At 23.3% G+C, this 284,761-nt stretch overlaps 12 protein-coding genes and 1 long non-coding RNA gene across 26 annotated transcripts in view; 10 read left to right on the forward strand and 3 right to left on the reverse strand.

The window, feature by feature from the left end:
- The window catches only part of LOC122501731 (calmodulin-like protein 1), a 114,441-nt gene extending 106,531 nt beyond the window's left edge, over positions 1 to 7,910 (forward strand). The window contains exons 6-7 of the mRNA XM_043611447.1: positions 886 to 942; positions 7,635 to 7,910. Of these exons, the coding sequence (XP_043467382.1) occupies positions 886 to 942; positions 7,635 to 7,717 (140 nt within the window). The 3' untranslated portion in view covers positions 7,718 to 7,910. The remainder of the gene's footprint in view (positions 1 to 885; positions 943 to 7,634) is intronic.
- A 17,448-nt stretch (positions 7,911 to 25,358) lies between these two features.
- Positions 25,359 to 152,109, reverse strand: LOC122501775. Of its 5 annotated transcripts, XM_043611530.1 has the most exons (12): positions 151,977 to 152,109; positions 145,977 to 146,085; positions 140,187 to 140,517; positions 53,169 to 53,304; positions 47,510 to 47,705; positions 45,913 to 46,126; positions 44,913 to 45,237; positions 41,329 to 41,592; positions 37,413 to 37,931; positions 33,674 to 34,693; positions 30,355 to 31,579; positions 25,359 to 27,750 (listed from the first exon to the last, which is right to left on the reverse strand). In XM_043611530.1, the coding sequence occupies exons 3-12, from the start codon at positions 140,461 to 140,463 to the stop codon at positions 27,493 to 27,495; spliced, it is 4,434 nt and encodes a 1,477-aa protein (XP_043467465.1). In that variant the 5' UTR covers positions 140,464 to 140,517; positions 145,977 to 146,085; positions 151,977 to 152,109; the 3' UTR covers positions 25,359 to 27,492. The 5 variants fall into 5 exon arrangements, with proteins under 5 accessions (XP_043467465.1, XP_043467474.1, XP_043467456.1 ...); XM_043611539.1 differs by lacking the exons at positions 145,977 to 146,085; positions 151,977 to 152,109 and adding an exon at positions 145,067 to 145,243; XM_043611521.1 differs by lacking the exons at positions 145,977 to 146,085; positions 151,977 to 152,109 and adding an exon at positions 141,058 to 141,197.
- On the forward strand, positions 145,626 to 151,678 carry LOC122501814 (T-complex protein 1 subunit eta). The gene is made up of 6 exons (XM_043611578.1): positions 145,626 to 145,748; positions 146,431 to 146,691; positions 149,949 to 150,278; positions 150,426 to 150,898; positions 151,016 to 151,285; positions 151,391 to 151,678. The coding sequence occupies exons 1-6, from the start codon at positions 145,746 to 145,748 to the stop codon at positions 151,671 to 151,673; spliced, it is 1,620 nt and encodes a 539-aa protein (XP_043467513.1). The 5' UTR covers positions 145,626 to 145,745; the 3' UTR covers positions 151,674 to 151,678.
- Positions 152,012 to 159,175, forward strand: LOC122501797 (insulin-degrading enzyme). Of its 3 annotated transcripts, none has more exons than XM_043611564.1 (15): positions 152,012 to 152,144; positions 152,621 to 152,722; positions 153,078 to 153,277; positions 153,382 to 153,882; positions 154,057 to 154,259; positions 154,376 to 154,624; positions 154,733 to 155,125; positions 155,375 to 155,484; positions 155,577 to 155,721; positions 155,797 to 155,907; positions 157,157 to 157,277; positions 157,403 to 157,621; positions 157,803 to 158,095; positions 158,170 to 158,379; positions 158,515 to 159,175. In XM_043611564.1, the coding sequence occupies exons 2-15, from the start codon at positions 152,667 to 152,669 to the stop codon at positions 158,743 to 158,745; spliced, it is 3,042 nt and encodes a 1,013-aa protein (XP_043467499.1). In that variant the 5' UTR covers positions 152,012 to 152,144; positions 152,621 to 152,666; the 3' UTR covers positions 158,746 to 159,175. The 3 variants fall into 3 exon arrangements, with proteins under 3 accessions (XP_043467499.1, XP_043467484.1, XP_043467490.1); XM_043611555.1 differs by lacking the exon at positions 152,012 to 152,144 and adding an exon at positions 152,186 to 152,357; XM_043611549.1 differs by lacking the exon at positions 152,621 to 152,722 and having other exon boundaries at positions 152,017 to 152,144.
- Positions 159,176 to 160,528: 1,353 nt separating this feature from the next.
- LOC122501614 (astakine-like) lies at positions 160,529 to 162,872 on the forward strand. Of its 2 annotated transcripts, none has more exons than XM_043611230.1 (3): positions 160,529 to 160,657; positions 162,168 to 162,314; positions 162,536 to 162,872. In XM_043611230.1, exons 2-3 carry the CDS (start codon positions 162,188 to 162,190, stop codon positions 162,754 to 162,756), a joined length of 348 nt encoding a protein of 115 aa, XP_043467165.1. In that variant the 5' UTR covers positions 160,529 to 160,657; positions 162,168 to 162,187; the 3' UTR covers positions 162,757 to 162,872. The 2 variants fall into 2 exon arrangements, with proteins under 2 accessions (XP_043467165.1, XP_043467157.1); XM_043611222.1 differs by lacking the exon at positions 160,529 to 160,657 and adding an exon at positions 161,942 to 161,972.
- A 479-nt stretch (positions 162,873 to 163,351) lies between these two features.
- LOC122501823 (NHL repeat-containing protein 2) lies at positions 163,352 to 169,139 on the forward strand. The gene is made up of 9 exons (XM_043611591.1): positions 163,352 to 163,873; positions 165,585 to 165,751; positions 166,105 to 166,264; positions 166,400 to 166,815; positions 167,097 to 167,326; positions 167,447 to 167,672; positions 168,012 to 168,206; positions 168,372 to 168,485; positions 168,686 to 169,139. Exons 1-9 carry the CDS (start codon positions 163,666 to 163,668, stop codon positions 169,085 to 169,087), a joined length of 2,118 nt encoding a protein of 705 aa, XP_043467526.1. The 5' UTR covers positions 163,352 to 163,665; the 3' UTR covers positions 169,088 to 169,139.
- LOC122501834 lies at positions 163,959 to 165,353 on the forward strand. The gene is made up of 2 exons (XM_043611600.1): positions 163,959 to 164,117; positions 164,303 to 165,353. The coding sequence occupies exon 2, from the start codon at positions 164,318 to 164,320 to the stop codon at positions 164,918 to 164,920; it is 603 nt and encodes a 200-aa protein (XP_043467535.1). The 5' UTR covers positions 163,959 to 164,117; positions 164,303 to 164,317; the 3' UTR covers positions 164,921 to 165,353.
- Positions 169,140 to 169,377: 238 nt separating the features above from the next.
- LOC122501767 (tubulin alpha-8 chain-like) lies at positions 169,378 to 172,317 on the reverse strand. The gene is made up of 5 exons (XM_043611492.1): positions 172,291 to 172,317; positions 171,738 to 171,957; positions 171,173 to 171,382; positions 170,154 to 170,730; positions 169,378 to 169,835 (listed from the first exon to the last, which is right to left on the reverse strand). Exons 1-5 carry the CDS (start codon positions 172,315 to 172,317, stop codon positions 169,535 to 169,537), a joined length of 1,335 nt encoding a protein of 444 aa, XP_043467427.1. The 3' UTR covers positions 169,378 to 169,534.
- Positions 171,256 to 174,881, forward strand: LOC122501844. 2 transcript variants are annotated; one of them, XM_043611609.1, is made up of 7 exons: positions 171,256 to 171,393; positions 173,009 to 173,084; positions 173,297 to 173,352; positions 173,447 to 173,547; positions 173,654 to 173,783; positions 174,058 to 174,192; positions 174,344 to 174,881. In XM_043611609.1, exons 2-7 carry the CDS (start codon positions 173,030 to 173,032, stop codon positions 174,746 to 174,748), a joined length of 882 nt encoding a protein of 293 aa, XP_043467544.1. In that variant the 5' UTR covers positions 171,256 to 171,393; positions 173,009 to 173,029; the 3' UTR covers positions 174,749 to 174,881. The 2 variants fall into 2 exon arrangements, with proteins under 2 accessions (XP_043467544.1, XP_043467550.1); XM_043611615.1 differs by lacking the exon at positions 171,256 to 171,393 and adding an exon at positions 172,861 to 172,898.
- A 524-nt stretch (positions 174,882 to 175,405) lies between these two features.
- LOC122501857 (tubulin alpha-2/alpha-4 chain-like) lies at positions 175,406 to 179,282 on the reverse strand. The gene is made up of 3 exons (XM_043611623.1): positions 179,063 to 179,282; positions 177,417 to 178,246; positions 175,406 to 175,809 (listed from the first exon to the last, which is right to left on the reverse strand). Exons 1-3 carry the CDS (start codon positions 179,181 to 179,183, stop codon positions 175,513 to 175,515), a joined length of 1,248 nt encoding a protein of 415 aa, XP_043467558.1. The 5' UTR covers positions 179,184 to 179,282; the 3' UTR covers positions 175,406 to 175,512.
- Positions 177,669 to 180,797, forward strand: LOC122501866. Its single transcript, XR_006301590.1, has 3 exons — positions 177,669 to 177,800; positions 178,001 to 178,223; positions 180,421 to 180,797. It is a non-coding gene; the product is annotated as an uncharacterized LOC122501866 (long non-coding RNA).
- Positions 180,798 to 195,335: 14,538 nt separating this feature from the next.
- Positions 195,336 to 256,034, forward strand: LOC122501655 (serine-rich adhesin for platelets). 3 transcript variants are annotated; one of them, XM_043611295.1, is made up of 5 exons: positions 195,336 to 195,623; positions 242,579 to 242,716; positions 243,973 to 244,255; positions 244,389 to 252,038; positions 254,914 to 256,034. In XM_043611295.1, the coding sequence occupies exons 2-5, from the start codon at positions 242,595 to 242,597 to the stop codon at positions 255,244 to 255,246; spliced, it is 8,388 nt and encodes a 2,795-aa protein (XP_043467230.1). In that variant the 5' UTR covers positions 195,336 to 195,623; positions 242,579 to 242,594; the 3' UTR covers positions 255,247 to 256,034. The 3 variants fall into 3 exon arrangements, with proteins under 3 accessions (XP_043467230.1, XP_043467221.1, XP_043467240.1); XM_043611286.1 differs by lacking the exon at positions 195,336 to 195,623 and adding an exon at positions 222,528 to 223,805; XM_043611305.1 differs by lacking the exon at positions 195,336 to 195,623 and adding an exon at positions 222,528 to 223,302.
- A 3,047-nt stretch (positions 256,035 to 259,081) lies between these two features.
- LOC122501594 (diacylglycerol kinase A-like) lies at positions 259,082 to 277,063 on the forward strand. Of its 4 annotated transcripts, none has more exons than XM_043611193.1 (5): positions 259,082 to 259,464; positions 268,648 to 268,735; positions 270,423 to 270,689; positions 274,809 to 275,375; positions 276,810 to 277,063. In XM_043611193.1, the coding sequence occupies exons 2-5, from the start codon at positions 268,703 to 268,705 to the stop codon at positions 276,813 to 276,815; spliced, it is 873 nt and encodes a 290-aa protein (XP_043467128.1). In that variant the 5' UTR covers positions 259,082 to 259,464; positions 268,648 to 268,702; the 3' UTR covers positions 276,816 to 277,063. The 4 variants fall into 4 exon arrangements, with proteins under 4 accessions (XP_043467128.1, XP_043467146.1, XP_043467120.1 ...); XM_043611202.1 differs by lacking the exon at positions 259,082 to 259,464 and adding an exon at positions 267,729 to 267,858; XM_043611211.1 differs by lacking the exon at positions 268,648 to 268,735 and having other exon boundaries at positions 259,083 to 259,464.
- The last annotated feature ends 7,698 nt before the right edge of the window (positions 277,064 to 284,761 follow it).

A 284,761-nucleotide genomic window follows, 5' to 3' on the forward strand; every position in this document is an offset into this window, starting at 1 on the left:
AAGGTAATAAATTTTTTTTTTCAAACTTTTTTTTCTCACAAAGTAGTATATCAGGATGCAGCGTGCGTCACCATTCATTCTGTATCACGTGGCAATAAATTCTTACCAGAAATAATTGAGAACACATATAGTGGTCTTTTTACAATCCTTATATGGAGGCCGGCCGTTTAGAGTTCGTATTTATAAGATGGGAATGAAGAGCGCGCACACTTTCCGAGAAAGGGTGGGTTTGATGTTCCGTGATTGGAATTAATCAGGATTAAGGAGAAAAGGGTTAAAGGGTTTGAGATATAAAACGAGAGAAACTGCATTCAGAACTAATCTTAACAGTCACTAAAGTTCTATCATAGAAAATTCGTTGAATCAATCAAAAATAAGAGAAAAAACAAAAGTCTTTCAAATACTTTTTAATTAAGAGTTTTTTTTTTTTGACCAACTGCGTTTCGTGCATTTTAAAAAGAGAGAAAGGAAGAAAAAAAGAGAGAGAGATAGAAAGGGGAGAAGAAGGGGGTGAAAATGCAGAAAATTTCCATAATTTAATTACTTTTCTTCAATTCAAAACTCATAAAAGTGGTCATTGTAATTATCGTGTATATTTATAGTTACGCATATTAAGAATGGAATTTCATATTAAATTACTTGCCTTTATGGTATTAAATTATTTTTGACTTTATTAATAAAAAAAAACATTTTTGTTTTATTCATTTACAATATTAAATCAAAATTTTTGTGTATAGAAAATTTATTATTGTGTTAATTTATTCTTTTTCCTATATAAAAAAAAATTTTTAGCAAATAATTAAAATCAGTATCATGCTTTGTTTTAATATTCTCTACATGCTTTGTATTTTTAAAATTGTATGCTAATTTTATAACTCTTTTCAGTCGAGGACATGATAAAAGAAGTAGACGTTGATGGTGACGGTCGTATCGACTTTTACGGTAAGAAAAGAATTTTTTTTTTATCCACATTTTTGCACGCATATCTAGATATGATTTAAAAGAAAAAAAGAGAAAAAATTTATGAGATTTTCTAAAAATAAGTATTAAAGTAGAAAAAATCAAGTTTAGTCAGACATCATTTGATTGTTTTGTGAATACACTTTGTAAAAAAAATTAACAGAATTATTTTCTTTATTTAATAATGTTCGCTATTGTTTATTTATTATTTGCAAAAGATAAATTTTTCGCAGTTTTTCCACGGGGGATTATAGAATCAGTAGTAAAAGTTCGTTTTAGTCAGACGTAATAAGAAATTTTCATATTTAACTGTAAAAATTCATTTCTAAAGAGAATATTTTCATGAAGCCGCAGATTGTTTACTAGAAAATTAGAAAAAATAAAAAAAAGTTTAAATTTTAAGTAGTAATGACCACCTTTAGTCCGACATGAATTTATAAATTAATATTTTTTGGTGAATACATATTTTGTGAAAAATAGAAAACAATTTATTATTTGTCATAGTATTTAGTGATTATTTACAGAAGTTAAACCGCAGTTTTTTCACTGAGGTAATGGAATCAGTAGTAAAAGTTTTGTTTTAGTCAGACGTTAAAAGAAATTTTCATATTTACCTATATAAAAATATAAATCTAACGAGAATATTTACATAAAGCAGCAGAAATTTTACTAGAAATTAATAAAAAATAGAAAAAATTCAATTTTAAGTAGTAGAAACCACGTTTAGTCAGACATCATTAGATATTTTTTTTATCAAAACATTTTTGCAAAAAATAGAATAAAAATAAATAAAAATAAAGCCGCAGATATTTTACTAAAAAATAACAAAAATGAGAAAAAGTTCAAATTTTAAGTAGTAAAAACCACGTTTAGTCAGACATGAGTTTATATTTTTTAGTGAAAACGTTCTTGTAGAAAATGGAGTAAAAATTGTTTTCTACAGTGTTTAGTAATTATTTACAGAAGTTAAGCAGCAGTTTTTTTTTGCTACGATAAAATGAGTAGTAATAAATCGTTTTAATCAGACATAAAAGAGAAATTTTCATATCTAACTATAGAAATTAATTTCTAACTAGAATATTTGCATAATGCAATAGGTATTTTACTAGAAATTTTCGAAAATTAAAAAAAGGCCAATTTAAACATTAAGTAGTGGAAACCATGTTTAGGAAGACATGTGATATTCTTTAGTGAAAACATTCTATTAAAAATAAATTAAAAAAACTTTTTTCACAGTATTTAATTATTAGTAATTAGTTGGAGAAGTTAATTAATATTTATTTAATAAAATATGAAATCAGTAGTAAAAATTCGTTTTAGTCAGACAAAAAAGAAAATTTTTATATTGAAGTACAAAAATCCATAACTATCGAGAATATTTCCATAAATGATATAGAAATTCACAAAAACTATATGAACTTCCAATTTTAAGTAGTAGAAACCCCATTAAGTCAGACGTAGTTTGACATTTTTTGAAAATTTATTTTTCTTCTCATAAAAAAGTGCAGTAAAATTATTACTGCTCACTTATTACTTGCAATAGTAAAATAAATGTTCTTCTACTGTAATAAATTTAGAAACAGTAGTAAAAGATCTTTTTAGTCAGACGCGCACAATAAAATTTATTACTTAACCATAAAAATTCATTTAGATCAATAATACTGCACAATGCGACGAATGTTTTTTCAAGAAATTCTCTCGATTTAGAATAAGTTTTAATTTTATGTAGTGAAAATCATAATTGGTCAGACATTATTTGATATTATTGTACATTTTTTCTTCCTCATACGAAAAAAAATTGTATAAAAAATTTACTGCTTATTTATTACTTGCAAAAGTAAAATGAAAGTGTTTACACTGTAATAAATTTGGAACCAGTAGTAAAAAATGATTTCAGTCAGACCTCAAGGAAATATTGATCTCAGAACTGTTGAAATTAATTTCTAACAAGAATATTTGTATGACACAATTAATATTTTTTTAAATATTCGCAAAAATAAAAATTAGTTACAATTTTAAGTAGTAAAAATCACGAATAGTCAGACACAAAATAAACTTTATTATTTCACTGAAAAAAAATTTATCTAGAATAAGAATAATTCTAAAATGCAATAAATGTTTCTCGAGAAATTCTTAAAAATAAGAAATTTATAAGTAGTAAAAGTTACCTTTAGTCAGACATGATTTGATATTTTATACAATTTGTTCTCTTTTTATTAAAAAATTGCATAAAAATTATTACAATTCACTTTTTATATGGAAAATTATAAATTAACCTCTTCTACTGCGAATAATAAAAGAAGTAGATGTTAAAATTCTTAAAAATTTGAAGAGGCTTGAATTTTAAATAGTATAAATTATCTTTAGTCAGACATCATTTGATATTTTTTACAAATTATTCTTTTAATAAAAAAATCGTATGGAAATTATTACTGCTGTCTTATTATTACTGGCAAGAGTAAAAGTAAGTAAGTAAGTAAAGTAAAAGAGACATTTTTTCCACTAAAATAAATTTAAAATTAATAGTAAAAAATCTTTTTTTTAGACCACAAGGAACTTATAACCACACAACTGTAAAAATTCATTTAGAACAAGAATATTTATAAAATGCAATGAATTTTTTGAAAAATTTATTTTTAAAGGTCAAAATTAATGTAAACCTTGACATTTTAGATTTTTTTTTTTTTTTTTGACAAAATCGTATTTTTTAGATAAGAAATGTCAAATATGGTATTTAGTGTCATTGTTCATTCAGGAAAATCGTCTCGAAAAAAAAGAAAAATTAGAACTTTCCTTTCGAATGGTAATTTTGAAAGATAACCTTGTCTGGAAGAGCCTTGGCATCTCTCTGTCTCTCGTCTAAGTGGTACTTTTCTTCAAGGGCGCCTTTTAAACGAGAGCAAAAAAATAGGCAATAGAACGAGGCCATTTACCTCATCTTTAAGGTCTCTACTTTTTAGAGGTGTAGATTAGAATACAGTTTGATTCTAAAGAAATTCTTCTCGTGAGTATTTTTGGACAATGACCTTCATAGTTTCGATTTTTTCGTTTAGACAATTTTTATTCTTTACCACTGACTGCGCTAAAAACATTACTTCTTGCAGAAAAATAAATTTCACTTTTAGAGAAACATTTTTTTTTATTTAAGAAATATTTCTAAAATGCAATGAATGGTTTTTGCGAGAAATTCTTAAAAATTACAGTAATCTTAAATTTTAAGTAGTAAAAACTATCTCTAGTCAGACTTGATTTGATATTTTATACAATTTTTTCTCTTTTTTTAAAAAAATTAATCTACAAAAAGAAAATTAACAAAGTAACTGATGTCTGACTAAACTTAGTTTTCACTACTTAATTCGAAGAAAACTAAGAAAAATTGCTCATAAAAAATACAGTATAATATTAAAATTAATATGGTACTAAATTTATACAATTATAAAAATATTACATAAAAATTAAATAATTATAACTAAAATACGTCTAACTAAAAATAAATTTAATAACTACTTAAAATTTAAACTACCTTCCATGTTTACGAATTTCTTTAAAAATATATTTTGTGTCATACAAATGTTCTTGATAGAAATTAAATTTCACAGTTATGGGGTTAATATTACCTAAAGGTCTGACTAAGAAGAACTTTTACTACTGATTCTAAATTTAATACAAAGGAAAATTGTCGTCTTAAACTCTTGCAAATAATAAATCAGTAGTAAATTTTTTATAGGATTTTACTATAAAAAGAAGAATAAATTCACAAAAATGTCAAATGATGTCTGACCAAATACGACTTCTACTACTTAGAATATAAACTACTCTCAAGTTTACTGAATCTCTTAAAAATATCCATTGAATTGCACAAGAATTATTATTGAAAAGAAATTTTTATATATTTTTCAATATAATTTTATAACCAAATGGTGAATTTTTGAAAAATTGAAATAATTTCCAAATAGAATACAAGGGTAGAAAGGACCCCGCACTAAACACACTGCAAATGGCTTTCGGTTATTTATTTCTTGACCTACGCTTAATTATTTTTTTAAACAGAAAACCTTTAACTAAAAATTTTGAAAATATTAAGAATTTTAACCGAAAGCCATTTTTAGTGTATTTAGTGCGGTGTCCTTTTGGAATTTTTAAAAAAATCAAAATCGAGGGTAGAAACTTCATATAATTACCAAAAAGAAAAAAAAGAAAATTCAAGGGTTGAAATTTAGAAATTATATCGAGAACCGATAATAACGAGTAAAAATTTCGAAAATATTAAAAAAAAAATAAAAATCAAGGGTAAAAATTTTACAAGAAAAAAAAAATATTAAAAAAAACCAAAGATGTATTTTCAAAACACCAAAAAAATAAAAAACAAGAGTAGAAATTTTGTAATTATTAAAAAAAAACCACTAAAACAACAATTTTCTTAATGTGGACAGCGAGGGGAAAAATTATTATCACTTTCCGGTAAAATATAATCAAGTTTACCTCAAAGAGAAAGTCAGGTTCACAAACTTGAAAGGAAAAAGCAAAAAAAGTGATTTTTATTACTTAAAATTGTTACTTTTTCTAAGTTTTGTGAATTTCTAGAAAAAAAAACATTGCTTTATTCAAATTATTCTTATTAGAAAAGAATTTTTATAGTTGAATATAAAAATTTTGTTTTGTGTCTGAATAAAACGAGGTTTTACTACTTTGAAAAAAAAAGAACTACGTTCTAATTTCTGTAAATATAGTCACTAAATACTGTGAAAAATATTTTTTATTGTATTTTTTACAAAAATGTATTTAACAAAAAAAATCCAATGCTGTCTGACTAAAAGTGGTTTTTGCTACTTCGAATTAGAACCTTTTTTAATTATTGAGAATTTCTAGTGAATTATTTATTACTTTATGAAAATATTTTCGTTAGAAATGAATTTTTATAGGTAACTATGAAAATTTCTTTTTACGACCGACTAAAAAGAACTTTTACTACTGATTCCATTATCTAGATGAAACAGCTGGTGTTTAACTTCTATTAATAATTACTAAACAATATGGAAAATAAATTCTACTCTGTTTTTAACAAAAACATATATTCACAAAAAAAATTAATTCACCAAAAAATATTAATAATGTCTGACTAAACATGGTTTTTACTACTTAAAATTGGAACTTTTTCCTATTTTTGTGAATCTCTAGTAAATTATCCAGTTCTTTATGCAAATATTTTCGTTAGAAATTAATTTTTATAGTTAAATAATGAAAATTTTCTTTTGTGCCTGACTAAAACGAGCTATTACTACTGATTGTATGTTAGTAAATAGAACTTCGCTTTAACTTCTGTAAATAATTATACTAAACACTGTGGGAAATAATTTTTATTCTTTTTTTTGCAAGAATGTTTTCACCAAAAAATATCAAATGATGTCTTGACTAAAATGTGGTTTCTACTACATATAAAATTGACCTTTTTTTCTATTTTTTATTAATTTCTAGTAAAATCTCTGCTGCTTTATGTAAATATTCTCGTTAGAATTACATTTTTATATAGGTAAATATGAAAATTTCTTTTTACGTCTGACTAAAACAAAACTTTTACCACTCATTTTATTATCTCAGTGAAAAATATTCGGATTAAGTTCTGTAAATAAGTTCTTAATAATATGGAAAATAAATTAAATTCCATTTGTCAAAAAAAATGTATTCACAAAAAAATATCAAGTCACGTCTGACTAAACGAGGACTTTACTACTTACAAATGACATATTTTTCTGAATTTTTGTAAACTTTTAGTAAAAATGGCTTTATATTTCTTTAGGCAATTAATTTATTAAAATATATTCTTGTTGGAAATAAATTTTTATAGTTATTAGTATAAAGAATATTATTCATAATTGTGATTCAAATCTTTTTACGAATGAATTCAGAAAAAAAAATTTGTTTTTTACTGTCTCACTAAAATCTTCCTCTTCTACTGATTTATATCATCTCATTAAATTATAACTCAAATAAATTACCAATTGCTACTAAATGCCTTTGTAAAAAATATAAAAATCTTGACCTAATTTAACTGACTTTTAACATTTTTCTGCTTTCTCTCTAAACTAATTTCATGAAATCAATTTTGCTAAATCTCTTTATCAATTCATATTTTTCATATAAAATTAGAAAGAAAAAGAATTTTTTACAGTCTTTTGAAATAGAGATTTTAGATTTAAATTTAAATTATTATTATAATATTCTTTGATTCTTTGAAGATTCAACATAGGAAGAATGGAAATTTTTTTCCCAAAGTAACAAAAAATATATCTGAAACCAAAGATTTTTCTTTGAGATTATAAGATATAGAAAATTAATAACGTCTCTTTTTGGAAAAGTCGACGGGGTTACAAAGAGGAGAAGAATTATTTTTTTCTTAAAAAAAAAATCCGTAAAAGTATTCTTTGAATATTGTTCCATATGGGAAATATTTTATACGTAAAAATCAAAGGTACATGGATAATGCGTTCTTTGAGTTCGTTATTGTTATCGTGCAAAATTCTTGTCATTCTATTTGCTAGTATCGAGACTATATATAGGTATATTGAGAGAGAGAGAGAGAGAGAGAGAGAGAGAGAGAGAGAGAGAGAGAGAGAGAGAATATAAATATAATATGTCGAAATCGTTGAAAAGTAAAAATCAAATATCTGTTTCAGAATTCGCACACGCCTTAGGCGAGCCAGGAATAGACGAGGACGAGGAGGATGAGGATGAGGATCCTCAATCTCCCACTTTCTGAAGATCACAAGACTATTGATTATTATCCTCTTCTTCCAAGTCCACCTGAATTTCAAAGTGACTCAAATTTCACACTCATCGATGATAATGTGTCTCATTAATATTTTTATTTTTTTACTGTCAAATTTGTTCAAATACGTATTTTTCTCTTTTTTCTTTTTTCTTATTTTCTTTTCTCCATTCTTTCTTGTTCGTTTTTGTCACTTTTTGCCTTTTTTTCTTTTTTTACTTTTTTCCCTTCATTCATTTCTGCTTTTTTTCTTTTCTTCTTTCTTTAATTTTTCCTCCTTTCAATTTTTTCCTTCTATTTTTTTTTGTTTTCTTTCTTTTTTCTTTCCCATTGTTCTTATTTATTTTTCATATTTCCCTTTATTTTTTCTTTTCTCCATTCTTGAATTTTTCCTCCTCTAACTTTTTTCCTTTCTTTCTTTTATTTTTTCTTTATTCTTTCCCTTTTTCCCTTTCTTATTTTTTAATTATTTTAGAAACATTAACGATAAATAAATAATATTAAACAATTACAATTTTTTATACAATTATTAATTGTTAAATTTCTATATTTTTTCTACACGGAAACTTACCAGAGACAATTATTTTAAATTATTAAAAGTATTAGTAAGCACTTTTTGCACAAAAAATTCTTTAATTAAAATCTAGAATTTTCTTAATCAAAAAAAAATTATAAGAAATAACAATCAAGGGTAGAAATTTTGGAATCATTAAAAAAATCAAAATCCAAGGTTTTTTAATTAAAAAGCAAAAATTAAGGGTTTAAATTTTGAAAGCATATAAAAAAATAATCAAAAAGAGTAAAAATTGTTAAATTATTAAAAAATGGCGAAATTAAGGGTTGAGATCTTGAAATTGTCAACAACAACAACAAAAATAATAAATAAATAAAAAGTAGAAATTTTTGTATTATTAAAGAAAATCAAAATCAAGTAATAAAAATTATGAAATTCCCAATAAAAAAAAATAAATATCAATAGGGATAAAAATTTGTAATTTAAAATTTATTAAATAATTCTGAAGTAATAAACAGGGGTAGAAATTTTTGAATTATAAAAAAATCAAAGTCAAGGGTAGAAATTTTGCAAATGTCGAAAAAATAATTAGAATTGAAAGGGTGAAATTGTGAAATTGATCCTTAAAAAAATAAATAAAAATTGTAAGTTTTAAAGTTTTGAAATAATTCTGAAATACAAAAAACCAGGAGAGAAATTTTTGAATTAATAAAAAAACGATATCAAGGGTAGAAATTTTGCAAATATAAAAAAATTATTAAAAACCAAAGGATCGTAATTTTGAAATATTAAAAAAAATTTCGAAATAGTAAACAAGGGTAGGAATTTTGAAATTATTAAAAAAAATCAAAATCGAGGGTAAAAACTTTATATAATTACTAAAAAGAAAAATTCAAGGGTTGAAATTTTGAAATTATATTAAAAACTGATAGGTAATAAAGAGTAAAAAAAATTCGAAATTATTAAAAAAATGAAATTCCCCAAAAAAATAAATAAAAAGTTGAAATTTTGAAATAATTCTAAAATTCGAGGGTTAGACGTTTGTAATTACCAAAAAATAAAACAAAAATTAAGGGTTGAAATTTTGAAATAATATCAAAAACCGATAATAAAAAGAGTAAAAGATTCGAAAATATTAAAAAAAAATTAAAATCAAGGGTAGAAATTTTACAAGCATCAAAATAAAAATATTAAAAAAAGTCAAAGATGTAAAATTTTAAAAATTCAAAAAAATAAAAAGACAAAAGTAGAAATTTCGTAATTATTAAATTAACTAGGTACTAAATCAACAATTTTCTATATGTGGACAGCGATGGTGAAATTATTATCAATTTCCGGTAGAATATAATCGAGTTTACCTCAAAGAGAAAGTAAAGTTCACAAACTTGAAAGGAAAAAGCAAATAAGTTTCTCAAGACTTGTAAAGAGACGTTTTCCTATAAATTATCGAATGTACTTCGATGCGTCTTTCTAAATACACGTTCAACGTTCCACAAGATTTATATTACGAGCTTTACGACACAGTCTCTCTCTCTCTCTCTCTCTCTCTACACTATGGTTTGAGAAAAGAAAAAAAGAAAGAATGAAAGAAAATAAAGAAAAAAGAAAAAAGAAAACTATGTTTTCCCCGTCACCACCTGTACGTGGAGCTATTAAGTTTTTAGAGATCCGTTATATTGTGCATGATGAAAATACTAGAGATTTAAAACATCGATATCAAAGTGTCATAAAATGAAAAAAGTAAAATAAGAGACAAAAAAAACAATAAAAAGCAATAAAAAAGAAATAAAGAACAAAAATAAAAGAAATGCGAAAACCAAGGATAATTGTCACATTTGCGTTTGTTATCTGATTTCAATATTGTCGATTTCTTTATTTTTTTTCCTTTTATGATAAAATTTATAGATTATAAGTGAAAAAAGGGAAAAATAATTATTTACTTTAAAAAAAATTACATTTTTGTGTAAAAATTTTAATTTATCTTGCAGTAAAACTAAAAATAAACTTGTTGACTATAAAAAAAGAAAAATTTTAAAAATTGTTTTTAAATTTGTACATTATTGCTGACAATTTAGATTTAAATCGATTTTTAATAGTTTTCGAAAAAAATTGCTTCTGGTTTTAATTTTTTTTATTTTGAAAGAAAATTTTTAATTTTGGTAATAATTAATTTACTAATTTCGAACAAACAGCATAAATTTTCGAAATAATTAGTACAAGAAAGTTTTGTAATAATTAATTTACCAATTTCGAACAAACAGCATAAATTTTCGAAAGAATTAGTACAAGAAATTTTCACAATTATTAATTTGAAAAAATTAATTGGAAATTCCGAAATTATTAAATTTCGAAATAATTAATTTGAAATTTTGAACGAGAGTTATTAATTTACGAAATTATTAGTATTTTAAAAATTACAAATTATTAATTCGATAAAAAATGAATTCGAAATTTCGAAATTATCAATTTTTGAAGAATTCATGCGAAATTTAGAATAAAAATTATTAATTTTCAAATTAATGAATTTGAAATTTTGAAACGAAAATTAATTAATTTTTAATTTAATTAGTACTACTTGCATTTTAAAAATCAAATTAATTCGAAATAATTAATTAAAAATTACGAAAATATTGATTATCGACAAATTAATTAAAAGTTTTGAAGAAAACTTATTAATTTTTGAAACTAACAATTAACTCGAAATTCGCAGAAATTATTAATTTTCGACGAATAATTTTGAAATTTCTAAGAAAAGTTATTTGTTTTCGAAATAATTAATTAGAAATTACAAAACTATTTATTTTTGAAGAATTACACTGAAATTTCGTATGAAAATTATGTTTTAAAAATAATTAATTCAAAATTCTAAATATTCGAAGTGAATAGTAAAATATTTTTATTTCGAAAATGTCTTGCGGTTCTGCAAAAAAATCTAAAAAAAACTTCTAATTTTGCAAGTACTTAATTAACTCGAAATTTCGAACGAAAATCATTAATTTTTGTAATAAATAATTCGAATTTTCGAAATTATTACCTTTTGAAATAATTATTCGTAATTTGGAGCGAAAATTATTAATTAACAAAATAATTGAACAACTGATATTTCAAAATTATTTAATTATTATGTCCAAAATAATTAATTGAAAAATCCAGAAATATTTATTTTTGACTAATTAATTTGAAATTTCGAAGGAAATTTATTCATTTTCGAAATAATTAATTCGATGTTTCAAAAATTCTGTAAAATAATTTAATTTTTATACTACCAGTTAAAATCGACTTTCAATGTCTATTTTTAAATAGAAAAAAAATGTTAAATATTTTTTTTAACGATCTTCTTCATTAAAACTGTTATTAAAAATCAATTTTTAACCAGCTTTAAAAAAATTGCCTCTGGTTTACTAGTTATTCAATTTTGAAAAAAATTATAATTTTTGAAATAACTATTAAAAATATCGATGGGAATTTAATTTTCGAAGTTATTGGTAATTCCAAAATTAAAAAATTATTTTCTCAAAATAATTAAAACGAAAGTATGAAATTATTAATTTTCGAAATTAGTACTTAAAAACTTACAAATTATTAATTCGAAATAATCAATTCGATATTCTGAAATTATAAATTTTTGAAGAGTGAATTCGAAATTTTCGAGAAAAATGATTAATTTTCGAAATAAACTATTCAAAATTCAAAAGAAAAATTATTAATTTTTGTAATAATTAAAAAATTAATTCGAAATAAAAACTACAAAATTTGTTCTCCTAAAAAAATGTCATGCGGTCCTGCGAGATAAAAAAAGGTAGCGATAGTATATTAAATATAGTTCTCTCTTTCTCTCTTTTTTTTACTAAAGTGTATTACATTAATGTCGAGGAGAGACACTGATAAGTTTACTCGACGTGTGTCAATGAGCTGACGAACAAGATTAAAGAAAATGGACCACCGGTAACTTTAAGATCTTTATCTTGGCTGTTGGTTGACTTTTAAACTTTCGACTTTACACTTTAAATGACATATCTGCAATTTCGTCTATTATCAAAAAAAAAAAAGAAAAAAAGGCAAAAAAAAATTGTAAAAAAAACATTTTCGCTCTCATCTCGTGTATTAGTAAATAGTTAAGTAAGTGCAAAAGCGGACAGTGCGATAGACTGCTTTTTATTCCAAAAACTCGAAAAAAAAATAATAATTATAGACAAAAAAAAATATTCAAATTATCTCTATTTATATAATGTAAGAAATAAATCTTTCTCAACTTTTCCCATTTCACACTATACATATGCATATAATTATAATAAAATAAAAAGAAAAATATATCGGTCAATATTTGACTTTTATGAATAAAAATTTTTATTATTCCTAGTTATAACATAAATTAATAAAATTAATAAAAATTAATTAAAAATTAAGTATTTATTTAATTATGTTTTTTTAATACTATCGTCTAGTTTATAATAATTAGTATTATAGTTTTTAATTAAAAATTTTCATGAACATTTTTAAGACTTAGTTTTCCATTTAACTTCCCATATTAATTCTTATTCATTTTTATTCATTTTTATTCATTTTTATTCATTTTTATTTATTTTATTTTTATCTTTTATTTTGTTTTTTAATTTTTTTTATTTTAGTGGAAAAAAAATCCATAAGTGTAATAATTTTGAGAGAATAATAGACAAAAAAATTTTTTATTTTAATTACTTATATAATTCAAACATTAATTCGATTTTCTTTCACTTAAAATTAATTTTAATTTACCTTTTTATTTTATTATATTTTTATTTTTGTAATTTAAATTCCATTTAAATTTTAATTCCACTTTATTTTTTTATTTTTTTTATTTGCTTTTTATATTTTATTTTATTTCGTTTTATTTTCCTTTAATTTTAACTCTATTTTGGTTTATTTTAACTCTATTTCGTTTCAATTTCATTTCAATTTCATTCCTATTTATTTATTTAAACGGTAAATGGTCGTTCAAAATAAAATGCCTTTTTTTATTAATTTATTTAATTTCAATCTTATTTTAATTTTATTTTAATCATATTTTAATTCATAGTTTTAATTTAATGTAATTTTAAGGTAATATTTAATTTTCTATTATTAAACTAAAATTTTGTAATAAATTTTTAATTCAAATTTAATATTTTTATGAATATTTATTTTCAAAAACAAAAATTTATATTCAACTTTCAATAGATGAGGAAATAACAAATAGTTAAATATATAAATGGAATTAAATTTTAATTTTCTTTTGTTTTTATTTTTATTATTTTGTTTAGACTTTTTATTTTTATTTTCATTCAAATTTAATTATTAATTTGAAATATGTAAATTAGTGCAAAAGTAGAAATTTTTGTATTACACTTTTGGTAATCGAAAATTATATTTCATTAAATTAAAAATCAAAATGTCTCGCGTATAAATTTTTCTATTTAATTTCTCCAATAAATTTCTCTTCTCTAATAAATTATTGAAAATCTAAATATTCTAAATTCCTTAGGGTATGAAAATTGCATCTCGTTTTAAATATTTCCCTTTTTTTTATTTTTTCTTTTTTTTCCTGTGTTTCTTCTCTTTTTGTTTTTTTTCTTTTCTTTCCTTTCTTTTTTTTTTGCTAAAATTAAGTTATAAAATCCCGCTATAAATATTTACAGAACATTGTAACCGAATATAAAATAAGAACTAGAATATCTCGGATTTCGTTGTAAAATTCTCCAGGGTTATTATATACCTTAAAGCGATATATTTCCCAAAGGAGCAATGCAAACTGATGCATTTCACTGTTTGAACAGCTTGCGCGCGTATCTTCAAAGTATGTTCATCATTTTTAATGTTCGCCGGTTAACTTTCTGTATTTCATTTGCATAACTCATAGCTGCATCATATCGGTAATGATGAGCAATTTATATTTTTCAAAAAAAAAACTATATATATATATATATATATATATATATATATATATATATATATATATATTCCCGAAAAAAGAAAATTATTAATATACACATAGACAGTAAATATAAAAAATACTTTTTCTTTTTTTTAAACCTAAAAGTCGTATAAATCTTTATCTACTAGATAATTGCATTTACTTAAAACATTAAAAAAAATAGATAGAAATTTTTCTAAAAATTATCATTAAAAAAAAAGTATTTCTAATATTACCGCAGTAAAAAAACTATTTCTAATTGCCATAAAAAAATATTTCTAATTGCCATTAAAAAAATGTTTCTAATTGCCATTAAAAAAATATTTCACTATAATTGTCATAAAAAGGAATATTTCACTATAATTACCATTAAAAAAATATTTCACTGTAATTACTAATATATATCATAAAATCTAATATTGAATATAGAAAATAAAAAAATTACAGAAAATAAAAATAAAATACAGAAAATAAAAGAAATTTCCGTTTATTAGAAGTCTAAAAAGAAAATTTTTCAGTCTCTACAATATTGATACTATTTCATTTAGAAACTAAAACTAATCGCACAAATTATATCAAGGGGTAAGATTATAGAAAAAACTGTATTAAAAATATTTTTATTAAATAGTTTAAAAATAACCGTTCAATGTTGAATAGATAATTTACATTATATTTTTATTAACTATGTTTTTTATTTACAATCCCCAGTTACTTTTTTCATAAAAAAAATTGTAAATCCTTACGGAGCTTATTTTGTAATTATTTTTTTTTCCAATTCATTATTTTCTCCACAAATTATTTTTGTTGGTATTTTCCTTATTAAAATTATTTTTCCTCGTTTATTTTGATTATCAAATTTTTTTAGCTCTTACTGCAAATTTAAATTTATTAAAGTATCAAAAAAAAAAAATTAAATTTACAAAGCGTATTGAAATTTTAATATTTCAATTTAAAAATAAGAAGGGGAAAAATGTATGTTTATGATATGAGTGATAATTGTTTTTAGCGCATTTAAACAAAAAAAGAGGAAAGCAAAATAATTTATAAATGATCGGCATGATTATTGTTACATGTAAATGGTAAAAAAAAATTGCGCATGTTATTGTATTATTAGAAAAAAAAATGAAGTTACTTTTTGACAATCATACACGCTCACGTGTTGTATAACAAAGTAAATTTAACCATCTCATTGTGCGTAGATATATAAGTCGAATGTGCTAGTTTATGAATGGAAAAAAAATCGTTAAACTAAATTTCCACTTTATAATGAGGCCATCATCCGTTTCTGTCCGTTTCTGCGCAAAAATTAAATATATATACTTTTATCGATAAAAAAATTACTCGTCAGAGTTGATTTTCATTTCTGTGAAGAGAAAACATTTTTTATAACAAAATCTTTTGTTAATTATGTATTTTGCTTCACTTTTGTTTTTTATTTTTGTTACATTTTTTTAAATTTTATTTTTATTTCGTTTTTCTCTTATTTTTCTTTTTTTTCAATACACATTTTTATTCTCCTAAAAAAAATTTTTCTTTGTATTTTTTTTCCCAAACAAAATTTCAAGCTTCATTAAAAATAACGACGATGATGATAATGATAATATAAAATTGAGAAAAAAAAATCCAGAATGAAATAATCAACTCTGACTTGTAAATTATTCATCATATAATTATATATGACAAGAAAAAATGAAGACATAATTTTAATGACGAACGACAGAATTATTATATTGTCAAAAAAAAAAAAAAAAAAAAAAGAAATACTGCTTCTCCTATATGGCTTTTTGCTCGAAGTGTGTGTATCAGTGAGCGTTAAAATAAAAAAGAGAAAAAGTGTCAAAAAAAAAGAAAATATTGAAAAATTAAATAATTTACATAATTTCTATGCCAGATGTCAGTATATTTCAAATGCTTGATTGAAATCGACCGAATGTTCGAGAGAAGGAAAAAAAAAGAAAATTAATTCTTCGAATCGATTTGATAAACTGGTCGCGTCTTGAGTACCTTATATTTAACATTAAAACGCTAATGACGAAACTATTTGCGCTGTTCTATATATTATATATTATATATAAATATAAATATACATAAATAAATATATATCTATTTTAAAAATTCAATAAAATCAATAATAAAATTATTATTCTTGTTCTTATAGATATATTTTTCAATTTTTTTCATGTACCTTAAATCAAATTTCCCTTTTTTGGAAAATAGAAATTTGTTTTCTTGACAGGAATTATTTTAAAAATTTTATATTTTTCTTTTTCTTTTCAATTATTTTAATTATTTTTATTTTCATTATTTTTAATATTTTTATCGTTTTATGGTTTACGGTCTGACTAAACGTGGTTTTTACTACTTGAAATTACTACTTAAAATTTACTATCTAAAATTACTACTTAAGGGCATTTGAACCTTGATGACGTTACAGTTTGTGCAAAGCATGTGTGACGTCATCAAGGTTCAAATGCCCTTAAAATATTCAAAAATTTAGTGAATCTTTTAAAAAAGTTTATTTAGTCAATCTATCTGTTACTTTCTTGTGCGTCTGACTAAAATGTTCTTTCACTACTAATTGTACTACCTTAATTAAAAATTAACGTTTAACTTCTGTAAGTAATTTAAAAAATAGATTTTAATTAATTTTTCACATGAAAATATGTATTCGTAACACTAATAAATGTTGTCTGAGTAAGTGTGGTTTTAAACTACTTAAAATTTGAACTTTTATCAATTTTTGGAAATTTCCAGGAAAATATCAATTGCTTTACATAACAAATATTCTTCTTACGTTTCTTAGAAGTATTTTTCTAGAATTAAATTAATATAATTAAAATCAAGTTGTTATGAAAAGTAAAAAAAAGAAATTGCAATAAACTATCAAAAATCAAATGCACGTCTGACTAAAACGATTTTTTACTACTGATTTACGTTTCAATATTCCAATAAATAAGTCAGCAGTTATAATTTTTATCTGATTTTTTCGTAAGAATAAAATACACAAATATCAAATGACGTCTGACTAAACATAGTTTCTACTACTTAAAATTTAAATTTATTACAAATTTAGTAAATCTTTTGAAAAATATCGATTGCACTATACAAGTATTCTTATTAGAAATTAATTATTTTTCCAGTAAAAGAATAACGTACTTTCTTGTGCGTCTGACTATAACAACCTTTTACTACTGATTCTATTACCTTAATGAAAAAATTGCCGCTTTAATTCTGTAAATATGAGGAAAATAATTTTTATTTTATTTTCCACATAAATATGTATTGACACACAACTCTCAAGTGATGTCTGACTAAATTTAGTCTTTACTACTTACAATTTAAATTTACTCCAAGTTCAGTGAAACTTTTCCAGTCTTTAAAAATATCTATAAATATCTAATATCTATTGTGCAAATATTTTTATTATTATTATTATTATTTATAAATTATTTTGTGCGATTTTCGATAAAAAAGAAACAAAGAAAAATAAATTTATAAAAAATTATCGAATAATGGCTTACTAAACGTGGTTTTTACTACTTAAAATTTATTCTTTTTTCAAGTTTAGTAAATCTCCTAAAAAAATTTCTATTGACTAATATACAAGTTAATATTCATAATAAAAATAAATTTTTACAGTAAAAATGGTATATTTCCTTATGCGTCTGACTAAAACGACCAATTACTACTGATTCTATTATCTGAATGAAAAATTTTCCGTTTAAATTCTATAAATATTGAAAAAAATAATTGTTATTCAATTTTTCACAAGAATGTAATATTCATAAAACTAATAAATGTCGTCTGACTAAGCGTGGCTTTTACTACTTAAAATTTTTAACTATTCTAATTTTTGAGAATTTCTAGGAAAATATCCATAAAAATACTTTTATTTGTCATTTTTGTAGTTAAATTAATATTTCCTTGACGTCTGACTAAAACCATCTGTTACTATACTGATTTTAAATTTATTTCAGGAAAAACCCTCACGTTGGTAAACAAATAAGTCAACAAAAATAAATTTTACGCTTGTTTTTATAAGAATAAATTTTTTTAAAAAAATATTAAATCATGTCTGATTAAACACGATTTTTTCTACTTCAAACTTAAACTTATTTTAATGTTTCGAAACTTTTTGAAAAATATGTATTGTAGCATGCAAATATTCTTGTTAAAAATTAATTTTCCTAGTTAAATATTCACATTTTTTGAGGTCTGACTAAACGGATCTTTTACTACTGATTCTATTATCTGAATTAAAAAATGGTTTTTTAAATTCTGTAAATATAGAAAATAATTGTTATTTAATTTTTCAGAAGAATGTGATATTCATAAAACTATTAAATGACGTCTGACTAAGCGTGGCTTTTACTACTTAAAATTTTTAACTCTTTTAATTTTTGAGAATTTCTAGGAAAATTTCCATAACAAATATTCTTAGAAGTAATTTTTATAGTTAAATTACTATTTCCTTGAGGTCTGACTAAAACTATCTTTTACTACTGATTTTAAATTCATTTCAGGGAAAACACTCACCTTAGTAAACAGATAAGTCAATAAAAATAAGTTTCACCTTTATTTTCATAAAAAGAATAAAGTTATAAAAAAATATCAAATCATGTCTGACTAAACACGATTTTTACTACTTCAAACCTTACATAACTCTGAACTCAATATATTTTTAAAAGGAACTTCTTTTCAAATAGACGGTAGTAATAATAAATAGCAATAATTAAATGGTTTTCCTACAGTGGGCCCAATAATTAGCAGTTGAAAAAAGTAATGAATAATAATAATAATAAACAATAATAATAAATAATAGTAAACAATAATAATAAATAATAGTAATAAATAATGAAAAATAAAGAATAGTAATGAATAATAAATAATAATAGTTAATAACATCATTTCGTTTAAGGAAATTAAAATTAAAATATTTTTTTTTATCTAAACTAAATTATTCTCCATTCTTTATATTTTGGAATTAAAAATATGAAAAGACTATTTTCTTTATTTTTTTTTTTTTACACACTTTAAAAAAGCATTTTATTTCAAATCGAAGAAATATTCTTTTATGTTCAAGTATATAATACATCAAAGTAATCCTTTTCCACTTCAAAGTGTAGAATTCTTTTTTCATTTGAGATAATATTCTCTTATCTCGGGAAATAATTCCCTCGATATTATGAACCAGTAATTAAGAGCTTCATTAAAAAGAGGGGTGAATTATATAAATACGTTTTTATAACAACAGATAAGAACCATTCTGAGAGAGTGTATCTAATTTAAAAAAAGCCTGAAATTACATTGTAAAAAATAAGTGTCTTAATATTGAATGTGTAGATTTTCTTTTTAAGGATGTTATAAATTTTTCTCGCTTTTTCTTAAAAAATGCGGAACATGGGAAGAGAGCGCACGCGCGCTATCACATCAGAGAGTGAAAAGCAAAACTATTTAATAAAGTGCATGCTTGACATAGAATTTAATTGGCTAGAAAACGAGTAATAAGCTGCTTCCGCAAAATTTACGAAAAGGAGATAAAATCAGTAGTATAAAATTACATTATATTAAAAAGAAACTTATTTTTGCTGAAACATCGAGAATCAGATAATAATTTACTTGTGGTAATAAAAGCCAAAACTGTAAATAATATATGGGGGGCTCGATAAAATTCAATGAGGATTATTTTTAGTATTTTTTTTTCTAATCAAAAAGTCGTTATTTTTTATTGTATTTTATTATAATAAAATATTGGCAACAATTCGCAAAATTAGCAATTTTAAAAATAATAAAATTTAAAAATTTTCTAATTTAAATATTTTAAACTTACTGCGAATAATCTCAGCCTGTATCTGTCTTCCATTCTCTGGAATTGTTCTGCAACGATGTTATTTTTTAAAACAAAAAACAATCACTCCCGATTTTAATATATTTACGAACACTCCCGAACAATAAAATTTTGTTTTTAATTTTATATTTAATATTTTCAATTCTTTAATAAATTTTTATTGTTAAAAACGATCACAATTTGGATGTATTACGACACTCTTGATATTATCATAATTTATCAAAAAAAAGCGTAAGAAAATTAATTAAAGACACTTTTTGTAACTATTTTGTTAATTAATTTTAACACTCCCGAAATTAAAAGTACAATTTTAATTTTTATTTAATTATGGGTGATTTTCAGATGTTTTTGATTTTTTACATTCTTTTGTTTTATTATTTTTAAGTACATAATATTTTATAAAATAATTAAAATAATTTATAATATTAATAATTAATGAAAAAAAAGTAATTCGCAAAAATAAGAAATTCGAAATTTGGAATTTTTTTAAAAACACGTGGTCGAAAGAAAAGAGCAAAAATAATTAGATAAATTTTCACTCTTCTTTATTACCTACTCGGTGGTCACTGAAAAGTTCCCAACCCCAAACTGAAGAGATATCGGAGTGGGGATGGAAAATTAGATAAGGAAATGTAACAAAAGTAATAAAATTTCTTTCCCTCTCACTCTTTCTTTACCTTTTCAGTTTTCTGGAACTATTGTATATTTAAATAGATAGGAGAACAAAGCTTGACCTTCAAGTGCAATTTTCAAAATATTCAAATATACCTGGTGGGGATTTGAATATAGAGAAGAAAATGAAACAAAATAATAAAATTTTCTCTCACTTTTCTTTTTACTATCAAAATAAATTCTCCATCCTAGATTGGAATTATTCAGTTTAAATAAAATTATTTTTGAAATAAATAGATATTTTACAAATAAAATTTATTTTTAATAAATAAATATTTCGCAAATAAATTTATTTCAAAGAAAACAAATATTTTTCAAATAAAGTTATTTTTTATTATAATTATTTAATTATAATTCTATTATTTATTATAATTATTATATTCATATAAAATGTTTTTAAAAAATTATAATAAATTATAAATATTAGAAATATTATAAATATTATAAATATTTTGATAATTATAGATATTTAAAATATTGAAATTAAATTTCTATCTTGAATTAAAATATAAACTTTTGTTTACAATCGAGAACAATGTACCAGTACATTCACAGAAACGGAAAACAATGGTTGACCTTTGTAAAATTTTCCAAACTCAAAATATACCCTGTGGGGTTTTTCTTTTTCTTTCATTTCATTATTTTCCCCAAAAATAATTTTAATTTTCATTAAATTAATGAAAATTAAGCTAACGAAATAAATTATTAATATTTAATAAAATTAAATAATTAATTTCTTGAGAAGTAAAAAATATTATTTGAATGTAAAAACAGAGACAAAAATTGTATTAAGATCATTTTTTTATTAGCGATAAATAAACTTACATAACTTTACAATAACAATATACTCTCTCTTGTAACTCTTAAAAAATATAAGATCTATTAATAATAATTATTCGTAAATAATATCCAGTTATACAACTTGACAAGAACAATTCGTTGCATACACTGAAATATCTAAATACGAATCTCAAAAAAGATTTCACAAAAAAAAAATAAAATAAAAAAAAATCATCTCTACAATTAAAATATATCTCACATTCATCTCGTCATTTTCTCATTCTCATTTTATTCATATAACAGTAGCGAATAATTACGCATTTAGAAGAAAAAAACTTATTTATACAATAACATGAAAAAATTACTTCTTCTTCTTCTTCTTCTTCTCTTTTTTTTAGGTCATTCGTAAATAACATCGCATGCAGATAAAAAAACAATCTTCTTATATTATAATAATAATATTAAAGATAATTTTAAAAATCTCTTTCTCAAAAATTTGTTTGAGAATAAAACAATTATTTTTTTTTGAAAGAGAATATTTTTGAGATATAGATTTTTTTTATTATAATATGTATACAATAAGAATATTCGAGCAACATGGCATATTCAACAATTATCTATATTTTATTTATATATTTTTTTTTATTATAATATAAAAATACCGAATAAATCTGACAACTATGAGATTTATTATTAAATATTGAGGAATTTTGATTTTTGTTCAACGTCATGTTACTCGAATGGCAAAAAATTTCTTTTTTTTTCTCGCTTAAAATTATTATTTCAAAATCTAAGCGTTTTGATTGTACAGTTCGACCTACATTATTGGCCACGCAGATCGAGTTGAAATTATTTTTCACTTCATCCACTTCAATAATATGAACAATGGGAACTATACAATTTCTGTTTTCAACAAAATTTAATTTTTTTTTTTTTTTAAACAACCTGTTTCTTTTTCTCAAAACAAAATTTTATTTTTCTCCAATAAAATTTCATTTTTATTGGAAAAAAATTCTATTTTTAATTCTTTCACAAGAAAATTGTACTTTTTTTTAATCAACAATTTACGGACATTTTTTCGGAAATTTACATTTTCACAAAATCAGTCGTGAATGGAATTTTTTTCGCGTCACACTCTTTTTTTATAGAAAATAGAAAAACAATGTTTTGAAAATAAAATTCAAAATAATAAAAACAAACTGAAAATAAAAAAGAGAAAAAATTACAAAGAAAAATAAAAATACATAATTATTAGAACCAATTAATTGTTATATTAAATTAACAATTATATTTTTCATTTCTAAAAGTTCTAAAAAATTAAAAAAAAGTTTATTTTTTTCAGATAAAAATCCAAATGGAAAAATAATTTTCTATAAAAGAAGAGAATAAATTATAAATATTTACCGAATAGATATTTTTTTAATAAACATTTTTTAATATATCTCTCTCGTATGTATTATCAAAATCGAGATCAAAATTTAATCAATATAATTAAAATATATAATAATATTTCTTTTCTGTTAAAAACATTTTTTTTTAAATTATTTTGTAACAAAGTCTTTTTATTACAAAATAATTAATAATAATCATAATAATTAATATACACGAATAATATTAACAATCTTAAAAACATTTCCAATATAGAAACAAATTTTCATCTCAAAATAAATCGCAATTGAAGGATAAATAACATCGGATTATCATTGTAAGTTCCTTCAAAGTTTCTTCCTCGATCTGGAATATGTATAATATATTTATATAGTGTGTGTAACCTGTATTTAATCAATCACTTAGGACTTCAGTAACCTTTTAACATTAATTAGTATTACAGAGTTGCATGACTCATGCGCCTAGACTAAACGGAAATCGATAAGCTAAATCTACGTGCAATGTATTCTCTAGAGGATACAAGAGCGTTATTCGATTTATGGTTCTCTACTCGAAAACAAAAATACAAAAAAAAAAAAAAATGTTTGCAGTATCGAGTACTTTGCTTGTGAAAAATACTTCCCCCCTCCCTACCCTAAAAATATTTTTTTTGTACATTGTACAAAACACGAGATGGGTATCGCAGATTCGCTTTTCTTTTTTTTATAAAATCCAACAAAAAAAAAAATTTTTTTTTTTTCTCTTAACATACATAATATATGTATATACTGTCGCGTGCATATACAGGATACCGCAAACTTTTTATTTCTATTTACAAAAAAAGGGGGAAGAAAAACAATAGTCTTTGATATTTATAAGTATTTTCCTTGACTTCGTCAAAAACACCATGAAAAATATCTTCACAATATCTTTCTCCCATTAATTTTCGATTTATTTATTCAAGAAATAAATCTTTTTTTTTCTATACACAATATTATAGATCCTGAATTTTGTGTATTAATTTCAGGATTTTTACTTTCGTTTTTTTCATCGATATCACTCACTTTTTTTCGGTACTCTGTTTTGATATTTTCATTGGTTCTTTTTTTTTTTTTTTTTAATTTAATTTTTCAATTATCTGTACTTTTTCTTATGAAATTGTAACATTTTTTTTTTTTTTTTGGTTTCTTACTCGACGCTTTATACGACTTTCGTTTTTTGAAATTTTTCTCGAAATTCCCTTTTTTTATTTCTTCTTCGACTTTTTTGGATTATTTTTCCTTTCATTTGAATTTTTCAAATTCTTCTTTAATTTCGCTATAATAGACTTTTTCTTTTCTTTATTTTTCGTAATTCCTTTTATTTTAATTTCTATTTAATTTTTTGTATTTTAAAGTTTACTTTTTTTTATTTACTTCTCTTATTTCCTTTCATTTGAATTTTAGTTTCAATTTTTTTATTTTAGTTCTTTTTGTTTATTTTTTCATTTATTTATTTACTTACAAGATACCTAATAAAGGGCTTACAAAAAATTAAAATACCCTTTTTGTTAAATATTTAATTAACAATTTGTTTCACAATCAATTTTCTTTTCTTTGTATGTAAATAAATAAATAGACTCACTTTTTTTTCCTACTTTTCCCTTTTTGTTCAATTAGAAAAATTAATTTTTAAAAATAACTTCTTTCATTTGATTTTGTTTCTCGAAAAACTCAAAATTATTTTCAACGATAATTGAAGAAGAAAAGTTGAAAGAAAGAACAAAAACAGTTGAAGAAGGAATAAAGAAAAAGAATTTTAAAAATAATCTCTCGCTTTATCAACTTTTCTCTAGTTTTCTTCGAAGTAAAGTTTTTCTTTCTAAAAAGGAACTCTTTCTCTCTCTCTCTCTCTCTCTCTCTCTCTCTCGAAAAAGAAACACTTTCTATTAAAACTTCTATTAAAACCTTGAAGAGAATTTACGCAAAGAGGTGTTTGAGTGCTTTCTCAGACTTCATTCGGATTAAATGTCAAAAAACCATAATATATCGTAGTTACAATACGTAGACATTTAAAGATTTTGACACAACTTCTCAAAAGTCAACGTTGTTAATTTTTTTTCTCATAAGAATATCATACGTAGACAGTATTTTATGTACAGTTTTTTTCAACCCTCTACGATGTTTCTTATTGAGTGCGTTTACATCACAGATTTAAAAGTAACTTCAAAATATTTCACTATTTTTTTTGTCACCATTAAATCGATATTGTAACTCACATTCATATTTTATCAACAGACATGCAACATTGATGGCAAGCTAGTATACATGTTCTGACAAAATTTTTTCCACAAAGAACAGGAAATCTTTTTTCTTTCAGTCAATAATTGACTGAATTAATCATTAATTCTACAAACTATACAAACATGTTTTTCTAGATGCAGAGATTTCTGAGCAAAATTTTTCTTATTGTCCAGTCGGGAAAAAAACGATATTTTCCATTTGACAATTTTTTTTTACACAGGAAAATAACGTTACTGGACTGTGTAACAATGTATTATTCTTGTTAATCTCGATTTTTCTCAACAAGTAAGTATAGAATCGGAGATATTTTTTTCAAGTTTGAAAAGGATTTAATTTCCTTTCCTTCTATTTTTTTTCTTGGGAATTAAACTCATTTTACAAAATTTGGTGTATTTTCGAGTAAACGTCATGAGAGTGTAATATTAAGATAAATATAAAAACTTTGTTTATCGTACTTTACAAACATACACATACATTTATGATATAAAATTTGCTAACGTGTTCGATTCACTATAACAATAGGGAGAAATAATTATTTTCTGTATAAAAGGATAATAATTTTCAGGTAATATTTTTCTGATTTCAGTTTTTTTTTCATGTATGATGGCAGTGCAACAATTGCAAAGTCAATTTTCCCTTATACATTTTTATCAGAAGTGGATAGAAAATTTTTGCAATCAATCCCTCATTTTTTTTTGAGTCAATAATAAGTATGTACAAAATTTGATTTTTATTTTCAGTGGAAAAAAAAGGATTGATTGATAAAATTCTTTCCCGCATAAACTCTGTTCATTTTGCGGTATTGCTATAATTTGAGAGTATAAAAATATCGAATCTCTTTGAAATTTATCGAACACGTGTCGCAATTGAATTTATCATGAAAAAAAGATCACTTGTTTTTTTGTTATTTTTTTTTCTTTTGAAAGTATACAAGGAAAAATAAGTGTCTACCGTATAATCGGCAGTGTAGAGAAAGCATATAGTTTGTAAATTTGTGTTGTTTCATATTTGGTCACGAGTTTTATATTCGCCAATAATAGAACAGTCAATTTTATTTCGTGAGTTTTGCTACAATCGACACTCCCAGCCGCACTCTAAATTAAAAATTGAAAATCCTATTGTTGTACATTCAAAAATTTCCTTTTTTCTCAATTCTTTCTTTTTTTCTCCATCTTAATAAATTATTCAGTATTAAGAGAAGATTTACAAATTAAAAAAGTCTTCAAATCAAAAATTAACAAATTTTTTGAATTCTTTCAATTTTTCGAATTATTCAAGAACTTTTTGCAGTAAAAAAATGAGTGTACAACATTTCAGTCAGAAAAACCCTCAAGTGTCTCAGTCTACTTTGAACGAACCGAAAAATAAAATATTGATGAGTCAATGGAATGAGGATTCATTGTTTATTTAAAAAAAACGAAGAAAAAAATCTTTTCTAAAACAGTAGATCATGTGCCATCAATTTTGCCAATTGATTAATTTTCCTTATGGAAAAAAAATTGATAATTATAATTGAAATTTCTCAAAGCATGTTATGAATTAGATACGATTATAAAACTATAAAAAAAATAAAAATAAAACGACACAAATAAGAAAAATTAATATCACTTCAATAGTAAAAGTTTATCACAATAATTCTTTTTTTTTACTAATTTTTTAATAATGTAAAAGACACTGGTCGAATTTCATTTTTACTCAGTCGGAAAAAATGATTATTATTATTATTATCATCAATGAATTAACCATTATCAGTGAATTAATAAATGAGTGAATTAAGTACTTCTATAAAAATTTATGATGGCTTCACTTTTTCGACTCATAACGGAGCGGAATGTAGCGAGGACGACGACGACGAGTTCAAAAATGCGTGAAGCGAGTATCGAGAGAGCTTTTGTGCGTGCCTCGCATTTCTTTTTCATTTTTCAAATGAAAAATAAGTATTGTCAATTTTCTCAGCCATGTAGTAAAGATTTTGTTTTCTCTTAAATCAATTGAAAATGATTCTTTAATTTAGATTCTTTAAAAATTATTCAGTTTTTAAAATTTAATTCTTCGAAAGAAACACTAATTTTTTTACATTACTTTTTTTTACTCAAAAGTTTCTAAGTTTCTCTTTTTATATCGAACTCGATTTTTTATCAATAAATCTATAGAAAAATCAGGAAGTATTAATTTCCGAAGAATTAAATTCAAAAACGGATGTTCCAAAAAATTAATAAATAAAAAAAAATATTACTTTACCGGATAATTTCTGTAAAGCGGAAAATAATTTCCGAAGAATCAATTTTCTCTTTATGATAATGAAGATGAGGATGATCATGATGATTATGATTATGATGATTGATCTTTGGAAGATGATGAATTAATTTCTTTTTATACAATGGCTTCATCGTCAGTTTCCTCGCTATCTTCAGATCTTCTTGATGTATTCACAATGGGTGAAGAATTGAAGGAATTTGTTCTCGTTCTTTTGAATTGTTGTCGTTTCTTGTCCTGATTAATTTGTTGTTGATTATCGCTACTTTGAACTCGAGCTGCTATCAATGGTCTCAATGCAGAACGTAGAGACCAATACAAACGTGGATAAGATTGCTCATGACGTGTAATCAGTTCCTCATTTCGTTGTCGTTTCTGAGATGAAAACAAAAATAATTAGAAGAAGAATATAAAAGAATATATATTTAAAACGTATTTAAAAATGAAATATTCGAAAAAAAATCATAATTTCGCTGTCATTACAAAGATGAAGAGAAAAAAAAATTAGAAGAAGAATATAAAACAAAATTTTACAAAATATTTAAAGAAACATAAAACAAAATATTCAAAAATACACGAAAATAAAATATTTTAAAATAAAATATTAAAAATCGAAATACCCATTCATAAGAAAAATATTCTGCATAAATTATTCAATATCAATTATTATAATTACTAGCAAATAGGTATTATGTGCGGAACGTGATATTTAATTTGTTATTATTATGCAAATTAAAAAATTTCTTATTTTCAAAAATAAATTTTTAAATAATTTTATAGTCAAAATTTAAAAAATTCACTTCTAAAGTGCATAATTAATTATTGTTATCTATATTTTGAATAATTTTAATACAATTCTTCGCAAGAATTCAATTATTTTTATAAATAGTACAACTTTTTGCAAAAATTCAATTATTTTCAACAAAATTATAATAAAATTTTAAGAAAGAATTAAATTATTTTCTAAAATCTTTGCAAAAATTAAATTATTTTCAATAAAATTTCACGAAAGCATTCCATTTTTTCTTAATTCGTTATAAAATTTTTCAAAAGAATTTAATTATTTTCTAAAATTTTAATAAATCCTTCGAAACAACTCAATTATTTTTTAATTTTCAATAACATATTTCAAAAGAATTGAATTTTTTTATAAAATTTTAATAAATCCTTCGAAATAATTCTATTATTTTTAATACAATTTTCATTTAAAATTTCGTGAAAGAAATCAATTGTTTTTTTAATTTTTAGTAATATTTTTCGAAAAAATTCAATTATTTTCTGCGATTTTAATAAATCCTCCTAATTAATTGAATTATTTTTCTAATTTCTAATAAAATTTTTCAAAAGAATTCAATTATTTAAAGAAATTTTAATATATTCTTCGAAAAATCTCAATTATTTTTTAATTTTTAATACAATTTTTCAAAAGAATTGAAATATTTTATAACATTTAAATAAATTCTTTGCAATAATTCAATTATTTTTATAAATAGTAAAATTCTTTGCAATAATTCAATTACTTTTAATAAAATTTTAATTTAAAATTTCGTGAAAGATATCAACTGTTTTTCAATTTTTAACAATATTTTTAAAAAGAATTCAATTATTTTCTAAATTTTTAATAAATCCACCGAAACAATTAAATTATTTTTTAATTTTTAATACAATTTTTCAAAAGAGTTCAATTATTTTATAAAATTTTAATAAATCCTTCAAGACAATTATTATAATTATTTTTATAAATAGTATAATTTCTTTCAATATTTGAATTATTTTTTATACAATTTTAATTTAAAATTTCGGGAAAGAAATCAATTCTATTTTATTTTTTAATAATATTTTTCTAAGGAATTCAATTATTTTCTAAATTTTTAATAAATCCACCGAAACAATTAAATTATTTTTTAATTTTTAATACAATTTTTCAAAAGAGTTCAATTATTTTATAAAATTTTAATAAATCCTTCAAAACAATTTAATTATTTTTGTAAGTAGTAAAATTCATCGCAAAAATTAAATTATTTTTTATAAATAATAAAAATCTTCTCAGAAATTCAATTATTTTCTAAAATTTTCAATTAAAATTATTCAAAAAACTACATTATTTTCAAAGAAACTTAAAGAAATTCTTCAATAGAATTTAATTATTTGCAAAAAATCTAATAAAATGGTTTAAAAGAGTTTAATTTTCTAATACTAATTTCAATAAAATTTTAATAGTAAAATTTTTAATTACATTTTTTAAAATCGATTATATTCAATAAATTAAAGAAATTTTTTTCAAAGAATTTAATTATTGTCAAAACCCTTAATTAGTATATCTATTCTTCGAAAGAATTTAATTATTTTTTATATTTTAATAAAATTCCTTGAATGAATTAAATTATTTTAGAAAATTGTAATAAAATTCTGAGAAAAATTTAATTATTTTCTAAAACTTTTATTAAAATGCAATAATTAAATGTTTAAGTTCAATTATTAAGAAACACGATTATTTTAAAAACTTGAAAGAAATTGTTCATAAAATTCAATTACTTTCAATATTTTCAACTAAAATTATTAAAAAAAACTCCATTATTTTAGGAAAATTCAAAAAAAAAAAATTCTTCAAAAGAATTTAATTAGGATTTTTAAAAATTTTAATAAAATTCTTCGCGTGAATTCAATTATTTTTATAAATAATAAAATTTTTCGAAGGAATTCAATTATTTTCATAAATAATAAAATTCTTCAAAGGAATTAAATTATTCTTAAATTCTTTTAAAAAAATTCTTTGCAAAAATTCTATGATTTTTAATAAACTAATTTTAAAATTGAAAATATTTAAAAAGAAAAATTATTAAATTAAAACTAATAAAAGTTAGGAAACAAAAAAGCCAGCAATAACTAACTTCAAACTGCGAACAGATTACCGGAATTCAACATTTATTAATAAAAATTATATTATCCGTTGAAATTTAATTTTATTCTCCACTTTACCTGAAGTGCTTCTTCATTACTGGCTTCACGAAAAAGTGGTAATTTCTTTCCGTCGAAAAATTGTCGAAGCGCCTTGTCGCTGACGTAAACGTAAGGTCTGATAACCCTGAGGTCCTGCTCGCGAATATTATAATGAGCCTTCATCGTTCGCAATTTTCCACTATGGAAGACGGAGGCAAGAAAACCTTCGGTGAGATCATCTAAATTTTGTCCGAGTGCAAGAACATTGTAATTGTGTTTTTTCGCCACGGAATAGAGTCTTGCGCGTGTCGATTTATCACAAAAGCTGCAGGGTCCATTGTCTGACGCCTTCGACCCAGAATCGTCATCGTCCTCCTGATTAGCACCCGAATGAACCTCCTCATAAAAATACGGAACGTCCAGTGCCTTGAGATATGACATTGATTCAAGAGGATCGTGTCGACTGTCATCAACAGCAGCAACGCCAATTCCAAAATCGATTCCCTTTGAGCGCACATAGAATCGATATTGATGAAGAGTATGAACAAGTGCCAATGAATTACGTCCACCCAATGACAAACAAACCAAAACCCTATCGTTATCCTTAATCATTTCAAATTCCTGCATCGCAGCTACCACCGGTTTCCAAACATTCTTCGGTGGACAATGCCACAACAATTGTACCGAGCTGATTCCATTTTCTGTTTTTGAATCTTCCTCGCCCTCTTGACCGGAACTCTCCGAGAGGAGGAACGCCTCCTCATCCTCAGATAAATCATCGTTCGTTAGTCGTGTTTGTTTGGAGAAATTTATTCCCGTATTTATCGTGAGACGTGGTCTTCTCGAGTAACCATTTGAATTTGATTCAGCACTACTGCTACGACCAATTTCCGGTGATTCGCCAGATTTGTCATTCTCATGGAATGACAAATTAATTCCACTGTCTTGTGAACTGACCGAATTCACTGCCGAATAGATTTTTGGCAAGGCTTTTTCAGGCTCATTATGCTCCTCATGATCCTCATCGTCATCAATATCGTCCTCGTCTGTATTTTTCTCCCCATCGCCTGCACTCGATTTTACAACGTATATCACAGTCTCGTCTGATGAACACTCACTGGACATTTTACTGTCCTGTTGACTGAGTTCGCCGAGTTTTCCCAGAATCACTGGAGTTCGTGGACGTGCAGAAGTTGGCAGAACCATGCGTCTCCTTTCCGCTGGAGATGCACACTCCGATGATGATCTGTCGTCTGGCGAATACCTGGAGGCAATTATTTTCTTCATCAGACGTGTAATTATGAACCTTGTATCAAATTTGATTTTCTATTTTAAAAAAAAGAATAAATAAATTAAACAAAGCAATTAAAGAACTAAACAAAAAAAACAAATAAAGAAAAAAATAGGATTGCCACAAAATTTGATTTTAATTTTTCCTGACTTTTCCCTGATTTAAAAAAAAGAACTAAACAAAAAAATACAAATAAAGAAAGAAAATTGTATTGCCACAAAAATTTGATTTTAATTTTTCCTGACTTTTCCCTGATTTCTAGATGGAGTTTTAACTTTTTTCTTGACCCTAAAGAATATTTTAATTCACTCCAAAAATAATTAGATACACAAAAAAATGTTTGTAATACATTTTTGAATATCGTTAACAGTAAAATTATTCCAAACATCAACAGTTTTTTATTTAAATAAATATTTAATTATTATTATTTTTCCACAGAAATTAAGATTTTCAAAAATTCCAAATTTCAAATCCGTTGAAATTCAATAATTTATATAAGAATTGCTACTGCAACTTATCGAAAATTATTTTCAAGATTTCGATTCAATTATTTTCTAGAATTTTTAACTAAAATTATTCTCTAATTCAATTATTTTTAATAATATTTGAGAAATTCAAGAATTAAGAAATTGAATTATTAAGAATTGAGAATTCAGTTATTTACTTAAAGAAAAAAAATTCCACCTAAAATATTTCTGAAATTCACTTTAAAATTTTTTACAATTTAATTTCAAAAATACAACTAATTTCAAAACAAAATTTTAATAACAATATTTTGAAAAAAATAACTTCTTCAGAATTTTTTATTAATAGTTTTTAAAATTCAACTGTTCTAAACCTATAATTTATTACTCATAAATTATTGCAGAAAAACTATTTATAATATTAATGCAAAAAAAAAAGGTTTTTTTAAAATTTATTTTCTAAGAAAAACAGAATTATTTTTTTTTATTTGTCTTGTTCTGTATAGAATTAAAAAATTGATTTTTGGGAAGTTCATTTCATTTTTTTCCTACTTAGTTCAAATTTTTACTAATTCAAATTTAGGGAATAAGTTTTGTGATAATATTATTGCAAAAAAAAATTTAGAAATTAATTTATTTTACACAATTTTGCCTTAATATGCGAAATTTTTTCGATTTTAAAAGCTACCATTTTTGATAACTTTTTGTAATTTTTGTAACTTATTATAATTTTGATTTTGAAATAATTTAATTTTTACATAGAATTTTATTAAAACTTTTGAAAATAGGTTAATTCTTTTGAAGTATTTTACATAAATGTTTTTAATAAAATAATTAAATTTTTTTGAGAAATTCAATTAAAATTTTATTGAAAAATAATTGTATTATTGAAAATTTTTTCAACGAATGTAATTGAACTTTTATTGAAGATAATTCAATTCTTAGAATAAGAATATTATTAAATTTTTATTAAAAATAATTGAATTCTTTCAAGAAATTTTATTAAAATTGTATTGAAAATAATTGAATCTCGTGTAAAAAAAATTTAATAAATATTTTAGAAAATAATTGAATTGTTTTGAAGTATTTCAAGGAAATTTTATGCAAATAATTAAATTCTTGCGAAAAATGTTATCCATTAAAATAATGGAATTCTTTCAAATTTTTACAACAAATTTAATCTTCAATCTGAAATTATTCAAAAATTGAAGTTGATATTTGAAAATAAAAAAATGTAATTTACATAATAATAATAAAAAATTAAATTGTTCGCAAAATAATTCATAAATAATGAATTTTCGATAGTTTTTCCTGAATTAAATTATTTAAAATAAATTCAATTTCAAATTTGTAAAGTTCAATAATTATTTTTAGAAAATAGAAAGAATTTAAAATAAAATTAAATCTTTTCAATATTTTTACAAGCTGCTGGACAATAAAATTCAGAATTTTCTTATAAATTCAAGAAATTGAATATTTTTCCAGTACTTTTGATAAAATTCCCTGAAAAATTTTACTTTTTCCTGATTTCCTTGACTGACAACTCTGAATAAAAAAAGAAAAAGAAGAAAACTATCAACTTTTGAAAATAAATGAAAATTACCTGTGAAGTCCATCGACAGAGTTGACCATACACCTAATTTCGGACTTGACCTCACTCGCCATCTCCTTGGAGAATTCCATGAGATATTCAGCGATATCGCTTGCTGAAAACGAATCATGTTGCTGCTGCTGTTGTTGTTGTTGTTGTTTCGATAGATGTTGCGGTGTCGTTTCACAAGTGTTCGTCTCAGAGAGAACATCGTCAACTTTCGAGATGACTTCTCGTATTTCGGATTTAATTTCAGTGGCGAGTTCCTTCGTCACCTCCTTGAGATAAGCGCGAAGATCGTCCTCCGAACTTTGGCTGACATTCGAAGGCGATGATCGGCCGTGACTTTTAGCGTTCACCCCCGAATCAATTGATAACGAACACGAGAATGTTGGCACATGACCAAGCGACGATGACGATCTATTCGGTGAAATAGCAGCATCCGAATCGAAAGATCCATTCAAATCCGTTTGACTACTACAACTGCAGTGACGAAATCGCGATTGTGAATTTTCCCGATTATTCGCAATTCCCAAACTCGCGAGTGTTTGCGGACTGAGAGGAATTGGAACCGGTGATGTTGTACCGCCAGATGTTGTTCGACATCGACTGCTACTACCTAGGGAATTGCATCTGGTTCTCGCGACAAAAGTGTCACCAGTGCCAGGGCATAAATTTTGCTCGCTCGCTATCAGTCTCGCTACTGTTGGCGTCGTTCCGAGCATTCCAACTGCTCCTGATGAGACAACTTCACCGACGGCGAATCTAACACTCGGCATTGGTGAACCGGGACAAGTGGCCGGTGATTTTTGTCCATCGTCATCGTCGACGTCGTTCACTCTCAATTTGTATTTGCCATTTTTTCCATCGCTCGGCAAAGCGGGGAGACTTCGATGCCTCAATGAAATTGGCGAAATCGGCGGATTTCCCGATCGTGGCACATCGCTGTTTAATCTCCTAATGGCAAAAACATTCGATACGTATGAATTTGATGATATTGGTGCGGTGTCGAAAAATGGATGACCAACGATTCTGAAAATAAGTAGAAAATTCGTCAGGGACTTTTATTCAAGAACTGAGGAAAATATGAGAAAGGAAGAGTAGAAATAGAGACAAAATTAGAAGGAAAAAAATAAAATAGAAGAAGAGAAAAAAGAAAAAGAATAAGGAAAATAAAATAAAAAATGAAAGCAGAGTCAGTCCCTCATTTTTTCATAGCTTTAAATTTGTTTTTCAAAAAAAAAAGAAAAAATGTGAAAATAAATAAAAGGAAAAAATAGAAGAAAAAAAATGAAAATAAATAAAAGGAAAAAATAGAAAATGAAAACAGAAAAAAATGCAAATAAATAACAGGAAAAAAATTGGAGAAAAAAAAATAGAAAACGAAAAAAAAATGAAAATAAATAAAAAGAAAAAAATGAAAGAATAAAAAATAAAAAACGAAAGAAAGAAAAAAAATGAAAATAAAAAATTCTCAGTTAGATTTCTTCCAAAATACGACTATTTTAAAAAAATGAAATAAGAAATAAAATAAAAATTTTTTGAAACTAAATAATGAAATTCTTTAAAAAAATGTAAAATTTATTTGAATTAAATTTGACGAAATGTCCAATTGTTTCAATTTTTTAAAATCATTTCCAAAAATTCAATTATTTTCAAAAAAAATTGCAATTAAAATTGTTAAAAAATCTAATTTTTCAGAATTTAAAAATTTTATTTATTCAAAACTTCACCAATATTATTAAATAAATATTTATTTTAAGCACTACAATTTTTAATACAATTTCAATGTGAAACCTTTTGAAACTTAATTATTTCTGAAAATTACATTTGACAATCTTCCAAATATTTTCTAGAAATAAAAAATAAAAAATATTCAATTATTTAAGTACTAAAAAAATTCAATTTTTTATATTAAATGTAACTTTCATTTCTCATGGCTTTTTTAAAGTAAAAATATTGAAAGTAATTGAATTTTAAAAAATGATAATAAAAAAAATTCTTGAAATTGGTTTTTTAAAAATATTTAAAAATAATTTTTGAAAGATAAAAATATTATATAATATTATAATTGAAAATATTCCATATAATTGAAATTTAGTAAAATGTTTCGAAACTATTTGAATTTTTTAATTAATATTTAATTTTTAATAAATCCTAATTTTAAAACTCTAAAAAAAGTAGATTTTTAATTATAGAGTAGATGTTACACAGTAATTTTTATTTTTTTAGATATTTGAATTTATAAAATTATGATAAAAAAAATCTATAAATTAATTTATTAAAAATATTAAAATGTTAATTTTCCAAAGTAATTAAATGTCTCAAGAGAAATTTTCGACAATTAAAACAAAGTAATCAATTTTTTGAATAATCATCATTAATAATTTTCAAAAACCTAATTTTAAAAAAAAATGTTAAATATATTTTTTCACAGAAATTTAAATTTTAAATAATTTCAATGTAAAACCGTTTGAAACTTAATTATATCAGAAAGTTTAAATTGTAATTATTTCTAAATTAAAATGTTTTCCTAACTTTTTTAATAATTTTTCTTATAAAATTGTTGTATTTTAAAATGATTAATGTATTGAAAATCATTGAATTCTTGCAAAGAATTTTATCGAAAAATTTGAAAATAATTGAATTCTTTCGAAGAATTTTCTTCAAATTTTTAAAAATAATTGAATTCTCCTGAGAATTTTATTACAAATTTTTAAAATAATTGAATTAATTAAAAAATTTCATTCAAAATATTGAAAATAACTGAATTCATACAAAGAAATTTATTATTTATGAAAATAATTGAATTCTTCTAAGAGAGTTGATCAACAACTTTTTGAGAATATTTGAATTCTTCAGAAAAATTTTATTATAGGTTTAATTTTTAAAAATAATTGAATCCTTTCTTGAAATTTTATTAAAATTGTTTTGAAAATAATTTAATTCTTGAGAACAATTTTATTATTTATAAAAATAATTTAATTCCTGAGAATAATTTTATTATTTATAAAAATAATTTAATTCTTGCAAAGAATTTGACTATTTATAAAAATAATTGAATTGTTTCGAAGAATTTTATTAAAATTTTAGAAAATAATTGAATTCTTTAAAAAATTTGATTAAAATTTTATTGAAATTAATTGAATTCCTGCGAAGAATTTGATTAAAATTTTATTGGAAGTAATTGAATTGATTTATAAAATTGTAAGCACAAGTCTTTTAGATTTGAAGTACTTTTGTACATTTTAAGTAAAATTATTCTTTAAATAATTTATAAGTAATAATTTTATTATAATTCTTCAAGAATTAAATTATTGTATAAATAAATTCGAATTTCATATTCTAAAAAGTTTAATTATTGTCATAAATAGAAAGAAAATGAAAATTTTGTTTTGTCTTAAAATTCGTGACGATTTCAAAGTTTATGAGGCAAACGAGAAAAAATGCAAGAAGAATTAAATTTTTTAAATATATTTCCAAAGGTTGTTGGGCACAAAAATTTAGAATTTTTTTATAAATTCGAAGTTTCTTATTTTGCCAGTATTTTTCGATTGAAATTTCCTAACTTTTCCCTGACCTTTGGCTAAATAAAGAATGTATGCAAATAGTAGAAAATCGTAAAAAAAAGTTAGTAAATAGTATTTCATTGATGATGAATGAATTTACTGGAAGAGTGCGAAGCCTCAGAAAAAAAAGGAAAATGAAAAAGAAATCCGAGAAAAAGAAGAAAAAAAACAGAATGACTCACTTGTACATTGCTGGATCGAAAGGAACGTGTTGCTTGACATTCTGCGAATTTCCAAGAAGCAGATCCTGCGCCTCATTGGGTAAAATAAACCAACGTAGACTCTCGGCTTTCTCATCAAAAATAACAGAATGATCAATTTGAAGTGGATATCTCTGAGCCATTTTTCTTGCCTTATTGAAAATATTTCTAGCAGTCTGTAAGCAATCGCTGTGACTCTGTGGGAATATACCAGAACCGGAAACACGTCTCTCGGTTGCATTCATTCTTCCGTCAGTGTATCTTATGGCACCGAGCCATTTTCGTTCTTTGAAAACGCTATTGGTATGATGTCTCCATTCACCAGTGTCAGGATTAAGAACATATTGTGGCAATAGTTTCCAGCCTTCGGTCGCCACCATTTTTAAAGCTTCAAGGACAAATGCCACTTCCGCCTCGGACATGAAGTAGGGAAAGGATAATCGCGCGAAACCAGGTCGAAGAGCTTCAGCGTTCGATTCTTCCTTGACGTCATCGCCACCACTAGAAAGAGAAATTTACATTCAAATGAGATTTCTCACAATATATTTATGTGTATACATCATAAAAGACCGGTTTCAGGTTTATGAACCTTGTGGTTCAATATTATTTTTCTTCTCTTTTTTTTCTCTATATACCAAACTTTGCCCGCCTGATTATTATTTATGAATAACGTATTTATTTCGGCTCTCGATTTATTAATACACTTTATTGCTTTTGATAAATTTTAGATTCGATTTGTTATTTTTATTCTTTTGCCTTTGAGAAAAATGAGTTCGAATTTTTACCTTTACTTTATTTTATGTTTCCAAAAATGAATTTGTACGTTCACAAAAATTAATTTACACGTTAACAAAAATTAATTTATACGTTTACAAAAATTTAATTTGTGTATTCACAAAAATTTAATTTGTACGTTTACAAAAATTTAATTTCTACGTTTCAAAAATTAATTTGTACGTTTACGAAAATTAATTTACACGTTTACAAAAATTTAAATTATACGTTCACAAAAATTAAAAGTATACGTTCACAATATTTTTTTTACATTCACAATAATTTATTTTTTACGTTCACAATATTTTTTTTTTCACATTCACAATAATTTAATTTATACGTTCAAAAAAAATCTAATTTATCTACATTTAAAAAAAATTTGATTTATTTGTTAAAAAATCGAATTTATACGTTTAAAAAAATTAAGTTTGTTAAAAAAAAATTTAATTTAAAATATTACGCAAGTCATAAATATTAATGAAGAAGTATATGACGTTGAAGAGTCGTTTTTTTTTCAAACAACTTTTTCGTTTAAGGAAAGAGAGTACTGTTATTTTATAAATGAATGGAGGCAATCAATTTTTTTTTTCAAAACTAACGTCATATATGAAGATTTTGTATATTAATGTTTAAACAACAGCCGCATCAAAAGTCACTTACATAGTTGCGTGTTTTATTATGCACTTCCGCCAGAGAGTAATACAACTCTTCGTAAGATACAATAACTTCGCGTGGTTATGCGTTTCCTGTATATATCTCCACAAGCGAAATTCATAAATCTACTGATATCCATTTTCCACAATATTCAAATATATTTCCATAATAAAAATTCTAATTTTAATTTTACTTTTACTTTATTCTTCATTTTTAATTTTACTTCTACTTCTTAATCAATTTTTTAATTTTACTTTTATTTCTTACTCATTTTCAATGTTTACATTTACTTCTTATTTTATTTTTGATTTTAATTTTATTTAAAATATATTTACAAAAAAGAAACATTTTTTACGACTAGGTATTTGAATAAGTTTATAAATTCACTTTCACTTTTGCGGTGAAAAAAATATTTAATTTCAAAAATCATTTGAAAAAAATTCTTTTCTATTTGATTATTGAATTTTTGATTGAAATTTATTAATAATAATTTTCTTCAAAAATGTTCTTTTTGAAGTTTTTGATTAAAATTGATTAACAATGAAAATTCAGGGTTGCCACAAATATTTCATTTTATTTTTCCCTGATTTCCAGACAAAATTTTCACATTTTCCCTGACCCTAAAGAATATTCTGATTCACTCTAAAAATTATTAGATACTCAAAAAAAATGCTTTATTACATTTATTTACAAATTTCTTTAATTGTAAATTTATTCAAAAACATCAATAACTTCTTTTTTAAATAAATATTTAATCATTATTATTTTTCTGTAGGAATTAAAATTCTTCAAAACATTCAAATTCAAACCTTTTTAAATTTAACAACTTATAAGAATATTATTAAAAAACATGAAGAAGGCGAAAGAAAGTTAATTATTTACAAAAATCCTAATAAAATCCTTCGTAAAAATTCAATTATTTTTACAAGTAGTAAAATTTCTCAAAAAAATGTAATAAAATTCGTTGCAATAATTCAATTATTTTCATGAATAATAAATCGATTGTTCGGTAATTCATTTTTAAATCAATTTTTATTAGAAAATTTTAGAAGAATTCAATTATTTAAATTAAAAAATAAATAATTTATTGAATAATTGAATGTTTGTTAAAATCGACTTCTCATAAAGAATTTTATCAACAAATTTTTAAATAATTGAATTCTTTTGACAAATTTTAATAAAAATTTTTAAAAATAATTACATTTTTCGAGAAATTTGATTAAAATATTGCATAAAAAATAATTAAAATCCTGCGATGAGTTTTATTATTTATGAAAATATTTAAAATTTTCTCAAGAATTTCATAAAAATTTCTCTAAAATAATTGAATTTCGGAAAAGAATTTTATTATTTATAAAGATACTTGGAATTTTGACAAGATTTTTTTTTTTTTAATTTTTGAACATAATTTAATTTCTGCGAAAAATTTTATTACTTTTGAAAATAATTTAATTCTTCCAACGAGATTAATTCAAGTTTATAAAAATTACTGAATTTCTGCGAAGAATTTTATTATTTATATAAATAATTGAATTCTTGCAACGAATTTTATTCAAGTTTATAAAAATAATTGAATTTCGGTGAAGAATTTTATTATTTATAAAAATAAGTGAATTCTTGAAAAGAACTTTGTTAAATTTTTTTAAATAATTGAATTCTTGCGACGAATATTATAAAAATCTTTTTTTAAAAAATTGATATTTTTCGAAAAATTTTATGAAATTTTGTATTTTAAATAATTGAATTCCTGTGAAATTTTGACAAGAATTTTATTAAATTTTTTAAAAATAATTGAATTTTGATGAAGAATTTTATTATTTATAAAGATAATTGAAATTTTGACGAGATTTTTTTAAAAATTTTTGAAAATAATTGGAATTCTGCAAAGAATTTTAAAAATTTAATTTTTTCCAGTACTTTTACTAAAAATCCCTGACCTTTCCCTGATTTCCCTGACCAATTTTACTTTCCCTGACTTTTTCCTGAATTCCTTGATTTTCCTGACCTGTGGCAACCCCGAAATTGTTTTCCTTAAAATTATTTTTTAATGTTTTTAATTAATTTTGATTCAAATAGTTTTCTAATATTTTTGATTAATTTTGATTCAAATGGTTTTCTAATATTTTTGATTCAAATTATTTTTCAATACTTTTGATCGAATCGTTTTTATGTAATTATCGGTGAAACGATTATTAGTTTACTCGAAATAGAATTACCTTTCTGCAGTTTACGATAATTTACTTCAAAGTTTAAGAAAAATAAATTAAAAAAAGATTTATAAGTTTCGAAAAATCATTTGAAAAAAAATTCTTTCTAATTTTTTTTTTTTATTATATTTCAGATTAAAACAAAATAATTAAATTCTGAAATTTAATACTTTAAATTGTAGTTAAATCTTTGAAATAAAAATCCGAATTGAATTGAATGAGAAAAACGATTTTTTTTCTTTCTTTCTTTGGGGAAAAATTACCTTTGAAGAACGGCTTCATATTCCTTGGCAAGTTTTTCATCTATTCCCATGAGGTCGTGAGCATATCGACCCGCGCAAGCGCATCCACCACGTGCTTGCACCCCGAAAACATCATTTAAAACGGCACAAACAAAATTGTGGTGAAGAAATGTACCACGTGGATGTCGGACCATGAATGAAAAAATAGGCAGCCTTTTAACGTTTTGCGACGTGCTTCCAAGTAAAATCAGTTCCGGAATTGTTCTCACATGAGCCAATACTTGTCTGAAAATTGAAAAAATCACAAAAATTAGTATTTCGTCATATTGGAAAATAATTTATTACAATTAACAAATTCTGGTAAATTTACTTTAGAACTCAAAGCTAATCTCAAATAACATCGAAAGAAAATTCTCTAAAAAAAAGTATAAAAATTAAAAAGAAAATTTCCAACCCAGAAGTATATTTCTTTGTATAAAAAAAACATTTTCCTGCTTTAATTTCAGTTTAGTATAATTTATTAATCTTTTTTTTCTTCGTTTAAAAAAGACCAAAAAATAATTAATTAATTATAAAATTAATTATTTTTTCTAAATTAAGTGAGGAAAAATAATTATTCTTTCTAACTTCTAAGTAGAAGAAATCACATCTGATGAATATTTCCGTATATTTTACATCACTACTTTTGCCGCATATAAAAGCGAAAGTATACCGCGAGAACTAAACAAGTTCTGATAATTATACGACAGCGGAAATAAATGTTCTTTATTAGCGAGAGATGGAATATCTTCGAGATAAGCCAACGGAAGGTATTGGAGAGCTTGCAAAAAAAAGAGAGGAAAAAAATTATTCAATTAATGGAATCTTATTTACAGACTGCAAAAACATGACCAGATGGAATTTAATTCACTTTCACAAATCACGATATTGAATAATCACATTCAATTATTATTCCCTATTATAAATGACATATTCTCTCTGTTATCAGTGTAAATATTTTGTTGGAAAATATTTTTTTTATTTCTGTCAATTTGTCACGCAATGCATTTGACTTTTTAATTAAATAAATTTTAGTCTTGAAAATTACGATTGAAATTAATTAATTGCAATTAGTTGACATTTTTATCTTTATTACTATTTTTTCCCTATTTTTTCCTATTTTTTACTATTTTTTACTATTATTTTTACTATTATTTTTCTTCAATTATTTTTATTTTCATTACTACTATTATTATTTCCATTACTACAATTATTAGATAATCTATCAATTTTTATCTAAAATTTGAAAGTAAAGAAAAAAAAATTAAAAAGAAAAAAAAACTGAAACTAAATTAAAAAATTGCAATTCCTTTTTTTAATCTAAGAAAAAAATAGATTCAAGGGAGGAAACGCGTCTTCTTGAGAATGAAAAGCCACGATAAGAAAGTATTCCAACAATTTTTCTTTTCGCCTATCAACAGTTGTAATTTAGCATCATTAACGTCTACGCGTCATCGTTAAAATCCCCAGGGTCACTGGAATCATATAACACACTTGGCAATTTCTCGACCTTAAAATTTCACTTCATTAAGTTCCTTTTTGCCTCTAATCAAGAAAATTTCATATCAATTTTTCCCTTATTCATAGAAACTATTTTTAGCAAAAAAAAAATGATACGACAAAGTCAAAATCTATTCTATTTTCTCTGTCAACATGGAAATAAAAAAAAACACGTCCAAGAGAAAAGACACACGTGTAGAAGGCGTTCGACAAAAAATAATTTTTCTTTTTTGCAAGCTGACCTTGACTTTGATAAATCTCAACCAGTAAATTTAAATTTAGCCTGTCTTGTCCGGTTTTTCTTCCGGGTTAATTAAGTACAATAAGAAGCAAAAAAGTCTTCTTTACTTAAGAATCTCTAATCTGAAATTATTTACAATTTTTACCAGAAGTAAATGTAATCAATAAATAGAATAAGAATTTAATTAAAATAATTAATTGTTCAATAATTAATAGAAATAATTAATAGAAATAATGAGTAGAAATAATTAATAAAAATAATTAATTAAATACAAATCATTACGAATAAAAAAAAGAAATATTAAATACGTAATTTAATGAAAAAGGGGAGAGAGTTTTTCAATAAAAACTTTCAAGAACAGAAAAAAAACGAAATTGCAATTTTTTTTTGGTTGTAAAAAAGAAAATGACCATTTATATAAAATGTGAAGTTCACGCCCTTACAAATGTGACCTTGCACTCGACATAAAAGTTCAAAATTGCTTTTTCCTCACCTCACCGCGAGGGGATGATGTGTAAGAAATGAGATAAGTGACATAACGATAAAAGAAATGTCGTCGTTTCTCTTTTAATACGAAAATATTTCGCAAAAATTAAATACATTTATTTATTATTGATAAAAACGAAGCTTTAAAAAAAGAAGAAAAAAGAAAAACTGTCACAAATGTGAAATGATTTTTCTCCAGGGAGCCAGTTTGACCTCAACTTTGATCGTTAACATTCACTCGACCTTGAACTATAAAAAAAAAAAATCGTATATAAATTTTACGAAAATGTGAAAGTTTTTTCTTCAAAATTTTATTGCTATTTTTTTATAGGTATCACTTTCGTTTCTGAAGATCTAAATTTTTATTTTTTGAAATTGAACCATTTGTGTATTTTTCCTATAGTTTCCAAAATTATATTTTATATTTTAAATCAATACCCTTTCTTTATGAAACTATATATTTCTATTTTAGATAAATTTGTAATTAATAAACAAAATAAATTTTACTATTTTTGCAAAATTTAATTCCCTTCCCTTATAAAAATTATGTATTTTTATATTTGAAATACATTTTTAATTACTAAATTTAATAAATTTTTTAATTTTACTATTTTTTGCAAACTTTAATTAACTCTTTTCGTAATTAAGAGTTCAGTTTGAAATTGTATTACGAAAGGAACAATGGAAAATTTTCAAAATTCTCTATAATTAAAAAATAATAGCCACGTGAAAAATTTTATTCAATTGTATTATATTCTATCAAAAGAATTCTTTTACAAAAAATAAAATCTAAAAAATTATTAATTAAAAAAGAAGAGAATAAATTGAAATTGAATTCCAAATTTAAATAAAATAAAATATTTACAGAGATTTTTTAAAATAAATATTCCATTATTTCTTTCGTATATTGGAAGAAATTTTCAAACAAAATTGTTAATTACGAGAGGATATATATATATAAATAGATAAGTAAAATAAAATATTTAAAAAATGGTCACTTTACTCGTATATTTTCAAAAATAAATTAATAATTAAAATTCAATGAAGAAAGAAAAATCAAATTTTGTTTTAAAGAAAGTATTATCAATAAAAAAATTTCTTAAATTTAAAAAATTGAAAAACGCGGAAAATAGAAAAAATAGAGAAAAAAAATTGAAAAAATGGGAAAAAATAAAAAAATAGATCAAATAAATAAAATAGAGAAAAAAAATTGAAAAAATAGGGAAAAAATCGAAAAGTAGAGAAAAAAATCAAAAAATAGAAAAAGAAAAAAATACAATAAATAAAATGAGAATCTAATAAATATAAATAACAATAAATCGAGATAAAAAATCCATACCGAGAAATTTTATCTTGTCTCGCGGCAATTGCTTGTGGAGTGACATTTTCCTTGAGTTGCAATGCGAGACCGCATCGAATTGCGCCAACAACACCGGCAGTTCCACTTTCCTCACGTAGTTCCGGATCATGAAGATATCGATGTGAATCGCGCATATCTTCTGCCTCAAATTCCTCCCTTAGGAGAGATCGTTTGACTATGAGAACTCCAGGCGACTGTACACCCCCGATGAATTTATGGCCAGCGAAGATAATCGCATCCTTATGCACTGCCGTCTCACCGACCCCGGGGAGATGAGGATTCATCTCCATTCGTACGTTCGGAGCTAAAAAAATTTCAAGATAAGAAACATATAATTTATTATAGAATCAATACTCGAGGCATTGAAAAAAGTTCATGCGAAGAAAAAAATTGTACATAAATTTTCAATTTTTTCTTTTCTATAGATTAAAACTTAAAAAGTGTTTATTCAAATCTCAAGAATTTTTTTTCTTACATAAATCCTCTTTTCTCGCCCTCAAAAAATAAAAATTAGTTCAAATAATTTTTTTTTCTCCTCAAAAAATAAAAATTACATTTATGTTCTTCAAAAACAATTTTTTTCATCCTCAACGAATAAAAAATACTTTAAGTTTAAATAATTTTTTTTCATCCTCAACGGGTAAAAAATACTTTAAATAATTTTTTTTCATCCTCAACGAATAAAAAATACTTTAAATAATTTTTCTTCGTCCTCAAAAAATAAAAATTACTTTAAATAATTTTTTTCCATCTTCAAAAAATAAAAATTAGTTTAAACAATTTTTCTTCGTCTTCAAAAAATAAAAATTATATTTTACGTTTATAAACAGAAAAATCCTTTCGATTTATTATTTATTAAAAAAAATAATCCACCTTGTGATGAATTCTCTCTTTGAAAGTAAAACAAGATTATAATTGTGGAAAAAAACGGAAATGAAAATTAACTATTTTTTTTAATCGTCTCTGTAAATTAACTCACCAGCTGAGGTGTAATCCCAAATGCTGAGTGCTTTATGCTGACGAAGAAGTAAAGTTGTTGCAACGTCATCAGCAAGAACACCTGTTATGCAACTGGCAGCACTAAAGTAACCCACCATTCGTGCTGTTGAATTCTCTTTACTCTCAGACTCTAATTTCCTCTCTAAATCATTTAGGTCCAGGAAACCCTCTCGAGTCTCTTTTATTCGTATTATCTGTAAATAAAAATCCATAACAAAAAAAAATTAAAAATCATTAAAGGATTCGAAAATATTTTTTTTATCAAATTTTCCAGTAAAAATTCATAGAATAAGATTGAAAAAATATTTTTTGGCAATTGTCTTAAGAATACAATTGAAAACACTCGTAGAATATTTTTTTTTCATTTTATATAAATTATAAAGTAATTAATTGATTTCAATTAAATTTTATTTTTAAGAATACTTTATTATTATTTCAAGAAATACTTCACTATTATTTTAAGAAATACTTGATTATTTTAAAGAATACTTTATTATTTTCAGGAATACTTTATTATTTTCAGGAATATTTCCGCAATTCTTTAATATTAGTATTTAAAAAGTATTCTTAAAAATACTTTTAGATTATTCTAAAGAAATTACCATGCTTTTTAATTTTGAGAAATGTTCCTTTAGTCATAAATGTTTTAAGAGTATTTTTAGGAATACTTGTCAATTATATGAAAGGAAAACATTCCAAATATACTTTTTCGAATAATTCTAAAAGTTTTGGTATTTTTCTAGAAGATTATTGCAAAAAAAATTCGCAATATTTTTAGCAATACTTCCAAAAGAATACTTTATTATTCTAAAGAAAAATTTATTATTATTATAAGGAATACTTTCGTTTCTTGATTTTTAAATACATTTTTAAATAGAATATTGCTAGTAAATTCTTTTTACCAATTTTTTTCGCAGAGATTTTTAAAAATATTTTTTTAACCAATTTTTTTTTATTATTCTAAAATACTAATCTTTTTTAAGAATACTAATACTAGAAAGTTCTATAAAATATTTTTCGCGAATACGAATATTAAAAAATCTTTTTTTGTTTTTCTTCTACTTAAAATAAATTTTTCAGGAATACGAATACCAAAAAATTCAATAAAAATATTCTTCAGGAATACTAATACTAAATAATCTGTAAAAAATATTCATCAGGAATACGAATGCCAAAAAATCTATAAAAAATATTCATCAAGAATTATACTAATACTAAGAAAACGAATAAAAAATATTTTTCAGGAATACTAATACCAAAAATTGTGTAAAAAATATTCATCAGGAATACGAATGCCAAAAAATCTATAAAAAATATTCTTCAAAAATACTAATACTAAGAAAATGAATAAAAAATATTCTTCAGGAATACTAATACTAAAAACTATAAAAAAATAAGTGGAAAAAATATTATATTATTTATTTTTTTTCACATATTATTTATATTGAAAATAACAAGAAATTATACTCCTACGAATAATAAAGTGGAAATTTTTTCCTGGACCAATAAAAAGAAAGGGGAAAAAAATAAACAAAACCTCACTTAATACTATATAATAAGGGTAACTAATTTTGTACCTTAACGCCATATTCTCGCCAGGGCCTCAAGTTACCATGGTGTTCAAAGGGCCCGACAAAGACGACGGTAGGTGTTGTGAGATCAAGATGGCGTAAAAGTGTGCGCAATGCACCTGCAGTGCCTTGACCCATGAAAAGGACAGCATCCTGCTCACCGGCTCCGACAGCATGCCGAACTATGTCTCTGGCCTCGTGCCTAAAATTTACATTTATAATTCATAATTATTATCATTTTTATAATAATTATATTTCACTCAAAACGTGTAATTTCACTGCTCAGTCTTTAACTTCATTGTAAAAAAAATATCTCCCAAAATTATAAGCAAGAATACTTCGCAGTATTAAAAGAATACTAATGGACCATTTAAAAAAATTATGTTTACAATTTTAATATTATTATAGTTAAATAATATTTAACGTACGAGAAACTTTATAAAATTATTGTTAAATTATTTTTATTATTATTTTAATTTTGTATATTATTTTTTCGATAGACTCCCTGAAGAGAATTTAAATTTCGCGCCTTTGTAATTCTTAAAGTCCCCGTCCAGATGGCATGAAAGTCCTCTCGAAAGCGAGATGAGCTGAGCGAGTTATGAGTATCAACGACTCATCGAGATTATATTTTGTTCGGTTTACGTTAATTAATTTATAAAAATAGTTAATTAAATAGTTAATTTTCAGTTAATTTATTCAAAGAAACTAACTAATGATGATAATGACAATTATTATTTTTTTATTATTTATTTTATTATTTATTTTTTTTATTATTCTATTTATTTATTATTATAATAATTATTATTTTTATTTTTATTACAAATCAGAATACTAACAATAATACCAAATTATTAGTATTATTAGTATTATTAGTATTATTATTATTTAAATTATCATCATTATTATTTTTACTTTTATTATCATTGGTTTTATTTTTAGCATTGCTCGAAAACTGATGCACTATTCTGATTTATATTATATAAATATATTTTTATATACATAAGAATCTAAAAGTATTCAATTATTATTGTGCAGAAGTTTTGAATAAAAGTTTTTAACGAGGAAACTTTGTAGATTACAGTAAATGACAGAAAACGTTTAACTTTTATCCTCTTTTGTTATTTTTTTTCCTCTTGTTGAAAATGCATTTTTGAAACAAGCTTTATTCTTCTTTTTTGTTATAATACACTTCAACGTTCAAAAGCTTTCTTCAGCTTCTGTTTTTTAAATACATTTTCATAACGCGGTGCAAAAAAAGGCACTTTTTTGCACCTTGTTATGAAAAATATCGTTCGTAACTAGTGCTAGCAGTTGCCAATTTTTGAAAGATCACTTTTTTTGGAACAAACTGTAGGCGAAGCTTCGCTTCGCCTACAGTTTGTTCCAAAAAAAGTGCTCATTCAAAAATTGACAACTGCTCGCACTCGTTACGAAATATACTATTTTACATTATATATTCGTGTAGTGATGTTCCCTTGTCAAACCAAGGACACATATTTCATGCACTTGTATATGTATATACAATACATATAAACGATATGCACTCTTTTGACCCAGTTTCAAAATATAATTGTCTGACAAATGGAAATAATAAAAGAAATTCTCATCACTGTATAAATTTCACATTTTTCTCAAAATATCTTATCAATTTTTGCGGTATTTAATATACTGTATGTATTTTTATTAAGATATTTTCTTTCAATTTTTATATCAGACTTGAATACCTATATATTTTTTTCAATATTTAATTGAATTTTTCATATTTAAACATTTTGTTATAAATAAAAATTTGTTTTCAACTCAAATAAAATTGAATTTTTATTTTTTAAATTAATTTTTTTTTTGTATTTTTCATACGATTTCGAATTGAGAAAAGAAAAGTGAAAAATTAGAGACATCATTTTCTCAGACCAGAAAATAAAATCAGAATTTTATTTAATTATTAATTTAAACATTTTATTATAAATAAAAATTTATTTTAATTCAAATAAAACTGAATTTTTATAAATTAATATCGTTTTGAATTTTTGTATTACGATTCGAATCAAGAAAAGGAATTAAAAATAAAAGACTATTACTCTCTCAAATTAGGAAATGAAAAAATAATAATTAAATTAATTGAAAAACTAATTAGGCTATTAACTAAATTTTAATTATTAATTTAAACATTTTATTATAAATAAAAATTTGATTCAATTCAAATAAAATTGAATTTTACTGGAGTATTTTGAACCGAATTATAGAAAAATATTTTTTATAATAAACAAATTAACAATTTAATTAATTATAACAATTTTAAATTTTAATTAATTAATTAATTATTATTATTAATTTTTTCTCTTCCTATTATAAAAAATTTAATTTTTAAGGGAAAAATCGTACTAAAAAAATCGAATTTGAAAAAAAAAATTCGTTAATATCGATTTTTAATTTTAAAAGAATTGTAACAAAAAAAAATGAAAACACTTTATAGGTCCGAAAGGATCCGACGTTTGACTGGTTTCAGGAGTTGATTATTGATCTGGGGACAGCAGCAGTAGCAGCCAGCACCCTGTATCTACCCACCTCCCCTACGCCTCATTTCAAGGCAAAACGGATACGCCTTCCTGAACATACCGTTGCCCTACATATTTTATTCTAGTTAAAAAAAATAATAACAATAACACTAGATCTAATCCTGAAGAACCAATAAATTATTCCTCATCACGATTAGGCCTCAGCAAAAAAATTATTGTGCTAGACGATTAAACAATATCCCAATAATATTTTTTATAACCAAACATAATTTTTTGAACTCCTGACAAATTTTTCCTACCATCATTTTTATTTAATTATTTCATTCATTATTTATTTATCACTAGTGTTTATTCAATTACATTATTCATTGTTTATTTAATTATTTTCATTATTCTTTGTTCAATTATTTTATTGTTTTATTTTAAATATTATTTTTTGTTTGTTCATTTATTGTATTATTTATTTATTTATTTATTTATTAATATTTTGATTTAATTATTTTATTCCTTGCTGATTCACTTATTTTTTTATTCCTTATTCAGGGTTGCCATAAAAATATAATTTTGTTTTTCTCTGATTTCCAGAGAGAATTTTGACATTTTCCCTGACCCTAAAGAATATTCTGATTATTATTTTTCCTTGGGAACTAAGATTTTCAAAAATATCAAATTTAAACATTTTTGAAATTCAATAATTTATAAAAATATTATTATAAAACATAAAGAAGTCAATCACTCCGAGTCTTCGACTCGAAGTGATTGACTTCTTCATGCAATAATTAAATATTAAAGATTACCCAATAATAAAATAATTATTTTATATAAAAATATTGTTACTCTATAACTTCTTCGAAATTATTTTCATCATTTAAATTCAATTAACATTTTCTAGAATTTTTAACTACAATTCTTCTTTAAATTAATTATTAGTTAAAAGTACGAAAAATTTATAATTCCAAAGATTTTAATTTGAAACCTTTTCAAAAAACAATTATTTCTAAAAATTTATGCTTTAATGCTTTTAATATTAAAATTATTATACAGAATTTTAACCGAAACTCATTTTGAAATAAATTTTTAATAGAAAATCCTACGAGAATTCAATTATTTAAATACAAAACTAAATAATTTATTGAATAGTTGAATGTTTCTTAAAATTGAATATTTATGAAAATTTTTATTAACAACTTTTCAAAATAATTAATTTCGAATTCAATTAAAATTTTACAAAAATTTATTGATCCAAAGAATTTAATCACAATTTTTGTAAATAATTGAAAACTTTTGAAGAATTTTATTAAAATTTTTAAAAATTGTTGAATTTATGAGGAGAATTTAATTAATAATTTTATGAAAGTAATTGAATTCATGCGAAGAATTTTATTAAATTTTGCTTAAATAATTGAAATTTTGACAGGAATTATATTAAAACTTTTGAAAATAATTGACTTCTTGAGAATAATTTCGGAACCTATTTATAAAAATAACTTAATTCTTGACGAGAATTTTTCAAAAATGTTGAAAATAATTTAATATCTGCAAAATATTTTATTACTTTTCAAAAGAATTGAATTCTCGTAATGAATTTTGTTATTTATCAAAATAATTGAATTTTGGAAAAGAATTTTATTAAAATTCCTTAAAATAATTGATTTTTTGGGAAGAATTTTGTTGTTTATCAAGATAATTGAATTCTTTTGCAGAATTACTTAAAAAATTTTCAAAATAAACGATTTTCTGCAACGAATTAAAAATTATTTAAGAAAATATTTGAATTATTGTAACGAATTTTATTTTATTGAATAATTAAATGTTTCTTAAAATTGAATTCTTTTGTCAAGTTTTAATAGAATTTTCAAGAATAATTGCATTTTTCGAGGAATTTATTTAAAATTGTATTAAAAATATTTAAAATTCTGCGATGAAATTAATTGAATTCCTAAATGAAATTTTATTATTTATGAAAATAATTGAATGTTTTCGTAGAATTGTATCAACAATTTTTTTTCAATAATTAAATTTTTTAATAAATTTTATGAAAATAGTAAATATTGAAAATTATTGAATTGCGAAAAACTATTTAAACTAGTTGAAATTTTGCAAAGAATTTTATTTAAATTTTTTTAAATAATTGCATTTTTGATGAAAGATTATGCTATTTATAAATATAATTGAATTCTTGACAAGATATTCGTTAAAATTAAAAAAAAATTGAATTTCTGCAAAGTATTTTATTATTTTTCAAAAGAATTGAATTCTCGTGATGAATTTTGTTATTTATCAAAATAATTGAATTTTGGAAACGAATTTTATTGAAATTCCTTAAAATAATTGAATTTCTGTGAACAATTTTGTTATTTATCAAGATAATTGCGTTAAAACTTTTGAAATAATTGAAAAATATTTAAAAATCCATTGTGGTCAGAAATAAAAAAAAAATTTTTTCCAGTACTTTTAATAAAAATTCCTGACTTTTCCCTGATTTTCCTGACCAATTCTACTTTCCTTGACTTTTCCCTGAATTCCCTGATCTCCATGACCTGTGTCAACTCTGTTATTAAAATTTTTTTTTTTGTTCCATTATTTTATTTATAATTTATTCAATTATTTTCTTCTTCATTTCTCCAATTATTTTAGTTCTTATTTATTCAATTATTCTATTAATTGTCTTTTTAATTATTCTACTTTTTGCTTATTTAATTTTTCTATTAATTATTTCTTCAATTTTTATTTTATTTTTTATTTATTTTTATTCAATTATTTTATGAACTATTTATTCAATTATTTCAGTTCTTGTTTATTCAATTATTTGATTTATTATTTACTCAATTATTTTATTATTTTATTCAAGTTAATAAATTATTATTCATTCTGTTTATTGTCATTATATAATTAATCTTATAGAGATTATAGTAAATAAAAATTTAATTTATTAAAAAAATGATTTATTTATTATTATTTATTTATTTATTACCCGAATAAAAATGTTTTGTGTTTACGGTACGAAAAAATAATTGTTTCTCTACGTTTTATTGTACGATGACTCCTTTTTCGAACAGTTATTGTCCTTGTTTTGCATATATAATTACCTTGTTGAAAATCATAAAATTGAGCAATTTGAGAATAATAATTCCAAGGAAACCCACCTGAATAGTGAGGACTGCAAGCTGCATATCGAAGTTGATGTTCGAGTGTCCCCCAACAATGGAAGGACCTCTTTTGTAATATACTCCTCCAGAAATTGCAGTGACCTTCCGGATGCCGTGTAATCGCAGTAAACAACTGAAACAATAAAGAATTATTTATTATTATCTTTTTCATCTAGAATTATAAAAATATAATAATCTTTTCATATTTTTTTATTTTTTCAATCATAAAAGTAAAACGATATTTTCATACTATTTTATTTTTTTCAATCATAAAAGTAAAAAGATATTTTCATATTATTTTATTCATTTTAATAAAAAAATTAAAACTATATTCAAATAAATTACATGTTTTTAATTTAATATTTTTATTTTTAATCATTTAATTAATATATTATTATTACAATTATTATTATTATTATATTAATATTATAATTTATTCTGTAAATTAATTCTTAACTTATTATTGAAGTTTATGATTCATAAATTAAAATATTGTAATTAATTAATTAATTTATTATTTATTTATTTACTTTTGTTACTTTTTTGAAATTAATATTAGAATTAATAAATTAGCAAATCAATTAATTTTAATATTAAGAATTAAAAAGCTTTAATATTTTTAATATTTACGACGAGTAAGTGATACTTATAACTTGTTTATTTCATCTCGCTTTCGAGAGAACTTTCATGCCATCTGGACGGGAACTTTAAGAGTTATAATGGCGCGAAATTCAAATTTAATAAAACCGAAAAACGAAATAATTGTAAATATTGTGCTATGCTCATGCTAATAATTAATAACAATAAGAATATTTAATAAGAATAAGAATAATTAACAATAATAATAGTAATTAATAATAAATAAAAAAATTATAATTTATAATTAAATAATACAATTCTTCCTCTATGAGGTAACAATAACAAAAATAATAATAATTAATGATAATAATAATAATAAAATTAACGTATCATGGTGGAAAATATATTATTTTATCTAAACTCGAGTAAAATTCAGGGCTAAATTTATAATACGTAAAAAAATGGTTCTGCTGTAAAGTTGATGATAATTTTTATATGAATAATTAAAACACTCGCGGAAATATGAGAAGTTTATGCTTGCTATTTAATATAGTTGTTCATCATACTTTAGAGAAGACAATATGAGATATATATCTTGCACAATTAGAGGAGATACTTGTTTAGACCTTGAAATTAATTTCTAATGTACATAGTGCACTACACTTTGGAACTACAATAAACTGAGATAAAATGCCATCTTGTTCGACCAGTTATTCAAATGTTAATTTTACATCTACGTGACGAATTGCATTATTTAAATCCATTTCACAGTGTGTCAAGAAAAATTTTTATTTCTCTCCTCTTTTTTCCTTTTTTTTTTTTGTTCTAAAACGTAGCAAAATTTTTTGTTCTGAATGAATAAAACAAAAAATGCAAAATAATTCAAAAATAATACAGAATAATTTAGAAATATTATGAAAATAATTGAAAAATAATTTAAATAATACAAAAATAATTGAGATAAAAGAAAATTAATTAATATAAAATTGGAAAATACAAAAGTGATTAAGAAATATAAAATTTAAAAAAATAAAATACAAAAATATAAAATTCAAAAATATAAAACTAATTAGGAAATAATTTTAAAAATGATAAAAAATAATTAATTGCAAAATTCAAATTCAAACAAAAATCAAAACTAATTATCAGTTAGAAAACTGAATTTAGTTTTTTTAAGACTAAATGAAATAATTTTTTTCATTTTTATTCCAGAGATTTATGACTAACGTGTTGCATTCAATGGAAAATTTTTCAAAATTTATCTCCCAAATGGAATTTAATTACACGATTGAATTTTTATTATAAAGTTTGTATACTCGATTTTCAACTTTATATAAAAATACTTTTTTCTTTTTTTCTATTAAATTCATTAGTTTTATTACTATATTTTTAAAAAATCAATGAATGAATTAGAGTTATATTTAAATTTATTTTTGATGTTAATTCAAAAATTACAATATTAATTAAATTAATATTTATTAATTTATTTATTAATTAATATTTATTGTTTTCTAATTTATACTATAATTCCAAAATTATCTAATCAATTAATTTCATAATAATAAAAAAACTAATATTTTTTGTTTACTCCATCTCGCATTCGAGAGAACTTTGATGCCATCTGGACGGGAATTTCAAGAGCTATAATGGCGCGAAATTCAAATTCAATAAAATTGTAATTTTATTTGAAAAGAAAAATAACAACAGAAAAACAGAAATTTTTGCAGATGTTTCTAAAATTAAAAAAGTTTTCACTTCAGTATTTGGACATTTGAGTAAAGTTATATTTACGAGGGTAACTTGAATAATGAGTAAATGATTTTTTTCTCAATTTATTCGTCACATGTGCGGTGTAAACTTGGCATTTGTGTACGGTAGCGATAAATGTTTTCGTGCAGAAAGTCACGCTCGCAAAGAGAGCCTCTTAAGAACCAATTCTATTTACGGATAGAGCAAAGTAACTCAAGTAACGATGAAAATAAATCTCTTCGTCACAAAGTGCGTTACTTCCGGTTGTTATTTCTAAAAGGCCTACACACTGCCGCGAGATCTCCCTTGACTAAATTTGTTCGCCTTTTCCGTATATCTTGTATAATATTTTCTTTATAATTAACCCGCGCGCTCCTCTCATCTAGAACAGTTTCTTAAAAAACAACTTTCATAAACTTGCACTCGAACCAAAATAACTTTTCTTTTTTCTTAAAATTTTAATTATAATCTAATTATAATAATAAATCAACAACTATTATTTATATATTACTGTTATTATTTTATTACTATTACTGTTATTATTTATTATTATTAATTATTATTATTATTAACATAAGAGCGGTTTTTATTTGCAATTGTTTCGCTCATTTTCGTTTTTGAATTTCGCGCCATTTTAACTCTGTAAATTCTCGCCCAGAGGGCATGAAAATTCTCTCACAAACAAGATAAAATGACGAATTTTTAAGTTAATATTTATTTGATAATAGATAATAGATTACTGAATCGTTTATTTGAATGAAATTAATTTTTTTCTAGTGTATAATTTATACAACCAGAGAAAAATTTTATTTGAACAAAATATAATTTATTCCAGTTAAATAAAAGTTTATTGTCTCAAAATTTATTCGTCTTAAATAAAAACTTTTTATTCGGCACAAATTTTTTTCCATAGAAATTTTTTTTCCTTTCGCAAAACAATCTTATTTTCAAGAATGGAAATTTTATTTTTACAAAAAAAAAATGTATTTAAATGAGAAAGAAAAAAAAGGAATTTTAGCAAAAAAAAAAATGTATTTTCTTTTTACCAGTGATAATAAAATATTATGTGACTCGACAAAATTGTGTAGTTAATAATGTGCATTGCTGGATGCATTAGCACGCGTGACCTTCGCGAACAGAGCCTGCTCAACGTTTTATAAAGTATATAGTGTATATAAGAATGCATGTGAAAGTGCGGATAAGAAAACGAGCCTATAAAACTATCCACCTTGTCACTTGCAAAAGAGACTGAAAATGAATGGCCTCATGAATATACGCACACGGAACAGTTAAAATGATGATATTCTCTCTCATTCTCTTGGAAAAATATAATAATCTCAGTATATACACAAAAAGCGAAAGGAGATCAAAAAAATCACAAAGTCGAAAAATAAAAAAAATAAACAAAAATTTTATTGATTTAAAAAATTTTTTTTCCATTTGAAAAATTTATATTTTTAAAAAATTATCAAGTCCACGATTCGAAAACCATTCAATTTATATACGTATGTCTGTGAGTAAAATTTATACAATCGTAGGTCAAAATCAACTGAAGAAGAAAATTTTCACATTATAAATAGAAAATAAATTAACTTTATTTTATCCTAGCTTATTTAACGAAAAGGGAATTAAATCGATCATGAAGAAAAAGATATTTATACGAGTTCCATATATAAATTATTAAAATATTCATTATAACAGTAGAAAATAGAGGATATTCGAAAATTATTTTTCCGATAAATGCGGAGAAAAGATATTTTACCTTATTTGCAATTTAATAAATAATTATTTTTGAAGTGAATCTCTTCCATTTATAGAAATTATTATTTTTATGCTTAGGAAAAATTAATATCATTCTTTTTTTGTAATTTAAGTACAACAATTATTTTTTAATGCAATTTTTAATCAATTTATTAATGCCATTTTTAAATAATTTGTTAACAGCATCAATAATAATAATAATTGTATAATTATAAATTTAATTTTAATAATGAACGTTTTTAAATCTGTTCGTTTTCTTTTCATTCTACTTTCTTTTCGCTTTTTTATTTTATAATATCGATTAATTATTGATCAATTAATTAACAAAATTAAAAAAAATTTGAGAGTAATAATTAATTATTAATACATTTTTTTGTCAACTGTTTCAATATTTTTTTTCAAATCATTTGGTACACATTTTTGTTTACAAAAAAATTGAAAATTGAATAGTAAATAAAGTAGAAAAGAAAATAGTCAATAAAATAGATAATAAAGTAGAAAAAATATCAAATTTACTAGAAATTATACTAGAAAATAAAGTAAAAGAAAACTAGAAAATATAATAAAAATAATGTAGAAAAGAATATGGAAAATAAAATACTTATTAAAGTAGAACAGAAAATAGAAAATTAAATAAAAAAATAAAGTAGTAAATAAAATAGTAAAATTGTAGAAAATAGAAAAGTAGAAAAATGTAAATAAAGTAAAAAATAGAAAAGTAAAAAAAAGTAGGAAATAATGTAAAAAATAAAATAGTAAAAAAGAGGAAGAAAATACATAATAAAGTAGAAAAGAAATTGGAAAATTAAATAAAATAATAAAGTAGTAAATAAAATAGTAAAATTGTAGAAAATTGAAAAGTAAAAAAATGTAAATAAAGTAAAAAATAGAAATGTAGAAAAATGTAAATAAAGTAGAAAATATAAATATAGAAAAATGTAAATAAAGTAAAAAATAGAAAAGTTAACAAAATAAGAAACATTGTAAAAAAGAAAATAGTAACAAATAGGAAGAAAATACTTAATAAAGTAGAAAAGAAAATGGAAAATTACATAAAAAATAAAATAGTAAAATTGTAGAAAATATAAAAGTAAAAATGTAAATAAAAATAAAAATAGAAAATTAAAAAAAATAGGAAATAACGTAAAAAATAAAATAGTAAAAAAGAGTAAGTAAAGTAAAAACTTGAAATTGCAAAAAATGGAAAATAAAGTAGAAAATAAATTATAAAAACAAATATTAATGTGAATAACATGATTAATAGGCCTTTTTTGATTAAAATTTATACACTCAAAAAAAAAAAAAAAATTTCTCATATATAATGAGTGAGAGAAAGAGATTATATATAAACATAATTCGCGTGGGCAAATCTGGAGAAAGTCACGAGGTGAATAAGTCAGAAAGGAAGTACACATGAATCATATTTATTCAATGTGGGACTATGTCCAAAGAAAACATATAGATAAGCAACTGGCTAAATGAGACTTGCATTATTTTGATCTTGAAATTTTTAATATATGCGTATACATGTTTATATATATTAAAAATTACAAATTTTTGGCACACAATGTGTGAAACAAATTAAGATTTTTTCTTCTCTTTAAAGCAAAAAAAAATCTTCTACTGGGAAAACTCTCTATTTTTATCCGAAGATTCATCTCATAAACGTGTCAGATATTCGTCACGCGTCAGTAGCCCGCTGTCTGCAAGAGTCTTTCATTAACCCAAAAATATATAATTTTCTTTGTGCGTCAAAAGATTGTTGCAAAATTTTCTGGGAACTGCAATTTTCATCTGGATATTATTTATATTTTTATTATTTCGTTATTATATTTAATTTATTTTCGTTAAATAATAATTTTTTTCTACGTACTTTTCTACTTGCAAAACAGGAAAAAAAAATTTTGTTCCTGCAATCAAATTATTCTTGAAATAATTCGTCTGACCTTAAAGGTACTTTACTACTTAAAACCAAGACTAGAAATTTAAAATAATAATAATATTGTTAATAATAATTTTTATAGTAATAAAAATTGTTAATTAATTAATCTTAATTAAATTACAAAAAAAATCGTTTGTAAATGTCAAATTTTCTATTTATATATAATCACAGTGAGTTATAAGAATTTTCTTCATTTTTGACAGAAAGAAAATTAAAGATTGATAAATTAGGTGAAATATTGTGACAAGTGTCGTACATAGTAGAATCATTAACTTGGCAACAAATACGCATAAAGATATTTAAGAACTTTTTGGCATAAGGAAAACAACAGAAGCTAAGAAAATGATTTTCGATTATTATATATATTTACAAAAAATTCCAATTTTCCAAAAAAATAGTTAATTATTTTTTAGACTAGATTTTTTAGAAACAGTCTTAATAATCATACAAAAATTTAATAGAAAAAAATATCAAAATACAAATTTTTCGTGCAAACAATTCAAAGTTGTACTTGAAAAGGGATATTTCGTCTGACTAAAGAGGTATTTTTCTACTTAAAGACTAGATTACTATAAAGATTTTTATAAAAAAATTAAGGTACAAATTATTTAGACAAATTATTGTTCGTACTTAAAAGGAAAATTTTGTCTGACTAAAAAGTTATTTCTCTACTTAAAATAAAAACCATATTCTAATACAAGTTAAATAGAATTGAAATAATAATAATTACAGAAACTCAATTATGTAATTTTTTTTAATGACAAATTAATAATTAAAATGAGATTTTTCACTTGAGATTTCGTCTGACGTTAAAGGAATTTTTCTACTTAAAATATAAAACTGAACTTTTTAAATAGTTTCAATACGAATAATAACTAATTTCATTTTTAACTCAAAATTTTGTCTGACTTTAGAAGTACTCGCCTACTTAAAAACTAGACAAAAACTGAATAAAAAAATAAACAAAAAAAAACAAGACAAAAATATAAAAAATCTAATTAAAATCCCGTCTGACTTTAGACTTTTAGAGGTATTTTTCTATTTAAAAACTAGAAAAAAAATAAATAAATATAAAAAATTTAAATACAAATCGTTCATGCAGTAAAGTTATACTTGTAATATAAAAAATCTCGTCTGGCTATAAACGTACTTTTTCTACTTAAAATCCAAACTAGATTTCTTTTAGAATATAAAAATTATTTTAAAAATTTGTAACTAATTAATTTCCTACTAAATCTCAAATTTTCCCCTTTTCTCATCTAGAATACAAATTTTTCCTTTTATTTACATTAAATTTTACGAGTATAACGAAAACTGAATAAAATTTTGTATATAATAAAAAAATTGTCCATTCTGATGAAGAAGTTTGATAAAGTGCCAGAAATATATAAAGGTATGTGGACGATAATGTTTCGCAGGTGTTTCTTGCGAAATGCGCTTGACTCTCAAGTATAGTTGGCAAAACTGTCGAAATTATATCCGCTGCATTAACAATCTGAATAAATTGTTGCGGTGAATATCGCCCTTGTTAAATTTCTGTCATATATATATATATATATATATATATATATATATATATATATATATATATATATATATATATATATATATATATATATATATATATATATATATATATATATATATATATATTTAAACAACTCCAAAGTATCAATTTACTTCTAATATTACACAAACATTCATTTTACTTTTTTTTAAAAAAAGTAATTATATAAAATAGTTCAAAAAAAAAAAAATATTGCAAATTTAGTCGAAATTTTTCATTTTTATAATTTTTATAATTAAAAATATTCAAATTATACAAATTATTTAGAATAATTAAATATAAATTTGAAATAATTTGAATTTCAAAATATTTCAATTTCAAATATTACTTATTATTTTCTTATTATTCTTCTCAATATTGTTATAATTATAAATTTATAAAATAAATTTATAATTTTTACTATTATTACTTTTTTCGCCCTTTTGTTAATTTTTTCGAATAATTTCCACTCGCCGATAAAAAATCGCATTTAGTTCAATTCTATTTTTTTGCGCTCTTCTTTTTTAATTATTTGTATATATTTATTTATTTATAGGAAAATACGTGGAAAATCTTGTGAAAATCTCATTATTAGTGTGTTTTTGACAAAACGTACAATATAAATTTTATAAGCAATTTTTCAGGATCATTAAATATTTGACGCACTCTCTGAAATTTTATCTATTCGTCACACTTACTTGTGTTTATATATGTTTTCTAAATACCAGAGAAGAAAAATAAATGCAGAAATTTGAAAATCTAGGAATAGAAAATGAAATTAGGAAAATTCTGCCAGAGTCGCAAAATATAAAATTATTTTCACACTCACCGGATATATACACAAATTTTATGAATGTTTAATTTCGTTTCGATATTATAACCATTTAGGCTGTTAAATTTCTACAACTTTTACAATATTTCTATCATTTATTTCAATTCGACTCTTTTTTTATTTTTTAAATAAAATAGAATTTTTTCTAAATTTCCATATTTTTTCTCCAAAAAAAAAAGAAAATATTTTTAATAAAATATATTTCGTTTATTTAAAAGTTCAAAACTTGTGGATCGTGAGAAATAAAGAAATTTTTTTTACTCAAAAAAAAATTTCCAAATGTTGAAATTAATTTTTCAATTTTTTAATGCAATTAGTAAATGAACATTTTTTTAATAAAAAATATTTCGTTTATTTAAAAGTTCAAAACTTGTGGATCGTGAGAAATGAAGAAAAGAAGTAGAAATAAATAAACAAGGAATGAAGAAAAATAAGAAAATAAAAAAATTGGAAAAATTTTTTCCATATGATTAGGTTTAATAAAAGAAAAAATTGGGAAAAAATGGTTTCATTACAAGGTTGTTACATAAATATATATATAAAAGTTGTCCTTCTAAAATAAATTGCAGAATTCTACACGACTGGCTGTTCCAATTCTAAAAGTTAGCTGTCATCTGCAACTCTTTTTAGTTCGCGGAATTTCGCGTTGCTTTTCGAACGAGAGCGTGCAACGGAACCCTCGCAGGGTTCACGACTTAACCCAGTTCTTATTGGAGTGAACAGACGAGATCGGTCTATTGACCGAGGACGATCGACCTGAAGATATACTCTGAAGAGAGACGTGCCGTCTACGGCAGCAAAAAAGAAAAAAAAACCGCACTCCTAGTCTTCTATTTTCTTCAAAAACCATTTTTCTTTCAATTCTGCCTAATCATCAATAAAAAATAGAAAATTTAAATTTTCAATATTAATAATAATAACAATAATATTTAACTATAATATTGCCAATAAATTCGAATTCTTCATTCGTAGTTAATAATATTTAACAATAATCAATAATAAATCAATAATAAAATAATTATTACGTCTTTTTTTGAACTAGATCTGTTTATTTTTTTATTTAACTTTTTTTATTTTATTTAAAATTTTGAATCAAATTATCTTATGTACAATTAACGACAAAATTAAATTCATATAAAAAGAATGAAATTAATAATTATTAAATTGAAATTAATAAAATATTTTTTTAAATACATTAATAGAAACATAACTTCATACTAAAAAATAGTAAAAATAATAACAAAAATAAACTAAAACTAATATTTGTAATATTCATACAATTAAATAACACCTACAGGAAAATATATTTTCATAATAAAAAACAATAAAAAGAATAAATTAAAATTGTTATCTTAGATACCTCATAATTAAGAGAGAAAAATATTTTTAAAATAAAAAAACCATTAAAAAGAATAAATCGAAATTATAATTTTAAATATTCATAATTAAATATAGAAAAATATTTCGAGAATAAAACGATTAAAAGAAGAAAAAAGAAAATTATTATTTCAAATGCTCGTCAATAATTAACAGAGAAAAATATTTTTAGAATAGAAAAACCACTAAAAAGAATAAATTGAAATTATAATTTTAAATATTTATAATGAAGTAATATAGAAAAATATTTCAAGAATAAAACAATTGAAAAAATAAAATTATAGAAAAAACACTTAAAAGAATAAATCGAAATTATAATTTTAAATATTCATAATTAAGTAATATAGAAGAATATTTCCAGAGTAAAACAATCAAAATAAGAAAATAGAAGTTATTATTCTAAAAGCTCATAAATAATTAACAGAAAAAAATATTTTTAGAAGAAAAAAACACTAAAAAGAATAAATTAAAATAACAATTTTAAATATTCAGAATTAAATAATATAGAAAAATATTTTCAAAACAAAGAAAGCAATAAAAAGAATTAATTAAAATTAATGTGAAAATTCAGAAATAATTACACAGTTTTTCTAAGGATATTAAATTGAGACAAAAAACGAATAAAAAATGTTGCGAAGCAAGGTTTTGATTCGTTTTTTGTCTCAATTTAATATCCTTAGAAAAACTGTGTATAAATAATTATTATATTATTAATTATATAATTATTACATTTTTATTACATTTTATAAATTTTATTTTATCGTCTATTTTATATGCGAATTTGAAAGAATTATAAAAATATTTTATTTTTCCTTTTAACAAGTTTATTTTCTATATTATATAGTAAAAAAAAACATTCTCCTAATAATAATTATTATTCTAAACAAATTCATAAATAATTTAATTAATAGTAAAATTTGTTTATTATTTGAGAACAGAATCCAGATTGAAAATCTGCATTTTTCAAGTTCTCTTTCATAAGCGAGTGATACTTTTAAAAACCTTTCACAATTACGTAAGGTTAATATACCAGCGTAAATCGCCATTGATTGAAAACGACTATATATATTGCGTAAATGTTGGGAGGTTCGTGAAAACTGGAATTACTTTACAGGCATATTTGCAAATAATGAAAAAATTACAATCATTATTTTTACCCCCAAGACTAATAATTTATAATTACTGAAAATATTTTCTAAACTGTTTTCAACAAAAATAAAATCAGAAAATTGAAACAAAAAAAAGAAATTTAATAATTTAATCATAAAATTAAAATAAAAAATAAAAAAATCTTAAACCAACAGAATTTTACAGTAAACTTTAACAAATTTTATGAATTAATTAAAATTATAGTTTTACAGATGTAAATTTTCATTCTAAATAACTTTATTTTTACTAAATATATTTTTAAAATAACATATTGGAAAAAAATTGGAAAATTTAAAAAAAGACTAAAATTTTAAAATTACAATTTGAAAACTTATAAAGTTTTATAGTAAACACTACTGAACTTGATTGTCAATTAATTAAAATTATAATTTTATATTACAAATGTAAATTTTAATTCTAAATAACTATTTTTAACAATTATATTTTTAATAGTATTACAAAAAAATTAGAAAATTGAATAAAAGATTAAAATTACAAAATTACAATTTGAAAACCTACAAAGTTTTATGGTAAACTTCACAAAACTTGATTTTCAATTAATTAAAATCATAGTTTGCAAATGTAAATTTTTATTCTAAATAACTTTGTTTTTACTAATTATATTTTAAATACTGTTACAAAAAAAATTAGAAAATTTAAAAAAAGATTAAAATTACAAAATTACAATTGGAAAACCTGCAAAGTTTTATGTAAACTTTCAAAAACTTTATAATCAATTAATTAAAATTAGTTTTACAAATTTAAATTCTAAATAATAAATTCCATTTATTGGTTTTTCTATTTATTATTTTTATTTTCTATATTTTATTTATTATTTTATTCTAATAATAAATAATAATAAAATAATTTAAATAAAATATATAAATAAATAAATTAATATAAATAAAATGTCTAATATAAATATTAGTTACAAAAAAATAAAAAAGTGAATAGAAAGTTCAAAATAAATAATAATAAATTAAATAAACAAAAGTATTTTTAATTTTAAGAACAATCAAAATTTTAATATAACAAATTCTAATCTACAGTAAAGGAAATTTTATATAATTAATCTTCTTTATTTATAAATATTAAAATCTAGAAAATCAATTTTAAATATTAATAAATTACAGACACAATTAAAATTATTTTTACAATAACATTTTTTGCATTTTATTAATTATAAAAAATGTTTTGAGGGTTAAAATGCTGCTTTGATTTCTCCACTTGAGAACGTCAAGGTCACCACTAGATGGGAGGAGAAATTCCAAGAAACAACTAAACTGCCATCTGACGGTGACCTTGACGTTCTCAGGTGGAGAATATCATCTCCATTTTGAATCTCAAGAATTCTACAATTATTTATAATCTGACATTGAATCTAGACAGTTTGTTAATTAATAAAAAACGGATTTCAATATTTAATTCACTTTAATTTGCTATTTTTATTTTTTATGGTCTTTTTCAGTCTTAGAATTAATTTCTCTACTACATAAAATGATATTTATAACCTCAAATTAAGAAATAGTACCATTAGTAGTTTTTTAACGAAATAAGTTTCATTATAAAAATAATTTCGGTATTTTTTTTAAGGACCTTAAATTATAAAAATTATATTATAAAAATTTATTTCAATAAATAAATAAATAGAATTATTAATTAAAAATTAAGAATTGTCCTCTTAATAATAATAATAATAATAATTGGAAGGAAGAAGGAGAGAAAAAAAAATCAGAACGGAAATCAAAATTAGAGGTAAAGAATTGAATGAAGTAAATCCTTTTGAAGGCATTGGACACTGCACGTGAATAATATAATATTGGAACGTGTTTGGAATGACGAATTGGGTTGAACAGAAGCCAATTGGAACCCTTCCCTCATCACCTTCTCGAGAGTAAGATGCTTCAACCTGCTGCTTCGATAACTATTTTCCGATTACGACAGTTACGTGCCAAATTACGAGGACCGAGTGGTCAAGCGGGTGCCACTTTGTCAAAATCTGTCACACAATGAGAGAAATGTATATATGTATTTATACACACATGTGTGAATATATAAATATATGTTTATATACTGTATATTGAACACACCTGAATTGAGATCATGTAAACACTATCGCGCCTTAATCGTTCCCCTATTATCTGTCTCCTTTACTGACAAACATTGAGGACCAAAAACTCGTTTTCAAACACACGATGGACAGCTGAAAACCTGTTTTCAAGCAGAGAGCGGATAAAAAAAGTATTTAACCCATTTGCAGCCACGTTTCAAAACGAATCAAGACTCTTGCCTTCAAAAATTTTAAATCCCAACAACACTTCTAATACCTATCTATCATTTTTGTTTACAATTTCACTTTTCTCTCCTTTTCCCTCTCATTTAATTAATTTTATGTTTTCGTCAAAACTATTTTTTGACATTTAAAAAAATTGTTCTTTCGAACAACATTTTTGCTCTTTATGTAAAAAATTAAAAATTGACATATTTTTAAACAATTAAATAATACTAATTTTAAAATTGTGTCTGTGGTTTAACAAACATAAGAACGTTGACCGAATTTTACTAAAGATACCAAATTGAGACAAAAAAAAGAATCAAAATACGTTGCTTCGCAACACTTTTGATTCTTTTTTTGTCTCAATTTGATATCCTTAGAAAAATTGTGGAAATAAGCAAGTTTCCTAATAACAATTTTTTATATAATTTTAATTTTTTCTCTTAATTAAAATTGTAAAAACTTTCAGAATTATTATTATTCGAATGCAATAAATAATAATTAAAAATTAATAATTTGAGGAAGAAAATGGTTAAATTTCTCCACTTGAGAACGCCAAGGTCGCCACTAGATGGCAGGAGAAATTCCAAGAAACAAATAAACTGACATCTGGCGGTGACCTTGACGTTCTCAAGTGAAGAGAATCATCTCCATATTGAGTTTCAAAATGTTCGTCAATATTCGTAATTCTACAATTATTTTCAAATCAGTCCTTTGAATCTAGAGAGTTGAATAGAGAAAAAATTATTAAAATTACAAGAATTATTAATCCTATTACAAGAATTATTAATCCTATTACAAGAATTATTAATTCTATATAATTACCAAACTAGTGATAATCGTAAAACAAGCTCTTTTAATTCACCTACAATTTCCGATTTTCTCTTTTAATAAAGAATAATTTCACAGTAAACCAAAAGCTTAAGTTAAAGCAACAAAATTAAATTAATCAATTTTTGGATTAATTCTCCCCATGATAAAAATGCTTCTAAATCAAAATCAAATCATTTTCGTAAACATTTTGAAAATATAATCCTTCGATATGCATTATTTTAATCCTTGACGGATTAAATCCATTAGGGATTTAATCAAGATTATTTTTGATCCATTTTGATGTTAAAATAATACCTCCCCAATTTTCTGCGATTGCAAAAACAAAATAATAGAATTACTAACAATTTTGATTTTCAAATCGTTCAATTTTAAAATTTAATTACAAATTTGAGAATTGTACAACAATGCCACCAAAAAAAAAAAAAAAGACAAGAGCAATGAAAACACTGTTTTTTCTAATTTTAATTTCGGAAACTGATGAAAACTAGTCCAATGACAAAGTTTCCAATATCTTTTCAAGGTCACAGGATTAAGATGAGGATAAATTGTGGGGGCATAATATTGATCATCCTGATGCGAGAGAGACGAAAATGATGAGAGAGATAGAGAGCGAAAGAGATAGAGAGATAGAGAGAGAGATAAGGTCATAAAATGCTGGAAATGCAGAGGTCGAGTAGAAGTGTGGATTTGAACTTGAAACTGGGTCGCAAGTTCGATCGTATGCCCTTCTCTCTCTCTTCTTTTAAATTTTATAACTCCCCGGAAGACTTTTTGAAAGTTTTTTTTTTTTTTTTTTTTTAAAGAAAAAGAAAAGATGGAAAAAAATAATAATGAAAAGGTTTTATTGACAATGAAAAGAAATCCTTTATGGTTTAAATGACAGTTAGTGTGCAGAAGAGAAGTTATCTCTCGATTGACCTTACTTTGATCATGGCAAGACACTCTAGGTCACTGATTGCACATTCTTTAACTTGTATTTATACATATATTCCTATAAAAGAGTAGTTAGAAACAGGTTTTTTGAGTAGAGAGAGAGAGAGAGAGACACTACAGTCTCCAGCGCTTTTCTAATACAATCGATCACTAATAGAATTCTGAATTTTTCTATTATACTTTTATTTATCAAGGAAATCAGCTTTCAGTTTTAGCAATTTTTCTCAACTATACCTTTTTCTAAAGCCTTTTTATTCCTTTTTTAAGCCCTTTTTATATATTTAATTTTATTTATTAAATGTGATGCGCTTTCAAGAAAGCTATATGAGAAGAAAACGAATTTTAGGTTTTTTTTCTTAAATTTAAATATCGAAAAATTCCTTTCTAATTACGTAAATTTGAAATCTTTTATTTTAAACATTTCGGTTCTATAACGAAGACTGGAAGTTCGATAATTTTTTTTTAATAATTGATTCTCTTTTTGCTTTCTTTAATCCTAAAATCATAAACATAACCTAAAACAGGGTTGCCACAGGTCAGGGAAATCAGGGAATTCAGGGAAAAGTCAGGGAAAGTAGAATTGGTCAGGAAAATCAGGGAAAAGTCAGGAATTTTTATTAAAAGTACTGGAAAATTTTTTTTTTTTTATTATTTCAGACCACAATGAATTTTTTAATATTGTTCAATTATTTCAAAAGTTGTAACGCAATTATCTTGATAAACAACAAAATTCTTCACAGAAATTCAATTATTTTTAGAAATTTTAATAAAAATCTCTGCAAAATTCAATTATTTTCATAAATAACAATATTCATCACAAGAATTCAATTATTTTCAAAAGTAATAAAATTCTTCGAAGAAATTCAATTTTTTTTTTAAATTTTAACGAATATCTCGTCAAGAATTCAATTATCTTTATAAATAACATAATCTTTCGCCAAAAATTCAATTATTTTTAAAAATTGAAATAAAATTCTTTGCAAAATTTCAATTAGTTTCAATAATTTTTCGCAATTCAATAATTTTCAATAATTACTATTTTCATAAAAATTTATTAAAATTATTTATCAATTATTTTCATAAATAATAAAATTTCATTTAAGAATTCAATTATTTTCATCGCAGAATTTTAAATATTTTTAATACAATTTCAAATAAATTCCTCGAAAAATGCAATTATTCTTAAAAATTTTATTAAAACTTGACAAAAGAATTCAATTTTAAGAAACGTTTAATTTATTACCTATTCAATAAAATAATAAAATTCGTTACAATAATTCAAATATTTTCATAAAAAACTTTTAATTCGTCGCAGAAAATCAATTATTTTCCACAAATAATCAAATTTTTCTAAGGAATTCAATTATTTAACAAAATTTCTATAAAATTCTTGGCAAGAATTCAATTATTTTCATAAATAATACAATTCTGCAAAAGAATTCAATTATCTTGATAAACAACAAAATTCTTCCCAAAAAATCAATTATTTTAAGGAATTTTAATAAAATTCTTTTCCAAAATTCAATTATTTTGATAAATAACAAAATTCATCACGAGAATTCAATTCTTTTGAAGAGTAATAAAATACTTTGCGGAAATTAAATTATTTTTAACATTTTTGAAAAATTCTTGTCAAGAATTAAGTTATTTTTATAAATATGTTTCGAAATTCTTCTCAAGAAGTCAATTATTTTCAAAAGTTTTAATATAATTCTTGTCAAAATTTCAATTATTTTATGCGTAATTTAATAAAATTCTTCGCATGAATTCAATTATTTTCATAAATTATTAATTAAATTCTCCTCATGAATTCAACTATTTTTAAAAATTTTAATAAAATTCTTCAAAAGTTTTCAATTATTTTCCAAAATTGTAATAAAATTCTTTAATTCAATAAATTTCTGTAAAATTTTAATTAAATTCCTTAAAAGAAATTAATTATTTTGAAAAGTTGTTAATAAAATTCTTCATAAAAATTCAATTTTAAGAAACATTCAACGATTCATTAAATTATTTAGTTTTGTATTTAAATAATTGAATTCTCGTAGAATTTTCTAATAAAAATTTATTTCAAAATTAATTTCGGTTAAAATTTTGGATAATAATTTTAATATTAAAAGCATTAAAGCATGAATGTTTAGAAATAATTGATTTTTAAAAAAGTTTCAAATTCAAATCTTTGGAATTTTAAATTTTTCGTACTTTTAACAAATAATTAATTTAAAGTAGAATTGTAGTTAAAAATTCTAGAAAATATTAATTGAATTTAAATGATGACAATAATTTTGAGGAAGTTAGAGTAACAATATTTTTATATAAAATAATAATTTTATCACTGGATAATTTTTAATATTTAATTATTATAAAACCATGAAGACGTCAATCACTTCGAGTCAAAATTTTCTCTGGAAATCAAGGAAAAGTTGGGAAAAAACAAAATTTAATTTTTGTGGCAACACTGTAAAATTGTTTGCTTCTTAGATATCTTTTTTTGAAGAGCGTCACAAATTCAAATTTGAATTTTTACCACTGAGAAAAAACTTTAAAGTTTGTCTTAAAATTTCTTTCAAGTGAAAAGAAGAATTGGGCCAATTTCTGTTCCGGAATATTCTCCGCATTTTGCCTCGAATTTTCAATTTACTACTTTTTTCGTTTCCCTATCAGAAAATAAATTTATTTACTTTGAAACTTTTATATAAATTTTAAAAAAATGACTGTGAAAAATACAAAAGTGCGATAATAAAAAAAATAGAAATAAATATAAATAAAATATATTTATTATTTTATTCAAGTTTTTATTTTTTATTTATTTTATTTTTTTCGTAATTTTTAATTTTAGTTTTAATTATATTATCAAATATTCAGTAATGATAATTAAATAAAATATCTTTAAATATTATTTGGTCTACTAGCGTCAGCCATTAGGCCAATTAATATTTAAAGATCTTTTCCTTAATTATTATTAATATTTGGTTTCGAAAATTTCAATTCAATTTTTTAAAATATTAATAACTTTTCATTTTGCAAACAAAAAAATAAAAAATTGAAATATCAGAAAAAATATAAATACGAGGAAGAAATATAAAATAAAATGATTAGAAGCATAGAAAAAATTAGAAAATTAGAAAACAGGAAAAAAAATCCAATTACGATAAAAGACTTTTCTTTTCTTTGATAGAAAAAAAAGAAGAATTTCACTCAAACAAGATTAATGTCTTCCTGATAAGAAGGGTAATTTTTTAATTAACTCATTCACGCGAGTTAGAAAAAAGTGTTGGGAATCAAATTGGAAAAACTCATCTATAATCGATTTTTCTTTTTCTTTTTTTGCTATAAAATTAAGTTATCACTTAAAGAATGATGCATTTGCGCATATTTCAAGGTCTCTAATGACTCACAATATAAAATTCACTCGATTGCTTTTGCTGGCCTTGAGCGTGTAAATGAAATAATAGTGCGTGATCTTAAATGCAACAAATATCCGTGACAATATATTAATTTTGTATTATGCATAAATTATAATTTCATCATTCCTTATACAGGCCCATAATTTACTCGCATAATTATTATCATTTCAAACGAAATAAATTTTACTTTACATTATTAATTTTACACAATCAGTGAATTTTTTAATTAATATAAATTATTAATATTTATTAAAAATTAATTAATATTTATTTATTAAATTATCTAAATTATTAATATTTAACTAATTTTAATTAAAAACAATAAAAAAAAATTTTTAATTACTATATTAATTAAAAAAATGAAAAGAGAGAAATTTCTAACGACGTTAGAAAAAATTGAGGAGAAAAAATAGTTATAACGTTAGAAATATAATAATTTCGTTAAAAATAATAAAAAGTAATTGAAATAATAATTCCTAACGAATTAGAACTATTTTTTTGAATGACATTTTTTAATTTTTTCTTGCGAAAATTGTTTACATTTTTTATTAGCAGTTAAAAAGAATTTATTTCTTTTGCCCCAAAAAAAAATGTAAACAAAATCTTCAAAAAGCAAAGTTGTAAAATTGAAGCATGAAAATTTAATTATATTCGATTTTTGCCTATCATCTATTTGTAACAGGAGCTTGTGTAAACACCCCCTGACTTTATCTATTTTGAGTCTACAACAAAAGTATAAAGATTTTCTTGCGGGGCCAATGAACTAAGTTCAAATACATTAAAACTTGCTGACAAAGATACACTGCAAAAGCTTCGTGTGACCTCAATAAAGAAAGCGTCATTTTGTTCGCGAACTTTTCCATGAATCGTTCATTAAAAATAGTATATGTAAATTTCAATTCTCCAAAATCGTATCATGCACAATAGTTCGTACTTTGAATTTTTCAGGACATTTCAAGAAAAATAAATAAATATAAGTAAATAAATACAAGAAAAAGGAACGGTCCACGTTTGTTTAGAAATTTAAAAAAATGTTGTAAAACTTTTATAAGTTTACATTAATATTTACATCTAGAAAAAATACATATTTGTCTCAGAGCCAGCTAGACTTTTTATTTGGTTCAAATAAAATTGTATTTGGTCCAAATAAAAATTTTAGTTGTGTCGAATAAAATTTTTAATTCGACAAATAAAAATTTTATTCGCAAATAAAAATTTTATTTGTCTTGAATAAAATTTTTTATTCGACAAATAAAAATATTATTTAAATAAAAATTTTATTTGTGTCGGAAAAGAATTTTTATTTTAACCAAATCAACAATTTAGTAGGGTTCAGTAAAATATATTTTTATTTCACTCAAATAAATTATATAATTTGGTTCAAATAAAAATTTTTATTCGACAAATAAAAATGTTATTCAAATAAAAATTTTATTTGTGTCAAATAAAATTTTATTTGAACCAAATAAACAATTTAGTAGGCTTTGAGTGAAATTTTCTTTTATTTAACTCAAATAAATTATATATTTAGTTGAAATAAAATTTTTCTCTGGGCGAATATTAATTATATTATTTATATTTATTTACTAATTAATTTATTTCTTTGTAACTGTAACACAGTCCTTAATTCCTGTTAATAATTATAATTATAATTATTTTCTTTTCTTCACTAATAGAAATATAAAAATGTGATAAAAATGTAAAAAATATTAAAAATTAGAAATTAAATAAAAAAAAGTGCAACAATATTTTAATTGCAAAAGAAGAAATTGCAAGATAAAAGAAAGAAAAATCAATGTTTCGAGCTTTAGTTTGTAACAACCTGTTGCCAATATTGTAGGACATAAGGAAGCTTTAAAAATGCAGGAAAAAAAAAAATTTCTGTGAACAACCGAGAACATTAGCATGTACGATCTTAGCACGTGACTGGTCCCCTATAGCAGAAAAATTACATAAGCAGATTGTCCACTGGGACACGGGGCAACGGGGGACAATGTCAAGGTTACAAAGCCACATTAGCGTAACGCAACGTTCGCATTCTAAATTTTATTTTCCTTTTTTTTCTTCTTTTTTTTATTGTCTCCTGTCTCTTAACTGACAACAAAAATAACCAAAATATATATAAAAAAAAATTTTTTTTTTGCCCCAATAACAGTAATTAAAATTTTTTCTAAAATTATTTTTATACTTTTTTCGTTATTCTAACAGGAAATATATTTAGTTATTTCGAAACATTTATATAAATTTAAAAAAAACTACGATGAAAAATACGATAGTAAAAAAATAGAAAAAAACGCTGCAAAGTTAAAGCTGAAATTTTCATTTACTTCTTAATTTTATTAATAATTTGAATATTTATTATTTTATTAAAATTAAATTTTTTATTATATTATTTTTTCTGGAATTTTTCATTTTAGTGTCAATTATATTATAATTTATTCAATAATAGTTAAATAAAAGATCTTTAAATATTAATTGACCTAATGGCTCACGCCATTATGCCAAATAATATTTAAAGATCTTTTATTTAATTATTACTATTATTATTATTTGCTTTCAAAAAAGTTATTTTAACTAATTTTCAATAAATTAGAATTTTTTTAAATTGAGAATTTAAATTTTGTAAAAAATAAAATTCTAAAAAAATGTTTAGACTTGAGCTCTAATATTACAAGTTTTAAGAGTCAATTACAAAAAAAGTATTTAAAGAAACTTGAAAAAAAAATTTTTTTAAAAATGGAAATAACCGAAAAAATACCAAAATTACTTTTGAAAAAAAGAAAAAAAAATTGATAACTCGAATTGAATATTTTAAGACACAATACACAACTAGCTTAGTAATGCTCACATGAGTTGAGCCCCTTTATCAGCTTAGGCATTTTGCGATAAGAACATGTATTTTACAGTCAGTCGTGATTAAAAAACGGGAATAAACAATGGAAATTATATAAATTTACAGAAAAAAAAACGAAAACACGAATATTCTTGCAAAATAATATAAAAATTCTAGGAAAACAAAAAAGAAATCATAAAAAACAATGCGCTATATTAGAAAGAAAAACCTTGTAACAATTTTTTTTCGACGTGTCTGACCAACACATTCCTTATCTACTGTCAGTCAAAAACTAAACTTTGAATTTATCACGCATCTATCATAACATTGAATTATTAATATTAAATGTTAAATATATCTAAAATTACCGCAGACATGACTCGAGTGAAAAAAAAATTTTTTTTTTTGAAAAAATAACAGCTGCGATAATTATTGTTATTATAAATTAAGATTCCTCACGTGACTCAGTTGATACACTCTTGTCTTCTCAAGGGACCTTGAATTTATACAATGATTTTCGAATACAACGAATTTTTAACTCACCTGTAACAAAAAGATTAAATTGCTTCCATTAGTATCGCTTTTTTTCTTTGGAAAATAGTGAAAATAAAAGTCTCTTAATTATGTTTATAGTTAATTAGGAAAAATTTCTTTGGTTCAATATTGCATTTTTCTTTTTGCAAATATATTTTTTTTATTATTTACAATTTTTTTTTGCAAAATTTATTTGATTCAAATAAGCGATTATTAGTCTATTATCAAATAAATAATTTTTAGTGTCAAAAAAATATTTATTTGTCTAAGGCAAATATTTATTTGTATCAAAATAATATTTTTTGTATCAAACAAATATTTATTTGTATCAAATTAATATTTTTTTTTGTATCAAACAAATATTTATTTGTATCAAGTTAATATTTCTCTGTATCAAACAAATATTTATTTGCATCAAATTAATATTTTTTTTTGTATCAAACAAATATTTATTTGTATCAAATTAATATTTTTTGTATAAAAAAAATCAAAAACATTTTTATTTTTAATAAACATTAAAATATATCAATAAAAAAGATGTATAATAAAAATACAACTCCCTTGAAAATATCCTTTTATTAACTAAATTTAAATAAATTTCCATACTCTGAATACTGCAATTTTTTCTAACTATATTTAAATATTGATAAAATAAAAAATAAATAAACTAAATTCTCTATTCAAACAAAATTCAGGAAAAAATATTCTACTACTTCAAATAAATCTCAATTTATATTATCGTAAATATAAAGTAACTACTGATATTTTTTTTCTACAAATAAAAACGAAATCATAAAATGAAGGAAAAAACGAATCAAATCAAATAATAAAAATCAGTGAAATCACATTGAAAGACTCATTATAGTTTTTATTATTTTTTCCCCGTCAATTTTTATATATTTTCGATATCAAGATTTTCAATGAAAAAATCATCTCAGTCGATAAAACGTCACATTTTTTATCATTTGAAGTTAATCAATCGTCAATTTGAACATCTTTACATGTATCATATGTACTCTCGATAGCTTTGTTTACCAAACACTGAACTCTTATCTGAAAGTCAAGGTTTCTTATCAAAATATGATAAATTTTATTGATAACTTCAGTTTATGATATTTCTTCATATTTATGAAAGTTTCTGATATTAATGACGAAAAAATAGTAGCCTCGAAGTTCGAAACGTTTAATGATGGTAGCTCCGAAAATATTGACAGTTCCGAACGTTGATAATTTAAAAGGCGTTGATAATAATCATTACTTAAATAATAGTAGATTTTTAATGTTTTAATTTTAAATACAAATTTTGGTAAATTAAATTAAAATTAAATTAATTTCAATTAATTTAAATTAATTTAAATTAATTACAATATTTATAATTTAAAACTTTCATTGATGGTAGCGCCAAATATTATCGAAATATTATTAAACGTTGATGGCTTCAAACAATGGTTATATCAATGGTTAATAATAAACAAAAATTTTGAAATTTTTAGCGCAATTAAGATTAACAAAAAAAACTTCAATTAATGGTTATCAACGTTTTAAGCTACCATTAATTGAAGTTGCCAACGTTTTAAAATACCATTCATTGAAGTTATCAACGTTTTAAACAACTTTTAATTAAAGTTATCAACATCATAATTGTAGTTTAATACCATATTGAAGTTATCTACGTTTTCAACTACCATAAATTGAAGTTATCAACGTTTGCAACTATACCATAAATTGACGTTATCAACGTTTTAAACTACCATTAATTGAAGTTATCAACATAATTGTAGTGCAAAACGTTGATAACTTTAATTAATGATAGTTATTTTATATTAAAAGTCTTAAACGTTGATAGCTTCAAAATAATCGTAGTTTTAATGGTTAATATCTAAAATCTTCCATAGCCTTAAACGTAAATTAAATAAAGAAAAGAAAACTTTAATTAATGTTAGGTCAAAACGATGATAACTTTAATTAATGGTAGTTCTAAACGTTCATTAGTTTAAATAATGATAGCTTTAAATATTGACAATTTTAAACGTTGATAGCTTCAAATAATGATAGTTTTAATGATTAAAATAACTAAAATCTTCGGTCGTTTTAAACGAAATTTAAATGAAAAACAGAAGGCTTAAATTAATGGTAGTTTAAAACGTTGTTATGAGTAATTATTTGTAGTTTTAAACGTTGATAATTTTAATTAACAGTAGTTTAAAACGTTCATTAGTTCAAATAATGATAGCTTCAAATATTGACAATTTTAAACGTTGACAGCTTCAAATAATGATAACTCTAAAAATTCACAGTTTTAAACGTTGATAGCTACAAATAATAGTAGTTTCAATGGTTGATAACTAAAGACAATTGTAGGTAGTTTTAAACGTTAATAATTTCAATTAATGGTAGTTCAAAACGTTGATTACTTCATAATAATGATAGCTTCAAATTTTGTCAATTTTAAACGTTGATCTACAAATAATGGTAGTTTTAATGGTTAATAACTAAAATCTTCGGTCGTTTTTAACGAAATTTAAATGAAGAACAGAAAACTTAAATTAATGGTTGTTTAAAACTTTTCTGGCTTTAATTAATAATTAGAACGTTGTTAACACTAATTAATAGTAGTTCAAAACGTTGCTAAGAGTAATTAATTGTAGTTTAAAACGTTTATATATTTAATTAATGGTAGTTTAAAACGTTGCTGACTTCAATTAATGGTTGATTAGAACGTTGACAACTTTAATTCATGGTAGTTCAAAACGTTGTTAACAGTAATTATTTGTAGTTTTAAACGTTGATAATTTTAATTAATAGTAGTTCAAAACGTTGCTAAGAGTAATTAATTGTAGTTTTAAACGTTGATAATTTTAATTAATGGTAGTTTAAAACGTTGCTGACTTCAATTAATGGTTGATTAGAACGTTGACAACTTTAATTAATGGTAGTTCAAAACGTTGTTAACAGTAATTATTTGTAGTTTTAAACGTTGATAATTTTAATTAATAGTAGTTCAAAACGTTGCTAAGAGTAATTAATTGTAGTTTTAAACGTTGATAATTTTAATTAATGGTAGTTTAAAACGTTGATAACTTTAATTAATTGTACCTCCAAAAAATGAGTCTTAAACGTTGATAGCTTCAAATAATGATTGTTATTATTATTAATAATAATGCATATTAGTTATTAAAAATAATAATAATAATAATAATAAAAATAATAATAATAATAATAATAATAATAATAAATAATAATAAATAATTAGAATACTGAAAAGAAAAGAAAAAAAATATTTATTTTCTACTTAAAATAACGAACAATTGAAACAACTAAAAAGTATATATAGTAATAATTTATCACTGTTTCGTCAGTCGCTGTAAATATCTTTAGGTGCAAATAACCGATAATCCGTTTATCGAATATAATATACGAGCTTAAAAGCATGTGTCAATCATGCTGTAAGTTTGTGGACAATTAGCCCGAATCCGATGCAACGTCTACGCCCTTATAACCGGTTTTCTATATTATTATATATATCGTCGATGCCTCCTCACAAGCACATTGAGTCGATTATATAACGCGCATCGAGTTTTGTATTCGTCTTGCCTCACTTCGTCGCTCGCGGTGCCATCGTGTCTGGCATTTGTTAGATTTTCTTTCACTCTACACACAATCTCCTAAGTTTTTTATCACTCTCAAGAGTCTTCTTCAAAAGATCATCTCTTTTTCGATGTTATTGTAACCTCATTTCTATAAATCATATCTCTCTCTCTCTCTCTCTCTCTTTGTTGGAGCGTCAATAAATTTTATCATTCGTCCATTAAATTTATTCAAAAAAAAAAATTAATACCATTTGGATTTTTTTGTTTTTATGATCGAATTATTTCGAATACAACTTAAAAGTTGTAGAAAAATTATTTCTTTTTTTTTTTAATTTTGAAATATTTTTATTTATTTATTTTATTCTTTATTTATTTACAATTTAATGCAAACTCTCTGAATTTGAATTAGCAAAATGTTTACTAATTTATATTAATGATTGACTGTTTCTTTTTGAATTAGTATAAAATCAACTAATAATTTAGTAGAAATTATTACTTGTTAGTAAAATTTACTAATTGTGACTGACTTTTTGATTTTGAATTTAGAGAAAACAATACAAATTATAATTGTCAATTTTTTTTTATAATATTTTTTACGTTAATTTTTTTCTTTGAAATTGAATTTTGCCGTTAATTTTTCTCTTTGAAATTTTAATTTTTCTGTTAATTTATTTTTTATAAATAATATTTTAATTAACTAACCGCAAGTTAACTAATGAGTGAATAATTTTTATTGATTTAAAAATGAACTTTTACTATTTCCACTTGTTCTTTGCGTCAGAAAAAAATAAATTCGTTTACTTTTTTTTTAATCTACGATTTTAAAATTGTGCAGGCAAAAATAATTAATGTTGTAATGAGTATGATAAAATTTTCAACATGTATATATAGAGTGCAACACACGGAATTGCAATTTGCATGCATCAACGTAATCATTCGTAATGTACGGTCACACACAATTTTCCACGAATTCCGCGGGAATCCGATTAGATAACGTATATGACTCTGTTTTCTGTTATGGTGCCGTAATGTCTGCGCAAAGCTTTTCGACCTCCATTTGGCATGTACAATTTTATTTCCCAGATGTTTCTAACAGCCAATTATATATCTTTCATCGTTTAAAAAAAAAGAAGGGAAAAAGGCGAGATTTTAATTTCCTTCTTCAAGGATAATGCGCCTTCTTTCATTTTTTTCTCTCCTTTTTCATTTTAGTTCAGCGATCCTTAGGAGCGTGTCTCTCTATAAACTCCAATTCACATTGGCGTAGACTTTTCGTAACTTTGCAATTTCATTTGAATTTTAATAAAAAGAAATTATTATTTTATTATTAATATTATTTACTTAAGGAATTAATACTACGTATATTAAATAAAATATTAGTAATATAATATTAATAATAAATTATAAAATTTAATGCAAAAAAATCTTACAAATTCCTCCTATTAAATCATAGTGAAAATTTTAGTAACAATAATTTAGAGTTGAAACAATGGAAAAATTTCGACTAAAAATATAAAAAATTTTATAGTGAAAATAGAAGAAAATTTCTAATAAATATTATAGGAATATTTCTACTGAAAATTGTAGGAAAACTTGTAGTGAAAATTATAAAAATCTTGTAGTGAAAATTCTAAGAAAATTTATAGTTGAAACACAATAAAATTTGTAGTAAAAATTACAGGACATTTACAGTGATAATTATTGAAAAATTTGTAGTAAAAATTAAGAAATTTTCTAGTGACAATAGAAGAAAATTTTCTAGTAAAAATTATGTGAATCTTTCTACTGAAAATTGTAGGAAAACTTGTAGTGAAAATTATGAGAAAATTTATAGTAACACAGTCAAATTTCTAATAAAAATTGCAAGGAAATTTACAGTGATAATCATTGAAAAATGTTTAGTAAAAATTAAAAAGAAATTTACAGTGATAATCATTGAAAAATTTTTAGTAAAAATATAGAAAAATTTGTAGCGGAAGTAGAAGAAAATTTCTAGTAAAAATTATAGGAATTTTTCTACTAAAAAATGGGTGGAAAATTTGTAGTAAAATTTAAGAGAAAATTTATAGTAACCCAGAAAAATTGTTAGTAAAAATGACGTGGAAATTTACAGTGATAATCATTGGAAAATTTCTAGTAAAAATATAGAAAATTTTATGGTGAAAATAGAAGAAAATTTGTAGAAAAAAATTTAGGAATTTTTCTACTAAAAATTACAGGAAAATTTGTACTGAAAATCGTAAAAAAATTCTGGTGAAAATTATAAGAAAATTTCTAGTTAAAACACAGTAAAATTTCTAGTAAAATTTACAAGGAAATTTACAGCGAAAATCGTTGGAAAATTTCTAGTAAAAATATAGAAATCTTTAAAGTCAAAATAAAGAAAAATTCCTAGTGAACATTATAGGAAAATTTCTAGGGAAAATTGTAGGAAAATTTTTAAGTGAAAATTATGAAAAAACTGTAGAAAATTTTGCAATGAAAATTATAGAAAAATTACAGTCAAAATTACAGTGAAAAATTTTCATTAAATAAAAACACTGTGATCCTTATTTTTGTAAACAAAATACTTCTATATTTTTCGGACTATTAAATAAATGAAGATGTTTGTCTTGACTCGTTTATGACCCGGAGAAGAAAGAAGAAGTCAATGTTAAAGATCATTGGGTCATGATTAGTTGGGTAGATTAAAAAAAATCCATGCAACGGAAACATTGTCAATATTCACATTATCATGGCTTATCATTTGTATTTTTTAGCTAGCCAAAGCATTTTTAATTTTTTTTCCTTTTTCTCAACTTCCAACTTCACTTTCTTTTCACGATAACAAAATTATTAATCTGTTTAAATAAAATTACAAACACTGTCAATTTTTATTTCATTACAAAAATATAATTCGTAAATTTTGCAATTTTTTAAACGTATCTTTATTGCATTTTCTTTTTTTCTTTTTTCAAATTAGATTTTCATCTAATTACTATAATCTAATTACTATATTGAAAAAAATTGCAATAAAGAAAAATTGCATTAAATAAAAATCACAATAAAGAATAATTACAGTAAAAAATTATTATAATAAAAAATAATTACAATAAAGGATAATTGCAATTAAAAAATAATTATAATAAAGAACAATTACAATAATTAAATAATGGCAATTATCTACTTGGAATGATGCGAATAAATTTTTAATGACACGAGAAAATAAATGATTTTTAATTTTTAAAAGGATAAATTCAATTTAATTTATAAGTTCGTCTTAAATTGTACATAGAAAAGTCATTTATTTGGAATTATGTGAATATCATCGATCTATAATAAATCGAAGCTGAATGAATTCAAAATGACGTAATTTTCCATCGTGCATTGAATAATAAATTACGACGAGCAAAAATTGTGCAATTTTTTCTAGACTTAAAATTTTTTTTTTTTATTCAAACGATAAAAAAGCGACAATTTTTCTATTTTGATTTAAAATTTTTTAAAAGTCGATAATATTAATAATAATAATAATAATATTCATAAAATTTTTTAATCGTTTATTGGAAAATATTACGTAAACATTATGGCAAATATTTTAAGAGCAATATTTCGAGCAATTTAAATTAAAATTATGCTAATATAATATTCTTTGAGTCAATAGAATTTAATTATCTAAATTCCATTAAACATTTTTTTAAGAACGTAGTTATTAAATATTTCTTCTATAATGGGATTTTGTACAAATATTTCTTTGAAATTTCTTTTCAATATTTATGACAAATTTTTATAACATACATATAGGCGTATAAAAATATTATTTTACCGTTTCATGTACAATTTGCCAGCAAATATTTTGTTGCGATAAAAAAAAAATTTGCAATTCGTTTCAACAAAAGGAATTTATTCTGATAAACGAATAAAATCCATTCGATTTGAATTACTTTAATCTTATAAAATGCGCACTAAAAGAAATGCCTTAGAAATAATAAAAAAAAAGAAGACGAAATAAATACAAAAAATCTAATAAAAATAAATACAAAAATATAATAAAAATAAATACTAAAAATATAATAAAAATAAATACAAAAAAATAATTACAAGAAAATAAATATAAAAAAACAAAGGCAAAGAATAAATAATATTAAATAAAAATAAATAAATAATTAATAATTAATAATTAATAAATAAAATAAATAAATAAATAAATAAAAAAATAAATTCAAAAAGTAAATAAAAAAATATAATATATAAATAGTAAAAATTCCACAAATTATAAAATTGTAATTACTATTAATAACTATTGCGCGTTCAACTATTTTTTAATATTATTATTCAACTTAACAAACACAGAAGATAAATTTTGTCAGTTTCAAATAAATTATTGACACAGTGAATAATTCTCGTCCAATATACAAATTTAAATAATAAGAAATATTATTGAAATCTAAATTTTGAAACTATAAAAATAGAGCTAAAAACAAAAAAAAATGTCTTGTTTACTCATTTCAGTGAAATATAAATTTTTTTTGTCAGAGAATATTTGCGATAAACGAAAATATATAAAGAAAAAAAAATTTACACACACGACATTTAAAAGTTTTATCATTTTGCCACTAAAAATAAGGTTAATGTACGAAGTGTGTGTGTGTTATTTTGCGTTGTTTTCCTAAAACGATAAAAAGGCTCAAAACAACAATCAAGCTTTGTCAATATATATGTACACATATAATGTGTGAATCAAGCATCTGGTTTAAAAGCAGGAGCAAAGTTCTGATTAGCGCACAGCTGTAAATTTTACATTCACGCTCAAGCGGCGTGAATTATTTATCAATAATATGATTAATATGTCAGTCTATTAGGAGAGAGAGAAAAAAAACTTAGAGTAAATAAAATATAACAAAAAATTTTTTTTTCATCTTTTAAGTCATCATAATTATCTATATATGTATGTTTATGATAACAAAAGATGCAAGTATTTTTTTTATTATTATTCTTTGTATACTTTTTATTATTACTATTGCTTCCTCATAGAAGAATTTGTTTTACCGAAAATTTTCAAACTCGATTTTTTTTTTACTTTTATTTACTTTTCCTGACCTGCGAAACTAAAAATCGCATTTTTAAGATAATTAATAAAATGAATAAAAAATTTTAACTTTAAGTGTGCAGCGATTTATATATTAATAATAATAATAATGTTATTATATTACAAAATTTAATTTCTTAATTTTTTTTATAATAAAATTGAAAATAAAATAATAAATTTCAGGAAAAATAAACTCTTAATAAAATAATAAACAAAATAGCAAATATTATTGTTTAGGAAAATAACTGAATTCTCGGGAAGAATTTTATTAAAATTTTTTAAAATCCTAATTAAATTCTTTTGAAGAATTTCTTTGAATTTTTTTTAAACTAATAGAGTTTCTTTAATAATTTTAATTGAAAATTTTGAATGTAATTGAATTTCATGAAGAACTTCATTAAAATTGTATTGAAAATAATTTAATTTTTGCAAAGAATTTTACTAATTATAAAAATAATTGAATTGTTCCGAAGAATTTATTAAAATTTTAGAAAATATATGAATTTTATGTTAATATTTGAAAATTTTTAATTTTTAATTCTTTTCACGAATTCTATTAAAATTGTTTTGAAAAGAATTATTGAATTTCTGCAAAGGATTTTACTATTTATAAAGATAATTGAATTATTGCGAAGAATTTTACTATTTATAAAAATAATTGAATTGTTCAAAAAAATTTATTAAAATTTTAGAAAATATATGAATTTTATGTAAATATTTGAAAATTTTTAATTTTTAATTCTTTTCACGAATTCTATTAAAATTGTTTTGAAAAGAATTATTGAATTTCTGCAAAGGATTTTACTATTTATAAAAATAATTGAATTATTGCGAAGAATTTTACAATTTATAATAATAATTGAATTGTTCAAAAAAATTTATTAAAATTTTAAGAAATAATTAAATTGTTATTAAGAATTTTATAGAAATATTTACAAATAATAAAATTTTTTCGTAAAATTCAATTAAAGTTCAAAAATAAATTTAAAACTATGAAAAAATGTGGGACTAACTTTGCTGGGGCTCAATTAAAGTTGTTTCAAAAATATTTGAATTTTTTAAAAGAATTTTACTAAAATTAAGTACTATATTCAAAATAATTGAATTTATCATAAGAATATTATTATTTTTTTTAAATAATTGAATTCTTTCAATTTTTTTACGAATATATTTAAACATTGCATTAAAAGTAATTTAATTTTTATATAGAATTTTTTAAAAATATTTTGAGAATAATTGAATTATTTTTAGAGAAGTTTAAATTCTTGTTGAAATTGAATTTTACGGAAATTTTTTTAAATAATTAAATTCTTTCGTGTAATTTTATTTAAGTTGGATTAAAAAATATTTAATTCCTGCAAAGAATTTTAGTATTTATAAAAATAGTTGAATTGTTTCGAAGAACTTATTAAAATTTTAGGAAATAATTGAAATTTATGGAAATATTTTAAAATATTTGAATTCATACGAGGAAATGATTTAAAATTTTAGGAAAAATAATTAAAATTTACGGAAATATTTTTAAATATTTGAATTCATCCGAGGAGTTCAATTAAAATTGTTTTGAAAATAATTGAATTCCGGTAAAGAATTTTACTATTTATAAAATTAATTGAATTTCTTGCGAAGAATTTTACTATTTATAAAAATAATTTAATTTTTTCGAAGGGTTTATTAAAATTTTAGAAAAAAATTAAATTTTTTTGAAATGTATTAAATTTTTTTTTAAAATTGAATTCTTCCAAGGAATTTAATTAAAATTGTTTTGAAAATAATTGAATTTTTGTAAAGATTTTACTATTTAAAAAAATAATTGAATTGTTTAAAAGGATTTATTAAAATTTTAGAAAATAATTGAATTCTTTCGTGAAATATTTATTTTTTTTCCTTTTTTCTATTTTTATTTATATTTAAATATATTCTATTTTTAAATTGTATTGTATATTATATTATATATTACATTATATTATATTATATATACCTATATATAACACAGGTTTTTATAAATAAAAAAATAGCTTCTGTTCTAGTCTTCCGATTATAAAACACTTGAGTTATTTATCGCAATCAAAGATAAAAACGACTGCTTTAGAAATGTTTCAAGTTTTATTGTCTCATCATCTAGATAACACGTTTTATAACTGCTGAAGCGCGCTCAATATACTTCGAATATTACATTAGAAAACGTTCCGAATATATGACAAAATATTTTTATCAATGTTGTAAATTTTTCTTTTTAAAAAAAGATAGAAAAGATGTTATAAATTTTTCGTTCAAAAAAAAAAAACAAGAAAAGAAAAAGAAAAAAAAAATTTAACTATTAAAATCTTTCTAGAGTTCTAAAAATTCAAACAAACGAAATTTATTTACTTCCTCTTCAAATTAAAATTTTATTACAATAATATTACCTCACATACTACAAAAAAATAATAATATATATTAAAAATGTAAATATTAAAAATAATTTTAATTGAAAAAATATTTCGTAATTTAAACATTTAAAACTTGTGGACAATTAAAAAAAAACATTCTAATTATAGTCACTGAAAGAAAGTTTATTAGATTCAAATGCTAAATAAATACTTTTCTATCACGAGATAAGTATTTATTTATATGCAATAATTTTAATTTATTTATGAAATAATTTTTATTTCCATTAGATAATTTTTATTTGCCCTAAATAATACTTGTAAATGGTGGTTTAATTTCTCCACTTGAGAACGTCAAGGTCACCACCAGATGGCAGGAAAAATTCCAAGAAGTAACTGAACTGCCATCTGTTGGTGACCTTGGCGTTCTCAGGTGGAGAATAGCGTCTCCATATTAAATCTCAAAATATTCGCCAATATTCGTATAATTCTACAATTATTTCTAATCAAATTTATACAGTTTGACAATTAATATCAACGAATTTCAATTTTTAATTTACTTTCCTTTTTGATATTTTTAACGTCTTCAATTTTTTTACAGTAGAATAAATTTCTTCACTAAATGAATTGATATTTTAAATCTTAATTTAGGAAATAGTGACTTTTTATTAAAACAATCATTGGAGATTATTAAATAATTGATGTATCAAATGTACCAAATATTATACCAAACAAAATATTATACCAAATATAATAAACCAAATATAATATTATATCAAATTTTCCGAAAAAGAAATATCTACCATAATCAGTTTTCCGTGAAATTTTACATAATTATGCAAATAATTCTCATGAAACATGAATTTTTTTTTCCTCTCTTTTAAAGCAGTCATGTCGCATACATGAAACTCGATTAGAACAAGGCGTCGCGTCGAGAGCTAAATTTCCTTGGCATCGATTTTAGAAACGAGTTTAAAATATGGAACTGAGATACTTCCGACAAGTTGATGTAGCCTATCCTTTGGAATTTAAACCTCCTGCTATTTAACATGCACGTTGTTTTTTTTAACGTGTATATTTAGTGAGTAGTAAATTTTTCCCTCGATTTATATAATTTTACGAGCCAAGTAAATCAAAATAAATATTGAATTTTTGCACTATACTCTCCTCAAACTTGTATATATTAAAAATTTTTAATGTCTAGAAAATTATTGCATATGTGTTCCTATTTTGTATAAAATGTACCTATATTTTGTAAGGAAGGAAAAAATTTAAGGAAAGTATAGTAAAAATACTTTCGCAGTTGAGTCAAAGTTGCTGATTGACTTTGTTGGTAGCATATTTAAATATATGCGTCAAGTATATTTCCACCAGAGTTGGTCCGGGGCCAGAACTCATAATAAAAGGAAACTGCCTTTGTGTGTATAGAAATTGGAAAGTTTCCATTCGTCTTTAGTACAATAAACGGCACCGGTTCGATCGAAAAATCTTTATTCGATCTTATAGTGATTTTTCAAATACGATTTTCCGATTTTTCAAATTAAATCATAAAGTACCAGATGCAAGCAATTAATAGTTTACAATTATTTATTAGTAATTCCGTGTTTTGAAAATATTTTTAGCAGCTATTTTTTTTAATAACGTTTAACTGAAGTTTGAATTCTTTTGAAGATATCGTTTGTGGAAACGATCCTTTAGACCCTCAATTATTTCCGCGCGAATCAACTTTTTAATATGAAAAAAAGGTTGCTCCTTGGACCGAAGAAAGGTCACAGGAAGGACGCTTATTATCTTTAACGATCGTTTTAAGGAATTTGCAATAATTAGCAAAACAGTGAAAAATCTCTGTTTTTACTGAAATATTTCCTTTAAAATCTTTTTTTTTTAGAAAGAAGACGCAAAAAACTATAAACATTATTATTATTATTGTGCAAATTACAAAAAAATTTTTATTTTCAAATATGAATTTTTGAATAATTTCAGATTCAAACTTTAAAAAAATCCAATTATTAACTAATTTACTAATTAATTATTCTAGTTTATTAATTTCAAAAATTTCAATAAAATTCTTCGTAAGAATTCGATTATTTTTATAAATAATAACATTCTTCGTAAGAATTCAATTATTTTTATAAATAGTAACATTTTTTGCAGAAATACAATTTTTTAAAGAAAAATTCAATTATTTTGAATTTTTTTTTAAATTCTTCGCAAAAATTCAATTATTTTCATAAACAGTAACATTTTTTGCAATAATCCAATTTTTTAAACAAAATTTTTATAAAACTCTTTGCAAGAATTCAATTATTTTCGCAGATAATAAAGTTCTTAGCTGAAATTGAAATATTTTCAAAAATTTTATTAAATTCATTGCAAAAATTCAATTATTTTCAAAAAAAAATTTAACGAAAGAATTCAATTTTTTTCTTAATTCGTTATAAAATATGCCGAAAAAATTTAATTATTTTCTTAAATTTTAATACATCCTTCGAAAAAATTCAATTTCATTTATAAATAGTAAAATTCTTTGCAACAATTCAATTATTTTGCCAGATAATAAAGTTCTTTGCTAGAATTAAATTATTTTCAACAATTTTAATAAATTCATTGCAAAAATTAAATTGTTTTTTTAATTTTAAATAATATTTTTCGAAAAATTCAATTATTTTAAAAAATTTTAATAAATCCTTCGAAACAATTCAATTATATTTATAAATAGTAAAATTCAATTATTTTTAGAAAAATTTCAAGAAAGAATTCAATTTTTTTCTTAATTCGTTATAAAAGCTTTGCAAAAACTTAATTATTTTCAAAAAAAATTTCACGAAAGAATTAAATTTTTTTTCTTAATTCGTTATAAAATATTTCGAAAAAATTCAATTATTTTCTAAAATTTTAATACATCCTTCGAAAAAATTCAATTTTATTTATAAACAGTAAAATTCTTTGCAAAAATTCAATTATTTTTAATACAATTTTAATAAAATTTCATGAAAGAATTCAATGGATTTTTTAATTATAATATCTTTCGAAAAAATTCAATTATTTTTAAAAATTTTAATAAATCTTCCGAAGCAATTCAATTATATAAATAATTTATAAATAGTAAAATTCATTTCAAAAATTCAATTATTTTCAGAAAAATTTTACGAAAGAATTCAATTTTTTTAATTCATTATAAATTTTTTTAAAAGAATTCAATTATTTTCTAAAGTTTGAATAAAATTCAATAATTAAATCTTCAATTTCAATTATTAACAAACACGATTACTTAAAAAACTTGAAAGAAATTGTTCATAAAAGCCAATTATTTTCAAAAATTTTCCATTATTTAAAAAAATATCAAAGAAATTCTCCAAAGTGAATTTAATTGAAATTTTCAAAAAATTTTCAAAAATTCTTCGCGAGAATTCTATTATTCTCCTAAATAATAAAATTCTTGGAAGAAATTCTATTATTATCAAATTTTTTAATAAAATTCTTTGCAACAATTTGATGATTTTCAATACATTAATTTTAAAATTACAATGAAAATATTTAAAAAATAAAATTATTAAAAAAAGTTAAGAAACAAAACAGCAATAACAACAAGTAACTTCAAACTGCGAATAGTTTATAGGAATACAACGATTATTAATATAGATTAGTAAATAATTATTAATATTTATTTATAGGTATTAATTATTAATATTATTATTTTTTATAATGTTAATTATTAATATTATTATTAATTTTTATTATAAATTAATAAAAGGCAATTATTAAAAAATCAATTATTCTTGAAGTAGGTAGATGTAATCAGTACACAGTAGTTTCAATTAATGCCAACTGTAATCATGATTTTCAATAGCACAGATAGATAAAATAGATAAAATCAAAATTATTATCTATCTTAGTCCAAATAAAAAAAATATGTACACATTTTTCCTCTCAGGATAATAAGAAATAATATTTTTCACAAATTTTAAATAAATAAGTTTTTTGAAATTTGTAATACCATGAAAAAAAAATTATTTCACTTACAGTTTTCCTAAGAATATCAAATTGAGACAAAAAACGAATCAAAAGTGTTGCGAAGCAACATTTTGATTCGTTTTTTGTCTCAATTTGATATCATTAGGAAAACTGTACTCAATTAACCGATTACTTGTCTATTATCAAATAAATATTTACTTGAATCAAATAATTTTTATTTAAATCAAATAAATTGTATTTGAACAAATAAATTGTATTTGAACAAATAAATTTTATTTGAACAATTAAATTGTATTTGAACAAATAAATTCTTTATCTAATCCAATAAATTCTGTATATATTTGAAAAAAATACCACTCAATTGAATTAAAAAAAAAATTTTTAAATTCGTCTAACGAATATTTATTTATACAGATATTTGCCTTGAGGCGTAAATTGCGACTGTACATGCCATTTTGAATATGAAAACAAAAGAAAATGTAGATGAGCGCGTGAGAACTTGGAAAACAATCATCAATATGTCATGTGACACTGAGAGGGAATACATTGAAGCCATACATAACGAAAGTGGAAGTACGCGCGTGGTTTCGTGAGACCCATGATAGTCAGACGATCAACTGAATTGAATGATTACATTCGACGTTTAGTGTTTAATGCAGTTCCTCCTCCCCCTTTCTTCTCCCATACATTTGTTCTGGGTCGATGCACCGACAAACCCGCATAGCCGAGAAAAATCTTATCCTTCTTTCCCATAAATATCACACTTTGAAAATCATGATTATGAATCATAAAAATTTTTTACGTTATCAACATTTAAAATTAAATTTAAAATTAAATTTAAAATAAACATTTACTGATATTTAAAATTACCTGCAGCTTTTGAAGGTACAAAAAAATAATAATATAAATTTTTCGAAGCTACCAATATTTAAAACTACGAGCGATTAAAGCTGCAAAAGTTTAATGCTTATAAATATTTATAAATAATTAATTATAAATTATAAATTATAATTATTTAATTTACTTATAAATATTATACAGTACAATTTTATCGCAATATTATCATCATCATCTTTGGATTATTAGATTGATAAAATCATCAATAGACAAAAAATAAATAAAAAAAAAACTCTTATCATTGAAAAAAGAAATTTTACTTTTAGATATATTATTATAATAGAAATGATATTTTTGTGAAGAGATTAAATCTGCCCCACACTGTTGTACACATTCCACATTGATCAGTTAAAGTAGATGGGAATGGAACTAAAGGCGAGATGCAACGTGAGATACATCAAGCAGGAAGTGAATTGCCGACCGGAAAAGAGCCCTAAAGTCGCCTTGTCTCTATATATGTTGAGCACCAACATCCTACATAACTCTAAATGCAGTTGATGATAGGATAAGTAATTGGCTAGTTAGACTGCGAGAATCACGTTTTGATTGCTGCTAATTTAAACGAGAATTAAAAAAAGTATTTCAAAATTAAAAATTTCAAAAAAATTTTTAAGTTTTTTTTTATTTTAAAAAATTAAATAATTACTCTCTAAATTTTAAATAGTAATTAGCAACTTGTTTCAAAATCTTTCCACGTGGAACTAAATTAGCCAAAGAGAAAAATTTCCTCTCGTAAAAAAATAGAAAAAATTTTTTTTTCCATCGAATTTTTTTTTCTTGTTCGAAACATTTCGCTACAGAAGAGGAAACTTTTTTTAAGCAAACTGTAATTTAATTTGTTTCGTTTGTATAATAAGTAATTATCATAAACTTCAATTTCGAACCAAAAAAAAAAAAAAAAAAAAAGTTTCGCGAAGCGTAAAAGTTATTTTAAATACATTTTGACTGCATGTATAATTTCTTCGGGTAAAACGATTCTAAAGGGAGAAACCATTAAACTCAATTCAAGAGGAGGTATTCTCTTTTCTTTTGAAGGTATAAAGAGAGAGAGTGAGTTAAAAGTACCACAAAGCCAATATACACAATGCGGTTTTACACTGAAATTTTTTTGTTCTTCTTCTAAAATGAACATTCTAGACAATACACGTATATTAAATTACTTTTCGAGTTAAAGTCAATTTATATTAGCTTGCAATGTACAGTAAAATAAAATTAACACTCGTAAGTTAATAAAACTCAGAGGGAAAAAAATTGGACCTTCAATTTTTTATAAAATATTCGTAATAGTTGCAAATATTCGCACATTATTTATTTACAAATAATGAGTATTGTATTTGAATAATAACAGTTATGAATTTAAACTAAAGACACAATTTGTTATTCTCAAAATTATTTGTTTTTAATTATAAAAAAAAGTTTTGAAGGTTAAAATGGTTTAATTTCTTCACTTGAGAACGCCAAGGTCGCCACCAGATGTCAGTAAAAAATTCTAAGAAGTAACTGCACTGACATCTAGCGGTGACCTTGGCGTTCGCAGGTGGAGAGAATCAACTCCATATTGAATCTCAAAATGTTCGACAATATTCGTAATTCTATAATTATTTATAATCATTATTGTTCTAATTTTAACAGTTTGTAACTTATTTATAAAAATAGTAACTAAATAGTTGTACGAGGGGGAAAAAGTGTCAAAAAGTATTAAAATTCAAGGTATTCGCGTAAATTCAAGGCTTGATTAAAAAATAAATTAAATAATAAAACTAAAATAAATCAAATTAAATAATAAAATTAAATTAAATAAAAATTAAAACAAATAGAAAAGAAAAAAAAGAAAAATGTTCCCTAAATTGAAATAAACTTAGAAAAAATTTCCTTGTTCAATCATAATTTGACAACATAAATAACAAAATGATTATAGAAAAAAATTCAAAATTAGAACACCATTATCTTGATGTGTAATTATAAAAAAGCAGCAAAGTAGAAATAAAAAAAAAATCAAGAACATATTATGTTCTCTACTCTCTCGTAAAGTTAATACACTTGTGCGGCAAAAACGACATTTTACGTGCATGTAATTGTATATAATAGACAAACTTATTTATTACTCACGTTTTGAAACATTACAGATACACATGCACACAAGACATTACGCTTGTGTCGTAACGGATAAGACCGCGGCGACACCGGGTCTGGTTCTCCACGAGCTTGTCTACCTCTCAACAATATATTCCAAGTAAATACGAATTGGAAAAAAACACCTGTCACTTTTTTTAAATTCATAATAGTTAAAAATACTTCCTAATTGTTTCAAATTCTCTTAAATAAATAGCCAGGCGAATAAAATTGACGCATAAAGTGTATATAGACAAAACTATCATTTTTATTCCGAATTTTTTATAGTTTTTATATTTTTATTTTTTAAATTACTTTTTTATACTTCCAATTATCGAAATAACTTTTATTTTTAATTTTGCGTCTTTTTTTATATTTTTAATTTACTATTTTTTCTGTTTTAAATTTTGTGTATTTTTTTGTATTTTTAATTTACTATTTTTTCTATTTTAAATTTTGCTTTTATTGTATTATTAATTTTCGATTACTTAAATTACAAATTATAAATTATAAATACAATTATAAATATAAATTGCAATTTTTAAATCAAAAATATAATTAAAAATATAAATTTTAATTTGTAAATCAGAATTATAATTGTGCCGCGCTCCCAAGAAAGATAAAATTTTAGGTTATGTTTATAATTTTTAAAGTGAAAATGTAGAAAGAGAATCAATTTTTATTGCAAATTGTTGACATTCAAGTCTTTGCTACCTCTAAAATATTCAATAAAACCTAATTTCAAATTTACATGAATAAAAAAGAATTTTTAATCAACATAAATCTAATACAAACATAACCTATAATTAGTTTCCTTCTTAGGCACTTTTTGGAGCTCGTCACAATTACAAATATAAATTCCAATTTGCAAATTGAAAATATTAATAATAAATATAATAAAAAATATAATTATAAATAGAAATTAAAAATTATAGAATAAAACACAATTATAAATATTTACAAATGATAATAATATTTCTAAATATAAAGACGCAAGAATCAAAAATTAAAATTCTTCTAATCAAATCAAGACTGCGTCTTAAATTTTGTTTCTTCTTTCAAAAATAGAATTCTAATCTATACTACACACACATAATGGAAATGAAAATGGAAATTTATTCTCGCGTGATACCAACGATTACTTGTCAAACATTAAATTGATTCATTATTATTTTGATTCCCTTTCAAGATATTTTTCTCTTTTCATCCATCGAATTCTTTTTGGCGGCAATATAAATTGCGTCAGTTTTTCTATTAAATTAAAAAGATATATTTATAATATTCCGTATAAATTTGTATTATACATATAGACATAGAAATAAGAATTCACTATTTTTTAAAAATAGACTCGAGACAAAATAAATACTGACAAGTAATATACATCTACAAATTTTTTTATACGCACTGTGTACATATATACAAATTTGCTTTCGAACTTTTCTAAAGAGCGTAAATTTAACTTTGGCTCAATGTCAACGACTTGTTTTCTAACATAATTAATGACAATTGATACATTATGTACAAAAAAGTGATGACAAAAAAACGAAAAATAAAAAATAAAAAACTACAAAAAATAAAAACAAGAAAAAAATGGAAAAAGAATAAAGTGAAAAAACAAAAAAATGAAACAAAAGGAGAAAATAAAAAAAAGAAATGAGAACAACGAGAAGGCAAAAAATAGAAAAAGAAGGAGAAAAGAAAAAAGCGAATAAATGAGTCCAATGAAATTAGGCAATAGTTCATTTACATTCTGCTTTAATTACATAATTCGACTCTCCTTAATTCGAGTCTGAATTATTTTCCATTTTTTCTCTGAGTTGCTACTTGTTTTGTGTATCACAACAAACAGTTTGTTTTTAAAAATAGCTTTGTTTTGATATTGATACCCATATATACATACGATTAGAGAAACATTTTATACATCCCGTAAAAACATCCTGAAAGGTGTATATATCTATTTTTAAAACAGCATGTGGTATATAAAATACATGGATATGAAAATAAAATCCCCAACACTCAATTTTATCACTATAATAGAATTCTACTATTGAGGAAATTTCAATTTTAAATAATTTTCATGAACTAACATTAACTGACTTCTACTATAGACGTGTTAAACATATCAAATTAATTCAATTTGAAAATAGAAAAAAAAAAATTTCCGACTAAAGTAAATTGAAATTCTTATTGTTTTTAAACAATCTTTAAATTCAATTTAACAATTTTTTGTCTATTTTACTCTCTAAATGTAAATCCGTATAGAAATATTTACTAATTTGAATTAGTGACTGACTTTCTGCTTTTAAATTAGAATTATACTAATAAATTAACAGAAATTATTATTTATTAGTAAAATTTACTAATAAGTTAGTAAAAATTACTATTTGTTAGTAAAATTTACTAATAAATTAGTAGAAATTACTATTTATTAGTCAAATCTATATTAATAAAATCAGACTTCTGTCTGCACATTGCTCCAAACTTGAAAATTTTTATATATTTTTTCGTTTTGAGACATTAGAATTCGAAAAATGTAAAAAAAAAAAATTTCAGTCTGTCTGTCTGTATGCAAAACTTTGTTCGCGCATCAATTGAAAACGGTTTAACCAAATAAAGTGAAATTTGGCAGTCTATTAGGTATTAACGTAACTTAAAATCATAGCCTTATCCGATTAAAGAATATTAACTTGAACGAAAGTTATGACATTTTTCCAAAAAATTCGAAAAATCAAAAAAATGAAAATTTTTTATTTTTTGGAAAATGAATGCAAAACTATCCTTAGCTAACTTTTTCAGATAAATACAAATCATTTCTACAATAAAATTTTTAAAAAAGTCGTATTTTGAAATTTTTTTTCGTTTTTTTAGATCAACTTTTTTCTAAAAAAATAGTGATTTTTAATCTTTAAGCAAGCTTTTCAGGAAAAGTTATTAAAGTTTTTTATTTAAAGATCAGTATTTAAAGTAAGAAATTTGCTACATTAGACAAAAATAATGAAGCTAAATTCCATAAAAAAGAAGGAAAAATGTTGAATTTTAAGAAATTCGGTTATTCGAAATTTTCATAATTTTTAATAATTTTTTATTTATTACCAAAGGGTGGAGACAATTAAATAAGTAAAGTATTTTTGAAGAGCACAAAAATAATAAAGCTAAATTCCATAAAAAAGAAGGAAAAATGTTGAATTTTAAGAAATTCAGTTTTTGCAATTTTTGCTAATTTTCCAAAATTTTAGATTTTTTACCAAAGGGTGGAGACTATTAAATAAGTAAAGTATTTTTGAAGAGCACAAAAATAATGAAGCTAAATGCCATAAAAAAGAAGGAAAAATGTTGAATTTTAAGAAATTCAGTTTTTGGAATTTTTGCTAATTTTCCAAAATTTTAGATTTTTTACCAAAGGGTGGAGACTATTAAATAAGTAAAGTATTTTTGAAGAGCACAAAAATAATGAAGCTAAATTCCATAAAAAAGAAGGAAAAATGTTGAATTTTAAGAAATTCAGTTTTTGCAATTTTTGCTAATTTTCCAAAATTTTAGATTTTTTACCAAAGGTTGGTGACTATCAAATAAGTAAAGTATTTTTGAAGAGCACAAAAATAATGAAGCTAAATGCCATAAAAAAGAAGGAAAAATGTTGAATTTTAAGAAATTCAGTTTTTGGAATTTTTGCTAATTTTCCAAAATTTTAGATTTTTTACCAAAGGGTGGAGACTATTAAATAAGTAAAGTATTTTTGAAGAGCACAAAAATAATGAAGCTAAATTCCATAAAAAAGAAGGAAAAATGTTGAATTTTAAGAAATTCAGTTTTTGCAATTTTTGCTAATTTTCCAAAATTTTAGATTTTTTACCAAAGGTTGGTGACTATCAAATAAGTAAAGTATTTTTGAAGAGCACAAAAATAATGAAGCTAAATGCCATAAAAAAGAAGGAAAAATGTTGAATTTTAAGAAATTCAGTTTTTGGAATTTTTGCTAATTTTCCAAAATTTTAGATTTTTTACCAAAGGGTGGAGACTATTAAATAAGTAAAGTATTTTTGAAGAGCACAAAAATAATGAAGCTAAATTCCATAAAAAAGAAGGAAAAATGTTGAATTTTAAGAAATTCAGTTTTTGCAATTTTTGCTAATTTTCCAAAATTTTAGATTTTTTACCAAAGGTTGGTGACTATCAAATAAGTAAAGTATTTTTGAAGAGCACAAAAATAATGAAGCTAAATGCCATAAAAGAGAAGAAAAAATGTTGAATTTTAAGAAATTCGGTTATTCGAAATTTTCATAATTTTTAATAATTTTTTATTTTTTACCAAAGGGTGGAGACAATTAAATAAGTAAAGTATTTTTGAAGAGCACAAAAATAATGAAGCTAAATTCCATAAAAAAGAAGGAAAAATGTTGAATTTTAAGAAATTCAGTTTTTGCAATTTTTGCTAATTTTCCAAAATTTTAGATTTTTTACCAAAGGTTGGTGACTATCAAATAAGTAAAGTATTTTTGAAGAGCACAAAAATAATGAAGCTAAATGCCATAAAAGAGAAGAAAAAATGTTGAATTTTAAGAAATTCGGTTATTCGAAATTTTCATAATTTTTAATAATTTTTTATTTTTTACCAAAGGGTGGAGACAATTAAATAAGTAAAGTATTTTTGAAGAGCACAAAAATAATGAAGCTAAATTCCATAAAAAAGAAGGAAAAATGTTGAATTTTAAGAAATTCAGTTTTTGCAATTTTTGCTAATTTTCCAAAATTTTAGATTTTTTACCAAAGGTTGGTGACTATCAAATAAGTAAAGTATTTTTGAAGAGCACAAAAATAATGAAGCTAAATGCCATAAAAGAGAAGAAAAAATGTTGAATTTTAAGAAATTCGGTTATTCGAAATTTTCATAATTTTTAATAATTTTTTATTTTTTACCAAAGGGTGGAGACAATTAAATAAGTAAAGTATTTTTGAAGAGCACAAAAATAATGAAGCTAAATTCCATAAAAAAGAAGGAAAAATGTTGAATTTTAAGAAATTCAGTTTTTGCAATTTTTGCTAATTTTCCAAAATTTTAGATTTTTTACCAAAGGGTGGAGACTATTAAATAAGTAAAGTATTTTTGAAGAGCACAAAAATAATGAAGCTAAATGCCATAAAAAAGAAGGAAAAATGTTGAATTTTAAGAAATTCAGTTTTTGGAATTTTTGATAATTTTCCAAAATTTTAGATTTTTTACCAAAGGGTGGAGACTATTAAATAAGTAAAGTATTTTTGAAGAGCACAAAAATAATGAAGCTAAATTCCATAAAAAAGAAGGAAAAATGTTGAATTTTAAGAAATTCAGTTTTTGCAATTTTTGCTAATTTTCCAAAATTTTAGATTTTTTACCAAAGGTTGGTGACTATCAAATAAGTAAAGTATTTTTGAAGAGCACAAAAATAATGAAGCTAAATGCCATAAAAAAGAAGGAAAAATGTTGAATTTTAAGAAATTCAGTTTTTGGAATTTTTGCTAATTTTCCAAAATTTTAGATTTTTTACCAAAGGGTGGAGACTATTAAATAAGTAAAGTATTTTTGAAGAGCACAAAAATAATGAAGCTAAATTCCATAAAAAAGAAGGAAAAATGTTGAATTTTAAGAAATTCAGTTTTTGCAATTTTTGCTAATTTTCCAAAATTTTAGATTTTTTACCAAAGGTTGGTGACTATCAAATAAGTAAAGTATTTTTGAAGAGCACAAAAATAATGAAGCTAAATGCCATAAAAGAGAAGAAAAAATGTTGAATTTTAAGAAATTCGGTTATTCGAAATTTTCATAATTTTTAATAATTTTTTATTTTTTACCAAAGGGTGGAGACAATTAAATAAGTAAAGTATTTTTGAAGAGCACAAAAATAATGAAGCTAAATTCCATAAAAAAGAAGGAAAAATGTTGAATTTTAAGAAATTCAGTTTTTGCAATTTTTGCTAATTTTCCAAAATTTTAGATTTTTTACCAAAGGTTGGTGACTATCAAATAAGTAAAGTATTTTTGAAGAGCACAAAAATAATGAAGCTAAATGCCATAAAAGAGAAGAAAAAATGTTGAATTTTAAGAAATTCGGTTATTCGAAATTTTCATAATTTTTAATAATTTTTTATTTTTTACCAAAGGGTGGAGACAATTAAATAAGTAAAGTATTTTTGAAGAGCACAAAAATAATGAAGCTAAATTCCATAAAAAAGAAGGAAAAATGTTGAATTTTAAGAAATTCAGTTTTTGCAATTTTTGCTAATTTTCCAAAATTTTAGATTTTTTACCAAAGGGTGGAGACTAATAAATAAGTAAAGTATTTTTGAAGAGCACAAAAATACTAAAGCTAAATGCCATAAAAAAGAAGGAAAAATGTTGAATTTTAAGAAATTCGGTTTTTTGAATTTTTTCTAATTTTTCATAATTTTAGATTTTTTACCAAAGGGTGGAGATAACAAATTAGGTAAAGTATTTTTGAAAAGCCCAAAAATAATGAAGCTTAATGATATAAAAGACAAGAAAAAAATGTTAAATTTTAAGAAATTCGGTTTTTCGAATTTTTTCTAATTTTTGATTTTTTGCAAAAAGGTTGGAGACTATTTAAATAGTAATATTTTACTACCGAAATAGCTAATGGTAACTAATTATTAATTTTCAGGTCAAATTAAATTTCCGGTTTTTTTCTGATTTTCCAGATTGGTAGAAACATTGTTAAATGTATTGGTAGAAACTAAAACCCGTCGAAGACGGGTACGACAGCTAGTTTACTAATAAATTAGTAGAAATTACTATTTAATAGTCAAATTTACTAATTCAAAAGCAAGAAGTCAGCCACTAATTCAAATTACTAAACATTTTTCCTAATTCAAAATTAGTGAGTAATTAAAAATTAATTGCAGCTACCAATGAAAAATAATATTTAAAACAATAAGTGAAGAAAATTTATATATTTAAAGCGGATACCCAGGGAAAAATTATATTTCAGCCAAATATAATTTATTTGAATGAACTAAAGGTGTATTTGCCTCAAAGCCTAGTAAATTATTTGTTTTAAATAAAAATTTTATTAGGTAAGTAAAATAAAATTTTTACACTGAGAAAAAAAATTATTTGATTCAAATAAATGACTACTTGGCTATTATCAAATAAATATTTACTTGAACCAAATAATATAATATTATTATATAAATATTATTATAAATATTATTTCACGAATAAATATTTACTTGAAGCAAATAATATTTATTTAAATCAAATAAACTCTATTTCAACCATTAATTTCTCATTTTTATTTAAATACTGTTTAATTGATTTCAATATAAAAATTGGTTGCTTATTGTAAATATCTATTTGATAATAACTAGCTAATCTGAATGAAGTTTTTTGGCCTCGAAGTTTGTGAGAAATATAATTTTTCATAGTTTTGGCCATTTTTGTTTAGAAAAATATGAAAATTAAGGTCGTTCCCGAAGATCCTAACTATTTTTTTCCTATTCTATTTCACTAAATAAACAATTCATCAATACCAAAAATAACCTATTTTACAGTTTTAGTCAGTTTTTTGAAAAAAAAAAATAAAAATTCTGGGGGTGGTATGTAAATTTTTTTTCTACTCTGTAATATTATTTTTAAATACAATTTGTAAAACATTATTTTTATAAGGACTTTGCTTTAAATTTTATTTGTCCTTTTTTGTGTATTGAACGTTCAGATCTTCAAGAATAATAAAAAAAGGGCTTTTAATTTTTAAACAGGGAACTTTAGTTTTTAAAAATGGAATGCGCAGTTAAAAAAAGAGTATTTTTATCAATTTAAGTAATCTGATATTTTTTCCTAATTAAAAGAATCAGAATTTTTAAATCACACCTTTGATAATTATATTTTACTCATAAAATAAAATTATATATTTCAATATAATTAAATATTTACTCACGAAATAAACTTGACAGGAAACATGTTGTTTAACTCACCTGAAACAAACAGAAAATAATTTTTATTAGAATTATTAGTAAAAAAAAATGAGGGATAAATTATTAAACAGAGGGTTTAATTTCTCCACTTGAGAACGCCAAGGCTACCACCAGGTGGCGAAGAATCGCGATTTTATCAACTCAACTGCCATCTGGCGATGACCTTGGCGTTCGCAGGTGGAAAGTAGCATCTCCATATTGAATCTCAAAATATTCGTCAATATTTGCAATTCTTTAATTCTTTATAATAAAATTTAGACAGTTTGACAATTAATATCAATGAATTTTAGTTTTTCTAAGGATTTCAAATTGAGACAAAAAAACTAATCAAAAGTATTGCAAAGCAACGTTTTGATTCGTTTTTTGTCTCAATTTAATATCCTTAGAAAAACTCTGCTCATATGCTTCTTTTATTCATCTACTTTAATCTATTAGTATTTTTCCCTTCCCTATGAAACTATAATTTCCAACAATGCAAACAAAAAAATAACTGCGAAAAAAAATCGCCACGTGGACGATTTGTGTTCTAAATATTCTCAAATGGTGAACGGGAGATGCGCACTTTTACTTCAATTGACTTTCCTCCCTTCTCACTTCCCCATGCATACATTTATATATTTATATATAATGTAGCTTCTAAAGCTATGAGAACGTAATCGGTTGTAAATTATAACTCTGGGCTTATACTTTTAAATATATATCCACCTACTTTCTATCATCGTTTCTATCGATTCACATACTATTAACTATCGTACAAAAACATCCGTTGAGAATGAATTTCTTCTATGTAAATATATTTTATATACCCATACACATAAATCAGTATACATGAACATGTCTTAAACTACGCCTTATTTCAAGGACATATAGTATAATACACAGTGATAAGGTGGGAAATAAGAAAGTATTAAATTCTATCTTCTCGTATTGCATATTACATGAATGACTTCTTCTTCTTCATCATCATCATCATTTTTTTTTTTTTTTTTGCCTAACCGGAAGTGTTGTTTTATTATGAGAAATACGAGAAGAATTAATTTCCTGACGAGTAACACTACGTGTTGCATCATTATGTTCATTCATTCATTCTTTATATTACGAGAAATGTGATATCTAAACGAAAAATTAACGTTTACTACTTTTTCGGCTAAATTTAACAAAATTTAATTAGTTAATTAATTAATTAACTAATTAATTAATCAATTAATTAATTTAATTAATTTAATTTAACAAAAAGAGGAAAATAGTAAGAAAAAAATTCATCAAGCAGCGATTATTGTATCTACTCTCTAAATTTAATTAGTAAAAAAATGTTTACTAATTTGAATAAGTTACTGACTTTTTGATTTTTAATTAGTAAATTTTACTGCTAAACAATAATTTCTACAAATTTATTAGAAAAATTTACTAATTTGAAAGTAAAAAATTTTTACTAATTAAGTAGAGACTGACTTTTTTCTTTTGAATTAATAAATTTTATACTAATAAATAGTAATTTCTACTAAAGTATTATTAAAATTTACTAACCCAAAAGGAAAAAGTCAGTCACTAATTCAAATTAGTAAACATTTTTACTAATTCAAATTTAGAGAGTACTTTTAATTACAATTAATTAATTACTTTTAATTACAATTAGCCCTTTTAATAGTAATTATAATAAGCAATTATATTAGCAATTAAAATCAGTACCTATTAGTGTTATAATTAGCAGTTAAATTAATATTCGTCGTAATGATAATTGTATGACTAAAACTATCTTTAATTATCATTTTCGTTGCAATTAATATTCAGAAAGAAGAATTCTATTTTCAAAAAAAAAAAAAAAATTCAATAGTTTGAATTAACAATAGTCGAGATTATAAATTATTGCGTGTTAAATAGAATATATATTACAGTTGAGAACAATTGGATTTGCCGTGAATAGAACAGCATCTCCATTAAATCGAAAATGAAATATTGAAGTGCATTCGAAACTTTGTACATTCACGAAGGATGTACGAAGTGCATTACAATTAAAGCAATTGCCATCGTTTTAGTTAAAAATCGAGGATCCAATTAAGTACTTTAACATCTTCCAAGAAATAAAATTGCTTAGAATCTTCATCTACATTTATGAGTATTTTTAGGAAAAAATATAAAAGTAATTTTATCCAAAAAAATATTTAAGTATTTTTATTAAAAATGTATTAAAGTATTTTTATCAAAAAATATTAAAGAGTATTTTTAACAATTTTTGTTGTTTTAGTGATGAAATTACCATTATGACTGAAATTAATTTAATTGCTGATTGAAACACCAATAGGTACTAATTGTAATTACTATTGTAGTTACTATTATAATTACTAAAAATAATTACCATTATAAGTACTAATTCTAATTACTGTAGTAATTTATTAATAATTATATTATAGTATATGACATTAGTAATAATTGAATTACTAATTTTAATTTTAGTTATAAAAAAGTTTTTGAGGAATAAAATGGTGGTTTAATTTCTCCACTTGAGAACGCCAAGGTCGCCACCAGATGTCAGTAAAAATTCTAAGAAATAACTGAACTCCCATCTAGCGGTGACCTTGGCGTTCGCAGGTGGAGAGTAGCATCTCCATATTGAATCTCAAAATATTCGTCAATATTCGTAATTCTATAATTATTTACAATGAAATTTAGAGAGTTTGACAATTAATATCAACGAATTTCAATGTTTAATTCACTTTAATTTGACATATTTTTATTGTATTTTTTTAGATTCTTAGAATTAATTTCTGTACTAAATAAATTGACCTAAATAATCTCAGTTTTAAAAAAAGTACCTACCATTAGTGCCTTTTTTATTTCTTTAACGAATTTTTTATAATAATAAATTGATAATTTATTTTTAAAATAATATTTATATACTTGTATAATAATAAATTTTTATTTAACGAAATAAGTCATTACTATTATATTTTTTTTCATTGTAATTAATATTTAAACTGCTGATTGTAATTACCGTTAAAATAGTATTTTTATCGAAATAATATAAGAGTAAATTTACCAAAAAAAAAAAAAAATATTCCGAGTTATCAAAATTAAATTCCTTGATTTCTTTAGAAGACGAAAATTTTTCCTAAACAGTTCTAAGACTCTAAAGTTGACTTGAAGCCAAGTCACTGTATTTTCGCAAACGCATTCGTAACACTATACACTGTACAATAAAATTCGCAACGATCTCAGGCTTCGTGGGAACAAAAGAGAAAGGAAAAGATGTTTTTAAAAAAATAGCACAGGGCATATTTTTTTTTTTGCTTACAAACTTCTATCAAAAGAAGAAAAAATCAAATCCGTTTCAATTGAAATTCATAATATTTCTCCCCGTGTCCATCTTACACTCACAAAATTTGAATTTGAAAAAATGTTTACTAATGTGAATTAATAACTGACTTTTTGCTTTTGAATTAGTAAATTTTACTAATAAATAGTCATTTCTACTAATTTATTAGTAAACTTTACTATAATTCAAAAGCAAAAAGTTAGTCATTAAAAATTAGTAAACATTTTTACTAATTCAAATTTAAAGAGTATGACACATTATACCATTCACATATTAATATTCCAAATATAAAAAATTCTATAAATTTAGAAGAATAATAAAAATAATCTCATTCATCAAATTGCATCTATATTTATAGTGTGAGAATCTATAATGTTGAAAAAAAATGTTTATCTCACCACTATACAGTAAGAAAAGTTATCCGTCAGTCATAGGAAAGTATGGGAATCGCATAAGTCTGTCTCACTCCCACTCATGGGATATGACTGACGTGGTAGGTTTTCGTACTGTATATGATATGAAAGTGATATATCTTTAAAAAATGAAAAAGTCATTCGATTAGAAAGTCGATTTAAGGTAAAACCCATTATAAAAGTCTTTTAGAACTTCTATATATCTAGATTGATTACAATTTAAAAGTTTAGTTCCAAAAAAAATCTTTTGTTTTCACTATAGAGTTTAGAGAGTTTTCATTTTTTCTAATATATACTTTCTCCTCATCCTTGAATATAAAAAGGTTTTCAAATGAAATTTATCTATCCAATAAAAAGAATGAAAAGGTCATCAATCACTTTCTTGATGCATTTTTATCAGAATATTACAAAATTCAATTTACTTTTTTAGCATTTTTACGAATCTTCCATTTTTCCGTACGCGACAAAAAATTCTTTTCTACATTATTACTACAATAATCAGCAATAGTTATTAATAAGAATTACAACGAATTAATAATAATAATAATAATAATAATAATAATAATAATATATTTATTTTATACTAATATAATCATTACAATTATTGTTATTATTACTTTTTTATTATTTATTATTGTAATTATATTTATTATTAATATAATTATTATAATTATTATAATTATAATTATTATTATTTTCTATTATCTCTATTTATTATTTATTTTTCATTATTTTTATTATTATTAATTTATTTATTGTTTTTATTTCTGAAGAAGAATAAGAAGATAGAATTCATTTGAAATAAATAAATTTTTATAGAATTTGAAAGAGAAATTTTGAAAAATGTGCTTAGACAATAAACGACCTAGAATTGCGTTTTAAATAGTTCGTTTTGATGTCTCAGAGGGAAGATAAGGTGTGTTTTATTCTTCCGGTCATCGCGATAGAAATGTTTTTTACTATAAAAAATGAAATCATATTACATTTCATATTCTACGCAGTGTTTAAATTTTTTCTTTTGAAATAAAGAACAACAGAAATTATAATAGAAAATTCTACAGCAAAATAAGAGCGACAATTTATTTCACTGTTTAAAATAAATATATGCAATTATTAATTAATTTTAATAATTAATAAATTTTAATAATCAATTTATTTTAATTAAAATTAATTTTAATAATTAATTAAATAATTAGTTAATTTTAATAATTAATTAAATAATTAGTTAATTTTAATAATTAATTTAATAATTATTAATTTCGCAGTTAAATTATTAATAATTTAACTCTTTTTTAAACTGACAATTTATTTAAATACTCAATTTATTTATGCGCGCTGTTTACTTTATTTCGTTTATGAGAGAACTTTCATGCCATCTAGGCGGCAATTTAAAGAACTGGATTGGCGCGAAATTCAAAAAAAGAAAAATTTTGTTCATTAATATAATAACTCTAATAATATATAATTAATTAATATTTATAAAAATAATAATTGTGTAAGTTTCTTAGTAATATTTTTAGAATTTTACTACTAATTTATTAAAATTCATGAAGAAATTCTAAATCTAAATAATGGTAAAATTTTATAGATTTTTCTTTTTGTCTTTGGGAGTAAATGTTTTCAATTTTCCTACGTTCAAAGTACACTTTACTATAATTTTTACCAAAAATTTTTGGAAAAAAGTTTACTTTCGAACTTTTATTTTGAAAATAGTAAAATTTATCAGAAATGCACAAAAGTTCCTGACAATTTCGATTTTATTTTGTAAATGGTAAAAGTTACTCTATTTTTTTCCACGTAATATTCACTTTTTATCTATCGTATATTACTAAATTATTATAAAATATTATTATATGGATATTTTCTCTGAAAATGACACTTTTTCAATATGAATAATAATAACATTTTCCCTGAAATGTGAAAATATTTCTTCGTAAATAAAAAAAAAAAAAACTAGTTCTAAAATTACTGAAAACATGTCCGCAACATTCTGTAAAAAGGATATACTTTATCACAATTTCTGACAGATCTATTAGTAAAGAATATATATTTATAAGAATAAATCAAAAAAATATAATTTAATTAACACTCTCCAGCACCAAACACGAGCGTAATTAATTAAAATCATAAAATTAATAGTGCAAATTACTCTTCATTTTTTCTGCAATAAAAATTCCACTTCTAACATGGACACTTTATAGCTTACATCCTCTTTAATTTTTTTCCTCTCTTTCTCTTAACAAATATTTGACAAGAAATAACAGATGGACGACGTTTTCCTAATGAAGGAATGCATATAGAGACACACGGACATTACTATATAATGGTGTTATTTTTGAAAATAAATACAAAAATATATGTTTATATAGTCTGAAAAATGATAGGATTAGTGAAGCATATAGTGTACGAGCAGTGCCAACTCGTTGATCATCTTACGTTCAAATAAGAAAGGTTACTAGTTGGCTCCATGTGTACACGATCATAGATCCGGAGTGACTGACACTTTTGGGTCATGGACGCAAAATCACGCGAATATTTTTCTCCCAGTGAAACGCAGTCACCTGATTCTTTAACCAAAAGTCTTGTCATCGAGAATGGGTATATTAACCGAACAAGAAAAAATTCTTCACCCCCCTAAAATAAACTGCGATGATCATCTCTAATTTCTTTCCCCTTGTTAAGACCAAAAAAAAAAATATATTGTTCCTAAATTTCTCTTCATTTCCCTTTATCCAAATATTTTTCTCAGAAAATATTTATCAGGAATCATTAGATTTTTTTTAAATTAATTTTTATTTAATTTCCATTTCATTTTTTTATTTCTTTTTTACTTAATTTATTTTTATTTAATTTTTATTTAATGGTGATTATTAATTACCAATAAATACAATTCATTAAAAATACGAACTTTTAAAACTATCACTGATTGAAACTATCAATTAATACGCAGGGTTGTCACACTTTTGCTCTTTTCAAAATCCCTGACTTTTCCAGGTTAAAAAACGAAATTTTTCCAGATTTTCAAAATACATTTATATTCTACAAAATTAAATAATTTTCATACAAAACTTCTACTTTTTTCCTGACTCTGAAGAACTTTATTTTTAAATATATATTTAATCATTATTACGTTTTCATAGAAATTAAGATTTTCAAAAATTTTTAATTCAATAACATATAAGAATATTATTGTAAAACATGAAGATATCGATCACTCCGAGTCTTCGACTCAGAGTGATCGCTTTCTTCAAGTTTTATAATAATTAAATCTTGCTTCTTTGTTACTGTAACTTCTTTAAAAATTATTTCCATTATTTTGATTATTCATTTCTAGAATTTTCAACTAAAACTCTTCTTTAAGTCATTTTTTTAAAAATAATTTTTGAAAAAAATCTTCGAGAATTCTTAAATCCTTTTTTTACAATTTAATTTTACTAAATTTCGATTATTCTGACATTCTTGAATTTAATATATTAGAAATTAAAAACTTTAAATAATTAAAAAAAAAATTCCATTAAACTTTTTGAAAAAAATTAGTTCTGTAAAATTCTTAATTAAAAATATGAAAAGTTCAAATTTTCAAAGATTTTAATTTAAAACCTTTTGAAAATTCAATTATTTCTAAAAATCTACGCTATAATGCTTTCAATGTTCAATTATAATATAAAATTTTAACTGAAATTCATTTTTAAATCAATATTTATTAGAAAATTCTACGAGAATTCAATTATTTAAAGACAAAAATAATTTTATTAAATAATTGAATGTTTCTTAAAATTGAATTTTCTTGAAGAATTTTATCAACAAATTTTTAAATAATTGAATTCTCTTGAAAAATTTTATTACAATTTTTAAGAATAATTTCATTTTTCGAGAAATTTAATGAAAATTGTATTAAAAATAATTGAAATTCTGCCAAGAATTTTATTAAATTGAAAATAATTGAATTTTGGAGAAAAATTTTATTATTTATAAAGATAATTGAAATTTTGACAAGAATTTTTGTAAATTTTTGAACATAATCGAATTTTTGCGAAGAAATTATATACTTTTGAAAATAATTGAATTCTTGAGACAAATTTTATTAAAATTTCTTTTTAAATAATTGAATTTTTTTGTGAAATTTTATTGAAATAGTAGACATTGAAAATAATAGAATTTTGACAAAATTTATTAAAATTATTTTGAAGTAAATTAAATGGTTACAAAGAATTTCATTAAAATTTTTGAAAATAATTTAATTCTTTGAAAAAATTTAATTAAAAATATATTGAAAATATAGGCAAAGGTTTTTAAAATAATTGAATTTAGTTGATAAATTTTATTACAATTTTTAAGAATAATTTCATTTTTCGAGAAATTTAATGAAAATTGTAAAATAATTAAAATTCTGCGATGAGTTTCATTCTTTTATGAAAATAATTTAATCCCTCTAAAGTATGCTATTATTTATGAAAATAATGAAATGTTTGTGTAGAATTTTATTAAAATATTTTTTAACTAATTGAATTCTTTGAGAAATTTTTACTAAAGTAGTAGATATTAAAAATCATTGAAAATAATTAAATTTTTGCAATAATTTGTAATTGCTTGAAAATTTAATTTGTTTTAGTGTTTTTAACTAAAACATCTACTTATGAAAATTGTAAACGCAACTCTTTTAAAATTGAAATTAATTTTGAAATATTCAAGTAAAATTAGATTTCAAAAATAAACACAATAAATTTGGAAAACAACAATTTTCCAGGATTTTGATCAAAATTCCCTGACCCTGAGTAGGTACGTCTTTTTCGACTAATTTAAATTTTTCAAGATTTAGACAAAAAAATTTCAAAAAATTCTTAATCGAAAATTTGCTATTTATTTAAACTACCAAATTTGCTGTTGATAACTAATGGTAGTTAATTATTAAAAATTTGATAGTTAACTATTTAAATTTTCCTTTTTATCAATTTTTATTCTCTTGGCGCAGAAATAATAATACACAAGGAACAACTGATTGAATGAAGTGATAGATTAGGGCGAGTGTCGCGTAAGGAGTACACGATATATGAAAATAGAAGTCAAATTGGCACAAGGAGGGTGTAAATTCGTGGAAAGATCTGGCGATACTCGAGGTCAATTGTTCATTTGCTCCAGATTCTTTAATATTCGAAGGATTCAATAATTTATTACAATAATCAGCTTATTACTTATCGGCATATTTTAATCTCGATTTTTCCGCTTAATTTTATTTTGCAATTATTTTTTAAAATACAATTCAAATTTTTTTTATACAAAGAAATAGAGAGAAAGAGAAGAGAGGAAGAATTTTCTCATAAGTTTATTCTGTTAAATTATTTTTTCAATTATGTTTTAGCAATTACTTTTTCAGTCTTTTTTTTTGTTATTTTTTGTTATTTTTGTTATCCTTTTACTATTATTTTTATTTTAACGAAATTAAGTAAATGAAATTTCTCCGCTCCTTGTGTATCAAAATAGAAGCTACAGACGAATTCCAACAACGTATTTTATTGAATATTGTGATAAATACGTGACAAGAACCACAGATATTCAATCAGACTAGCGAAGTGTCCAGATGTTACTGACATAAAAACGAACAAAAAAAAAATAAAATAAATATTCATACAACAAAAATGACAAATACAATTTGAAAATCTTGTTTGAGAAAAATTATCTCTCTTTTAGGGTTTTTTCTCGTCATTAAATTTTTTCCACGACAATTATTTTTCCATGTGTCATTTTTTCTAAAACTCTACTTTTCCCCTAACATTATTCTCTCTAAAAACTTCCAATTTTTATTATTTCTTTTATTTTTTATATCGATTACTTCTTCCGAACAAATTTTAGATTTTCATCTAATAATTTAATTACCTTTATCTAATTATCTTACTAATACTATTATCTATACTAATTATCTATTCATCTCAAAATTAATATTGCATTAAAAGTCGATACTAAATTTACTAAAAAATATTCCTATTTAAAATTAAACTATACAAAATAACATATGCAAAATTATTTTGTCATTTCAAAACTCAAACAAATTTTATTAACTCGACAATTAATTTAAATTTCCCAATAACTTTGTTTCAAATTAATTATTCAAAGACCATTAAGATGATGAAAATAATATGTTGACTGTGTTTTTGCAATCAATATCCGGACGAGTTCACAAAAAACGTACCCACTCAATATACAAAAGAAAATTATTGATTACTGGTACCTTTCATTTTTAGAATTTCTTCATTAAAAATTTATGTCAAATGGAAAAAAACACTCGAGACTAAAAAGCACTTTATTCAAAACATGATTTTTAAATATTATCTAATTTTTATTATCAGATATTAAATATTATATAGAAAATTTTCCAATATAATTTGAAAACATTATTATTAAATACCAAAAATTAGATTTTTAATACAAATTAAAATAATAATAATTACAAATAATTAACTGATAATAATTGAAAAAATTATGTTTACTTTTTTATTTTCTTTATAACTTTTATTTTTCATGTTATATATTTTTTTCCAGTGAAAATAAATAGCAAACTTTCGATTTAACGAAATCAATACAAAATAGACGGTGCATATATAGAAGAATAAAAATCAAAACGAATGATTAACGTTAGAATTTTTATCAAAAAAAAAAAAAAAAAAAAAAAAAAAAAAATCAACGACATGACTCAGTCATCATCATTAGTTTTGCATTAAGAAACATGTGAGATAGAACTGATATGTAGCTATAGGACTAATAGATCATCCAGCGAATTGTGATTATCTCCATATATCCCGACAAGAATTAATAAGAAAAATAATCGTAATAATCAATTATTCATCACGATCTAGTCTGGTGACGCACTTTAAATTTTAAAGCGAGCAAACTAACGATGATAAAATACCTAACAACATAATTATTCAAAACTAAATTTAAATAAGGTTACAACTTATTTCATGTTGAAAGTTCTCTTTTTTTTGGTTTTTATTTTAAAAATTAATTTTAATTAATTTATTGTTTAGGTACTTTTTATTTTTTCTGAAATTTTTAATTTTAGTGTCAATTATATTACAGACTTCGCACTCGATAATTAATTTTAAAAAAGTAGCAAAAAGTAGCTTTCAAACTAAAAAAAGTAGTTCCTAAATTTTTCCTAATTTTTATCAAAAATATTTACTTCTTTCTTATACTGATAATAAATTGAAATCATACAACGAATTTTATTATTCATGAAAGAATTTAAATATTTATAAAAATATTTTATAAAAATTTTTAAATAAATGATATTTTCGACTTACTTTTTATGAAAATTCTAATTTAAACATTTGAATTCCTGAGAAATTTTTATTATTCATGAAAATAATTGAATTCTTATGAAGATTTAATTAGAATTTTTTTAAATAATTGAATTTCCAAGAAGAAATTTATTACTTTTAAAAATAATTGAATTCTTGTGATGAATATTGTTATTTATGAAAATAATTGAATTTTGCAAAGAATTTTATTAAAATGACTCAAAATAATTGAATTTTCGTGAATAATTTTGTTATTTATCGACATAATTGAATTCTTTCGAAGAATTATTTATGTAAATAATTGAATTCTTGGGAAGAATTTTAAGATCTTTTATTTAATTATTACTATTATTTTGTTTCAAAAAATTCATTATAACTACTAATATTAAATAATTGTGATTTTTAAACCTGAGAATTTAAAATTTGGAAAATAATAAGAATAATAATAATAATAATAATAATAATAATAATAATAATAATTTGACCCAGAAATAATTGAAAAATTACTTTCATTATTATATCACATTACAAAATAAAGAACGAAAGAATAATAATAATTTAGTGAAAAATGCATTCTCCTTTTTTTTGTGTATTAAAGATTATATTTGTCATGGATGGATGCACATCAATGCACTTAAAGTTATCACGAGTTTCTATGCAAATTTCTATGAAACAATTCAGTCTGCATAGAACCATCCTCAAGGCAATAAGTGCAGTTTTACTCTCCCGGATTAGATCAAAACTTTCTTCTTCTTATTTTTCTCTTTTTCTCTTATAGATATACCAATAGGTCAATTTTATTCAAATTTAGCTCCCGGCTATTGTTTACGATTGAACATGATTCGAAAGTACACTTTAAACGCTATTATCGTCATCGTTTGAATAGTTGAAATAATTTTACACAACTATCGTCCTTGTAAATATTACCATTCTGTTCATAATTATTTTAAACTATTACTTTTGTGTTAATTCATCATTTTTTGTAATTCATTATTTATTTATATTTTAATCTGGCAGTATTTTCAAAAACTTTTTTTTATCAAAATATTTTTGTTCTATAGTGTTTTTATTATTCTATTCTATATTCTATTCTATATTCTATTCTATATTCTATTTTATATTCTATTCTATATTCTATTCTATATTCTATTCTATATTTTATTCTATATTTTATTCTATATTCTATTCTATATTCTATTCTATCTAGGGATATCAAATTGAGACAAAAAAAAGTATCAAAATTGTTTCGATGCAACGTTTTAATACATTTTATTGTCTCAATTTAAGAGAAAAACTGCTACCATTTTACTCTAAATCTAAATTATTAAAAATTGAGCAACCAATTCCCGATAGTAAGAATTTTTATTCATTTTTCCCTAATACTTTAGTACAAAAAAAAATTTAAACTAAACTAAAGAAAGTAGTAATATTTTACTAAAAATTAGTGCATATTCTTAGTAATGTGAATTAGTGGCACAATTTATCACTAATTTTTAGTAAAATTTTATATTTAGTATTTTTTTCCAACTTTCAACTTTTCTATTAAAAAATAAACAAAATATTTTGAAAAACAAAAAAGAAAATGAAAACCTAGTAGTGAATTGGTTGTACATGAGCATTCAATCTCGTGATAAGAATCAAAGGAACTTGTATCCGGATTCTTAGAGCACTCTCTCGCTTCCTTTTCTCACATTTGCATCTTGTTTTGTCGTGACTATCAGTCGCATGAAACGAAAATATAATGAGAGAAAAAGAAATCGTACATATTGTGCATTTGTGATTCGATCGAATGAGATTTTACCTATAACTTTCACTCATAGAGACTTTAAAATTTAAATATATTGTAAACATAATTTTAAAATGTAATATTTAAATTTTAATTTTAATTTTATATTTAAAAAATAAAAATTTTCATTTTCTATTTTAAAAAGTTTACAATAAAGTATATCTCTCAAAAAATTTAACTTTTATAAATGAAAATAAAAATTATAAAAATTCAAATAGATAATATATTGTGCCGGAAGTACTTTCAAAGACAAAAGGCAAGAACTAAAATAAATAATCTAAAAAATAAAAATTATAAATAACACCCAGAAAAAAATTTAGTTTATTAAACTTTTTACTTGTTTCAAATAAATTATATTTGGTTCAAAAAAAATTTAGTTGGTTCAAATAAATTTTACTTGGTAGTTCAAATAAATTATAATTGATCCAAATAAATGTTAGTTTGTTCAAATAATAAAACTTCTCACGAATAAAATTTTTATAAAAAAAAAAAATGTAGTACTTTATGAGGCAATACTTTTATTCAACTCAATTAAATTATACTTGGTGTAAATAAATTTTCTCTCTGGTTGAATTTTTATTTTTGCATTTTTCTCCGCTTATAAATAAAAAAAAAAAAAAATTCTTTAAATATTTTAAAATAAACTAAATTTTTGAATTCCAAAATCAAAATATCGTTGTAAATTACGTATCGGCAATGTGTCCTGATAATATTATATATTTGAATTCTCGGAATTATCTATTAAAGCTTTACACTATCATTAAATTTTCCCACGAATATTATTTAAATAAAAAGTATGAAACACCGAACCAATTTCTTTGGAAGAATAAATAAAAAGGACGAAACGTGGATCGATTATTACGAGGAATGAATTAGGCCTGAAATACCAAGTTTGGATTGGCATTAGCAGATTAATCATGACGCATAAATGGACCTCCCCAAGAATACACATAAAAACTTTATTTGTAACACAGAAAGAATAACCTTTTGACACGCGAATTCATATATGGATCGAACCTTATAACCTTGAGATATTCTATGACCAGTGGAAAATCGTCTCTCTATCATTTTCTATTATCTTTATACGAAAAGAAAATTACCTTTACACCGAAAATTGCAATTACGTTTTACATTTTTATTTAGTTTAATTTAAAATTTTAATTTAAAAATTTAATTTCATTCAAATTAAAAATTTGTAATTTTTGAAATTAATTAGAATTATTATTTATTTAAATAATTAATTATTATTAATATATAATAATGATTAATGATATCAATTCAAGTTAAAAAATAATTACTAATAACCGAAAAAATAAACTGTCATGTAATAAACAATGTTCAAGAAAATTTTGTTTGCTTTCGAAAGAAAGGAAATGTTTGCTTAAACTTTATCGAGTAAAAAATGTTTACTTTAAACTCTGTTATTATATTAACAAAAAGATTTTTGTTTATTTTTCTTTACAATTTCGCATTAATTTTGTTTGAATTTCTTTAATTGTCATAAAAATGTTAATTAATTAAAAATTAATTACTATTATTAAAATCGTATTTTTTTTACTATTATTTGAAGCATATTTATTTATTTATAAATAAATATTTAAATATATATTTAACGTTTATATACATGTAATAAAAATAAATATTAAAAATAATTATTAAATTTATTAAACAAAAATTTCAACTCTCTAAATTTTAATTTCTATAGAAATGTTTACTAATTTGAATTAGTGGCTAAATTTTTGATTTTGAATTAGAGGCATTTCACGTCAGAAATATCACGATTTGCAAAGGGTATGCCGATTTTCGCAAAACTTCGTGGGATTATAGTTCTATATAAGAGACTTCTTTCCCCCAAATTTTTTCAAAAAAAATTCAAAATTGTTGAAGATACGCCATTTTGAATTTTAATATTAATTTTATAAAATTTTGAATATCTCGGAATATTGTTTATGGATTTTTATGAAATTTACACATTTTTCAGGTAAAAGTATGTACTTTAAAATGCAAATAAAGTTAATAAAAAAAATTAATTTTTAAATAAAAAAATTAAAAAAAATTTTTTTAAACAATTTTTTGTTTATTTACTCCTCTCTGAGAAAAATGTTATTAACATATTTGGATTCCTTATGAATTCACCTTTAATTTCATAAAAAAAAATTGATGGAGACTCAACTGGTTCCGGAGATATTGAATTTTTTGTAAAAAAAAGCGTCGCCGCGCCATAGCACCATACTGCACAAGTCGCGTAGTACGTTACCGCAGTCGTGCATTGCTGCTGTAACTATGACTATTTTTTACAAAAAATTCAATATCTCTGGAACCAGTTGAGTCTCCATCAATTTTTTTTTATGAAATTAAAGGTGAATTCATAAGGAATCCAAATATGTTAATAACATTTTTCTCAGAGAAAAGTAAATAAACAAAAAATTGTTTTAAAAAATTTTTTTAAATTTTTTATTTAAAAATTAATTTTTTTTTTATTAACTTTATTTGCATTTTAAAGTACATACTTTTACCTGAAAAATGTGTAAATTTCATAAAAATCCATAAACAATATTCCGAGATATTCAAAATTTTATAAAATTAATATTAAAATTCAAAATGGCGTATCTTCAACAATTTTGAATTTTTTTTGAAAAAATTTGGGGGAAAGAAGTCTCTTATATAGAACTATAATCCCACAAACTTTTGCGAAAATCGGCATACCCTTTGCAAATCGTGATATTTCTGACGTGAAATGCCTCATTAGTAAATTTGGCTAATAAATAGTCATTTCTACTAATTTATTAGTAAAATTTACTAATTCTAATGCAAAAAGTAATAGAATTAGTAAATTTTACTAATAAATAGTAATTTCTACAAATTTATAAGTAAAATTTGCTAATTTTAGACCAAAAATTAGTAGAATTAGTAAATTTGACTAATAAATAGTAATTTCTACTAATAAATATAAAATTTATATAAATAAAAAATATAAAAAATAAATAAAAAATAATTTACTAATAAATAGTAATTTCTACTGATTTATTAGTAAAATTTACTCATTCAAAATCGAAAAATTCAGTCACTAATTCAAATGAGTAAACATTTTTATTAATTCAAATTTAGAGAGCAAAACTTTTCCGTCTCTATTTTTAAAACAAGAAACTTTTCTTTACATTGTAATAAAAAACTTTTTTGCTTGTATAACTCTAAAGAAATTATAATTTGTTTTTCAAAGTTTGATTATATTGTGTAAATTTTAAATGTATACAACGGATGAAGAATCTTATCCGGAGGCATATACGAGCATTTAGCAAATTTATGCTTATATATATATAGTTATATATGTTTATATAAAATTATAAGTATAGCTGTACTTATAAAGTGAAGAATGAGTTAGACTGATTGTGAAATGAATGCTCGCGTTTTAATTCGCGTGTGTGACAGACGAAAGAACTTTTATTAGACTGCAGCTGGACATGAACTGACTGTACTGTAACAAAGTCATCATTTATATGCACTCGGAATTGGTCAACAGTATTTATACATACAACACTGTCTAAATAAAATGACCTCCATTTAATGTCTATATCTTGCGTTAATATTGTTTTATTAAAAAATATAAATAATTTTTTTGATTTTTGGAAAAAAAGACCGCCTTTGGAAAATTACCTGATTAGCAGTAATGATTTTTTGAAAAAAAAAATTTTTTCTCTAATTTTTTTACTATTCTTTTTAATTATTACTTCCTGTTATCTCAAATATAAAATAATATAATTTTTATTATAAATAATAATAAAAATAATAATAAAAATAATAATAAAAATAATAATAATAATCTTATAAAATTATTTAAAAAAAAATTTAGACACTAATTTGACTAATAAATAGTTGACTAATAAAATCTCATAATTTATAAGTTAAATTTACTAATTCAAAGAAAAAATATTATGAAATAAAATTAGTAAACATTTTTATTTTTACTAATTCAAATTTAGAGAACAAATATCTAACGTTTTAATTCCTTTTGCTAATTTCTAAAATCGTCTGCTGTTACTCTAAATTAAATTATTACAAATTCTCTGAGTAGTAATTCCAAAAATACAAAATCAGTTACATAACGATCAATTAAGAGATATAAATATACAGAATTATCCGAGATGAAAATAGCCTATTACTGACAATATCGATAATATTCAGTTTTACCAATGAAGAATAAAATAATAAAGTTGATATAAAATATAAAAAAGCAAAGAAAAAAAAATTAGATGTACAAAAATTGAGTTTATAGATATTTATATTTTTAGCTGTATAATATAATATATTTATTATTATATTATTCTTATTATTTTTTTATTATTCTTTTATTTTATTATCATTTTATTATTAAATCAATATTCCTAAAAGTACGAACGTTCAAATGAACTACGATAATTTTTTTTACTTCTTTCAGTTTCAAATTTCTTATTAAAAAAAATGTATTTTTTTTTTACTAAAAAAAGTTCTTAACAATGCAAATGTTTAACTTTATCTCTAAATTTGAATTAGTAAAAATGTTTACTAATTGGAATTAGTGACTAAATTTATAAATTTAAAAAAAAATAATTTTGAATTAAAAAATTTAACTAATAAATAATAATTTCTACTAATTTAATAATTAGTAAAATTTACTAATTGTCACTGACTTTTTGCTTTTGAAATAGTAAATTTTACTAATGAATAATAATTTAATATTTTCTACTAATTAATTAGTAAAATTTACCAATTCAAAAGCAAAAAGTCAGTGATTATTAGTAAATCTTACTAATAAATTAGTAAAAAATATTATTTATTAGTCAAAGTTACTAATTCAAAAGCCAAAGGTGAGTGACAATTAGTCAATTTTACTAATAAATAATAATTTCTTCTAATTTATTACTCAAATTTACTACTATTAATTTAATTAAATTAATTAATTTAATAATTAATTTAGTAAAAATTACTAAAATTAGTAAATTTTACTAAGAAATAATAATTTCTTCTAATTTATTAGTAAAATTTACTAATTCAAAAATCGAAAGCAAAAATTCAGCTACTAATTCCAATTAGTTAACATTTTTACTAATTAAAATTAACAAAGTTAATTATTGTCCTCCTGTTATAATTATTTTTCAAAAATATTTGACCAAAAAAAAAATTTCGTTTATTTGAATGTTCAAAACTTTAGGACCATATAAATTGATTTCAAGAAATAATGAATAATTTTCATTCAAGAAATAAATGCTGAATAAAAAAAAGTTTGTAATATAAATAAAATTAATCCTCTTATTTTTTTTCTATTTATAGCAAAACATTTTGTTGCCGATAATTATAATAAGGAACACGCGCCAATAATTTGGTCTATGGTTACGGCCTTATATGCCATTCCTCGCAAAGAACCATTCCATTCAAACGTGCATAGATCTAACATGCATGATTGCCATTTGTGGCGTGTCAAGTATTATTAGCATCACTTGCCTATAAACGAACAGAGCAATTTTATATATATGTATGAATTTTCTTGCGTCATATCATAGTTTCAAATATTATAAGTTTGAATATCTTGCAAAACTCATTCATTTAACGTGTTCCAAAAAAAAAAAATTCCTAATTAGATATTCATTCATCTAAAACTTTCTAAATCCCACACCCGAATTTAAAGAAAAACAAAAATAGTTCTTATTACTTATTCAATTTTAATTAATTCGGTTCAATCTATTTTTTTATTATTTATTATAATTACTATTTACTACTATTTCTATTACTTATTACTATTTTTATTATTTTATTATTTTATTATTTTATTATTTTATTATTTTATTATTTTATTATTTTATTATTTTATTATTTTATTATTTTATTATTTTATTATTTTACTACTGAGTCAAATATATAATTTTCTGTGGTTGTTATTTTTTAAAATTACTACTACTAGTAAAAAAGAGAATTTTAAAATATTTTATAAGCCGATTTAATTATGTAAATAAACAAACAAATAATTTATTTACCAACAAACATTTATTTATCCATTTATTTATTTTACCTTAATTGATAAAGAAAAACAAACTTTAAAAACTGAAATTTAACATAATAATAAATAAATAAAGAATTATTTAACATTTATTTATTCTCATCTATCCCAGTAATATTTTTCTTTAAACTTTTCATTTATTTATCAACTTATTTGCTTTGAAAGTGAAATAAAATATCATGACAAAGTATTCTCATCGAATGAACAAAGTGCATTATCATTTTGAAAAGACATGCATGTTTCATGACTGCACTGTTATTTATTTCATTTGTGTGAGAAAATTACAATTTTACTTTGTCTTATCGTTCATCCAGTGCAAATTCACCGCGACGATAAGAACTCATATATATAATATGAACAAAAAAATAAAAAAGAAAGAGAAAAGAAAAAAAATAATAATCACTCATCCAGACACAAAGTTGTCATTCTCTTTAAATGGAAAAGTTAAATAGTCTATAAAAGTTGTAAAAATAGTCTAACTTATGTTCACTTATATATTAAAACAAATATTCAATTATAAAAAATTAAATTAATATTAATAAATAAAATATTATTTATTATTCAAATATTTAATTTTAATTTTTTCTTTAAAACACAAAGTCTGTTGTTTCACTTTCAAAATCTGAATTAGTTAAAAATAAATGATTTTTAGAAAAATCTTGACTACCTTTTTGCTTCAGCAATTAATTAAAAATAACTTATTATTAGTAAGAAAATAACTAATTATTAGCTAAAAGTTAAAATATAATCAATCATTAGTAAAAAAAAATAACTAATTATTAGTAAACGTAGACAAAATAGTCAAATTCGACTAATTAAATTAGTTGTAAAAAAAGTCTACTTATTTACTTTTCAAATTTGCATATTTCAATTTTTGCATATTTAAGAGCGAATGTTAATCGCGAGTAATTTTCATTGAAAAGAATTTTTATTCAATCATATGCGGAATGCAGATAAAAGAGTTTCCGTGCATTACATAATGCAAATGGTTCCTGCAACCAGTTTTCTCTAACTACATACATTCCAGAGAATATAATATTATTTATGAATTAAATTTCGCACTAATAATCTCTAAACAAGAAAATTTAAACTATAGAAAAAAAACCTCCAAATAAAATGCGCCAGAAAAATATTACTTCCACAAAAAATATTAGTCCACAAAAAAAGGAAAAAAAAAGGTAAAATTTACTAATTCAAAAGCAAATGAGTAAAATTAGCAAAATTCAAATTAGTAAACATTTTTACTAATAATTCAAATTTAGAGAGAATGTCTTTCGAAAAAATTATTAATTTAGTTAAAAATTAATTGCGCACAAATAAAAAATAAATAATTGCAAAATAAAAATTATGCAATTGTAGAAAAAGTGTGATAGGGTAACTGTACCAATTGTCGAGGGTTTTAGGCAACATGTGACTTTGACATTTTTTTTCTCGGAAGTAAATGCACTTTAAAATTTGATTTTTTTATATTTGGACGAAGGATCTAATAATGTTTAATATTCATATTTATTTTTTTAATATAAACTAAATTGTTAAGCAAAAAATATATTTAAAAGTCAATCGAGCAAAAGCACCATTTGTCGATGGTCTTGTGCTAATTTCTCGAGGGTCTGTTCCAATTGTCGAGGGTATGACATTTTTAAACATATAACCCAATATAACCTAACAATTAACCTGTACAGATATTAGAAAATCGAGTAGATATTTATTTTTTCGATAAAAATATTATAGAACATTACCAGAAAACAAATATATTTATTTAACTATAATTGAATAATTTATAATATCGATATAAAACATTTTTATAGTAGATGATACAGGACAGAAAATTACTTAACTGTTTTTTAAACTTTTATAAATATAAGTTAATTAAATTTAATCAATTTTGTTAATCAGACATTAATTGAAAAAATAAATTAATTTAAGTCACATTAAATTTGTAAACGAATAAAATAAACTTTTATTACGAACTGTAAATATAATGGTTAATTATAATTAAACTATAGTACAAAATTTTTTAGTTTTAAATAATGCATTTTTTTATTAATTTTTTTTCGGTCTTTTTTCCTCGTTTTTTTGGTTGATTATTTTCTGTTGGTTGTAAATTTTTTGAGCATTTTTTTTTCTTTTTCTCTGTACCTATAAATGTTTGGCATTTATGTTTGACGTTTAGTAAATAAACACTTAACCATCGATAAATGGTGCATCAGCGAAAAAAGTGACTACACCAATTTTCGAGTCATTTCCTCGAAAAATGGAACTGTCAAAAAAAAGGAACCAAATACCGATGATTTGCTTTTAAAAAATATTAAATATTTTTTTTTAACAAAAAAACATGCATACAAAATTAATTTAGTTCGTGTACAAAATTATAATAATAATTTTGTACACAAAAAGTCATTATAAATACGTTTAATTTGCATTTATAAAAATCTGTTTTAATCAACCTGAAGTATTAAGAAAATGGAGATTCGTGTAAATTTCACAGCAGTGAATTATAATATTAATTAAATAATTATTTTAGTAGAATCGCTACGAAATTTGTATATATAAATATACAGTTGAAAATACAAAGATTATTTAGAAATTTTTTTTGTTCTTAAATATTATATATTATACTATTTATCTAAAAAAGAAAATTATTATCCTCGACAATTGGAGCACCCTCGGCAATTGGTGCAGTTACCCTATCGTTCGAGTGCATTGAACTTTTCAAATAAAGAAATGTATTCGTGTCACGACCAAGTCATCCAATTTGTTTGAATAATTAAAATAAAACAAAAAAAGAAATTCCTCAATTTTTATTTATAACAATCAATTATAAACTTGATCCTGACCTTTATCTATAATATAATATATCTGTATAAAAAGACGGAAAAATGTGAATTCTCACCACACTATATAATACAGTGGAAAAACAATAAATTGTTACGTAAACTTGGCCATTTGTCATTTACATTTTCATTTGCAATGATTCATTTTATCGGTCTATACTAATCTCACTGTCTTTATACAATTTTCCGCTAACAACACAATACAAATTGTTTTTAGCATAAAGACATTAATGGAAAAATCATATTTTTTGTTTAAAAATATATATAATTTATGTAAATTAAAGTAAAATTCCAAATCGTTAAAATATTTTCCATTTATTTGAAGAATGATGTTCTTCCTTTTATTTATTATTATTTTCAATATTTTACTATTTTTATTATTTTTATTATTTTTATTATTTTTACTATTTATACTATTCCTAGTATTTTTATTATTTTTTTTTTATTTTTACTATTTCTACTATTTCTAGTATTTTTACTATTTTTACTACTTTTACTATTTTTCTATTATCAAAAAGTTTATTTAATTTTTTCCATGAATTTTCTCATAAATAATTCACCATCTGAAAAATTTCCTAAATATCAACTGAATCAAAATTTTTCCAGAATGAAAAAAAAACCTTGAAAAAAGGCGAGAAAAAAAAGTTGTAAAATCCGAATGCATTGAAAGGCACTCAAAGTAACAAGCAGTAAAATCAATTATTTATATCGATGATCAAAGAGTTAAAAAGGATTTTATTTTAGCCATGAAACTTTTCCATGTATGTTATCGAAAATCAATACATATAATATAAAAAAAAGATGCCAACAAAAAATATTCACATTGAAAATTATAAAAATTTTCCCTCCTTCTTATTATAATTATTTAAAATGCTACATAGTAAAATTTATCTCAACTATAATTTTTTTTTTTATTTTACATTTTAAATCTCGAGAAAATCCACTCGCACATAAAAAGACAATATAAGCGATGAAACTAATCTATTATTATTAATAACATAGTCTACATTTATCATTTATAAATAGTTTTTATTTATTTTCTTTTTTTTAAATTAAAACGACCTCCACCTTATGATTCAAGTCCATCTATTTTTATAAAAATTCCTCTAAATTTAGTTCCCGCATGTTTTTTTCGAAAGAATTGTGGATTTCAATAAAAGAGGCGATAGTCATTTTTCATTCTTGTGTTGTTATTCTAAAATTAACATTTTTTTTTGTGCAAAACGACAATAATTTGTGAGAATGTTAGAAAATTTACAATCAGGTGTGAAAAAAATATACAAAGAGATTTAAATTTTTCCAATAACTCTTTTTTTGGTGAATTATTTTTTGAACTTAAAATTGTTGAAGTTTTATTATAATAATATATTATAATAATAATTTTATAATAATATAATAATATAATTTTATAATAATATAATAATATAATTTGTTCTGATAAACAAAATTTTTAATTATCTATTTATTATTTATATTTATTTATTTATTATGTTTACTTAATAATTTTTTACTTTAGTTTTTAATTTACTTTTTCTTAAAATTTATTTACTAATTTTTATTGACTTTATATTTTATTTTTTTACTTATTTTTTTATTATTTACTTATTGTAATAAATATTACTAATAAAATTTCTACTAATTTATTAGTATAATTTACTAATTCAAAGACAGAAGTCAATCAATAATTCAATTTGTTTTTTATTAATTTAAATTTAGAGATTATATTGTTTAAATAAAATAAATAATATTATATTATTATTTATTTAAATTCTTTGTAAGGATTTATTCAATCATTTACTGAATAAAAAATAAATTAATTAAATTAAATAAAAATAAACTAAAATAAACTTCAAAATTCAAGTAAATTTGAGAGATTCTTTACCCTTTGTATAGTTTTATTTTCTCACAGATTTTAAATTCTCTAAAAATCCTTTCTTCAAATTTATTTTTAAAAAAATAAACAAACACAAAAATAAATATTTCTTTTCAAATTTAAAAATTTTTAAATTTGTTAAATTTTTAACAAAGAGTTTTTCTTTAAAAAAAAAAAATGTTATTACTTTGTGTAAAAATCCTTTTGTTTGAAATTCAGTGGAAAATAAATATTCTCTAAGTAATTCTACTTGAAACCTATACAATATCGGACCATCTTTCGTGCTCGGACTTCTGATTGTGAGTCATGTCCGCGAATAACCACGACCTCTCGCTATATCTCTCCGTCCTTCTTTTTGAACCCTACCTCTGAATTTAATTTCGATTCTCGAAAAAGAAACTTTTTACTGTCAACTATCTACTAAATCAAAAAAGAAAAAGAAAAAAAAATTATAACTCTCTGAAAATATTATCTCTACTAAATACAGTGCAAAATTTAATTTCATAAACATGAGATGTATCGAAATTCAAATTTCTAATCTATCCTTGAATTGTTTTTAACCAAATTAAAACAACTTCTAATTTGATAAACTTGAATCGAAATTTCATATCAAACCCCGACAAAATAAATTTGAACATAAAAAGATTTTTGAAGAAAAATTAATAAATTTTAAAAAAGAATTTAAAAATCTACCCGAAAAGAAATCGAAAAATATCGATAAGTTTCTTTAGAATAACTAAAGTATTAATTGAAATAACTAAAAATTTATCTAATATAATGAAATTTGCAACTGTTTCAGGAAAAGTTTTTTCTGCGTAAAATTTCAAGGTGTAAATTTTGATAAGAAAAATATTCTTCAACAAAAATAAATCAAGAAGAAATTTTCACTAACAATTATCATAATCTTTACTAATGTTAATTATTTAGTATTTTATTTACTTCATTTTATATTTTAACATTAAGTTTTTTATATTACAAATTTTGTTATACTTCTTTTATACATTGTATTAAAACACTATTTATGTTAAAAATTAAAATAAAAAATTTTGTTTATTAATTTTAAGAAATTTGTTTCTAAATATTCTGTCAAAATTAATAAATTATAAAAAGGAGCATTCATTTACGTCCGCTTACGTACATAGGTAAATACATAAATTCTATTAAAAAAAAGAAAAATAAAAAACTTGGGTGAAAAATAAAGTAGAAGGGGAGATTTTATATTTAACCTATTTAAAAGAAAATAATAAAAAGGAAAACAGTTTTTCTTAGCTATAATGCGTTCGAATGAAAAAAAAACGGAAGTCGTAAAAATGCAAGAATTCAGTTTGAATAAAACTGGCCTTAGAAAATCTCATGAACATTCATAAATTTTGAATTAATAGCGTCCGTTTTTCTTACAATGCACATTCATCTTTCATAAATAATTCAAATATGTTACATATATATATATAAATATCTATAAAAGTAATAATTAAATATCTATAATTCATAATTAAATACGTTTAAATAATAATTAAACAATCGTAAATAATACTTTTAAAGAAAAATTTAAAAATCCAAAATGAAGATATTAAATAACTCTATTAATAATAACTAATAAATAATTATAAATACTCAGAAATAATAAATAATTAAAAGAAATAAATAATTATAAACAATTAAAAAATTATAAACAATTAAATAATTATAAACAATTAAATAATTACAAATAATTAAATAATTATAAATAATAATTAATAACCATAAATAATAATTGAATTATAAACCATATAATTTAGTAACTAAAATTTTGAAAACTAATTTTAAAAACAATGAAAAATAATTTAATAACTGTGAACAATAAATTAATAACTACAGACAGTTTTAAAAAAAAGTATTTAGAAAATGATAAATTTAAATTCAAAAAATTGTTCATTAAACTCCTCGAAATTAATTAAATCAAATTTCACTAATTATTAAAAAATTTAATAATATAACTACAAACAATAATTTGTTAATTAAAAATATTCATAAAACAAATACAACAAAGAAAAAGATGGATACAGTAGTATTTAACGATCAAAGTTTTATAATTTACGATCACAGTTTTTTTTTATTTTCATCACAATATAATAAGGTCTTTAGTTTAGTTTTGAAAAAAAAATTATTATTTACGATCGTAATTTTTTTTTACTTAAAAAAAAAATTGGAAAAATACAAAATATTTCTCCTTGTCCCTTTTTTTCGAAAGTAATTAAACTTTTCAACAATAAAATTGAAGTTAAAGGGAAATGAAAATTTTTTTTTCAAAATATCATTCAACTGAACATATTTGTTACCAAGGACAAAAATGGATGAGCTGGAATATTAACCACGAACACGTACCTATATTATTATGTTTTCACTTTGTGCAAAGTGGAAGTGAAAACATACCGGAATAGTGTCGGGGTAAAATTAATCTTCGGTTCAAGGCGAATATTTATTATTCAAAATTTTCCCCCTAAAGAAAACAAGATTAATAAAAATCATTTTCGGAAAACGGGAAGATTTAATTTCTAATCCAGGAAATTCATCACTTTTTCTATTTTTAAATTAATATATATTAAAAATTATTAAAAACTAATAAAAATTGATAAAAATTGATAAAAATTATTAAAAATTATTAAAAATTATTATAAATAATTTTAAAGTATTATTATTAAAATTAAAATTAATTTATTGTTCATAGATTTTTTGTACTTTTTAGTTACTAAAGTACTGTTTTTTTTAATATTACATCATTAACATAATTTATTTTTATAATTTTTTTATTACTATTTACAGTTATATTATAATTTATCGATACTAATTAATAATTTGTTATTATAGTATAATTATAGTATAATAATTGTTGTTTGTTTAACATATACGAGACTTGTCCTTTCTTATCAAAATTAATAAATAATGTTCCTGTAAGTTAGCTCAGTGATTAGGAGCATTGTTTTCAGAAAAAGAAACCAGGGTTCGAATCCCATCCCGGGAATAGAATTTTTCAAAATTAATAAATAAAGTATTTAATAATTTATTTTTTATTATATGAAATTACTAAAAAAAAATTGATACTAAAAAAATTGATAAGAAGAAACATAAAGAACTAAAAATTAATAAAATAAAAATAAATTTCAAAATTCAGTAAATACCTAATAAAGAAAATAAAGAAACCTAATGAAAAAAATTAAAAAAACATCGATATCATAAAATAGTCTTTAATTAATGTTTTCCTTAATCATTTTCTCATAACGAATCTTATAAATTAATTAAACATTTTACAAAGACTAATTAATAAAATCGTTACCAAAACAATAATAAAAAAGCATTTTTTTTTTAAAGAAAAAAATACAATTTTTATCATTTGAAACTATTCATTTTAATTTAATAGTTTTTCTCATATCGAAGAAGTTTGCTCTCTCGCCGAGATTTGACCTCGTGATTAAAAATCGATTAACGTCACGCTTCCACTATCGTGAGGTATAACCCCCCGACACTATTTGAGCACACACAGTGAATATGTACACTCGATTTCTCCAGCTTTCGCTCACCCTTTTGTTTTTTAACTTTGAGCCGATTTATTTAATAGAAACAGTTAAATTTCCAATCTCATCCACATCAATGTACAATAAAAATAGACAAAAACAATAAAAAAAAAAAAAATTTGCTAAAAACTTGAAAAATTGTTACAATTTATTTATTTACACTCGAGAAAAATTTATTTGATACAAATAACCGAAACTTGTCTGTTATGAAATAAATATTTACTTGAATCAAATAAATTTTATTTAAGTCAAATAAATTTTATTCGAACCGATAATTTCAGTATTTGAAGCAAATAAAATTTAATTTAAATAAAAATTATTTACTTCAGTTAAATATTTAATTATTTATAGATACAACTAGTAATCAATTAGTTGAATTAATTAAATTTTTTCAGTGTATTTTCCCGTTTAATTTTGTAAATAAATAAATAAATAAATAAATTTTGTTGAGGGGACAAAAATATAAACAATTGACAAGATTATTAACAAAAAAAAATTGGAAATTTTAAAAAGACTTTTCTTTTTAAATTTTCCAATATTTAAATTAAAAGAAAGAAATGAAAAGAAAAACGTGACCTAATAATAGTCACATGATCGAAACGCGACAGACAAATTGCAACTGACAAAATGAGAATAAATTTCGTTGAATTATTTTCAAAATAATCCTTGATTTAAGTTGACCTCTCCTTCATTTCTAACTGTTCGTAAACATTCTTAAAATAAATAACAATATCATAGAGAGATAATTTTCAAGAATAAATTTCAAGATCCAAAAAAGAGTATTTTTTTCTATTCAATATATATATATATATTTAGCAACTTAAAAAAATTTATAAAATTGTATCTATTTTTTTAAAATGAAATAATAATGATAATTAATTAAAAGATTTTTAAATATTATTTGGTCTAATGGCGTTAGCCATTAGGCCAATTAATATTTAAAGATCTTTTATTTAATTATTATTATTTAATATATTATAATATAATTGACACTAAAATAAAAAATTTCAGAAAAAATAAAACTTTAATAAAATAGTAAATAAAATAATAAATATTAAAAAAGTAAATAAAACAAATAAATAATATATTTATCAAGAAACAAAGTGTTCATAAAAGGAACACAAAAATTTAAATTTTAACATTGCAACGGTTTATTAATTATTATAACTAAATTAACAAGAATTAAAAACAAATATTATTTATTCTATTATTAATCTACCGTCTATTTTTCAAATAAATTATAAATGTTTTCATTAATTAATTCCTATTCCGGGTACGAAAGAAAGATCAAAACAAATGTCAAATGACAACAATACAAATATGAAACTATTTTAATTAAAAAGGAAAAAATTAGGGTAAAATACATTTTAATAAGTTCGACGTCATAATAATGATGTCACTAGCCCCATAACAATATAAAAAAATAGTATTAAATTAGAGGACCGATTTAATTTAAAAACATGAAGCATACACTAATTTTAATCATATAAATACTCTAGTGATGTCACAAGTGTTATTTACGCTCGAGTAAAATGTCTCAGTGAAAAAGAATCTAAAAAAAAGGCGTACGCAATTCACATGGCATTGTTTTTTTTTTCATTTCGATATTCGACCTTGACTTTCGTCGATACGAACTGTCCGGTCATTGAATCTCTTTTAGAAGTTCTCTAAAATTAACGAAAAGAGAGAAAAAAAATAAGAAATAAAGTAACTTTGCTTCTTTCGACAAATGTATTTCACTTTGTTCATTTTCACATAAACTTCTTTTTTCTGACAATGAAATAAAATATTTACTCAAAATTTTGAAATTTTTCAAATTGAGATAAAGTATTTTCTTTTTTGTTTTTTCAAGCAAATGTTTAAAAAGAGCGTTCTGTGTTTCTCTATCCAGAAAATTTCACATAGTGAAAAATTATTATTAATTAATAAAATAGTAATTATTAATTAGCTAATAATTATTTATTAATTATTTAATTAATAGTAATTAATTAATAATAAATTATAATTATAATTAAGTAATTAAGTAATTAGCTTATAATTAATAATAAATTATAATTAATAATTAATTAATTAAGTAAGTAGCTAATAATTATTAATTAATTACTTGATACTTCAAATTAACCTATAAGAAATTTCTAGAATCAAAAATTAATTACGTTTATTTAGTTGTGGGAAGTGATGCACTTTCAAGGATAAATTTTTGATGGTGTCAACATTTTCACGGTTTCAAATAAAAGTAATGCGCAATTTTTTTCTTTTTACAGTTAAATATGTTGACATCGCAGAAAGTTGAGAAAGGTCTTATTCTCAGAAAATTCGAGACCTGATATAATATATTCGAATTTTAGATCAATGTACTTTGAAACAAAAGAAATAAATTCCATACAAATCAGCGCATTATTATTTTCCCCTAAAAAAAATTTTATAAATTCATAAAAAAAATTTTATTCTAAAATATAAAATAGAAAAAATGAAGAGTAACAATAATTAAAAATAATTCAGTAAAATAATAATTAAAACATTTTCTATATAAAGATTAAAAAATAAAATTTAACAATTTTCCATAAAAATATAAAATTAAAAAAAAAATTTTTTTTTGATAAAAAAATCTCTTTTTATTTAATATTAATTTGACTAAAAAGGATATTCATATTTTTTTCTTCTCATATTTTTTAAGTGGAAAAAAATTATTTTATATTCACGGAAATGCTTCCTGACATTGAAAAGAGATCTTATAAACTAAATTATAAGGAAAGTTGAGAAACTATATTTGTCAGAAATAAAAATCTGGTTATTTTTTGGTGATGCAGTGTATATTCCCTGAGTCATTGTCTGAAAACAGCCTTTTGAAACATGAAGTGTTTTAACTGTCTTGTACGAGAACTATAATTTAATCTGCTTTATTTAATTTATTTTTCGTCGTTTATGCGTGACTAACATTCATTGTTCAAATGAGTACTTTATTTTTTTCTCTTTTTTTTCAAATATAAAAGTAGAATTTGACGCTCTTTTATAAGCATAGTAAACAAAACGCGAGAAACAAGTTTTATTTCAAATTAAAATGCTCTCATAAATTTTTTTTCTTGTTTTGAAAATGTAAAAAACCTATTTTAATATTTTATTTCAAATTTTCACATTCTTTTTCCTGCTTTTTTAAAATTATTTTCAGTATTTTTTGTTTGTTTGTTTTTTTTTTTTTTTTGAAAAAGAAATTTAATTCAATTTAAAGTAAATAAATCATTTAGGAAATTCAAGTGTTATTTATAAATAAAATAAATAAAAAACTAATTCTTTTTTATAAATGCTTATAAATATCTCAAATGAAAATTTACATGCCTCATTATACATTTTCAAACAAATTTTTTTTATAGATCTGTTTAAAAAAGATAATTTTTTTTTAGAAAATTACAACTCTCTTGAGACAAGTATATTGAGAAATTCAATTAACATGAAATGAAAAGTACAGAATGATTTTTTTTTGTAAATTAATATATACGAAACGTGAACGTCACTAGGAAAAATAAATATATACATAATCCTTGGAAACTAGTTTATAATTTGCATATTTTTCAAAAACTGATTACTTATTTGTTGCTCACGTATTTACAAAAATTTACAGTTAGAGTACAAAAAAAATGTATCTAATAATTTTCCCAAGAATTTTCATCAATATTTTAGCAAACAAATAATTGCTTTTAGATACGATATAAACTGCAATTTTCCTTACAATTTTCCTTGCAATAATTTTTATAAAAATTTATAAATTTTTAATATTAAGTATTAAAATATTTATTTAAAGATTAAAATGTTTATTTAAATATTAAAATATTTATTTGAGTATTAAAATATTTATTCAAACATTAGAATATTTATTAAAACATTAAAATATTTGTTTAAACATTAAAATATTTATTTAAACATTTAAAAATATCCAAATTATTTCGAAAATTTTTTCTAAATATTAGAATATTTAGGTAAATGTTTAAAAAATATTTTAATAAATATTAAAATTATAAATTAATATTAAAATCTAAATATTAAATCTGCTTGATTAATTATAATAATAGAAATTCGAAATAGAATCAATTATTATAATAATTAATTATTCCTAATTGGGACATGATTATTTGCAATATTGATAAAAATAACTTACTTTTATTACAGTTAAATAAAAAATTGCATCTGGGAAATGACAACAAAGTTTTTGACAATAATCAGAAAATGTCACAAGGCATATTTTAATATTTTACGTGACATGCGTTTGTTTTATTCAGAAATGAGAATAATATTATTATTATATTTCTATACAATGGAAAATATAATAATAATTCACATTCATTTAAAATATTTATTTTTGATTTGAGAAAATATAGTAAAAATAACTCAAAGAGATGTAATAAAAAATTTACGCGTTTGTAATAAAATAATTGTTAAAGCAGAAATTTTTTTTCCTAATTAATATTTTTTAACTAAAATTTTTTCGAGATTTTTTAAAATAAGATTTTTTAAATAAAATTTTCAACTAACATTTTCTAACGAAGATTTTTTAATTAACATTTTTTGGAATAATATTTTTTTCCTTGACATCAGACACAATGAAGGACGGTTATATAATTCTCCTAATATTGAAAATTCAAAAAACTTAGTCAATTGAGAACAAGTGATGTCTTTTTCAAACTCTAATAAAAAGAGAAATGAGAGGCATTATCCATCCTAGCAAGCATAAAAAATCAAATTAAAAAGCATAAGTGAAAGTCAGTCCTTGTGAGACATCAAAATTTATCGTCTCTAAAGAATATTACAAAACTCATTTCAATTTTTCTTGATGCAATTTTTATATATTTTTTCTCATTCTTTTGTATTCGTATATTCAACAACAACAAAATTACATGCATAGCAATTTTCAACTCGCTAATAGTACAATTTATTTAAAAGAGGGAAAAAATCTAAATTTTAATTTTTTTACTATATTCGTAGAATAGAAATTAGGAAAAAAATTGCTAAAAATAGTTTTAATTGTAAATTTAAACATTTCAATTAAAAATTAAAATTATTGATTACCATTTGTCATTATTTTTCATTGCTATTGTTTATTTAATATCATTTCTATTATTTTCATTAATACTCTCTAAATTTAGTAATTAACAATACAAATTAGTAAAAATGTTTACTAATTTGAATTAGTGACTGATTTTTTGCTTTTGAATCGGTAAATTTTACTAAAAAATTAGTAGAAATTACCATTTATTAGTAAAATTTACTAATTCAAAAGCAAATAGTCAGTCACTAATTGAAATTAGTAAACATTTTTACTAATTTGTATTATTAATTACTAAATTTAGAGAGTATTAAAAAATAAATAATAACAAATATTTTTACTATAAATATAATTTTACTACAAATATTTTTAGAAAAAAATATTTCTACTAAAAGTATATTTACTGTAAATAAATATTTGTAGTAAAATTATATTTATAGTAAAAAAATATTTCTAATAAAAATATATTTGTAGTAAAAAATATTTCTAGTAAAAATATATTTGCAGTAAAAAAATATTTCTACTAAAATTATATTTATTGTAAAAAATTTTGTAATATAATAAATAAATAAATTTGAAAAATTGCTCGTTTATGATTAATGAACAGTGATAAGCGACTTGATGCAAAATTGAAAAAAAAATGTATAAAAATACACTCTGCAAAGTTTGCAGAGATAATGAATTTAAACTATATAGACATATAATATTGTTAAGCACGTGTCGAAAGAAGATTATTATACTTTAAAAAATTATCTAGATAAGGATAAGGGTGCAAGTGGCGATTATGTGGAATTATTTCATGAAGATAATTGCACGTAATTGCTGGTATATGTACATGTCCCCTTGAAGAGGAAAGTGGAACACGTTTAGTTTGTTCCTTCTTTTTTTTTTCTCCGAGATGTCCGATACAAATTAATTATTTATTGAGAACATCCGTTCTTGTTATTCTTATAGAAGATATTATTTAACATAATAATATACTTGTCATGAACAGATATAATTTCTTTCACATTAAAATTATTCAACTCCTTACAAATTATTATATTGTACTAATATTTTATTATATTACAAATTATTATTTCATATTATATTATATTATTAAATTAAAAATTATTATCACTATTATTAATATTATTGTTATTGTTATTATTATCTATACCCAGAAAAAAAAATATATTTGACTCAGAGACAACTAGACTTATTATTTGTTTCAAATATTATATTTGTAAATTATTTATTTTTATTTAAATAAAAATTATTTGATTCAAGGAAATATTTATTTAATAATAAAAAGTTTCCACCACTCGATCGTATAAAATTCTAATTCGTATAATAAGTCGAATAATAAAATAATAAAAATAATAGTAAAACGATAGTTTGTTGTTAAAAATTATTTTTTACAAGGAGAATATTAAATATTCTTGTGTAAAAAGGGAAAAAGAAGTTCTCTCATTTTATATATTATGAGGAAAATACTTTACTTTACCTATAAATAGCGGAAGTATCTGGCAAGTTAAATGATTCTGGAAGAGGAATGATTTTTCTAAAGTTGACGTGAAAGGTCATTCTTATAAATATTCATGGAATAAATTTTTAAACCGAGACTATCTACTTTGCTCTTGGCTGCGGTACTCCGGTTGCTACTGGAATTTTATTAGACAAACGTTTGACCGATTCGTGTTAACCCTGATTCTTTTATATTCCACGTCACTGGGTTAGTAATTTTTTTTTTATCTTATACGAGAGAAACAAACGTTCTTTCATGTGTGAATATATAAATCTTCTTATTGTCTATTGTCTAAAAATACGATGACTATAAATTTGATATCAATATCTCAAATATTTAAATTATATTATTGATATTATAAATTATATTAATTGGATTAAATGTGGAATTGACGAATGAAACTGATAATAATTGCAACTATCAACAAAGTTGTCATTTTTATTTAATTTTTTATTTAATATTTATTATTTTTTCAATTTTTATTATTTTTTTATTATTATTACTATTATTATTAATTTTATTATTTATTATTTTTATCTATTCTTATCTTTATTTATTCTTTTTATTTATCTTGCGGTTTTTGACGAACATCCGGTTTTCACTAATTTTCATCATTCAATTCAAAAAATAAAATAATATCCAATTATGAAATAGTAAAATTACTGTAATTTGTAACAATAATTTATATTTACCAACTATTTTTTCTAAGTACCAATAATTGTAACAAATATATTGATTCTAATTTAAATTATAGTAAGAAGAATAATTGTCTATTAACAATTTTTTTATCAGAGTTAAAAAAAAATTTGATTAAAAAAAGAAGAAGCAAGAGAATTAAACAAGAATTAAGAATATTAAAGGAGAATCAAAAGAGAATTAAGAGAATAAGAAAATAATCAGGAGAGTCAAGAGGATCGAAGAAAAATTTTAAAAAAATCAAAAGGAAATCAAAAAAAAGAATCAAGAGAATCAAACAAGAATTAAGAGAATTAAGAATCAAAACAGAATCAAATTAATCCAAATAAAAAATTAAAAATCAAGTGAATCGAAAAAAGAATCAGGGGAATCAAAAAAGAATCAAATTAATAAAAAAAAATCAAGCGAATCAAAAAAGAATCCAGAATATCAAAAAGATTTATTAATTATTTAATCGATTTATCAATCGAGCGAATCAAAGAGAATCACCATAGCAAAGAATCAAAAAGAAAACGTGAATTTCGACTCGGCGATTTATCGCACATATTAATTACAATTCACAAAAAATAAAATAAATAATATTGATAATAAAATCAATAATTCATCAATAATCCTAATCCTAATGATAATTAATAAAAATAATATCATGTTCGGTATTTTTCTCCTAAAAGGGAAATTTATATATTCTCGAACTAAAAACTTATGAAGAAAGTTGTTTTCCCTAGTATAAATTAGCACGCAATTGGGAGTGGTAAATAATTTATAAAAAAAAATAAATAAATAAAAGCAAACACGAGACAACTTTCGTCGTTTTATCTTAATCATTTCAAATCTATCTCATTTCACTTTAATAAAATTAGATAGGCATATATATGCATATATAGGTTGATCTTTGAAGTTCTACTTTAAAATACTATTATGTAATAATTTCACAAGAGTAAGGAGATTATTTACCTCTAACAAAAATTTACTTTCTATATAGCTATATATAGACCGTTCTTTTCAAGAACAAGATGAATAATTTTCTTCATTGATAATGCGTGTTTTCAAACACAAAAAATTAATTATTAATTTATTTATAATTAGTGGAAAATAATAATTATCAAAAAATGGTACTTTACTTTATCGAATTCGTCATACGGAAAAGAAATTGATTCTAATCAATTTTTATTCTAATAAGAGCTTTGCTTAATATATTTGTAGTAAAAATATATTTTATAATAAAAATATATTTGTAGTAAAAATATATTTACGACAAAAATATATTTATAGGACAAATGTAAAAAAATATTTGTATAGTAACAAAATATTTGTAGTAAAAATATATTCGTAGTAAAAAATATTCATAGTTTTAAAAATATATTTGTAACAAAAAATATTTGTAGTAAAAATATATTTGCAGTAAAAAGAAGTTCTAGTAAAAATATATTTACGGTAAAAAATATTTCTATATAGTATAAAGATATATTTTTTGTAGTAAAAAAATATTTGTAGTGGAAATATATTTGCAGTAAAAAAATATTTCTAGTAAAAATATATTGTTAGTAAAAAAATATTTGCAGTAAAAAAAAATTTTTCCTTATAATATATTTGCGGTAAAATAATGTTTATAGTACATATATATATATTTACGATAAACAAATTTTTGAATTAAAAAAATATTTTCAGTAAAAATATACTTGTAGTAAAAAAATATTTGTAGTTAAAAAAAATATTTCTAGTGAAAAAATATTTCTAGTAAAAATATTTCTAGTGAAAAAAATATTGCTAGTAAAAATATTTCTAGTAAAAATATATTTATATAAAAAATATATTTAAATATTAAAAAATATTTATAGTAAAAATATATTTGTACATTACACAACTTTTATTTATAAAAACTTCTAAATGAGAAACGCAAAAGTTATATTGTGTCTACACAAAATAAACAAAGTTTTAAACTTTATTGTTAAAAATGCGCCAAAGCGATATATTATTTATCTATATAAGTCTGCAAACTGAAAAACAAGTTATGCATAACATATACCTATATACAGAAAAGGAAAAAATTACCGGAATAATATACAAAATGCCTGCATAACATTTTCGACCTAGAAATGTTATCAATGAAAGTAGTCTCACTAAATATAAGTGCCACAATATTCCAAGAAACTTTTACTGCTTTTTTCTTACCTATTTTCCTTTTGTTTTTGATTAAATTTAATTACTACAAATAAAAATTTGTAATAAAAAACATTGTTACTCTTGAAATAAAATTGCATATATTCTAAACTATTTCCAATAAATTACTGTTGACTAGTTCTGGCAATGTCTGACTACAGCCAGAATTTATCTACTAAACATTCGTATCACATCAATGTCGCCGTCTGACAAAAGTCGGAAATTTTCTACTTTGGGCACTTGCAGTGGAAAATACACGGAAATGTGCTCTATAACTTGTGGTCTTAATTTTTCTTATTTTGTAAACAAATTTGACAACTTGAAATTATTATTATTACTATCATTGTTATTATTTTTTTCCTTTTACTGTTTCAATTATAAATTATTACTATTATTACTATTATATTATCATAATTATTATTTTTATTTTTAATATTATTTCGATTATTTATTTATTATTTATATTATTATTTTACTTATTTATATTAGTGTATGTTTTATATTATTCTTATTATTATTATTATCATTATTATTATTATTTTCCACAATCATAATATTATTGTTATAATTATTATACTATTATAATTTTTTTATTAATCAGTGTTTGAAGAAAAAACAAATAAATTAAAAATGTATTCAAAAAGTTAAAAACATATTCGAAAATTAGTTGCAAGACTTAAATTTTAACGAAATTATAGCTGATATTTTAATCTCCATTTCGCATTGCAAGAGCGTTTATTTATCTTATTTCAATACAACGCAATTTTTTTGAGTAAAATATTTTCAGAAACCTTTGCTGTCGAGTTTTTAAAATTTTCTCTATTTAATATGAAAATTAATGAATCGAAAATGTTTAAAATTTAAATAAATAAATTTAATATTTATTTATTTATTTATTTAACAATTTATAGAAATTATTATATAAATATAAAGAAATAATTTCTTCTTATAAAACCAAAGAATTTTACTTTAAATGAAAAATGAAAAATGAAAAATGTTTTCAAAAATGAAATATTTCACATTTTTCTTCGCGCAAAAACAGTTTTTTTGCAAATAAATAAAAAAATTTGTTTCTATCAAGAAACACTATTTTCTACTTATAAAATTTATCAATTATTAATTTCTAGAAAAGACCCCATTCTCTCAAGCATTTTTTTTTTAATTATATAATTTAGGTATTAAGATAAATGCAAATTATTTTTATAATAATTGCAGTCAAAATATAATTTACGGTAAAAAATATTTATAGTAAAAATATATTTACAGTAAAAAATACTTCTACTAAAAATATAATTGCATTAAAAATATTTTTGTCGTAAAAATATATTTGCGGTAAATATTTATAAATATTTATTTAATAAAATATTTCTAGGAAAAATATTTCTGGTAAAAATATCTATTTTTAGTAAAAAAAATTTTTAAGTAAAAATATTTCTAGTAAAAATATATTTTTGATAAAAATATTTCTAGTAAAAATATATTTTTAATAAAAATATTTCTAGTAAAAATATTTGTAGTAAAAATATATTTTTAGTAAAAATATTTGTACCTAGTAAAAATATATTTGTAGTAAAAATATTTGTAATAAAAATATATCTGTAGTAAAAATATATTTATAGCATTATAGCTAAAAATATTTATACACTGAAAAAAATTCGGTCGAAATCTTTAACTACTATTACCTAGTTGAGTTGAAAGTTGTCAAATTAATTACTTTTTTAGTTTTACTAACAATTTTTGTGTAGTTGATTTTACTACTTTGAATATAGTTGAAGAATAATAGTTTATATAACTAAAAAAAGTAGTTAAATTGCAAAAACAACTACAAAATCTAATTACATCAACTAAATTCTTAGTTCTTTTTACTACTTTCGGTAGTAAATATAAATTTTTAAATTCAGTTGAGGACCTATTGAATCACTCAGGGTAGTTAAAAAGTAGTCAAATCTACTAGTTTTTTTTTTGAGTGTAGTAAAAATATATTTACGGTAAAAAATATTTGTATTAAAAATTTATGTACGGTAAATATTATTTGTAGTAAAAATATTATTGTGTTAAAAATAAATAAATTTATTAAATTAATTTAAACTAAACTAAATCAAATTTGCTTCGAATATTAAAATTGTTCGTTCAATTACAATTTATGTGAATTATAATATTTTTTCGAAATTGAAGATTTGTAATTATTTGAAATACATTCGAAGAATTAAAATTAATTCAAGTAAATAAATTTATTTGATAATACCCCAGTAGTCAGTTATTTAAATGAAATAAATTTCTCTTCACAATGCTTATTAATTACACAGTTTTTCTAAGGATATAAAATTGAGACAAAAAATGTATCAAAAGTGTTGCGAAGCAACGTTTTGATACGTTTTTTATTTAAAATTTATATCCTTCGAAAAACTGTAAATCAAATAAATTTTATATACAAGTTTCACAACCAAAAAACCATTTTCCATTTTTTCATTCAATTTTTTGAGAAAATAGAATAGATTTTTTGTTAAATTAATAAAATTAATAGAATGGATTCTTTTTGTTTTTTTAAATTAATAAAATTAATAGAATAGATTCTTTTTTAAATTAATGAAAAAGAATGGATTCTTTTTATTTGTTTATAAATTAATGAAATTAATAGAATAGATTCTTATTTTTTAATTAATAAAATAGATGGAGAATAAAAAAATATTTCAACAAAACAAAAATAAAAAGAGTAAATTTCTGTAGCAATAGCGGAGAGAATGCGGAATTTTCTAGGTCTCATGCGAGTCAATACTGTCCCACTGACCTTTTCTACGTCCAAATGGTCCGAAGAAGATTCCATTCTTGCCGATAACATTGTCATCAATATATTTTAGTAGTTTACTAGTGTCCTCGCCCTTTTTAACAGCTATGGACTTGACCGGTCGTGGTGAAATTGTCTTTTGTCCTCCCGCAGTAATTAAATGACCACAATTTCCCGATCCAGGACTCACAGGATGCGTTGTCTCCTCAGCCACTGAATTTATTTTCCTTTGCGATCCACTCCAACTCCTGGCGCTCGAAATCTTCACCGAGCAACTCATCCTCTCATATTACAATCACTTTTCTCATCAATCCCGCTTTTTCGTTCAATTTTTCTGCAAAAAAGAGATTTTTTTTCTATTTCACACGGTTTTTTATTGTTTCTTTTTTAAATTCTTCCCTCGCCCTAGGCAATGAAATGCGCGCCACTTTTTTTATTTTTAAATATACAAAAAGGGCAAAAATAACACCAGGAAAGAAACAATTTTTTCTTTTGTCTTGGAAAAAAACTAAAATCAAAACAAAAAATGACTACGAAAATAATAATTATTCACAAAGTAGAAAAAGTAGTCAACAATAAGGGTAGAGAAACCCCTTTGTCAGGGACGTGGGTTTCGTTTAGGGCGTCGCGACGCTTCCTCAGGAAAGAAGTCGCGCGCGCACACTCACCAGATTATTCCCTGGGGAACTCACCCTCACCCCCCACAAAAACACACTCACACAAACTCTCGACGAATCGAATTCACTCGCGGTTCTCCGACCTCGTGCTTAACTAAAATATCCTTTTTTTTTACTAAAGCTATCCGAACTTTCGGTTCCGAACAGAAAAACTCAGAACCATTCAGTGTATTCGGGAAAAAATAAAATATTCTCACGTTTCAGTTAATTTCTATCTAAAGAATAGTTGAGATTTAATAAATTTTCTGTCATCAATCAACAAATCGGTTTCATTTGATTTCTGTGTGGCAAAGTTCACGTCTATACACTTTAAGCGCTAAACCGAGACTGAATGTCTACTCTCTAACTGCCTGGTTCACCAATGACGTCATTATGCGACGCAGGCGCCTAAGAGTCTTCAACTTTAAAATGATTCCGTCGTCGCTTCCGTGCACCGCAACACACACACACACACACCACTTTTCTCATGAATTAATTGACTATTATAAAATTAAACCACGTCCCTCTCCCCTCTCGATCATGACTCGCGAGTGTCCGAACTTTAGACACACACTTGAATCTGTTGTGTATTATACACAAAGTGCATGGCACTTTTTTTTGTGTATTAGTTCGCAACACTTGATTAAGCGACATTTTTTCTATTTTTCCAAACACTAATAATTAACTTATTAAGTATTTAGTGATATTTATTCTTTACTTTTTTGTATTCATCATCTTGATTCATCTCAAAGAAACAATTAAATTTAATAAACAATTAACATTACATAAATATTATAAGTTAATAAATATAAATAATTATTAACCATTGAATTTTAAATTTTGATCACAAAAAACTGAAAATTTAAATTGAATTTTACTTTATTTGAAAAGATTTAATTTTTTAAAAGTAAATATAGTATTAAGGGGAGACTACGACGCAATTTTCAGCTATACAAAGACCTTAACTTAAAAACTACCAAAAGAGTTCTTATACACTAAAAAAAAAGTTAATAAATATAAATAATTAACCATTGAATTTTAAATTTTGATCCCAAAAAACTGAAAATTTAAATTGAATTTTACTTTATTTGAAAAGATTTAATTTTTTAAAAGTAAATATAGTATTAAGGGGAGACTACGACGCAATTTTCAGCTATACAAAGACCTTAACTTAAAAACTACCAAAAGAGTATTCTTATACACTAAAAAAAAATTCAATTGATTCAGTTAACCGATTAATTGACTATTATCCATTAAATATTTAATTGAATCAAATAATATTTATTGGAGTCAATTAAATGGTATTTGATTTAAATACTGAAATTATTGGTTCAAATACCATTTAATTGTATCCAATAAATATTATTTGATTCAAGTAAATATTTAATTGATAATAGTGAATTAAATGGATATTTGAATCAATTAAATTTTTTTTCAGTGCAGCATTATTTTTCGCGAGGAATTCAATAATCAAAATAAATTGGGTAAAAAAATTTTATTTTTCGTAAAAAAATTAAATTTTTTTAAAACCCATCGGTAAATTTGTAGAAAATATTTTTATTTGTCTAAAAAAAAAATGTACACCTCTTAAAATTTTAATATTTACTACACTGGAAAAAAATTATTTCATTCAATTAATTCAAATTAATTAAAAAAATATTTATTTGATTCAAATAATTTTGATTTGAATTTATTAAATATTTATTTGCTTCAAATAACTTAAATTATTTAAATTATATTTATTTGAATCGAAAAAATCTTAATTGGGTCAATTAATTCATTTATTAGAGTCAATTAATTATTTAATTAAATAATTAATTGACTCTAATAAATGAATTTATTTAATACAAATAATGAATTATTTGAAACAATTTATTTATTTATTTCACTCAACTAATTGGATATTTGATATAAATAAACATTATTTGACACAATTAATTTATTTTGTCGCTTTATGTGTGAACTAAATTATTTAATTCAAATAATTTATTATTCAATGCAAATATATTTTATTTAATAGAAACAAATAAAAAATATTTGGATCATGTAAATAACTTATTGAAACCAAAGTAATGAGTTATTTGAAACATTTAATTTATTTATTTCACTCAATTAATTGCGGATATTTGATATTAATAAAAATTATATAGATGATTTTTTTTCTTCCGTTGTTGAAGTTTATGTTAATCCTTTTTAAAAAAAAAAAAAAATTTAATTTTTTAATCAAAATTATTTCGCGCAATGAATTCATTTTCCTAAACTAAATTATTTAATGCAAATAATGCATTACTTAATGCTTATAAAGTATTTAATAAAAACAATATAAAAAAATATTTATATGGATCAAATAAATCTCTTATTGAAACGATAATATAAATAAGTTATTTGAAACTATTAATTAATTATGATGAATAATTGAATATTTGATACAAATAAATATTTATTTGAATTAAAAACCATGTATTATCGAATCAAGTAATTTTCATAATATCATAATTGATTTAAAGCAATATTTAGCAATAATTTCATTTATTTGACTTAAGTAATTCGTATTTGGTACAAATAACTATTTATTAGATACGATAAAATAAAGAACTCAGATCTAATAAATATTTACTTAGTTCAAACAAATATTTATTGAATAATAAACGATAAAACCATTTAATTGAGTCAAATAATTTTTATTTGATTCAATTAAATTTTTTTTCAGTGTATTTTTGAAGCATTTTTTCGGAAAAAAATTCATTTTTTATCGAATAAAAGGTTATTTTTGTAATTAAAATTGTAAATTTAAGTAATAAAAATCATTTAAAGTAAAGTTATTTTTGAAATTTAAAAAATATTTATATTTTCATGAAAGATAGAAGTTTTTATGTAATAGGATAATTCACTCTTTTATGTGCTTTAAAAAAAATGAATTTTTTTCCGAAAAATATGCTTCAAAAATAGTAAATATTAACATTTTGAGAGGTGTCTCTCCTTAATATTATTAATATCTAAGAGTAGAGATGATTCTATCACTCAGTTGTATTTTAATAAATAGTGATCGTTAATTTTCACCATTTATTATTAATATCTATTGTAACAAATTACACAGGATAAAAAATATTTATTTGGTTTAAATAACCAATTACTTGATTATTATCAATTAAATCTTTACTTGAATCAAGTAATTTTTATTTGAGTCAATTAAATGGTATTTGAATCAATAATTTCAGTATTTGAAGCAAATTTCCTTTAATTGACTTAAATATTATTTGATTCTTTCTCTAAATTCGTATTAGTAAAAATATTTACTTTTATAACTGACTTTTTGCTTTTGAATTAGTCAATTTTACTAATAAATAGAAATTTCTACTAATTTATTAGTAGAATTTACTAATTCAAATTTAAAGAGCAAGTGAATATTTAATTGATAATAGACAAGTAATCGGTTATTTGATACAAATCATTTTTTTTTCAGCGAATTTGCTATTAACAAATTAACTGTTGAAAAAAAGTTGTAAATAAACCGAAAATTTAAATTAACTAATTTCTTTTTTATACAATAATTTTTTAGTAATCAATAGTATGTTTTATATTTTAATTAATAATAATTATTATTATTATTAAATTAATAAAGAAATTAGTTAATTTACATTTTCGATTTTTTTACAATATTTTTACAAAAATTAATTTGTTAATAGTACCTATGTATTATTGTCAAATTAAAAAAACAGTAAATTGTTAAAATTATTAATAATACTAACATAATACTAATATTTTTTATTAACGTACATGTTAACAAATTTAATTGTTTCTAAATAAAGTAATGAATTTAAATTGTTTATTTTTTTACAACAAAAAATTAATATTTGTTAATTGTTTACTGTTCATTTAATCCGTATGTTTATTGTTAACGTTTGTTTTGTTTATGATAAAACAAGAAATTAATTTAAAAAAGGATTATTTAATAACAATTAACAATTATTTAATTAAAATAAGTAAAAATGTCCATTTTAGGTTAATAGTTAGTGTTTATTTGCATAACGAAAACACTTGAACACAATCGAAAATTACTGGCTAAATAGTAAATAAACTCAAACTATTCTTACTATCCACGATTTACGTAATTAATTATTTAATTACTAGTAATGTTAATAATACTTAAATAAATACGTTTTTTATTAAACGGGACCAACAATTTCTCCAGAGTTGCAAAATTGCAAGTTTGGCGTATATACATACCTCGTCGATCGGAGAATACGACATTTCGACTTTTGACAAATAGTTACGTCACTTAAAAAACAGCTCTCCATAATTGAAAAATAATTCACCATTGTATTTAGTTTCAAAAATTACTTTTCACAAAGTTATTTTAAAAAAAACTGATTTCATTTTATTCGTTCTTTCCGTTGTTTCACTACAATTTGAAATGAACGTTCTCCAGCAGTCAGCCATATTGAAATGTGACGTCAGAAGCAAAACCTCCCTAACTTACCGACTGCGCAAACGCTACACTAATTCTAATTGGTTGCTCCTGGACTTCCGGAAATTTGCAAGTTTCAAAAGTTCTCCACAGGGGAATTTTAATCAATTTTCCACCATTTTCACAAAATGTGATTAATTAGAATATAATTGAATAAAAATAAGTAATTGTATAATTAATTGATTAGTTAATTAAAAATTTTTAATAATAATTTATTTACGCATTATTTCAAATATTTTCTTAAATCCAACCTTCCCGCGCAAGAGCACGCAAGAGTACCAACTATCGAACGCAGTGTTACCCTTTTAAAAAAATTAATTTCCTATGGTTTAGTAATAACCAAGTTTTTCTAGTCGGCAATTTGTGGAAGAACAATACCGAAATAAACCTATTTAATTAATAATTCAAGTGTTATTTTGTTAAAAACAACTAATAAAAATGGTGAGTCTTTACTGAAGATTAAAATTTTCAATTTGACACCAACTATAGTGAAAGAGAATTCAATTGTTTCTTTTGAAATTGACAAATGAATGCTGACAACACGCGGTTGTCTATATATTTTTTTTTGTTAATTAAATATCTTAACCGTAATAGATAATTAATTGTTTGAACCATAAATATCTTGATCGAAAAGAAAGGAAAATTTTGTAATACTATTGTTTCACGTACCTGGTCCATTTTTCTCAACATCTTCGATGTTGCTCCGTTTCCTTCGCCTAACCTTATAAGGACATAAACTTGTAACACGCTTTCTTCCTAGTGATGAGTTTTGAATATTCTGAAAAAAATTAAATATCAATTATTTAAAGGAATGACATATTTATCACAATAGAATTAAATCCAATTTTGAAATTAAATTCCGTTTTTTAATTGCCACTCGAAATTTCCATTTTTAATACTAAAGTAGATCTTCACCTGTTTTTCACTTTTCTCGAGTCGCAATTAGTTTACGTCGTTCACGTAAAAAGAAGAACGTGATTTTAAGCAAAAAAAAACCAAATAGTTGGAAAATATAAAAAAAAAATGGGAAGATACGCGAAAGTAATTGTGTTGAAATTATGAATATTTTCTTTTAATAATATATACTTGTGTATTTTTTTTAAATTTCGCTTTCTTTTGACAGCAACCACAAATCATTTTATTGAAAGAAGGAACGGATTCGTCACAAGGCAAACCGCAACTTATTTCCAACATAAATGCATGTCAACTGGTGGCTGATGCTGTTCACACAACATTAGGTCCTCGTGGTATGGACAAACTTATTGTCGATCAAAATGGAAAATGCACAATTTCCAACGATGGGGCTACCATTTTAAAGCTTTTGGACATTATTCACCCAGCAGCGAAAACATTGGTGGACATTGCCAAATCTCAAGATGCAGAGGTAAATTTTTGGTAGACATAAATAAATCCCTCCTTTAAAGTAAACGAGAATCACTACTTCTCTACTAATCAAGTATTAATCTTTAAAACAAAAATTAATATTTTGATGTAGAAAAATAAAATGTAGAGTAAAACACCTTATGAACTCAAGACTAACAATTTCTCTCGAGACTGGAAATTGTTTCATAAATGTTCATACAAATGAAAGACAATTTCATACAATGAAATACAATTATTATAAATTGTTTTAAAATTCAAAAATTAGTGCAGGGTTGCCACAAAGTCAGGGAAAGTCAGGGATTTTTTATTCAAAGTACTGGAAAAAATTGAAGTTTTAGAATTCATAAGAAAATTCTGAATTTTGGTGACAATTTTGTTTGCCTCATAAACTATGAAATTTTCACAAATTCTAATACTAAACCTTCAATTTTTTCTATTTCTGACAATAGTTTCCTGTTAAATAACTAAATTGTTAAACAACTATCACATAATTATTACTTAGAAATTATTTAATGAATAATTTTACTTAAATATTTCAAAATTAATTGAATTTAAAAAGAGTTGCGTTTATGATTTTCATTAATAGATCAACTTCAAAAGGTTTTAATTTGAAATTTTAGAAAATTTCAATTTTTAATTAATTTAATTAGAAATTTTAAAGGACTCCGATTTTTGAAAAGTTGTAATAATTCAAATTCTTCTGAATTTAGTTAAATTTTAAAATTTAATTATTGAAAATAATGGATTTACAGAAGAATTTTACTTAAAAACACTTTAAAAAAATTGAATTTTTGAGAAGTTTTAAACGATTGCAGAAATTTAATTATTTTCTAAAATAATACAAATTTACCAGCAATTTGATTATTTACAAATTTTTTTATAAATTTCTATGCAATAATTCAATTATTTTCATAAATAAAATGAATTTTTTACAAAGATTCAATTATTTTCAAAAGTAAGAAAATTATTTTTAGGAATTCAATTATTTTCATAAATAATAAAACTCATTGCAGAATTTCAATTATTTTTAATACAATTTTAATCGAATTCCTCGAAAAATGTAATTATTCTCGAAAATTTTATTAAAATTCGTCGAAAGAATTCAATTATTTAAGAGTTTGTTGATAACATTCTGTATAAGAATTAAATTTTGAAGAATATTCAATTATTCAATAAATTATTTATTTTTGTATTCAAATAATTGAATTCTCTTAGAATTTTCTAATAGAAATTTACTTAAAAATAAATTTCAGTTAAAATTTTTAGATAATAATTGAATATTTAAAGCATTATAGGTAGCGTGAATTTTTAGAAATAATTTAATTTTGAAAAGGTTACAAATTAAAATCTTTGAAAATTTGAAATTTTCATACTTTTAACTAACAATTCTGCAGAATTAATTTTTTTGAAAAAGTAGATCTGAATTTTTTAAAAAAATTTTTTAAGGTTTTTATTTTGTAATGTATATTTAATTGAAGAATTTCCAAAGAATCGAAATTTCACGTAAAATTGAATTGTAAACAAATGGATTTGAAAATTCTCAAAGAACTTTGTCGAAAAATTATTAAAAATAATTGATTTAAAGAAAAATTTTAGTTAAATATTCTAGAAAATAATAATTGAATTGAAGTGATGAAAATAATTTTGAAGAAGTTACAGAAACAATATTCTTGAAATATAGAATAAGTAATGATTTTATCATTCTGTCACCTATAAAAGATATGGGTGATTCTTCAATCAGTGGTCACTTTTGCTTCCCCACTGTTCCCTATTTTATATCTTGAAAAATTGTTATCAAATCTACTTCAACCTTTTGCATAATTAATCTTCAATATGTTTTTTAGTAATATCATAATCGAAAAAAAATTTTATTTTAAAACAAAAGTTGTAATTCAATTGCAAATGTTCAAAAAACGCACATTTGTCGTTTCTCCACACATGAATCATGAAGTTTAATATGTTTTATTTTGCACAAACTTTATTTTAAACGTTTTTTTATTTATTCTATTCGAAAGTTCATCTCAAAAACTAAGTTTTTGTGTGTCGTTTTCTAATTTCCATTAACAAATCTGTGTAAAAATAATTTTTTAATTTTTTCTCCACTTTTTTTTATTTGGAACTGGAGTTTACAATTTCATTGATTTTCATTAATTTTATTCCCTTTTTTAGTGCGATTTTATTTGCCATTAATATTATTAAGTTAATAAGTTGTATTTATGTTAAATTTGCAAAAAGAAATATAATTTTTAGATTTAAAACTACAAAAGTTACTATTATTTTATAGCGTATTTTAATGGTATGTAAACTCCAGTTCCGCCAAAATTACCGAATTCTAAATGTATAAAAAAAAATAAAAATAATAGTGATTTAGAGTAAGCAAATCTCTTTAATAATCTGCAAAAATTGTTTATTTTTATGAATTTTTACGGTTTTAATGAATTTTTTTCTTTGATTTGTAAACTCCAGTTCCTGTAAACTCCAGTTCCTAATTTCGTTTCGCGTAATGTAAGTGTTTTGTTTTTTTGAATGAATACAATTAACCTCGATTGACCTGTATCAAAAATTCAAAACATGTAATTTCAATAACAGGTATGAGTAAAAATATTATTTATTTATTAATTAAAGCAGTTTAAAGTAATTATTTGCTTATTTACACTATTTATAATTATTAACAGTCGAAAATTAACTTTTTCAAATAAATTATTTAACCTTTAAATTACAAATTTTTAAATTGTTTGTATATAAAACTAAAGAAAGAATTAAGCTCAAATATCTATAAAATAATCATTCTGAAGCTTTATTAAAATGATCTAAATAAAAAATTTCCAAAAAATTTAATTAAAAAAAAATATTTTAACATACTCAAAAGTTACCACTTTGTGGAGAATCACCCATATATGTTTTATAATAAATATTCTTATAAGTTATTGAATTTCAAAAGGTTCGAATTTAAATTTTTTGAAAATCTTAATTCCCATGGAAAAATAATAATGGTTAAATATTTATTTTAAACAAAGCTATTCATGTTTTCGAATAATTTTACAATTACATATTTTGAGAGTGAATCAAAATATTCTTTAGCGTCAGGGAAAAGGACAAAATTAAATTTTGTCTGGAAACCAGGGAAAAACAAAATTTAATTTTTGTGGTAACCCTGTAAAAATGAAAGACTGAAATAAAATAAATTTTTTTTAAATTCAAAAACTAGTGGGAAAATTTTGACTAATTTTTGTTTTTAAATAATTTAATGATTAATAGATTGGCGATGGCACGACCAGTGTTGTACTTCTTGCGGCCGAATTTTTGAAGCAAGTGAAACCATTTATCGAAGAGGGCGTTCATCCAAGAATTATCATCAAGTCCTTCCGTCAAGCAATCGATATGGCAATTGAGAAAATAAAAACACTTAGTATCAAGATCGACAATTCTGATCTTCCAAAACAGAGATCACTTCTCGAGGAGTGCTCCGCTACAGCTATGAATTCAAAATTAATTCATCAACAGAAGGAATTTTTCAGTAAAATGGTCGTCGATGCGGTTCTTTTACTTGATGATTTGTTACCTCTCAATATGATTGGAATCAAGAAGGTACGTTTCTCATTTATTATTTTCTTCTCCTTTTTCACGAATACAAAATGAAAATGTAAAATTTACTAAATTTACCAAAATGTGAAGTATTATTTACCCAAAAATAAATAGAAATTAATGAAAATTAACATTAAACAAAAATCCCAGGTTTCCGGTGGAGGTTTAGAGGAATCGCTCCTCGTCGCCGGTGTGGCTTTCAAAAAAACATTCTCATACGCCGGATTCGAAATGCAGCCGAAAAAATATTCTCCCTGTAAAATTGCCTTATTGAACATTGAGTTGGAATTGAAAGCAGAACGCGACAATGCTGAAGTTCGTGTCGACAGTGTAGCGGAATATCAAAAAATTGTCGACGCCGAATGGCAAATTCTCTATCAAAAATTGGAGAAAATTGCCAAGAGTGGAGCAAATGTTGTCCTGTCAAAATTGCCAATTGGCGACGTAGCAACACAATATTTCGCCGATCGAGATATGTTCTGTGCAGGAAGAGTTGCCGATGAGGATCTTAAACGAACAATGAAGGCTTGTGGAGGCGCTGTGATGACAACCGTTCACGATATCAATGAAAATGCTCTCGGCAAATGTGAATCCTTCGAGGAGAAGCAAATTGGCGGAGAAAGGTAAATGAATTCTAACTCTAATAAGAAGATAAAAATAAATAATTTGGAACTATTTGAACAACAATACTAACAAAACCGATTTAATAACTATAACAATATTGAAAATATTCTTTTTAGATTCAATTTCTTCGCGGGTTGTCCAAATGCAAAAACTTGCACCTTTGTATTGAGAGGTGGTGCCGAACAATTTTTGGAGGAGACCGAGAGATCTTTGCATGACGCTATCATGATTGTGAGACGTATGATTAAAAACGATGCCGTCGTCGCTGGCGGTGGGGCAATTGAAATGGAACTCTCGAAAACTCTTCGCGATTATTCGCGTGTAATTGCAGGAAAGGAGCAATTAATCATTGGAGCTATTGCTCGCGCTCTCGAAATTATACCAAGGTACGAAATCTCCCTGAAAGGAACTCGAAATTTTCTCTTTTTTGAATTTTCAACCCATTTTAATTCAATTCAAATTGAATTTAACATAAAATTTATTAATTCCAGGCAACTTTGTGACAACGCTGGCTTTGATGCAACAAATATTCTCAACAAACTGCGACAAAAGCATCACATGGGAAAATGTTGGTACGGAGTGGACATTGTCAATGAAGATATCGCCGACAACATGGAAGCTTGCGTTTGGGAACCGGCGATTGTAAAAATTAATGCATTGATTGCAGCATGCGAAGCCGCTTGCCTTATTCTCTCGGTCGATGAGACAATTAAAAATCCTTCCAGTCAACAACAACAACAGGGCGGAGGACGTGGAATGGGCAGACCGATGTAATAATTTAGAAAAATACAACACAATTCGAAATTTAAATTAACTTTTCTAAATGCACTTCACAGAAATTTTTTCCTTTATTTCTGTGAATCAACGAGTATTTTTTTTTGTCTTTATCATTGACCTTTTAAAAATATGTACCGTTAAATATAATACAAAATGCTTTTTTTACTGACGACTCATGCTTTTTTATTTCATCATTTTCCAAACCTAATCCACAAGAAAAATAAATTTAAAAATGGAAATGACATAATGTGTCATCATTTTTTTACGCGCAAATATTTAAATAGTGACAAAAAAAATTACCTTGTATGGTGAAAAATGGTCAACTTCACTTGGATTTAGGATAAAGACGAACTCTTCCATATTTCAAAATTCACGAATAACAGTTAGTCTCTCACAAATGTTTTTAATTAGAATAATAAAGTGTCGATCCACATTTTCCTTTCCAGTAAAGTCACTAAATTTGATGAGGTAAGTCGCGTATTTAAAATACAATTAGTATCGACATCTGTTTTTTTGAGGTTAGTTGTCGATCCGATCCTCTCTGAAAATTGAAAGAAAACAGCTGGTGATCTATTTGTCTGCTGCTCTATTTTTAATATAATAATAATACTTTTGACAAAAATTATTACTTATTTAAGTTTTTAATTTTTTTGTTGTTGTTATTGAATGAATCAGTTACAAGTAAGTGTATTTTAGAAATTAATATGATATTTAATTTTATAACCTTACTATCTTTATAGTATGAGGAATTCGACAAAAAGAACCTTTTCTTTATCGTTAAAATAACATTTTAATATGTGTTTCTAATTATTTATTAAACTTATTTTTGTAAATAAAATACTTTTTAAAAATTAAATTTACCAAATAATGTTAATTACACTTTTCTCTGTCGCGCATTTATTCATAATAAAGAAAATAACATGTCAATTTCCTTGTTCATATAGGATACTTCCTTGATGACAATTTGTTATTTATACTGATTCGAATAAAATGACGTCGTTTAGTGAAAACGTTGACAATTTACTAACGGATTCATCTTCTTGCAAGTAAGAATTTTTGTCAAATTCAAAATAATTTTAATTATTTATTTTGAAAATGTATTATTGACCTAACCTGATTGTAATTATTACCAAATACTTTTAACAGTTATTGGTGTAATTATTTTTACTGTTATTTCTATTTTTATTATTATTTCTATTTTTACTGTTGTTTTCACTATTATTTTTATTATTATCTTCAGTAATATTTCTATTTTTATTATTATTTTTACTATTATTTCAATTTTTAATTGTTATTATTTTTAATATTAGTTCTAATTTTATTATTATTATTATTTCTACTATTTTTATTATTATTGCTGACTATTGTTATTCTACTAATTCAAGTTTATGCTCTTTTCAGACAAATGTCCTTAGAGATGAAATCCATCACAGGAAAAGATTCGTGTCAGGAAAAGGTCAAATTTCGAACTGACAAAATTGAAAAATCACCGAATGATAAAAAGGACTATAGAGGCCTTACATTGTCTAATGATATGAAAGTCCTGTTGATTAGCGATCCGACAACGGACAAAAGTGCCGCAGCACTCGATGTTCAAGTTGGTGAGCAATAATTTTGATATCATTTTTATCAGGGTTGCCACAGTTCAGGTAGAAAAAATAGAAATATAAATATTAATTAAATTTATTTTTTAATAATTTTTAAGGTCATCTAAGTGATCCCCGTGAGGTGCAAGGTTTAGCGCATTTTTGCGAACACATGCTGTTCCTTGGAACGAAAAAATATCCAGAACAAAATGAATATCACACCTATCTTTCACAAAACGGCGGACACTCAAATGCCCTCACATATCCCGATAATACCTGTTACTATTTTGACGTCAACACCGATAATCTCGAGGGTGCATTGGATCGTTTTGCGCAATTTTTTCTCGAACCACTATTCACTGAATCAAATACAGAGCGTGAAATAAAAGCCGTGAATTCAGAGCACGAGAAGAATTTAGCAAATGACACGTGGCGTTGGAATCAACTTGATAAATCGTCGGCAAATCCAAATCATCCATATTCACATTTTGGCACTGGCAGTTTAGAGACACTTGAGATTATACCAAAACAGAAAAACATTAATATTCGACAGGAGTTATTGAATTTTCACAATAAATGGTATTCGTCAAATGTCATGGCTCTCAGTGTTCTTGGAAAAGGTTTAATTTCATTTTTTCTTCTATTATTTCCATAAATGAAAATGTCCCTTTCACTGGATAAAAATTCTTGCAATTTTAACAACCGTATTAATTAAAATTAATTAATATAAATTAATTAATTAATTAATATAAAAAATTAATTAAGTATTAAATAAAGTATTTTGAAAATTTCAGAGAGTTTGGACGAACTGGAAAAAATGGTTATAAAATTATTCTCTGATATTGAGAATAAAAATATAGAAGCGCCCAAGTGGACGGAACATCCTTTCAATGAGGAACAATTTAAGAGCAAATGGTACGTTGTACCGATTAAGGACGTTCGAAATTTGGGTATGACATTTTATATTCCGGATTTACGAGAACATTATCGATCTTCTGTAAGTTTATCAATATTTACTTTCAAAATATACTTTTCCTATTAGTAATTTTGTAGTACTACAATTTTTTATTACTAGAAATTTTCAAAATTATGATTGTTCCAATTTCTTTTTAGCCCGTGAGTTATTTGTCGCATTTATTGGGCCACGAAGGAGAAGGTTCACTGCTTTCGTTTTTGAAAGCAAAGGGCTGGAGTAATTCCTTGGTATCCGGTGGAAAACCAGGTGCTCGAGGTTTCAATTTTTTCAACGTCTGCGTTGATCTTACGGAAGAGGGTCTCAATCATATTGACGATATTATCACCTTAGTCTTCCAATATATTAACATGATTAAAAAGGAAGGACCTCTGGAGCGTTTGTACAATGTAATTATTTCATTACTATTAATATTTTACTATTAATATTTAACTATTAATATTTAAAAACTATTAATATTTTACTATTATTTAATTCTAACGAAATGTTTGTTGCAGGAAATTAGAGACATTTCGCAAATGAATTTCCGTTTTAAGGAAAAATCGTCGCCCTGTAGCTACGTGCATTTTATAGCAAAATCTTTGCCGGAGTATCCAATTGAAGAAATACTTACAGCATCAGCTCTGTTTTTGGAATGGAAACCAGATCTTGTTAAAATGGTCCTTGGTTATTTGACTCCGGAAAATATTCGTATTCACGTTATGGCCCAAGCTTATGAGAATATTGCCACTGACGTTGAACCCTGGTACAAAACAAAATTTAAAAAAGAAAAAATACCCGAAAATGTTATTAAAAAATGGAGGAATGCTGGTTACAATTCTGAATTGAAATTGCCAGCTAACAATGAATTTATTCCCACTAAATTTGATTTAAAACTGGAGAATTCTGTTGTAAGTTATTTTTAAAATTTTAAAGAAAATAAATATATGCGACTGAAGTCCACAACGTTTAAAAAAACGAAAAAATGCGAAATTCTTTTTTGGTTTTAAAAACATTGCGGACTTCAACCTCAAAGATAATACCGAATTATTTACTAAGTTGCAAATATTTAAAATAAAACAATTAGAAAAGAATTTATAAAACAATATTAGAATTGCATTAAGTTTTTGAAAATAGTAAATAATGCTTCTTATTTACAGATTGATAAATATCCTTCAATAATTGAAGACACTCCGTTAATGAGGGTTTGGTTCAAGCAGGATGACGAGTTTCGTTTACCAAAAGCAAATATAACTTTTGATTTTGTCAGGTGAATATTTTATTATTAAACTTTTTTTCAATATAGAAAATATTTTTTGTAAAGAAAGGAAAAAAATTATAAATTTCTATTTACACTTTCAGTCCCCTAGCTTACATCGATCCAATGAGTTGCAATAACACTTACATGTTTGTGCAATTATTCCGAGACGCACTAAACGAATATACCTATTCAGCCGAATTGGCTGGTTTGAAGTACGAGCTCAGTAATAGTAAATACGGTATAAACGTAAGTAATAAAAAATATTTTTCTCACGTACAATTTTTAAAAAGAAATATTTTTCTCATTTAATTTATATTTTAGCTTTCGATCGGGGGCTACGATCACAAGCAACTCGTTCTACTGGATAAAATTATGGACAAAATGATGAATTTCAAAATTGATGAGAAGAGATTTGAGATCTTGAAGGAAAATGTTAGTATAAAAAAATTAATTTAACTGATTTAACTGACAAAAGAATTATAAAATTAGATAAAATTACAATTATTAATGACGCACAAGTTTTGAACGTTTCAATGAACAAAATATTTTTTACTAAATTATTTTCATTTATTATTATAATCGTCTTCCGGTAATCTGTTCGCAGTTTGAAGTTAGTTGTTGTTTACTTTCTTGTTTCCTAAATTTTTAAATAATTTTCCTATTTTAAATATTTTCAATTTTAAAATTAATATATTGAAAATCATTGAATTTTTGCAAATATTTTACTATTTAAAAAAATAATTGAATTTCTGCAAAGCATTTTATTATTTATGAAAATAATTGAATTCTTGACCAGAATTTTATTAAAATTTTTGAAAATCCTAATTAAATTCTTTTGAAGAATTAATTTCAATTTTTTTTTAAATAATAGAATTTCTTTAATAATTTTTATGGAAAATTTTTAAAGTAATTGAATTTTATGAATAATTTCTTTCAAGTTTTTAAAAAAATTGTGTTTCTTAATAATTGGAATTAAACAATTTAATTATTGAATTTTATTAAAATTTTTAGAAAATAAATAAATTCTTCTCAGAATTTTATGACTATTTTCTAAAATAATTGAATTCTTTCGAAAAATTTTATTAAAAATTAAAAAAATTGAATTGTTTCGAAGTATTTATTAAAATGTTAGAAAATAATTAAATTTTTGCAAATATTTTACCTACTATTTAAAAAATAATTTAATTCTTTCATGAAATATTTTTAAAATTGTATTAAAAATAATTTAATTTTTGCAAAGAATTTTACTATTTATAAGAATACTTGAATTGTTTCGAAGGTGTAAAACAAATTTTAGAAAATAATTAAATTATTTTGAAAAATTTTATAACGAATTAAAAAAAATTGAATTCTTTCGTGAAATTTTATTGAAAATAATTGAATTTTTGCAAAGATTTTATTGAATTGTGAAAAATTTTTTAAAATTTGAAAAAATTGAATTTTGGCAAAAATTTTTACTATTTATAAAAATAATTAAATTCTTTCGAAGAATGTCATTATTTATGAAAATAATTGAATTCTTGCAAAAAATTATATTATTATAATAAAATTTCAATTTGAAGATAAAATAAATAAATTTCGTTCATTTGAATATTCAGAGCTTTAGAAACATAATTATTAAATTCATAACTTTATTTATTGAATAAATGGAAAAATTTTAATTGAACTCATTAATTTTTAGTATATGAGGGGCTTAAAAAATTTCGACGCTGAACAGCCGTATCAACATGCAGTTTATTATCTCTCAGTATTATTATTGGAACAAGTTTGGGTTACGCATGATTTACTGGACGCATGTGCTCGTAAGTTTCGCTATAAATATAATATTTTCTCCTTATTCAAATGGAAACTATAAATAATTATTAGCACTTATTAATTCCTAATTATTAATTGTCTGATTACTTGAACTTGATCCTATTTTCCATAGAATTAACGGTTGAAAGCGTACGGGATTTTATACCACAACTACTATCAAAAATACACGTGGAATGCTTGATTCATGGAAACGTTACAAAAGACGAAGGACTAAAAATTGCCTCCTTTGTCGAATCAAAGCTAACAAGTCCAAACGATTGCAATAAAGGAAATATAATACCATTGTTGCCTATGCAATTAGTTCTATTTCGAGAAGTTAGTCTAGAACGAGGTGAGAGAAAACATTCTTATTAATTTCCTTCAATATTTCATTTAATTCTTTTTTTTCAAAGAAACGAATGAATTATTAAAGATAATTATTTAATAATTCATTCGTTTCTTAATTTCAATCTTAATTTCAATAATATTAATTATTAAAGAATTGATTATTTAACGAATTTCAATTATTGCAGGCTCACACTTTTTGTACGAAACGGAAAATAAACTACATAAACCATCGTGCACGGAAATTTATTATCAAACCGGATTGCAATCGACAGAAGCGAATATGCTTTTGGAATTATTTTCGCAAATAATTTCCGAACCATGTTTCACGGTTTTGAGAACGGATGAACAATTGGGTTACATTGTTTGGAGTGGACTGAGAAGAACAAATGGCACACAAGGTTTAAGATTAATTGTACAAAGCGATAAACATCCTCAATATGTTGAGGAACGAATGGATTTATTTATGAAATCGATGCAGGTTTGTGAAAAAAAATTAAATAATTAATTCTTTATTTTTGTACACAATTACACGAAATATATTTTTTCAAACAGGATCATATCGAAAATATGACAGAGGAACAATTCAACAAACATAAGGAATCACTAGCCGTTAATCGACTGGAAAAACCGAAGATAATGTCAACACTTTCCTCTATTTTTTGGCATGAAATTTCATCTCAATTGTACAATTTCGATCGAGTTAATATCGAAGTTGCGTACTTGCGGACAATAACTAAAGAACAAATACTTAAATTCTACGAGGTAATTTAAGAAAATTTTCAGAACAGAAATTGAAAATTACCCAATTGTGGAAATTATGTTTTCATTACTTTTTTAAATTATGTAATTTCTGTAATTTATTTATGTGAAAAATAATTTCAAAAATATTAATTTCAGAATTACATAAATGATGATTCGCAATTTCGACAAAAATTATCGGTTCATGTGATTTCAATGGCAGAAGGTGGTTCTGGATTGCAAGAGGAAACCGGAGCAACGAAGAAAAATGAAGATCAACAACCAATTCGAATTACTGACATTGTTGCCTTTAAATCAAATCATTCACTTTATCCACTTGCGCAACCATTCGATAATATTCCAAGAAAAGGAACACGATCGAAGTTATAAATTTTTTAGACGCAAGTACTCTAAAAAGAAACTAAATTAGCAGCATTTAAAAAAAAGAAAGAAACAATTAATTTTTAAAGAGATTTTCAAATCTTTTTTTTAGATTTTAATTTTCACGAAATTGTTTATATATATACATTATTTTTGTTATTGTTTCTTTTTTTAACAATAACAAAGAAAACTATAATTATGAATACAATGGTTCCGTTATTTTAAAATTTTTATAGATATGTATTTGTGAAATCAAAATCTTGTTGAAATGAAGAAGAAAAAAAAAAGTTTTTTCTAACTTGTTGAACGCAGGATAAGTAAAATTTTCATTGAATGCACTCTTTACATGCATAAAATAAGCATAATTATTTAAAGCATAAAAAAAATCTTCTGTAATTCACTAATTTTAATTAAAAATTAAATTATTCTTGAATGAAAATTGAATGTTGAATTTAATCTACATAATTACACTTTTTTCTCTAGAAAACTTAATTTATTGCATAAATTTTTTTTCTTGCAATATTATTATATATTTAATTTTTAATCAATGAATTTCTATAATATTGTAGTTTTAAAAAATCGTCTTTATTGTTTACCTAAAGAAATGTTAATTTTTACCTAGCTCTTTGTTTATAAAAAATCTTATCTGTTTTTCGCAATTTTTTAAAGTAAAGAATAAAATATATCATGAAAATATTATATCAAAAAGTAAGCTCTTGATTTTTTTTTAAATACTTTTTTTATCATAAAATTAAAATAAATCAAAACCGATACAAGGATGGTGAAGAAAAATTTCAAGGAGACAAATTTTCCAAAGCAAATAAGTAAAAATAATTTTAATATTTCTAATCTTATCATTTCAAAAACAGGAAAAAAAATTTCTCATATTTTTTGACTGAATAAAGAAAAAATCATATATGAGGAAATATTTTTTTTTTTTTTGCAAAAAAAACGAAAGAAAGTAATGACAGGTATAAATTTCGACAATGTTATCTCTTGAAAAACAGGAAAAGCAGTGGAAAAAAATAATTAAATTTGCTTACAATATTACTACATTTAAAAAAAAATTAATTTAAATTTTTAATAATAGGAAATTAATGAAAAATTTGAATAAATTGAAAATTTCAAGAATATAAAATGCTGATTAATTAATTTTTCAACTGCTTTTAACTGATTGATTTTAAATCCGATTTCACAGAAATTTATTATGTCTTTGATTGTTTAGAAAAATTAAATTTATTCATTCGGAAAAGTCTACAATTGGCACATTTCATGAAGCTGCTGAAGAATTAATTCTTCGAATATATTTAATTAAATATTAGAATTGAAAAACTAAAAATATTCTTCACGAAATTTATTATTATCATATTTTTATTATTAGGTTTTATTTTTATTTTTCCGTTTTTTATTTTAATATTTTAATTTTAGTACCAATTATTATTATTATTATTATTATTATTTATTATTATATATTATCATTATTATTTATTATTATTTCCATTGAGTGACTAATGAATTAATTTCCAATTTCTATCTTCTCTATTAAAACGTTTATAGAAAAAGAAAATAACGAATTAACAGAGAAATCAAGAGAGAATTTTGAAAAAAATTTTCTAATCATTTAATTTCAGAAATAAAGATTATCGTTTTTTTATTTTATTTACTGAGTATAGTTGACGAATTGTTTTTTAAACAAAAATAAAATTCAGATTTAATTGCAGGAAAAAAAACTCGAAAACAATAAAAAAAAAAAAAAGAAAAAAAAAAGATCCAAGATGATCACATTTCTATACGTTATTCTGTGGAAGGAGAATTAATCATATAGTTAAAACGAGTTAAGTACTTTCGTATATATATGAAACTCCAAGATTGGACAATCATATACTTCTCAGTTTTTGTTAAGTTCACCTCGCGCGCACAGGTTTGTTATTCTTTATTTTTTTTCCACGCATGATTTTTAATCATGCATTTAATTTTCAAAATTAATTTTCAATTACACTTCGATAGGAATTGAAACAATTTCTTTTTAATGGAAATTTAAAAGTGATTTTAATTAAAAGTTAATAATTAAAATAATAACTTTATTAAAATAATGAAAAGTTAATAATTAAAATAATAAAATTATTAAAATAATTATAATTATAATAACAAAATAATAATAAAAATACAAATATTAACAATAATAAAAATAAAAAAACAATAATAATGTTCACAATAATAAAAATAATAATAATAATAATACTATTAATAATTTTACAAAGAAATAATTTGGAAGGAAATTTTCTACAATCTTATAATGAATAAAAATCTTGAAATAATAAATAATTGAATAAATTTTCAATATATTTAATTAAGCATTGATTTAATTTTTCTTTTTTGATAATTTAGATTTTAGACTTAATTACTTGTTTATTTATAGACAATTTTTTTAAATTAGTATTTAAATTAATTAAAATTAGTATTTTCACCAAAGAATAAATTTGCAATTTTAATTGAATTTTTACACTTGAAAAAATTAGCGCAAAGTTGGTTTTTCCAGATTGTTATTTATACAATGACGGGGGATTTCTCTAAGCACACGCATGAAATTTGTTTAATTCATTAGATAGATTAAAAAAAAACTATTGTTTTGAAACGAAAAAAAAGAAAAATTTCGTAACAACTTATTTTACATTCTAAAATACAATATAACTCAATCTTTGATCGTCATAATCAACGTTTGTTCGCATGCAAGGTGAAGGACGAATATTATAGAAATCAAGTTTACGCGATAATTATAAACATGGAATAAGAAAAAAAAGAGGAAAAAAAACTATAAAATTATTCACTTGTCTGTAAATGTTATTATTTTAATAAATTTAACAACTATTTTTAATTATTACGCCTTCTCGATAATTTTGAACTATGGACTTAATTAGATCCAAGGAGAAAAAATTATTTCAATAATAATGAAAAATATTAATCAGAATTTAGTTTAAATAACAATCTGAACGATAAACTTCCGAACTCTTTTATTTTTGTTTTTAAATATTTTCTTGTTCAATTTTTTTTTTTGTTTAGAAAAAAAGAATAAATTACTATTCTAAATTTTGTTTTTAGAAAGAAAAATTAAATCAATGCAAGAAGAAAATTGATCTGAGCGCGAAAAAAAAATTGTACGAAAATATACTCGGTGGAATGACGAATTTTATGTATTATAGCAAGACATTGTTCGCCATAAATGTCGCGTTTGTCAAGTAAGAGAATTTAAATTTTGCTAGTGATGACGCCATCAGGTTTTTTTTCATTTAAAAAAAAGAATGAAATATTGATATAAATCTCAGTATGGGGTATATAATACAACCGTGTGGCTAACAATGAAAGAATGATTATTAGCTTTAAAAAAACAACTATAATATAGAACTGAAGATGAGATTAAATTTTCATTACAGAATTCGAGAGAAGTGAAATCATGACGAGACAAATAATCTCATCCATTCTTGTCATTGTGATGACAGCAATGGTTTTCTCAACTGCTCAACTCGATAGGACGTGTAAAAGTAGTGAAGAATGCCCTGCAGGATATTGTTGTACATTGCGTAAGTTATAAATTTAATTATAATCTTTTTTGTCTTAGAAAATCGAGGACAAACAAAATTCTAAGATAAATCAATAATTTTGTATTCAAAATAAAAAAAAAATGCTTTTTTTCTAATTGTATTATTTTAAAAATTGGTTATTGTTATTAATTATAATTACTTTATTTAATAAGTTTTATTATTGAAATTATTATTACTTACTTGAAATTATTTTTTTATAGAACCAACTAGATACAGTATTCCAACTTGTAGTCCAATGATTAAAGAAGGACTAGTTTGTAAGCCATCGATTAATATTATCAATACAACATTAAGTTATCCGAATGGAAATCAATTGACAATATGGAATGTCCATTATATTATGTGCCCTTGCGAAGATGGTTTAGTCTGCGATCGTAGAGCAGGTGGAATATGCAAAAGCGTCAGCAGCAACGAAGTCTGAAAAAAAAGTCCCAAACAATATTTCTTTATGTATATAAATATGATAAATATTTAAATTTATTTCCAAAGTTTTAAATATAAGTTTATAAAAATAAATAAATTACTATTATTATTACATTTTTTTGTTGTTTTCACTGTGTATTTTTATATTTACCGAGAGTTTAAAAGGTTTGAAAGTTTCCGCTGGATTTGCGGAGCTAAACATAACCTCAAAATCAGAACACTTGTTTTTTTATCATTGTTGCTGTATTCTTTTGTAATAAAAAGATGCATTATATCTCAAGGATGAATTTTCAATTTCTCGAGATGAATCTGTGATAATTTTAATGGTGAACAGGTTGTATATTCACGAAAATAGAATTAAAAACGAAAAACACTTTTTACTTTTCAATTCTAGACATTTTTGTTTTGACTAACTTCAGGTTATTACCGCAAGTGGGTAACAATGAAAATACTTTCTACTTTACCCACCTCAGGCTAACATTTTGGCGGGAATGTAAACATTCTTTAAGTTTATAAAAAAAAGTAATATTTAAAAGTAATCTAATCTTATTTAACTGAATAAATATGGACTTTTTTAATTTTATTATTCTTATCTCGAATTTATACTATTTAAACAAATCGAATGTCAGAAAAGTAAGGAGAAGTGAAAAATTATTAATTTTAATGATTTTAACCTTGTTTTAAAAATAACAAATTAACAGAGTAAATATAACAATAAATTTTCGAAATAGTTGATAATAAATAGTTTGAAATGAAAATTCTCACATTGACGTTTTATATGGCAATAAGACGCTTTCCACTAATTTGGAAAATTCATGGATAATTCATGAGAGTGTGTCAAAATGGGTGGTAAAAAAAGAAGCGTTTACATAAGTTTTATGTTAGTGTTATTTTAGTATTTTTCTTTATGAATTCTTTTTATTTTCGTATGTTATGTGGTTCTGGTGAAAATAAGAAAATGAGTGTTCAAGATACAATTGAGGACTTGACAGAGATTTGCATGAATCTCCGTCATAATATCAAATCTCTGGATCAAAAAGAAAAGGAAAATATTGTTTTAAAACATATCAAGGAGTTTGCCGACACTGATATACGAATTTGTGACTTTCAAAAAGGTAAACTTTCTAAATTCATCCTCTTTACTTTGCCTGCTTTGCCTCCCTTCGAGAAAAAGTTATTTATATATTTTCATTATTTGTCACGTTCAGTGACGCAGCAGCACACGCCTTTATTTCTAGGTTAGGAACTTGATCTGTTGATCCGTTTTATTTACCCTCGCATGATAGACGTTGTTATAATTCTTTCCATTTTTATATGTTTTAATTATTATAATAAACCTCCAATTTTCGAGATTTACAGGTAAATTGATGATATTTAAAAAATTGTTAATGTTTATTTATTTTGAATTCTAAAAATTAAATCAAAACTGCAATTGTTATAGGTACTCTTTGTTTTGTTTACATTTTTATTGTCAATTTTTTTTTATTTAAGTTTATTTAAAAATATTGGTGATTTTTTGTATTTTGTTTTTTATTAAATTGTAGGCAATTCTCAATAAAATGACTTCAATTTTGGATAATGATAAACAATCAAGTTTTGATGTCGAACCTTCACTCAGATTACGTTTATCAGCAGATCCCTTAAATAGTTCTCTTATGAAAGAACACTTGATTGAGGATGAAACTTGTAAATCAAATTTAGAGGCAATGGAGACAAATAAGAAGAATGACTTTTCATTAAATAGTTCATCTTCAAATTTAAAGCGAAAATTAATTGAAGAAGACGAGAGGAATGTGAAAGAAATTGAAAAAGAAGATTCGAAAGAAGTAAACGAAGATAACTTAAAGGAAGTAAAGATTGATGGTAAAAAGGAAGATATTTCATCATCGCCAAAAGTTGACGAGAAAAATATTTTGAGTAAAAAAGAAAAGGATACGTATTTAAAATTATTGCTACTTGAAGAAGAATTAGATGAGGAATTATCGAAATTAAGAACCGAATTAGATGCCGTTCCATCGAAACAAACGACAATGAATTATCTCCACGAGTATAATAATATCAAGGATGCGGCTCAAGTTGTTTTGGGTGCTTTGGCAACAATGCGAGAAGTTACAATTGCCAGTTTGCACAAAGAATACAATTTACCAACTGCCGACGAATGAATTCACTTTTTATTTTCGAATCACGTTAAATTTATTAATTCGTTTATAAATATACACATATCTTTCTAAAAGAAAATTACTAAACAAATATCTCTCTAAAATAACGTTAATTTATAATTATATTATAAAAGAGGGAAAAATGTAATTTTTCTCCAAATACTTTTTCATTTCATATTTTTCTTCCCATTTAAGTTTTCCTTTACTATACTACTTTTTATTTTTCATTCATTACTACTTCAATGGTAATGAAATTATCAAGTTATATTTTTACTTGATTTCATAAAGTTTATTTTTTATTTTCCTTCGTTCTATATATAAAAAGTTCGTGTAGAACGTTTCACATTAAAAATAAGAACATGGACAAAAAAAATTGTACCTCGATGAAAAAAATTGTTATATGACAATGAATACAATTTGAATAAAAATCAAGAATTTTCTACATCTAAAATTTGTATTTATTTCAAGGATGTAAATTTATAATAATAAATTTATAATATTAATACTAGAGTGTAAGAAAAAAGTTAATTAGCAATTTTTCAAGAAGGGAAAGCAATAAAATTGAATAAAGGTATAAAGATATACAATTTCAATAGTGTTTTCAAAAAAATGTCCGTACTTTTAGATTTCTGTTTGATTTAATTTGTAAATGTTTTTTTTCAAATAGGTTTGGAATGGTGCAATGTCTCGGAGGAATTATCCGTTGTGAAACATCTTGCTGGAAAAATTACGATTCTTGACTTTTTCACGTATTGTTGCATCAATTGTATGCACATTCTACCTGATTTGGATGCCCTTGAGAAGAAATATTCAATTGAAGATGGACTTGCAGTTGTATGTATTTTAATTTTTACAAAAAAAAAAAATACGAGGCTGAAATTCGACACATTTTTAAAAACGAAAATATCAAAATAGTGAAACGATTTATTTTATTTTGTCTTCAAATTCATGTTATTTTTGAACAATTGTCTTTTAAGTAAAAATTATTAATTATCAATTTCTAAAAAATTTATGCACATAAAAATTGGGAATGATTTTAACTTGACGAAAATTTAATTTTTTCGTTTTTAAAAACATTAGATATTTTTTATTTAAAATATGGTTTGTATTTAATTCCAAATAAATGAAATTTTATTTCAATATATACCTAAATAATAAAATTTCATATTTTTAAAAAATAATTTTAGATTGGAGTTCACAGCGCGAAATTTGCTAACGAGAGGAACTCGGAGAAAATTTTATCAGCGGTGCAACGCTATAACATAGGACATCCAGTGGTAAACGATAGTCAATTGTCCATGTGGCGCGATATTGGAATATCTTGCTGGCCAAGTCTTGTTATTTTAGGTGAATTTTGAATAATTATTTTAAAAAAGTAGCATTTAATTAATTTATTTAATTTACTTAATTTATTTATTTAGTTTATTTTCCACGTTTACCATTTTCATTGTGTATTCAATTAAAAAAGAAATTTATTTACAGGACCAAAATCGCAGCCGCTATTTGTTTTGGTTGGAGAAGGACACCGTGAATTGTTATTCCTCTACGTGCGAGTTGCACTTGATTATTTTAATTCATTAAATCAAATATCAAATCATTCATTGCCTTTAAATTCCGTCCAGCATTTATTGCCAGCATCCAGAGGAAATTTGCTCTTTCCGGGCAAAATACATGCATTTAAAAGCGAAAATGGTGAAAAATTAATTGTCTCCGATACGGGGAATAATCGAATTTTAATTATGAACGGAACTGGAAAAGTGGAAATTGTTATTGGTGGCTGTGCGCCCGGTTTCGAAGATGGTAATTTTGAGAAAGCGAGATTTAATGCTCCTCAGGGAATTTGTGCACTTGAAAATTGGATTTTCGTCGCTGATAATGAAAATCACGCCGTACGAAAGGTAATTTCTCACGAATATTTACTGAAATTTTCACAGTGAATTATTTTTATAATTAATTTTTATTTTTCAACCTTACGGGGAAACTTTGTACTTTAAACACTTTCTATTTAATTAAAGATAAAGGGAAACTGTTTCGATGCAGAACTGTTTTTTTTCGACACAAAATCAAATTATTTTATTGTTACAATAATTATAAAAATAATTACCACAATTATTTTTATAATTGTGGCATTAACTAGTCTTTTGATTCAGAGGTGATAAAATAATTATTTAAATTACAGATAGATTTAGTGGCAAAAACTGTTACCACTGTTGCTGGAAATGGAACCCAAGGGCACGATTATTCGGGAGGAAAACTTGGAAGAGATCAAGTTCTCTCTTCACCGTGGGACGTGGCAATTTATCAACATAAACAATCTGAGAGCGGTGTTCCTGTGCTACTGATCGCTATTGCTGGTACTCATCAAATTTGGGCCCTTTTTCTTCAGGACACAATTTGGTGGAAGAAAAAGTACGTTTTTCGTTCATTATCTTCCTCTGAGAAATTTTATAATTATTTTGTAATTTTATAATTATATAAAATATAATGATGCCTACAATTTAATAAGAAACGGAATTCAATCAAAATTAGGAATTACAAAGCCGGAACATGTGCGGCAATTGTCGGAAGTGGAAGAGAAGAAAATCGGAATAATTCCTATCCACATGCGGCAAATTTAGCTCAACCATCAGGTCTTGCAGTTTCACAAGAATTAGGAGCTGTTTTCTTTGCTGACAGTGAAAGCAGTGCAATTAGAAGAGTTCATCTCGAGGATGGAAAAGTCTCCGCCGTTTGTGGAGCTGATAAAAATCCGTCGGTGAGTCTAATAAAAATTAATTTTCACTTTCTGCTAAAGAATTATTATTTTTATATTAAATTAAATACCGAATTAAAAATTATTTTTCTTCCTATTTCTTATCTACCTTTTCAGTTACCTTTGAATAATTAGTTTTAATAAAGGAAAATTTTTTTGATTAAAAAGAAATTAAATCAAAAAATTAAATTCAGAACAGTCGAAAATTATAAAGAAAAGAAAAAATGAGTTTTTAGAAACTTTTTCATTTGGCAAACTTTCTGATTTTAGTTCTCAATTCAAAAACTTTATGGGACTCCTAATTGTTCTAATTTTTGAAATTTATAATTTTTTACTCCACAGAATTTGCATTGTTTTGGGGATATTGATGGAAAACAGTATTCAGCAAAATTGCAGCATCCACTTGGAGTCGCTTGGGATTCATCCCGAAAATTGGTCTACATTGCTGATACGTATAATCATAAAATTAAAAAAGTAGATCCAGAAGGGAATTGCTCAACTTTATTTGGAGCAGGAAAGCCAAGTTTCGATCACAAGGTTCCATTTCTTAAACTTAAATATTCAATACTTTTTATATTTAAAATTTATTTCCATACACAATTTAAATAATTATTTTACTAATTAACAATTAAAATAATATTTAATTCTAAACCAAATTTTTAGCTTGTAATATCAAAATTAATACTCTTTGATATTTTTCAGTTCAATGAACCCAGTGGATTGGCATTAAATAATGCAGAAACAATTCTTTACATTGCCGACACTAATAATCACTGCATTAAATCAATTGACATCGAAACTGGAAAAATCGACACTGTAAGTTGAACTACAAACGTTAATTTAAACTATAGTCACAATAATTTAATTAAAACTCAAAAACACGTATTTAATCTAAACGAGAATTAACATTTAAACTAGAAACATAATTTTAATTGCAACTTAAGAATTTAAAAAAATTAAATTTTAAAAGTATACAAACACTAATTAAAATTTACATAACTTATTCGTTTTTATAGCTCACCATTGTTTTGCCAGAGGAAAAATATGAAGCAGATAGAAAATTCGAATTTGAAACGACAGTCGGTAGAAATGCTGGACAATTGACTATTTCCTTTAAATTGATTTTCGAATCAAATTTAAAATTAAACACCGAAGCTCCTCAGCGATGGTCGCTGAAGGTGCCACCGACCTGGAGTGAAACGACAAATTTAACCGGTAGTCTCGAAACTCCAATTCACGTGCAATATTCCCCGGGTGAAGAAGATGAGAAAATACACATTTTCCTCAATATTGTCGCATGCAAAACGACTGAATGCATACCAATGAAAATTCTCACAGTATTCAACGTACATCGTGATAAAAATAATTCGCCGAATAATTTGGATAGAAAAATTCACGAAATTTTATATTTAAAGTAAGGAATTTGTTTTTTTAATCTTTTAATTTGAAATCATGAACAAAGGAGAAGTTTTTTTTCTCTAATTAAAATTAATTTAGTAAAATAGAGTAAAATTTAGTAAAAAAAAAAAATTTGAAAAATAGATAAAATTCTATTTAGTAAAATAAATCTTAGTTTTAAATTTTAATATTTAAACTAACAGTTTGATTTGGAATATTTTTATACTAACACTTGTTTTTTTAACTGTATTTTTTACTATTTATGGAAATAAAGAAAAGAGAATGTTTCAAAAAATCGGTATATTTTAATATAAATATATATTTTTTTAATAAAAAAAATACTAGAAAAAAGAAAAAATACTACAAAAATAGAAAAAAATACTACAAAAAAGTACACGACTGGTTTGTATACAAAACGTTAAATAATTCAATTTAAATAGAAATTCAAGAATTTTTCCAAGTTCTTTTTAGCTTTCCTCGATTTCTTGATAGTCCCTTTCAAGAACTGCTAGATCTTCCCTGGCCTCGGCGAACTCAGCTTCTTCCATACCCTCACCTTCGTACCAATGAAGAAAAGCCCTTTTCGAAAAAAGAAGATCGAATTTCGTGTTAACTTGCCTCCAAGCCGTTTCAATTGCGGTCGTATTGGACAACATGCAACAAGCACGAGGTGTTTTTAACGCATCCGATGAAGAAGTCACTATTGGAGATTGACTGTTAATTCCAATTTTAAAACCCGTGGGACACCAATCAACAAACTGGATAAATCTACGGTATGAAAATTAGAAATTAAAATTATTGTCCTTCACAATTATTTTTTCGAAATAAAGTACATAAATTTAATTAATTTCCGAGAAAAATGTCTTTACTTTTTTCTTTTTTTCATTTAATTTTTCATTAATTTGATAATTGGAAATTAATTATGTATTAAGAAATGACTTATTTGATAATTTATTAACATCATTAATTCGCATTTATCAAATTAGTGATTTTTCTTTTCAAAATTTAATCTTCTATTTAGTTTATAGTTTTAAAGAGAGATAAAAAAAATCTGGTAAATAGAGATTAGAATAATAAAAGGATTACTTTTTTTTCTTCATAGCAACAATGGCGTGATTAATATCTTTGGGAACAACATCTCCACGATAGAGCATACAACAAGCCATGTATTTCCCTTGACGTGGATTACATTTGACAAATTGATTGCAAGGTTCAAAGCAGGCGGTGGTAATTTCGGCAACATTAAAATCATTGTGTACTGAATTTTCCGGTACAATTGGCGAATAGGCAATTAATGGAAAACGAATACGTGGAAATGGAACGAGATTTGTTTTAAATTCAATGAGATCAACGTTGAGAGCGCCATTAAATCGAAGTGAAGCTGTTATTGAGGATACAACTTGGCTTATCAGACGATTAAGATTTGTGTAAGTTGGACGGTCTACTTTTAAATTTTTATGACAGATATCGTAAATTGCTTCATTGTCAACTATTAATGTCGTATCAGCCACACTCATTGTTGTGTGAGTATTTAAAATTGTATTATAAGGTTCGACAATTGCAGTTGAAACTTGTGGTGCCGGATAAATTGCTATTTGAAGTTTACTTCTTTTTTCGAAATGCATCGATAGATTTTCCATTAAAAGAGATGTGAATCCTGAGCCTGATATAAATTATATATTTTTTAAATACTTTTTACAATTTGCTATTTATTTATTTTACTATTTTTTCTACAGAATATTTTAGAATTTTAAATTCTCTAAAAAAAATCCATTTTGCCGAAATTTGTTTCGAATTATTTTTGTCTATTAAAAAATATTTTTATAATTGTCATAATGCTATTTATTTAAAAAAAATCGATAAAAATATTTTTCTCATTAAGAATAGTTTTGGAATTAAATTAATTCGTTAATAAAAAATATCTTCGAATTGGAGATAAATTTTATTAGTATAGTAATATTTTGAACTCTTCCAATAGAAGATTTCTAGTAAAGATTGTCTTAGTTTTAAATTGATAATTCTAAAATAAATATTTTTAATTTAAATAAATAAATAAATAAATAAAATTTTTCATTTTCAGATTCAAGAAATTAATATTCAACTACCAGTTCCTCCTCCAATGGAGTGTGTGATTAGAAAGCCTTGTAAACTGTCACATTGTTCGGAAATTTTTCTCAATCGTTCTATGGATTTTTCAACAATACTCTTGCCAATTGAATAATATCCCCTGGCGAAATTATTCGCCGCATCCTCGCTTCCATTGATCATAGAAGTTGGATGATAGAGGCTTTTAAAAATACCACTACGAATAGTGTCTTGCAAAAAGGTATTAAAATTTTTTAATTTCACTATATAATTAATTTTTTATTAATTATTATTACAAATTTACTGAATAATTAAATTTACTAAATTAAAAATTTACTAAACAAGTAAAAATAATTAAAAAAACAAAATAATTAAATTTCAAAATAAAAAATCTACTCAAATAAATTTATTAAGTAATTAAATTTACAAAATAAGCAAATTTACTGAGTAAAAAAATAAGTAAATTAACTAAGTAATTAAATTTACAAAATAAGTAAAATTACGAAATAGTTAAAGAATTTTATTGAATAAAATTAAGAAATCAAGTAAAATACATTAATTATTTTAACAAATTATTTTAATTACCTATTACTGTCGGTTCGAGGTCAATAAAAACTGCACGGGGAACCATTTTATCATTTTGTAACCTTTGAAAAAACGTATCATTTTCTAATTCTGTAGGAATATTTTTATTCTCGGATGCCGATCCATCAAAATTAATTCCATGCTCCAAGAGATAAAGTTCCCAACACGAACTTCCTAATTGTATTCCAGCTTGTCCGATGTGAATCGACACACACTCACGCTAATTCAAAAACTCATTTTTATTTTTTCAATCAAAATTTTCTAAGATTTAAAATTTAAATTTACTCTTTAAGCATTTAAAATTTACTTTCGCAATTATTTTTCAAATTTATTTATTCAAAGAAATTCAGTTTTTATTTTTATTTAATTTTTTATTCTTACCATTTTGAGTTGTTATTCCAAATAGATGAAATTAAAATTTAAAAAAAATATAAATAAAATAAAAAAAAATTCTTGACCAATTTTTTTCAATTCATTGGAATTTGAAATTGTTCGTAAGAAAAATTCTTCCCACAATATTTTAAACGTATAAAAACATTTTCTAAAAGAGAACACGAAAATTTAGAAATCCTTGCGCCATTTCCACTGCGTGAAAAAAACGAAGGTTAAGAATTATTGTCTTTTTTTTTCTCTTGAAAAACTTTGTTTTGTAATTTGAATATTGAAACAAATGATTTTACATTTACAAACAAATATTTTCATTGATTACAAATATAATTTGATGAAGAAAAAATTTGGTAAAATGTAGATTTAGACAAAGTTAAAACACAATCCACATTGTAAAAATTCGATTTAAATTTATAATTTTCGATTTAATTGTAACTTAAATCTAAAAAGACTAAAAAAAAAATTTTTATTAATCAAAACTTTATTAGAGCGGGACAATTTTATTAGACTAAACTAAATTATGTTTGTTTAATGATTACTATCTTTTTATTCGTTAAATACCGATTTTTATAATTATTATTATTATTATAATATTTTACAGCATTTTTTTTATAGTTAGAAAATACATATTGAAATATTTGGAGATTATCTTATAAGGAAATATTAATTTAAACAGGGATAAATTGAATGAGAGATTATAAGAATCACTACGATTATATAAAGCTTCTTTGTAGAAAAATTTGTCATTTTCGTGCGGCTGATTGTTGACTAAAAGTATTTTTTTATTTATGTGAATAGAAATTAATTTTGTAACATTTTTTTCTTATTTAATTTAAATTAGATTTATTTAATTATTAATTATCGAAAATTTTTATTTGTTTTAGATTTTCTCTTAGTATGTGATAATGAAGCTCTTATATCTTTTCTTCTTTTTGATTGTTGGAGTTTTTGCCTATCCAAGTTAGTGAATTTATTTATTGTAGATATTCTTTAATTATATCTTTTAATTCTATTTTTTAATTCTACTTTTTAATTCTATTTTTTAACTTATTTTTTTAATTCGATTTTTTAATTTTATTTTTTATTTCTATCTTTTAATTACATGTTTGTTAATTAAACTAATTTTATTCATTTCATCCTAATTTCATTTTTTCTTCAAATAAAATTTTAAGGCAAACAAGATGTTAGTGAAGAAAGCAAGAAAGTGATAAAGTCTCTACCTTTTATGGTAAATTGAATTTTTTTCTTTTATTTCTTTTTAATACAAACGAGAAAGTGTTAATTATTTTTCAAATAATTTTAAAATTGTCTTTTCTTTTCAGGCAATAGTGAGTGTAAAGGATCAATATTATGACTTTTGCAAATGGGCAATTATTCTAACAGAGAAATGGCTTCTCACTTCATTCGATATTTCTGCATTTCGGTAAGAAACTAAAAATTACTATTAAATTTAATGTGTCAGACAATTAATTGTAATTTTACGTCTTTATTCTTATAAGTAATTTTACAAGATAATTTCTTCATTTCAGAAATAATACTATTACTGTACGAGTTTATACAAATTTATTCAACGCAATAGGATATGAATACGGTGTAGAGTCAACCAGAGTTGTACATTTGAAGGATCCTGATTTATATCCAACATTTAGTTTAATTGAGGTAAATTTATAATTTTAAATCCATTTAGAATAAAAATATTTTTTCGAATTTTGCAAAATTTAATCTTTTGGAAATAATTTTTACCGAAAAAGAATATAAAGAAATAAACTAATTTCTATTTATTGAAAAATAATATACTCTTAATAAAATAATTATAAATATAATTATACTCTTAATAATTAATAAATATAGTAAAATTACCAACAATAAAATAAATCAAAATTTATTAAAGAAAAAAATGTACAAGTGCTTTTTTTAAAACTTTTTCCTTCAGTTACAGAATTCCATTGACTTTGGCGACTCACAAAAATCAATTTCACTAGCTGAACCAAATTTCAAATGGCAGGAGAATGAAGAAGCCTATTATTTGTATTCTGATTTAAAAAATATAGAAGAACAATCAAAAACTGTAAGTTTAAAAATATATGCAAGGAATTGAAAAATTTTAATTTCTTTGCGTTTAATTATTATTTTTTTTATCAGATATGAAAATATTTTATTTTAAGAAAATAATTCAATGAAAATATTTTGCTGACAAAATTATTCATTAATTTAAACAGGAATATTTTCTAAAATTACCAATTAAAGTATCAATGGACGAAGGAAGATATGAAGTCGATTTAAATACGTGTTTGAATTCGACAAATTCAACAGTTTTGGATGAATTAGAATGCGATCCTGTGATACTCAATGGAACTGTTATTGGTTTTCGTATTCACACCGAATGTAAAATTCAACCATTCTTCAAAATAAGTTCCATTTACGAGACGATTTTCAAAAATATTCCCGAATTGTGCACGAGCAATTATCAAATTTTAAAGAAAGAAAATATCATTATAACGGAAAATTTCAAATGGAAACCTGCACTTTTAGAACATTTGCTTCCGAATAAGGATTCAAAAATGGTCAATTTTATGGAGTTCAATAACGTCACTTTTAATATTAAAGTCGACAACCATGATTAGTAATGAGAACTATATTTTAATCAAGTCGATTAATATTTCTTCTTAGAAAAGTTTATTTTATTTTTTTATTTTAGTACTTTAGTGCAAGTTTTCATTTTTCAAGAAATTTATGTACTTTCTAGTTTGTTACATTTTACTGTTTTGTTTGTAAAGACTTATTTTACTCTTTTGATTTTTTTAATTATATTATTTCCAAAAAAACAGTAAACTAAAATTTTTTACCTTTGGCAAAATCTTGTTTTTTTTAAGAAACTGTTTTCAATTTTTACAGAAGTTTGTAATCGTTTCAAAAAAAATTTGTAATTTGTTCCCTTAAAAGTTATAAATTAAATTTTTGTTTCAAATACGAAAAAATTTTCAGTTAAAATATTTTTCCACGCAATAAATAATAATTTAATGAAATAAAATTATATTTTTAAAGTTTTATTTTCAGCTATAAGTTACAGTTCCATTCGTAAATTGAATACAATTCGCAATCGTTCTTACATCGATTTCTAAATGACTGAAGAGTTTCGATAGACACGGAATTCGCGAAGAGAATTGAAATTCTCAAATTCAATAGAAAGAAGAAAAAACAAACCCAATTAAACTTCTTCAAAGGCGATGAAAAAATATAAAAAGAGAATTTGGGTTCATTTTCAAATTCCCCAAGAAAAAAGAAAAAAGGAAGAAAAAAAGTGCGAAAAAACTGTATAAAAAAATTGCCTTTTTAGAAAAAATGTATTCAAAATAAAATTCAGGGGACATTTTTGATGAATTTTTTTTTAATACTCTTCGCCTCCTTCACCTTCGCCTTCCACGGAATCGATGCCAACTTCTTCGTAATCTTTCTCCAATGCTGCCAAATCTTCGCGTGCCTCGGAAAATTCACCTTCTTCCATTCCCTCGCCAACGTACCAATGGACGAAAGCTCGTTTTGAATACATCACGTCGAATTTGTGATTCAATCGACTCCAAGCGTCAGCAATCGCCGTTGTGTTCGCCAACATGCAAATGGCACGTTGTACCTTCGCCAAATCGCCACCTGGTACCACAGTTGGAGGCTGATAATTTATTCCCACCTGAGAAAAAGACGAAATAAAATTAAAAGCAGGTAAATTTTTTTCTCTTACTCCCTTTTTCTTCTATTTTTAATAATTGCACTAAATTTACAGAAAAATTAATATTTTCTCTGGAAAATAACTGGAAAATATATTAAAAATACTGAAAGTAATTTAAAATTCCTGGAAAATTTGAAATATATTAATATTTTATTACAGGGTTGCTACAGGTCAGAGAAATCATGAAAGTCAGGGAAAAGTCATCGAAAATAAAATTGGTCTGAAAAATAAGGAAAATGTCTGGGAATTTTATAAAAATACTAGAAAAGTGAATAAATTTCTAGAATTAAGAGAAAAAATTAAACAGGTAATTTTTTTTACTCCTTTTTCTTCTCTTTTTAATGATTAAACTAAATCCATCAAAAAATTAATATTTTGTTTGGAAAATAATGGAAAAAAATATTGAAAATAATTCTTGGAAAATTTGAAACATTAATATTAATAATATTACAGGTTTGCCATAGGTCAGGGAAGTCATCGAAAATAAAATTCGTCTGGAAAATCAAGGAAATGTCACGGAATTTTACTAAAAATACTGGAAAAACGTCAAATTTCTGGAATTACTACAAAAAATTAAAGAGGTAAATTTTTTTGCTGCTCTACTCATTTCTCTTCTGTTTTTAATAATTAAATTGAATCAGCCGGAAAATTAATTGAAAAATATTTTCAGACACCAAAAAGTATTTTTGATAAATTTAAAAGCTTTGAATTCTTTTTGAATTTTTATTTCACTGTAAAAGCTTTTGAATCACAATGAATTTTAAAATAATATCTTTATTTTTTTTACTTTTTTGTAAATAATTAAATTTATTTTAAAGAATTAGATTATAGATTAATTTTTCAAAAATATTAATTTTATAATTAACTCGGAAAAGATTATTTTTTATTAAAACTGATGCAATTTTCATAAATAATTAAATTTCAAAATATTTTAAACTAATTTTAAGTTTTAGCCTCGATAGATTTATCAAAAATTCTGAAAAAAAAAAGTTTCTAAGAAATTTTAATAAAAATAATTTGTTACTAATTATATTATTAATTTTAAAAAGATTTAAAATTCATTTTTCATTAATTAAAGTTTTGTAAAAAATTTTAATTTAAAATTTTGAAAAATTTATAAACAAAAAAATACTTGCAATTTGCCAATTTTTCATTTAAATATATATTTAGAAATTCAAGTAATTTAAATAAATTTAAAAATAAATTGTAATTTCAATTAAAATTATTTAAAATTAAAATTTTCTAAAATTTCAATTGAAAATCTATTGAAATTCAATTATTTAAAAAAATTGTAAAAGTAACTTTTATAAAATTCAATTACTTTTGGAATTTTTATTTTTTAATTATATGTATTAAATAATTTATAATAATTTAAATTTTCGATTCTAAAAATTATCTCTCTTATAATTAAATTCCCCTTTAATTTTTTTCAGGTTTGTTCGTTTATCAGGGAAAACGCTAAAATTCTGCCTGGATATCAGGGAAAAGTCAGAGAAAAAAATAAAATAAAGCGAAATCAAATTTTTGTGGCAATTTTGTTATTTGGGGAAAAAAAATATTCAAGATACCTTAAAACCAGTGGGACACCAATCGACAAATTGAATTGTCCTCTTCGTTTTGATTGTGGCAATGGAGGCATTCACATCCTTGGGTACAACATCGCCACGATAGAGCATGCAACACGCCATATATTTACCCCTACGTGGATCGCATTTAACCATTTGATTCGATGGCTCAAAGCATGCATTCGTCAATTCAGCCACAGTCAATTGCTCGTGATATGCCTTCTCAGCCGATATCACCGGCGCATACGTTGCCAATGGAAAATGAATACGTGGATATGGCACGAGATTTGTTTGAAATTCCGTGAGATCAACATTCAAGGCGCCATCGAAACGTAATGAAGCAGTGATTGACGAGACAATTTGGCCAATGAGACGATTCAAATTCGTGTAAGTTGGCCTCTCAATATCCAAATTACGTCGACAAATATCATAAATTGCCTCATTATCAACCATAAATGCAGCGTCCGAATGTTCAAGGGTGGTGTGCGTTGTCAACAGGGAATTATATGGTTCAACAATTGCCGTGCAAATTTGCGGCGATGGATAAATGGCGAATTCTAATTTTGATTTTTTCCCATAATCAACAGAGAGACGTTCCATGAGGAGGCTAGTGAATCCGGAGCCGGTGCCACCGCCAAATGCGTGGAAAATTAAGAAACCCTGTAGGCCAGTACATTGATCGGCTAATTTTCGGATACGATCTAAAACTAAATCGACTATTTCCTTGCCAACGGTGTAATGACCACGGGCGTAATTATTGGCTGCGTCCTCCTTGCCGGTGATCAATTGCTCTGGATGGAATAATTGTCGGTATGTTCCTGTTCTCACTTCGTCTGGAAAAAATTATTGATTTTTATTCTTTGAATTTAATTGAATTTAAATTAATTATGGAATTAAATTGAATTAAAACCAAATTTATATTCTGGAATTTGATTTTAAATGAATTAAAATTAAATTTTCAAAATAAATTTAAATTAAATTCTAGTTCTGGAATTTGAATTTAATGGAATATAAATTAAATTTTCGCATTGAATTTAAATTTAATTGCGGAATTGAATTAAAATTAAATTCTTTTTCTAGAATTTGTATCTAAATTAATTAATTTAGTAATTTAATTGAATCTAAATTAAATTTTTTAATTAAATTTTAATTTATACATGAAATTTATGTAATTGAGATATAATTAAATTTCGAACTGAATTTAAATTTACTTTTTGAATCTAATTGAATTCAAATTAAATTTTCGTATTTGTAATATTTAAATTGAATTAATTATTCAAATTGAATTTAAATCTAATTTTGGTGTTGAATTGAATTAAAATTAAATTTTTGTTCCCGAATTTAAAATTAATTGAATTTAAATTATATTCTCGAAGTGAATTTAAATTTAATTTTTGAATCCAATTGAATTTAAATTCAATGTTCGAACTTAATATAAGTTTAATTTTTTAATCTAATTGTGTTTAAATTTAATATTCGAATGGAATTTAAATTTAAGTATTGAATTAAAAATTTTATTTTGTATTTAATTAAATTTAAATTTTGATCTTAGAATTTAATGTTTTATTTTTGAAATTAATCCTTTTGTAATTTCTGTAATTATTATTTATTTATTTTTTTTGAGGGGGATTTTTTTATTTTGTACTAACCGACTACGGTTGGTTCTAAATCAATAAACACTGCTCGAGGAACGTGTTTTCCGGCTCCTGTTTCACTGAAAAATGTGTTGAAACTATCGTCACCACCTCCGACGGTTTTGTCTGATGGCATTTGTCCATCAGGCTGAATTCCATGTTCCAAGCAATATAATTCCCAACAAGCATTGCCAATTTGTACTCCACCCTGACCCACGTGCACCGATAGACATTCGCGCTGAAATTAAAAAACAAATTCTTGATTTACCTTCTTTTATAATTTCTCTTCATTATATTTTCTTTTTTATTTCATCTTCTTAATATTTTATCTTCTTTTATATTTTATTTTAACTGTTTATATTCTCTTTTGTATTGTTTCTTCATTTTATTTTTTTCATTTATGAATTTTTATTATTTTATTGGATTTTTAACATTTGACATTAATTTTGAAATTAGTTTTTTTAATTTAATTTATAAATTCTTCCGAATAAATTAATTCTATTAAATTAGTTGGAATAAATTTTTCCAAATAAATTGTCTGGAATAAATTCTTCCAAATTAATTCGTCGGAATAAATTCTTCTAAATAAATTAATTGGAATAAATTTTTACAAATAAATTCTTCTTGGAATAAATTCTTTAAAATAAATGCTTTTGAAGTTTCATTAATTATAAAATTATAAAAATTAAAATCTTTTATTACAAAACTATGTCATTGAAGACTAATCGTATCGTTCACTTTTTTTTGACATTTTAAAACTGAATCGAGAAGAGAAATTATATTTTGATTGTGAACAAAATTTCAATTTTTACTCACCATTTTTCGTGATTATGTGAAGGGAATATTTGATGAAAAGTCAAAATTTAGATTTTTTGCCCTTGCTTGAATTATAAACTTTTTTTTTCTTTTTCTAGAAAATTAAAAAAAAGAAGACTGTTTATACCTGAATGCAGCTATAAAGAAGTTGACTGTCATTTTGTTTCTCCTCCCCTTCCCATTTTTCTGTTTTTTAATTTTACTGAGGGAAAATGAATTTTTTTTCAGGATATTTTATAAAAACTTATTATTTAATATCATTATTAATTATTATTCTGAATGTGTTCCGAAAAAAGGGGAATTTTAAAAAAAAATGTGTTGAAACTTTTGTTATGGGAGTTTTAATTATTACAAATTATTATGAATTAGGTACAAATTATTAATTAATTATTATGAATTACGAATTATTATTCGTAACTAGAAATTGATTTTTGAATAAATAAATAAATTATTATTAATTAATTATTATTATGAAAAGTAATACGCAGTATAAATTATAAATAATATATCTTCGCATTAAAAAGAAAATATTTCTAATTTTTGTCCTTTTTTCGCAGATGTGTCAGTTTAAAAGCACTTCTAAATTTGCAGCAGGAAGAATAATTTCCAGAATACTAAACATATTCGTCAGAAGATCTTTTTGGACAAATATTCGAATCTCAAAGGATTTCTTCAAATTTCTTTCAGAAATTGAAAATTTCTCTTTCAATTATGTGGGAAAATTATTTAGTTTCAGTATTAATTTTTTTAGATTCGTATTAATTGTTTCTCATCATTTTTTCTAATTTCTTTATAATTTTCTTCTTCCCCAACTTCGTCGACTTCTCTATTTCCTTTATTTTTCGGATTTCTTATATTCTTGTTTTGCCTTAATTTCGTTCTCTTTTTATTTCTTCATTTTTTGTTTTGTCATTGTTATCTTTGTCATTTTCAGGTTTGCCACAGGTCAGGGAAATCAAGGAAAAGTCAGGGATTTTTATTAATTACCGAAAAAAAATTAAATTTTTAGGATTCATAATTATTTTTATTTTATTTTTTAATATATATTTAATTAATTTTTAAAAATCATGGATTTATAGAAGAATTTTAGTTAAAAACACTAAAAAAATTGTATTTTAGAGAAGTTACAAATGTTTGCAAAAATTCAGTTTTGTTCAAAAATTTAAAAAAAATTCTAGTCAAAATTTCAATTATCTTTAAAAATAATAAAATTCTTCTCCAAAATTCAATTATTTTCATAAATAATTAAGATTTCACAGGAATTCAACTACTTAAAAATTTTTTATAAATTTTTTCGCAATAATTCAATTATTTTCATAAATAATAACATTTTTTACAGAGATTAAATTATTTTCATGAATAATAATCAGAGAATTTCAATTATTTTTAATACAATTTTAACTGAATTCCTCGAAAAATGTAATTCTTCTTGAAAATTTTATTAAAATTCGTCGAAAAAATTCGATCAAGATTTAAAAATTTGTTGATGAAATTCTTTATGAGAATTCAATTGTGAGAAACATTTGTTTATTCAATAATTTTTTGATTTTTGTATTTAAATAATTGAATTCTCGTAGAATTTTCTATTAAAAATTGTTTTAAAAGTGAATTTCAGATCAAATTTCAGATAAAAAATTGAAAATAATTGATAATTGTTCATTTATTTCTTTCGAAGAATTTTAATAAAATTTTTGAAATTAATTACATTTTTCGAAGAATTTACTTAAAATTGTATTAAAAAATAATTTAAATCCTAAGAAGAATTTTATTATTTAGGAAAATAATTGAAGTCTTGCAATGAACTTTTATTACATTTTTTTTAAATAATTCAAATCCTGTGAAGAATTTTATTATTTATGATAGTCATTAAATTCCAGCAATGAATTTTATTACATTTCTTTTAAATAATTGAAATCCTGTGAATAATTTTATTATTCATGAAAATAATTGAATTCTTACAACGAATTTTATTAAATTTTTTTAAATAATTGAATTCTTTTGAGAAATTTTATTAAAATAGTAGATTTTGAAAATATTTGAATTTCAGCGAAGAATTTTATTATTTGTGAAATGTAATTGAATTTTTGCAAAAAATGTTTGAAAATAATTACATTTTTTTGAAGAATTTATTTAAAATTGTATTAAAATTTAAAAATAATTTAAATTCTAGGAAAAATTTTAATATTTATGATAATAATTGAATTCTTACGACGAATTTCATTACATTTTTTTAAATAATTGAAATAATGTAAAAAACGAAATCTTGTGAAGGATTTTATTAAAAATTATGTAAATAATATAATTTTTTTTTTTAAAAAATTTTATCGAAATTAAAATTATTATAAAACATAATTATAATTATGTTTTATAATAATATTCTTAAAAGTTATTGAATGTTAAAAGGTTTAAATTTGAATTTTTTTTTTATAAATCAGGGAAAAGTCGGGGAAAATGAAAATTAAGTTTTTGTGGCAACCTTGTTTTTATTTTTTATTTTTTTTGTTTTTCCATTAATTTCTTTGTCTTTCTATTTTCTTTTTTTTGTGCATTTCCTGTTTACTCGCAGTTTTTATAACTATCTATTATTCTTTCGTCCTCGTATTATTATCGTCGTGAATCCACTCTCAGCTTCCTCTGTTACGTTTATTAGCTCGTCATTTTCTAGTAGTACGACTTGTTTATTTTTTTCTTCTTTTTCTGTCTTTCTTTCTTTCTTTCTTTCTTTCTTTCTTCTTCTTCTTTTTCTTCTTCTTCTTCATTATTCAGAATTAAATGATTTGAATCATGAATAAGCATTCTTATATGCTCGTTATTTCCCTTATTTCGTCATCAAAAAAATTTCATCGGACGAGGAGTAATAATAATTTTGAAATTTTCCATTCAAAGACAATGAGGATTCACGCCTCGTTTCGATTATTAAATTTCTTCTCTCTTTTAATTGACGAGGATAAACAAATTATTATTATGGATAAAATTAAATTTTTCCCAGTCGTTCGCATTATTATTGACAAATTTTCTAAAATTGAAAAAAATAATGTATTTTAATTTTGTTATTTTAAATTATAACTTTCTTGCGTTATTAGTTTTAAAAATTCAAGAGAGAAATTAATTGGATTTTCAAAAATTTCTGTGAGAACTTGAGAAGTTAATTAGATTTTTGAGAATTAATTACTACTAATTCATTTCATTCGAGATTTGCATAAAAGAGTAAATTAACTTTACGAAATTATTAAATTAAATTAAGTTAAATTATTTGAGGAAAATTAACAGAAAAAACTCGAGACAGAATGCTTAAATTATGAAAAATAAAATATTAAAAAAAAAAATGGAAAATTGAGTTATTAATATAATAGTAGAAGATAAATTTCCTTTTTAAAGTAAAATGAAGTGAAGAACGACATTCATGGAAGGTTTCTCACCTGATATCTTCCCCTCCGGGGAACAGGTTTTTCATTATACCTGTCTTCACTTCCACATCTCTTTCGAAAGTGGTTAATCTGATTTTCATATAGAATTCATAAAAGAAGTGTTCAAAAAAAGATAATAATAAACATAAACGTAATAAAAAAAAGTTCAAAATTATTTAATACACAAAAAGAAAGCAATGTCACTGAAAAAAAATTTTTTTTTCTGAAACTAATTTAGAAAGGTCATTCAATTTTTTTTAGCACATTATGGGTATATTATTTTACAATAAAAAAATTAAATTAGAGAATTTTTTGATTTTTCAATATTGTTGCTTCTTAATATATTTTGCTTTAAACAAAACAATTAAATTACGATTATAATATTATGTAAAAATTTTTTTGTGCTTTTTATTTCATATGTTTGATGATTAAAAATATTTGTTAAGTGTTGGGAGTGAATAGAAGAAAGAAGGTCTGTTAGGAAATAAAAAGAAGAAAAATGTATCTGCCATCGAGTTTTGAAAAAATGACAAAATATGTTGAAGTAATTTTTAATTAATTTAATTAATTTGTGTGATGATCGATAAATTTTGTCGAATTATGGGAGTAATTTTTTTAACGATTCGATTTTAATTATGTTAAATTTGCTCGAACAATTTTATTTTATTGTATTAAACATATTATTTTCATATTCTATTAATTATATAATAAATTTTTCTACTTATTAATTAATTAAATTTTCAACTTATTAGGATAAAAAAATAAAATAAAAAAAAGATAAAAATTGAAGACCACAAATCCTGAAAAATTAATTTTTATTTAGAATGTCTGACTAATATTGACTTTTACTACTGATAGAAATAATTAAAAGAATTCATAACTACGTCTGGCTGAAAATGACTCTTTCTACTAATGTCAAAAATTAATTACTAAATTAATTAATTACTTTTAAAACTGTTAAAAATAATTAAAAGAATTCATAAATACGTCTGACTGTGAATGACTCTTTCTACTAATACGAAAAAATTACCAAAAATTACAAGAATTTAAAACTTTGGAAATTGGAAAAATTTAAGTATTTAGAAAGATTTGAGAAATTAAAAATATTAAAAAAATTAAATTATCTGAAAAAAATGATAAAACTAAGGAAATTAAATTAACTGAAAAAAAATTTAAAAAGCTTCCTCCACGAGGAAGAAAAATTGAAGATCATTTTAAAATTAAAAATAAGTAAAAATATAAATGTATTTTTAATAAATAAATGAATTAATTATAATTAAAAATAAATTAAAAATCTACATGAGAAAATTTTTTTTAAATAATAAAAACTAGAAAAATTTAAAGAATTGAAGAAATTGAAAAAATTTTTAAAGAAGTTTAAAAAAATGAAGAACTGAAGTAAAAGTTTAGGAAAAAAAAAGTGTTTGAGGAAATACACGTGAATTACATACATTAAGTTAAGTAAATTCGAAAGCGAGAGATGCTTTCGCTAGTTGTGACCCTTGATTAGAAAAATTTTGTATGCAATTTCTCTAACATATTCAACATTACATGAAACGTCAAAGTATATCCTAAGTCTTCTTATAACCCCATGAAGTTACTTATGGGATTGTCATTACAATAATCAGTTACACCGCGATTTTTATTGTTAAAGTTTAATTTCTCACCGGTTTTTATTTTAAATTTTCTTCGTTTATTTCTTCACCAGAAAAAAATTACATTTTCATTGTAAATTCTACCTTTAAGATTTCAAAATACGTTTCACTAAAAAAAAAGGGAATTTTTAACAGATAAAGTCAAATTTGTTTACTTCCTAATTTCCTCAATTGAAAATTTCCCTGAAAAAACAAATTTTTTAAAAATAAAATTTCAAAATATAAAAAAAAAAAAATTAAATTAAATCTAAAAAATTTAATTTTTGAAAAAAATTGTATTTTCAGGAGAAAAAATCAATTTTTTGAAAAGAATTGGATTTTTAAGAGAAAAAATCAAACTTTTGTATTTCTTTCTTTTTGAGTTAAAAATTTTCTCCAAAAAAAATATACAATTTTTTCGATGAATAAATAAATTTTTTTTATTAATTAAAATAATTTCAGTGAAAAATAATTAAAATTTTTTCAGAGTTTAGAAAGAATGAATGACAAATATTCTACTGAAAGAAGATTAAAAATTGAGAAGTGAACTGCGAAAATTTCTTCTTTTTTTTCTTCTTCTTGTGATAATGCTGACATGACGGTGTTTGAAAATCTTTTTGAAGATATAATTGAATTTTCGAAAATAATTTTAAAAAATTGAAACAATTGGAAATTTTGTAAAATTTTATATTTTACAAAATTATATTTTTTATCTTTAAAAATTATCTATAAATATAATTAGATTTTTAAAAATACATTTTTTTATAAATTTACAAAAATTATTCTATTTAAATAATTAAATTCTCGTCGTTAAATTCTAAATAGCAATTGATTAAAAAAAATTTTTTAATTAAAATTTTAGAAAATAATTGAATATTTAAAGCGTTTTAACAGGAATTTTAGGATTTAATTAAATTTTAAAAGGGTTTTAAATTAAATTTCTTGACAATTTTAAGCGAAGCAAAAGTATAAAAATATTTGAAGTTTTATTTTAAAAAATTATTAACAATTATTTTTCTTTAAAAATTCTTAAAGTTTTGAACAATTTAATTCAAAAATTCTAAAAAAATAATTGAATTTTAGAAGAATTACAATTGCAATTCTTAGAAATAATTCAATTTCAAAAGGTTTTTCATTGAAATTATATAAAATTTTAATTCCTGTCAAAAAATAAATAAGAATAAGTTTTGAATTTTGGAATAACTTAATTAAAAAAATCCTGAAAAATTCTTTCTTGACATTTTTGAGGAGGTACCTACTTAAAATTTTTTTTTAAAATAATTGTTTCCGAAAATAATTTTAAAAAATTGAAACAATTGAAAATTTTGTCAAATTTCATTGAAATAAATTTTCCATTTTAATGAATTTTATTTGTTTACTTTAAAAAAAATAATTTTTAAATATCCAATTTTTGAAGAATTCTATAATTGCAAATTTTGGAAAATAATTGAATTTAAAAAAAAATTTAGAACAAATTTATATTATAATAATAATAATAAAAATAAATATCAATAAAATATAAAATATTGAAGAATATTTATTCAAGAGATTTTTAATAAATTTAGTTTATTAAAATAATTACATTGTTATAAATTATAAGTGATAAATTATAAAGTTATTACAATAATTAAATAAAAAATTAAAATAATAAAATAAAAAAAAATTATAGCAGCAGATATAATTAATAGGTAAGTTAAAAATTTAATCAATTTTTGGAAAAAGAATTCTTTTTCACTTCCTCCTCACCTCTCTCGTAACGAAAATTACACTTAAAAAGTACTATATCCATTGTAATGTTTCGTATTATAATTCTTGTCTCTCTGTGTATAAGAGAATGTACTTTGAAGTAGGCGCCACTTGAGGGAATGTGCTTCATTATTAAAACGTGTTTCTACACGCTTATATATAGTTAGTATCCTCCTCATTATGCATTTGCACAAGTCGCATGCAAGCTTCGTACATTTATACACTATAATTAGAATATAGTATCGTTCAACAGTAAACCAATTAATTTTTGAATGGTTGAACAAGATTTTTCTTTTTTTCGCCATTTTTTTTTTTTTTTTTTTGAAAAAATATTTATACGCATATAATACTATTTAGGGCTAAAAATATATCAAAAGTTGCATGCACTGAAGAAATATATATATATATGTATATTTCTTTAATTTTTCCCTTGGCAATCACATAAATATGTAATTTCTTTGTGAATTTTGTTTATTTCCTTTGTACTATCTACTATAATAAGATAAATTATAACTATAATATTATAAACTATAAATAGAATTATATATATAAGAAATTAAAAATATCTTCAATTTTTTATTGTTTTTAATTAATATTTTTATTTTACTGTTTTTGAGTAAAAAGATTCTTTTATAGATTTTTCTATTTTCTTATGCAGATTTGCCACAGGTCAGGAAAAATCAGGGAATTCAGGAAAAAGTCACGGAAAGTAGAATTGGTCAGGGAAATCAGGGAAAAGTCAGGGATTTTTATTAAAAGTACTAAAAAAAAATTAAATTTTTAGAATTCATAAGAAAATTCTATGAATTTTTGGTGTCCTTTTTGGTTTGACTCATAAACTATGAAATTACTACGAATTCTAGATAAAAAAACCTTCAAAAATTTTGTCTTTTTATGACAAAGAATAAATTTTTTAATATTATTTAATTATTTTAAAAGTTCTAACGATAAATTATATTTTATCTTGATAAATAACAAAATTCTTCACAGAAATTCAATTATTTTCATAAATAACAATATTCATCACAAGAATTCAATTATTTTCGAAAGTAAATAAGATTATTTGAAGAAATTCAATTACTTTTAAAAATTTTAACGAATATCTTTATCAAGAATTAAATTATCTTTACAAGTAACAAAAATTTTCTCCAAAAATTCAATTATTTTCAAAAATTTAAATAAAATTCTTTGCAAAATTTCAATTATTTATTTATTTTCAAAAGTCTTTCGCAATTCAATAATTTTCAATATTTAAGTATAGATTTTATTTTTATAAAATTGATCAAAAGATTTAATTATTGAAAAAAATTTTTGATACAATTCTACGAATAGTTTCAATTATTTTCATAAATAATAAAATTTCATTTAGGAATTCATCAATTCAATTATTATCATCTCAGAATTACAAATATTTTTAATACAATTTTAAATAAATTCCTCGAAAATACATTGCAGGAATTGATTTTATTTTCAAAAATTTTTAAGTAATTCTGGAAAAGGAATTCAATTATTTTGATAAACAACAAAATTCTTTTGCCATAAAATCAATTATTTTGAGGAATTTTAATAAAATTCTTTTCTAAAATTAAATTCTTTTGATAAATATCAAAATTCATCAAAAGAATAAAATTCTTTTTGAAAATTAATAAAATTCTTTGCAGAAATTAAATTATTTTCTAAATTTTTTAAAAATTCTCGTGAAAAATTAAATTGTCTTTATAAATTGATAACGAAATTCCTATCAAGAATTAAGTTATTGTCAAAAATTTTAATAAAATTCTTAGCAAAGTTTAATAAAATTCTTCTTATGAATTCAATTGTTTTCAAAAATTATTATATTTAAATTCTTCTCGCAGGATTTTTAAAATTTTTTAATAAAATTGTTCGAAAAGTTTTCAATTATTTTCAAAAATTTTAATAAAATTCTTCGAAAAGTTTTCAATTATTTTCAAAAATTGTTATACTCAAATAAATTTTTCATTAAAATTTTAATTAAATTCCTTAAAAGAAATTAAATATTTTCAAAAGTAGTTAACAAAATTTTTCAAAAAATTTGAAATTTTAAGAAACATTCAATTATTGAATAAATTATTTATTTTTGTATTTAAATAATTGAATTCTCGTAGAATTCAATTATTGTTTTTCGTACTTTGACTAACAATTCTGTAGAATTCATTTTTTTTTTGAAAAAGTTTAATTAATTTTTTTTTTTTTTGAAATGATTTGAAATTGATTTAAAGAATAATTTTATTTAAAAATTGTAGAAAATAATAATTGAATTGAAATGATGAAAATAGTGAATATAATTTTGAAGAAGTTTAATATTCTTATAATATAGAATACATAATGATTTTATAACTCAGTCATCTTTAATTATTTTAAAACATGAAGAAATCGATCACTCCGAGTCGAAGATTCGGAGTGATCAATTTCTTCATGTTTTAAAACAATGTTCATATAAGTTATTAAATTTCAAAAGGTTTGAAAATTTTTATTTTCTCTCCACTTATTTTGTATTTAAAAGCTGGCTTTCTTTTACAATTAAAATAATAATTATTAAATTAATAATACAAGCTAATAAAAATAATAATATTTTAATTTTCTTCTTTATAAGTCTGTTTATATTATTGAAAATAAATAAATAATAACAAAATAATAATTATATTATAAAATTTTATTTTTCTCCTTTTTGGGTCCGTTTATATTATTGTAAATATAAATAAATAATAATAATCTTAAAATTAAAAGAAGAAAAATAATAATGAAGTAAAGAAGAAATTTAATTGAAGTCTAAGTAGAAACAAATGCGTCATATTGGTAGAAGTTCAATAAAATGCTTATTATATATTATATGAGAATATACGTGAAATGTGCCACTTCTTTTGATAGTATCGCGAGAGGAGGCCGATGGCAATTATTGAGTAGGTGGTATACATAAAGTTGAGGAGAATGATTGGCGTGACGTGACGTGACTTTACAAACAATCACTGACACTGACCGTGTGGCACACGATGAATCTGCTAAATCTCGACATTTGATTATTAGAATCCCACGTGCCAATGTACTTTGCTACTATAAAGTGATAAAATAAAGTCTTCCTTATTTCTTCTTTTACGTCACGTATAAAAAACTTTATGTAATTCGATTCCCATCCGGTAATTTTGATTATGCTGCATTGAGCACAAATTTTTCTCTAGTTCCTCAATTTTTTATTCGTGTATTTATTCTTCTTTTGTGTCTTCTTATATTTCTTCTTCGATTTCTTCTTTTATATCTTCTTCTTTTGTCTTCTTCCATTTCTTCTACGATTTCTTCTTTTATATCTTCTTCCATTTCTTCTTTTATGTCTTTTTCCATTTCATCTTCTATTTCTTCTTCGTTTGCTTCTTTTATATCTTCTTCTATTTCTTCTTTTATGTCTTCTTCCATTTCTTCCTCGATTTCTACTTTAATGTCTTCTTCTATGTCTTCTTCTATTTCTTCATCTATTTCTTCTTCTATTTCTTCTTTTATGTCTTCTTCTATTTCTTCTTCAACTTGTTCTTTCATTTCTTCTTTCACTTCTTTTTCTTCTTTTACTTCGTATTCTCTTATTCTTTTTTTCTTTTAAATCATTTTCATTCTCCTTTCTTTACTTTTCTACTTAGTAATTTTTTATTATGCAAATTTTATTGACAGTAGTAAAATTAAATTTTAGTCAGACAGTAAAATAGTATTTTAGTATTAACAGTAAAAGAAAAGTTTGTAAATTTATTTTTTCATTTTTTATTGAAAGTAGTAAAAGTAAATTTTAGTCAGCCAGTATAATGGTAGTCAAACAAAAGTATATTTCCTTTTTGTAAATTTTATTGAAAGTAGTAGAGTTAAATTTTAGTCAGACAGAAAATTCGAAAATTTATTTTTTTTGTTTTTTTGACCAGTAGTAAAAGTAAATAACAGTCAGACAGAAAATTCCGAAGTTTATGTTTTGCAAATTTCATTGGAAGTAGTAAAAGTAAATTTTAGTCAGACAGCATAATAATAGTCAAACAAAAGTATATTTCTTTTTTTTGAAAATTTTATTGAAAGTAGTAAAGTTAAATTTTAGTCGGACAAAAAATTTGGAATTTTTTTTTTTACTAGTAGCAAAAGTAAATAACAGTCAGACAGAAAATTCCGAAGTCTATCTTTTGCAAATTTCATTGGAAGTAGAAAAAGTCAATTTTACTCAGACAGACAATTCAGAAATTTATTTTTTACAAATTTGATTGATAAGTGGTAAAAGTAACTTTCAGTCAGACAGAAGTATTGATAGATAGAAAATTCGGAATATTTTATTGATATAGTAGTAAAAATAAATTACACTCAGAGAGAGGATGTATAAAATTTTTTTTTGAAAATTTAATTAACAGTAGTAAAAGTAAATTTTAGTCAGACAGTATATTGCAAATCAGACAAAAGTTTCTTAGATTTATTTTTTGCAAATTTTACTAAAAGTAGAAGAAGTAAATTTTAATCAGACAGTAGTAATAAAATGTTTAATAAATTTTCCAAGTAGAAAAAGTCAATTACAGTCAGACGACTTACTGAATTCTTGAATTTTTCCTTTAGTAGTAAATGTCATTTATAGTCAGCCAAAATTTTTTTCTTTATTTTTTATTTATAATCAAAATATTGATGTATTTTTCTATTTTGTCGATTTTTATATTTTTTATCGCAGTAGTAAAAATTATATCCAGTCAGACAATTTTAATAATAAATTGAAATAATAATTTGAGTAGTACAACAACTATGTAGTCAGACAAAAAAGAAGTTTTTTTTATTTTCCTAATTTTCTTTATTATTAGTAAAAAATAATTATGACTATAGTAGTAGCAGTTATGTGTAGTCAGACAATTTTAAAAATTAATTGAAAAAAAAAACATTTCTCAATTTTCACAATTTTTTCCATTATTAGTAAAGTAAATTAATAATTTCAGTAGTAGAAGTCATTTCCAATCAGACAAAACCTTTATTTCTTTAGATTTCGCGTAATAATTTTCTGTACTTTTTTCAGTAGTATAAGTAAAGTATAGTCAGACATGACTTATAAATTTTTTTTCAAATTAGAATTTTGGGATATTAGTAGAAAAAGTCAATTTTAGTCAGACATGTAAAATTCCTATATTACTTTTAGTTGTAATCAGTTCGGTAAATTTCATTTTAACTCCGCTAAAAAATTAACCAAAAAAATATTTATTGTCAACTATTAAAAATATTATCCTTAATATACGTAGTATCAAAAAGCGGAAATTGTACGTTGACAATTTGATATAATCAAATTTGCATAACATTTAATATATCCATTTTAGTTTCGTGATTTAGAGAGAAAGCTGTTTTGTGATTGATAGGATAATCCAAATGATTTTTTATAAATTACAATTTCTCCCATCGCTGATGATTTCAATTATTTCTTCTTTTACTCACATTCATTTTACTTGTCTCACCGTATTGTTTATTTAATATTCATTTTGCGATATTATATTTAAAATGCCTCCTAAGCAGTAACGAAATTATCAAAAAATTATTAAAAAGAAATTAAATAAAAATAGTTAAAAACTGTTTATTAAAAATTAATTAATTAAATTGAAAATTAATTAACTAATTAATTAAATAGAAAATAAATTATAACTATTGTTAATTATATGGAAAATTAATTAACTAATTAATTAAATATTTGGAAAAAATGTGTTTCTTCTTTTTCTTCAAAATAATTCCTGCAAATAAATAAAATAAATAAATAAAAAATTGAAGTGTATTTATAATGGAATAAAATTAGAAATAACAGTAAAAGAAATTTGTTTTTTCCCTTGTACTTTTATTAAACAAAAAGAAAAAAGGAAAACAAAAAAAAAAAGAAACAAGTTATACATGAATGGATGAACATGAAACGGTTTTTGTATATTCAAGATTCTTGGCTTTTCATTGGTCGAAGTTGTAAATCCCGTTTACGGTAATCGCATCACGAGGAGAGTATTTTGTGATAAATCTTTGTTAGCATAAACCGCGAAATTCTCTTTGACAGGTGCGCGCAGAAATAAGAATATTATTTTACCACACCAGTAATTTAAGAACTCTCTCAGCGATTTGGAAAATTATTGTGTGAATCTTCGATTTTCAATTTTATAGTTCATAAAGAATTGATATTTTCGATTTTCTTCATTATATAGTAATGTTTGTAAAATAATGAAATTTATTACAGTGGTCGCAAATGGTAGCAAATCTTCAAGGAGTTCTTCTTCTTATTCTTCTTTTTTTTTGTTAAATTATTTCGATCAGTTTGATGATCTCGGGCATTATGTCATTTTAGAATCATCAAATCGAGCATAAATATGAGGAGAAAAAGTTTTCTTCGTCTCTTTTTCTTTTTTGTATTTCTATTCTTCTTTTTCTTTTTCTTCTCTTATATTTTTCCTATTTATTCTTCTTCAACTTCTTCCTATTTTTTTTGTCTAATATTTTTGTACTTCTTTTCTTTTTCTCTTTTTATTTTTTTTCCTTTTCTTTTTTTTCAAATTTTTTTTCATTTTTTATTTTTACCAATTTCTATTCTTTTTCTATATTTCTTCTTCTTTTAATTTTTCCCTATTTATAAACAAATAAAAAAATATTTTCTCCGATTCGTCTTTTTCTTCTTCCTTTAATTTGTAATTTATAAAACTTATAAAAAAAATAAAACTTATAAAACTTGTTTTTTTATGTAAAATTTTTTTTTATTTGAATCATTTTGCATTAATTTTTAGCAAAGCTATTTTTTTTGCGAAAATAAATCAACGAATTATTATTTTCTCATTTTGGAAGTTATTTATTTTTTTTTAAACTAAAAGTTTCGTTTTGCTTAAATTACAGTAATTTTATTCCTTCTTCCATTATTTTTTAGTTCGAGAAAGAATTTTCTGAATTTTTGCAAAAATTTTTTATCAGTAGTGAAAGTAAAGGTTTAATCTGACAGGTTTGAATTCTTGTTTTAATTGTATAACTGTAATGGAAAAAATTCCTGGCATTTTTCTTCTAAATTTCGGTATCAGTAGAGAAACATTAGTAGTCAAAGTTATTTATAGTCAGACAGATTTTCTTAATTATTCATCTGTATTTTTAATAGTAGTCGAAGAAAAAGTTAATCTTTTTGATTAACAATGTTAAACGTTAATTTAATTAATAAATGTTAGTAAAAATAAATTTTAATCAATAAGGAAAACAAATTTTAATCAATAGTAAAAATATATTTTCGTCGTCAGTAAAAATAATTTTTCATCAGCAGTAAAAATAGTCACTCACTGTCAGACGTCTTTATAAATTCTCGTAATTGTTTATCAGTAGTAAAAGACTATTTTAGTCAGACATTAAATTTATAAATTAAAAAAATACCATTTGTAAATTTTTTAATATAAAATTTGTTCATTTACAACATCAGTAGTAAAAATCAGTATTAGTCAGACATTTAAATTACCAAATCACAGTATTTTATGCTAATTAATTATAATAATTATAATAAATAATTTCAGTCTGACTAAAACTGTCTTTTACCACTGATTAGTATTTAAATAAATTTCCCCTTTTAATACGAAAATAAAAATATTTATACTACAAAAATTATTTGATAATCAGACGAATGGTTATTTTTGCGATTCTTGAAATTTTTGTTATCAGTAGTAAAGGTAAATTTATAATCAGACAGCGAGGTTTTAATTCTAATAATTAAAAAATACAGGAAATAAAATTAATATCAGTCGAGAAAATTTAAAATTTTATTTGGAATATATTAAAAAATTCGACATAAAATTATTTTTTGTGGCAGTAGTAAAAGTAGTTTATAGTCAGACGACATAAAAACAAATTAATTTTCAACAAAAAAAAAATTGCTAAACAGTTTCTTTCAGTAAAAATTTAAGCATAAATACAAATTTTTGACAAAAATAATTTGTTGCTAAATTAATTTTAATAAATAAAATTTTTTCAATATTTTGTAACTCAAAAAATTCTCTTAAATAAAAATCAATTCAAGTGCACATTCAGCTAAATGAATTAAAGTTCAGATAAATGAAACATCCCTGAAATAAAACTTCTTTATGAAAATTCGCGGCTAAATTATAAATATTAAATATTATTATGTTAAATAATTTATAATTAAATAAATAATAATAAACAATGGAAATATAATAAATAATTAAAAATATAATAAATTATTGCAAATGCATTATGATAAATATTCGGCGAAGTTGTAAATATTATAATTTATAATAAATTATAATAAATAATTAAAAATATAATAAATTATTGCAAATATGTTATTGTAAATATTCGGTTAAGTAATAAATATTAGGAATAAATTATAATAAATAATCAAAAATATAATAAATTATTGCAAATATATTGTAATAAATATTCGAGTTATAGAAAAATATGTTATAATAAATTTTTATAAAAATGTAACAATAAATTATAACAAATAAATTTACAATAATGATACAAAGACAAATATTCATAAAAGAACAAAAAACTGAATACTCGTTTTTAATGGAAAAATAAAAGGAATTTTTTTGGAGTTTTCAAAGAAAAAAAAAATTCAAGAAGTTGGTATAAAGGTATAATAATATAGTTGATGGCTACAGGTTATAAAAGACATCCGTTCCCTGAAAGGCGCTCAGTACGAACGCGAGAGCTGAACAGTGTACAGATCTCTATATAATATATAAGTACAAACTTAATTCTCAAAGCGGTTTTTTTTTCTTCATCTGCGAAATAAAATAAAAATCTTCAATAAAAAAAAAATTAATTTTTTTTTCTTTAACAATTTTCAACATGATCACTATAAACGATTAAGTTATATACAATAAGTGATAAATTTTTTTTTTATCTCAAACAAAGTTTTCTCATGGTGACAGTGCTGTGAATTTTTTTTCCCCTAATCATCGGAAAAAGGATCACATTTTTGCCGATATACATATATTAAAGGTAGGAGCGCAAATTTTTCTTTTTTGTTTCTAATTATTTAAAATCTTCGCATTTGGATAAAAAAAATTGTTTCTTCAAAATTTTTAAAACTTTATGTCCTTTAAAATTTGGAAAACAATAATGAATTATTTTATTTCTTTATTTTAGAAAATTGAAAAATTGTTTAAATTATTTTTAAATTTTTTTATAATTAAATAAAATTAAATAAAATTAAATAAAATTAAATACAATCAAAAAATATTATAATTTAAAAATTATGGTTTGAAAATAATCATTTAAAAATGATCGTTTAAAAAAAATCCCCTAAAGATTATTGAATAATTTTTTTTTAAATTATTTGAATATTATTATCATTACTTTTAATGAAACGTAATTATTGAATAAGTATTTTTTTTTATTAATTTTTACTAATTTATTATAATTACCGTGCTATGATATAATGAATATTATTGATGAGAAGATAAGTTTTCCGTTTACGATTACTCTCTCGAGTCATCAGTTTCAAGCAATGCATGAGAACAATCGATGAATTTAATAATTTATTAATACTCAAGTTTCATTGATCGCTTTTCTATTTTTAATTAAAAACAAAGATGTTCAATTGCAACAATAACAATAAGAATAATAATAATATTAACAATTGATTTTTATATTAATAATTCAAATAAAATAAAAACATAAAATTGAACAATCAATTTTCCTTAATTAATTAATAATTAATTATAATTAATAACGATTACTAAAAATTAATAATAATAATAATGATAATTTTTTTTATTTTATTTTTCTTTTCATTTTTATTTAATTATTTTTTTTTAATAATAATAATAATAAATAGTAATAATAGTAATAAATAATTGAAACAAAATAGAGAAAGAGAGTGAAAAATAATAAAAAAAAAAATAAGTTATAATGAAAATAGATTCAAATAAAAGTAGACGTTTATTTTAAGTTCAGAAAAATAATAATTAATAAAAGTTAAAAAGATAAAAGAAAAAAGGTGGGGAAAATATTTCAAAAGAGATGTTAAAATCCAGTGCAACAGTGATTTATAATTTTTTAATTAGAAAATCAAAGAGTGAGAGACTGTTGGCTTTTATTTTTCTTTTTGGCGAACTGTTGCATAAATTTTCTGACCTAAAGTAATAGCCAGAAATAATGAATCATGAATATAATTGCAATGTGGAAAAATTTCAATGGTGCATTTGCATTTTGAGGTATTATTTAAAAGCGCGAGAAAATGTCAACGAGTCGGGGGAAAAATAATTTAGTACATAACGCCCTGGCAAATGGGGGGGGGGGAATTATTAGTTCACTTTAATTTTTTTCATCACCTGGTTTGCTTAATTATTATTATTATTATTATTATTATTATTATTATTATTATTATTATTATTATTATTATTATTATTATTATTATTATTATTATTATTATTATTATTATTATTATTTACTTATTTTTTATTTATTTACTATTTATTATTATTTACTATTTTTATTTTATTTTACCTATTTACCATTATTTACTTATTAAATAAATGATAAATAATAATTAATTAACATTTACAGTTTTCTCGAAAGTATTAAAGTGATACTAAAGTGGATCAAATTAATACTAAAAATTTCTATCAATTTTTTATTTGATCCAAATTTTTTTTATAAATTAGTTGCAATTTGATACTTTTAAATTAAAAATGTCATTAAAATTTTTTTACTCGATAATATTAATTAAATATGTAAATAATTAAAGACTTGACCTGGATAAATTGAAAAAATTAATTGATTAAATTAAGTATTACTTCTTATTAAAGTACAAAATCATTTTACTATGATTTATAATTTGCAAAGTATTTATTATAATTAATAATTTTTTTAAATATAAAATATTAAACTTTTATTTATTTATCTGCAATTTACGCGGGCAATTTAACTGGTTTAAATAAAATTTATATTCTACATAGAAATAACTAATTATTTAATAGCTTATTAATAGCAATAATCTAATTGAAATACTCAAATGAATATTTCATAAATATTTTTTATATTTGCGAAAATTGATATATTAATATATTAATTTCTTCTCTTCCGTTAATTTGGATTTTTATTCTCCATTTAAATTATTTTCCTTGACATCTTATCACCTGAAAGTTGTGGCACATATTTTAAATCAGGTCAAAAAAAAAAATTGATCCTAAAAACAAGAAACTAGATAAATTTGTAATTAAAATTTCAGTGAAAACAAATTTTTTCTTAAATAAAAAATTTTAATTAGATCAAAAAATAGCCGAAAAAATAAAAAGAAGAGTATATATTACATTTCAGGTTAACAGTTTCGTGAATCTAGGCGTGTAATAAAATTAATTTTCAAAGAGACATTTAAAGTAATTAAAACTCTTGCTATTCACTTCGTGTGGAGTTTAAAATTTACCAATTAAACATGTAGTGCAACCAATAAAATTGGATGAAAAGTATTTAATTGCTAGTAGCATCTTCTTCTTCTTCATCTTCTTCGTCTTCTACTTCTTCTATTTCTTCTCCAAAAAAGTGAAGAAATTATTTTGACTTCAGTTGCTAAATATATTTTTATAAATTTACTTAAAACTTATTTATTTTTTATTTTTTTTTTACATTTATTTTTTATATTTATTTATTTATTTACTTTTAATTTATGTACTTTAAACTATCACACAAAAATAAAAACAAAAAAAAATGAGTAAATTGAAAAATTATTAGAAAAATCAATTAATTTAAAAATTATTTGGAAAAGTAAATGAAGAAATGAATTAATTGAAAAATAACTGAAGAAATGAATTAATTGAAAAATGAATGAAAAAATGAATTAATTGAAAAATTGGTGGAAAAATAAATGAAGAAATGAATTAATTAAAAAATAAATAAAAAAATGAAATAATTGAGAAATAAATGAAAAAAATGAATTTAATGAAAAGTAATTGAAAAATAAATTAAATGAAAAATTAATGCAAAAATAAATGACAAAAGTAATTGAAAAATTAGTGAAAAACTAATTTAATTGAAAAATTATTTGGAAGAAAATGAAGAAATGAATTAATTGAAAAATTAGTGAAAAACTAATTTAATTGAAAAATTTATTTGGAAAAAAAATATAGAAATGAATTACTTGAAAAATAACTGAAAAAGATAATTGAAAAATGAATGAAAAAATTAATTAATTGAAAATTTAGTGGAAAAATAAATGAAGAAATGAATGAATTGAAAAATAAATGAAAAATGAATAAATAAATGAATTGATTGAAAAAGTTAGTGGAAAAATTAATGAAAAAATTAATTTATTTCGAAAAGGAATGAATTAAAATTTGAAAAATGAATGATTTAAAAAATCAGTGAAGAAAAAGAAATTCATTAATTGAAAAATAAATTAAAAACATAATTGAAAAACAAATAAAAAGAATGAAATAATTAAAAGATTAGTCGAAAAAAAAATTTTTTTAAATTGAAAAATGAATTAAAATTAAAAAATTAGTGGAAAAGTAAATTAATATTGAAAAATGATTGGAAAAATAAATGAAAAATACAATTGAAAAATAAATGACAAAAGTAATTGAAAAATTAATAAAAAATAAATTCAGTGAAAACTAATTGAAAAATGAGTGGAAAATTTGGATTAGTTGAAAAATAAATGACAAAATTATTTCATTGAAAAGGAATATAAAAAATGAATTAATATTGAAAAATTAATGGTAAAATAAAATAATTATTACTAACTACAATAGTTAATGTAATAAGAATAATAATTAATAATAAGGTAATAATTAATATTTAAATTTATTTATTCAAGAACAAATTATGGAAATATTATCAATTTACTTATAATTATAAATAGTATTGTATTATAAATACAATAAGATTGAAAAGATGCAAAGAAAAAAAAATTTTCAAGAAATATTTGTTACATATTTGAAAATAATATATTTGTATAATTTGGATAAAAAAAATTGTTGGATAAATTTAAAATATTTTAAAATGAAATAATATTCTAATATGTGGATGTGACTTAAGAGGATGCATAATCCTATTACGATCTCAACGTAATATAGATATATATATTTATATATATGTGTTGAACGAATCACCTTTGAAGTTACGTCTTTGGTCCAAACGGGTTCTTTGACCAGAAATTTGGGTTCTGGGTTATAACCTCAACATATCAACATCTATATCTCGCATTCTATAGATTAGGGTTGTTGATTTTCTAAATTATATAGTTTCAAACGATTTTATAAATATATTTTTTTATTTTTTTAAAAATTAATTTAATTAACTTATTATTCATATATTTATTTAGTTTTCTATTTATTTCTATTTCAGAAATTTAATTTAATATTTATTTATTTGCGAATGTTTTTTACGTATTTTTTATTTATTCGTTTATATTCATTTATTCTTATATTTATTTATTTTATTTGTTGACATGCATTTATTTTATTAGTTGTGACATTGAAAATTTTATTATTATTTTTTATTTATAATTTATAATTATTTATATTTATTTACTTAAATATTTTTTTATTTATTTTTATTTATCTTTATTTATTTCTCATTATTGACGCTCACTGGGATCGAACCCTTAACCTTAAGCACCGAGGTCACATACGTTAACCATTAAGCTACGCTTATATTTATTTTTTCTTATTATTATTCTTTTATTTATTTTATAAATTACAGTTTTTAAATTCTTAATTTTAAAAAATCACAATTATTGAAAATTAATTAATAAATTTTTTAAGAACAAGCAATAATAATAATAATAATAATAATAAAATAGTAATAAATAAAAATAAATCAAATAAAAATAATAAATAAAATAATATTAAGAAATAAAAGATCTTTAAATATTAATTGGCCTAATGGCTAACGCCATTAGACCAAATAATATTTAAAGATGTTTTATTTAATTACCTATAATTGAATATATTTTAATATAACTAATATAATAATTAAATTTTTATTATATAATTCACACTAAAATTAACATTTTCAAAAAAAAAAAAATATAAAAGAAACAATTTTTCATTGCATAGATAAAAAAGTGAATGAATAAATTTTATTATCCGCGGTGGCAACGATGCGTTTAGTATGCGCCCAAAGTAATGTCACTTGCCCTATTTTAAAGTAAATTCTGCAATACAATTCGTGACTTTAAATGAAGCTTTTACCATAGTAACGGAAATTGTCTGGATACAATTTCTATTACCCTAATTAATACAATTCCTTCAACTCCATTTGCTTTTATTTTTTTCGCATTTCTTCCTTTTCTCCACATCTTCTTCTCCTTCTCCTCCTCTATTCTCGCAATTAAATTATTTTTCCCAATTAATTAATTTTTTTGCAACCAATCTATTTTCTTTCGATATTTTTCTTTTTATCATTCTTCAATTTTTTTTCTACTTCTTTTGTTTAGTACTCTTTTTAGCAATTTAATTTAAATCGAATATATTTTTATTTCAAATTAATTATTTACTATAGTAATTACTAGTAATTTAACTCAAGACAGGAAAAAACAATTTTACTTTTAAATAGAATTTATTTAAATAGAATTTAAATAATGCAAATTAAAATTTTTTGTAATTAAAAAATGGCTTTTTTTCCCTTTTTATTCAAAATTTTATTTTCATCTACTATTTTTATTTATTACTATTATTATTATTATTATTATTATTATTATTATTATTATTATTATTATTATTATTATTATTATTATTATTATTATTATTATTATTATTATTATTATTATTATTATTATTATTATTATTATTATTATTATTATTATTTTTACTATTATTATTAATTATTAATATTACTATTAATATTACTATTATTATTAACCTCGTTACGAATAGTTAACACCTTTGAAAATTAAAATATTTATTAGTGCGCAATAAACTTGTAAATTTGTTATTATAATTTGTTAAATATTTTTGTTAAGTACAATGTACGAAAGAGCGCCCGTTAAAAATTAAATAAATTATTATTGTACTGAAAAAATACTGAAAAGAAAAAAAAGAAAAAAAATCTAAGTTTAAATATAGAATTTAAATAAAATAATTATTTAATCAGAATCTAAATAACTAATTACATGATTTAAATTTAGAATTCAAATAATCAGATAATTTTTTTAAATTAAAAAAAAAATTGGCTATTTTATTCATTTTTTTTAAAAATAGAATTTAATTGGATATCGAGGAGTATAATAATATATACGATAACTATATAACTCCATTACTTACAGTTAATGAGACTAATGGAGTTTTAAGTTGATAATTAAGTTATTAGTGTATAGCTTATATGGGAAATTAGATTTCGTGGATAGAAGTGAGAAACTGTTAGAAACACTTTTGCTTGATGATGAGGTAGGTGATGATGAACTTGAGAACTATTAATGATGACTCTCTCACGTGCATGATTACTTACTCGTATAAGAGATTTAATATAATATCCGAGAGTATTATAACAATAAAACCGGAAAAATATTGTAACAATGAACTGCGTGTAATTCCATTCAGGCAGTGATTTACAACAATGCGGTAATCGTAATTTTAGCAACGGTAATATATTTAAAGTTACTTTGTTAATGACGTTGATGAGATGATGACTTTTCTTTTTCTATATTTAGTTTTTTTTTTTTAAAAAGCGTCAAGAGATAATTTCTTTTATCAAAGTCTTAATTATGCCATTATTGGAGCAATACAAATTTTAATTAATTTTTGTTTTTATTCATTTTTCAATTTTTTATTTTTATTTATTTCTTGATTTATTTTTCTGCACTGGATTTTTAATTAATTCATTTTTCAATTACTTATCGCAATAAATTGATTTTTTCTCATTTATTTTTCAATTATAGTTCATTTCTTCATTTTTTTCTAAACAATTTTTCAATTAATTTATATTTTCACTAATTTTTCAATTTAATGAATTTTTAATTACTTTTTTCATTTATTTTTGCACTAATTTTTCATTTAATTCATTTTTTAATTACTTTTTGCAATAAATTCATTTTTTCACTATAATCTTTCAATTAATTCATTTTACAATTACTTTTTGCAATAATTTCATTTTTTTTATTCATTTTTGCACTAATTTTCCATTTAATTCATTTTTCAATTACTTTTTGCAATAAATTCAATTTTATATTCATTTTTCCACTAATCTTTCAATTAATTCATTTTACAATTACTTTTTGCAATAATTTCATTTTTTCACTAATCTTTTAATTAATTCCTTTTTCAATTACTTTTCGCAATAAATTCATTTTTTTAATTCATTTTTTTACTAATCTTTTAATTAATTCCTTTTTCAATTACTTTTTGCAATAAATTCATTTTTTTAATTCATTTTTTTACTAATCTTTCAATTAATGCAATTTTTCAATTACTTTTTGCCATAAATTCATTTTTTTAATTCATTTGTTCAATAATCTTTCAATTTATTCATTTTTCAATTACTTTTTGCAATAATTTCATTTTTTTATTCATTTTTTCACTAATGTTTCAATTAATTTATTTTTCAATTACTTTTTGCAATAAATTCATTTTTTCACTAAGCTTTCAATTTATTTATTTTTCAATTACTTTTTGCAATAAATTCATTTTTTTATTCATTTTTCAATTATTTTTTTGATTTATTTTTCAATTACTTTTTACAATTAATTCATTTTTTAATTATTTTTGTCATTTATTTTTCAATTAATTGATTATTCAATTATCTTTTTCATTTATTTTTTCAATGATTTTTGAATTACTTACTAAATTCATTTTTTTCATTCATTATTCAATTATTTTTTTATTCAATGTTATAATGATTTTTCAATTAATTCATTTTTCAATTAATTTTCATTAAGTTCATTTTTTTCATTCATTTTTCAATTACCTAATTTAATTACCTAATAATTAATTTGAAAAATAATTGAAAAAATTTTTATTCATTTTTAAATCTAATTATTAATACTAATGATAATAGTAATTGTATAATGTAAAATAATAATTATAAACATTTTAAATAAATTATGAAGATGAAAAAAAAATTGAACATTCACATGAAAGGTTAAAAAAGTAATAATCGATAATGTTGCTGGTAACATTAGACTTTATTTGAACGACAATTGAATCGATAATGCATTCTTTCTCACATGCAAAAAAAATGTTTATAAATTCCATTACAATATAGATTTTCGCTTAGGAAAAAAAAATTACACCAATGAATTTTATTCACAAATTTCAGTGATTATTATCACAATAAAAAAAAGCGAAAAAGCATCAATTTTTTTTTGTTAATAGAAATATTTTTTTTTTTTTTGAGGGAAAATTGAGAACGAAATTTTTTTTTAATATTCTTGAATACATATTGTATATGTATATATGATTCTGGGTAACGACAGTGGAATTTCAAAACCGTCGTTTAACAATGCATGACAAGTTCCCCCCCTGCCCCCCTCATCGAGTAGTTGTCCTATAACGGTAATATAACACTTTGAACATATAAGTTAATTTATCCTTGACTTTGAAAATGTTGACCCTAATTCTCTTGTGATAATTTGCAAGCATTCTCCATTTGCTAAATATTCAAAGATTATTTTAAAATTCGTGTATTGAATATCTTTCGCATACTTGTCTGCGTATTTTAATTTTCTTCTGCGTTTCTAATTCGAAAAAAAAATTTAATTATCATTCGGACGAACATTATTGGTCCGTCTAAACTGAAATAAATAAGTAAATAAATAAACAAATAAATAACTAAATAATAAATTAAATTAAAAAAAGATAAATTATATATAAAATTAATTATCATAGATAATTATCAACAATTATTTCCTCAATTTTTTCTTACTCATCTGCAATTTTGTTTACTCTTCAAAGTTTCTTTACTGGCTTGATTTTTTTTTGATATTTCTTATTTCTTCACTACTTTTTTTACTACTATCAGTTCTTCAGTGATAATATTTTAATCATTCTTTTAACGCATTATGGAATATAGAATATACCTATATGTAAATAAATAAATTATTATTATTTGATTGTTTTCTATTTCTTCACTGCTAGTATTTTCCAATTTGCTGATTTTCTACTGTTTCTTTACTTTTTCGGCATTTTTAGTCCTTTTTTCAGCTCATTATTATTTACTTCATTGATTATTTGTTTTTTTAAGAAAAAATTTTCTAAAAATCATAGAAACAGAAAATGCAGAAGCAGAAATTTTGAATAAGAACTATGTTGAAGTTTAATAATTTAGAAGATGAAATTATCGTTTACCTCATTTATATAATATACCTACTTTTAAAAATGAAAAGTGTTTACAGTTGCACGCTTTGAAAATTGAAAGCATTTTTCTACTTATCTGCTTTGAAAATCGACAGGAACTTCAAAACTTTCTTATATTTATTTATATTTGCGTTTTTATTTGTAATTGAAAACATCTTTCTTCAACTACGCAAACAAATTTTTTTTATGCAAACAAAAAAAAGAAGAAATCAGAACTTCTATGATTCTTTTGCTTATCTATAATTTCTTCTTCATCTTCCCTGTTTCTTCATTTTCTTTGTCTTCTTTTTTTCTCTTTTTCTGCTTCTGTATTTTCTTGTTTTCCTTCTGTTACTCCAGTTTTTTATTTTCATTTTCTTTTTTTTCCTCTGCTTTTCTATCTTCTTATTCTTCTTTTTGTGATTCATCTTCTTTTGCTACTATCCTACTGTTCTTTCTTACTATCACATACTTTGTCTCGTTTCTTCTTTTTTCTGCTATTTCTTCAGTGCAGCTCATTATTATATATTTAATTGATTATTTGTTTTTTAAAAAATAATTTTCAGTGGTAGAAATCGTAGAAGCAGAAAATTTTAATAATTTATAAAATGAATTAATCTTCTAAATTAATTTTTGATAATAATCATTGAAAAGAAAAGTATGGAAAAAGTGAAGAAAGATGAACATCTATTTTTACTGAAGAAAGATGTTTTCAATTGAAAATAAAAACGTAAATATAAATAAATATAAGAAAGTTTTGAAATTCCTGTCGATTTTCAAAGCAGATAAGCAGAAAAAATGCTTTCAATTTTCAAAGCGTGCAACTGTAAACACTTTTCATTTTTAAAAGTATATTATATAAATGAGGTAAACGATAATTTCATCTTCGAAATTATTAAAATTTTTTGCTTCTACATTTTCTACTTTTATGATTTTTACTATTGAAGATTATTTCTTAAAAAACAAATAATCAATTAAATGTATAATAATGAGGAGCAGGAAGGACTAAATATTGGTGAAAAAGTGAAGAATCAGTAGAAAATCAACAAATAGGGAAATACTCGCAGTGAAGAAATAGTTTAATATTTCTTCACTGAGAGTGAATTTTTTAATGTTATATAGTAGAAGTCACAGAAGCAGAAAGTGCAGAATCTGAAAATTTTAAAAAACTGTTAAAAATTTAGAAATTTAGAAGATGAAATAAAAAAGATGAATAAAAAAATAGTTAACAGTGAAAAGAGAGTAAATAATGAAAAAATAGTTACTAGTGAAGAAATAGAAAACAATACAATACTGTGAATGAAATTTTACTTTAAATAAAACACCAAAGTCAACGATTTGTAAAAATTCAACGAAATTAGCTTCTCCAGAGAGAATAACAAGTTAGTAAGTTAGTTACCAACTTAGTTACTAACTTACTAACTAATTTAGTAACATAGTTACTAAATTCAATTGTATTAAAAAATTTAAAAAAATTCTCGTCAAAATTTCAATTCTCTTTATAAATAATAAAATTCTTCTCTGATATTCAATTATTTTACAAAATTTTAATCAAATTCTTGTCAAAATTTCAATTATTTTCAAAAGTTTTCTAAAATTCAATGATTTTCAATATCTACTATTTCAATAAAATTTTTCCAAAAGAATTCAATTATTATAAAAAATTTGAATAAAATTCTACGCAAACATTCAATTATTATCATAAATAATAAAAAATTCTACAGGAATTCAATTATTTACAAATTTTTTTTATAAATTTCTTCGCAATAATTCAATTATTTTCATAAATAATAACATTTTAACAGGGATTCAATTATTTTTATAAATAATAAAATTCTTTTAGGAATTCAATTATTTTCATAAATAATAAAACTCATTGCAGAATTTCAATTATTTTTAATGCAATTTTAATCAAATTCCTCGAAAAATGTAATTATTTTTAAAAATTTTATTAAAATTCGTCCAAAGAATTTAATGATTTAAAAAATTTGTTGATAACATTTTTTATCAGAATTTAATTTCAAGAAACATGAAATTAATAAATTATTTATATTTGTATTTAAATAATTGAATTCTCGTAGAATTTACTAATAAAAATGTTTTTAAAAATGAATTTCAGTTATAATTTTAGATTATAATTAAATATTAAAAGCATTATAACGTGGATTTTTTTTTAGAAATAATTTAAATTTTGAAAAAGTTTCAAACTAAAATCATTGAAATTCTTAATTTTTCATATTTTTGACAAAAAATTCTGTAGAATTAATTCTGTTTAAAAGTGTAATAGGATTTTTATGGAAATTATTTCAAGTTTTTATTTTTCTATATAATATTTAATTGCAGAATTTTCGAATAATTGAAATTTTGTAAAATTGAATTGTAAACGAATGAATTTGAAAATTCTCCAAGAACTTTTTTGAAAATTATTAAAAATAATGGAATTATTGAAGAATTTTAGTTGAAAACACTAGAAAAAAATTTAATTTTAGAGAAGTTAGAAATTATTGCAGAAATTCAATTATTTTCAAGAGTAATAAAATTTTTGTTAAGGATTCAATTATTTTTACTAATAATAAAACTGATCGCAGCGTTTCAATTATTTTTCATACAATTATAATTGAATTCCTTGAAAAAAGTAATTATATTCATGCAAGTTTTAATAAAATTCGACAAAGAAATTCAATTATCTAAAAATTTGTTAATAAAATTCTTTATGAAAATTGAATTTTGAAAAACATTGAATTATTCAATAAATTATTTACTTTTGCATTTAAATAATTAAATTCTTGTAGAATTTTCTAATAAAAATTGATTTTCATTTCATAAAAATGAATTTCAGTTAAAATTTTAGATTATAATTGAATATTAAAAGCAAGATAGCGTGAATTTTTAGAAATAATTGAATTTTGAAATTAATTTTTTTTGAAAAAGTTTAATTGAATTTTCTTTTATATTATTTGAAGTTTTTATTTTCTAATATGCATTTAATTAAAGAATTTAGGAATAATTGAAATTTAGTGAAATTGAATATTGTAAACAAATGGATTTGAAAATTGCCAAAGAACTTTTTCGAAAATTATTAAAAATAATAGATATAAAGTAAAATTGTAGTTAAAAATTTTTGAAAATAATAATTGGATTGAAATAATGAAAATAATTTTGAAGAAGTATAATATTCTTATAATGTAAAATAATGATTTTATTACTTGGTCATCTTTAATTATTATAAAATATGAAGAAATCGATCACTCCGAGTTATCGATATCTTCATGTTTTATAGTTTTAAAAAAATTTAATGAACTAAAATTTCATTAATTGTAAAAAATAACACCAAAATTGATTATTTTAATCCGCAACACTTTTTAATACCTCACGATTTACTGTGATTTCTTTTCCAATGAAAAATATTTTCTGAATGAAAAAAATTCCCAACATATTTTTGAATGAAAAATCTTCTGATTCATGATTGAAAATCGATTATAAATTTACAAAACATAAAAGCATTGTATGAACAAATAGCGACAAAAGAAGCCGCTACCTCTTTGCTTCTGCACCTACATCTCCAGCTTCGAAGATATTGTGAAGCAATTGAGGGGAAATAAAAATTTTCAGAACAAAGGCGTAGGTTTGTGGCTCTCCCTTGCCGACCATTATACTCTGTTCATCTTTCTCTTTATTTCTTATCGTATCGTTTCTCGACTACTATATATATAAAACATGAGATCCGGAACGAACGAGTTAAGAAGGACCATGTAAGTAGAGAGTTTATAAAGTTGGTCTCGGAACAGAGATCCTTGCTTTGAGTTGGGTCCGTAACCTCTGGGCACCTCTGGGAGGATGGCCTGATTACCTGGTACCCTGAATGGTTGATTGGATATATATGTATACACATATACAATACACACTACTTCTGTTTCTCACAGAGAGTTGGGGGACTCAGCTTCTTGACCACTTCAGGGCACATTTGTAACGTGACTAGTGACACCGTTATGTTTGGACTTTGTTCCCACGAAACCGCGCAACACGTGCCACGTATATATACCCCTTTTTTCATGAGCGCGAACTCTATTATTTATTAATAGATACAATTTGTACTTGTTTCAGATGAACAGTAACGAGAATCTTTAATCTGCACTACTTCTTCTATATTTCTTCTTCTTCTATTTTTCCTTTTTTAGTTTCTTAATGCTACTATACTGTAAATGCAAATCATTTTTTTTAATGTTGTCTTTTTCCTTCTCTTTTTTCTTCATGCAATTGATATTTAATTCGTTTATTTTTATTTTTAAATTGAAATTTTTCAAAAAAAAAAAAAATTCGTTTTACAGCATTGTTAATTAAAAGTCTTAATAAAAATACAGACTGTTAAATATTTTAATTTGAAACCTTTTCAAAATTCAATTATTTCTAAAAATTCACGCTATAATGCTTTTAATATATTCAATTATAATTAAAACTTTTAACTAAAATTCACTTTTAAATCCATTTTTACTAGAAAATTCTACGATAATAATTCAATTATTATTTAAAAACAAAAATAAATAATTTATAAAAGAATAAGTTTAGGGATTTATTATGTAATTTAGAAGATATTTTTGGCAAAATAATCCAAATGATGTAAATTTTTTATAATTATTATTTATTGAATACTTGAATGTTAAAATTAAATTCTCCTAAAGAATTTTATCAACAAATTTTTGAATAATTGAATTCTTTTGACAAAATTTAATACAATATTAAATATAATTACAGTTTTCAAGGAATTCGATTAAAAATATATTGAAAATAATTGAAATTCAGCGATCAGTTTTATTATAATCCCTAACAAGAATTTTAATATATATTTATGAAAATAATTGAATTATTGCGAAGAATTTTTTATAAAAAAAAGTTTTAAATAATTGATTTTATCGAAAAATTTTATGCAAATTTTATTTAAAATAATTAAATTCCTCTGAAATTTTTAATATTTATAAAAATAATTGAAATTATTTTTACGGGGATTTTAACAACAAATTTTTTCAATATAATTGAATTTCTGCGAAGAATTTTATTATTTTTGAAAATAATTGAATCCCTAAATAGAATTTTAATATTTATGAAAAATAATTGAATTATTGACAAGAATTTTATAAAAAAATTTAAATAATTCATTTTATCGAAAAAATTTATGCAAATTTTATTTTAAATCATTAAATTCCTCTGAAATTTTTATTCTTTATAAAAATAATTGAATGTTTTAGAAGAATTTTTTCAAAACTTTTTTTAAATAATTGAATTCTTGGCGGAAATGTTTAAAAAATATTAGATATTGATAATCATTGAATTGCGAAAAATTGTTGAAAATAATTGCAATTTTGAAAAGAATTTTATTAAAATTTTTGAAAATAATTTAATTTTATTGAAAAATGTTTCTATTTATAAAAATAATTGAAATCTTGACGGGAATTTTAACAAAAATTTTCAAAATAATCGAATTTCTGCGAAGAATTTTATTATTTTTAAAAATAATTGAATTATTGTATGATGTTAATATTTTCATTTATGAAAATAATTGAATTTTATTAAAAATTCCTGAAAATAATTGAATTTCTGTGGAAAATTTTGATGTTTATCGAAATCAGCAGAATTTAATTCAAAAAAATTAATTTTACAGAATTATTAATTAAAAGTATGAAAAATTAAGATTTTTAAAAATCCCTGACTTTTCCCTGAATTTCCCGACATCCCTGACCTGCATTAACCCTGATTTAAAAATATAATTTTCATTAAAGAATATTAAAAACAAAATTAAATAAAAAAATAGGAAATAAATAAAAATAGATATAAAAAATAAAAAAAATAATAATAAACGGAAAAAATGTACTTAAAAATATTAACATTTTTAAAGTAAATTTAAAGAATTTGAAAAAATTTGAAAAAATAAATTTTAAGAAGAAAAGTGAACAATTTTTTTTTAATAGAAGAAAATCTGACAGAAATTTGAAATAAAATTTTCAATAATAATTTTCTTATTATTGGAGAGTTGATTTATAAATAGATGCACCTGTATACGTATATATATTCGTTTTACACTGTGAGTATATGCTTCAAAGGTACGTTTACTGAATGCACACACAGATGTAGATGAAACAAGATACGGAAGAAGGCATTAGTTTCAAAGACACGTCAGGTGCAATAGTTACAAATTGAATTACAAGCTAACAGTTAGAAGTGTAAATTTTATTTACGGGATCAGAAATATATATACACATACATATTATGCCTTACAATCTCTCATGAGAGATAATTAATTATTTCTCCATTTCGAGATATTTTATCAATTTTTAATATTAATTTTGTATTTTTCTTTTTTATTTATAATAACAATTTTACATCTTTTAAAAAAATTGAGTTTTTTTTTATTAAATAAAAAATTATAATAATAATAACAACAAAATAATCATACTAATAAAAATTTATTACTGTTATACTATTTTGATTAATATTAGGTAATAATAATAATTTATTATTAATTATTATTGTTAATAATAATAAATAATTTATTATTGTTATTATTTTTATTACATTTTATAAAATAAAATTCTTTTATTTTTTTATAATATATTTTTTAATAAATTTTATAATAGAAGGACAAGTACCGTTTATATTGAAATAAATATTTTTTTTGCAATTATAAATAAAGAATGTATTTATAATAATATTACTGTATTTATTTTTTTTCTGCAAAAGAAAAAGAGAAAAGAAAAAAAAAAGTAAAATGTTTCTATATAGCAGAAAAAAATAAATGTTGCGGTAATTTATTCTTTCGAGGCGGAAGAAAAGTACCAGAAATTCAAATCGCTGAATAATTAATTAATTAGAAGAAGTACAGGAACTTGTATGTATATAGGCGTGAAGTAAAATAAGCATGCAGAAGGTATTCTTATAAATTCACACGCAATTACATCACTCTTGAATTCTAAATTCTGGCTAAATTATATTCTCACGAATTTCAATTTTAAACTGGAAATAAAGAAAAAATACAATACGCACAATTGTTTATTAAAGGATTAGAGGAAATAGAGAAAAAAAAACATTCAATTTTTTTCTTGATAAGAAAGAATATCTTCTTCTTTAAAAACCTTAGTTTTTGATAAAGGAAAAGCAGAATAAGAATATTTTCTTCTTGGAAAACTTTATTCTTAATACGAAAAAAATATTTTTTTTTACATTTTTATTTCTGATAAGAAGAAAATGAATATTTTCTTCTTTAAACATTTTATTCTTGTCATGAAAAAAATAAAGAAAAATATTTTCTTCTTCAAACATTTTATTATAGATAAGAAAAAAGAAAAAGAAGATGACTATAAAAAGAATATCTTCATCTTTAAATATTTTTCTTCAAAATTTTATTCTTCATAAAAAGAAGAAGAAGAAGAAGAATATTTTCTTCTTTAAACATTTTATTATTGATAAGAAAAAAGAAAAAGAAGAAGAATATAAAAAGAATATCTTCATCTTTAAATATTTTCGTGAAAAATTTTATTCTTGATAAAAAAAAGAAGAAGAAGAATATTTTCTTCTTTAAAAAATTTATTCTCGATAAAGAAAAACAAGAACAATATCTTCTTCTTTAAACATTTCTTTCTTAAAATTTGTATTCTTGATCAGTACAAAGAATTCATAAAAAAATTCAGATTCATAAAGAAAAGAGGAATAATATTTTCTTATTGACAAATTTGATTCTCGATAAAGAAAAAGAAGAAGAATATATCTTCTTCTTTAAACATTTCTTCCTTTAAATTTTGCATTCTTGTTCAGGGAAAAGAATAAGAAGAAAATAAAAATTTCTTCTTCTTGGGTATTCTTGACAAAGAAAAAGAATATCTTCTTCTTGAAAAATTTCATTCTAAAAATTTTTATTCTCAATAAGCAAAAATAAAAAGAATATCTTCTTCTTTAAAAAAATTTAATTTTTGATATGGAAAAATAAGAAAAAAAAAGAATATAAGAAGAATATCTTCTTTAAAAGACTTTGAAAGGAAAATTATTTCTGATCTTTAGAAAAAAGGGAAATTTTTATAGCTTCTTTTTTCTTTTAAATTTTTTTCTTCTATTTTTTCAATGGAAATTTATTTATAGATTAAAAAAAGGGCGCCTAAAATTGATCTCGCAATAAACTGACTTGCATGCGATCTTGTTTACTGAACTTTTCAAGGTTTCTCAAGGTATATCTTCAGAGAAACCACTCGACTACTGGAACATTTAAAAGTGACTCTCCATATTATTCCATCAAAATTCTCTTCTTTATTTTCTATAAAGAAGGGAAAATATTTTTTTTAATATAAAAAATTCTCTTCTTTTTATTCGAACAAGAAGAAAAATTTTTTTTAATGTAAAAAAATTCTCTTCTTTTCATTCGAACGAGAAAAAATTTTTTTAATGTAAAAAATTCTCTTCTTTTTATTCGAACAAGAAGAAAATTTTTTTTTAATGTAAAAAATTCTCTTCTTTTTATTAGCATAAGAAGAAAATTTTTTTTTAATGTAAAAAATCCTCTTCTTATTATTCTAATAAGAAAAAAATTTTTTAATGTAAAAAATTCAATTCTTTTTATTCGAATAAGAAAAAAATTTTTTAATGTAAAAAATTCTTTTCTTCTCTTTCTACAAAAGAAAAAAAAGAAAAGAAGGAAAAAATTTTCTTTTTCTTCTATACTTTTTATACAAATAAAAAAACATTTTTTTAAATGTAACAAATTGTAATTTTTCTTTTTATAATATAGAAGAAGAAAAAAAGAGGAAGAAGAAGAAGAAGGAAAGAAACAGAAAAGAAGAAAAAATTCATCTAATGTAAAAAAATTCTCTTCTTCTTTTTATTTTTTTTATACAATCAGGACGAAGTATTTTTTTAAATGTAAAAAATTCTTATCTTTTTGTTTCTTCTTCTTCTTTTTAGAATATAGAAGAAAAAAGAAGAAAAAGGAAAGAAAGAAAAGAAGAAAAAAATACTTTTAATGTAAAAAATTCTTCTTTTATTCTTTTTCAAAAATGAATAATAATTTTGGTCAGATCTACGACCTAGTCATTGAGAAATAATGTTATTCAAGAACGCAACGCCTTTGGTATATGGGGTCGACAGGTCTTACATAGTAAAATGTCGAATGTGCGACCATTGCCAATTTAAAAGTGGAGTTCCTTTGCTCCACATACCGACACATTCGCGCACTGTCAATAAACTCCAGAGTCACTTGCTGGAGACGTTAACGATACTGGAAACAAGGCGAAAATAGAATATACTTGTATAATTACGCTTGGATCGACAATTCTTTTTTAATTCCCGTACGGGAATTATACACGCATTTATATATATATGTATGTCCGCGTGAGCGTGAAATCCACACGAGTTAGCGGTAAATTTACTTTGCATTATTGCATTTTATTTTTCTGCTTTTTTCTTCTTTTTCATCTTCTTTCTTTTTTTCTTTTTTTTCTCTATTTTTTTCTTCTTCTTTGACTTCTTTCTTTGTTTCTTCTTTTCCTTCTTCTTCTCCTTCGTCTTCTTTTCTTTTTCTTTACTTCTTCCTCTCTGTCTTCTCTTTCACCTTCTTTATTTCTTCTTCCCCTCTTTTTAGTTCTTTCTTTCTTTTTTCTTCTCTATCTTCCCTTTTACCTTCTTTATTTCTTCTTCTCTTTCGTCTTCTTTCCTTTTTTCTCTGCTTCTTCTTCTTCTTTGACTTTTTTCCTTCTTTTTTGATTGTTTCTTCTTTTCCTTCTCCTTTGTCTTCTTTTCTTCTTTTCTTTACTTCTCTCTCTCTCTCTCTCTCTCTCTCTTCTCTTTCACCTTCTATATTTCTTCTTTTCTTTCGTCTTATTCCTCTTTTTTCGTTAATTCTTTGTTTCTTCTTCTCTATCTTCCCATTCACATTCTTTATTTCTTCTTCTCTTTCGTCTTCTTTTCTTCTTTTTTTAGTTCTTTCTTTGTTTCTTCTATTTCTGTTTCATTTTTTCCCTTCTTTCTTCTGTTTGTCCTTTTTCCGTTCTTTCTTCTTTGCTTTTCTTCTTTCCTTCTTTTTCTATTCTTTAAACCAAATATTTCTGATGCAAAGTAACTTTTTTCTTAAAGGAAAAATATAGCTTTATTCTTTTCTTTAAAGCAAAAACTTCTATAAATTCTTTTTATTCTTCTGCTTTTTTAAAGCAAAATATATCAATTTTTCTTTAAAACAAATTTTTTTTTGGAAATAGACAGTTTCTTTGTTAAAACAAATATAGCTTTATTCTTTTTTTTAAACAAAAACTACTTTTATGAATTATTTTCTTCTTCTTATTCTTCTTTAAAACAAAGATTTCTATAAATTATTTTTCCCTTTCTTTTATTTTTGTCTTTTTTCTTTTCTTTTTTTTCTTCTTTCCTTCTTTTTCTATTCTTTAAAACAAATTTTATAAATTATTTTCATTCTTCTGCTTCTTTAAAGCAAAATATATCCAATTTCCTTTAGTTAAATTTTTTTTTTTTGGAAATAGAAAGTTTTTATAAAGAAAAAAAAAGCTTCATTCTTTTTTTTAAACAAAAACTACTTCTATGAATTACTTTCTTCTTCTTATTCTTCTTTTAAACAAAGAATTCTTCTATAAATTCTTTTTCCCTTTTTTTCTTTTTCTTTAAAGTAAAATTAAACTTGGACATTTTTTGAATCAGTTTTTTCTTTGAATAAACTTCCTGTTCTTCTTTAAAGCAAAACATAACATCGATTTTTTCTTTAAACCAAATATTTCTTATGGAAAGTGACTTTTTTTCTTCAAAGAAAACTATAGCTTCATTCTTTTCTTTAAAGCAAAAAATTCTTCTATAAAATCTTTTTATTTTTCATTTTCTTCTTTAAAGCAAAATAGAATATCAATTTTTCTTTAAACCAAATTTAAACTTCGTCTATAAATTCTTTTTTTTTTTCTGCTTCTTTAAAGAAAAAAATATCAAATTTTCTTTTGACCAAAATTTTTTTGAAAATAAACAGTTTTTTTAAAGAAAAATATAGCTTCACTGTTTTGTAAACAAAAAAATACTTCTATGAATTATTTTCTTCTTTTTTTTCTTTAAAACAAAGAATTCTTCTATAAATTCTTTTTCCCTTTTTTCTTCTTCTTTAAAGCAAAATATAATTTGGACGTTTTTTGAATCATTCTTTTCTTTGAAGTAAATTTCTTCTTCTTCTTCTTCTTCTTCTTCTTCTTTTAAGCAAAATATAATATCAATTTTCCTTTAAACAACATATGTGAAGTAAACCTATTTTTTAAAGAAAAATGTAAATTTATTCTTTTCTTTAAAGCAAAAATTCTTTATCTTCTTCTTTAAATTTATTTCTTTTTCTTTAATCAAAAGTTTCTTTCTTGAAATAAAATTAAAATAATCTTCTAATTATTCTTGTATTAAAAAAATTGTTTTTAAGAATCAATATTTCTTGTTTGTACCAAAAGTCTTCTTCTTTATTTCAAAACTCATGTTTCTTCTTTTTTTACCAAAAATTTTTTTTTTTCTTGTCATTTTTGTAGTTATTTTCTCTTCTTATTCTACTTTTTTTCTTCTTATTCTCATTTTTATACTTCTTCTTTTGGTACTTCTTTTTTCTTCTTATTCAACTTTATGTTTTTCTTCTTTTTCTTCTTATTATTCTACTCCTTGTTCTTCTAGTTGTACTTTCTTTTATTTTATAGGATTTTTCTGAACAAAAATATTTCTTATCTTTTTTCTTCTTTAAATTTTTGTACTTCTTCTTGTGAAGCTTCCTTTTTCGTAGAAAGAAAACAATTGATGCTTCTTTAAAACGATGGTATCTCTTCGTTTTCTTTAAAGAGAAACAATTCTGCTTCATTTTTCTTTAAACGATAAAAATTTCTTCTTTTAAATAAAACTTATTCTTCTTTAAAGAAAAATAAAAGTATTTTTCTTTTGTCACAAAGATACTTCTTCTGAAAATTAAACAAATTTTTTGAGAAACAAGAAGAAGAAAAGGAAGAGTAAAAGATGGAAAAGAAGAAAAAGAAGAAGCAGAACACCACAAAAATGTTATTTCTTCAGAATTATAACAATGATAATAAAATCACTTCAAAGTTAAAGCTGAAATTTTTCTTCAATGTTTATTATTTTATTTATTGTTTTATTTTTCATCTATTTTATTTTTTCCTGAAATTTTGAATTTTTGTATTAATTATTTTGTAAATATATTAAATAACAATAGTAATAAATAAAAGATCTTTAAATATTATTTGTTCTAATGGCGTCAGCCATTAGGCCAATTAATATTTAAAGATCTTTTATTAATTAAAATTAATAAAATAATTAATAATTAATAAAATAAAAATTTAAAGATCTTTTATTAATTACTATTGTTATTTAGTTTCAAAAAATTTATGAACTAATATTCTTTAATTGTAATTTTTGTCAATGTTTTACAAATTATTATCATTTCATTAATAATAGTAATAAAAAATAAAGAATATGTTAATAGTAGAATATAAATAATAGTAATTAAAAATAAAGAATATGTTAATAGTACACGGAGAGACCCACATTCGTAAAAATTACTAAAAATGGTTGCAATGACCGGAAATAAGGGGACTTTTAGCATAATGTGCTACAGAATTAGATAAATTTACAAAAGAAATAGATAAATTTGCTACATTGAAATAGCAAGTTTTAATATTTTGTGTAAGAGTTGTAAATGTAGCAAAAATTGATTATAGTTTTCTCTAATTTAATTAGACAAAATCTGACAAATGAAAACATTTTCCACTAAAACCTACGATCCACTGTAGTAATTTTTGGTGAGCAAGTGTGGCTAGCGAGTGCAGTCATATGGCGCCTGCATTTCTATTGGTTGCTAACTTCGTCAATCTCCGTAAATGAGCCGATGCCATCCGATCATTGACAGTGACTATGTTTCGCGTATGTAAAATAAATTTGGATATTATCTACAATAATTAAATATAAAGTGAATCGTAGGTCGTTCGTTATCTCAGAAATTGACCATTATAAATTAATAAACTTTGCATTTATTCCTGTCCCAAGAACTATGTCTTATAATAAGTTGTTAAAAGTAAACTGCTTTCTCGTAAGTGCTGTAAATTTTCATCATTCAATATATAAGGAAACGAAGATATATACTTTCAGTGAAATTCGTTGTCGTGCGTGCAGTTGTGTATTAGTGTATTAATTAACCGCGTCTATACATATAAGTGAAATAAACATGTGTGTGTCTTCAAATATTTATCCAACAAATATATAAGTGTGTGTGTGTGTCTGTGTATGTAAAAATCCTTCCAGTTTACCTCCATCAGTCAAGAATTGACGGGAAACCGGCGACAAAAATCCGTATTTTTTCTTTCACTCTTTCTTTCTGCATTTACAAACGACTATAGTAATTTTACGTACACAATGCTTCTGAGTTTACTACAGTTGTTTGGAACTATTGGATGAAATAGTAAGAAACTTTGCTAATTTGGTGAACATTTGTCGGATTAGTGACTTAGTGTAGAAAATAGTAAAAAATACAAAAAGTCCCCTTATTTCCGGTGGTTGCAATGTGAAAATAGTAAATTCTAGTGTGATTTTATACAAAAATTAGTAATCTCGGTCTCTCCGTGTAGAATATAATAATGATAAAAATAGTAATAAAAATAATAATAATAATAAAAGTTGAGTAAAGGAAGAACACAACTTATATTGTCGATCATGACTTTCAAGGTTTGCTTGAGTACTCTCTTTATCTTCAGTTGCAACGCGCGGTACCGCTTCAAAAAAAGAAAAAGAAAAAAAAAGCAGAAAAAAAGGAAGAAAAAAAAATAAGAAGTCTGCTCAAAAGCCGTAAGAAAATATTCATCGCCACCCTTCCATTATTATCTGCGTCTCTCCCTCATCACAACACTATGGTGTGAAATCTTTCCTTCTCGCTCTCTTCCTGAGAAATTCTCAGGTGCACGAGATTCTCCAGCAAACAGGTGTCACGCTCGGCTGAACCAGCATGACATTCCAGATTACGGGTGCCGTCTTCCTGGAGGAGCATTGCCCCAAGTTGTCTATATACCATCCAAAGCGGTAATTACTTTTTTTCTTCTTTTTTTTTCTTTCTTTCGTTCTTCAATTCAACCTCCTACAACTTTGTGTGTTTATTAGTTTCAATTAAAATTTATCGCAAACAAACGAAATTCCTCACATTTCATTTTCGTTAAAAATTAAAATCTTAAAATCCATTTACTTCTATTTTTTTTTTTACTTTTTGAAATTTCTCTCTTTCTTCTTTCACTAGTGTTGAAGCAAATAATAGAGAAAAAAAAGTGAGAGAAGAAAATGAGAAATTAATTAATAGTAAAAGTTGGGTGCTATAAAAGAATTTAATTTAATTTCTCCAGAGTAGACAAGTAGGCTTTTATTTATTTATTTATTTATTGTATATGGAGATAAAAGAATATCTATTTCCAATCGAATGACCAAGTTCAGGGTCAATCAAGTCCAATGCACCTTACATCCCTATATAGTATCCAGCAAAACTCTAGTTAAATATTTACTTTACTTTACTTTGCTGTAAAACATCTTTGGCAAATATATATTTGCAAGAGAGATAAAGGGAATATTTCTGAGGATAGTCTGTTTGCCATTTTTCTTCAATGTTTGCTTATCGAATGTGTCAGAATTCACAATTAGGGGTCTGCCTATATATTATCTCACCTCGTTATATAACGGATTCTGAGATTAGCAATAATTGCTTATTGAATTTACTACTGGGAGAATTTTTTCTTCTTTTTTGTTTCTTCAATTTTCCTCTACTATAGGCGACAGACGTTTGATGATTAAATTCTCTATATACAGTGGAAGTTAATTATAGTCTTCGATACTTGCTAATTTGTTAACACTTTTATTTTCAGTTTCTTTTCATTTACGGATTTTTTGTACAAAAATAATTCTTCTTTGAGTAAATTTTGTTTTTGAAAATTTTTTATATTACTTCTTATTCTTCTTGTTGTTCTTCTTTTTGTACTTCTTCTTTTTTCATAATATTCTCCTTCGAATGCTTCTTCTTATTTTTTGTACTTCTTTTTTCTTCTTATTCTTCTTTTTTGTACTTCCTTTTCTTCTTATTCTTCTTTTTTGTACTTCTTCTTTTGTACTATTTTCTTAATATTGTTGTTCTTGTTCTCTTTTTTGTACTTCTTCTTTCGTCTGATTCTACTTCTTATACTTCTTTTTGTACTTCTTCTTCTTCTTCTTTTTCTTGTTCACCTTTTTAACTTCTCTATCTTCTTATTATTCTATTTCTTGTTCTTGTTTTTGTACTTTTTCATTTACTTCATATTATTCTTCTTGTTCTCATTTTTGTACTTCTTCTTTTTTCTTAATATTCTTCTTCTTGTCCTTTTTTGTAGCTCATTTCTCTTCTTATTCTACTTCTTGTTCTTTTTCTTATTTTCAGTTTTGTACTTCTTCTTTCACTACTTCTTTTTTCTTCTTATTGTACTTCATCTTTTTCATTTTATACTTCTTCTTGTTCTTCTTATTATTCTTTTTTTTTATGGAGAAACAATTCTGCTTTATTTTTTCTTTAAACGATAAAAATTTCTTCTTTTAAATAAAATTTCTTCTTCTTCTTTAAAGAAACATCAAACTTCTTCTTTAAACAAAAAAAAAGAGAAGAAGAAGAAGAAGAAAAGTAGAGTAGAAGATGAAAAAGAAGAAGCAGGACACTAAAATAATGTGATTTCTTTAGAAGAAGAAGAAGTAGAAGAAGAAGAAGAAGAAGGAGTAGAAGCTGAAAAAATTTAATTTTTTTAAAAGAAGAAAAAAAGTTCTTTTTTCTTCTTATTCTACTTCATTTTTTTTTATACTTCTTCTTTTTCTTCTTATTATTCTACTCCTTGTTCTCCTAGTTGTACTTTCTTTTATTTTATAGGATTTTTATGATCAAAAATATTTCTTAATCATTTGAGTAAAAATTTGCATTTGAAAATTATTTTGAAATATTTATCTTTTTTCTTCTTGAAAATTTTGTACTATTTCTTGTAAAGCTTCTTTTTTGTAGAAAGAAAACAATTGGTGCTTCTTTAGAACGATGGTATTTCTTCGTTTTCTTTAAAGAGAAACAATTCTGCTTTATTTTTTCTTTAAACGATAAAAATTTTTCTTTTAAATAAAACTTATTCTTGTTTAAAGAAAAATAAAACTTTTTCTTTAAACAAAAATGTAACTTCAATATTTCTTTTCTTCTTTAAATTTAGTATTAATTCTTCTGGATTGAAGCTAATTGCATCAATCAAAAATTCTTCTTTCTAATTAATTTTTTAACTAATTTTTTCTCTTAATTCTGTAAACAAAAGTTTTTTTAAATTAAAATTTTTGTTGTTACATAAAAAACCGAAAGTTACTTCTTTAAACTGAAAATTTCCCTCTTCTTTTTCTTCTTTTTTTGAAGCAATTGTATTTTTTCCTTGAACTGAAATGTATTTTCCTTTTATCATAAAACTACTTCTTTTTACAATTAAAGAAATTTTTTGTGCACAAGAAGAAGAAAAAGAAGAAGCAGAACACTACAAAAATTTGATTTCTTTGGAAAAAGAAGAAAAAAAAGGAGCAAAACTCTAAAAAAAAATTATTTGTTTAATAGAGAAAAAGAAAAAGAAAAAAAAGTAGAGTACTGAAAAATTTGACTTTTTTAGAAGAAGAAAAAGAAGAAGAAGGAGTAGAAGCTAAAAAAATTAAATTTTTTTAAAAGAAGAAAAAGAAGAAGAAGCAGAACATTAAAAAATTAATTTTTTAAAAGGGAAGAAGAAGAAGAAGAAGAAGAAGAAGAAAAGGAACCATAAAAAATGGTTTTATTTAAAAAGAAGAAGAAGAAGAAGAAGAAGAAGAAAAAGAAAAAGAAAAAGAAAAAGAAAAAGAAAAAGAAAAAAAGTAGAAAAATAGAAAAGAAGTAGAGTTTTCAAAAAATTTGATTTGTTTAAAAGAAAAAAAGAAGAAAAAGCAGAACACTGAAGAATTTTATTTTTTTTAAAGCAGAAGAAGAAATAAAGACGGAGTAGAAACTAAAAAAATGTAATTTCTTAAAAGAAAAAAAAGGAAAAGTAAAGCACTAAAAAAAATTTGATTTGTTTAAAAGAAGAAAAAGGAGAAGAAGAAGCAGAACACTGAAAAATTTGATTTTTTTAAAGGGAAGAAGAAGAGAAGGAACCATAAAAAATTGTTTTATTTAAAAAGAAGAAGAAGAAGAAGAAATAGAAAAAAGAAGAAGTAGAGCACTCAACAAATTTGATTTGTTTAAAAAAAAGAAGAAGCAGAACTCTGAAAAATTTGATTTTATTAAAAGAAGAAGTAGAAGAAAAAAAACCATAATAATGGTTTTATTTAAAAAGAAGAAGAAAAAGAAAAAAAAGAAGAAGTAGAGCTTTCAAAAAATTTGATTTGTTTAAAAGAAAAAGAGAAGAAAGAGCAGAACATAAAAAATTTGATTTTATTAAAAGAAGAAGAAGAAGAAGAAGAAGGAGTAGAAACTAAAAAAATTTGATTTTTTAAAAGAAGAAAAAGAAGAAAAAGAAAAAAAAGAAGAAGTAGAGCACTTAAAAAAAATAAATTCTTCAACTGTTACGTTTAAATAAAAACAACAAAAATTTACAATTCAGAAAAGAAAAAAAAATTTCTTTATTTAAAATTAAAAGAAGTTTATTTACTTCTCGCTATTATCGAGTAGATAATCTTAAAATTCCTTTTTCTCTCCTCTTGCAGTTGGTTATTTTCGTTTTTCAAAATACTAAAGGACTGTTAGTTCTAGGTACTCAATAAATTTCACTCTTCTTCAGTTTCTTCTGGTAGCCAGTTAAGGGTACCTACTTTGCTGTGTTTATCTCGAATTCGCCTTAGTGTAAGTCGCGTGATTTACAAGAAGAAAACGATGATGACGAAGAAAAAGGGGAAAAAAAGAAGAAATAGAGGAAGAAGTAGAAGAAAAAGAGTGAGAAAGAGAGGAAAAAGAGTGAGAAAGGGTGAGAAAGAGAAGAAAAAGAGGAAAAAAAGTGGAAGAAAAAGAAGAAAACGAAAAAGGAAAAAAAGAAAGACAAGAGCCAAAGTGTATGTACTACGCTCTAGGAGTAAACGAAGGAAGGGAATATATACAAGTAACTTCTTCTTCTTCTTCTCTTCTTTTCTCTTCTACTGTAAGGTCGCTACCCTTGGAGCAGTAGCAAGGTCAACCGCAATATCGTTGGATCGCAGAACGCTCCCGTCTTTTTTAAAGAGGCTCTCTCTCTCCCGTGTCAGAGAGACTGTCATGAGACACACATTCTATATTGAATCGCGGTGAATAACACACATCTAGTGAGGTGCAAGTGGGTGATGAAGTAGAAGACGAAGAAGAAGAAGAAGAAGAAGCAAAGAGTGTGATTGTGAGTGTGGGGGAGTCAAAATCATCAAGTTTAACACGTGTCTCCCTTATTTTTTTCCATCATTTTTAAACAATTTGTTTTCATCTTCTTCCTATCATCAAATTATTCTGTGTTTCAGTTTCTTTTAAATTTATCTCCTTTTTCTTCAGTTAATATAATTATATTTCTTCAATTTCTTCAATCTTCTTTTTCTTCAGTTATAAATATTTCTTCTTCAGTTATTATCAAAAAAGAAAGAATCTTTTTCGTTAGTTATAAATATATCTTCTTCTTCAGTTACAAATATATCTTTTTCTTCAATTATTAATATATCTTCTTCTACAATTACAATTATATCTTCTATTGCCTCAGTTTTAAATGTACCTTCGTCGAACAATATAATTTTGAGCAATAGTCAGACGAATTTTTTTGGGGAAAATTTCTTTTTTTTACCGAATGCACATAATGGAAAACTTTTCATGAGAACGTGAAATCAAAAGGATCTGAAATTCAAATAGAAGAATGTGAGTTTTTCTGTAATTTAAAGTTTATTTCGTTTTCTTTACGAATTTTTACTTTTTCTTATAATTAGAAAGAAATTTTTTTATATAGATTTATATTTTTCATTAGACAAAAACTACTACTTTTTTTTATTTAAACGAAGCTCCATACATTTCTTCTTAAAAAAAAGATGCTTTTTAAACAAAAATATTTCTTCTATAAACAAAGATATTTTTTCTTTAAACAAGTATATTTTTTCTTTAAGCAAAAGTAATTTTTTTTTAAACAAAAATACATTTTCTAAAAGCAAAAGTATTTCTTCTTCAAAGAAAGATAATGCTTTTTAAACAAAAATATTACTTCTTTATACAAAGATATTTTTTCTTGAAGCAAAAGTAATTTTTCTTTAAACAAAAATACTTTTTCTAAAAGCAAAAGTATTTCTTCTTCAAAGAAAGATAATGCTTCTTAAACAAGTATATTTTTTCTTTAAGCAAAAGTAATTTTTCTTTAAACAAAAATACTTTTTCTAAAAGCAAAAGTATTTCTTCTTCAAAGAAAGATAATGCTTTTCAAACAAAAATATTACTTTTTATACAAAGATATTTTTTCTTGAAGCAAAAATATTTCTTCTTCAAACAAGGAAATTTCTTTAAACAAAAATATTTACTCTTTAAACAAAGATAGTTTTTCTTAAAGAAGGCTATTTTTTTAAACAAAAATATTTCTTCTTCAAACAAGGAAATTTCTTTAAACAAAAATATTTCTTCTTTTAACAAGTATATTTTTTCTTTAAGCAAAAGTAATTTTTCTTTAAACAAAAATATTTCTTCTTCAAACAAGGAAATTTCTTTAAACAAAAATATTTATTTTTTAAACAAAGATACTTTTTCTATAAGTAAAAGTAATTTTCCTTTAAACAAAAATATTTCTTCTATAAACAAAAGTTATTTTTTCTTTAAACAAGTATATTTTTTCTTTAAGCAAAAGTAATTTTTCTTTAAACAAAAATACTTTTTCTAAAAGCAAAAGTATTTCTTCTATAAAGAAAGATAATGCTTTTTAAACGAGTATATTTTTTCTTTAAACAAAAATACTTTTTTTAAAAGCAAAAGTATTTCTTCTTCAAAGAAAGATAATGCTTTTTAAACAAGCATATTTTTCCTTTAAGCAAAAGTAATTTTTCTTTAAACAAAAATATTTCTTCTTCAAACAAGGAAATGTATTTAAACAAAAATATTTCTTTTTTTAACAAGTATATTTTTTCTTTAAGCAAAAGTAATTTTTCTTTAAACAAAAATATTTCTTCTTCAAACAAGGAAATTTCTTTAAACAAAAATATTTATTTTTTAAACAAAGATACTTTTTCTTTAAGCAAAAGTAATTTTCCTTTAAACAAAAATATTTCTTCTATAAACAATTAAAGTTATTTTTTCTTTAAACAAGTATATTTTTTCTTTAAGCAAAAGTAATTTTTCTTTAAACAAAAATAATTTTTCTTAAAGCAAAAGTATTTCTTCTTCAAAGAAAGATAATGCTTTTAAAGAAGTATATTTTTTCTTTAAGCAAAAGTAATTTTTCTTTAAACAAAAATATTTCTTCTTTTAAAAGTATATTTTTTCATTAAGCAAAAGTAATTTTTCTTTAAACAAAAATATTTCTTCTTTTAAAAGTATATTTTTTCTTTAAGCAAAAGTAATTTTTCTTTAAACAAAAATATTTCTTCTTCAAACAAGGAAATTTCTTTAAACAAAAATATTTCTTCTTTAAACAAGTATATTTTTTCTTTAAGCAAAAGTAATTTTTCTTTAAACAAAAATACTTTTTCTAAAAGCAAAAGTATTTCTTCTTCAAAGAAAGATAATGTTTTTTAAACAAGTATATTTTTTCTTTAAGCAAAAGTAATTTTTCTTAAAACAAAAATACTTTTTCTAAAAGCAAAAGTATTTCTTCTTCAAAGAAAGATAATGCTTTTTAAACAAAAATATTACTTTTTTATACAAAGATACTTTTTATTGAAGCAAAAATATTTCTTTTTCAAACAAGGAAATTTCTTTAAACAAAAATATTTACTCTTTAAACAAAGATAGTTTTTCTTAAATAATGCTATTTTTTTAAGCAAAAATATTTCTTCTTCAAACAAGGAAATTTCTTTAAAAAAAATATTTATTCTTTAAACAAAGATACTTTTTCTGTAAGCAAAAGTAATTTTTCTTTAAGCAAAAATATTTATTTTTTAAACAAAGATAGTTTTTCTTTAAACAAGGTTTTTTTTTCTTTAAGAAAAAATGATTTTTCTTTAAACTATGATATTTTTTCTTTAAGCAAAATTACTTCTTCTCTAAAGAAAGATAATGAAAGATAAAGATAATAAACAAAAATATTTATTATTATTATTATTGAAATGACAATAATAAAAGTATAAAGTAATGAAAATAAATAAAATTAAAGACGGTAAAATTAAATAATTCCTGAATAAAATATCATTATGTAATAAGTGAGGACGAAATAATTTTTTTTTGGTTTTTTGTTGAATATATAATTTGGCAATTATGAGAATAGTATCAAAAAAAATTATTATTACAAAATTATTGGAGCATGGCTTAATATATTTTGGTATAAAGAAAAATATTTTTCTGTTTCCTAATTTTCTAAACATATATTTATTTCTTCTGCTACTTTTTTTTCTTGTTTAAAATATTTTATTGGTACGTTTATTTCTTTATTAATTTCTGATGCAATTTGAAAATTTTATATTGGTTATAAAAGATAATATAATTGTTCCGGGGGCCACAAAAGGCGGCAACGTTTACACAATTCACACGTCTTGCATTTATATATGTGCCCACTATTCGACCATCACCGACTTTTAAGATTGACTCATCATTATCACAGATTTTTTTTTTTACTTTTATCTTTTTTTCCCATCTTTTTCTCCATTTTCCAATATATAACAATAAATTACTAAATTAATATTTTTAATTTTTATCTTTCCACAAATATTTAGTAAATTTTTTTTTCGATCTTAGTGAAAATATGTGTAAAAGAAGAAATAACTTTTTACAAAAAAATATTATTATTATTATTATTCTATTATTAATAAAAAATTATTAATTTCTTCAATATAATAACTTAATTATATTCGCTGAGAAAACAATGTTTTTGAATTAAACATAATAATTTTGATTCTACACATAAGTTTGATTCAATAAAAATTAAATTTTATTTTATTATAAAGTATGTTAAATTCAATTATATATTTTTTTTTGTTTGGCTATTTATTTTTCAAAATAAAAAAAAAAAAATTCTCTCAGTGTTTAATATAGAAAATTGCCAGTAAAAAATGTCTTTCTATAATTAAGCCAAAGTCAATGGACAATTAATTTTATGCAGTTCATTTTATATATGTATAGAATTTTATTATATCTCTCTCGCTATAGGGAAATAAAAAAAAAATGCTCATCGAAAATTGGATAATTTATTCCTATTATAAGTATTACCGTTATATAATCGTAAGCCGTCGTCAAGTATCATAAATTTTGTTGGAAATCACTTATTTTCTTATAAATATTATAAATAGAGAAGTATGTAGGGAAATTAATTACTAATTCAAACATCGTTAGTTGATATAATAAAGTTTTCATTGATAGTTAATAACAAGTTTAATTGCACGCACTCACGACTTTTAAGAGATAATATTAATTTGTTAACTGTGTATTAAGATTATTTCATTTTTCCCTCATTATTACTTCTTCTTATTAACTAAAGCTTAAAAAAATTACTTTTATTTTTTTTTTTTAAGTGAAGCATTTTTTTTAGTATCTGCTTTTTAAATTAAATTGAAAGTTGAAATTAAATTAAAATAAAGTGAATTTAACTCAGTTATAGAATAAAATAAAATAAATTCAATTCAGTGCCAAAAGCAAACAAAATTTTATTTATCAATTTTTTATTTTTTTAATATTTATTATTTCATTTATTGTTTTATTGAGTTTTTTTATTTATTTTATATTTTTTGAAATTTTCAATTGTTTTCAATTTTTAAAATATATTCAATAATAATAATAATTAAGTAAAAGATCTTTAAATATTAATTGTCCTAATGGCTTACGCCATTAGACCAAATAATATTTAAAGATCTTTTATTTAATTATTATTTTGGTTTCAAAATATTTGCAAAAAACGTTGTTTGAAAAATTTTAAAACCTAAAAAAAGTTAAACTTGTTGAATAAGGTTCAAAGACAACTGATTATGTTTTTTATTAATTTAAAAAAAATTCACCCCTTTAGCTCTTATGGAATTCGAGATATTTATAAAAATATAAATAAATATAAATAAAAATATAAAAATACAAATTTTTTTTTAATTTTATTTTTGAGTTTCTGAAATTAATAGAAAATGTAAAGAAAAGAAATTAAATTCCGATTTTTCTATTTTAAATTTTAATTTATTAGGGGAACATAGTCTAGGTCGGCCACCTTTTTGACTTTTGTTTATAACTTTTTTTTAAAAATGAATTTGGACAATTGAAGTATATGGTTGGAAAGTCCTGTTTAATAGGAACATTTTTTCTGTACAAAGTAAATTGACAGGTTTAAAAATGAAAAAGTTATAAAGATTTAAAAAAAAAAAAATTTGTAGTCCAGGTTGGCCATTACAGTCAAGGTCGGCCATGTTTAAAATTCAAAGGGCATTAATCGTTAAAAAATAAAATAACATGTTTGGAGTTACGGAAAATTGATTCTTTATTGTTTACAGTTTGTAACTTAATGAAATAACAAAATAATAACAATAAACAATATAAAAAAATAAATATAAATAAAAAAAAGTTTTGCACTAAAATATTAATAAAATTAAATAAAAATATTAATAAGATGATCAATTATATTATGAGTTATACAGAATTGCAGTTTTTGCAAATGAAGTAGCTCGTCCTCAACTTTGCGCATTTTAAACACATAGTGGCCGACCTTGACAGTAAGTAACATTACCGAATTGTTGTAACCATAAAGAAATACGTTTCGGAATTCGATTTTTTACTTTGTTTTCCTTTCAACCATGAGTCCCACAAATTTTCTGCATACTTGCCTTGACGATTCAATTTGTTTTTTATCTTTTATTAATGGTTTTTCACATTATGCACAAAACTTTTTTTGAGCTTTTTTTGTACCGACGTCACAGAAAACACAATTTTCGATTTTCCGAAAATGTAATTGAACAAAAAGTTAGGTTTCACTAAGACAAGCTTCGACAAAAATGCGCGTGGGTGGCGCTAGTGAACTTGACAAAAAAACGCGAGTGGCCTACCTAGACAGTAGGCCAACCTTGACTACATTCCCCTATTATTTACCAGCGAAAATTTTATTGAAAAAATTAACGAACTAATAGGATATAATTTTGTTTTTCGCTAAATTTCCTTAAAAAACTTTTTTAATTATATAATATTTATAGACATGAAATATAATTAATTTTTTTTATAAATTGTCTAAAGCGTTTTTTTTGAGGATGAAACCAAAAAAAAAAAAGTGGCAACCATTTAAAATAAAAGGTATTGCCTAAAAAAGGCTTTCGCTGGAGCAGAAGGAGTCTGAATGAAACGATCTAACGGTATTGGGAACGGTCCAGTCTATGTCCATAGTATTAGCTTCACAATTCTTTGAATCTTCATTCGGAAAATATGAAGTAGACTCCTTTATATTTCCGTGCAACTTTTTCATTGGCGAGTCACGATGCGCTCTTGCCCTAAATTGCAAATTATTTCCAAATCGAATCGTGAATGAAAAGAAAAAAATGAGAAGAAAAACATTTTTTAAAGAAATGATTTTTTTAATTCTTCCTTGTTTAATTTTTATTTTCCTTTACTCTTGAAAAATACGATAATAAATTTTTACTTACTGGGAGTTAAAATTTTTTTTTTAGGGGGTTGAAATAAAAATATTTTTAAAACAAGGGAAGAAAGTATTTTAAGTGTATTTTCAACAAATGGTATATTCATTTTTTTATTTTTTTAATTAGTAAATAATGAAAGAGAAAAATTTAATAAACGAGAGAAGCCATTTTTAAATTGAAGATAAAGGAGTTTTTTTAATTGAAAATATTTTTGAAAATGTTTTTTGATTTAAAAATATTTTAATTTGCAAATATTTCAAATTGGAAATATTTTAGTTGAAAATTTGTTGATTTGAAAATATTTTAGTTAAAAATTGTTTTGATTTGAAATTATTTTAATTTGCAAATATTTCAAATTGGAAATATTTTAATTTGAGAATATTTTAATTCGAAAATATTTTAATTCGAAAATATTTCAAATTGAAAATATTTTAATTTAAAAATATATTTTAAATTGGAAACATTTTATTTTTGAATATTTTAAATTGTAAATATTTTATTTTAAAATATTTTAAATTGGAAATATTTTTATTTTAAAATATTTTAAATTGAAAATATTTTATTTCAAAATATTTTAATTTAAAAATATATTAATTTACAATCTATTTAGTCGGTCAATCGTCTCGTATTAAATTATTTATTATACAATATTATTATTATTAAAAGTAGTAAAAAAAATCTCTTCAAAGAATGAGAGAAATTTGATTTGCTAAAAATATTTAATGATTGGACCCAATATTGAATCGGGTACCGTAATAAGTCAGCAATAAGTGTGTCGAGAATAGTGAACAAACGTGACAAGATGAACGTAACTGTTTTCCTCTGTTCAATTTTCAGAAATCGCTACTTAAAAAAATTTATAATTTAATTTTTCACTTTTATATTTTATTTATTTTTTTATTATTTTCAATTTTATATTTTTAAAATATTAAATTTAAAAAAAAATTCTACTTTTGTAGCTTCTTCTTTTCTTACATTTTATTTTTTTCTTCATTATTTTCTTCTTTTTCTGCATTTTATGTTTCTTCTTCATTATTTTCTTCTGTTTTTGCATTTTATTTTTTCTTTATTATTTTTTTCTTTTTTTCCTTTTCGTATTTTTTATTTTTCTTTATTTATTGCTGATTCTCAATATTCTGTCTTCTTTTTCTTCGTTTACATACAAAATTAATTTTTTGTTTCTTCATTATCATCTTTTTCTGTTGCTTCTTTTTTTTATTCATATTCTTCTGTTTCTTCATCATTTTTATGTTCTTCTTCTTCTTCTTCTTTTTCTTAATTTTCTGGATTCATTGTTGCTTTTTTATCTTTCTCTTTATTATTTTTCCAATTATTATTGTTATTGTTTTCTTGTCCATCTTCGTCACTTTAAATATAATTAAGAAAATTAAAATCAAATTAATTTCATTAATAATTATTATAATTGGTAAATTGTCAGTAGTAAATTAATTAATTAAAGTAAATTGGTAAATTGAAGTAAAAAAATATATTAAAGGTATAAAAAAATAAAAATTAAATTAAAAAGGGTATAAAAAGTTTGATTAAACGCGGCCTAATTATAAAAGTATTGAATAGAAACTAATTTCCTGAGAGAGATAGAAAGAAGATTCTCGAATGATTGAAGTAACAATAAAATTAATAAGAAAATAATAGGTAATGTTTTATAGTAGGTATATAATTTATAGGCACAAGGCAATTGTCTGTGAGTGTTGCTTTATAAAGTGAGTAGGTTTGAACATTTTTCACCGATAGACAAATATATACACATAATTGTAGCTATTTACTTTTTTTTTTAATATACTAATACGTAATATCAATCATAATTTTCCGTTAATAGAGAAAAAAAAATTTTTATATTTCAAATATTTCTGCATTAGTTTCCTACTAATTTAATATCTTATAATAATTACACGGAGAGACCCACATTCGTAAAAATTACTAAAAATGGTTGCAATGACCGGAAATAAGGGGACTTTTAGCATAATGTGCTACAGAATTAGATAAATTTACAAAAGAAATAGATAAATTTGCTACATTGAAATAGCAAGTTTTAATATTTTGTGTAAGAGTTGTAAATGTAGCAAAAATTGATTATAGTTTTCTCTAATTTAATTAGACAAAATCTGACAAATGAAAACATTTTCCACTAAAACCTACGATCCACTGTAGTAATTTTTGGTGAGCAAGTGTGGCTAGCGAGTGCAGTCATATGGCGCCTGCATTTCTATTGGTTGCTAACTTCGTCAATCTCCGTAAATGAGCCGATGCCATCCGATCATTGACAGTGACTATGTTTCGCGTATGTAAAATAAATTTGGATATTATCTACAATAATTAAATATAAAGTGAATCGTAGGTCGTTCGTTATCTCAGAAATTGACCATTATAAATTAATAAACTTTGCATTTATTCCTGTCCCAAGAACTATGTCTTATAATAAGTTGTTAAAAGTAAACTGCTTTCTCGTAAGTGCTGTAAATTTTCATCATTCAATATATAAGGAAACGAAGATATATACTTTCAGTGAAATTCGTTGTCGTGCGTGCAGTTGTGTATTAGTGTATTAATTAACCGCGTCTATACATATAAGTGAAATAAACATGTGTGTGTCTTCAAATATTTATCCAACAAATATATAAGTGTGTGTGTGTGTCTGTGTATGTAAAAATCCTTCCAGTTTACCTCCATCAGTCAAGAATTGACGGGAAACCGGCGACAAAAATCCGTATTTTTTCTTTCACTCTTTCTTTCTGCATTTACAAACGACTATAGTAATTTTACGTACACAATGCTTCTGAGTTTACTACAGTTGTTTGGAACTATTGGATGAAATAGTAAGAAACTTTGCTAATTTGGTGAACATTTGTCGGATTAGTGACTTAGTGTAGAAAATAGTAAAAAATACAAAAAGTCCCCTTATTTCCGGTGGTTGCAATGTGAAAATAGTAAATTCTAGTGTGATTTTATACAAAAATTAGTAATCTCGGTCTCTCCGTGTATTAATTGCGCATTTCTAATTCACTGTAAGAAGCATATTTTCTGTTGGGGATATAAAATAAATTTATAAATATTGTTACGTGAATGTAGCACTCAATCACTTTATACAAAATTATTATATGAGCCATGAGTTCAATTTAACATTACAGTTAGTACCATTCAATGAAACGTTAATGTATATAGTGGCTAGCGGATTTTATAATCGAATGCTTCTATTATCGATTTTTTATTTAAATTCTGCTTCTGCTTATTCTTTTTTGTTTTGCTTTTTATTCGCTATCTTTCTTCTTCTTCTTCTTCTTCTTCTTCTTCTTTTTATTCTTTTTCCTCTTTTTCCTCTACTTTATCACTATTATCGAATTTTTTTTCTCGTGCTTCTTTTTCTTCTGCTTTCTCCTCATTTAGTTCTCTTTCTTTTTCTTCTTCTTCTTGTTACTTTTCTACTTCTGATTTTTTTCTTCTAATCCTTCCTTTTCTTCTCCTGTTTTTTTCTCTTATAAATTTTTTTCTTTTTGTACCTTTTCTTCTCCAGTTTTTTTCTCTTATAAATTTTCTTCTTATTCTTCTCCTGTTTTTCTTCTTCTAATTTTTCTTCTTTTTGTCCCTTTTCTTCTCCATTTCTTCTGCTGTTTTTTCTCTTCTAATTTTTCTTCTTTCTATTCCTTTTCTATTCCTTTTCTATTCCTGTTTTTTCTTTTGTAATTTTTCCTCTTCTTGTTCCTCTTCTTCTCCTGTTTTATTTTTTTTCTTTATCTTCTACTTCCTTATCTTCTCTTTCTTCTTCATTTTCCAACTCTTCTTTATCTTCTTTGCCAATATTATCATCCCCTGATTTTTCTTCTTCCTCCATTTTTTCCTCCTCTTCTTTATCATATTCTCATGAATCTTCTTCGTCTTGTGGAACAATTAAAAAATTTATAATGAGTTAACGGTAATGATTGGAGATTATTTCTAATGATTATATAGAACGCAATTATTCCCAACACAATAAAAAGGCAAAATTGTCTATAAATAGTTAATCGTTGATTTTGTCGATTCGCGAGCATCAAATAATGCACTTGATCGTTCTCTCTTCCTCTCTCTCTCTCTTTCTTCCTCTCTTTATTTTTTTCACAGAATTCTCTTTAGTTCTAAATTTTGAAATTCAGTAAATTTTCATTCAATTATTGTTTAGAAAATTAAAAATTACGTAAAAAAACAAAACGAAAAAAGGAAAAAATAAAGAAGAAATAAAAATAAGTTATCAAGAAGAAATAGAAGAAAATAAACAAGAAGAAGTCGAGAAAAGAAACAGAAGAATACAAAAAAATAAATTAGAAGAAAATAAACAAGAAGAATAAAAAAAAATAAATTAAAAGAAAATAAAGAAGAAGAACACAAGAAAATTAAAAAGAAAAAATACATAAAAATAACAAGAGAAATAACAAGATAAATAAAAACAAGAATTCGAAAAAAGAAACAAGAAAAATACAAAAAATTAAACAAGAAGAAATAAAAGATAATAAACAACAAGAATTCGAAAAAAGAAACAAGAAGAATACAAGAAAATGAAAAAGAAGAAATAGAAGAAAATAAACAACAAGAATTCGAAAAAAAAGAAACAAGAAGAATAAAAAAAAATAAAAAAGAAGAAATAGAAGAAAATAAACGAGAGGAAACAAAAAATACTAAACAAGAAGAAATAGAAATAAATAAACAATAAAAATAGCAAAAATAAACAAGAAAAAAAGCAAAAATGAACAAGAAAAAAAACAAAAATAAACAAGAAAAAATAGAAGAAAAAAAAACAAGGAAAATTAGAAAGAAAAAATAAACAAGAAAAAATAATCCACACTGAGGAAAAATTGCAAGATTACAAGGATCTAGGTATATATTGCAATGAGGAAAATTAATGATTTGCAACTCTCATCTCTTTTATATATTTGAAAGCTTTAGAAAAATATTTCTGAAAACTAATTTCTCGGTGGGGTAATCCGCATTCTCTAATTGCAAAAAAGTCAATCTCACATGACCCATGACTTCTTGCACATTATCAAGAAGATATAAAATATTATTTATACTTAACGCTCAAAATCCCTTTTGCAATTAAAATTTTTTTCGCTTTCTCTGCTTTAAAATTTTCTTATCTTTTTTCATTTTCTTTTTTTTGCGTCCATCGATGATTTAATGCATAAGGAAACTACAAAAGGAGAGCTTCCTCTTATTTCTTCTTTTTTTTATTGCGACTGTCTAAAAAGAAGGGAGGAGAATTTTATTTTCCTTATTCAATTCCAAAAAATTCTTCCATAATTTTTTTTTCTTCTCCTTCAAACTTGATTTTTTTTTCTTTTTTAAAAAATTTTTTTTTAGATTTATTCCTTTTATTAATTTTTTAATATTTATTATTTAATTTATTGTTTTATTGAGGTTTTTTTTTATTTTTTTCATATTTTCTGAAATTTTCAATTTTACTATCAATTATATTATAATTATATTCAATAATAATAATTAAGTAAAAGATCTTTAAATATTAATTGGCCTAATGGCTGACGCCATTAGACTAAATAATATTTAAAGATCTTTTATTTAATTATTATTATTAATTGCTTTTAAAAAATTCATTAATTATTAATATTGAATAATTATGATTTTCTAAAATTCATAATTTAAAATTATTTATTATTTATTATTTATTATTATTATTTGCTTAAAAAACAAATTTTAATTAATATTCAATAATTGTGATTTTTTAAAATCGAGAATTTGAATTTTGTAATATAATTGCGTCCTCATGAATATTTTCATTTTATAAATATTATCAATTTCATTTTTGTTATTTATTATTACAATTAAGTGACAAAAAAAGACAAAGTCACTATTTTCAAAATTTCTAATTTTTCGAATGTAAATTATTTTTTAATTTTTGAAAATGCGTTTTTTATAAGCAAACAAACACGGAAGGACATTTTTTAAAATTAAAATTAAAATTTTAAATTTCTCATGTCAGGAAACTTAGAGAAAATTGAAAAAATCGAGTTGGAAAATTGTTGGTAAAACAATGCTTTCATTAGGAGGCAATAAAAAATTTTTATTGAACAAAAAAAAAGAAATTAAAGAACAAAAGAAAGAGGAGAAAAAAAGAAGAATAAAAAGAAAAAAGAGAAAAAAGAAAGAAAGAGGAGAAAAAAAAGAAAAGTAAAAAAGAAAGAAAAGAGAAATAAAAAAAGAAAAGATAAAAAAAAAGAAGTGAAAAAAGAAAGAAAAGAGAAATAAAAAAAGAAAAAGAATGAAAGAGGAGAAAAAAAAGAAAAGTAAAAAGGAAATTAAAGAGAAATAAAAAAAGAAAGAAAAGAGAAATAAAAAAGAAAGAGAATGAAAAGCATAAAAAAGAAGAGAAAAAGAAAGAAAAGAGAAATAAAAGAAGAAAATGATAATAAGAAGAAAATACTAATTTTCTTTTCAAAATGTGCAATGCCCCTTTTTCCAAAAAGAAAATCTGTCCATACACGTAATATTCTCTCAATAAGGAAATCAAAAAAAAAAAAAAAAAAAAAAAAAAAAAAAAAAAGAGGGGATAAACAAAAGAAGAAAAAAACCGGTCCTAGTTTGGGACCAACGTTCTGCACGGATGTGAGAGAGGCAAGGAGAGGAGAAGAGAGGGTTCGTTGACCAATGTGGGCCTTGTTCTCATGTCTCTGGGTCAGTAGACCTACACACGAGGCATGCCAGGAATGAATTCGTGAATACGAACAATATTCTCAAGCGTTTTCAAACACCCACCTGGGTTAAGGCGATTCATTACCTATATATATACATGCCCACCCACACATTTCACGTACTCCACTCATGTATATTTACGGTTTCAGAAGCAATAAGCTCTCATTTCAATTATTTCATGCATGATCTGAATATTTACTATATCTCTTCATTCATATTGAAAGTACAATGAAATACTATATGTGAAAAGAAAGTTCAAAATTCTTCAAATGTATTTCTTTTACAATCGCAAAGGTAAAAATATGAAAAGGTATTTTAATACAACATTGGAATTTTTGCAAAATTTTTAACAAAAAAAGGGGGAGAGGGAGACAAAAAAAATTCGTTGAGGTCAATGTCATGTTAATTAGTGGCGTCAGAAATGCTAATTTAGAAAAAAACCGTTAATGTTAATTTTTTAACGTTCTTTTATAGTTACAATTATGGTCTATAGTTTTGCTAATTAACATTTTATAACAATTGGTATTTTAATTGGTTTTTTTTTTTGCTGGAAATTTATTTTTATTGCTTCTCTTTCTTTTTTCTGAGGATATCAAGTTGAGATAAAAAAACGAAACAAAATGTTGCTTTGCAACATTGTTAGAAATCCTTAGAATTTTTCTAAGGATATCAAATTGAGATAATTGTTGCTTGTGATGCAACGTTTTGAAACATATTTTGTTTCAATTTAATATCCTTAAAAAAATTATGAAATTTATTATTATTTTTTAAATAATTTTTTTTTCTTAAATGTTTAAAATTTTTAAACTAATGTACTGATAATACATCATTGAATTCAATTATTTAAAATACAATTATAATTGAATTCTAGGGAAAATTAAATTATTTGAAATACAATTATAATTGAATTCTAGGGAAAATTAAATTATTTGAAATACAATTATAATTTAATTCCAGGAAAAATTAAATTATTTATAAATTCTTCGTAAGAATTAAATTATATCAATAAATAGTTTCGAGAAAAAATTCAATTATTTTAAATACAATTTTAATAATAATTTTTCTCAAAAATTCACTTATTTTTTAAAATTTTGCAAAAAATTCAATTATTTCTAGAAATAATAAATTTTTTCGCAGGGATTCAAATTATTTAAACAAGTTTAAATAAAATTCATCACATCATTTCAAGAAGTTTATCAACATTTTTTTTCAATAATTGAATTCTTTTGAGAAAATGTAATTAAAATTATTGTATTGAAAATAATTTAATTCTTGGCAAGATTTGTTTTAAAATTCTCTAAAATAATTTAATTGTTTTGAAGAATTTATTTTAATTCTCTTGGAAATAAAGAAGTGTTTTTAAAATAATTTTTACTGAAAATGTTGAAAGTAATTGAATTTTATAAAAATTTTCTTTTAAGTTTTTAAAATAATCGAGTTTATTAGGTATTAATAATTGTAATTAACGATTTTCCTATTAAATTATATTGAAATTATTCATAGAAAATTAAATTCCTGTAAACAATTTTATTAGAGTTTTTGTAAATAATTACTTTTTTTTTAAAAGTATTTCATTAAATTTCCTAAAAATAATGTAATTTTTTAAAGTAATTTTAATTTTTATTTGAAAATTATGAATGTAATAGAAATTTATAAAGAATTTTATTAAAAACTTTTGAAAATAATTGAATTGTTCAAAAAAATTGTATTACAATTTTTAAAAATAATTGAACCTGTTAGAGAAATTTTATTAAAATTATCTTGAATATATTTAAATTTTTTCCCAGAAATTTAATTAAAATTGTATTGAAATTTTGAAAATAATTGAATTTCTCAGAAGAATTTTATTATTTACAAAAATAATTGAAGTCTTGCCAAGAATTTTACAATATTTATAAAAATAATTGAATTGTTTCCAAGAATTTTTTATCAGAATTGTTGAAAATAATTGAACTTCTCCAAAACATTTTATTATTTATGAAAATAATTGAATTCCTTCGCGAAGAATTTTATTACTTATGAAAATAATTATAAATTTTTGCGGAGGATTCTATAATTCATATAAAATTGAATTGTTTTGAAGGATTTTATCTGAATTTTTGAAAATAGTTGAATTTTTTGAAGGAATTTTACTAAATATTTTAAAAATAATAATTTAAAAAAAAAATTCATCAAAATTGTTAAAAATAATCGAATTTATATTAAAATTCTTGAAAATAATCGAATTTAATTAAATATTTTTAAAATAATTGAATTCTTTCGAGAAATTTTATTAAAATTCTATTGAAAATAATTGAATTGCTCTAAAAAATTTTATTATTAAGTAATAATTTTTTTTCTGTTAACAAATTTGAGAAATAAAAATGATATCTATATATATCTTTATAAAGAATAAAATGTTTTATTTCATGTGTGGCAATTCACTTAGAAAGTTTTCAAAAGTAAATTGACATTAAAGGGCAAGATTGATTTAAAGCAGATAATATAATCATTGGATAAATATGCACGACACGCTTTTTGAATATATTTGAGCCAAGAACAATGTGTTAGGCCGCCTCTTCGTGTAACATATGCAACAACATGAGATTAGACTAGACGCGAGCTAGACTTTTATTACCTAACACCTCAAACAATACAAATATTATATATATATATATTTATATTTATCTTTTTATTGCACTTCACAAATTATTTTTTCATTCAAAATTTTTTTTTCTCCTGGTATATTGTATTTTTTATTTTATGAATTAATAATTTCTTCTTCTTCTTACTATTATTATTGTTATTATTATTATTATAATTATTATTATTATTATTTTTTTTTTTTTACTTCCTTCTCCTCCTAATAAAATTATTATTTTATTTTTACCTCCTTCTTCTCTTCAAAAAAAAATTATTATTATTATTATTAATCCCTTACGTGTCATGTCAAAGATTTGTCGTACAAAATCTTTATTATAGACACTTAGAGGTTTAAATAAATTTTATTAAATTTAAGAAAAATATACTTAATTTGTTAAACAATGAAAATTTGCTAAATTAGTGATAGTGATACAATAATAATTTTGTTATTTATTAAAAACAAATAATTTTGTTTTTTACTACGAAGAAAATAATTTTGTTTTTTATAAATAAAAAAAAAATATAAAATTGGTATTTTTTATTTATTAAAGAAAATGAAATTGTACCACTAAATACATAATAGCACGAAATTAATTAAAATAATGAAGTTGTATCAAAATAGAGTTAACTGGCAATTATATATTATACTGTCGTGTCTAATTAATAATAAAGTCTTTAATTAGTTTGATTAGTAAATATCCTCCTCTCTCTCTAGGTGCGATAATTCAAAATAACAACTCTTCATATTGGTATATATATATATACGAGTGCTATAATTTGACATAAATTACAACTGAATGGCTATTAAAACACACGGTGTATAGGTATATACCATCAGTGCTCATTACAAATAATAAAGATTATTCTGTCGAGTCAAGTGCGATGATCGTCTTCTTTGCTAATGATTTATTAATGATCTTATGAAGATATTTATATTTGTAGTCAATTCACATGTGACATGCTCCAAATTCTAGTGAACTCGTGACACATATATGACATATTTTTATACAATTTTATTATATACATTGATGACCGTTTTTTTTTATCTTTGTCACCATTTTTGCAATTTTTAAATTATTTAATAATAGTGTATTATTTTTTTATTTTTTATTTATTTGCTTTTAATTTTACTAATAAATAGTGTATTATTTTTTATTTATTTGCTTCTAATTTTACTAATAAATAGTAATTTTTACTAATTATTTAGTAAAATTTACAAATTCAAATGAAAGAACTTAATCGCTAATTTAGTAAATTAGTAAAGTTTACTAATTTCAACCAATTTAAATTTTTACTAATTTGAATTAGTGACTAACATTTTGCTTTGAAATTAGTAAATTTTATTGATAAATTAGTAGAAATGACTATTTATTAATAAATTTTACTAATGGATTAGCAGAAATTTCTTTATTAGTTAATTTTACTAATAAATTAGTAGAAATTATTATTCATTCATAAACTTTACTAATTCAAAAGCAAGAAGTCAGTCACTAATTCAAATTAATAAATATTTTACTAATAAATTAGTAGAAATTACTATTTATTAGTAAATTTTACTAATAAATTAGTAGAAATTTCTTTATTAGTCAATTTTATTAAAAAATTAGTAGAAATGACTATTTATTAGTAAATTTTACTAAAAAATTAGTAGAAATGACTATTTATTAGTAAATTTTACTAATAAATTAGTAGAATTTCTATTTAATAGTAAATTTTACTAATAAATTAGTAGAAATTACTATTCATTAGTAAACTTTACTAATTCAAAAGCCAGAAGTCAGTTACTAATTCAAATTAATAAATATTTTTACTTATTCAAATTTAAAGAGATGTTTAATTCTAATTTAACAAATAATAAAATTATCAACTATTATTCAAGAAGAATATCAATAATAATTTTTAGTAATATTATATTTTTTTTATTTTGATAATAATATAATAATTATAGTTTTGTAATAATAAGAATAATTATAAGTATTTTAGATTGGAATTTTTTTGCAAATTTATTCATTTAGCTCGTAATTTATTAAAAAAAAATTTATTTATAATTCAATAATTTATTAATAAATAAAAAAACATAGTATTACGAAGTAGGTATCGCAAATATTTTGAGATATTTTTTTCTCAATTCGATATCCTTCTAGTGAAAAAAAATTATTTGATTCAAATAACTGATTACTTGTCTATTATCAAATAAATATTTGCTTGAATCGAATAATTTTTATTTAAATCAATTAAATGGTATTTGAACCAATAATTTTAGTGTTTGAAGTAAATACTATTTATAAGTGACTAAAATATTAAAAATAAATAATAATTAAATAATTAATTTTGAAAAAAAGTTTAGTTGAAAATTCTAGAAAATAATTAAATTTTTGAAGAGTCCTAGTAAATATTCTTTTAATATTAATTATTTCATTCAAGGAAATATTTAATTGTTAATAGTCAAGTAATCGATTATTTGAATCAAACAAATTTTTTTTTCAATGTAGAAAAACTGTTAAATTATTGCGATTTTATTATTTAAAATTTCAATTATTTATTATTTATTCTTTATTTATTAATATTTATTATTTATTTGTTTAAAATTTATTATTTATTTAATATATATTAGCAGTGGACGGGCTTATAAAATAAATTATATTTTTTACAAATTAAAATTTATTATTACCTTAAATTCAAAATTTGACAATATTGATTAAAAATGAGAAAGTTTTTTAATTTAATTTTAAAAAATTGCTTTATTTTAATTGGATTAATAAAATGGATATTTCTTTATAGTGAGTGTCAATAGTGACGCACGCACGTGTAACCCGGTTACGTACACTCGTGCTCATTAATGCCTTCTCTCAGGGAAGGCACTAATTTGACGCGTTTTGCCCACTTTCTATATTTTTTATAGTTTGTGCCAATAATTCCATAGGAATTTTACTTTTCCATTGGTTGATTTTTTATACAATATAGATGGTAGGCAAAGTTCGTGAAATTAGTGCCTTCCCTGAGGGAAGGCATTAATGAGCACGAGTGTACGATCAAACAATAATATGGCTGCGAAATATTTACGCATTTTGTCCACATTTTTACTTGTCAATAAATCAAAAAAATGATAATGGTACAGTTAATTTTTTTTATTGATTTACTTCAAAACTAGAAAGTTTAATTAAAACTGAGATTTTTTAATTAAAGACAAAAATTTTGTCTACTTGTATAAAATATAATTATTATTCATTAATAATTTTACAAACAATTTATTTAATAACTACTTATTTGCAAAATATTCAGTTCAGAATTTTCTTTATTATTTATTTTCATATCTGTATTTTTTATATATTTATATTTATTTTCTTATTTATTTAGCAAATTTATTTCTAATTGTTTTATTTTTGTTCTCATTTTATATTTACTATGTTTTTATTTTTGTTTTCATTTTCTTTTTTTTTCCTTTTTTTTAATTTCTGGTTGTTTTACACCTGTTTTTAAAATTTTTAAAATTATTTAAAAATTAAAGAAAAAAATTGAATAAATTTTTGTATTTTTACATTTACATTATTCATTTATATTAACAAAAAAAAAAAATTTGTTTTCTTTCAGAATATTCCGGTAAAAAATGAAGAAACCACATCGATGTATACTATTGGCATTTATAGTCTGGGTAAACTTGAAAGAATCTTTTAGTTTACCGGTACCTGAAGATGAGTTGGACACTTCGACAAGATTACTTGGTTCCAGGTCAGTGGCTACAGGATTCTTAATATTTTTTTTTTTTTGCCCCCCATTTTATTTTACAACCGGATGCTTTCATTATTTTAGTGCGTACATATATGTAAATTAAGAGTTTTTCGCGAATATTTATTCAGGTCAAAGTTATAATTTTATTTCTTAAAACTTCCTTATTATATAAGTAAAAGAAAAAAAAAATTACCGCACAAGAGTGTTAATTGTCCGGAACTGAAGATAATAAAATTCATGAGCTTTATTTAAATTTTCCCTAATTATTCTGTAATTAATAATTATTATTACCGTTTATACACTTGAAGATCAAAAAGATTCTAAGCGCACGCGAGAACGATTTTCTTTTTTAGAAGAAAAAATCTTGATAGCAAAAAGGAAAATATGTGCGACAGTTACCTAATTAGAGTTTGCAAATCTTTCCAAGCAGGACGATAATGTCTTTTACAATCCTTGCGGATGGTTAATTAATATCTATAATTTTATATTTAATTAACATAATTTTTCCAGTACTATAAATTATTTTAATAAATTTAATTTTTATTCAATTTTACTAAATTTCATTTAATTTTATGTAATTCTACTTATTCTACTTTAACTTTAATTAATTTACTAAATTAATTAAAGTTTAATTTTTGTTAATTAGGAATCGGAAATTTTCTATAAATTATTATTTAATAGTTTTAATTTAATAATTTAATAATTTAACATTGTTGTAAGATAATGAATAATATTTTCTCAGACGAAAAAAATAAAACAGTTTTGAATATTTCTTTCTAGAAAAATCGAATGACTTATGATAATTTATGTGAATATTTTGCAGTAAGCCTTTCTCTTTTGCATTAATTCATTGTCAGGCAAGGCCATAGTATGTACAGATGCTTTTATAAATCGATTCATGAAACTGATAACATGATGCAATAATAAAATGACAAGATTATCGACCTCTGAAATAATTTCTCCTACAAATAGACGATAAAAATTGGTTACTGCTTTTTTTCGCAATAATAATGCTTCTGTATTTTTGTAATTATTTATTTTTCATTTCTGCACTTATTTATTATTTATTTATAATTTTGTATTATTTATTTATAATTTTATATTATTTATTTATTATTCTATATTATTTATTTATCATTTTATATTATTTATTTATTATTAATTTTAATAATTTCCTAAGGATATCAATTATTTTCTTGACAAGAGATTTGTAAATTATTTTTTATTTGACAATATTTCTTTTTTTTCATGTACAGCGTTGTAACGTCCGTATCAATTGTCTCTGGAAATGAAAAAATTGGTGGCAGCATTTTACAAAGTAGGAAAGCTATTCCTGGATTTGATCTTCCACCATCGCCCGGAGGACTTTTGAGACCAGATAGATTTCAATTTTACACCCTCAACAAAAATGGTGAAGTTGTCACTAAACAAATGACGGAAAAGGAAATTCAAACACTCATTGCTGCCGGTGGCGGGCATTTTCCAACGGAAATTCACGAATCACAGACTGCTGGAATTGTCCCAACTTCCGGCATGAAGGTTCGTTTTCCCTCCTTTTTCGGTTATATCTTCTTTTTATTGTTCTTTTAATTTTTCTTTTGTTTTTGTTTACTAATTTTTCTAGCACATTTGATCTGATAATTAGTTTAACAAATTAATTTTCCCGCTCCAGGTTGCAGACGTGGTTCAAAATGTGCAAAACGTCCTCAAAGGTGAACTAAGTAAACCAACAACAGTGATGACATCAGTGCCAACAATTCCCGGCCATGCAACCGACGAATGGAGCAGTATTCTCCCATCAATCTTAGCCGGAGACATGGAAACACAATCGATAGCAATTCCAGATTCCGAACTAACGGAACTGAAAAATAACGCACCCGTTTACCAAACAGAAGAAAAACCCCAAATTGCATCCAATCCAAATGAATCAAAATTCAACAACACTCCAACGAAGGATATTGCAAATACTCCCAAACCAATTGAGAATCAATTCAAAAAACCCGAATTTACTTCTGTTCCTGGTGCTGCTCAGTACGAGGCAATCAATACCCCAAGTACCATGAGACCGGAAAAATTGTCTCCAAAACCACCCAGACCGGATTTAGAGAATACTTTCAGCAAGAGACCAGTTCAAGGAATGAATCAAGGAATACATCAAGGAATAAATCAAGGAATGAATCAAGGAACAAATCAAGGAACGAATCAAGGAACAAAATTAGAAGAAACGGTTGAGAACAAACCGCTCAAGAATAAACCATCCCAAACTGTTACTGTACCAACCAAAAGACCGTACAATCCGCCTTCTTCTTCTCCAGCTCCGGAGAAATTTAACAAGACACCAAATCCTTTGAGAACTACCAAGAGACCCTACTATACCTACCGACCTGAATTCCCTCCAGTTTCTTATTCCGAAATTCCGATGATTCCCGTCCATGTAATCACTGCTGATCAGATAATGACATCAACGGCCCAATACCAAAAGGATACGGCCCCAGTTTTTCAGGTTTTGAATACAATTTCCGCCGAGGCTGCAACGAATGCTACGAAAATTGTCCAAGATCAGAGCAAGCATTCGTATCCTGCCTACAAGCCGGATAAATTTGTGGAAAAGTTCACTAGCGAGAGGCCAAAGACAACACTACCGCAGGTCATCATTTCCGAAACGAGTCTCTATACAAAACTTCCAGATTTAGTGACAGTTGCTACCAAAGCAGAACCGATCAAAGTTACGACCAGCAAACAACCGAGTAAATTTGCCACTACTATTAAACCGGAAGTAAAGACAACTGTTGCCATGAAGCAACAGACGAATCAATCGTTAGGTGATAAGTTGTCAGTTTCGAATGAACCAACTTCGATTAAACCAGTTTCGAATAAACCAGTATCGGACGAATCAGTTTCAGATGAATCAGCTTCGAACGAATCGGTTTCGAACGAAACTGACAATCCTATCGAGTCCCTTAAAGGAGTAACCAAACCAGATAAACCGACAGACTCCTTTAATTTGGATAAAACATCCACGACAGTGGACGTAACGACCGAGGTTATCGACTCCGGGTCGACGATCGGATCCGTAACAACAAATCCATTATTAGAGACGAGAGAAACACCGGATTTTGAATTAAAAACGACATTTAAGTACGAATACAAAACACCGTTGTACGAAACAAAAACAACCGAATTTTTGGAGACAAAAGCAACCACAGAAACCTATCTCTACGAGTCGAAGACAACCGAAACTTTCGACGAAACATACTCGAAACCACTGACAGATATTCCCGAAACAACTGATTCTGATTTTACCAACAAAGAAACCTTTGTATCCCTAATTCCTCTGGATCTAAAGGAAAATAAGGTAAATTCGCCCGAAACGTCAGCTATCGAAAAAATCATCGAAACCCTGCACCATCCCACGGAGAGTAAATTCGGAGCATCTATCCTCGACACCAACAATCAAGAAATGGAATTTTCGACTAATTTCCGAATTAGTGATGATGATAGCTCAACAACTGTAAATTCGTTTACGATTGAAGAGGACGGTGGAAGTAGTACTGAGAGTGGCACTGGAAGAATCACTGAAAGTATAACTGGAAGTATTACTGGAAGTATCTCTGGAAGTAAATTCTCTACTGTCCCTACTTTGATGAACAATGACGACTCCGTGGAATTGACAACCAAACCTTACGAACCACTACCAACTGAATTGGCCGATTCCCTATCGAGCATGATTTCACAGATATCCGAAGCTGTACCATCATTGGTATCGCAAAATTCCCTCCTTACTGAAGAGCCGCTTTTGGACGATTCGAACACAATTGCTGATTTGAATACCGAATCATCCAGAGTCACGCAGGATTTACTTGGTTTTGAGACAACATTCTACAAACATGCCAATGTCGACATTAGTGCAGCAACAGTTCGCATGGAAGATAGTACCGAAAAATTGAACAATTTCGCTTCGACCTCGAGACCCGATTTGGAGAATTCTTCAGTCGTTTCGGATTCTTTTGTGACTTTGGTCCCTTCTTTGAATTCTGAAGGTTCCTCTGCATCATCTTCTGCTTCTTCTACTGTCTCTCCTTCATCATCATCATCATCATCATCTTCTTCTTCTTCGAAAATTACTTCTTCAGTATTGTCTTCATCAAGTTCGTCAGGTTCATCAGGTTTATCAACTTCATCAGTTTCTCAAGCTTCCCCAGTAGCCTCATCGACAATATCTCCAACGACTTCATTGTCATCCTCTTCATCAATTTCAACAGTTTCAGCAACATCATCAGTTCCAGAAAATGCAACACCAACAGTAGTTTCAGCCTCTTCATCAGCCTCTTCAGTTCCAGCGACAACTTCCGTGACATCTCCTAAAGATTCGTCGACAGAAAACGTGAAATTATCACTACTATCATCATCATCAATGACGGAAAAATTAACCAAAGACAGTAATAAACCTTCTGAAGAAAATGACCAAATTCCTCAAGGAGATGAATCTCACAAAACATCATCTATTGATACGACCGAGAGGCCAATAATTCGAGTGGATGTTACCGAATCTGGAAGCACAAAACATGGTGATGATGAAAAGAATGGAAGTACTGAATCATCAGTCATTAGGATACAGATGGCGGATGCAGTTTCGATGATCAACAACCTTCTGGAAACGGCACCAACCCAAACGACAGCCTCCTACATTTCTCTCACTCTACCAGATTTCGAAAATAGTCCATCGAATCTCATTGGAAGTGGTCTTGTTGCTGGATTCCATTCGAAAAACGAGACCAACTTCGTTCCAGTTAAACTTCAAAGTGAACCAATTCGATCCACGCCAATTCCGTTAATTAACAATGAAGGGGCAAAGAATAAAATTACTCAAACGACAAACAAAATTCAAGAGTCACATAAAACTGATTCTGACACGAAAACTAAAACTAAAGAAAGTGGAACAAAAAATACAGGGAATAAAATTAAAAACTCTGAAGAAAAGAAGGAAGATAAATTAACAGAGATAAAACTGGAAAATAGAGATGAAACTAAAAATTCAGAAGGGAAGATCAAAAATCCCGCGGAGAAAATCAAACTTGAAGAGAGAATAGAAGAGCGTGAGGACAATGTGCAAATTAGCGAAGAAATAAAAAAAGAAGTGGCAACAAAAAATACGGAGTCGATCAAAAATGAAGAAAAGATCAAAACCACTGTAAATAAAAAAGGACCTATCAAAAATACTGAACAAAATAAAGAGAAAATAACAGGCACCGAAGAAATTAAGGAGGAAAAAATTAAAAATACCCAGGAAGAGAAAAAGGGAGATAAAGTGAAGATAACCGAAGAAATGAAGAAGGGGGACAAAATCAAGAATACCGAAACGAAAATAGAAGATATAGTTAAAAATAGCGAAGAAATGAAGAAGGGGGATAAAGTCAAGAGTACTGAAGAAGCAAATAAAGAAGATAAAATCAAGAATAACGAAGAAGCGAAGGAGGACAATAAAGTCAAAAGTACTGAAGAAACGAAGGTGGAAAATAAAATCAAAAATACCGAAGAAACTAACAAGGATGAAATCAAGAATACCGAAGAACCAAAGAAAGAAAATAAGGTCAAAAATACTGAAGAAGCGAATAAGGTAAATGTTAACAGTACCGAAGTAGCGAAAAAAGAAGATAAAGTTAAGAATTCCGAAGAAGCAAACAAGGAAGATAAAGTTCAGAATACTGAAGAAGCAAATAAGGAAAACAAAGTTCAGAATACCGAAGAAATTAACAAGGAAGAAATCAAGAATACCGAAGAAGATAAAATCAAAAACACCGAAGAAGTAAAGAAAGAAGAGAAAATCAAAAACTCCGAAGAGATGAAGAAAGAAGAGAAAATCAAGAATTCCGAAGAGCTAAAGAAAGAAGATAAGATACAAACTGAAGAAGTAAAATTACAAGAGAAAATAAAGAATGATGAGGTGAAGAAAGACCAACAGATTCAAATTTCCGATAACGATAAGGAAAGTACAGATAAAGACCAAATTCCCTCGGCTAATAATAAAATTTCCACTTCATCATTACCAGCAGAAAAAATAATTGATTTGAATCTAGAAAAAACGACAGTCAATTCTGAAACGAAGACACCAACAGAGAAACCGCAACAAACATCTGAAGTGAATTTCAAAACGACGATTTCTGATAAAATTGACGTTACCACTAAAAAGAGTGTAATTGAAGAGAATGTTACTCCAACATCTGTTCCATTACTGCAGACTGCAACAATGTCAACTGTCAAGAAACCCAATTTGGAACAAACGCCAACTAAGAATACAAATTCAGAAAAAGAAAGTCTGGAAAAATTGGAGAATGCGACTAATAATGTTGTGACTAGTACTCCTAAATCGAGTATAAAAATACCAACAACGACAGCAACAAAAATGCCAACGAAAATAGTGGCGACGACAATGAAATCGAATGTAGAAAGTATTGTTACTACTTCTAAGCCTCCTGTTGTTGAACCATTGAAAGTGGCCACGCAGACTGGGAATAAAACTAGAAAACCAGAAGTGCCTGTAGTTCGAATTGATCTAAGTCCAGAAACAAATCAATTGCCATCGAAGTTTTCAGATCCAATTATTGTAAATCAACACGAGAAACTACCAAAACCAATCACTAATTTACATCACCAAGACTCTGAGACTGACAAAAAAGCGACTACCCTCAGCAATAATCATCAAATCGTCAATGATGAAAAATTAAAAAGAGTCGATACCACAACACCCGTCAGTGTTGATCAAACAAAGAAACCACCTCCCGAAAGTCAGGAATTACGAATTCAAGTAAATGACACAGCAGTAAAAGTATCAAAAATACCATCAACAATGATCATGTTAAATGAGACGAAAGTCAGTGACAACAAACAGACAATTAAAATTGACTCCTCATCGAAAATTGTCGAAACATCAAAAAACACCACACTCACTCAAACATCATCAGACGATAAGAAAATGGTTATTGTCAACACCACGCAAACGGATAAAGTACTTGAGGACATGATTCCAATCGGATTCACCGCAAAACCAATCGATCAGACCATGGAAAATGCCTACAATAAACTTGGCGAATTTATCAACACAAAACCGTTGACATCATCGAAAAAGAATGTCACTAATTTTGCTGCCAGACCGTCGAATAATGGTAATAAGGTTACAAAACCTGGAAGACCTTCGGAAGGGTCATTCAAACCGGTTGGTGAATTAAAACCTGGTTTTGAGTCTAATTCTAGACCGTCGAATCAAGCAGGAGGGGGATTAAGACCTTCGTCAGGGTTTGGTTCTTCAAGACCAGGGGAAACTGATGCATTACCAGGTCAAGTAGGTTTTGGTGGATTACGACCACCGTCGGGTTCTTTTGCTGCGAGACCAGGGGAAACTGATGCATTACCAGGTCAAGTAGGATTTGGTGGATTAAGACCATCGTCGGGTTCTTTTGCTGCGAGACCAGGACAAACGGGAGCGGTACAATCGGGACCAGGACAAACAGGAGCAGTGCAATCGGGGCCAGGACAAACAAGACCAGGGCAAATGGGACCAGCACAATCGGGACTTTCGCAGTCAGGACCTAATGGACTAAGACCATCTTCGGGATCTTCTTCAAGACCAGCACAATCAGGACCAATTCAGTCAAGACCAGCACAATCGGCACCTAGTGGAAAGCCTCAATCCGGTTCTTCTTCAAGACCATCTGGAGCTTCTCCTTCAAGACCGGTAGATGCACCCGGATCGTCACAATTTGCGCCTAATGGATTAAGACCCTCCTCTTCTTCTAGACCATCAGATACATTAGCATCACATCCATTAGCATCGCAAACATTAGCTTCGCATCCATTAGATACACCACATCTAGTAGATCAGTACTCAGGACCCAGTACTTTCAGACCACAATCAGGCTCAGTCCACTCAAGACCATCCGCAACCACAACAGCACCACAATTCTCAGCGTCAAGTGCCTTCAGACCATCGACAAATGGCAATTTAAACAACAAACCAGGCTTAGTTCCAACAAAACCAAGTTTCCCATCAAAAGGTCGGCCCACCTCTCATGAGCCATTAACCCACAAGCCAACTGAACCAACTAGAGTCAAAAAACCCGACGAGAATCTAACAGACGAAAAGTGGGCTCTCATCCCTCAGCCAAATACATCAGGAACAAAACTTCCAAAACCGGTACCAACGAAACAATCGGCAACAACAACCAACACCAAAAATCAGCATACGCATGTATCGCTGGACAGTTCCCAAAGTGCGCTTGGCCTCGATGCGAGTATCAGAAACCTGGAACCGGACGTCATTTACTTCTCGAATTTATGCAATGAATTGGCATTCAGTTTTTGGAGTGCTGCCAACAAGGGTCTTAGTACAACCCGATCTTTGGTGCTGTCACCATTCGGCATGACAAGTCTGTTAGCTATGGTCTTTCTGGGAGCACGGGGACCAACGTCGAATGAAATGAACGATGTTCTAAAACTTGACGACGTAGCAACATTCAATCCTCATTTGGTATTCCAAAACGTCACCGACACTGTCAGTCTATCAAGAAAACAGGGAATCGCAAACGCCGCCTTTGTTCGCGAACTATTCGCCGATAAATCCAAAGTCGGTAAATTGATGCCTTTCTACAAGAAGCAGGCACAACAGTTCTATGAGGGTTTCGTTGAGGAGGTGAATTTCCATGCCATCAATGACATCGTCAAACGGCGAACAAATCTTCTAATCAGAAAACAAACGGACAGTAGAATCAAGGACTTTGTCAGGACAAATACAGTAGGTTTACGACCACCATTAGCGGCACTGTCGGCGAATGTTTTCCAAACCGAGTGCGGTGGTGCTAGTTCCGAAGGACGAGATGGCGAATTGTATTTCTCAGTGTCGCCTGCTATTAGACAGCGACAATTGGTGCGCGTTCCGGCGACACTTTGGAAATCGGGTGTCCTTGCTGGTTATGAGCCAAGTTTAGACGCGACTGCAATTGCTTTGGGTGGAATTGAAAAATTGGTGTCGACAATATTTGTCATTCCTGGTCAACAAGGCCACATGGCACAGGGCGACAATTTGGATAATCTCGAGCAAAGACTGATGCGAGGCGCTCAAAATGATGGAGCCTGGGAGAAATTACTGAAAGTTTTGATACCGCGAGCATCATTGGAACTGCAGGTACCGAAATTCAGTCATCGTTCAATTGTCAATGCAACTGCCGCACTGAAACGAATGGGACTCGGTGAACTCTTCTCCAAGCATGCCGATCTCAAGGGAATCAATGGAATTGGCCACGATTTGCATTTAGCTGATGTTCTCCAGGTAATTATTCGGAAAAATACTTTGTACTCTTCTGCTGTCCGTAAGAAAATATCTCGGATAGCAGACTTTTTTGTTTAATCTGTAATTTTTCTTTTTTCATTCATAAAAATACTTTGGGTACTTCTGCTATCCAAAGTATAAAGCCTCGGATAGCAGACTTTTCTATCTAATTCGGAATTTTTCTTTTTCCATTCACAAAATAACTTTGCGTACTTCTGCTATCCAAAGTAAAAAGACAAAAATACTTTGCGTACTTCTGCTATCCAAAGTAAAAAACCTCGGATAGCAGCCTTTTATATCTAATTCGTAATTTTTCTTTTCCTATTCAGAAAAAAACTTTATGTACTTCTGTTATCCAAAGAAAAAACCTCGGATAGCAGACTTTTCTATCTAAATTCGTAATTTTTCATTTTCCATTCCCAAAAAGACTTTGCGTACTTATGCTATCCAAAAAAAACCTCGGACAGCAGACTTTTCTATTCAATCTGAAATTTTTGTTCTACCATTCACAAAAATACTTTAAATACTTTTTCTCTCCACGAATTCTAAAAAACCTTAAATTTTTTCTATTTCTGACAATAATTTATTTTAAATAACTTAATTTTATTTCAATTTAAAAATTTTTAACGCAATTCTTTCAAAGAATTCAACTATTTTAATAAATATTAAAATTCTTTCCAAAAATTCAATTATTTTCAAAAATTTTTAAAAAATTCTCGTCAACATTTTAATTATATCTATAAATAGCAAAATTCTTCACCAAAATTCAATCAATATTCAGAAATTTTTATAAAACTCATTGAAAAATTCAATTAATTTCATAAATAATAATAGTTATCACAAGAATTCAATTATTTTCAAATAAATTAAAAAAATTCTTCGCAGAAATTCAATCATTTTTAAAGAATCCAAAAAAAAATTGTCGTTAACATTTCAATTATATTTATAAATAGCAAAATTCTTCGCCAAAATTTAATTATTTTCATAAATAACAATATTCATTATTTTCAAAATAAATAAAATTCTTCGCAGAAATTCAATATTTTTCAAAGAATCCAAAAAAAAATTATCGTTAACATTTCAACTATCTTTATAATTGAATAGCAAAATTCTTCGACAAAATTAAATTATTTTCAGGAATTTTAATAAACTTCATTGCAAAATTTAATTGTTTTCATAAATAATAGTATTCGTCACAAGAATTCAATTATTTTTAAAAGTAATAAAATTCAATTAGGTATTTTCAAAAATTTTAATAAAATTTATGGCAAAATTTTAATTATTTTCAAAAATTGTTCTTAATTCAATAATTTTTAATATTCTACTATTTTAATAAAATTCCCAAAAGAATTCAATTATTTAAAAACAATTTTAACAAAGTTCTAAACGAATATTCAATTATCTTCTAAATTAATGAAAATTTCACAGGAATTCAATTATTAAAAATAGAATTTGCATACATTTTTTCGAAAAAAAATTGTTTTAAACTTTTTTATAAAATTCTTCGCAATAATTCAATTATTTTCATAAATAATAAAACTTATTGCAGAATTGAAATTATTTTTAATACAATTTTAATCGAATTCCTCAAAGAATGTAATTATTAATAAAAATTTTATTAAAATTCGTCGAAAGAATTCAATTATTTAAAAATTTGTTCCTAAAATTCTATATAAGAATTAAATTTTAAGAAACATTCATTTATTCAATAAATTATTTACATTTGTATTTAAATAGTTATTGAATTCTTGTATAATCTTCTAATAAAAATTGCTTTACAAAATAATTTGAAAGTTTTAGATTTAACTTTAGAGAAATTGATAATAATTGCAATTTTTAGAAATAATTAAATTTTGTAAAGGTTTCAAATTAAAATCTTTGAAAATTTGAATTTCTCATACTTTTAATTAATAATTCTATGGAACTAATTTTTTTTTCAAAAAGCTTATTAATAGGAGTTTTTTAAAAATATTTCAAGTTTTTATTTTCTAATGTATATTTAATTAAAGAATTTACAAAAAATCGAAATTTCGTAAAAGTGAATTGTAAACCAATGAATTTGAAAATTCTCAAAAGAACTTTATCATAAATTATTAGAATTTTATTTTAAAAAAATAATAATAATTAAATTGAAACGATAAAAGATTTAAAATAATTGATACTTGTTAATTTATTTCTTTCGAAGAATTTTGATAAAATTTTTGTAATTATTAAATTTTTTGAAGAATTTACTTGAAATTGTATTAAAAATAATTGAAATCCTGAGAAGAATTTTATTATTTAGAAAAATAATTGAAGTTTTGCAACGAACTTTTATTACATTTTTTAAAAATAATTGAATTCCTGGTGAAGAATTTTATTATTTAGGAAAATAATTGAATTCTTAAAACTAATTTTATTAAATTTTTTTTAAATTGAATTTTTTTGAGGAATTTTATCCAAAATAGTAGATTTTAAAAATATTTGAATTTCAGCATAGAATTTTATTATTTGTGAAATGTAATTGAATTCTTCCAAATAATGTTTGAAAATAATTACATTTTTGAGGAATTTATTTTAAATTGTATTAAAAATAATTTAAATCCTAGGAAAAATTTTATTATTTATGATAATAATTGAATTCTTACAACGAATTTAATTACATTTTTTTAAATAATTGAAATATGGTGAAAAATGAAATTTTGTGAAGGATTTTATTAAAAGTTTTGTAAATAATTTAATTTTCTTATTTTTGAAAAATTTTACAGAAATTGAAATTGGAACAATTAAAGAAATTCGTAAATCACTCTTCTCTCTAATTTGTAATTTTTTTCCTAAAAATTCTTCGCTTTTCTATAAAATTTCACAAAATTTATTCACAAATTTCCATTTTTAGATGAACCTATTCAGCACATGTGGCGATGAGAATATATCAATTGGCCGACATCACATGGAAACATATCCGGAACCACCGATGAGGAATTATCGGAAAATCACCGAATCTGAAGATAACAATTCCGATGAGTTGAGAGAAGATAATATTCTCTTCGAGGAATCGCTTCTAAAACCATTGGACGACGATGAATGGAGGACAGGACGAAAAAATGAAATCTCAGAAAAACCGAAACTCAAATTAGACAGGCCTTTCCTCTATTTTGTACGACACAATCCAACAGGTTTAATTTTACACATGGGAAGATTTAATCCTAGAATTACGGAAAAAACGTAATTTAAAAAATTCATTTCTTTAATTTAATCAAAAAGAGTTCAAAAATTATTTTGAACTTTTAGTTGAAAGGAACAATTTCTATATGTCGATATTTAAATAATCGTCTTTTTATATATTCTTAAAATCGATTTTATTCTTATTTAATTTCTTGATTTTGAGGAAAGAATTTAAAAAATAGGAAAATCGTTCCTTTTTATTGCAATACACAAATGTATAAAATATAAATTCTAAACAATTAATTTTTGAAAATCGATTCAATTATTTTTTTCTTAAATCTTCGAGTCGATTTTTATTTTAGGAATTTTTATTTATTCTCTCGACACGTGATCGGAACGTACATTGCACTTTTTTTTCTTCGTGCAATCTTTCTAATTACGTGACGATCTTGATTCAAAAAAAAAAAAAAAAAATGAGATTGAAGGAATGTCCAAACAAAATATTTTGAAGTCTTGTTTTTGTGTTTATATCTTCATAGTGGGAAAAGTAACATAGTACTCTATTAATTTTTGAAGCAATAATTTACCAAAATCTCGAATTTAATTATTAAAAATAAAATTAGACCCTCTTAATTATTTTTCTTAATTCATTAAATTTGAATTTCGCGCCATTATAATTCTGTAAAATTCCGTCCAGATGGCATGAAAGTTCTCTCATAAACGGTGTATAAATACCACTGACTATTAGGTATAAATTTTATTGTTGATTGAAAATTATTTTTTCTTAACATTTTTCCATAATTTTTTTTATATTTAATTTAAATTTACTTTTTCATAATATTTTTCCATAATTTTTAAATATTTTTCCATAATTTTTTTTATTTTTCCACAAAGTTTTTTCATATTTTTCCATTATTTTTATTTACATTTTTCCCTAATTTTCTTTCATATTTTTCTCTATAATTAAAATCTTTCACTATGAAAATTGATCCAATATTTAAATTTTTAATTTAACTTTTCAAATTCGAAATTTTTCGTGAATATTTTTATGCAATTAATTTTGTCATTTTTCCCACTAGAATTTATTATTTGATATAAAATTTATATAAAATGACCAAATACGTTGAAAATACTTAACTATAATTTTTTATAATTTAATTTACAGTTTTTGTGAAATATAATGATGAAAATATTTTGTTAAAAATTAAATTAATTAAATTAATTAAAAATTAAAATTCCTTTGTTTCACAAAAAAAAAATAAAAAAAAATTTCATCTTGTAAATATATATAAATAAAATTGTATTAACGAATTCTGATTTAAAGAATCGCTTCAAACTTGAACTCTTAAAGTAGAGAGAAATTTTTTATCTACTATAGACGGTTCTTTACTTAGAAGATAATTTTTACCCATTAACCATAAAGTATTAACAGTATCATTACTATATAAATATATTTACTATACGTTTACATGTGAGTATATGTGAGAGAAATGGGTTAAATCTATGTACATAAAGTGAATGATAATTATTATGTATTATTATTATTATTATTATTATTATTATTATTATTATTATTATTATTTTTTTTTTTATTTTTATTATTAGTAGTTTTATTATTATTACTATTATTATTATTATTTTTCCTTTTATTATTAATATTATTATTATTATTATTATTATTACGATTATAAAGTTAATAATAATAAATTATTATTATTATTTTTATAACTATTATATATTATAAATATATATTTTGCATATATTATTAAGACAATTTTCGTCCATTGAATGGAAATAAATTTTCTTGCAAATTGTGTGAATATGAAAAATGTATGTATAAATTGAATCACTCTCTTTTAAATGTAAATGTAAAACTCGAATGTGAAATAATGTTTATAAATTATCTTATTAATATCGAAATTATAAAAATTATTTAATAATTAATTCGTTAATTAATTTTCATATTGTCAATATTATTTCTATCAATCGTTGCCTGTATTTTCGAATTAATTTAAAATTCAATTTTCATAATATTTAAACTGAATATAAGATTAATGACAAGAAGAAATCGAATGTTAATTTGTAATTGAATTTCTACTTTTATGTTCAATTGCAATAATAATTTGTCACAATTAAATAATTTAAATCGTTTTGATATTCAACATAAAGTTAATATAAATTATTACAATTTTTAATTCTAAGTTTTAATTAGAAAATAAAAAATCAATATTATTGACGCTGAAAGAAAAAACATTTTTTAATATAAGAGACAGAATTTTTTTTTTTGCCACTTTCCTTCTTTTCTATAACATTCCATCATTATAGATAGGAATAAATAAATTATTAATTACTTATTAATAAATTAATAATAATTATTATACATTGTTCTAAGTTTAAAACGCCGTCCAGTAAATAGATATATATATGTACTTAATTCTATAAAAAAAATTTGTGCAATATTGTGGCGTAGCTTTTTTTTGCGAAAAAAGAAGAATTATTTATATTTGAGACTTAGGGGAAAAATGAGAATTTAACTATTATGTAGAATGTATCATTTAATTATTATAGTGAGATTTTTTTTTTTTAATTATAATGAAACAAAAATATATTAAATATATAAATGGTTCAGAAAATTTATATTATGTGCAATTTAAATGAAAACATTTTTTATTTTTTCTACGTCACTTTTTGCAAATTGATATGTGTACGTTTACGTTATATGTATACGAATGTACGAAGTGATTCTGAAAATAAAGAATTTCAAATATAATTGAAAATGTTTTAAAACTTTTATACTTTTTTTTTCCTTTTTTTGTAAAGGAAAAACATTTCTATTTATACTTTTATTTATTGTTGACAAATTATTTCTGAAATAAATATACTTTTGTAGAGGATGAAAATAATTTTACAAGGAAAGTAAATAATTATTCAAATAATTTGTTTTATTCCTTTTCTATTGTATTTTATTATTAACATTTTATTATATTTTTTATAAATAATTTCATTTTTATTTAATTCATTTTTTTCTCTATTAAATTAATTTAATTAGAAAGAATTAATTAATTCTTTTCTCATTTTTCTATTAATTTTCAATTATTTATGTATTCGTACAAACGGGCTTAAAAAAATTAATTAAATTTATTATAATTATTAATTAATTCCTTTTTAATTCAATTTATTTTCTTTCATTTAATTATTATTTTTTTCATTTCATGAATTATTTTTCACTAAAATTAATTTTCGTATTTATTTTGTTTGTTTATTGACATTACAGAAGTGAATTAACATTGAGAATTAAAAATAGGTGATTCGAATATAGAAATGAAACAATTGTAAATTATAAAAAGCACGTGAAATAATTTTTACAATGTTACTTAATCTTAAAATTCTCGAATCATATAAACTTATATATGACGAATGCAAGTTTACAATCGCTTTTACGGATATCATTATCAGAACAAATAAAAAAAAATTGCATACAATTTTTCAAAATCAGATTATATTTTTTTTTTAATTTCGATCAATTTTTCTTAATAGAAACATTTTTTATTGAATATTTAACATTTTTAATAATAATTGCTTTAATTATAATATGAATTAATTAAGAACTAAATTAAGACTAAAAAATAAGAAAATCAAAAAATTATATTATTTTAATCGTTTTTTAATTAAAATGAATAGAGGAATTTTTTTTATACAAAATTTTAATTAATTTTTTTATTAATTGTTTCCTTGTTTCTATTTATTTCGCGAGTGTGTCTAAATTAGAAATTATTTTTTTCTTTTATAAATATATTAATGAATCGTCACACACAACACGTATAATAATGAGTAAATATCAGATAATAAAGTGCACGGGTACTTACGTCTATATACAATAGGAAGGGGGATATCTTTATCATTTTGTTAACTTGGACTGATCGGGTGCTTCAAGTTTTGACGACCTCGAATGACTTAGTATTACTCCTTTTGATAGATTGCTTTGTTTGTTGGTTTTATTTTAAATCTTTCCTCGTTGCGAGAAAATCATTGTTAACAGAAGTCGTGCATTCTCGTGAGTGTGTCAAATGCATTTTTAAGAAGAAGAAAAAACGAAGAAATATGTGCAAAAAAGTGTAATATTACGAAAAAAAGTCTCATAAATATGTAGTAAATGAAGTAATTGAATATTTCTCTTTATTCACCCACTGGAAATTATTATTTAACAAATAATATAGTGCGCGTGTAATTTAAATTAATTAAATAGTTAAACATGCGAGTATCATCTTATACCTATCAACAGGTGAGTTTATTCGAAATTTTTATTTATAGATGAAAAAAAAAGAAAGGGTATTTTTTTTAAATTTAAAGAAAAACAATTTAGCAATTTGTGAAGAAAATTTATTTTTCGAAATATTTATTTGGAAATTATAAAGAAAAATTAGAAAAAAAAGTAATAATTAAAGGCGTAAGAAGCAAAAAAGTATAAAAAATATGAATTAAAGAAGAAGACAAAAGAAAACAAAAGAGAAAAGAAAACGAAAAATAAAATAGAAAAGAAAAGAGGAAAGAAAACAAGTAGTTACTAAAACAAAAAAGAGAAGAGAAAAGAAGAAAGAAAAGAGAAAAACAAGAAAAGAAAGAAAAAAGAATAAAAAGAGGAAATAAGAAAACAGAAAAGAAAATAAAGAAGAAACAGAAAATAAAACAAGAAATAAATGAAAAAAGAAAACAAAAAAGAGGATAGAAAAGAGAACAAAAAAGAAACCAAAAAATTAAAAGAAGACTAATTAATAAAAGCTAATTAGAAAAAACTAATAAAAAAGAAATAAACAGAAAAAAAGAATAAAAAAAAATTAAAAAGAGATGAAAAAAGAGAAAAAATCGAAGCAAAGAAAAGTTATAAAAAAGGATTTGAAAAACAAACGAAAAAGAGGAAAGAAAAAAAAACAGAGATATAAATCAAAGTGAAGTATTTTTTTTTTAAAGAAATATATGCGTGACAAAAAAGGAAAGAATTACAAAAACCAATTTTGGTTCTTTAAAAAACACGTAAAGCAACGTGAAAAAGTTTAAACAAATTTTCCTCGTATTTTTTTTCTCCTTTTTTTGAAAGTAGATAACAAAAAAAGTCAATATTTGTATATAAAATGGTATTTGGAAAGTGTTTGACTGTGCTTTTTAGATCAAAAGATGACAAAAGTCAATTTATAGATCATTGATTTATTGATTAATCTTCCATTTAATCCCAATTCAAAGGATGTATTATACATTTCTTATATGTGAAATTAATTTCTCTGAATAATTAAATAAAAAAATATATTTCAAAAAATAATTAAAAAATTAATGACTGTAATTTTTTACATTAAAATTTTTCTAAGTTATACTCTTTCATATATTTTTACTAAAACAACTAAAAATTTCTCTAATTTAGTTAAATTTTTAACTGTTCCAGATAAAATTAATTAAATTAATTAAATTAATTAAATTAATTAAATTAATTAAATTAATTAAATTAATTAAATTAATTAAATTAATTAAATTAATTAAATTAATTAAATTAATATATTAGCATTACAATTATTAAAACATTAAAGATATTTTTTAATATAATTAGATATTAATAAAAAAATTAAAATATACTGAGGAAAAGTGGAATAAAAAGGAATTTTTACTACAAAAATTAAAACAAATTTAGAAATAAATTTTAAATAAAAATTTTTAATTTAAAAAAAGAATTTTTTATCGATAACAATTGACTATGAAAAACAAAAAAAAAAGGTCCCAAAAGACAAAAACAAAAAAATTAAACAATAGAAAATAAAAAATTAATAATTGTTAAATTAAAATCAATTGAAATAGAAAAATTTATTTTTAATAGTTTTCTTCTTCGAATAAGTGTAAAATTGTGAGAAAAATGGTAACAAGCACATTTCTGTTATCTTCCTGGTAAAAATTGTATTACGTCGAAGATAACACAAACCTTATTTTTATATATACTGTTATTACCTGAAATTAACAGAATTTACAAACATTTTTAATTTTTATGAAATAAATAAAAATAAATAGAAGTAAAAATAAAATCCAAGTATATAGAGAAAAGTATAATTAAAAAAAATTATAGCAAAGAAAAATATTAAAAGTTAATATCTGAAAAGTGTCGCAATTTTACACGTGTTCTAGAAAAAGGCTTAATTTTTATAGAGAAGGAGAGAAAACCGAATTTTTTATTTATATACATTAACAATAATATTAATAATCATAGAACGAAAAGGGAGAAAACTTTTGTTCTTTTTTGTTCGTTTTGTAAATTTTGGAAATATGTTTATATCGAAGAAAGTTAGAAATTTTTGTAAATAATAATAAAATAAATAATAATTAATAATCATTTAATTATTTTTTTGGTAATCATTTATATATTTATTTATTGAACAATTATTTAATTTTAATAATAACTATCAAATAATAACCAAGTAAATAAATAAAATAATGACTGAATAATAACCAAATAACCAAAAACCAAAGAAAAATAAAAACCTAATTTTTTTATCGGAGTAAAACCCAAATAATGGCAAGTTGATAATTAAATTATAACCAAAAACCGAAAAAGTTAATAACCAAACCAAATAAATAAGAGTAACCAAATTTACCAAATAGTAACCAAATAATAACCAAATTTACCACATAATAACCAAATTTACCAAATAGAAACCAAATAATAATCAAATAGTAATTAAAAGAACCAAATAGTAATCAAAATAACCAAATAGTAAACAAAATATCCAAATAGTAAACAAAATAACCAAATAGTACACAAAATAACCAAATAGTAACCAAAATAGCCAAATAGTAACCGAATAATGAACAAATAACAACTAAAAAAATAACTAAATAATAACCGAGTAAAAGCCAAATACTCACAAATAAATAACCAAATTCTAACCAAAAACCGAACAAGAATAAATAACCAAACCAAATAATGACCAAATAACTAAAAAAATAACCAAATAATAATGAAGTAATAACCAAATAATAGTGAAGTAATAACCAAATAATGACAAATGAAGAACCGAATTCTATCCAAAAACCGAACAAGAATAAATGACCAAACCAAATAAATAATAGTAACCAAATAATGACCAAATAATAACCAATAATAATAATAATAATAATAATAATAATAATAATAATAATAATAATAATAATAATAATAATAATAATAATAATAATAATAATAATAATAATAATAATAATAATAATAATAATAATAATAATAATTGGTAAAGCTGAGGTCACACCTCTAGTGAATAAAAGGTCTCTAGAGATTAAGGATTTGGACGAAGCCACCTCAGAGGATGAGGTAACTGCAGCACTAAGAGAAAAGCTGGGTAAACCCGACCTGAAGATGGAGTGTCGACTTTTGCCGCGATACAGAGGAACTAAGGTTGCTCTGGTACGTCTGACAGAGGCAGAAAGTAACACTCTGCTAAAGCTTGGTAAAATAAAAATCGGCTGGATAAATGCTCCAATTCGCGAGCATGTTGAAGTAGCTAGGTGCCAAAAGTGCCTAGCATACGGACACTCAACCCGAACCTGCAAAGGCCCCGACAGAAGCAAAAACTGTCGGAGATGCGGCGGAGAGGGACACCTTGCGAAGAGCTGTAAAGTTAAGCCGAAGTGCCTTACATGCTTGGACCTGGGAAAGCCAGAGACGGATCACGATTCCGGAAAGAGAGCCTGCCCGGTTTACAGAGAAGAACTGCAAAAGATTAAAAGGGCAAATCCTTAAAATTTTTGCAGGTCAACTTGCATACAAGTAAGGATGCACAGTTGCTCCTAATGCAAACAGCAAGGGAAAATGAGGTCGATATCCTGTTCTGCAGTGAGCAGTATCAAGGAAGCGATCTCGCCCCTTGGTATCAGGATAAGGCGAAGAGAGCCGCCATAAAGCTGTGCAACCCAGAATTGCGGGTTGACAAGTTTCTGGAGACGAGCAGTGGGTTCGTGTGGATAGAGGTGGCTAATATACGTATGTATAGCTGCTACTTCTCACCCAACGACCCACTGACAAACTTCGAAGCCAATATCGAAGACCTAGAATCGAGCCTCACAGAATCCAGGCTGGATGTCATCATCACTGGTGATTTTAACGCAAAGTCGCCAGAGTGGGGTGAGACGAGACTCGACAAGAGAGGAATTCGTATTGGAGAAATGATCTCCAGAAACGACTTATTGGCAGTAAACCGAGGCAATACATGGACTTTTAGACGAGGTGCGATCGGATCAATTATAGATCTAACAATCGCATCGTCTAAACTATTTAGCCGCATAACCGACTGGCGGGTCTCAGAGGAATATACCGCAAGTGACCACCAGTACATTGAGTTCTCAGTCTCTATGGGAGACACACAAGGAGGAAAAAGACAGGATGCTCCTAGTCGCAAAACCTCCTCGTGGAATATGAAGAGACTCGACAAGGAAAAGTTCGGCCGGTCCCTAAGAGAAGCCCTTTTAATTGAGGACTTGGGCTGGGTGAAGAGGCCGAGCAGTCTGGATGGGGAGGTGCGAGCGGTGAGGAACATGATAGTCACCGCTTGCAATGCGTCAATGCCACGCAAAGGCGCCACTCCAGTAAGAAAATCCTTGCACTGGTGGTCAGAGGAGCTAGCCTCCTTGAGAAAGGAATGCCTCAAAGCAAGAAGGACATATACCCGATCTAAGGGAGATCCCTTGCTGAAAGAGGCTTTCAAGGAGGCGAAAAAGGACCTCAAGAAAGAGATCCGCAAGTCGCGACGCCGTAGCTGGAAGGACCTAATCGAGGAAGTCGATAAGGACCCATGGGGTCTGGCTTTTAAAATCGTAACTAAGAAATTAGTGACGAGGCAAAAGACCCCCGGCCTGGACAATCCCGATTGGGTCAGAAAGATAATAAGTTCTTTGTTTCCTCCTGCGGAGCCATACCTTAGAAGGGACTGGAGTTTTTGCAAAGTCGAAGAGGAAGAACTCTTCACACTTAGTGAACTGCAAAAAGCAGGCAAAAGATTGAAAACAGGCAAGGCGCCTGGAATCGATGGGATAAGTAACGAGATCCTAAAGTTGGTAATCGACACTTTACCCCAGATTCTGCTTCGATGCTTCAATCTTTGCCTTGAGAGAGGAGAGTTCTTCCGCGACTGGAAGCGACAGAGGTTAGTCCTCCTAAGGAAAGGTGAAAAACCTCTAGATAAGGTTTCATCGTACAGGCCTATATGCCTGCTAGATACGATGGGTAAACTTCTAGAGGATATGGTTCTGCAGAGAATGCAAAGCCACTTGACCGAAGAGAATCGTCTATCCGATCACCAATTTGGTTTCCGTAAAGGCAAGTCCACGGTTGATGCCATCCAGGCAGTTGTGGACATAGCCAAAGCAGGAAAAAACAAATTGGGACCTGGGAAAAAGAAGAGCTTCTGCGCGTTGGTAGCAATTGACATACGCAACGCGTTTAATTCCGCAAGATGGAAAGATCTCATCGAGTCGATGGAAAAGAAAAACATGCCGCCCTACTTGTTGCGGATAATGGATAATTATCTTAGCGACAGGTGGGTTATATATGAGGGAGACACCTGCACTCTCAAGGAAGAGATGCAGCGTGGGGCTCCTCAAGGCTCGAGGGTAGGTCCATTTGTATGGAATGTATCTTACGATGATTTTCTGCGAATGGATCTGCCCGAAGGTGCGGTGATCATCGGCTTTGCGGACGACGCGTTGTTCGTGTGCACTGCCGAGAGTGAGGAGGCTCTTGGGACATTGGTGAACGAATGTCTGCGACTAGCAAAAAGCTGGCTGGATACCAGAGGTCTTGAAATGGCCCTGGAAAAGACCGAGGCACTGCTGGTCACAGACAGACGTGGTTATGAGCTCCCACGAATCGTGATAGACGGATTCGAGGTCAAGTGGAGTAAACAAATTAAATACCTTGGTGTGGAGTTGGATGGAAGGTTAAACTTCCACCACCACATGGCTATGGCGTCGAATAAGGCGACCGAGTGTGCGGCTAATCTTTCACGGCTAATGCCAAATGTTGGCGGACCCCGTGAACAAAAAAGAAGACTGGTGGCGAGTGTCGCCCACGCTAAAATGCTCTATGCAGCACCAGCGTGGGCCCCATCCCTGAGGAGTAAAAGATGTGTGACCATCTGTGAAAAGATACTGTCTGCGCAGAGATCGATAACAACGCGTATCATCTCTGCATATAAGACGGTATCTACGAGTGCTGTGCAGGTCCTTGCAAGTTTCCCGCCAGCAGATCTTTTGGCGAGGGAAAGGGAAGAAATGTTTCTCTTTTCTAAAGAAAGCAGTTCCTTGAATGAGGAATTAAGACCAAGCAAGGGCCTAATCCGCAAAGAAGCGAGGCACAGGCTCATAGAAAGATGGCAAGAAAGATGGGATGGTGAGGAAAAAGGTCGATGGACTTATCGCCTTATCCCGGCACTCGCCACCTGGATAAATAGGAAACACGGTCAGGTTTCCTATTACTTGACTCAGGCGTTCACAGGTCACGGGTGTTTTAACTCGTACCTGTGTCGCTTTAAATTACGCGAGAACGAGGTGTGTGCATATTGCCAGTTCCCTGAGGACAACGCGGAGCACACCCTCTTCTCATGCAAGAAATGGGACTTGGAGAGGCGGGCCATGTTCGAAGGTGTAAACAGTCAAGTTACACCGGAGAACATGGTATCGCTGATGACCCAGTCAGAGGAGAATTGGCGGCAAGTCGAGAACTTCATAATCTCGGTTATGTCGAGGAAGGATCTCGACGGCCGCCAAAAAGCGTAATTTAAACAGCTTTTAATTTGTTTGTTTGTTTTTTTTATTAATTTATTTTGTGATTTATTTGTCCTTATACATTTTTTAATTTGTTTGTGTTTTTTATTCATCATTGTACAGTTTTATGTTTTCAATATTTTATACGCGTTTATTTTTTCTTTTTTTTATATATCCGTTTATAATTTTATCTTTTGACTTTTTACACTTAATTACACATTTGTTATTTTTAATTATTGTTGTGCTGTTAATTCCGCTTTTATATTGAAATAGTTTCAAAATTTTTAACTATTAACGCAGGATAACCGCAGAGAAAAGCAGAAAGTCGCAATAGCGACAGAGTTGGAGCGCCACCCTCGAAGGCTAAAGTCTTACGACAGTTCCGAGGGAGGGTAAAGGGCTCCAGAAGAAGGGTTACGGGTTTTAGTGGGTAGGGCTGGCAGTAGGTCGCCAGTTTATTAAATTTACATTTATTTTTCTTTTTTTTAATTGTCATACCAACCCCACATAACCTTGGAGTGCGGAATCCAGGGTATCTGTAAGCAGATTTCCCAAAAGTCCCTAAGCAAAAAAAAAAAAAAAAAAAAAAAAATAATAATAATAATAATAATAATAATAATAATAATAATAATAATAATAATAATAATAATAATAATAATAATAATAATAATAATAATAATAATAATAATAATAATAATAGCCATATAAAAACCAAATAAGAACCAAATAAGAACCAGATAAGAACCAAATAATAACCTAATCATAACCAAATAAGAAGAAAATAAGAATCAAATATTAAACCAAATAATGACCAAATAACTAAAAAATAACCAAATGATAATCGAGTAATAACCAAATAAATTAAATAAACAATCAAAAATTAACTCAATAAAACCAATTAATAACCAAATAACAAAAAACCAAACGAAAATAAGTAATAAACGAATAAATAAAAAATACAAAGTAATTCTGATTATAATAAGTATTGCAATAATAATGATAGTAATGATAATAGTAGCAATAATAGTACCTAATAATAGTGTACTAATGATAAGAACAAAAAACCAATTTCCCAATAACGAAACAATAATGGAAAAATAATAATTTTTTAAAATAGAAAATTTAAAAATAAAATAAATAAATTATAATTGAAAATTAATGTGAAAAATTTAATTTTTCGATAGAAATAAAGAAAAATAAAAATAATAGTATAATAAATTTAATTAATTTTTAAATTAAGATCATTAAACTTGTCTGTCTTTGATTAACCTGATTAGCGCAGAATTATTGAATTTTATGAGGGAAAAAAAATGATCGTCGCCCTTTTTTATTAATTTTTTTTCTTCTTTTTTTTGTTAGACAAATATAATTTGTCTGTTTTTCTTTCTCACTCTTTTTCTCGCTCTCTTGTCTTTTTTAATAAGACGCATAAATACAAAATGTATGACTTTTATTGTCTTTGAATTCTCTCTCTCTCCCTTTGATTGTGGTTAAAAAAAGATAAGTCTTCATTATTAATGATAAGATAGTTGGATGTCAAGATAAACGTAATATTGTACACGATTATTCCTTATTTTGCGCGCGCGTTCTCGCGCATTCAAAAGAAGAATATATTTTCAATGCAATTTTTGCTTGTGTGCGACATTGTATTGTAGAAAAGTTTTTTTTTTTTTACTTAAAAATTTTTTTTTGATCTTTCGCTATTATAGTATAATTTTAGTTGATAATTTTTTTTTTCTTTTTGAACTTTTTTTATATTTTTTTTTTTTTGGGTAAAATTTTTGTAAAAGAAAATTATTGTCGAATGCGTTTGACGACGAATTTTATTTCAATGGAATGGTTGAACAGTCACATTGCATTATCGGAAAGAGATCTTCAAAGTTTAAAAACAGTAGGTTTTCACAAAACAAAAAATTATTTTTAAAAAAATTGAAAAATATAAAAAATTATTATTATGGTTTCTTTTTTATTTTTCTTTATTTTACGCTTTGAAAATTTTAATTCATAAATAGAATATATTTTGATTTGAATTCGAGAAGTGATAAATTTAAAAAAAATTTTATTCTGTAATTTTTTATTTCTACTGTAAAAATTAAATTTTGAGTGGTTTAAAGAAAAATTATTTAGTTTAAATTGTTAACAAAAATAAATTAATAAATTAAAATTAACGAAAGCAGCAAATAAAAAAATTATTCATTTCGTTTTAGTCCACTCTAAAATGTTAAATTATAGATTTTTTTTATCCCTTTATATAATTCTAAATAAAATATAAATTTAAAAAAAAATTGAAGAATTAAAGTACCAAAAAAATAAAAATTGCAAATTACTAAAAATATAAAAAATGAAAAGTAGAAATTAAAAATTCAGAGTAACAAAATTAAAAGTGATGGTAATAAAAATAGTAAGTGAAGAAAAAACGAAAAGAACATAGGAATAAAAAATAAAAGGTATAAAAATATTAAAAGTAATAGTAATAAAAATAATAAAATTAGAAATAATAAAAATAGTCAAAATAATGAAATTGAAAACATTAGATATAAAAATAGTGAAATTAAAATTTATAAATTTAAAACAAAAATATTTAAATAATTATAATAATAGAAAAAGAATAATAATAATAATTAGTGAAGTGCAAAATAGGTGAACCGTATGAACATTCAACGATTCGTTTCTTTTTCAGAAACGTTGAATTATGCGGGGATCCATTATCGGTATTGCAACTTTCTTGCGACGCGATGGATGATACACTCAACACTTTCCACGACAGAGTACGTTTAACAGAAAAATGATCGATTTTCTAAAATTCATTGCTTCATTCAATCAAAATTTGAATATCAGAAAATTTCTAATTTTACTTTTGGAAATCAGTGGTAAAAGTCATTTTCAGTCAGACTCACAAGATTTCGTTTTTATTTTCATTCTATAAACAATATTATTACTTTTTCAATAGTATCCACTCTTTTCATTTTTTTGTGAATAATAAAAATGTTTTCTTTTTTCGTAATTTTTAGTACCAGTAGTAAAAGTCATTTTCAGTCAGACTTACATGATTTCGTTTTTATATTCATTCTATAAACAATAATATTACAATAGTTTTCACTCTAGTCATTTTTTTGTGACTAGTAAAAATGTTTTCTTTTTCGTAATTTTTAGTACCAGTAGTAAAAGTCATTTTTGGTCAGACTCACGAGCTTTCGTTTTTATTTTCATTCTATAAACAATAATATCACAATAGTTTCCACACTTGTCATTTTTCGCGACTAGTAAAAATGTTTTCTTTGCTGTAATTTTTAGTACCAGTAGTAAAAGTCAATTTCAGTCAGACTCAGCAGATTTTTTTTTTAATTTCATCCGAAACAATAATAACTTCTTCAATTTATTTCATTTCCTCTAGTAATTTTTGGAATAGCAGAGTACTAAAATCGCTTTCATTCTTCTTATTTTTAGTACCAGTAGTAAAAGTCATTTTCAGTCAGACGATTCATTTTTATTTTCAATCTGAACGATAATTCGTTTTGCCATCGTTTTTATTTCGCTTGTAATTTTTAGTAGCAGAGTATATAGTGAAATTGTTTCCTTTTTTTGTAATTTTTAGCAGCTAAGTAGAAAAGATAATTTTCAGTCAGACTACCAGATTTTAATTTTACTTTCATTGTAAACAAAAATATTTTTTAAATCTTTTTCACTCTAGTAATTTTTATCGAATGGTAAAAATGTTTTTATTATTGTATTTTTAAGTAGCAACGTAATAAAATCATTTTTATTCATGTAATTTTTAGCATTTAAGTAGTAAAAGTAATTTCCAGTCAGACGACATTGATCTCTTATAATTTTGCTAAAATTCAACAGTCAATTTTTATTCAAACTTAGTTCAGCTGTTTTTTGGTAATTTTTTCAGAAAAATTTTTATTCAAACTTAATTTAGTTGTTTTTTAGTCATTTTTTTGGAAATCAGTAGTAAACTGTACATTTAGTTAGACTGAATCTTCCAGCGATTTTTTTTTAGTTTTAGTAGTAAAAGCCACGTTTATTCAGACAGCGTTGAAAATTAAAATAAATTTTATATTATTATATTGTTTACTACTAATGTTAAAATTAAATTAAATTAATTTTTTTTTCAGTAGAAAATTCCATTTTCACTCGGACATTCTAAGTTTTTTTTTTTTATTTAATTGAGTTAGTAATTCTTTTTAACTTGAACAAATAAAACAATTAACTGAATGAAAGCTTTAATTTTCTTTGTAAGCAATGAAAAATTATTGTAAAAATTATTATAAGAAAAATAGTGTAAAAAATATTATAGAAAAACAGTGTAAAAATTATTATAGAAAAAATCATATAAAAATTAATATTACGAAAAATAAAATTTTTTATATAAAAAAAAATTATAAAAATACTATTATTTCTACAATTATAAAAATAATTGAAAAAAAACAATTTTTTTTTTAATTAAAGGACACGGACTGCACGAGTCGATCTCTGGCGACACTTTTAGTAGCATGGGTCGGAGCAGCGATGGTAGCATCAGTATTACTGCGATGGAAGTATATGTGGATTGCCCTGGCAATATTAACGTTATTATTTCTCATTGCTTGTGGATATGCGGCGTGCAATGCTCGAAGCGCACATCAGAGGATAGCCTGCAGGAGTAATAGACCAATTGTCAGGAGACGCTCAATAGAAAATGTTCAAACAGTTTCCAGGATAGTCGATGGAAATTATGTGCGTCTTTATACATTTCTTTTCAATTTCAATTCTATTCTCGAATCATTCTATTATTTAAAGTGGAAAAAATATGTTATTGTCAGGCAATTCTTTTTTAAATTGAAAATAATTCATATATATTTTTTTAAGTTTTTTTTTATTTTTTAGTAGAAAGAATGGTTCTTTTCGGAAAATTTTGTTTCGTTTTAAAGTCGATAAAGATTTTCTGGAGAGACGAATATTTTTATTCAGTAGAAAAAGAATTACTGGTCAGACAGAGTTTTTTATTCAGTAGAACAAGAATTATTAGCCAGACGAATTTTTCTATTCAATAAAAAGAACTTTTTATCATACAATTTTTTATTTTTAAAGTTGAAAAAAATTACAGGGCAGACGAATTTTTATAATTAATATAGAAAGAGAATATATTGTCAGACAATTTTTTCATTTAGAAGAAAAAGAATTTCTGGTCAGACGAATATATTTATTCATCAAATAAAGAATTATTGGTCAGAAGAATTTTTTTATTCAGTAGAAGGAAAATTTATTGTTAGACAATTTTATATATTTACAGTAGAAAAAGAATTACTTGGAAAACGAATTTTTTTATTTAGTAGAAATAGAATTACTGGTCAGACGGAATTTTTTATTCAGTAAAAAAAGTTATTAGTGATGAGACGAATTTTTTTATTCAGTAGAAAGGGAATTTATTGTCAGACAATTTTTTTATTTTTACAGTGGAAACAAAATTACTGAGAAGACGAATTTTCTGATTCAGTAGAACAAAAATTTTCCACTCAGACGAATTTTCTATTCGGTAAAAACAGAATTTTTTGTGAGACAATTTTTTATAGTAACAGTAGAAATAGAATTAATATTCAGATTGAATTTTATTTAGTAGAAAAAGAATTCCTGGTCAGACTAATTTTTTTACTTCAGTAGAAAGAGAATTTATTGTCAGACAATTTTTTTAATTAGTAGAAAATGAATTACTGGGCAGACGAATTTTTTTTTTCAGTAGAAAGAGAATTTATGGTCAGACAATTTTATATATTTACAGTAGAAAAAGAATTACTTGGCAAACGAATTTTTTTGATTAGTAGAAAGAGAATAATTACTTGTCAGACGAATCTCTTTATTCAGTAGAAAAAAAATTATTGGGCAGACGAATTTTTTTATTCAGTAGAAAGAGAAATTATTGACACAATTTTTTTATTTTTACAGTGGAAACAAAATTACTGAGAAGACGAATTTTCTGATTCAGTAAAACAAAAATTTCCCACTTAGACGAATTTTCTATTTGGTAAAAACAGAATTTTTTGTGAGACAATTTTTTATAGTAACAGTAGAAATAGAATTAATAGTCAGATTGAATTTTAATTAGTAGAACAAGAATTACTGGTCAGACTAATTTTTTTACTTCAGTAGAAGGAGAATTTATTGTCAGACAATTTTTTTAATTAGTAGAAAAAGAATTACTTGGCAAACGAATTTTTTTGATTAGTAGAAAGAGAATTACTTGTCAGACGAATCTCTTTATTCAGTAGAAAAAAAGTTATTGGGCAGACGAATTTTTTTATTCAGTAGAAAGAGAAATTATTGACAGACAATTTTTTGAGTTTACAGTAAAAAATGATTACTGGGCAGACGAGTTTTTCTATTCAGTAGAAAGAGAATTTATTGTCAGACATATTTTTCTTTTCAGTAAAAGAAAGAATTTAATTTATAATAAATAATAAACAAGACCTTTTTTAATTTGAAATTTTTTGCTCATGACGAACTATTCATATTTTTTGTACAGTTACAAATTTTTAAAAGGACACATATTTTTTTTCTCATCAATTACTCATAATTACGGTAAATTACTGTCATTAAGTAGCGTTGATTTTTACAGCAATTATCGCAGTCTCATGTCCTTATATTCAATACTCTTAAGAATTACATCAACTCTAATTGTATTAATCACCAACATTTTATTAAGGCCATTATTTTCTGTGCCCGTTACTTCTCATTTCAACAATGATAATTATTTATCCATTTCTATTTTACATTTTCTATTTCCTTAAAAACAATTAATCTGACAATTTTACTTTTTTGTTTTTAAGTCTTCTTTTTTAAATAAATATTTAATTATTATTATTTTTCACAGGAATTAAAGACATTCAAAAATTTCAAATTCAAAACTTTTGAAAATTAAACAACTTACAATAATTATTAAAGATGATGACTGAGTAATGAAATCATTATTTAATATTATAAAAATATTGTTATTGTAACATCTTCAAAATTATTTTCATCATTTCAATTCAATTATTATTTTCTAGAATTTTTAATTATTATTTATGAAAATCATAGAATTCCTAAATTTATTATTTGTGAAAATAATTGAATTTTTGAGAAGAAATTAATAAAAAATTTGTAAATGTAATTGAATTCATGTGAAATTTTTATTATTTATAAAAAGGATTAAATCTTTGCGTACAATTTAATTAAATTTTTTTTTAAATTCAATTATTTCTTGGAAAATCTAAATAAAAATAGTAGATATTGATTATCATTGAATTGAGAAATTTTTTTTAAAATAATTGAAATTAGGACAAGAATTTTATTGATATTTTTGAAAATAATTGAACTTTGGGAAAAAATTTTGTTATTTATCAAGATAATTGGAATTTTGACGAGAATTTTCCAAAACTTTTGAACATAATTAAATTTTGCGAGAAGAATTTTTATTAATTTTGAAAATAATTTCACTTTTGCAATTATATTTTTAACTTATCCAAAATTGAATTTTTTTAAGTGTCTTCAACAAAAATTTGAATTAAAAATGTTTAAATTCTATTATTTCAAAAATTTCCATCATTTCAATTCAATTATTATTTTCTGGAATTTTTAATTATTATTTATGAAAATAATTGAATTTCTAAATTTATTATTTGTAAAAATAATTGAATTCCTAAATTTATTATTTGTGAAAATAATTGAATTTCTAAATTTATTATTTGTAAAAATAATTGAATTTCTAAATTTATTATTTGTAAAAATAATTGAATTCCTAAATTTATTATTTGTGAAAATAATTGAATTATTGAGAAGAAATTTATAAAAAAATTTTTAAATATAATTGACTTCATGTGAAATTGTTATTATTCATAAAAAGGATTAAATCTTTGCGTATAATTTTATTAAAATTTTTTTTTTTAATTCAATTTTTTTTTTGGGAAATTTTATAAAAATTGTAGATATTGAATATCATTGAAATGAGAAAATTTTTGAAAATAATTGAAATTAGGACAAGAATTTTATTGATATTTTTGAAAATCATTGAACTTTGGGGAAGAATTTTTATTAATTTTGAAAATAATTTCATTTTTGCAATTATATTTTTAACTTATCTAAAATTGAATTTTTTTAGTGTCTTAAACAAAAATTTGAATTAAAAATAATTAAATTCTATTATTTTAAAAATTTTCATCATTTCAATGCAATTATTATTTTCTGGAATTTTTATTTATTATTTATGAAAATAATTGAATTCCTAAATTTATTATTTGTGAAAATAATTGAATTATTGAGAAGAAATTTATAAAAAAATTCTTAAATATAATTGAATTCATGTGAAATTTTTATTATTTTTAAAAATAATTAAATGTTTGCGTATAATTTTATTAAAAATTTTTTAAAATTTAATTATTTTTTGTGAAATTTTATAAAAATAGTAGATATTGAATATCATTTAAATGAGAAAAATTTTTGAAAATAATTGAAATTAGAACAAGAATTTTATTGATATTTTTTAAAACAATTGAATTTGAATTTTGTTATTTTAACAAGATAATTGGATTTTTGACGAGAATTTTTTAAAAATTTTGAACATAATTAAAATTTTGTGAGTAGAATTTTATTACTTTGGAAAATAATTGAATTTCTGCAATTATATTTGTAACTTCTCTAAAATTCAATTTTTCTTAGTGTTTTTAACAAAAATTAAAATTAAAAATTTTTAATTTCTAATTTTTATAATAAAATTGCTAATTTTATTTAAAAAAGTCAGCATAAGAAGTTAGCTGCGCGCTTCAGCGCGCAAATTATTGCCAGTTTATAAGAAAATTAATTTCTTTTTTCTCTGATTTGCAGGTAGTCGATCCGCCGGCCTATCAAACATTTTGGATAACGGATTTACCGCCGTCGTATTCGGCAGTAATTAGAGCGCAGCCACCAAATTATCATTTGACTTCAGTCGATGAATTTGCCATTGGTCCAAGATTATCGAATCCTCCTCCCTACACAATGGTAATTCAATCTGATGTCCTGAATACGTCAAATGGTCAACCAACAAATCGTACACAGGAGGCACATCTGTCGAGTTTCCCAGCAGGCATAAATCAACAATCTCGCGGTGAACCCTGGCCACAGAACACATTTGGTCAAAATAATAATAATAATAATAATAACAGTAATATAGTAAGGAGACAATCATTTTCTGAAATTTCCCAAATAAACGAGGACAAGGAACCAAAAGAGAGACGACGCTCGCGCTCAATTGGAACGCATTATTTCAGCAATATTATTATTAATTGTACATTTTCCAGAAACGAGAGAAGGACAAATGACGAGCATATTAATCATACTCCGACAATAGAACAAAGGGTTGATTCCAATCAGAATCATTCTTCGAGCACTAATGATAATAGTGAATCAAAGGTGATTGGATTTTTATAGAAAAAAAAAGAAAATTTTTAGAAAAAGAATTTATTTTTGGAATAATATTCATAAATTTCTTATTTTTTTTTGCTATTAAATTGACAATTAATTTTAAATACTTTATGTTCATTGGAGAATAAAAAAAATAAAATAATTATATTAAAAAAATAAATAAAAGGAACAAATACAATTTTTTGAAAATATATTTTGTTAACTTTAAATAGTTATTGGCCTAATGGCTAACGCCATTAAACCAAATAATATTTAAAGATCTTTTATTTAATTAAATTATTATTAAATATATTACAATATAATTGACGCTAAAATTAAAAATTTTAGAAAAAATAAAATAAATAAATAATGAAACCTAAATAGAATAATCAATATTAGGAAAACAAATAAAAGTTTGCTTTTGCTAAAAAGGAAATAATATTCTTTGTCTTAATTATAATTATTTAATGAATTATATTATAATTTTCGCACTAAAATTCAAAATTTTTTACACAAAAATAAAAATTTATTGACAAAATAAAATAGATAAAAAAAAAAATAAAAAATAGATGCAATAATATTTGAAAATAAATAAAACATAAATTAAACAAGTTTTTAGAATATATTTTTGAATTTATCAATGATAATACTTCTATTTTTTTCTATTGATTTTCTGATTTTAATGACAGAAAATTTATGGAACTAATATTGTTTGTCTTAATTATAATTATTCAATGTATTATAAATATAATATAATTTTGTCAACTAAAATTGAAATTTTGGCATTAAAATTTGAAATTTTTGTCACTAAAATTAAAATTTATAAACAAAATAAAATAAATAAAAAAGGAAATAAAAAATATATGCAATAATATTTGAAAATAAATAAAACATAAATTAAACAAGTTTTTTAGAATATTTTTAAAATTTATGAAATAGTATTGTTTGTCCTAATTATAATTATTCAATGTATTATATTATAATTTTTGCAACTAAAATTGAAATTTTTGATACTATAAAATTAAAATTTATAGACAAAATTGAAATTTTTGACACTAAAATTAAAATTTATGGACAAAATAAAAATAGATACAAAAAGGAAATAAGAAAAATATGCACTAATATTTGAAAATAAATAAAACATAAATTAAACAAGTTTTTAAAATATTTTTTTAATTTATTTAATGAGTTTGCTATTGAAATTAAATTAAAAAAGAAAGAAGAACAAAAATTTAGTAAAATTTTAATTCTGAATTTATCAATGAGAAAATATCTATTTTTTTTATTGATTTTCTGATGACAAGAAATTTATAATTTTTTATCGCATGCAAAAAAAAACAGAATAGAATAAAGTTTACTATTATTTTACTCTCTTATTTTAAAATTCAATAGTTCAATAGTTCATTAATAATAAAGATTAATAAAAAAAATTGTTTGTTTCAGATTTGAACCTTCAAATTAACGACGAGAGCAGTATCGTCATAATGATTAGCAGAAAAATTGTTATAAAAATATCTATTTTATAAATAAGATATAAGTTGTAAATATAATTGATTTGTTCATAATTTTGCGAACGCATCAAAAAGGAGAGGAAAAAAATACTATTTTTCGAAAGAATAAAAAATACAATAATTATGTTTATTGTTATTATTATTATTATTATTATAATTTTTTTTATTTTTATTATATAATTACATCCATTAATATTATTTTTAATATTATTAAAATTATTCATATATTGTTTTTCTATTATGAAAATTATTTTTATTTGTTTATTAGTAAAATTGTTCTTTTTTGTTTATTATTAAAATTGTTCTTTTTACAGTTATTATTATCATAATTATTATTGTCATTAATATTATAATATTATCTTTCGAAAAATTTTTATTGTTTTATAGATTAAATGAAAAATGATGAGTCAGGAAATGTTTTTCTATTTATTTTTGCACGATTTTGAAACAAAAATTTCAATTAGAAAAAATATTTTTCTTGGATGTGAATACTCTTTATTTTATTATATTGTCTTAATTTAATAGTTTAATAAGCGTCGTTAAAAAATATGTTTACAGATTGTGTAGAAGTTACGAAATTTTATGTACATTAAGTGAAAATTAAAATCCAATCGAAACGACGAATAATAAAATTATTGAGTTTTTCTTATTAAAAAGCAAAATAAAGTTTTAATTTTTTAGATATTTAGCGTAATTTGTTTTAAAATCAACCCTTTTTACATACACTCTTTTATATTACCTGCTTAAATTTTATTTTTTATTCAGAATAAAATTAAAAAATTTTTATTCGTAAAAAATAAAAATAAATAAATTGTTACCTTTTTATAATTAAAAATGAATAAATTTAAATTTTTTTTATAATTAAAAATGAATAAATTTTTCTTTTTTCACAATTAAAAATTAATAAATTAATAAATTAATTAACTGATCAATAAAAATATAATGCCAGTGTCAATTAAATTATAGAATAAAAAGAATGTAATATATTACATTACATTATTATAAATCCAATAAACGTTGTTACATAAATTATGTAATTCTCAAATTGGTTCAAGTTTGGGCCGCAGGCAAGAATACCAATAGATCAATTTATCTTATTTGAGATTTTCAGCTCTTGACTTTCACCATATGCCCGGAAATTGTATAATATGTATAACGTTGCTTTAAAATTCTGGCACATTTGATCCACAAATGATTTATGCAAACATATATACAAAGTTCTCATGAATATTTATTATCAATCTTCATCTATAGGTATAGAAAAAATTTACATATATTTTTTTTACATAAAGAAAAGATTATTATCATAAGTGGTGTGTGAAATGATTTTTTATACTGCTAAATCTCATTTGCGATTGTACCTATCAGACATTCTTTTTTGCCAACGAAACAAAAAAAAACATAGCGACAATTTTTTTTATAAGTAGAAAAGAATATAATAGTCAGACAATATTTAATTTTTACTAGTTTTAATGCGAATTTTTAAGTTTTAATTCTGTTTTTTCACTATAGAGAGAGAGAGTATTCTATAGAAAGAAGGAAAAAAATAAAATTATACACATTTAGTAGAAAATTCTTGTATAGTCAGACAATAGGCAATTTTTTCTATTAAAAAAAAATTATCTTTTTATTGCAATGTAAAAAAGGAAAGAATTAAAAAAATATATATTTAGTGAAAAATTCTTTTATGGTCAGACATTGAGGTGAATAATATAAATGTTTAGTAAATAATTGTATTATAGTCAGAAATTTTTTTTTTATTTTAAAGTAGATAATTCTTTAACAGTTAGACAGTATTGAATATTTACTGGTGGAAAACATTTATTTTTTACTATAAAAAGAAAAAAAATTAAATTTTACCTACAAAGTACAAAATTTTCTTATTGTCAGATATTTTTCTGATTTTACAGTAGAAAAAAATTTTAAAGTCAGACAACATTCAATTTTTTCTATTACAAAACTTTTTCCTTTTCTTGCAATGTAAAAAAAGGAAAAAAATTAAATCATTCATATTTAGTAGAAAATTCTTTCATTGTCAGACATTTTTTTTCTATATTAAAGTAGATAATTCTTTAATAGTCAGACAGTATTTAATATTTACTTTTGGAAAACATTCGTTTTTTTACTATAAAAAAGGAAGAATTAAATTTTACATAAAAAGTACAAAAGTCTCCTGTTGTTAGATTATTTTTTTATTTTACAGTAGAAAAAGATTTCACAGTCAGACAATAATCATTTTTTTCTATTAGAAAAGTAATTATTATTCTTTTCTTGCAGTGTTAAAAAAAGGAAAAAAAAATCATAAATATTAAGTAGAAAATTCTTTCATTGACAGACATTTTTAATTATTTAAGTAGATGACGATTTTACAGTCAGACAATATTAATGTTCACAGTAGAACAATTAATTGCTACAGTACTATTCCTTCCTTTACAATAGAAAAAGAAAGTAAAATAAAAAATACTTTTCTTTTTTTAAGTTGAAAATAACTTTAATTAGCAAACATTTTTGTTAAAAAGTAGAAAAATTTAAGAATTTTTTTTTTTTTAGTAAACCTACAGTAAAAAAAATCTGGTTACAATCAGAGATTTTATGTCATCGTTAAAAAAATATAAAACAATTAAAATTAAATCATATCTATTTAGTGGAAAAATCTTTTATTGTCAGACATTGAGGTAAATAATATAAATCTTTAGTAAACAATTTTATTATTGTCAGACATTTTTTTCAGCTATTAGTAATTCATATATTTTTACACTTTTTTTATAGTTTTTAGTAGATAAAATAAAAAAAAAAAAGTGAATTTTTTTTTCCATAGTAGAAAAAGCATTTCTGGTAGGACAATTTTTCATGGAGTAGAAAAAGAATTTATTTTCAAATAATTTGTTACATTTACAGTATGTTAAATATTAAAATAAATAATTCATAATTAATAGAAAATCTTTTCATTGTAAGACATTTTTTTATTTTACAGTAGAAGAGAATGTTACAGCCAGACAATGATAATGTTTACGTAATAGTCAGACAATATTTATTTTTTACAAGTTTTACTGCGAGTTTTTAATTTTTAACTCCTTTTTTCAATATAGAAAGAGAGAGAAAAATAAAATTAATGATATTTAGTAGGAAATTCGGTCATAGTCAGACAGCAGTCAATTTTTCCTATTTAAAAACTAATTATTATCTCTTGTTGCAGTGTAAAAAAAGAAAAAAATTTTAAAATACATATTTAGTGGAAAATTCTTTCATTGTCAGACATTGAGGTAAATAAGGTAAATGTTTTCCAAAAAATTCTATTATTCTCAGACAATTTTTTAAATGTAAGTAATTCATATATTTTTACACTTTTTTTAATGTTTCTTAGTAGAAAAATTGTTATTGAATGTGGATTTTTTTTGTTCTACAGTAGAAAAACCATTTCTAGTCTGACAATTTTTTATGCAGTAGAAAGAGAATTTATTTTCAAATAATTTTTTATTTTTACAGTATATCAAACATGAAATTAAATAATTCATAATTAGTAGAAAATTCCATTATTGACATACTTTTTTTTTATTCTAAAGTAGAAAAAGAATTTTCAGTCAGACAATATTAACTGTTCATTGCAAAACAATTAATTGCTTTAGAACTATTTTTTTCCCTTAAAATAGAAAAAGAAAAGAAAATTAAAAATATTTTTATTTTTTTAAATTGAGAATAACTATAATTAACAATAATTTGTATTTTATAGTAGAAAAAGTTTGGTATTGTCAGACATTTTTTAATTTACAGTAATAAAATATAGTTACAATCAGCATTTTTTTGCTATTTTGTATTAAAAAACACAGACAATACATTTTTTATTCTGCAGTAGATAACTCTCATATTGTCAGACATTTTATAGCTTATAAAATATAAATATTTAGTAGAAAATTGTTTTATTGTCAGACTATTATTTTTTTTATTGAAAATAATTCATATATTTTTAAACATTCTTATTTTTTTACTAGAAAAAATAGTTATTGAAGGTGAACTTTTTTGTTATTTAGTAGAAAAATAATTTCTGGTAGGACAGTTTTTTAATTCAGTAGAAAGAGAATTTATTTTCAGACAATTTTTGCATGTACAGTGGAAAAATAATTTACTATCAGACTCTTTCAGTAGAAAGAGAATTTATTGTCAAAAAATTTTTTCTCTCTAGTAGAAAGAAAATTTATTGTCAGACAATTTTTACTTTGAAAGAAAAAAACTATTGTCAGACAATTTTTTATTTTTCAGTAGAAAATTCTGTGATAACCAGACAATAAAAAAGTAGTAAAATCCTTTTTTTACATTTCTATGCCTAGTAGAAAAAGAAATTTTTTTTTCAGTAGAAAATTCTTTAATAGCCAGACAATAAAAAAGTATAAAAATCCTTTTTTTACATTTTACATTTCTAGTAGAAAAAGACATTTTGTTCCGTTTAAGTAGAAAAATAAGTTATCGTCAGACATTTGCAAGAAAAAGTCGTTAAAAATAATCAAATAAAAATCTTGAGAAAATTAATTAAAAATACAAAAAAATACAAAAGTATAGGAAAAGCAGAAAATCTCACTGTTTTTCCTCATCATTTTCTCTGATCCATTTTTAAACCAAATGAAAATAACGTGTAAATTTCCGAATGACATAAAATAAAAAAGGAATTTCTGCATCGAATCGACAATAATAAATACCATTTTCATTCATCTCTATTATCAAATGAATCATAAAAATAATGTGAAAAAAATTCATATTATACGTTTATTGTGCCTTAAAAAGGTACCGACGACAGTGATGAAAAAAAAAAATTTTTAATCGTGTCCATATAGGAACATGTATACTCCTGCAGTATATTCATTTTCAAACAACGAGGCTATTCGTCACTTAATGTCAATCTGTCTTTATTTCCTCGTAAAGTCTATTTCGTTCTTGCACACTCAATTTCAATCCTATTCGATAACTTCATGATTCTTTCGTCGAGGAAAAAAAATGCAATTTTCAATTAAAAGAAAAAAAAAATATTTCCGTTACAAATATTTTTATTTGTCGACCAATTACTTATAATAAGAAATTGAATTTTTTTACTTCTGTGTCGCATGGTAAAAAAGAAGAATTGAAACATTTAGTGTAGCAAATTTAATTTCTATTATGTGATAAGATTAATTAAATAAATAGTATAATAAAGTATTAATGGTATTATTAAGTAATATAAATTGTTATTAAGTTATTAAGTACAGTTTTTTTTTTTTTTTTTTTTGAAAAACTATTCTTTTGACTCTTTTAATAGGATTTGTGTAACAATCTAAATATATATATAATACAAGAGGACAATTTCCTCAGCGCACTTGGTTTTATAAATTGTGAAATGAGACCCTGGGGCTTATAAACATTATTCTTCTTAGTTTTCTTGCAATAGGGCAAAAATAACGTTCTTGGCAGCCCTGTCATGTGTAATAACGGTTGATTTCACTCAAAGCTGCAATTACAATGAGAGAATTCTTGTTTCTAATAGTTTTTTTCATATCAATAAGATGGGTTTAATCCAAAATAGGAGATTCTTTAAGATTTCGAATATAAAATATTGACTAATGATAGTCTGACTATATTAGCTTTTTCTACTGCAAATGAAAAAAAAAATTATTTTTATTTCTTTTACAAAAGAATGACGAAATCAAGAGAAATATATTTTTTGCAATGTCTGACAATGACAGAATTTTCTACTGAATGTACAATTATTTTATTTAATTTCTGTCATACTGTAAATATAAAAAGTTGTCAGAGAATAATTCCTTTTTCTACTGTAAACGCTAAAATTGTCAGACAATAAATTCTCTTTCTACTAAAAATAAAAAAAAGTGGCTGACCATAAATTATTTTTTCACTGAAAATTGAAAAATTGTCTGACAATAAATTCTCTTTCTACTGCATAAAGAAAACTGCCCGACCAGAAATGATTTTTCTACTAAAAGACAAAAAAGTTCACCTTCAATAATTATATTTTCTAGTAAAAAATTTAAAGAATGTTTAAAAATATATGAATTATTTTCAATTAAAAAAATAATAGTCTGACAATAAAACAATTTTCTACTAAATATTTATAATTTATAAGCTATAATTGTCTGACAATAAAAGAATTATCTACTGCAGAATAAAAAATGTATTATCTCTGTTTTTAATACAATGACAAAAAGTTGCTGATTGTAACTAGATTTTATTATTGTAATTCAAAAAATGTCTGACTATACTAAACTTTTTCTACTTTTTAACAAAAATGTTTGTTAGTTAAAGTCATTCTCAACTAAAAAAAAAGAATAGTATTTTTGATTTAACTTTCTTTTTCTATAGTTTAAAAGCAAAAAATAGTTCTAAAGCAAATAATTGTTCTGCAATGAAAATTAACATTGTCTGACTATAAATTCTTTATCTACTTAAAAATAAAAAATGTCTGACAATAACGAAATTTTCTACTAATTATTAATTATTTACTTTAGTGTTGAACAGACTGTAAATGTAACAAATTAATTGAAAATAAATTCTCTTTCTACTGCATAAAAAACTTTACGACCAAAAATGCTTTTTCTTCTATAAAACAAAATAGTTCAACTTCAATAACTACTTTTTCCACTAAAAATTTTAAAAGTGTAAAAATATATAAATAACTTATAGTTGAAAAAAATTGTCTGACAATAAATTCTCTTTCTATTTAAAACAAGAAAATGTCTAAAAATAAATTATTTTTTCACTGTAAACGCCAAATATTGTCTAAAAATAATAAATTCTTTTTCTATTCTAAAGGAAAAAATAGTTCTAAAGCAATTGATTGTTCTGCAATGAACAGTTAATATTGTCTGACTGAAAATTCTTTTTCTACTTTAGAATAAAAAAAAAGTATGGCAATAATGGAATTTTCTACTAATTATGAATTATTTAATTTCATGTTTGATATACTGTAAAAATAAAAAATTATTTGAAAATAAATTCTCTTTCTACTGCATAAAAAATTGTCAGACTAGAAATGATTTTTCTACTGTAGAACAAAAGAAATCCACATTCAATAACAATTTTTCAACAAAGAAACATTTTAAAAAAGTATAAAAATATATGAATTACTTACAGTTAAAAAAATTGTCTGACAATAATACAATTTTTTGCTAAACATTTAACTTATTTACCTCAGTGTCTGACAATGAAAGAATTTTCCACTAAATATGTATTTAAAATTTTTTTTCTTTTTTTACACTGCAAAAAGAGATAATAATTAGTTTTTAAATAGGAAAAATTGACTGCTGTCTGACTATGACCGAATTTTCTACTAAATATCTATAATTTTATTTTTCTCTCTCTTTCTATATTGAAAAAAGGAGTTAAAAATTAAAAACTCGCAGTAAAACTTGTAAAAAATAAATATTGTCCGACTATTACGTAAACATTAACATTGTCTGGCTGTAACATTCTCTTCTACTGTAAAATAAAAAAATGTCTTACAATGAAAGGATTTTCTACTAATTATGAATTATTTATTATAATATTTAACATACTGTAAATGTAACACATTATTTTGAAAATTAATTCTTTTTCTACTGCATAAAAAATTGTCCTACCAGAAATGCTTCTTCTACTATGGAAAAAAAAACACTTTTTCTTTTTATTTTATCTACTAAAAACTATAAAAAAAAGTGTAAAAATATATGAATTACTAATAGCTGAAAAAAATGTCTGACAATAATAAAATTGTTTACTAAAGATTTATATTATTTACCTCAATGTCTGAGAATAAAAGATTTTTCCACTAAATAGATATGATTTAATTTTAATTGTTTTATATTTTTTTAACGATGACATAAAATCTCTGATTGTAAGCAGATTTTTTTAACTGTAGGTTTACTA

The sequence above is a fragment of the Leptopilina heterotoma genome, unplaced genomic scaffold, assembly GCF_015476425.1.
Source record: "Leptopilina heterotoma isolate Lh14 unplaced genomic scaffold, ASM1547642v1 Lhet_105, whole genome shotgun sequence".
Taxonomy (NCBI): Eukaryota; Metazoa; Arthropoda; class Insecta; order Hymenoptera; family Figitidae; genus Leptopilina; species Leptopilina heterotoma.

Excerpts from the sequence above, each read along its gene's own strand:
- LOC122501823 (XM_043611591.1), top strand. The coding sequence starts at position 163,666 with ATGAATTCTTTTTATTTTCGTATGTTATGTGGTTCTGGTGAAAATAAG. Across the intron at positions 166,265-166,399 it reads GCCAAGTCTTGTTATTTTAG|GACCAAAATCGCAGCCGCTA; the intron begins GTGAATTTTGAA and ends ATTTATTTACAG. Across the intron at positions 168,486-168,685 it reads AAACTGGAAAAATCGACACT|CTCACCATTGTTTTGCCAGA; the intron begins GTAAGTTGAACT and ends TCGTTTTTATAG.
- LOC122501775 (XM_043611530.1), bottom strand. The coding sequence starts at position 140,463 with ATGAGTTGCTCGGTGAAGATTTCGAGCGCCAGGAGTTGGAGTGGATCG. Across the intron at positions 53,305-140,186 it reads ACCATTTGGACGTAGAAAAG|TTGTTTACTGCGATTACACG; the intron begins GTCAGTGGGACA and ends TTATTGTTTCAG. Across the intron at positions 34,694-37,412 it reads TTCGATCCAGCAATGTACAA|AATCGTTGGTCATCCATTTT; the intron begins GTGAGTCATTCT and ends ACTTATTTTCAG.
- LOC122501614 (XM_043611222.1), top strand. Across the intron at positions 162,315-162,535 it reads AGGATATTGTTGTACATTGC|AACCAACTAGATACAGTATT; the intron begins GTAAGTTATAAA and ends ATTTTTTTATAG.
- LOC122501655 (XM_043611295.1), top strand. The coding sequence starts at position 242,595 with ATGAAGAAACCACATCGATGTATACTATTGGCATTTATAGTCTGGGTA. Across the intron at positions 242,717-243,972 it reads ACAAGATTACTTGGTTCCAG|CGTTGTAACGTCCGTATCAA; the intron begins GTCAGTGGCTAC and ends TTTCATGTACAG. Across the intron at positions 244,256-244,388 it reads TCCCAACTTCCGGCATGAAG|GTTGCAGACGTGGTTCAAAA; the intron begins GTTCGTTTTCCC and ends TTCCCGCTCCAG.
- LOC122501857 (XM_043611623.1), bottom strand. The coding sequence starts at position 179,183 with ATGCCATCAGACAAAACCGTCGGAGGTGGTGACGATAGTTTCAACACA. Across the intron at positions 178,247-179,062 it reads TTTAGAACCAACCGTAGTCG|ACGAAGTGAGAACAGGAACA; the intron begins GTTAGTACAAAA and ends AATTTTTTCCAG. Across the intron at positions 175,810-177,416 it reads GGTGTCCCACTGGTTTTAAG|GTGGGAATAAATTATCAGCC; the intron begins GTATCTTGAATA and ends TCTTTTTCTCAG.
- LOC122501594 (XM_043611185.1), top strand. The coding sequence starts at position 267,772 with ATGCGTTTGACGACGAATTTTATTTCAATGGAATGGTTGAACAGTCAC. Across the intron at positions 267,859-270,422 it reads ATCTTCAAAGTTTAAAAACA|GACACGGACTGCACGAGTCG; the intron begins GTAGGTTTTCAC and ends TTTTAATTAAAG. Across the intron at positions 270,690-274,808 it reads GGATAGTCGATGGAAATTAT|GTAGTCGATCCGCCGGCCTA; the intron begins GTGCGTCTTTAT and ends TCTGATTTGCAG.
- LOC122501797 (XM_043611549.1), top strand. The coding sequence starts at position 152,074 with ATGTTTTTAATTAGAATAATAAAGTGTCGATCCACATTTTCCTTTCCA. Across the intron at positions 155,722-155,796 it reads ATAGTAAATACGGTATAAAC|CTTTCGATCGGGGGCTACGA; the intron begins GTAAGTAATAAA and ends TTTATATTTTAG. Across the intron at positions 158,096-158,169 it reads TATTTATGAAATCGATGCAG|GATCATATCGAAAATATGAC; the intron begins GTTTGTGAAAAA and ends TTTTTCAAACAG.
- LOC122501834 (XM_043611600.1), top strand. The coding sequence starts at position 164,318 with ATGACTTCAATTTTGGATAATGATAAACAATCAAGTTTTGATGTCGAA.
- LOC122501844 (XM_043611609.1), top strand. The coding sequence starts at position 173,030 with ATGAAGCTCTTATATCTTTTCTTCTTTTTGATTGTTGGAGTTTTTGCC. Across the intron at positions 173,353-173,446 it reads TAAAGTCTCTACCTTTTATG|GCAATAGTGAGTGTAAAGGA; the intron begins GTAAATTGAATT and ends TTTTCTTTTCAG. Across the intron at positions 173,548-173,653 it reads TTCGATATTTCTGCATTTCG|AAATAATACTATTACTGTAC; the intron begins GTAAGAAACTAA and ends TCTTCATTTCAG.
- LOC122501814 (XM_043611578.1), top strand. Across the intron at positions 150,279-150,425 it reads ATATGATTGGAATCAAGAAG|GTTTCCGGTGGAGGTTTAGA; the intron begins GTACGTTTCTCA and ends CAAAAATCCCAG. Across the intron at positions 150,899-151,015 it reads AAGCAAATTGGCGGAGAAAG|ATTCAATTTCTTCGCGGGTT; the intron begins GTAAATGAATTC and ends TATTCTTTTTAG.
- LOC122501767 (XM_043611492.1), bottom strand. The coding sequence starts at position 172,317 with ATGGCGCAAGGATTTCTAAATTTTCGT. Across the intron at positions 171,958-172,290 it reads AAGGATTTCTAAATTTTCGT|CGTGAGTGTGTGTCGATTCA; the intron begins GTTCTCTTTTAG and ends TTTTTGAATTAG. Across the intron at positions 170,731-171,172 it reads CTCCATTGGAGGAGGAACTG|GCTCAGGATTCACATCTCTT; the intron begins GTAGTTGAATAT and ends AATTTATATCAG.